The sequence below is a fragment of the Amblyraja radiata genome, chromosome 15, assembly GCF_010909765.2.
Source record: "Amblyraja radiata isolate CabotCenter1 chromosome 15, sAmbRad1.1.pri, whole genome shotgun sequence".
Lineage (NCBI taxonomy): Eukaryota > Metazoa > Chordata > Chondrichthyes > Rajiformes > Rajidae > Amblyraja > Amblyraja radiata.
In genome coordinates, this window is record NC_045970.1 from 7,850,134 (window position 1) to 8,134,352 (window position 284,219).

General features: G+C 43.2%; 1 protein-coding gene across 8 annotated transcripts; it reads right to left on the reverse strand.

The window, feature by feature from the left end:
• Window positions 1-1,428: 1,428 nt before the first annotated feature.
• On the reverse strand, window positions 1,429-189,105 carry exoc6 (exocyst complex component 6). 8 transcript variants are annotated; one of them, XM_033033595.1, is made up of 25 exons: window positions 181,450-181,529; window positions 181,242-181,413; window positions 139,991-140,162; window positions 137,638-137,685; window positions 137,454-137,544; window positions 128,026-128,071; window positions 118,668-118,872; window positions 117,536-117,688; window positions 116,207-116,275; window positions 109,574-109,657; window positions 109,426-109,472; window positions 109,030-109,150; window positions 106,366-106,437; window positions 103,615-103,712; window positions 102,716-102,821; window positions 99,750-99,859; window positions 98,980-99,091; window positions 93,946-94,080; window positions 93,268-93,447; window positions 92,576-92,605; window positions 74,132-74,273; window positions 54,554-54,627; window positions 16,353-16,465; window positions 15,942-15,953; window positions 1,429-2,591 (listed from the first exon to the last, which is right to left on the reverse strand). In XM_033033595.1, the coding sequence occupies exons 2-25, from the start codon at window positions 181,337-181,339 to the stop codon at window positions 2,459-2,461; spliced, it is 2,451 nt and encodes an 816-aa protein (XP_032889486.1). In that variant the 5' UTR covers window positions 181,340-181,413; window positions 181,450-181,529; the 3' UTR covers window positions 1,429-2,458. The 8 variants fall into 8 exon arrangements, with proteins under 8 accessions (XP_032889486.1, XP_032889484.1, XP_032889488.1 ...); XM_033033593.1 differs by lacking the exons at window positions 181,242-181,413; window positions 181,450-181,529 and adding an exon at window positions 188,833-189,105; XM_033033597.1 differs by lacking the exons at window positions 92,576-92,605; window positions 181,242-181,413; window positions 181,450-181,529 and adding an exon at window positions 188,833-189,103.
• Window positions 189,106-284,219: the final 95,114 nt, after the last annotated feature.

Genomic DNA, 284,219 nt, shown 5'->3' on the forward strand with positions numbered 1-284,219 from the left:
AGGCCACCACACATAAAATGGATGCACAGCACTTCATATTCTGTTCGGGTTGCTTACAACCCAACAGCTTGAATATTGAATTCTCCAATTTTAGGTAACTACAAGCCCCCCTGCTCCCTCCCACCTTCATTCCCTACACCTATTTCTCCCCCTCCCCCTCCAATCTATGTCCCACCTGGACTCGCCCCTATTACTCTCTTCCCCGTCCATCGACATTCCTTCATCTTGCTTCACAATATGCAACTCTTCAATCCTTTTGTCTCACACCTTCTATCTTTTCATCTCTAGCCTTTGTCCAACCATCTGACTTTCAGACCCCTACCCCTCACCTGTATCTGCCTATTACTTGCCGGGCTTTGACATGTTCCTCCTCTCTTCCAGCTTTCTTCCCCTCTTTCCCCCCACCACAATCAGTCTGAAGAAGTGTCCCAACGCAAAACATCACCTATCTATGTTCTCAAGATGTGCTACCTGACCCACTGAGTTACTCCAGCACTGTGTCTCAAACCAAGGCAGGTGGTACAAAATCATTTTAAAGCAATAATCTTGCACTAGCTATAAACATGACAATACAATCAGACCTTTTGGGAAGTCAATATACAATACCTCAATCAGAGAAAATTGATGAATCAGGTGAAAATGGCCAAACTAACATCAGTAATGGAAATATTTTTAGAGTGTAAAGAATACCAGAGAATGACTGTAATATAATAACAATAAAAATATTTGATGGGTATCAAGCAGCAAACCGATGCTTTGTTGATCTAGCTTAGTAAATGGCTTACGTCAGGAGTTGCTTTGACCCATTAAACCATTAAGAAGTCTTAATTAATTAAACGATTAAGAAATCTCCCCTTCAGAAAGGCATCGTTCTCTTTAGCACCTCATCATGAATCTTGGTCTTAATTTTCCATCTTATGATCAAGCTATAATATCCATTTGTTGTTATAAACCTGTCAGTTTTATACCAATACCCGCTGTCAATGTGGTACTTTATAGTAGTGAAAATGTTTGCATGAAGACTTCATGAATGCCCCATAAAATGAAGATTTAAGGAGAGATTAATGAGAGTGGCATTCACGTGGAAGGATAAAGAGTTATTCTCATATTAAAACATTAATGAGTGACTTCACTCAGGAAGATTAATGACAGAAAGCTTCACGTTGAAACATTATTGGGAGTGACCCTCATTAGTGCAATAATGAAGGTGACTCGCATAATGAAGAATTAATGAATGATACAAATTAAAACATTAATGAGTAACCTTTTGGGAAATCTTAAATTAGAATAATAGATATTGATAGTACCTTGAAAGATACTAATATGAAATGGTATAATTCCAAAATACAACAATCATTTCTAAATCTCATGCAAAATTATAGCTGTTGATGAACATTACCCAGCAAAATAAAATCAAGACATTGAAAGTAACAATTAAAAAGTGCTCAGGGTTACTTTTATTGCAGAGTAGAAATAAAGTACTGCAATACATCAATGTACAGAATTTAATATCCTTCATTAATGTCTGTCTTATAAACAAGTCAACAAACTGGGAGGTCAAACAGTAAGATAATGGAGCTATACACAATATTTCCTATTGATTGTGCAAAGAAGGAACCGATCTGAAAATCAGAATGAAACTACTATCATTTTTCTCCAATTGTTTTTGAATCAAGGTGAAAACTGTGTCTGAAAGGAGAAAATGGGTTGAAGTAGACCAAAAGTTATATTCCTTCTGATGAGTGAGAATTGCTTTTAGTTAATATTAATATTTTAGCAAATAACAAAATTCACATTAGTACAGCCCTGAGTAAAAACATTAAAAAAAAAATACAAATGTACGTGCAATCATATCTGTAACGTGAAGGTAAAACATTCCCAAACATCTCCCCCAGAACAAGATAGTGAAAACAAAATTAGGCGGAACAAAGCAGGCAACACATACAAAACGGTGGTCCATAAAGTGAAAGGGAAACAACAGCCAACTCTATACAAGATTGGAACATCATGCCTTTCTTTTATATTTACAAAGTTATGTCACAGTCAATCCACAAAAGTTAGAGATTACAGTGCAACTACTAAACTAAAAAATATTGCAAATGTAACTTGCAAATCTGTGAAATGTTTTAACACGCCCACCTTACTTCTTATTGACTGCCCATCCATCATTTGATTTTCTAATGTACATTGTTTTCCAGTGTCCTTAAACAAATTAACTATGAACATTTGCAGTGTGGAGTACAGACCATTACACATGTTCAGAAAGTCTCAAAACACCAAATTCTGCATGATTTGAAAAATACATACAAAATATTTCCCCTTTTTATTTTATACCAGTACACCCTTTACATTCCTAATTGGTTTGCTCTGTTGGTACTTGACATTCTTTTACATTCTGTTGTACACAAATGCTGGCGGAAGAATCAAAGGGTAGGAACAAAATAACCAGGGCAACAGGCTATGTGTGTTGGGACATGCCATTCACCAAACTGCGTAGTTGCTTCACTACTGTCTCGATTAGTTTCTGTTTATCACGATCATTTTTTCTGAACTGAGAAAATATAATGTTTTTTTTGTTGGTATCTTTCATTCTGCAAAATAAATTAATGCAATTTTTAGTGTTTCATATCTGCTAAATAAATTGAAATAAATGTTACCACATTAATACATCAAGAACACAGCATCCAATGCAGAAGAAATTATGTTCAAAAGTACAGCTTGCAGTAGCATGTCATGTTAGGAGCATAAAGAACAGCCTCCCAGTGTTCACTCTCCCTAAGGTTTAGTCAGATAGCACTGATATCTGTCCTCTGATTCACACTTAGTATTGAACACCAGTCACACAAGAAGCACCGATCTACACTATACAAAGTGATCTCAATACCAAGTGTTAATAGAACTCAGCGGGTCAGGCAGCACCTGTGGAGGGAATGGATAGGTGACACTTTGGGTTAAAGAAGCATCCCAATCCAAAATATTGTCTGTCTATTCACTCCACAGATGCTGCCTGACCGCTGAGTTCCATTAACATTTGGTATTGAGAACACTTTGTATAGTGTAGATCAGTGCTACACCCAAGTTCCAGAACTCCCTCGACTGACTTTTAATTTGAGAATTCTACCATGAGATATGTTCTTCATTAAGTGCCGCTGGAACCTTTTTGATTGCTTCTGTCCATCTGATCAGGGTGCTCTCATGGTGTGGCGGCGCCTTGTGGCTGCGGCTCACCTGCAGTCCGTCTGTCTTTTTAGAGTATGTTTTCGGTTTATTTTTAGTTGTGTATATGGGGGGTGGAGGGGAAACTTTTAGCTTTTCAATCTCATCCTTGAACGGAGACGCAACCTTTTCCTTGTTGTGTCTCCGTTTGCTGGGGCCTAACATCGTGGAGCCTCGGAGGCCTTACCATCGTGAAGTTGGCTTGCACGGAGGCTGTGGTGGCGCGGCGGCCAGACTGCGTAGCTTCGGAAGCCTTGGCTGCAGGCCCTGTGGAACGTAAAATCGGGAGCTCGCAGGTACCTGGAGTGAGACCGATTTCCGAGAGCTCCCGCAACGGCAACTTTGTCCGCCCCGAATCGAGGTGTTTGAATCGGCCCGTCGCAGGGCCTTACATCGCCCGGTGCGGCTTAATCAGCCGCGGAACTTACCAACGCCCGCCGGGGGCTTTAACATTAGGAGCCTCGATCGCCTCGACGCAGGAGAAGAATAAAGAACAGGGAAGAGATAAGACTTTTGCCTTCCATCACAGTGAGGAGGTGTCTGGAGATTCACTGTGATGGATGTTTGTGTGAAACTGTACTAATTGCATGTTATGTTTATTTTATTGTTATGACTGCAGGGAACAAAATTTCATTCAAACCTCTGTCTGTTTGAATGACAATAAAGGCTATTTGTATTTGTATTGATGAAGTGACTCCAGGATTTCAACACAACACTGAAGGAATTGAGATATATTTCCATGTTAGGACATTGTGCGATTTTCTTAGGTGAACTTGTTGGCGTGATTCTCAACAGATACAGATTTGGGAGATGCTACTGAATCAATTTCCTACACAGTATACATTATGGATATGGTGTTGGTGAACATCTAGGGTGGCAGGCCGACTGTCAAATTACATTGTCTCCTTGGATGAAGAGCGCTGTGTGATTTTGGGTTGTCACTTTTCTAGCGTAGTGGAGAGTACCCCATCACATTCTCAACATGTGATTTAGGGATGGTGAAAAGGCTTTGGGGAGTTCAGGTGCTCAGTTTCTTACTGGCACTTTTGTCTCACGATTGCACATGGAAAATGTCACTATTCACTCATCAGCCCCCCAAAGTGATCTAGATTTCCCGTAAGCAGGCATGGACAGCTTCATTTCCTAATGAGTTAGAAATGGAACTGAACATTGCACAAACATCAGTAATCCTACCTCACTTCCGACAGAATGGAAAGCCAAGGTGAGTGACCTTTGGTACTGCTCCAGTAATGTCCCGGGGCTCAGATAACTGATCTCCAGCAACCACAACTACTTTTTTTGATGCAAGTATAACTCCAGCCAATGGAGATTTTCTCCTGATGCCCTGACTTCACTTTTACCAGCGTGCATCGATGCTACATTTGATCAAATCTTGCTTCTTGTCAAGGGCAGTCACTCTCATCTCATCTCTGAATTTGACATCAGAACTCTTTGGTGCAGAAAAGCCGACACCGAGCATTGTTGAACACATTATGAGCCGATACATGCCACAAGGTGGGCAGGTAAATGCCACATGAAAAGCTCTCCATGATATCTCTCATCACATAATGACAATGTCAATTTATAGGGCAGCGATTGGCTATATTGGATTTGACTTGCTTGTTCCGTACAATATTTTCATTGTGGTGGGATTCAGAACATTGTGGATTTCAAAGGATTTCCAATTCATCATGTTAACCACAGGACCTCAATTACTGAGCAAACCTGTCATTATTTCTCACAACCACATTGTTGCAATATCTTCTTACATGCATAGGTGTCAAGTTATGGCTGTAAATGCTCCTGAGAATTACAATGGAACATTTTGCTTTGTTTAAGCATCTATACCAAAAGCAAGTGGTTGTTTGATGACCCTTTACCCAAGAGAGAATATTGTGAATTATTGGTAAGCTCAGTGATGATCTAACCTTGCATTAATGTTGAGGGGAAAACAGCAAGCAAATAATATGTTAATTACTCTTGGATGCCACTTTGAAGCTGGGACAAAGGGTGGTTTGAGGGCAGACAACCTGCGGGATGCATGACGCAAGACTTGAAATATCTTTTAAAGACCTTCTACATTGACAATGCAAATGAAAGTGATTGGGTCTGTCAATCAAGCTTGATGCCCACAGTACTGCAATTGACTTGGATCGATTTTACATATGAAATTCAAATCCAACTATTCTTCACTATGTTTTCACATATTTTTGTGCCTTCCCCCACAGTGGTAACCATTGTGGGGGGATGATTTTTTGTGTGTAAGTGAATATTTTAGTTTGTGTCCAAGATGGCTGTCGGAAGGGAGAGTGGACGCTGGCGCGGTTTAGCTGCCGCTGCTCTCTCTTCACATTGTGTTTTTGATTTTTTTGTCTTTGGATCGAATTCTGTCTTAAATTTGTGTATTGGTGATGTCTTTATTATTTATATTACTCCGATTATATGTTTTTTACTCTTGTTAAATTATGTAAGGTGTCCTTGAGACTTTTGAAAGGCCCCACAAATAAAATTTATTATTATTATTATTATTATATTTTTGATAAAATGATCTCACCTTGGTGTCGGTTGTGATTTTTGGTTCTTCTGTTCTTTAAACAGACTCTTTCCTGAATAAGTTGATATTGTGGTGTAATAAACACGTTATGCTCCACCTTTCACTCATTGGCCAATAAATAGACTATAGACAATAGGTGCAAGAGTAGGCCATTCGGCCCTTCGAGCCAGCATCACCATTCAACGTGATCATGGCTGATCACCCCCAATCAGTACCCCGTTCCTGCCTTCTCCCCATATTCCCGACTCGCTATTTTTAAGAGCCCTATCTAGCTCTCTCTTGAAAGCATCCAGAGAACCTGCCTCCACCGCCCTCTGTGGCAGAGAATTCCACAGACTCACCACTCTCTGTGAGAAAAAGTGTTTCCTCGTCTCCATTCTAAATGGCTTACCCCTTATTCTTAAATACTGTTAGAAAGGTCAGTACTACTCTCATTTCTGTCCAAATATTGGGAATTTTACAAGAGCATGACAATGGATCTGCAATGGAAAACATTCATTTCATCTCAATCACCCTTTAAAAGCAACCATTTACAAACAGCAACAACCTGGGATGCTTTTGAAAGCTCTTCTCACACACACTAGTCACTCGCTCTCTCATGGTATGTAAACAACCAAAAGAAGGGTCTCGACCCGAAACATCACCCATCCTTTTTCTCCAGCGATGCTGCCTGACCCGCTGTGTTGCTCCAGCACTTTGTGTCTATCTTTGGTATAAACCATTAATCATACTTCTTGGTTTCTAAAATTATGCATAATCTTTGTGAAGGTGGGTAACTGAATCAGGGCACTGGTGGAATTCTCTTTCCACATGTACACATCTAGTATTGTTTTTAATTATGTTACAATGCTTAGTTTAATAGCAAAATATGGACTTTGGCAAGCTTAGAAATGTATTGAAAAACTGGAGGTAGTATACTGACACCACTGGCAGGAAGGTTCAATTACAGCATGTTCACCAAAGCAAGAATGTTAAAAGATGAATAGTAAATAAACACACATGTAACTGTGACATATTGAAACCATCAGATCACTTTAAAATTGTGAGTTAACAGTTCTTAATACTTTCTGCACAGGGTTTCCTCATCTCTCTTTTTAAATGCTATCTGGTGAACAACCATATCTTCTAATGTCTGTGAAAGTACTGCAAATGCTGGAAAAATCGAAGATAGACAAAAATGGTGGAGAAACTCAGCGTGTGAGGCAGCATCTATTTAGCAAAGGAATAGGTGATGTTTTGGGTCGAGGCCCTTCTTCAGACTGATGTGAGGGGAGGGTGGGCAGGAAGAAGAAAGGAAGAAACATAGAAACATAGAAATTAGGTGCAGGAGTAGGCCATTCGGCCCTTCGAGCCTGCACCGCCATTCAATATGATCATGGCTGATCATCCAACTCAGTATCCCGTACCTGCCTTCTCTCCATACCCTCTGATCCCCTTAGCCACAAGGGCCACATCTAACTCCCTCTTAAATATAGCCAATGAACTGGCTGTGGGAGAGCTGGGAAGGAGAGGGGAAGGAGGGAGAAAGCAAGGACTATCTGAAATTGGAGAAGTCAATGTTCATACTGCTGGGGTGTAAACTACCCAAGCGAAATATGAGGTGCTGTTCCTCCAATTTGCGGTGGGACTCACTCTGGCCATGGAGGAGGCCCAGGACAGAGAGGTCGGATTCGGAATGGGAGGGGGTGTTAAAGTGCTGAGACCCTTCTTCAGACCATCAGTCTGAAGAAGGGTCTAGACCCGAAACATCACCTATTCCTTTGTTCCACAGATGCTGCCTCACCCGCTGAGTTCCTCCAGCATTTTTGTCTCACATCTTCTAATGTATTCTCTACCAATTTTCATTCCCATCCAATTAGATGTTCAATGAACTTCCACTTCAGATAGTCCACCTGTGATTGGTAATTAAATTTGCACTGATATCTAATCACGACTTGTAATTACTTTGTTGTAAAACTTAATTTAACTTTTGTTAAAATAGACCAGTGGGCCTGCAGCCCATATTCAAGAAATTATAACCTGAATTAAATGGGCTATTAGCTGGTATTAATAACTTTTGTACAAAACTTTAAGAATACTTTATGAAAGTTGTGTTCAGCTTTGGTACCATTGTATGGTGGGTGATACAGAAATTATGGAAAGATTCAGAGCAGGGTCACAAAAATAATTACCAGTGTTTAAAAACTTCATTTACTCAGAAATGACTCTGCAGACGCATTAATGAAAGTGGTAACGAACCAATTCAGATTTTTAAATGGGCCATGCTCTCATTGATAGAGTATTTGTTAGAATGGGGAATATGATGGATATATATTATAGCTAACACTCTTTCCCAGAGTATTCTGTTACTTTGAACAAGTTACTAGTTTGTGCGGAGTGCTAATTCTTTAGACTTGGAAAAAGTTAGCTATTTCAAGCATAATCAAAATAGTCTTATGAGCTAGATCTTGTCGATTTAAAAACTTTGGACAAGAATTCTTTAGATTCTCTCCCCCCCACCGGATATTTTTTTCCCTCATGATATTTAAATCAATTTTAATGCTCTCGGGTTGTCCACATCTTTTATACTGTGCACAGACTCTCCACTCAGATACATGTCTAAGAATTAGAGGCAGTTTAAAGGAATCCCTCAAGGCTGGTTCACCTGTTATTTATGTACAAGGCTGGGTAAAGCACAGAGAAAGAACAGATTAGGAATACATGACATTGGTTGCTGTGTGGAGAAATGGAAGGGAGAAAAACAGAAACCTACATAACTACCAAACATTTACTGCACAACTTTCGATCATTCAGATGCTGAAACTACCTCCATGCATTGTTGTATAATTTAATTATTCACATCTATGGTTTAATCTTGTGGAGTATATATTGTTTTGTTTTCGATTACACAGTAATTCCATTAACTGTGAATAATTCTAACTGAAGTATTTGATTTGGATTAACACTGTGGAAGATTAAATCCAGCCCCTACGGTGAGGGTGGAAAGTGAGAGATGGTGGGGGAAGAGAAGAGCATGTTGACCATGGGATTTGTACAGAAAATATTCCTGCTGCCACTAAGTGGAGTGGGGGGAGGAGTAGGTTGAATTAGGTCAGCAGGACATTAAGATAGCCAAACTAAAGAATAGATAAGAATAGATTTCGTTATTTATAGCTCAGAATGACCAAGGATTTCATCATTCCAGTTGATCAAAAAGCCTAATTTATCATTTGGCTGAACAATGTTGTCTGATAGAAGGCATAAAGTAAAAGTACGTTGTTGCTTTGAGTACAGATCTAGATAACTTAGTGTTCAATTCAGTTGTGAACTCAACGCTTCACCCGTGGATTTACAGATTCTTGGTTCTGGAACTTCGTACATATGATGCATTTAGACATTTGGGCACATGCAGCGATGTCAAATGGAAAACAATTTGCATTTTAATAGCCCTTACGCAAAATTGTTCTGCACCAACATGGGCTGGGTCTGAATATTGAAGTAGACCTTACCCAGAGAAGAGAGGCCAGTTTTTGCATTACTTAAAGGATGTTTAATGTTACTTAGTACACCATCAGGGTTTGAAGCACCATTTCCCTTTAGATGGTTTCTTACAGACTTTGAATGTTCATATCAGCTTCCAATCCCCTCCTCATAATCAGCCAAGTCCCCAACCCTGCCTATTCTCCCCATAATGATTCACCTGCAATCCCAGGCCAGTCTTCCCCCTGACCTACAAGGTAGAGTCCTACCGACTGCGAAGGGCGGTGAAGGACGCAAAAAGGAGGTACAGGGACAAGATGGAGTCACAGATGTAGCAGCAGGACACCAGAAGCCTGTGGCAGGGGCTACGGACTGTAACCAACTACCGGAGCACCCCACCCTCATCCGCAAGTGCCGGCACCTCCCTAGCTGATGACCTGAACTCCTTACGCTCGTTTCGAGATGGGCAACACCACCCCAGGACTGCCGACTATCGACAATACCGCCAGCGGGCTGGCTACCGAAGCTGAAGGGAGGAATGTGCACACATTCTCGCTGTCCGAGCACGACGTGAGGAGGGCTCTGACACGGGTGAACACGAGGAAAGCTGCAGGCCCTGATGGCATCTCGGGGCGAGTACTCAAGTCCTGTGCTACGCAGCTAGCTCCGTGCTCACTACAATATTCAACCTCTCCCTGTACAAGTCCGTGGTCCCTGCCTGCTTCAAAAAATCCAACATTGTACCGGTACCAAAAAATGCCTCCCCAGCCTGTCTGAATGACTACCGTCCGGTGGCCCTTACCTCGGTAGTCATGAAATGCTTTGAGAGGCTGGTGAAGAAACACATCTGCGCCTTCCTCCCTCGCAACATGGACCCGTTGCAGTTCGCATACCGTCCGAACAGATCCACGGACGATGCGGTCTCCCAGGTTTTGCACACCGCTCTCTCTCATCTTGACAGCCAGAAGGGGGGCTACGTGAGGATGCTGTTCATAGACTTCAGTTCAGCCTTCAACACGATAGTCCCCACCAGACTGGCCGAGAAGCTACTGGAATTAGGGCTCAACACCCCCGTGTGCCTGGGTCCTGGACTTTCTCACCGCCAGGCCCCAGGTAGTCAAGATGGGAGGGAATACATCGAAGTCCCACACCCTCAGCACAGGATCGCCCCAGGGTTGCGTCCTCAGCCCCCTATTGTACTCCCTGTACACACATGACTGTGTGGCTAGGTTCAGCTCCAACTCAATAATTAAGTTTGCTGATGACACTGTGGTGGTGGGCCTGATCTCAGACAACGATGAGAAGGTGGAGGTGGGTGATTTAGCACTCTGGTGCCAGGACAACAGCCTCCTCTTGAACATCAAAAAAACTAAGGAGCTGATCGTGGACTTTAGGAGGGCACATCATCCGAGGACGTACACACCATTGAGGATAAATGGGGATACTGTGGATAGGGTGAGCTGTTTTAAATATCTGGGAGTCCACAACTCTGAGGATATGACATGGCCATCACACGCCGCAGCACTCGTGAGTAAGGCAAGGCAGCGCCTTTACCACCTCAGGCAATTGAGGAAATTCAGAGTGTCTCCGAGTATCCTCCAGTGCTTCTACTCAGCGGCTGTGGAAAGCATCTTGTCCAGAAATATTACCATCTGGTTTGGGAATTGCTCTGCCCAGGACAAGAAGGCTCTGCAGAGAATAGTGCGTTCAGCCGAACGCACTATGGGATCTTCACTCGCCCCCCTGCAGGAACTATACATCAGGAGGTGCAACTCCAGAGCCAATAAAATCATGGGAGACCCCTTCCACCCCTGCAACGGACTGTTCCAGCTGCTACGGTCAGGCAAACGCCTCCGTTGCCATGCTGTGAGAACGGAGAGGTGAGAAGGAGTTTCTTCCCAGAGGCCATTCGGACTGTAAACTCCTATCTCACCAGGGACTAACTTTACTGAACGTTTTTCCTTCCGCCCACAATATTTAATATGTAAAAGAATATGTGTGTGTTTATGATTGTGTTTATAGTTTGTTTGTTTGTTTGTTTGTCTTTTTGCACAAAGTCCGCGAGCATTGCCACTTTTCATTTCACTGCACATCTCGTATGTGTATGTGACGAATAAACTTGAATTGACTTGACCTACCTTCCCCCTATTTGCCTCTGATACAATCCTCTTCTGTCACAAGCCCAACACTCTGGCCTGATCCTCCAAATGATCTGTTAAACTCAACATCTCCTCCCCCATAATCCATATCAAGTACAGTTTCTCACTGATGTAATCAGTCAGCATAATGCATTGCCCCCCCCACATTTTAATGCAAAATTGGAAAACTTGAAATGTGTCCCATGAAAAGTCTTTCTCAATACTGTCGGTAGTTTATACATTGGACTCTGAATACTAGGCACTCAGAGGTGTTGTTGGAAGTTTTGTACTTTTAGGGTGATATCCTTTACTGACTCAGATGGGCAACAAATATTCTAAAACATGGTGAGTGGCACTGTGGTGCATTGGTAGAGTTGCTGCCTTACAGTGTCAGAGACCCGGGTTTGATCCCGATTACTGGTGCTGTCTGTACGGAGTTTGTACATTCTCCCTGTGACTCCATGCGTTTCCTCCGGGTACTCTGGTTTTATCCCACATTCCAAGACCAGCAGGTTTGTAGGTTTACTTGACTTCTATAAATTGTGCCTAGAGTGTAGGATAGAGCTAGTGTAGGCTGGTCAGTGTGGACTCGGTGGGCCAAATGGCCTGTTTCCAGGCTGCATCTCTAAAATAAAAACTAAAACATTATTCACAGCAGAGTGGAGGAGTTCTTGCACAATTATATTCAATATTTCTCTCAATAAAATAACTAAGATTAATTTCAATTAAATTACTGAGAACAATTATCTAAGTATCAATTTAACACCTATCATGGAGCCCTGCTGGGTGCAAATTAGCTGTTTGTTTTTCTATTTCGCAGTACCTACTTCATTACACCAGAACTTCATTGGCCATCAGGAATTTTGGGACACTGAAACGTCATGAAAAGCACAAAATATATTCATAAGAACAAAAGCTCCTTTGTTCTTAACTTGAGTTAAGCGCTTGAATTGGTGAGGGATAAGGGTCCAGTGCACCTTGGTGGACAACAATTGAAATGAAATGAAGCAACAATGGCAGGAAATTGCTGGAGAGATTAGTAGTAGGAATGTCTCTACAAACCCTGCTGCAATGTCTAAAGACATTCCAAACATTACTTCAAAACTAGGTGGACAAATGTAGCCCTGCAGAGCTTATACTCTCACCACTTTTCCCAATCTTAACATCTCATAATCACCCCCACACTCACAAATAATCCGTGATGAACCCGATTTCATATTAAACACACGTTGCTTTGTGTTAACACACAAGCAGCAGTTTCCCTTTGTCAAAGCCCATTGTAGAAGAGAGGTGGAAAGTAATCTTGTCCAGTTTGAAGAGGCATCTATTAGTCCTGATAAGGGGGCGAGCACTGGGAGCACGCAAGGCTTGAAGAAGCCAATGAAACCAAAGGTGAAGGTAATGCAAACGTGGTCAACCCTTTTAGATGTCTCGTCTATCAAAGCACAATATACATAGTTGTTGAGTGTTCCCTTTAAAAATGATCTGATCTCACCATTACCAGAATCTAGAATATTACAGTCTCACAGGGAGTCTCACCTCCTTGGCTCACCCATTCAATTTCACACTTGGAAGTCTGGGAATCTTGACTGAAACTGCAGTGAATGTTTCCATTATTTAATTCACAGCCCATCCTCTATACTCAATTTGAAAAAATGTGGAAGCGATAATGGTCTCCAGTTTGAATAAGCACACTCTTCAGCCATAACAACAGCTGTGAGAAGATTAAATGAGTGGTTCAACGTGGAAGCCAGGACATGTCTATAGAATTAAATGATTTATGGACAGCGGCCTTTTCTGCTGTACAATCCTAGCCTTCCTGACCCACCGATGGATTATAATGGCACACCAGAAAACATAATAATGCAGTGGTTGAATCATGTTACTGAACTGAAAGAGTGACTTCCATTGTCTTTTTATTGTAATTTGCACCGAGTCAAATGTTTAAATACCAAACTTCTATTAGGACGTTTCAGATTTCTTAACATTCTTGTTATCCAATACATTTTTAATGAGGCCAGGTTTTTCTATAATGATTGTTAATCTTAAAAGGAATCTTCATATGGTTAAATGGTGTGCACGAGGCCTGTTTTATTAATGGCTTTGATCAATTCAGAGCTATCACAATGATGTGATATTAGCAAGGTTGTGTTTTGTAGGTTGCATTTCTGCAACTGTTTACAGCACAGAGAGTGACATTGGTCATCATTTCGATAACCCCAAGTCAATGCTAATGCTTCCATTGGCAATGGAATCCTACAGCTTGGCAGTAAAAAGGTAGCCTATCATTTTCCAAGTTATCACCTCCTGCTTCAAACTACACTGGTGGTGCAGTCTTCAAGAGGAGCTTCAAAGCATGCCTTGGCAAAAGAAGATCTTCTTAGTTACCATCTGCAGGCTAGCTACATCTGGATGCTTTTCGACAAACATCAAAACCTCGGCTTATTGAGTATCCACGTTGACAAAGTGTCTGAGCCTTGCTTGGGATATAAGGATACCCCCAATTTGGTACAGAGCCCGTTCTAAGCCGACTAGGAAAAGGGGAGATGCAGCGAGACCTGGGTGTCATGGTACACCAGTCATTGAAAGTGGGCATGCAGATGCAGCAGGCAGTGAAGAAAGCGAATGGTATGTTAGCTTTCATAGCAAAAGGATTTGAGTATAGGAGCAGGGAGGTTCTACTGCAGTTGTACAGGGTCTTGGTGAGACCACACCTGGAGTATTGCGTACAGTTTTGGTCTCCAAATCTGAGGAAGGACATTATTGCCATAGAGGGAGTGCAGAGAAGGTTCACCAGACTGATTCCTGGGATGTCAGGACTGTCTTATGAAGAAAGACTGGATAGACTTGGTTTATACTCTCTAGAATTTAGGAGATTGAAAGGGGATCTTATAGAAACTTACAAAATTCTTAAGGGGTTGGACAGGCTAGATGCAGGAAGATTGCTCCCGATGTTGGGGAAGTCCAGGACAAGGGGTCACAGCTTAAGGATAAGGGGGAAATCCTTTAAAACCGAGATGAGAAGAACTTTTTTTCACACAGAGAGTGGTGAATCTCTGGAACTCCCTGCCACAGAGGGTAGTCGAGGCCAGTTCATTGGCTATATTTAAGAGGGAGTTAGATGTGGCCCTTGTGGCTAAGGGGATCAGAGGGTATGGAGAGAAGGCAGGTACGGGATACTGAGTTGGATGATCAGCCATGATCATATTGAATGGCGGTGCAGGCTCGAAGGGCCGAATGGCCTACTCCTGCACCTAATTTCTATGTTTCTATGTTCTGTTGAAGATCCTGATGTCATTCTCCATTAGGCTCCTTGTATTTAATGTTCCTCATAGGTGGAGCAATGGCTCACTACATTGCGGGATGATAAAATCAGGATATGAGATCTTCTTTCCCGACTCCTTTGAGGTTCACTCTGTCTATAACCCTTCACCTTTAGCTTTCACAGTACACCCAATGGAGCCACTACTGGAGAAGTCAAGGCAAGGTACTGTGGAGAACATCACCAAATGCAGCACAATGCATCCTCAAATGAAATATGGCTGTAACCCTTTAAAAAGCAATTGGAAAATGTCAAAACGGGCAGCTTTCGGGAAGAAAGAATTTGGGATGAAGAATTAATTGGATATTTTTGCTGAAAGACATTGAATATAACCATTTCTCTCTTTATTGACCATTATTTTTATTTCAGAATGTCACATTTCCCTCTTGTCCTCCATTAAACAGCAAAGCTAGATGTTTATTAATCAGATAAATGAGATGCAATTTCAGCTGGCAATGATGAAAGTAATCATTGTCTAAGATGTCATCTGTTCACATTTAGTGTTTACGCTTGTATATAATACACATGGAAATGTTTAAGTTAAATGTTTTACCGCATTTATGTGGAATTATTGTGCTCAAGCAAAATCTGCACAACTACAATGAAATTCACTCATTAACACAAAATCTCATAACACAAATGAATCTTAAGTTCAAGTTCTTTCTATCATTAACATTTCTTCTTTACCTGCACAGTTTATTCTCCTTGACTTTTTTTATTATAAACAATTTATACACTCATTTCACTCCAGATGGTTATTGATGGGTATATTCTATAATTCTATGAAGATGAGTTAGACACACAGGCTGGGTAAAGAGATTATTTATTCATTAGCATAGTGCATGAATAATGAACACTGGCATTGAAGCCACTGTTAGAACCATTCCCAAAATGCAGCACCGGAAATTTAAAGCTCTTGGGCAACAATCATAATTCATTTCTGTCTGACAAAGAAACGTGCTCAGATTATAAGAAAATCAAACTGCATTAAATTGCCCAAAGGCATAGCTTTCAATCTCATTCAGTTAGATGTTAAACGTTTTCCCAAACAGGCTTACTGATGCAATATCAATGCAGTTAAAATCAAGCATATCACAAATATGGTTTGTCAAGACTTCATAAATCTATGATGTTAACGATGCATACATTAATCATGAAAGTGATCACTAACACAAACTAAAATTTCAAAGCATGAACATTCAATTCACAACAATGAATGAGTGACACGACCTGGTACATGAAAACTACTTACCTTTTGTAGATTCTGTATAAGAGAGGAATGACAATGACGATAGCATGTCAGAAGCTACTTCAAATTATTAGAAAGGATAGCTGCTTAAAGCTGTTGGTGCATATTTAACAGTCGACATGGAGAGTGTTGGTATAGTGCATTGAGAATAACATTCTCTATTTCAAATGCTACCATTAATGCAATATACCTTACTAGCAGTAGAAATTTGGATAGAGTTCTACAAAAATCATAGATTTAAAAAACGTATATATATTTATTTTAAATTCTATCCAAGACATGAAAAAGTTCGCAGACTAATAGTTTCCTTCAGGATAGAATTCATTCAAAATAATTACATGGTCTATGCTATTTTATATTGGGTAGAAATCAGTCTTTATGTACACACGTAAAACTGTAAATAAGGTTGCTTACTTCTCAAGAAGTATCAGAGCTGTGCTGGGATTTACTCTCAGGTACTTGGATGTTGCTTGCCCGTAATCAGCTAGATAAGTTGACCAGTCCCACACCATAAACAGATCGAGTAGCTGCAAAAGACAAGCAGAACACAGCAATATATTTGGTAAGTGTCCATGTAATTGTATGATTTTGCTCCAAGTACCTTTACTCTGGTGTGAAAACTATCAAAACAAGATTATTTTTAATTTATTTGTGTAATTTAAAGGACATCTGATAAGCACTGGTTGAGATGCCATACAAATTGACTGCACAGTTTCAAACTGATAATGGAATTGAATCAGAATGCAATACAAATTATTAAACATTTAAGCGGCTCTTTTTTGTGTGCAGCAAATCGGAGGAGAAAAAACGAACAAATCTGATCTGTGCGTATCACGTATCTACTAATTTCCAGCCTTAGATTCAAAGTGCTGGAGTAACTCAGGTCAGGCAGCATCACTGGAGAACATGGAAAGATGAGGTTTCGGATGGAGATCCTTCTTCAGATTGATTGTCGGGGCAGTCAGAGGAGAAAGAAAGCTGGAAGAGGGAGGGGCAGGACAGAGCCTGGTAGCATAAGGTGGATTCAGGCGAGGGGGTGGAGTTGATAGGCAGATGGCTGGACAAAAGCCAGAGATGATCTAAAGAAGGATCTCGACCCGAAACATCACCTATTCCTTTTCTCCTGAGATGCTGCCAGACACACAGTTACTGTAGCCTTGACACAAAATGAAAAGGCAGAAGACATGAGACAAAAGGATTGAAGAGTTGTGTATAGTGAAGCTAGAGGAAGGAATGTCGGCGGAGGTGGCAAGGGGAGAAATAGGTGAGAGTCCAGGTGGTGCACGGGGGGGGGAAAGATCTTATAAACAGACATAAGGCTCATGGGCTTCTCATTGTTTCTGGGTTGGTGCATTGTTCAACTATTGGGGCATTGTCCAACCATCTGTCTATCAAACATCCACCACCCTCCCCCCCCACCACCACCACCTGTGTCGACCGATTACTTGCCAGGCTTTGCCCTGCCCACCCCAAAAGAAAAATCAGTCTGAAGAAGGTTCAGAAGGTTCCCAACCTAATCGTCATCTATCCATGTTCTCCAGAGCTATTGCCTGACCATCTGAGTTATGCCAGCACTTAGTGTCTTTTTTTGGAAACCAGCGTCTGCAGTTTCTGGTTCCTACAATGCTAGATTGGTGATCCATTATGGTCAGGTAGGTGAGCATCAATTAAATGGTAAATGCGAGTGTCACACCCATTTTCACTTCATCCGTATGCGTCTATTTACTGCTCGAAAGCATAACTTGATTCCCACATTTTTACTCAATTCAGGTTGGTACAGTAACCCCTCGTTTTAACAGACCCCATTATAACGGATTTCAGTTGTGGAGATCTGCCCACACCGCACCGAGTTAGCATCACCTCTCCTCCACTTACACCCCCAGCTTCTGACACCACCCCCGACTAGCACTCTTCACTCACCGCACGGTCCGATTGATGCTGTTATTGTTGCAGCTCACGTTGTAGCTCCTGGGACTAGCGATTTCTTCAGGCCGCCACCACTGACACGGTGGGGCTCCCTCCCCTCCACTGCCACTTTTTCCTTCACTTTGTCCACCCGGTCTCTCCCTACCCATCACCACTCCTCCCCCAGAGTCGACGACATATTCCACCTTAGACAATGTCGGCAACTGCGGGGGGAGGAGGAGGAAGCGACAGCAGTGGAGCAGTCGAGCGGACAAAGCGAAGGAAGAAGCTGCAGCAGGTGGGAGGGGATGGAGCCCCAGGCTGACTGAGCACATCCTGACGGTAGGGTCGGCCTGAAGAAAGCATGTCCTGTCGGGGCTACAACACCAGCCACAACTGTAGCCGTGTCAATCGATGAAGAAGGGCTCGCCGGTGCAAACCAGCGGCATCGGCGCCTACTTTTGAGGTTAAATGACACAAAGTGCTAGAGTAATTCAGCAAACTGAATCAGTCTGGGGAAGGATCCCGATGTCACCTATCCTCCCCAGAGATGCTGCCTGACCTGCTGTGTTACTCCAGCATTTTGTGTCTATCTTCGGTATAAACCAGCATCTGCAATTCTTTATTTCAACTACATACAATGATAATACCTTACTCAGTTATTGCAGACAGTGGGCAATAACAGACACATTCCCCATGGTCCATTATAAGGTATTTACTGTACTCCCTACCATAATTCTGAATATTCAATTAACAGAAATTGTAGCAAGTGCATTTTACTCACAAAACATATGTACAAATCCTCAGTTTAGCATCATGTATCATTCCCGAGTAAATGCTAACCTTTAATACCTCTTTAGTGCAGTCAGCAGCATTCTCACCTTTGAAATTGAAGCCCCACTCAAAGAATGAAAGATAGAATCCAGACTAACATTTCACTGCCTTACTCAGGCAATGGTAGAAATGTCTGTTTGATCGTTAAGGTGAGTTGTAAAATGCTCCAACTCAAAAACAATGAGAGGTTCATTCATCTCATGTCTGTTCATAGGATCCTTTGTGCAAAAGAGCATCTCCCTACAAAGAGCTATTGCACTTCAAAGTAATTCAGTGTACGTGAAGTACAATTTGCCAAAGTACACTGTAAATACTTGTTCACTTATTCCCTCACATATGTCGTGATTTTAAAAAAAAAGTTAACAATGAAAGAATATAAATGAATATTTTACTTTAAATTAACTACATTTAGAGATGAGAAATTGGGTGGGTAATCAACATGGTCCTTTCACACACAAACTTCACACCTTTGTGATATCCTCAAACTCTTAATATGCCATATTCACAGGGTAATGCAGCACAAAATTGAATTTTCAATTTTCCTTTCGTGATTAGGTTAGGCAATGTAGGGAATTCAGTAAACAATATTGGTTCTCACAAGGTGGAGGATAACAAGATTTTTGGATGGCAAAGTAAACCTATTTAGTCGTTTAAAAGCCATTGAGGTATTAGTCTGTATACTTCAGAGAATATGTGGGTCATTTGATTCTGTTCTGTGTTGAATGCAAACCACACAATCTTGCAGCTTGTCATATCAAATGAAATTGTTTACTTCTACATAGTACAAATCATGATACAAGTTACAGTTGAAGGCCTTGACATACTTGCACTTCTAAGGGATTTTGATGGTAGTAGACTGAAATATATCTAGTTGCACCACACTTGTGTGGGACTAGTTTGCAGTATGGACATAATAATCCTATGCATGTGCTCTTTCAGGGATAATATTCATAATTAAAACACAATTATAACATCTGCAGTCAAACATTAAGCTTCTAAGGATGAATTTGTTACACATAAAAAGATAATATTCATCTGGGGTAATAACAGGAAATATTATGCATAGCAAATCTCTGTGATTGTAACATATTAAAATATAAGAGGTATCGTCAATGTAATGTACACAGGCTTGTGGAATCCTTTCATAAGATACCACTGAGATTCCATTAGGGAAAATTAATGTGCATGAAATTAAGAGATTACAAAACAGATATAAATGTGTGTGCGTGTGTTACAGTAAACCTTTACAGAGTGATTGGGTAGTTCGTGGTGTCCCATCAAGTTCAGTACTGGAGTATTACTAGGCATTAGGCCGATCAAGGATTCAGATAGAGGCATAGAAAAGGTGGTGTCAAAATCCATTCGTAATATGAAAATAAGAGATTTGGAAGACCAGCAGAAATAACAGTGTCCTAAAATGTGCCAAATTGAATTCAGTGCCTATGTGATGATTTTAGCTTTTTTGATCAATAAATGTGTTGAGCATGATGGCTGTGCTGTTAATATGCTCAGAAATGTTGGAGATCGCTCACTGGAGTTTAAAAGCAGTATCTCATGTCGCTAAGGTGCAAGGTAATAAAATTGTAGACTTCATAATGGAGTGCAGAATATACAAGTGAAGGTGATGATGATTTTACTTATTCTTGTTAAGGCCTAACTGGTGATTAACTACTGGAGTCCATTCAACATGGATGGAAAAAGCAAGCTGTTAGCAACTTTAGGGAAAGACAGGAAGGTATAAATCATCAGGAAACTGGCAAGAAATCATTTGAAACAGGAATAATATGTTTTCTATTTATTGTTCATTGATTATACCATCTGGTGCTGTTAACTTGTGAGTTGGATCTGCTCTCCGAATACTACAACTGAATGTTGAAGGCCTCTCTGCAGCCAAGCGACGCCTCATCGAAGTCCTCGCCCACCAACACTCCATTGACGTCATCTGTCTCCAAGAGACTCACGTTGGGCACAGAGGAAGCGGGCCGTTACACCATCAATGGTTTTGATCTTCTTTGCTATTCAGGACTGGACATGGCCCCTGCTTGGCCAGCCTTCACAAATGGGGCAGCAGCCCAACCCCACGGTGTGCTTGTGGAGAGCAGCAAACAATGCAACACATCATTGAAGCATGCCCTCAACAAAGACTCAAAGGAGGACTTGTCACCCTTCATACAGCAGATCAAGAGGCAACTGCTTGGCTAAAGGACTTTGCATTCGCTAAATAAAATAAAAACTTGTGAGTAAGTTCCACTGAAGCAATTGCAACACAAATATCTAGCTTGATACTTCACCACAGCACTAATTGGAGGTGCCACCTTTTGCATGAGATGTTAGGTAGAGGCCCGATCAGCTCTGTTATGTGTCCATGCATTACAATAAGATGGTTAAATGTCAAATTATTTTGCTGTTCTGACAGGGGCAAAAAAAAAAAAAAAAAGGGCAGTCTTTGTTTTGATTTTTATTGCTCTAGGCCGAATCATTTCAATACTAACAAAATTGAAATTTGTAAAAAAGAAAAAAAAATTCTGAAAAGATGAGCAATAATGACATTTCTTTAGAAGTTGATATTGACAAACAATGAAACAGCTTCAGTGTTGTAGCAGGACTTGTCTTTCAACCAAACAAAGGACTGAACTAGCTGACAGTGGGTTTTGTCAATTCACAGGCATGTCATTAAAATGATGAAGCACCTTGCTGGAGAGGAGAGCTTTTGCAGGAAGAGAGGCAAAAGTATTTGGCTCCCATGGACAATCAAAGAATGGTGCTGACAATTGTTACAGAGCACCATACATCCATGACCACTCTTTCCTCAAATGGAAACAGACTATGTGGTCTCAAGTGTTCATATTATGTTGTTAGTAGGGTAAGCGAGGTGAGGAATGAAACACCGTCATATATTTAAGTATAGCTTCTAAAATGTAAAGCATACTTTACATTGCTTTGTGCATTTTGGATATGCGAGGCATTAAGACAATGAATGCACGGGTTAGCTGTTTTCTGAAGTTAAAAATAAATTACACTTCCAAAATAGCAATTACTTCTACCTCTCAATTTTCTCTTCTATTGCCTGTCACACTGCATAGTCACTGAACCACAAGCCATTTAAAACCACATTCTTTAGAGCAGAATCAAAAAAATCTAAAGGGCTATCAGCAGTAGAAACAAATATCAAAGGAGGAAACATTTGGAATTTCCAAGTAAATCAATGCTTGGTGTTGCTTTTCACACATTGCCTATCCCTTCTACAAACACCAATTTAACATAATATTTAACGGTGAATAATGTCCCTGCAATCTTAAACTCATAATACTTGACAAAAAATTGTACAAAGCAACATTACCCTAAATGTTATAAAATTCAAAACACTTTCAACTTTAGGATTTTACTAATGCATTTTAAGATTCAGGAAAAAAATGATACACTATAAACTAAACATTACTAAACTCTGCAAAGAGTGCACTAGATTAATTTTGCATTAATAATTACAGGAATTAATAATGAACAAGTTTAAAAATGTTAAAAACACAAAATCATTTATACTATTTAGCTGTTAATGAAAATATTCCACAAAATGATATTAAAGGCTAAACATGAAGAATAACGGAAAAAAATATGAAGCAACTGACCTTTAATTTGATATATAAGTTGAAAATAATTTGAGTAAATAAGATACATTGGTCATGAATTATTGGTAATTTACCAAATACAATTCAGGTCACTATTTTAAATTCATCTTGGATCAATTATTTCATCCCCATAATATTTAAATGAAAAATTCCTTAAATACATGTGTAGTGATAAATGGTAACTAATAAGATTAAGATTTTTACTAATGTTATTAGTCTAAATGGAAAAAGAACGGAAAAATATTTTGATTAGAGAAATTTGATCTTTACAATTTCCCAATTAGTGGTTTGAATCCTTCTAAATGCATTCAACAGTGGATGGCATCTTGTCATTCTATTCTTGGCTGGACCACCAGGTGGGGTACTTTGGAAATTGGGGAGAAAAAATGACCACTCAGAATCAGAGATACAGCATGAAAACAGGCTATTCGGCCCACCATGTCCATACTAATTATCACACCTATTTGCTCTCATTTTGAACAAGACGCACATTACCTATTAAATTCATGGAGTAATGGTGAAATACATGGCCTGAGTCTTCAAACATCATGACCATATGAGAATGCATGGTCCATATCGAAATTAAGAAAAAAGAAAAAAACAGTATTTCCCATTGAAAAAAACATTCATTTGTAATGTCCATTGAACTGCAATTACATTGGATACAGTTATCGTTTATTACTAAAGTTACATATCATGCACGAGAAATTCCATAACTTGCATGCATTTATTTGAAGTGTGGCAAAATAGACCATTACTTTGCTATGTTTTAAGTATTTATCATTTCAAATAACTGAGAATTTTAGATACCAACTATTTAAAGTATTAATCCAGAGCACTAACTATAAGAAATCTACAAAACAGCAATTAATTCTACAGTTACTTACTATAATTTCCTTTACATTATACTAAAACAATGCTATAATAAGTATTGATGCCAGCACAGCATCTTGACAATGCTAATTGACTACAAATGTAGGTCCACAGATATTAGCAGCTCTTCGGTATCAACTGGCTATTTTTCATACAAGATCCATTACTGGCACGCTACTTGATAGTGCAAGGCATCTGAGACGAGATATCAATGCATAGTTTCCAGCAGGGGGAACCATTAATGAACAGAAGACCCAGCTGATGTATATCTTTTTAATACGTAGGAAAAAAATCGAGACCCAATTGCAATCATTGTACACACATCAATTTATTCAGTACGTATCAGCGTTAAAAGAATCTTAATTGTCTTGTATAGCAAAATGGAACAATGAAATTCTAACTTGCCTTAGCAGAACAGGTCTGTAAACTCAGTACTCATAAGATAACATAATAAACAAACAACAAATAAAATAAATTAAAAAAACAGATAGGGCAATAGGTGCAATGCCCTCCATAATGTTTGGGACAAATACCCATCATTTATTTATTTGCCTCTGTATTCCACAATTTGAGATTTGTAATAGAAAAAAAATCACATGTGGTTAAAGTACACATTGTCAGATTTTATTAAAGGCCATTTTTATACTTTTTGTTTCACCATGTTGAAATTACAGCAGTGTTTATACATAGTCCCCCCCAGTTCAGGGCACCATAATGTTTGGGACACATGGCTTCACAGGAGTTTGTAATTGCTCAGGTGTGTTTAATTACCTCCTTAATGCAGGTATAAGAGAGCTCTCAGCACCTAGTTTTTCCCATCACCTTTGGAAACATTTATCGCTGTTTATCAACATGAGGACCAAAGTTGTGCCAATGAAAGTCAAAGAAGCCATCATGAGACTGAGAAACAAGAATAAAACTGTTACAGAGACATCAGCCAAACCTTAGGCTTACCAAAATCAACTGCTTGGAACATCATTAAGAAGAAAGAGAGCACTGGTGAGCTTACTAATCGCAAAGGGACTGGCAGGCCAAGGAAGACCGCCACAGTTGATGACAGAAGAATTATCTCTATAATAAAGAAAAATCCCCATACACCGGTCCGACAGATCAGAAATACTCTTCAGGAATCAGATGTGGATTTGTGAATGACCACTGTCCGCAGAAGACTTCATGAACAGAAATACAGAGGCTACACTGCAAGATGCAAACCACTGGTTAGCCGCAAAAATAGAATGTCCGGATTACAGTTTGCCAAGAAGTACTTAAAAGAGCAACCACAGTTCTTGAAAAAGGTCTTGTGGACAGATGAGACGAAGATTAACTTATATCAGAGTGATGGCAAGAGCAAAGTATGGAGGAGAGAAGGAACTGCCCAAGATCCAAAGCATACCACCTCATCTGTGAAACACAGTGGTGAGGATGTTATGGCCAGGGCGTGTATGGCTGCTGAAGGTACTGGCTCACATCTTCATTGATGATACAACTGCTGATGTAGTAGCATAATGAATTCCGAAGTGTATAGACACATCTTATCTGCTCAAGTTCAAACAAATGCCTCAAAACTCATTGGCCAGTGGTTCATTCTACATCAAGACAATGATCCCAAACATACTGCTAAAGCAACAAAGGAATTTTTCAAAGCTAAAAAATGGTCAATTCTTGAGTGGCCAAGTCAATCACCCGATCTGAACCGAATTGAGCATGCCTTTTTTATGCTGAAGAGAAAAATGAAGGGGACTAGCCCCCAAAACAAGCATAAGCTAAAGATGGCTGCAATGCAGGCTTGGCAGAGCACCACCAGAGAAGAAACCCAGCAACTGGTGATGTCCATGAATCGCAAACTTCAAGCAGTCATTGCATGCAAAGGATATGCAACAAAATACTAAACATGACATTTCATTTACATGACATTGCCGTGGCCCAAACATTATGGTGCCCTGAAATGGGGGGGCTATGTATAAACACTGCTGTAATTTCTACATGGTGAAAACAAAATGTATAAAAATACCCTTTATTAAAATCTGACAATGTGCACTTTAACCACACGTGATTTTTTTCTATTACAAATCTCAAATTGTGGAGCACAGAGGCAAATAAATAAATGATGGTTCTTTGTCCCAAACACTATGGAGGGCACTGTAGGTTGAATGGACATGGTAGGGGAGTCAAGAAACAGAGGACAAAGGTTTAATGTGAGAGATGCAACAGTTAATGGGAACCCGAGAGGAAACGTTTTCACTCAGCAGGTGGTGGGTATATGGAATGGGCTGTTGGAGGAGATTGTTGTGGCAGACACTATAACAGCATTTAAAAGACACTTGGACAGGTCTATGGGTAGGAAAGATTCAGAGGGATACCAGCTAAACACATGCAAAATGGGACTAGCTTAGATGGGGCACCTCCATCAGCATGGATGGCTTGGGCCAAGGGGCATGTTTCTAGAGCAACTAGAGGAAATAGAATATTAATTTCAAAAAAGTTTACTTTGAATGAATACTGCTGCATTGAGATCACTGTAGATGAGGTGCAATACAAAGATAACGTCCAGAGGTTGAGCTCCTACTCAAAGTTGACTTGCTTGCTGCAGCACACAAGACGATGGGCCACATTCACAGTACAATGGTCCTCAACCAATCTTCCCCTCTCTGCAATATTTCTCCACAATAATAAGGGCTCACACAAAACCCCGGAAAGTTGAATTCCTTCCCATGTTTTGGAACCCACTTTTTGGCAGCGATCGATGTCAATAAAGAAATTCACCATTACCGCCAATGCACCAGCACCGCTTTTGGTTGACTAAGGATAAGGTTGTTTGCGGTTGACTGAGCTAAAGGATGTTTGTAGACCAAGATATCAAAGCTGACATTAATTTGACATCTAATGGGCAGCAGCTATATCTGTCTTCCTATCTGCATCAGAGATTTGGTCTGCTTTAAAACTACCAGAAAATTACCAGAGCCAACTCCACAAAATCCTCTCACTGCATGAGAAAGATAAGTGAACTGTCCTCTCCTAAGCCAACATTCCCAGAGTTGAGACCCCAGTTACACTCAGTAAACTCTGTTGGGCAGACTACACCATTGTCCACTTAACATCAGACTCCCAAAAATAGAGCTCGGAATATAGTGTGTCGTGGGAAGAGATTATCAAACAGATGAAAAGGTTTATGGATGTTTTCAGTCTCCCTGAAAAAGAGCAATATCCCCTTCGACTCCTGGGCCATGATCTCTGGACCATGATCACACAAAGTGGAGGAGGACATTCAGAAGGAGATTTGAGAAACCCCTCACTAAATAACTCGCTGCAGCAGGCACTTACTGTCCCATCTGTGGAAGAATTTAAGATTCCCTCATCCATAACCTCAAAACCAGAGTGGATGCAGGTCATCCTCGACTCCAAAAGACTTTGATGACAAGTAGTCACTTTTACTTAAGTGATTTATTTCATTATCACAGCATGGAATATTATTCAGATGAAGATATAAAATTGGACCCAGAAACAAATTAATCCACTCAGATACAAATTCAATATATTATAATAGCTTTAGAGATTTGGTTCCATCAATCTGGATACTATGCCCCTTGTCTTTCTTTGTTGTATTCAAAATAAATGACTCCATTCACCGATTTAAAAGCAAAGGTTTACTATTATGAACACAACGGTAATATTCTGGCTGAAATGCTGCTTCTCTCAGAGATACCATTACCTGCTCTTAACTTCTTGTCCCTTGATGAATTAGTCTTCATGGTTTATTACCAATTTAAATCTCTTGTATGCTGGGTAGAGCTCATTCCAATCAATCTTACACACATGCTCATAACAACCAGCTCTTAGTAGGTATGTTACAAAACTTACCTTCAGCGGCGCTGCAGTTCTGCTACTGGCCATGTGCGCGATTTTGGCGCCTTTGAGGGGGGGCGGGGATAAAATGCGGTTTTCACCTACCTGTCCTGGATTATATTTTCTCGGAGTGCAAGCTTTTGCAGAAGAATTGTTCCGACGGGCGTTCGGTGAATTTTTTTTTTTTTTAATTTTTTTAAAAATCTTTTTTTTTTAAATCGCCCGACAAGTTCAGCGCTGGAGTAATTAAAAAATCAGCTTCTAAAGCTGTCAACGCCGACAACGGGGACGGATTTCACGTACGGGACAGGTAAAGGAAAGCCGTTTATTTTATGTATAAAAGTGCTCCTTAAGATGCCTTTAATTCACATTTTACGTTGCGAAACGGTGATTTTTCCCCCATACGAACCGGCAGTATTTTTCCTGCCGATATGGGGTTTAAATTCACCACAAGCGCAACGTTCCAAATGATCGCGTTCCAGAAAAACCCACTCGCAAGATTATTTAAATGGCCATTAATTTGCAGGTACTAAACACTAAATTCCTTCCATTTGGCCTATAAATCCATGACAATGAGATTTAAAAATCATGTTATATTGTGAATTCTTGTGTGTATGTTATTTGGACACTTAGGCTATTTAAAAATGTTGATCTCTTCTTAAGAAATGGATAGATGTTTAGATCTAGTAATTGAATTATGTAATTAGCTACAATTGGATAACTAACTAATTATATGCTTTAATTTCAGGTCATCCAAGTAAGATTGTTTAATATTTATTTCAGAATGCTTCAATCTATAATAACTGAAAATTTCTTTCAGTTCTCTTAATTTTTAAGAAAGTTATGGGCTTTTGACTGTCCTCGATCACGGCTTTTGTGTTCAGTCAATGGAAAAGCAATTGCTAATTTCCGAGTATGAAAATGGCCGTAACTTTTTTAATACTGAAGATATGAAAGTGAATTAGGTATCAAATTAAACTTCTTTTTATGCTTTATCTGATGGGATAATTGCAGACTTGATTTTTTAAATCTCAAAATTTTGTAACATTGCTACTCTTAGGTTGTCTACTTTTCATCAGTAGCAGAGCAGCCCAAATGTTTTTGAAAGTCCCAAACCTGTGGTTGATTGTGCAGTCACAGTCATTATTCAAACTGTGGAATAGGCCAGGCCTGTTTACATAATCGTCAGCAGCCTACACTGATGAAGAGTGAGAAATGGGAGAAGTGGATAATTAGGATTTTATGAGGGGTACAATAACGAACACAGGAATTTGACTGAAGCTGTGGATCTAAGCTCTGGAGTCTGTTTGGTTAGAAGACTGCTTCAACAGTCCAAAAAATACTTACTGAATCCTGTTCACTAATAAGCTTTGGGCCTATACACCTGCATTTGGAAATTATATCAAAACGGATGCTATAATATTTTGTGTTGGACATGTTCAACTTTCCATATGACAAGTCAAGTCACGTCAATTTTATTTCTATAGCACATTTAAAAACAACTCTTGTTGACCAAAGTGCTTTACATTAGTGCAGGTACTAACATGCTACAAACAGTGGTACATAGACCAACAATACATACATAAATACATACAGCGTTCCCTCAGAGGACCTCAAGAAACGCTTGTGAGTATAAATAAGTTTTTATTTCTTACAACTTAAAAAAAATGAATTATTGATGGCAATGTGTAACAACATTAGGTAACATTTTTATCTTCATGCAACTTCAAAGAAACCTGATCTCTCCAGTAGTGGCAAACAATTTAGCATCTATTTATCCATGCATGCCCCAGGCTGAACATAGAACAGATAGGCCCATGCTTTGAGAAATACAAATAACACAGACTTTCCTTCTACTTACCTGCTTGGTTTGGATTACAATGAACAACTGGAATTTATGGACTGTCAGAGTTCGAGTTCAGGAAGCATGGACGCTTCATGTGGCAGCAAGCAAGAGGTGCAAAAATAATTCACAGTCACAGCACAAAAACAAATCCTTTGGCCCATCACGTCCATGCAGATATTTCTGCCCATCTATGCTAATTCTAACTACCTACATATTAGATCCTTATTCTTCTATACTTTGCTTGGTTAAGTGCCTGTCAAAATGTTTCTCAAATATAGCAATTGTATCCGACTCCACCACATCCTCTGGTAGCAAGTTCCAGATATAAACAGCATGACAATAAAGTATCACAATCAATCACAATCATCATCACAATAAAGAATCATAATACAAAAATAACTAGTCAAATCCCCTTTAATATTCCTTCTGCTCACCTTCAACCTATCCCCTATTATGGGGAGAAAGATTCTGAACATCTACCCTACCATTGCTTCTTATTTATTAAGTCACCCCTCAGCCCACTGTGTTCCAGGGTAAACAAACGTCTTCTCACTATGACCTTGATTGCGTTTCTTCCGGGTGCTCCGGTTTCCTCCCACATCCCAAAATAGTGTGGGCTTGTAGCTTAATTGCCCTCTGTATATTAACTTAGTTTGTAGGAAGTGGATGCTAAAGTGGGATAACATAAGACTTGGGTGAACGGGTGATTGATGGTTGGCACGGACCCAGTTGTCCATTGGGCTTGTTTCCACGCTGTACCTTTCAATCAATCAATCAATCAATCTTGAATCTTAAAAAACTGACTAAAATTAATGAGTCACATTTCCCAAACACAAAAACTGCTGGACGAATTCAACCGAACTGGCAGCATCATTCGCGACAGAGGAATAGATGCTTCGGTTTTAGACCCTGCATCAGGATAGAGTGCAGAGGAGAGATAGCCCATAGAAGCGAGGGGGAAGTAGGACCAGGCAGGTGATAGGTGGATTTCCACCCTTCCCCTGCCTGGTACCCCTGCCTCTCCCCTCCACCCCTTTATATGTGTAACCCTGATGCAGGTTCTCAACCTGAAGCGTCAATTCTACCCATCTCCACTAGAGTTTCTCCAGCAGTTAGTTTTTCTCCCCTCTAGATTGCTGCATCTCCCCAAACAAAGCAATGCAGACTATTCCCGATCTGCCTTTCCAAATGAACAAAAATCCTATCCCTGAACATTTCCCCCAGTAATTATTTGGGTTATTCCTTCTTCCCCTCTTAAATAAATGATATTAACCATCTCAGTCTTTTACCACCTCACAAAAAGCTAATGAAGATGCAAAAATCTATGTCAAGGCCCCAGCTATTTTCTTCCTTGCTGTCCTGTGTATTTTGGGATAGATCTCAGCCAGCTTTGGGTATTTATCAGACCTTTGCATCCTGTGACATCTAGCATTTTCTCCTTCTTATTGGACTGCTCCAAATGATCCACATACCTCTCCCTGAAGTCATCATCTTCCATGTCTTTCTTCTCAATGAATACGGATGAGGTCCTCATTTTAGGACCTCACCCACATACTTTGTTCAACACAGATTAGCACTTTGGTCCCCAAGTGAACCACTCCCTCCATGCCTTCTTGTTCTTTACAGAATGTCTAGGGATTCTCCCTGATCTTACTTGCCAAGCATATTTCTTTGCCCTTTTTTAGCCCTCCTAATTTTGTTGTGTTCTCTCCTACATACACTACATTCCTCTGGAGATGCCCTCAACCCCAGTTGCCTTCCATTCTTTTCCTTTGTCCTGATCAAACCTTCAACATCCTTTATAATCCAGAATCTTTAATCAAAACTTAAAACACAATTTAGGAACTTTAATTAAAAAAGTAAACTGGGGGCAAAAAAAGTATCAGACTGACCAAACTTTTTTAAATCTTATGTACAACAATTTTATACATTTAACTAATTTCAACTGGCATTGCTCAAGTTCTCTTTTTCGTCCCTTTTTCTTTTGCTTTTCCCCTCCTCTTAACATTTATTTTTTAACAACTTTCTGTACGGGAAAATGAATACTTTCCTTTACAACTGATTGGCTGAGCAAGAAATACTGTCCATCATTCCCACATAACTCTCATCCATTATGTTAAGAATACAGATCAGCTGGCAATGATTCATCCTTCCCTATTATCTTATCCTCCACCACTCAGCAATCAATTCCACTTACGACTCCCCTATTTCTCACCACCACTAATCAAACAAAATATGTGTGGCCAGGTAATAATTAGGAAACTTTTAGGATCTTGGGTATCATTCCATATAGTCTGTTTCTAAAGAGTGCTTCACAGAGTCATTGAGAGGTTTGAAGTGCTAATGCGTAAGACATGAAAGTTTTATTACTTTACAAGACGTAATTATGTAATAAAATACTAATATCACAGCCTGGATTGAGTAGATTGCTTGTACACCACTTAAAACTATTTTCAAAGTACATTCTCGTCCCCCAATGAGACCTGCTTTGTTGATTCACTCTGGCACACGTACAGGTACATACTTCCTTGGACTTTGAGATAGACCTTCACTTGGGCTTTTTGCTGCCACGGAGGGAATAAGTTGCAAATCCCTACCCTCTTCTGGTATATTTGCAGCAATGATGGACTCATGAGTTGGTGTGGACTGGCTAACGTCCACCATATAGACCCGCTGAGTTACTCCAGCTTTTTGTGTGTACCATACAAGAAGTCTCTGGGGTGTGGAGAGATGAGCAGCAACATAAAGGGGGAGAAAGCAGCTTCAACCAAGGTGATCATGACAGTAATCAGAGGCTCTGGACAGTTGTCAGGCTGGTGTTCCAAACCCCCAGCAATGGCGATTGTATAGGGGCACCTCACATCCAGCCCTACATGGCAGCTTCTCCACACCAAGCCAAGGGCAATTCTGAATTTGCATCTGATCTCTGGCACCCAGATTCTGGGCACAGCAGCAAAAACACGGAGCTCGTGCTAGGTTTCCTGCACAGCAGTGCTCTGTCTTACATGTATAATGTTATAATCATCCCATTTAGTATCAATTCCATTAGCGCAATCATTTTTGGGAAAGCATCTGGAACATAAACTGTGCTTGTTATAAGAAAATTTAGCATCATATGATTTTTGAGGATATCATACAGATCTGCATCAGAAAACAAAAATGATTCATTTTTGGGGAGGAGAATCATTCCTTTTTCCCCCACAAAGTTGTTCAATCAAATCCATAGTGTAAGCTTATAATTGAAGAGTGCAAAAATACTATAACATATGAATTCTAAAGCTGAATAATTATTACAATCATTATGTGGTATTACATACCTTTTATTTCAGCTAGTTTTAAAAATTGGCAACCAAAGAGATTCCAACAGCTTTTGAATGGAAGGTAACATTACATTACAGTACAGTAAATGTAGACACTGGAACTGCAGATGTTGATTTACTTTCATTTAGATATGATGATGTATTAACATTAATACATGATCAAATAGTTGATAGAGGCAAAAAGCTGGAGTAACTCAGCGGGACAGGCAGCAACTCTGGAGAGAAGGAATGGGTGATGTTTCAGGTCGAGACCCTTCTTCAGATGAGTTACTCCAGCTTTTTGTGTCCATCTTCGGTTTAAACCAGCATCTGCAGTTCCTTCCTACGCATCAAATAATTGATAACTTTTTTGATTGCTCCATTTTAAACTATGGTGCTTAGGATTTCTAACAGTCAAGGCTAAACCATTAGCTTTAAATACAGGACATGTCTACTGTGCATCATTGATTAACCCCTAATCATCCAGCTGCCTTTGGACCCAATTGTAAGTGTAATTACCTTTTTGTCAGGTACAATTTGCCTGATAAACATGTCAGAACACTTGCTGCTTAGTCTATTTCAACAGATAACTGCTGCCCATCGACAGCCTACAGGCACAATTACTAAAGAAGAGGGCTGTTATAAAACACAGAAGCTAATGCACTAAAGGAGCCCCCAAAAAAGAAATACCCACCTGACCTCTGGATAACCCAAGCAGGAGATTAGCCTATTTCCAAACAAGCAGGCTGTCACACATAGCTTGGCCAATTGCACTCATTGCCACTGTGCATACAGTTCTTACACAAGCTAATGAGGGCAGACTGCTATGCTATTATTTCTGTACCCTTTCTTAAGCCAAGTACTGCAAATGCTTTTCATCAATGCCACGGCAGAAAAGGCCCAAAATCAAAGTGAGCACAAAGGGTGAAAAAGTTCAAAAACAAATTTTAATTGGAACTTTAATACCTATGCTGCATAACCATGAGAAACTTGGTGACTGATCTGCTAACACTAGATGCCTTATATATTAGGATATTGGCCATAAGTCTTCTAAACCTTCAAAATATTTCTGAAAATTACCATGGAATTTACTGATTATTTGCCATATAAAAATGCAAATAGCATTATTTTCACAGTTGGCCTTTCAATTAAGGTGAATTAAGCTGCTTCTTTTATCAGGTGTTGACTGGGTCCCAGACATATTTACTCATCCCTATTAGTACCCATCCCCACTCATTCCCTACTGAGAATGGCTATCAAGGAAATGAATGTATACAAACTCGTAACAGTGTTTTTCACACAACAAAGCTAACACTTCCTGAGATGGCAGCAGTTTATTACCAGTTCAATGGCCAAACTACAAAAATTACCTATACTTCACGGGTTTGCGTCACATACCAAAATCCCACAAAATCCTTGACTTTTTTGTTAAACCTGCTTTCACTTTGATCAGAGGTGCAAACAGCCTTCTCTGAGGGATACGAAAGCCACCTGCTGTTGCTGGTAAGGCAGCTGCTAATTGGTAAAAAAATCTTCAGAACTTGCCTAATAGATCCCAGGTTTTTTCCCCCCCAAGTAAAAAGCAGGATTGATTGTAGCACAATGAAAGCCTGCTCATGGGGGATCATGCATCAAAGGAATATAAAACAAGCTATATGTCCAAGACCTGTAAAATACATCCCTCAAAGCCAATTTCAAAACTACGCTTTCCCCTCTTGAAAAATATGCACAGATGTGTTTGTTTTTACACTACAATCATTAATGTTATATTTAAATGCTACTGTAATTTCTGAAAATGGCTCCTCATACACAAAACATGCAGGGAAAGGAACTCTCCTAAGTTTTAACAGTGGGAACAGAGAGATTGGAAAGTTTGAGGAAGAAATTAGTTCTTTGGGTTCACAGCAATCAGCCAATTCTCTCCAGGGTAACTTAAATTCCCAAAACTATACCCTCCGGCTGCAATGCTGAGGGAATTCCGGTCTTGTTATAATCAGAACCAAGCCCAAACAGAACCACTGCTGTTTTAATCTTAGACACACTCACTTAACACAGGTCCAAAGACAAATCTAAAAACTAAGCGGTAGACACAAAAAACTGGAGCAACTCAGCGAGTCAGACAGCATCTGTGGAGAAAAGGAATAGGTGACGAATAGGTAAACACTGAGTTACTGAGTTAACTCGACACTGACTTACTCCAGCATTTTTAGTGTATCTTCAGTTTAAACCAGCATCTGCAGTTCCTTCCCAAACAAACACTAAGCACTGGGAACCTCAAATTATCCTACTAGTTGACTGTTATTTGAGTAAAGTCCCAAAAGATGTGCAAATCAGAAGTACATGCTTTCCAACTTTCAAGATGCTTCGTAACCATAGTCCATCAAAAGATGGTATGGGCAAAATTCTACATATAAAAAAACCATGCCGTCATATGATTGCTTTCACACAAATAGAATTTTAGATACATGTCAGTATGAAATGGTGGTCCCATCACATAGATCATGTTAGTATAACTTCCAATGTGCAAAAAAAACTATTACACTAATACTGCCCTAGTTGACTAAAAAGGACAATTGAAGATCAAGCCAACAAACTGCACAAAATGGAAACTTGGGCCATCTCACAAGGCACTCCAAAGGAAGGGATGAGGTCATTCATGCAGTCCCAGAAAAATCCACAAAATCCACTGGCAGAAGAAGCAAACCCACGTCAGCGTCGTGTCTCACGCCACCATTTAAGGGGCCCTAATTGCAATAGATTGGCTGTTATGCTGTTCACATGTTCACAAAACCAACTTGCTAAAAACACTCTATTCTGAAATCTATCACAGAGTTACCCACTAGTGAAAGAAAAACCTTAAAATGAGGAAAACCTGGGGCGCCAGTAACACAGTTGGTAGAGCTGCTTCCTCACAGCATCAGAGACTCCAGTTTGATACTGCCCCCGGGTGCTGTCTGTGTGGAGTTTGCAAGTTCTCCCTGTGACCATGTGGGATTCGTCAGGTTGCTCCGGTCTCCTCCCACATGCCAAGGAAGTGCGGGGGGGGGGGGCTGTAGGGTAATTGAGCTCCATAAATTGTCCCAAATGTGTACGGATTGGATGAGAAAATGGGATAACATAGAACTAGGGTGATCACTGGTCTGCCTGGACTCAGTGGGGCAAGGGCTCTGTTTCCATGCTGTATCTTTAAACTAAACCACAAACCTCCTTTAAAAAGCAACATCTGACTGATTCCAGAGAATCCCTGCCCTATGATCGAAGTAGAGAAAGATCTTGGAAATGGCATTAAGAAACAGATGCCATTTTTGTTTGGCATGGCAATGGCAATGGCATTTGGGAATGGCATTGAGTACCGGATGGGGTGCACCATCTACCAAATGAGCTGCCCATTTGCCATGCCAACCACTATCCTGTGTCTATCTTCGGTTTAAATCAGCCAGCATCTGCAGTTCCTTCTTGCACCTATTCTGGAAAAATATGCAATTCTCATATTAGCCTGATCCATCACCTCAGAAACCAGTGCTGGAGTGAAATCGTGTAATCTTTGAACCTGGGGGCTCACTTGAGGAGGAAAAACAACTGACCTTTATCTAAGGTACACAAAATTGCTGGGGAAACTCAGCGGGTGCAGCAGCATCTATGGAGCGAAGGAAATAGGCGACGTTTCGGGCCGAAACCCTTCTTCAGACTGATGGGGGGTGGGGGGGGGGGGCGAAGGAAGGAAAAGGGGAGGAGGAGGAGGAGCCCGAGGGCGGGCGGAGGGGAGGGTGGGAGGAGACAGCTAGAGGGTTGAGGAAGGGGAGGAGACAGCAAGGGCTAGCAAAATTGGGAGAATTCAATGTTAATGCCATCCGGACGCAAGGTCCCCAGACGGAATATGAGGTGCTGTTCCTCCAATTTCCGCTGTTGCTCACTCTGGCAATGGAGGAGACCCAGGACAGAGAGGTCGGATTGGGAATGGGAGGGGGAGTTGAAGTGCTGATCCACCGGGAGTTCAGGTAGGTTATTGCGGACTGAGCGGAGGTGTTCGGCGAAACGATCGCCCAACCTACGCTTAGTCTCCCCGATGTAAATCAGCTGACATCTAGAGCAGCGGATGCAGTAGATGAGGTTGGAGGAGATACAGGTGAACCTTTGTCGCACCTGGAACGACTGCTTGGGTCCTTGAATGGAGTTGAGGGGGGAGGTGAAGGGACAGGTGTTGCATTTCTTGCGGTTGCAACAGAAAGTGCCCGGGGAGGGGGTGGTGCGGGAGGGAAGGGAAGAATTGACGAGGGAGTTGCGGAGGGAGCGGTCTTTGCGGAAGGCAGACATGGGGGGAGATGGGAAGATGTGGCGAGAGGTAACACTAATGTATGATAGGGTATGTGAGATCTCACACTGCATCATTCATCATTCCCATAGTTTTTAACCATTTTAATGTTGGCAGAGAATAAAAGCTCATGCAATAACATTAAAAAAGAACCAACCATGAGATTACAATAACATGCAGGTGTGGTGGAGTTACCACTCTGAGATACAACATATGCTAATAACAGTTATTTTACCAATTACATAGTATATATCAATCTGACAAATTACATCCTATTTCACTAATTTGTATTGGTTAGAGTATTACACAACATACTATCAAATTCTTTTACATGTTCCTTGTGATCAACTTCCCATTGACTCATCCCATCTGTAAAGGAGAATTTTGAAAAAGGCAACATAATCTGCACACAAGGGTATTAATTAGCTGGGCTCCTTAGTAGCTGTGGATTTTGCATGCAATAGTACAAACTCTCTATAGGGATAAGTTGAATGGATTTGATGTCATTCCTCCCAGCTGGGGAAGTTAATTTCTATCAAATCGGTTTCCTTCTGCCGACGTGAGCAAGTATGTTTTGACTGGCTATAATGAAGTAGAGATCAAAGAGAGCAAGTCTTAACTAACATATGTACAGTTTTTGTTTCAAAGTACAGATAGCTTTGTGGTTTCGTTTGTCAACTTTTTGTATTAAAATAATTTTGAGCTGCCAATATAATTACTGTATTTAGAGTAGATGTACTTAGTTACAGAATGGAGCCTATTGATTCTAATTTTTATAGCTACTTAATATCACTCAGCATTCTTGTTAGGGCACATTTCAAAATTCAAACAACATTCTAGGTTTGAAATTTTGTTTATAAAATAAATTAAATATTTAAAATACATATTTAAAATAAATTAACACTTTTCAGGATGAAAATGTACAATGGAATAGCATTTTGTACACAAAAGAGAGACTTAACGGCAGAATGCAAGATGGGGAAAGAATGCTCCCATACAAATGTATACAATGTCAAATTATACTGCAATAACCAATGTTGTGAGTGAAATCGAATGAAATGAGGTTCATGAAGCCATGGTTGAAGTACAACAGTACCGAGAGATCTTTAAAAACATAGTAGGATGTGCATGGGGTCATTTAATGTACGATTGAAATGCTGCATTTCCAATAATTAGGAGCATTTACATGGTTTTTGGTCACAGATCTTCGGGAGCGGGACTTGAACCCAGTATGCTGCATGAATGACGAATAGACTGGTGCAACACTGCTATTTCTAACACTGATCATTCTTCGTAATATTCTAGGCGTAGGTAGATACAAAATGCTGGAGTAACTCAGCGGGACAGGCAGCATCTCTAGAGAGAAGGAATGGGTGACATTTCGGGTCGAAACCCTTCATCAGACTAATGTCAGGGGAGTGGGCGGGACAGAGATAGAATGTAGTCGGAGACAGTAAGACTGGTGGGAGAACTGGGGAGGGGGAGGGGATGGAGAGAGAGGGAAAGCAAGGGCTATTTGAAGTTAGAGAAGTCAATGTTCATACTGCTGGGGTGTAAGCTACTCAAAGGAAATATGAAGTGCTGTTCCTCCAATTTGCGCTGGGCCTCACTCTGACAATGGAGGAGGCCCAGGACAGAAAGGTAAGATTGGAAATGGGAGGGTGAGCTGAAGTGCTGAGCAACCGGGTGATCAGGTAGGTTAAGGCAGACTGAGCGGAGGTGTTCAGCAAAACGATCGCCGAGCCTGCGCTGGGTCTCGCCGATATACAGGAGTTGACACCTGGAACAGCGGATACAATATTCTAGGCAAGATTGATTATTTACTGGGTAGATTCCCAAATGGATTAAGGCTCAGCACAGTGAAAATTATTTCATTTCACATGGAAACATTTGGTTGGCACCCTGCTAAGACCTTTGTCCCAATGTGGACTAGATTCAAGCTAGCATATGAAAGAATGTTGTGCTATCCCACTGTTTCTGAACTCACTTTAATTATTACAGATTCATTATTAATCAGCATCGTTCAAAAAGAACCCAAGGAAAATAAATTCTCTCCAAATTTGCCCTCTAAAATTTACAGAAAGATAAAGGTTAATTTAAAAATTATAGCAAATACACTTTTGTAATTCATTTTGACAGATAGACAATTGCCAGAACCAGACTGGGTTAATAAATGGTCTTGAATTACATACATTTGTTTGGTTTATTAACCAACAGTATTTTTAATCATATTCCTGCAGAATTGAGATTTTCCATAGGATAAAATTATATAAAACATTTTCTGCAGACATTTAAATTATTTCAGTTTTCAAAATCTTGGTGGCAACAACTAGTTTTCATTCGCTGCCTTTGTCTGGTGCAGGTCACAGTTCAACTCAGCACGGTGTACATTTGTCTTGACCAACAATAATGATAAACTCTCACAAATGTCCTGTGCTTCCCTACTTGACAAGATACATAACTGTATCCACAGACAGGTAGTATTCCAAGTCTGTAGATATTCTTTTGTTTCTGTACCTTTGCCAACTATTCAAAAATATGTCATCTGGAGCTTCTGTTGATGTGGTGGTGCAGTACATGAGTATTCAACATCTCAAATAGAGACCATTAAGTATATTTTCACACTTATCATTAAGTATATTTTCCATTATCTATCCTCTCCTGAGAGCATTGTCAGAAGCCTTTTAATTTCTCATCTAAAGTGCACTATGTATCTAGTGTCTCCCATAGTAACAAGGATGGCACAGCGGTAGAGCTACTACTCGGGTTCAATCCTGACTACAGGAGCTTGCCTGTAGAGAGTTTGTGCATTCTGAGTGGGTTTTCTCTGAGAACTTCAGTTTCTTCCCACACTCCGAAGATGTACAGGTTTGCAGGTTAATTGGCTTGGTATGAATGTAAAATTGTCCCTAATGTGTGTGGGATAGTGTTAAGTGTGCGGGGATCGCTGGTCGGTATGGACTTGGCGGGCCGAAGGGCCTGTTTCTGCACCGTATTTCTAAACTGAACTAGACTGTCTGGCTATTCCACCATAGAGACCACAACAATCTAATTCAGAGAGTTGAAATCTCTAGATACAGTTGGAAATGGTGGTCTGATTTTGTCTTCGGTCATAATGTTATAGACCCATCATCTTCTGTTGCCACACTATTTTAATTCAAATCCTTGGTTTAAAGTAAAATTTAAATGGGCCTCTTTCTTCTTTAAATGAAGTAAACTGAATGATGCTAAAATGATGATATGGAAAGCTTCTCAAGGTACCATAGAAAATGTATCGATTACAAGGTGATTTTCTTCCCCCAAATTTGTTGGGGAAGAGACACCTCCCAAAGGTACACCATTTAAAAGTATGAAGGGAATGAACAGTGTGAACTCCCTCAAAACCACATTCATCTGATGGAAAATTGAACATATTCCATGGACTTTCACTGGCAAGAAAAAAAAATCTGAGGTCAGATCAGGGAAAGGAAGACCCGTTGCCAGGGTGAACATCTTTGGAAGGATGAATGTGCTGATTGGGAAGCTTAAATTTCTTAATTGATTCAGGACAATGTGGGTCTCTCGGAGGTATATTCAGTGACAACTTTGAATGGACCCCATGGTGCCAATGTGAGTTAATCAGGACTTTCAGGTGCAAAGGGAAAATTTAAATTTAACCAAACTGAAGGCATTTGCGATGAAGGGGACAGATCACCTCATTCACAAAAACTCCGCATTTGCTCATTTTGTGATCTTGTACGGGAAAGGCATTATGGAATGCAGAGAGTCAGAATTTTTTTTAATTAGAGAGTTTGGGCACACAGCTGGGGAAGGTATTTAAAATCAGAGAACATGTCCTACTTGAAGGGAGTCCCTGGAGGAGAAATCAAACAATGCTGCAGCCCAGTGGTGGCTCTGGGCTTTGTGTAAGGAGGTGAAGTTTGGGAAAGTGAATAATGCCTTACTGGCCTGGGAGCAGCATTTAAAGACTCTGTTGATCTTGATCTCACGAAAGACTAATTGGACAAGTGTGGGTGGGTAGCACAGAGGATTAGCATTCCTTGATCTATTAAGAAATCTTTCTATAAGTCATATATACGATTACATAGACATTGCAAGGTTTCACTATAGTTAGACCAACAAGGAAAATATAATATAAAATTGGACAAAATAAATTTGTGGTTGCATGTAATTGCCAGTAATGAAGCTATTTTGAATAGGGTAACGATAGGAAAACAGAAATCTAATAAAAGCTTAATATTAATCAGTGTATCATTTGCTAAATGTATCTCAAAACCCTTTTTTGTTTGTAGGTATTCTAATCATTCTGAAATTGTTGAACTTGCTGACAAACAAGTTTTAATTTTCCTTTTAAAGTTTAAGTTGCAATACTTAACCTAATGCTGTTATTCTTCCCCAAGTGGAATAATTATTCGAAATTCAAATTATGCCTATTCAACAACAGTTGAGTCACAAGGTCACAAAAATGAATTAATCTTCATGCAAAATATTAAAGACTATTAACAATTTTGGCTGCTTTTCAAATCCACAACTATGTAAATTGAAAAGGTTAGTGAAGACAAATGTAAACATCTTACAGTCAAAAAACAATTTACAGCAGGGAACAAGAAATTGCAGATAAAATAATTTGGTTCTGTCTTCAAAGAGACCAAAAATTATTTCCCAGATATGCTAGGGAAGCAAGTGCATGATGAAAATGAATTAAAAAAAATTAGTAATGGTAAAGAAAGGAGAGCGGGCAAAATTAAAGACTCAGTAAAATAGCAAATCCCCAGTCTGATAATCTGCAAACCAGAGCATTGAAAAAGCAAATATATAGGTTGTCATCTTCCAAAATTGTACAGATTATATAATAGCTCCTCCAAATGTAATTTAAATATATTTTTTAAATGCAGCAGACAGAAAACTGTTAACCTATCATTAGAGGCAAGGGAAAGTGCTAGAGTCTGTTACAAAGTAACACTCAGGACATATCAAAAGGCTAACTATCAAAAGACAAAGTCTAATTTATGAAAGGGGAATTGTGTTTGACAAACCTATTGGTGTGTTATTTTTTGAGGAAGTAACTAGTAGACAGATAAGTGGAATTGGTGCGTCTAGATTTTCAGGAGGCCTTTGATCCAGTCCTGTTAGAAGTTGAATGTGCAAAATTAAATTACCAACGATTGGGGGCATGTTGTATGGATTGAAAATTGGTTGCCAGACAGGAAAAGAGTAGGAAGAAATGTGGCATTTTTAAGGTGATGCAAGCAATTAGTTAAGTTCTGCAGGGATCAGTACTTGGACCCCACCATATCAAAGATTTGGATGCGGAAACGTAAGGTATTATTTCTGAGATTACCGACAACACAAACTGAGTGGGAATGAGAGTTGTGAGGAGGATGCAGAGAGACTTCAAATGTACACAGAGCAGTTTAATATTGGAGAAAATCTAAAATGGGCAAGTGATGTTAAATCTATGGAGACCTTGTTTAAACTACAGTGTATTGTGTCCTGTTCAGGTCATCTCTGCCCTTAAGAACCAATCACTCTGGAAAGTACATAAAACAGATTTATAATAATGTTACCAGAATTGAGAGGATGACACTGTCAAGAGTGATTGAATGGTCTCCAGTTCTTTTTCTCTGGGAAATAAACTAATAAAAAGCCACAGAGGGGTCATTAAAATTACAAAGAAATTTGATGGGGCCGATATTGAAAAACTGTTTTCACCTATCTGGAACAAGAGGACATTAAAAATAATAGAGCCACCAAGTAATAAAAAATAATGCAAGAGGATTGTTTATGCTGAAGGTGCTAGGAATGCAGACCCATCAGTCACATAGCATGACTCAAGTGGATGACATTGATACCTTTCAGGGAAGGCACGATTTTTATGAGAGAACAGAGCGAAATGGGAGACTGGGGGAAGGTATTAATTGAAGGAGGCATAGGCAAATATGAACAATACTATATATCTGTTTGGACAAAAAGGGTGTTTTTGAATTTTAAGTAAGATATTATGCAGACCTATTGAGAACAATATTTGCTTTAGCGACCCAAGGGACCACAGATCGTAGAATCGAGATCAGGGTTTGAAGAAGTAGGCGGCTTTGGTCGGAAGCAATGGGTGAACCTGCAATCCTTGGTTTACTTATCCCTTCCCACAAAATCTGCCCCCTCGGCAGCTATGTTCCCTTCCAACCGCAGAAGATGCAACATTTGTCCCTACACTTCCTCCCTCAGACTGCTTGAAAAGAAATGTCATCAATCCAGGGAGCCCAGCAGCCCTTCCAGGAGAGGTGGTTCACATGTACCTCCTCTAACCTCATCTACAGCCCAATGTGGCCTCCTTTACACGGTGACACTAAACACAGACTAGGCAACCGTGTCACCAAACACTTGTGTTTGGTCTGCCTAGGCCTGCTGGATTTCCCACTTGCTAACCATTTTGATTCTCCTTACCATTCCCATACCAACCTCTCTGTCCTAGGCCTCCTCCATTGCCAGAGTGAGGCCACACGTAAAGCAGAGGAAAAGCACCTCATATACTGCTTGTGTGGATTTCAACCCAACAGTATCAACATTTCATTCTCCAATCTTAGGTGACACCCCACCTTACCCTCCACACCCTTCCCCAACCCAGTGCATCCCCATTTCTAGCACTATCCCACCACCCCCCCTCCTCAACCTATCCCTCTGCCCTTACTTTTACATGGTCACCCTTTTGCGTCCTTTCATCGCTAACCTTCGTCCATGCATCTGCCAATCAAATACCCCCCTCACATGCATCCATCAGTCATTTGCCAGGCTTTATCTCGCTCCACCTCTTTTTTCCAGCTTTCTTGCCCCTACTACAATTAGTCTGAAGAAGGGCCCCGACCCAAATCATCATCTCTCCATGCCCTCCAAAGATGCTGCCTGACCACTCAGTTGCTCCGGCACTGCGTTCTACTCATGATTCCAGCATCTACAATTTGTCGTATCTTACAGTTTCCATTACACAGCCCAATTAATTGGAAGTTTCCTTCTTGATGAATGTAAGCTTTTCAAATCTATATTTGCAACCAAGGAATCAAGCGAGAACCTATTAAATGGGAGAACAGCAAACTGGACGATCCAAGTAATTGAATTCTTCCAAGGAAGAAATAATCTGTCCCAAGATTCAAAAAGTCCAAGTTGGAATTTACATATATGCATGTTAACACTTCTAAGCACAAAAAGTCATTCCTTGACTACCACAGGAATTCCACCGTTTAAAACATGCCACACTACGCCATAACATGGCAAAGCATTGCATACGGAAAAAAAACCCTCCAAAATATAGATACTATTCCATAATGGTCAAAGTCACTTAATCCATATGATAGGCTACCTTAAAACTTCAGACAAATTAGCATAATCCCCTTAATATAATATTGCATCTCAAATATTTTAGAGAGATACATTGGATATTAAACAGCAAATAGGTGCAGAGAAATAATGAATAATATTGGCAAAAAGTGAGCTCTTGAAGAAAACCAATTGCCGTGGTTACATTTTAGAAACATTTCTGAGTATACAATTAAACTGTCACTATCAAGTCAAAAGAACAATATAGGCTTGAAATTGTTATTGGTGACCATAATGAATGCTTAATACAGACATCAGAGTGGGTGCTATATAAACAAGCATTCATTTGTTTATTTTAAATGGCCGAGTTTCTGTTGTGTTGATAAAAAAAAAAAATGCTCCAGAAGCCTGCTTTAGGAAAGCAGCACAATGGCACAGCAGTTATCACTGCTGCCTGGCATCTCCAGAGGCCCAGGTTTGATCCTGATCTAGGGTGCTGCCTGTGTGGAGTTTGCATATTCTCCCAGTGATCAAATGGATATCGCCTAGGTTCCATCCTATGTTATAAAGATTGTAATGATACACAATATATTGATTGCTAGATTAACTGGCAAGTGGCAGATGAATTGGGATGGGGAGGGAAGAGAGGAGTCCAGGAATAAAAAGCTGGTCATCATAGAAAAAAGTTTGGCATACACTGGCATAGTCTTGAAAAGGAGGCGCAGTCGTCTTTCTTACAGTTTGGTTTTCTTCCCAACCAATTGTTCAAGCGCTTTTGATTGCAACATGCGCCTTAATTTAGTTCAACAAAGAAACTGACAAGTTACTAAAGAACCATGTGGTAGGACCATGCTGTATGACTCTTTGAACACCCGTGGCATTTTACTTTTATTTTACAACAATTTTGAACCTAATTTATCTTTAAGAAGTGCTGAAGGAAGTCAGCTGGTTGGGTAACAAACAACTCTGGAGAATTTGGTCAGACAATGTTTTGGGTCAGGACTCTTTTTCAGACTAATTGAGTAGAGATGAGAAAGCTGCAAAAGAGGAGAGGTAGGACAAAGCCCGGCACGTGATAAGTGGATACAAATACGTGGGGTGAAGGAGAAGGTTCGATGGAAAGATGGGTGGAGTAAGTGATAAAAGCTAGACGGTGTCAGATAAGGAGAGGAGTGAAACTTAAACCCTCGATGGTGGGATTTTGGAGGAATGGAATGGGAGACTTGTGGATGAGTGTGCAAAAGTGGGGAAAGGTGCAAGGTGACTGGGTTATCGTGGGGGACGGTGGGAGAAATGTGTGCACATTGGGTGAGGGATGGGCAGGGAAAAAGGGAGGGTGGTGGTATTTCTTGAAATTGGAGAGTTCAATGTTCTTACTGTTGGGTTGTAAAGTACCCGAGCTGGTTCCTCCAATTTGTGAATGGCCTCATTCTGGCAATGAAGAAGGTCAATGACAGAGAGCTCTGCATTAGAATGGGAAGGGCATTAAAATTGTTGAAAACCAGGAGATCAGCAGGCCTTGCTCGGTGAAACTGTCACCTAGTTTTTGCTTGGTCTCACCAATATAAAGGAGGTCGTATTGGGAGCACAGAATGTGGTTGACAAGTAGACACCTGCCCCTACGCTTCCTCTTCATTGAGGAACCAAGCGTAGATTGCCAAAGTGAAGCCACCCGCAAACCAGAGGAACAGTAGGTCATATTTTACTTGCGTAGTTTACAACCCAACGACAGGAACATTTATTTTTGCAATTTCAAGCAATATTTCCTCTTTGCCAGTCTCATTGCCCTGCCCCCCCACCACTGTGTACATACATTTCTGCCACCATCTCCCACCCCTCCTCACCCTGTTCCTTTCCCCTCCTTTATACACACACTGCCCATCCTCGAGACCCCCATCTCATTTTATTCACCCCACCTCGTCCAACCCCCATCCCCTTTGTACCATGTTCCTTCCACGGGGTTTATATTTCACTTCTCTTCCCTTCTCCTTATCTCACTCCTTTTGTCCTTTTCATCTGTAGCTTTTGTCACCTACTCCAATCATCTGCTCATCCAACCCTATCCCCTCGCCTATATCCAGCAATCACTTGCCAGGCTTTGTCCCACCCAGACCCCTCTTTTCCAGCTATTATTCCTCTACTCAAATCAGTCTGAACGGTCCCGACCCAAAAACATCACCTATCCAATCCTTCCGCAGATAATGTTCCTCCAGCACTTTGTGTTTTACTCCAGATTCCAGCATCTGCAGTTTCTTGTACCTCTAGTTTTTCTAAAGTTTGAAAATACAAACTGCAAAATCGGTGGATCAGGAACTAGGGAGAAAAATATGGATAAAAATAAAAATTCATTTTATTATTAGCTTTTGTATACAACTGCTGAAACTAATATTTCAGCAGCATAATCTCTATCTAAAAAAATTACCATGGTCACCAGGAGGTTTGGTTCATGAGCAGATGCAGTAATACAGCAGCTTTGATGGGTAAAGGTTATTGTCAAGGAATATTACAGGTACCTGTACTTGTATAAAGATCTTAATATTAAGTTATGAGAACGCAAGGAACTTGATTCTGTAAACTGTTTTCACTCCTACAAGAGCCCTGGGTTAACATTTTAAATAATCTTGCCATATCATAAGTGACTCTAAAGTAAGTAATGGCCATCAAAACATCATCATAATGTACACTTTTTTCTATCAAAATTCAAAAAAAGTTAGAGGCATGGCACTAAAAAAATAAATATGAAATAACAGGCAAGAAAAGACCAGCTGGCGGCTGAAGGATTATGACTAAATACTTCCTACTGACATATGAAATATCATCTCTTCAGCATTCACATCCACCTTCTGTAATTTATTTGGACACCACTAGTTAATAACTCTTCTTTTTATGTCTTGAGTTTCTTCATAATAAAATGTTAGATGCATCCATAACGTAATATCTTAAACCCTCATTATAACAGACAATAAGGGGGGGTGGGGAATGGTGTCCGTGATTGCCGATTGTCTGCTCTAACCGAGTAAAGTATTATCATTGTGCAAGTAGTAAAAACATAGAACTGCATATGATGGTTAATACACAAAAGGTCACAAAGCACTGGAGGCACTCAGCAGGTCAGGCAGCATCTCTGGAGAACATGGATAGGTGATGCCAAGACCCTTTTTCAAACTGATTCAGTCTGCTGAGTTACTCCAGCACATTGTGTCGTTTCACATTAAAATTAGGCGCTGATGCCGTTGATCTGCACCCGCGAGCTGTTGCATGGTCCAGTTGAGGCGGCTGTTGTTGTGGCTCACGTCATAGCCCCTGGTTGGCAGAACTTTCTTCAGGCCACTGCCACAGAGAGGACATGCATGGTCACCGCGGGGCTCCCTCCCCACTCACCAGCTGCCCCTTCTTGTTTGCCGTCGTTTTGTCCACCCCGCTTCCAAGATCTTCCGAGACTCTGGGGGAAGAAGAGGCCTAGTGGACAGAGCGACGGGAAAAAGAGAAAGCGGTGGCGGTGGAGGGGAGGAGGTGGATGGAAAGAGGCGGAAATAGAAGTTGGGAGGTCATGTTGTAGTTGCATCAGACGTTGGTAAGACCACATTTAGAATATTGTGTTCAGTTCTGAGCAACATGTTCGAGGAAAGATATTGTCAAGCTTGATAGGGTTCAGAAAAGATTTACGAGGATGTTGCCAGGACTAAAAGGTGTGAGCTATAGGGAGAGATTGAGTAGGCTGGGTCTCTATTCCATGGAGGGGGATGAGGGGAGGTCTTATAGAGGTATACAAAATCACGAGAAGAATAGATCGGGTTGATGCACAGTCTTTTGCCCAGAGGGCATAGGTTCAAGGTGAAGGGGAAAAGATTTAATAGGAATCCGAGGGGTAACTTTTTCACACAAAGGGTGGTGGGTGTATGGAACAAGCTGCCAGTGGAGGTAGTTGAGGCTGGGACTATCCCATTGTTTAAGAAACAATTAGACAGGTGCATGGATAGGACAGATTTGGAGGGATATGGACCAAGCGTGGGCAATTGGGACTAGTGTAGCTGGGACATTGTTGGCCGGTGTGGGCGAGTTGGGCCAGGGCCATGTTTCCACACTGTATCACTCTATGACTCTAGGCGGAGTAGACAAAACGACGGGCTGACAGCAGAGGGACGGTAGCTGGTGAGAGGAGAGGAGCCCCACAGTGACCGAGCACGTCCTGTCGTTGGCAGCAGCCTGAAGAAAGCGCTGTCCCAGGGGCTACAACGCACGTCACAACAACAGCCGCGCCAACCGGACCACACTGCGAGTTAAGAAGTGCTTGCTGGTGTAATTTGCGAGCCGGGGGTGGTGTCAGGAGACTGGCTGGATACGCGGTGCGAGCTGGATGGCATAGGCAGGTCCGTCTGCTATAGCCAAAATCAGTTATAAAGGGGTCCATTAAAACAAGTGTTTACTGTATATTCAATTTAATTGTCGTTAAATGTTATAATGCCTATTCACAGGCCTTTATTGGTATCAAATGTTCTTATGTCTAAAGATATGCATGCACCAGCACTTCGATGACTTTACATTAAAGAAACTCATTACCTTCTACAATTCTTGGATTTGCTTGTTCTGGAGTTCTTTTTAAAACGGCACGAGCCTCTGAAATTAATTTCACTGTCTCACTGTCAATACTTAATCCTTACACGCTGCCATCTATTAACAATACCTTTTATCAATGGTATGTAAAACACGACATCAGATTAAACAGTCTAAATAAATTGTACAACTATGTGTGTTAGGAAGAACTGACTGGCATTACTTGAAATGGTTTCTCACAACTCTCCAGGATCATTGATCACCTTGCATTTAAGGCAGGACATTAAAGTTCAGATTTGCCCAGGCAATAAATACATTTTCTTGCAGATGAAAGAACTGAATAAACTAACATTTTTATTTTTGACTGCTCTGCATATAGATTAACTTCTAAAATATAACCAAATATTTTCTTAATACCACATATCATTAATAGAAATGAAATTTAATGAAACTCTTTGATTGAGTGTTGATTTTAATATGACAACTTTATCTCAATGCATATGGTCGAGTTCAGGATTTTAAAACAGAGTTTGTTCCTACATCCCAACTAATCCTAATCATCCACAACCTTTTAAATAAGGGAGAAAGGGAGCTGCTATTGAGACAGCCAGCTTCCATTAGTGATCTAATGATTGGCAGTGGGATCATGACCTCTCAATCTCGGGTCACTTACTTTTCTAAAAAGGGCAATCCCACTGATCCATCGTTTAGCCACAGCTTCTCATCCAATCCCAAGCCTCTTGCCTTTTAGCTTTGATTTGGTCAGGCTTTCCTTGGTATCACTCGCTACCTGTCATCAGCTCTTCTGTAAAGCGGTGCAAATATCAAGATTCTAACCCTGGGGCACACTCAGGGTGGGCAGGTAAAACCTGGCCACTGGAGTTACTTCCTTATCTTTCAGAACCTCCAAGGCATGGCAGAGTATCAAATTCAAACTGGAGAACAGTACATGAAACAGCCAGATGCCCCAATGGAGAAGTTCCTTATAAAAGGCACTGTTTCCTCAGACTGCTTGAAAAGAAATGTCATCTATCACATTAAAAAATAAATGGATCATAGGATTGTATGACAGGGAAATTGGCACATGTTATTCATACTGCAGGAGAGTGCTGATAAACACAAGTGCTTGTGTTTTTCTGCATTCCAGATATATCGTCACTCACAAGGCAGAGATACTGAAAGAGGTTTAAGGCCGGTTGATTAATGGAAAAAAATATGATCCCTTATGAGAACATTGTACTAAAGCTACTTTACATCAAACAAAAGAAAAAGTTTAAAGCATGTTATTAACACAATGATGCACTGAGAATAAGATTTGCACCCAAGATATCTACGTATTTATATATCTATTTTCTTTGCTCAGAATGTTTGCATGCAAAACGGACACCTGGATTTATACTGCACCTTTTGAGACCATGAAAAGTCCAAAAGCACTTTACAGCCAATGAAGTATCTTTAGAACCACAATCATTATTGTGAAGTTCAAAATATGACTACACGGCAAAATTCTACAATTGACGCAAGGATGCTTGAATCTTGAGTGAAATACAAAGTGCCAGAGAAACTCAATGGGTCAGGCAGCATCTGTGGACAAAAATGGACGTGATGTTTCTGTTCGGGACCTTTCCTAAGAAATTCCAACAATCAATATGATAATAAGTAGGTAATCATTTCAGTGACATTGATTCAGAGATAAACACTGGTCAGGATACCAAAGATAATTACTTTGCTGTTCTTTGAAACAATCAATAACATAGAATCTTTCATACCAACATGAGCGAGCAGATATCAAGGCCTAACAGCACAACTAAAAGAAAATAGCTCCACTGACAAAGCAGCACTCCAGCAGGGATGGGCATGCAGAATAAAATCACCAAGTTGAGAAGCAAAAACCACAAATGAATTGAGAAAGACACTAAATAATATGTTAAAAAGAGTCTTCTGTTTATGATGCCTAAACTGTGTTGTATGTTACCCTAATACAGTTTCTTTATTTAAAAAAAAATCAAAATACAACAAATGCTGGAAATTTGAAATAAAACAGTAAATACTAGGTTAGATGTGTGGAGACAGGAGCATTTTAGGTTGACGACATTTCATTAAACGTAGCAGATCAGAAATTCAGGTCTCTTTCATCATTTCTGATGCATGGCCATTGACTTGAAAACATAATTCTGTTCTCTCCCCACAGATTCTGTCTAAACTGCTGAGTGTTTTTGAAATATTGTTTTATCACCATTTTCAATGTCTCTTAAAGATAAACAGTGAGTTCCATTGCACCAGTTTCATGCAAGAATTTGCAGCTGCAATCCTGGGAGCTAGTCTTTAAAAGGAACACTGGCACAATACAAGCAACATTCTTCCAGCTACTGGAGAGTCCTACTGCTCCAAGAATTGACTCCAATTATGGGAAGGGGGGGGGGGGGGAGGAATACAGCACAAGTTTGATCTTCATGTCTTCTACCTGCAGGTATGTTTTTCTGGCAGGTTGCTTGCTATAAGGCAGAGGGTATTACAATGCAAGATAAGTCTATGAATGCTTATGCTTTGGGAACATCTGCAATGGTATTTTACATTAGGGCTGAAAGAAATGATAAAATCTTCTCTCCTCAATTCTGGAGCTTGAACAACAATCTGCATGATGTGGCATAGATTGGCTGAATGGCATGCAAGGAAGCTGATTTTCCATGATCTTGATCAAATCCAAATCCCAGTGGGAACTAGCTTCCATGTCTCTTCCACATGGGTCTGAGAGTTCACACACAGGTCTATTTCCATGCCCTCCAACCACATTAGGTGGAAACTATTCCCACTGGAAGTCTGTTTGGAGTTCAAAAAAATCATTTAGACTACAAGGAAGGTCTAGAATTAAGGGTGAACAGTGTGCATCATGGCTTGTTTATAGCATTTTCATGAGACATATAGTTAGAAAAAGCTGGTTGGTCTGCAAGTAATAAGAACCATCATTTTTTGGAATGGTAAGGTTATAAATCAGAGTGAAGATGAATCCTAGGTGTGGCATTATTATTGACATTTATAGTTGTCAGAGCATTGCACTGTTTTGGCAAACAACCACCTAAGATCTTAAACTTCCATTTACTATTTAATTTTATTATTAACTACGTCCTTCCATGTGAATGCAGAAATGGTTAGACGGCAAAGCTAATTTTGGTGGGTAAAAGTGGACCTGCCTAAAATGGATTAGTTCTTAAAATTAGAAGGAAAGCTGATTGTTCAATAAGATTTGTCAACAAGATGTTTTCCCATGAAAGGAAAGGAAGGGCATTCAATTAGGAGCCCTATACTGGATGTCATTCCTCCTCTTCTCATGTGAAACCATTCCCTTGTTATAGGCTTCCCATTGTTCTCATCTTTGTTTTGCCTCTAGTTTCAGTTTCTAATCAATTTACAATAGATCCTCTTCACTCAAGAGCTTTTCGTCAGACCAGGCATAGATAATGTAGCAAAGGGATCAATGGCAGAATCTGCCTGGTGACGATCAGGGAACAATGCAGGAGGTACTACACCTCTGGGTTTACCATCAAGTTGCTAGAGGGGATAGAGGAGAATCTGAGCAGGAAGATTTCAGAAAGATGACGGAACTTCAGCAATCACAAGGAATTTTGTTTTTCATTTTGCTAACATAGACCGAAAAAAGAGAAACTTTCCCAAAATTTCTACAAGAAACCGATCCAAGTTCATCAAGGAAGCAAAATTATAACTGTACTGGAAATGAAGGTGAAATCATGTCTGGTTCAGCAGGGTGCATTTGGAGAACATAATCATGACCAGATACTCAAGTGTAAAATATTTTCCAGTTAAAGAGATCCAACCAAAGTGGATTGAAATTTCAAATGGATCAGCAATGGAGGATCTACAAATAGACAAAAGAATCATGCTTAAAAAATAAAATGAACCAAAAGAAAAAGGAGAAAAGACAATTACAAAAATATTAAAAGCTAACCTGAAGGGAATGCAAAGGTCTTTCATAAATATACAAATAAAAAGAGGGTTGTAAAATAGCAAGTTGATTAGCGACTACAAAGAGATGCAAGGTATAATAAATACAAATGTTGCCAAAGCAGGTACTAATGATTTTGATGAGGCAAAAATAAAGAGATGGTATGTGAAAGGTTACATTTAGAAATGGTCTGTACAAGATGTTTTATACATTACTACAAACTGCAAAGGGTAGAAATCGCAGAAATTCTCTACATAGCTTTCCAATAAAAGAACAAAGAGATTGAAAATAATACAGTATATTCTGGGCGGTATGGTGGCGCAGCAGTAGAGTTGCTGCCTTACAGCACTTGCAGCACCTGAGTCCCGGATTAATCCAGACGAAGGCGTACTGTCTATACGGAGTTTGTACATTCTCCCAGTGACCACGTGGGTTTACTCCGAGATCTTTGGTTTCCTCCCACACTCCAAAGACGTACAGGTTAGTAGGTTAATTGGCTTGGTATAAATGTAATTCGTCCCTAGCGTGTGTAGGATGGAGTTAATGTACGGGGATCGCTGGTCGGTGCGGACTCGGTGGGCCAAAGGGCCTGTTTCCACGCTGTATATCAAACCAAAACTAAAACATCGAAAGGAAAAGGGATACACCCTGTTGTCGCAGGCTTATCAGTCCATCAGTGGAGGTAACCATAAACACGGAAAAATACTAATTACTGGAGGAATCTTGAGCAAAGTACAAAGTACTGGAGGAACCCAGCAGGTCAGCCAGCATCTGTGGAGTGAACGGACAGATAATGTTTCGGGTCTGGGGCCCTATCTCAAGAAATGGGTTCTGTCCATTCTCTTCACAGATGATGATCGGCCTGCTGAGTTCCACCTGCATTGTGTTTTGCTCAAACTTCCCACATCTGCAGTTTCCCATGTAACCATAAAGTGGCAGGCGAAATATTACGATCAAATACAATTCAGCGTATTTGATAAAAGCAATGTGTTTACTTAACTTGAGCGCGTTTAACTGGAGCAACGGCGAAAGTAAGTTAGAATACACAGACTTTGAAAATGTATTTTAACAAGTATCACAAGGTCATCTGAGCAGATATAGTTCCATTATCCTGCCATTTTACGGTCTCAAGTAAACTCTTTAAATTCAAGTAATGGCACAGAGTAATTCCTACCAACCTATAACAGAATTATATCTTGGTATTTGACAGTAATTATACAGCCAGAGTAACGACTACACCCCCATCTGCATCCCATACCTCTCCCCCAAACCCCAAAACCAATGTGGACTCATCCCCACACGACCAAGCAATTACAAATTAGAGCCTGAACCAGTAAAATGAGTCATTTCCCTCACTGAAAATTGTTTTTATTGATAGGATCTTTCTGGGTTCCCAAATTCCCCAACCGCAATCACTCTGCAGGATGAATTGCCTCCTCCCGGTTTATAACTACCTTTCTAATCCTTCACATGTCCTTAATCTACTTCCCTGTTTTTTGGATAAAATTAATAATCCGGTCCACAAACTTGATGAAACCCATCTCAACTCACGCTTCATAATGCCATGGGATGTGTATCTTTGGATTCAAGCATCAATTATCTAAATATCACAACTAATTTGGTATTGAAAACCATAGTGCTGCTTGAAAACCAATCAGTTTTGAGCCGTTTCCACATTTATTTAGATATATTATGATGATCTTTATCTCAATTCCACTCACCTAATTTTGACCAATTCACTCATGATATACTTATCTGACAAAAGTTCTATGATATTTTTCTTGTAAAGTTACTCAGCAACAATGTCTATGGGAGAGTACTTCACATTTCTAATACTCCATTGCACATGTATGAACATTACATAAGACATACAAAATCCTGTAGCCATACATCATTTCAGATCTAGTGAAATTATGTGTTATTTGACAAGAGAATATACTTACTTACTAGCTCAGGATTTTTTTTACAAAAGGATTGCTTTTCTAAAAGAACAAACTGCTTTAAGCACTATTAAAGCTAAGCACTTCTTACATGAAGTTTAATTTTAAAGTTTATTTGAATCAAAATCTTTTGTTCAGCACATCACAATCAATGGCGACACTTTAGTCATGGTTCGCAGTATTTTGATTCAGAAAAATAGGTTAGAACTTTTAAAAATAGAGTAAATAAGCAAACAATCAACATCATTGACCGGTGTTGTACCTCTGGCTTCTGCATCACTCATCAATAAAAAATAATCCCAAAGACTTACTTGTCTGAGATCGATGAATGCTAACTGCAGGGTGTCCCCTTGGAAACCTGGCACCGGTTCAGAGCTAGCAAACACTGAAAACAAATATCAAAGTGGAAAGTTAATTCTTGAAGAAAATTTACATTTTATATAAATCTTGAACAGAAGAAAACATTATCTATGACAAATAAAAACAAATATCCAAGTCCCTATTATTTTCCTTACAGGAATAAACCCAATTGAAGTCAAGTATATTAATTTTAGTTCCAAATTTCTAATGCACAAGAAATTTAAACATTAGGTGCAGTTCAATGAATTTGCGCAGGCTTCAGAATATAACATGCCTTAACAATCAAAGATGCAAATTTTATAACATATGATAATGCTGCAGTAACTTGACAGATTTTTCACCTCAATTTCTGGTTCCAGGGTGAATGACTACAAAAGCATTTTAAGAAAATACCAATTCCATGGCTGTCACCATATTTTTTAAACATCTGCTTTGTTATAGCATCTGTTCAATAAAAATGCTACCTCTAGCCAAACTGCAATTAAAGTCAGACAGTAGGGTGGAAACTTGCTTAACTTGCAGACAACAGGTGGAATGCTCTAAGCACTACAATCTGTACTTGACTGGAATGTCTGTTTTTGCCATGCAAGAAATTTTGATAATTTAATATAAGAGTGGTTAAAAATGATGGTTGAAAGAAAATGAAAGCTCAACCAATTGGAAATCCTACAATTAAAGGCTACAAAAACACTTTCATTTCACACCATCAAAATCTATGCAAGGTGATAAATACACCTACCTGTCTCTATAAAAGCTATGGGACTAATTTACAAAAAGGGGGCCAATGGATGAAATATACATATTTTGCCCCTTTGAATTAAGGGCATCTTCTATTTCAGCAATGTTTTATTCATTTTAAGCCATATGTAACTAGACATTTAAAAAGATGACTACTTCTATATTGGATCTTTTCCCTGCCACCCACTTCCTAAGGCTGCACAAAAACATGGATTCGCTAATGGGCTGAAAGGAATCACACAAAGGGATACTCTTCCTCAAAATATTTTGTGATGTCATGATGTTACTGATGCACCCAAGTGACCCTTCCAACTGATGCTCTATATTCAACATGAGCTCTTGCCTGAAGCTCAATTTGCTTTTGCCTCAAGGTATTTCTTGGAAAAAGACAGATCCATTATTTGTATTCCCGTGAAGATCCGAGGGACAGCTGGGTGGAAGGTTTTGTGTGCGGAAGGTGCCCGAGAGGAAAGAAAAAAGACAACATCCCCAGCAAAACAGGTAATCTTCCCTTCTTCTACAAATCAAATTCTCTACACTGCTGGAGGCTGGCCAAGTGATAATCACAATGAAGAAAAGGTATTTCTTAGTGAAGGGACACTCCAGCTGCCAGAGCAAGATGGCTTCTGCTGCTGCTAATTTAAAACACATTTTGGTGAAAGTACATAGACTAATCCATATAGTTCTCTTAATTTGTTAAACACAATCATTTATTGTATAGGCATACAGCAAACAGTTGTAGAATGTATAGAACAGACCACCAGCGTTACTACATAGGTAAAATAAATGTTGTATATTTTTGACACGTCAAGTCATCTACCAGCTTTGTGCAGGATTTGGTATTTTCAATGAGAAAGGGTAATTCCTTTCCAGTGCCCAAAGAGCTTTAAGGCAATTTAAAATTCGAGTGCACGAATTAGTGATGTAAATAAAACCAGGATACTGTCATTGGCATGAAATTCAGATGTGTTGTACATTATCAGTTGAGGGTGACCAGAGTCAACTTTTAGATTCTTCAGTCACAGGTGCTAAGGGGTTCAAAATGTGGGATCAGTTTGCTCATGTCAAATTAAGTGCTGGTTTATACCAGTTTGAGTCAATCTGGATTTACTATTCTAAACCACCGTTTAGAACCATATACACAGGTAACACAAAGAAAAATAACCGAAGTTCACAATGTAGTGCTACAGTGTTATAGTCTTGCAGCTTCGGAGAAAATGCAGATAAAGTGTGAGGGTCAAAATGAAGAAGGCCGGGAGATTGGGAACTGCAGTGGGGAAGAAGCAGCTTTCTGAATCTGGTGGTATGCACTTTCAAGCTTTTGTATCTTCTGCCTGCCTGGGAGAAGGGGGAAGAGGGAATGACTGTGGTAAGTGATCCTTGATTATGATGTCTGCTTTTCCAAGGCAGTGTGAAGTGAAGTGTCGATGGGGGGGAGGGGGGGGGGAAGTGTGATAGATTCTACAACTTTGCAATTTCATGTGGTCTTGGGCAGAGCAGTTGGCAAACCAAGTTGTGATGCATAGGATGCTTTCTACATTGCATTTAAAGAAATTAGTAAGTCTTTGGAGACATATCAAATGTCCTTAGTCTCCCTAGGAAGCAGAGACGTTGGTGTGCTTTCTTAGCATAGCATGTACTCGATTGGACCAGGCCAAATTATTGGTGATATTTATGCCCAGGAACGACCATCTCCACTTCAATGCCGCTGATGCTGCTGGGGTGTGTATACCATTTCCTGAAATCAATAACTTTTAAGCGTTTGCATCTTCTGCATGACAGGAGATTTGTTAAGAGGGAAATGTTGCAGTACAAGTAGTCCTTGATTATGATGTCTGCTTTTCGAAGGCACTGTGTAGTGTCGATACGGGGGAGGGGAGAGATTTCGTAAGGGGAGGCTGAATCAAAGTGGCTGAGGGAAGTCAATGTCCAGCTCCTTCACCTTGCTGTCATTGAGGGAGAAGTCATCACCTCAACACCATGTTACTAAGCTTTCTATGTCCTTCCTGTACTCCTATATCCATTAAACTCCACCATGTCACTTGCTTGATCCCAGCTGCCAATGAAGTTTAATGAAATGTTAATGGAATTGAATACAGAGAAATTATTCTACACTAAACAAACATCTGAGGCGTTGCACTTTGGGAAGTCCAATAATGGCAGGACCGACACAGTGATGGTAGGGGTCTGGGGCGGAGGGATCTAGGAGTTCAGGTGCATAGTTCCTTGAATGTGTTGTCACAGGTGGATAGGGTGGTCAAGAAGGCTTTCAGCACAATGGCCTTCATCAGTAGGAGTAATGAGTATAGAAGTTGGGAGATCATGTTACGGTCGTTGAGGCATTGGTGAAGCCACATTTACAGTAGAGTGTTAAAGGAAATATGTTGTCAAGATATGATTTAGCAGGATGTTGCCAGGTCTCGAGGGACTGAGCTATAGGGAGAGGTTGGGCTTTATTCCTGGGAGCTCAGGAGGATGGGGTGATCATATAGAGATGTACAAAATCATGAGGGGAATAGATCAGGTAAACACTTTGGTCAGAGGGTGGTGAATCTGTGGAATTCTTTACCACAAAAGGCTTTGGAGGCAAAGTCAGTGGATATATTTAAGGCAGAGATCGATAGATTCTTGATTAGTATGGGTGTCAGAGGTTATGGGGAGAAGGCAGGAGAATAGGGTTCGGAGGGAGAGATAGATCAGCCATGATTGAATGGTGGAGTAGACTTCATAGGAGTAGAATTAGGCCATTCAGCCAATCACATAATCTTATAAGTTAAACGACAATTTAAAGGTGAGACATTGTCAAAGAATTTGTCAAAAACTATTTCTCTGTTGATTTGATCTTGTTTCTCCTAGGCTGCAATCATATCACCATTTAAATATGTCTTTTTAACTATGAGACTGAATTTGTTTACCTGCCGCCATGATTGTGAAGAAGCCGCAAAGAGGTTTTCTGTTGCGACTTATCCTTGGGGAAGAGGAGGAGTATAAAGAAGGTAGATGGTAGACTGAGCCTTGGGTGTACAATCTCTACCCCGATACCCTAATTCCAGAAAATGCTGCAATCTATTCTATATGACCATGGACATGTCTTGACCAGAATATCAATAACAGATCACAATGTCATTAAGCAGGAGCTGGGGAGGGTAGATTGGGATCAGTTGTTATTGGGTAAATCCACAAATGCCATGTGGGAGTTGCTTCAAGCCAGCTGATCAATGCGCAGGATCAGCATGTTCCAGTAAGGAGGAGGGATGAGGACGGCAAGGTAAGGGAACCAAGGAGGTTGTGAACCTGGTCAGGAAAAAAAAGGTTTAAGAAGGTGGCATCAGATCATTTATGAGGAATTTAAAGCGAGTGGGAAAGAACTCAAGCGGGCGATTAGAAGGAGCAGAAGGGGCCATGAAATGTCATTTGCAGTTGGAAAATGGCATGGGATATATGGAACTAGTTTAGATGGGGCATGTTAGTCAGCATGGATGAGTTGGGCCAAAGACCGTTTCTGTGCTGTTGACAATGGCTTTAATGACTGTAGTGTGTAAAACAGGACAGCTTTTTTTTGCAGAGAATCTCTATTGCAATATTCTGCCACGCACAAAGCTATTGCAGAGCCAATGGAGGATTTTGTTGGGTCCTGGAACAAAGTGACAGGGATGGTTGCGAATAAATCAATGGTGAGAGAAGCCTTAAATTGGAGCTTTATATGAACTCGGGTAGATAAAACACGACATTGGTATTTGCGGGAGAAAGGTTGCAGTGGCATGGTGGAGGGGAGAGGGTGGGGGTGGGTGGGGAAGGTTAGGATTAAATCAGCTGCAGCATAGGGATGGAATGTCAGGTATACGATTAGCTGCAGCAGGGATTAGGAACATCAAAGTCACGATTACGCTCGAAGGGGAAGTGTGGATATTAAGGCCATGATTGGCTACAAGGCGATGGAGTGGGGCGGGAAATAGTTTCAGTAATAATGATAATGCCAAAGTGTTGTTCAATAGTGGAGGCCTACAGCAAGAAGGATGTGAGCAATTAATGTGAAAATCTTAACGGGAATTTACCTGTCGAACTCCATGGTGATGGGATGGGTTTACATCTTCTTTACATTAAGCTGCAGCAGCCTTAAAAGCAAGTGTAAATCTGTCTTTGCACAAGTGGTTTACACATATGCGCTAACTAATTCAAAGAAGGAGATGTCCAAATTCCTGTTGAACATGCATTTGGCCAGATTTTTGAATAATTTCTGATGCATAGTGCATAAAATGACAGCGCTTATGAAATTATTTTTGGGCAATAAACAAGTTGATCATTAACGATTTGCAATGTTGAGAACATGTTGAACTGAAAACTAATTTTAATTTGTTGCTGGGAATGAAAGAAGCAATGTTTAAGCTTTTGCATTTGATGCGGACTTGTGTCATAATTGTTTACAAAAAAGGTATCAGCTTTGAATCCAGCTGACATTTAGACATAACTTGACTTTCAGAAGATGCCATTCCTCCCATGCATGTTAAACCCTTCAGCGCATTTATCAATTACAGTAAAGGAAGCTACCTGCCACTTGTGAGTTATTTGCACACACAGGGTGCTAATGGAAATGTCACTGTTGTGGCCATTAATCCTGAAAATATCATACACAAAGACTGGAGGAGGGCGTTAAGTTCAAACATAAATCACAGGCAGCATGGTGACGTCTGGAATGTGCATCTGACAGCAGCCATGAACGTACAACAAAGTTTCAACTGGTTATTGTGCTGAGCCTTAATCCACAATTCAGTCAATTCATCTCAGTATTTTCTAAATGTCTACAAATTATGACTGAAATATTTCCTTTAAACAAATAACTATTTTTTTAATTTAATGATTTGTTTCTACTTACTGCAACATATTCTTCAAAATCTTAAAAAATCAATATACATTTCCTTTAGAAAAGATTTCTGCCAATGCAGTAGTGCAACATTTATACAATTTAAATACATTTGTTCTGAATGTAATAAAAAGGAACTGCAGATGCTGGTTTATACCAAGGATAGACATAAAATGCTGGAGTAACTCAACAGGTCAGGCAGCATCTCTGAAGAAAATTGATAGGTGACAGATTATAGGGAGGGGAGGGGGGGGGGGGAAGAGACTGGAAGCAAGAAAAGACGGGACCAAAGGTTGCCGGCCCTGATCTTTTCTTGCTTCCAGTTCTCCCTCGCTACAATCAGTCTCAAGAAGTGTCCTGACCTGAAGCGTCACCTCTCCAGAGATGTGCAGGAAGGAACTGCCGATGCTGGTTTACACCGAAGATAGACCGAAATGCTGGCGTAACTCTCCAGTAACTTCTCCAGAGATGCTGCCTGACCCACCGATTACTCCAGCATTTTGTGTCTATTCGTTTTGAAGCTATCTATCTTCTATTATACTAAAACTCTCTCTTGTTTGTATCTATGTGTGTGTGCGCGTGTGTGCCTGTGATCTCTGATTCCGTGATGTCATCAAATTACGCCAAAACGGTACACAATAGCGCTACAATTTTTATACCACTGTACTCACAATTGTCGTGTGGTGGTTTGTATCACGTTTTGTTCAGGTTGATGTTATATTACACAAGTTATTCACATTTTATAATTTACAAAACCCCAATTTGAGAAAAACAAATCTTCCCTCTGCACTGGCACTTACAGCTATGTTGTCACATATTTGGTGCTGACCTGTAGGGGGTATGGCTGCCTAGCCTGCAGCTGTCTGTTTTTCATTTCTTTTTTCTTATTTTTAGTTAGTTTAGTGTTTTGTTTTTAAGGAGTTCTAACTTTTTTATGTGTGGGGAGGGGGGGGGGGGGGGGGAAGGGGGAAACTAATTTTCAGGGTCCCTACCTGGTCGGAGATGCAGCTTTTCTCCGGGCTGCACTTTCGACCCGTCCTCGCGGCCTACCAGCGGGCCTGGAGCGGTATTTCCTGAGGGGACCGCCCGGAGCATCGGCGGCGGCTGCGGAGCTGCGGGTCCGAGGAGCGAGGGGACCGAGCGAGGGGACCGCCCGGAGCATCGACATCGGCGGCACCGGCATCGGCGGCGGCGGCATCGGCGGCTGCGGAGGTGCGGGTCCGAGGAGCGAGGGGACCGCCCGGAGCCTAGGCATCGGCGGCGGAGCTGCGGGTGTGAGGACGGCGGTGCAGCGCTGGATCGCCATTGCGGGGCGGGCGGTGCCTTGCCTGGGTCGCCGCGCTGGAACTCCGGTGAGCTGGGACCGGCATTTAAAACATCGCGGAGCTGCGGGCGGCGGCGCTGAAACTTTACATCGGGAGCCTGGGATCTCGCGACGAGATCGCCAGTTGAGCTCCATTCGGCGCGGCCTTGTCGGCTCCGGAAGCTACGGTCTCGAGTAGGGAGGCGGCCGTTCCAGGGTTCCCATGCCGCTGAGAGGACTCTCCCGACGCCGGAACATCATCACCCGGCGAGGACGGCCTGGAACATCGGGCCTCCGTAGAGGCAACTGTGGAGGCCTCAATAGGCCCGACTATGGGTGGACATTGGGGATGGGACTGGACTTTGTGCCTTCCCCCATAATGGGAACCATTGTGGGGGGATGTTTTTATGTTAAAGCTATTTATTATTGTTATGTTTGTATTCTTTTTTATGTGCTGCATTGGCAAAAGGAATTTCACTACATCTTGGTGTATGTGACAATAAATCAACCTTTGAACAAAGGGATTGCAGCTCTGCTCGCTACAATGTTGCTTTCCCAGGACACTGAGTCCTGTCAGCCCTAGCAAGTGCAATTGCAAGCTACAATGTTGCAATCTCTTTTTTTAAATATTCCTCGCAGCAAGGATTAAAAAAAAAGTTTAATGAGGGAGGGTGAATAAGAGGAGACTGCGCAGTTGGAGTGAATGCTGGAATATTGTGTTGGGGGAACGGCTTGCATTGGGGGAAAACGGGTGGAATATGGCGTTGGGGAACGGTTTGCATTGGGGGACCAGGCCTCCCATGGGGGCTATGGGTGAGTGGTAGAATATTGTGTTGGGGGACCAGGCCTCCATGTGACAGGGCCACCTGATCTAGTCTAAAAATAAAAGTGTCAGCAGTTTGCATATCTCTTCATCCCTGGAATATAAAAATGTACCCTTCAGCAAACGTACCTCCTACACAATCGGTTCAGTCACATCTTCAAACATGCCTATTTGCTCCATCCCTGGCCTCACTGGGAAATCCATCTATGTGGATGTGCACCTTACTGCATAAAGGCAGCAACTGAAGAGCGCAGTCCCAGCTGAGAGGACTGCTCAAAAGCTGGTCAAGGGTGGCAGTGCAACGACGTCCAAATTGCTTGGAGTCAGTAAACTGGGCAATTTTCAAGCACTCGGCAACAGACTTGAATGAATACACCTTGGTTGTTACCGATTTCATAAGAAACGTGTGGAGGAGTGTGTTCCCACGAAAACCATCCAAGTGTTCCCTAACCAGAACCCTTGGATGAACCAGGCGATCACTATCAGCCGTGGACTAGATTTTGGGCATTCAAGTCTGGCAATACAGATTCATCCACGTCCAGGTAAGACTATTAAAAAGGCTAAAAGGGACTTTTGCTCTAAACTGGAGGATGACAGACGTTCTTGCACACTTCCTACAAGGCAAAACCAAGTGGCAGCTCAAGCGAAAGCGAGGCATCACTCCCGGATGAGCTCAATGCGTTCTATGCACGCTTCGATAAGGAGAACACTGATATGCCTTCTCAGAACTGGTTGAACACTATGAACTCCATCTAATCTTCAAACAATGTTGGTTGCACTAGAGATTTACTTTTACACTATTGTTTTTTTTTAAATTTATTGAACTTTAAAAAAAATTGTTTATTATGGTATCTTTTGAGATCTGTGTTTACACACCGGTTGTGCTGCTGCATTAAGGATGTTCCGTTACAGTACATATGACAATTTAAACACTCTTGAAATCTAATATTCTGCCTGGGTAGCTACAACCCAACAGAGTCTGGAGAGGAGTCCCTTGCACAGCGCCGGGTGGAGACGTACATGGCAGCCTCGCCAACATCCTGTCTCGTCTTTTTCTTCTCTTGCTGCTTTGGCCTGTGTTTACTTGTATGTTTTCAGAGTATCTTTAGTTTTTGTATTATATGGGGGTGGGGTGGGGGGGGAAACATTTTTTATCTCTTTCCTTGACGGAGACGTGACTTTTTCACCGTTTCATTCCGTCTGCACTGCGGCTTTAACATCGCGGTGATGGCGGTCCCTTTGTTAGGGATCGACGGCAGGAGCTCCAACCACAGGAGCTTCGACCGCCCTGATGTGGGAGCTTCGATCGCCGACTGCGGGAGCTTCGATCGCCCCGACTGCAGAAGTTTTGATTGCCCCGACCGCAGAAGAAAAGGAGGAAATAAAGTGTGTTATTTGCCTTCCATCACAGTGGGGAATGTGAGGTCGCCGAAATAACAAGATGGACGTGCTGCCTGCACTGGTGAGGACTCGGAGGGATTGCCGTGAGTGCAGTGATCTCGGTGTTTGCGGGACATGGCTCATGAGGACATCCCGGAGTCTAGTGCGACTGTGGACGGCTTTCTTACTGTTCAGGCGGACAGTGACTACAGAGAGAGTGACAGCGGTCGGCACAACTCTGGTCACATTACGGTGAAGGACATTGAACTGATGGCTGTGGGTCTCCGCTTAAGCTGTGTGCCCTGGGGATTCTCACAAGCCGTTGTGGTGGCTGTTTAAGTCGATGTTTAATATTTATGTGGTTATGTATCCTGTTGCTTTTTTGTAATGCTGTTGGCAAATCGAATTCCTTGTATGTTTACATACTTGGCTAATAAATTAATTAGAATCTGAAACATCACCTCTCCACGTTCTCCAGAGATGCTTCCTGACATGCCGAGTTACTCCAGCACTCTGTGTCCAGGGTGTGATAATTGAATGTTGTACTTTCAGGTGACTCAACCCCTGCTATGCTACTGCCACACACACACCTGTATACCTTGTTTTCTCTATTTGTTCATCCCTATCCATAACACCCATGCCACCCTACTTGGTTCCATCTGCATCGACCTCCACATACCAACCTCTCTCTCCACCCTCCCTCCCCCACCCCCCTTTGTATTGGTTGGTACTGGCAATCTTTGCTGTTTCCTCTTGGTTCTGGCAAGATTTCAGCCCAAAACATTGACTTACACCTTTTGCCTCCACGGATGCCGCTTTACTTGCTGAGCAAGGGTATCCCTGATGGGCAGGGGGAGTTCCCAAAGTCGTCTGGGGAGTGTTGTAGAGCAGAGGGATCTAGGAGTGCAGGTGCATAGTTCCTTGAAACTAGTGTCACAGGTAGTAGATAAGGTGGTCAAGAACACTTTCGGCACAATGGCCTTCATCGGTCAGAGTATTAAGTACAGAAGGTGGGATGTTTATGTTACAGCTGTATAAGGCACTGGCGAGGCCACAGTTGGAGTATTTGGTAACCCTACTGTAAAAGTGATGTCATTAAACTGGAAAAAGTGCAGAGATTTACGAGGCAGTTGCCAGGACTTGAGAGCCTGAGTTACAGGGAGAGGTTGCGCTGACTAGCACTGTACTCCTTGGAGTGTAGGAGGATGAGAGGTGATCTAATAGTGGTGTAAAATATAATGAGGGGAATAGATAGGGTAGATGTACTGAGTATTTTGACCATAGTAGTTGAATCAAGAACCAGAGGACATAGGTTTAAGCTGAGAGGGGAAAGATTTAATAGAAATCTGTGGGGCAACATTTTACACACGGAGGGTGGTGGGTATATGGAATGGGTTGCCAGAGGAGGTGATTGAAGCAGAAACTATAACATTTAAAAGATTTGGACAGGTACAGGGATATGAAAGGTTTAAAAGGATAGGGGCCAAATGTGGCTCGCTGATCAACACAGATTATTTTAAAGGCTCTGAATTTTAGAATATTTCAAAATGCATAACCAGCCAAGTGATTTCAATCTGATGAACACTGCCTCAGGCAGATTAGTGTTGAGATGGCGTGACCACCTCGTTATAACTCCTGTCTATGAAGCTCTTATTCTCCTGGACGATCCTGAGGTCATCCAGCCACAGCTCCAATTTCCTAACACGGTCTTTAAGGAGCTGCACCTGCACAGAGTTCCCACAGACGTCGTCATCAGGGACACCAGCAGTTTCCCTGACCTCCCACATCCTGCAGGAGGAACATTGCACCATTCTACCTGCCATCACCACTGCACTAAACCCAAGAGAAATAAAACACAGCAATCACACATAAGAAACAGCAGACTGTACCTTTACCTCACGTGACCCACTGCTTAACCTCCTCGATGAAGCCTCGAACCAAAGCTTCACACTAACCTCGGACTGTAAACGCCTATCTCACCAGGGACTAACTCTACTGAACGTTTTTCCTTCCATTATTTATTATGTAAAAGAATATGTGTGTTATGATTGTGTTTATAGTTTGTTTGGTTGTTTGTCTTTTGCACAAAAGTTCGCGAGCATTGCCACTTTCATTTCACTGCACATCTCGTATGTGTATGTGACAAATAAACTTGACTTGACTTGACTTGAACCCTCCACACAGCACCGCACCTCCACGCAGCCTCTCTCCCAACACATTCGCTCCACTACCCTTTGCCTTTTTATTGGCTGCTCAATTAGCTCATAGAAACATAGAAACATAGAAATTAGGTGCAGGAGTAGGCCATTCGGCCCTTCGAGCCTGCACCGCCATTCAATATGATCATGGCTGATCATCCAACTCAGTATCCCGTACCTGCCTTCTCTCCATACCCTCTGATCCCCTTAGCCACAAGGGCCACATCTAACTCCCTCTTAAATATAGCCAATGAACTGGCCTCGACTACCCTCTGTGGCAGGGAGTTCCAGAGATTCACCACTCTCTGTGTGAAAAAAGAACCCTCCACCCTTATATGTTGGTGCTTCACTCAACCAATCCAACTTACGCCTTTTGAAATTTCTCACTGCTGCTCAGGCACTGAAATACACACACAACCAACCCAGCAGCTGTCTTTTCAAATCAAGGACCAATGAGAAAGTTTGGTTGACCATTGAGTATAACTCATTTATGCTTTTATAGGATTGTCTGACAATAGACAATAGGTGCAGGAGTAGGCCATTCGGCCCTTCTAGCCAGCACCGCCATTCAATGTGATCATGGCTGATCATCCCCAATCAGTACCCCGTTCCTGCCTTCTCCCCATATCCCCAGACTCCGCTATCTTTAAGAGCCATATCTAGCTCTCTCTTGAGAACCTGCCTCCACCGCCCTCTGAGGCAGAGAATTCCACAGACTCACAACTCTCTGTGAGAAAAAGTGTTTCCTCGTCTCCGTTCTAAATGGCTTACCCCTTATTCTTAAACTGTGGCCCCTGGTCTGGACTCCCCCAACATCGGGAACATGTTTCCTGCCTCTAGCATGTCCAAACCCTTAACAATCTTATACGTTTCAACAAGATACCCTCTCATCCTTCTAAACTCCAGAGTGTACAAGCCCAGCCGCTCCATTCTCACAGCATATGACAGTCCCGCCATCCCGGGAATTAACCTTGTAAACCTACGCTGCACTCCCTCAATAGCAAGAATGTCCTTCCTTAAATTAGGGGACCAAAACTGCACACAATACTCCAGGTGTGGTCTCACTAGGGCCCTGTATAACTGCAGAAGGACCTCTTTGCTCCTATACTAGACTCCTCTTGTTATAAAGGCCAACATGTCATTCGTTTTCTTCACTGCCTGCTGTACCTGCATGCTTACTTTCATAGACTGATGAACAAAGATCCCGTTGTATTTCCCCTTTTCCCAACTTGACGGCATTGAGATAGTAATCTGCCTTCCTGTTTTTGATACCAAAGTGGATAACCTCACATTTATCCACATTAAACTTCATCTGCCATGCATCTGCCCACTCACCCCATGTTTCCTATGTTACAAATGTGGCTATTTTAAAAATTAAAAGTACCATAATTTTATGTAAAGCACTTTTGGAGAATCCTTATCAAATCTGGCTGACCTCTCCTCCACCATCTGTATCCCCCCCCCCCCCCCTCCCCCTCCCCCCTCAAACACTGCCCCAACTACTCACTGCCCCAACTACTGCCAATTAAGGGTTACAAGAAACGGGAGAATTTGAATCACTTTCTAAATCTGGAAGCTACTTTTCAGCAAAGGCAGACATCAATCGCAAAATTCATTGGCCACCTCCAATGCACTTTTCCTCAGTCAGCAGAAACAGCGTGCCTAAGACCAAGACATCAATCATGGAACAGAGCTCATGATGTACCAAGCAGCAGTGATTCCAATCCTTGTCTATAGTTCAAATACACAGTTAGCTACAACAGCATCTCAAAGTACTGGAGGAGATGCATCAACAATAAGGTCGTTGTAAAATGCTCAAAATCCATTTGCCAGATAGGCAAGCCATAGTGTTAATGTCTATTCCCATGTCCAATATGCCCAACATCAAGGCTCGACCCATGGGAATTAGAGGCTTGTGACGCCTCAAAATTGAGAAGGGGTATTAGAGAAGGCACCAAGCTCCATTTCTTTCTATATCAGAAGCACGCAGAGACCATGAGTGGAGGATAACATGACATTCAAAAATCTGACCACCTGTTCCTTCAAACACTGAGTCCACAGCCTGTTACAGAGTCCACAGATGCACTGACAACAGAATTATGAAATTCTTACTTGCCTAACAGGCCTGTAAACACAATAACACAGATAATATATAATAATCAAAAAATGCAATAAAGTAATACTTGGTAAACATAATAGTGCAGACTATATATCAAATTCTTATGGTGCAACCACAGACAAAATGCAGAGATCATAGTTGCGGACGTTAGTGTTGTGTAGTGTTCAATGGCCTGATGATTGCTGGGAAAAGCAATTGTGGTGGGTTAAGGTCAGTACTAAGGTAGGAGTTGATCTGCACCATAATCAATCTCACCACAGATGTTAGTGCCATCTGTCAGTAGTCATTGAGCCATGGAAGTAGAAAGGCCCAGAAGTAACTATCATTTTATCACTGCAGTGACCTTGGGCCAGAGTGGAGATAGGGGCTCTGAAGTAGTCATAGTACAGGTAGTTAGATGTACCTTACTTGTTCAAGATCACAATGAATGATGACTCAGTGGCTCCAACAGGTGAACACAATGATTCCTTGGTCAGCAGAATGGACTAGATGAGAATAATAACGTGACCATCATCCTCATGGTCACACAACAAAAGCATGCATCCTTCAGACATTTTAACGTGGACACTTCCTTCGTGTTATGTCCTTTTTTGCCTTCCATCACAGTGAGGAATGTGGGGAATTCGCTGTGGTGGATGTTTATGTTAACTTTTATGTAGTTGTGTGTCTTGTTGCTTTTTATCCCCCGTATGGCTGTATAGTATTTCGCATATCACTGTACCTTAATTGGTGCATGTGTCAATAAAAGACCTTTGAAACCTTTGAGCACCTGGATATCAAGTTTTATATTTTTTCACTGATCAGCAGCGCAAGGGGATTCTGATGACCAACGAGAAACCTTTTAAACTTTGATCAGCATGACTGAGCTTGGAATAGGACATCCTCACCGTTGGCCACAATTCACTGCAAAGAATCACTGGTTTGTGTGGGTAGGAACTGTACATGTGTATGAAGAAACTGCAAATGCTGGTTTAAACCAAAGATAGACACAAAATGCTACAGTAACTCAGCGGGTCAGACAGCATCACTGGTGAAAATAAATCGGTGACATGAAGGGTTGGAACCCTTCTTCATATTGAAAGATAGAGAAGGCCAGAACAAAACAGGGCTGGTAACAAATGACCTCAGAAAGGGTGGAGTCCATTATGGGCTATTGTTGGCTGGAGAAGATGTGTTAACGACAGGGATATGAGGATGAGAACAGTGGAACTAGTAGGGCTTTTAGGGCGGAGATGGGGGGGGGGGGGGGGGGGGGGGGGGGAAGGAAGGAATCCAGGAGTTACTTAAAATTAGAGAATTCAACGTTCAAGCTTGAAATTATAGAAATGAACGTTCAGCGAGACCAAGAGTAGACTTGCCGATCGTTTCGCTGAACAGACACTCAGTCGACCTTGGTCTATGTGAACTCCCGGTTGCCTAACATTTTAACTCCCATTCCCATTCAGACCAAAGATCCTATACGGAGCAAGATAGACCACTCTTGCTAAATGCAATGGGCTGACGTGTAGTACGCAACGGAGCAGAACGTGGGCATTTTTTTTCATCCATTTCAGTAACCCGACCCGCAGTGTAATCAACGTTGCGGGGGAACAGTTTGTGTTAATAAATTATAATTCTGAAAATGAGGAGAAGATTTTTACCAAAGAAATTTTATTTTTACGAGATTGGTTCCGTTACTGGCTTCCGTCTCCGCACTAGTATCTTTGCTTCGCTATGGGATCTTTGGCGCGGAGACGGAAGCCGGTTACGGAAATGGGGCCGAAAATTACCCATGAATCTGCCCATGACCGTACTACGTCTTTTTCATCGAGTGATCTATCTTGCTCGCTATAGGATCTTTGATTCAGACCTTTCCATCTTGGGCCTCCTCCATGGTCAGAGTGAGGCCACATGCAAATTGGAAGTAGAGCACATATGTTTCTAAGCACCTCATATTTCACTTACAAACCTGGCGGTTTTACAACCCGATTTTTAGAAGGCCTTCGATAAGGTGCTGCACATCAGGTTGCTAGGGAAGATGAGAGCCCATGATATTAAAGGGAAGATACTAGCACGGATAGCGAATTGGCTGGATGGCAGAAAGCAAAGAATTGTAATAAAAGGCGCTTTCTCAGGTTGGCTGCCAGTGACCAGTGGAGTTCAGGAAGGGTCGGTGCTGGGGCTGCTTCTCTTCACGTTGTATATTAATGATTTGGATAAGGGGATAAGGCTAAGTTTGCAGAAGATGCTAAGATAGGTGGAGAGGCAGGCTGTGTAGAGGAACAAAGGACTCTGCAGAAGGACTTGTACAGGTTAGGAGAGAGGGCAAAGAAGTGGCAGATTAAATTCAGTGCAGCAAAGTGGATAGTCATGCATTTTGGTAATAAGAATAAGGGCGCAAATTATTCTATAAATGGAGAGAATCCAGAAATCGGAGGTGCAAAAGGACTTGGGAGTGCTGGTGTAGGACTCCCAAAAAGTTAATTTGCAAGACAAATCGGTGGTAAGGAAGGCAAATTCAATGCTGTGTGTGATTCCGTTTCAAATAAACACGTTAAAGCTGTGGCGAGATGCTGGATAACGGAACTCGCTGTCAAGCTACATTAGGACTTCGAACTGGGGCTTATTCAAAGGGTCAAATCCCAACATTGTCATCAAGGATGCAGGCACTAATAAATTATTCCAAATTCAAAACACCTCATTCTGAGCACTTACTTCTGGAACTTAAACCTTTGCGCTAATTGCTACTAATATATATGTACAGGTGCACAACCTTTTATCCGAAAGCCTTGGGACCAGACACTTTTCGTAATTCGGAATTTGTTGGCCTTCGGAATGGAAATTTTTTAGCGTAGATTTTAATGGCTGGCTCAGTGGTAGAGTGCTCGGCTCATATCCGCAAGGTCGCGAGTTTGCGCCTTGATCCCGGCAGTTCCTCGGTCGCGAGTTTGAGTCTTCAATGTAGTTTTTTCTTGCAGAATAAATGTCTGTATGAAATGCAGTGTGTTGAATGAATTCCTGAATTTGTAAATGTGACCGCAGCATTGAATCACCTCTCGCACTCATGTCACCCTAGCGGGGCTACATGCCCTTAGGCGGCCTAAGGCGAATTTTCACACTCTTATATCCGTGTGCAGCAGAGGCGACGTGCGTTTAGTGCCAAACGTGAGCTTTGGCGTGCCATGTTTAGCGCCAAACGTGAGCTTTGGTGTGCAGACGACATCCTGGAAAAAATGTCCGGTTTCTTCCAGGTAGGCGATATACCCTCCCGGGCAATATACCCTCCACTTCTCTTTTATGAAGGGGATTTAGTTCCCCTTTCTTCGAGGACCGACCGGAGGTTCCGCTGTCACCTCTGCGGGCCACCCTCGGTGAACGCTCACTCAACTTTGTCTTGGGATTCCTACTCTCCCGCGCAATGTACCCCCACCTTCTCTTTTATGAATGGGGATTTAGTTCCCCTTTCTTCTAGGACCGACCGGAGGTTCCGCTGTCACCTCTGCGGGCCGCCCTCGGTGAACGTCCTGTCTCCCTGTCCCTGGGATAGTAGGGGGCGATCAAACAGCACAATACCCCCCTCCCCCTCCAACTCCAGAGGAATCCGCTCCCCGATGGGCCGCTATGGCGACAAGTGGCAGTTCGCCCACAGCCCGAGCTGCGCGACCCCAAGAACAAGACGTCCCTTGCATACCATCAGCTTCTGCCCATACGGGGAGCGTGTTCCTCTGGAGCTGGAGCGGGGCTGGGCTGGAGTTGCTGATCTGGGATCTCCGTGCTTGCAGTGGGCCTGGGGGTCGGTGTCCCGATGAGGGGGCACAGCTCGGGCTGTGGGCGAACTGCCACTTGTCGCCATAGCGGCCAATCGGGGAACGGCTTCTGGTGGTCCTGACATCTCCGGCCAGTTTGCAGTTTTCCTCTGGAGTTGGAACGGGGCTGGGCTGCTGCTGGCTGTGGGTCTCTGGGATCTCCGTGCTTGCAGTGGGCCTGGGGGTCGGTATCCCGTTGGTCCTAACGTCTCCGGTGACTGGCACTGACCTGCTGGCATTGCCGACGTGAAGACAGTGCAAAGCCCCCGCGCCGGTGCAATGGGCGGGGAGCTGGAGAGGGGAGGGAAGGGGTCACACACATGGCCGGGAAGCAGAGGGGTGTAGGTGGGGTGAAACTGAAGGGAGCGACAATCTGCTGCTGCCTGCCCGCTGAGTTAAAAAGTTCCCACGCAAGACTCACGATACACTGTGTATCGTGAGTCTACCGTGGGAACTTTTTAACTCAACGAGCAGGCAGCAGCATATTGTCAATTATTAACCTTCCCGCGCAATATACCCTCACCTTCTCTTTTATGAATGGGGATTTAGTTCCCCTTTCTTCGAGGACCGACCGGAGGTTCCGCTGTCACCTCTGCGGGCCGCCCTCGGTGAACGTTTTCAAGGACCTTTCTTCAAGGACCGAAAAAATGTCCGCTATTCGGAGATTTTCGTTATTTGGATCTTCGGATAAAAGGTTGTGTACCTGTACTTGGTAGTACAAAAATACACTGGCAAAATGAACAGTATCCACAGAGCAAGGAGAAGCTTACAGCGTGTGATAAAAAACTTCATATACAAACAGAATAAAGGATAAACTCTGGTATACATATTGATCAACAAGGGTCTTCAAAAGCAGAGAAACAAGAATAGACAGGAATGGGCACACAATTATTTTTAATTTCCCCCCCTCCATTACGATCGCCAACCTCGTCCTATTTATTCAAAATTGAAAATCTTTCCAATACAGGAAACTAACTGTAGTCTGCATTTACAGCAATGTTTAGTTTTGCAACAAATGAATAAACTATATTACATTACTTTAGATTAATAATGCTGCAGCATGGCAAATGCTCAGTCATTGGTGAGTCTATGCAGTAAACGTTAACACATATACAGGTGCACAACCTTTTATCCGGAGTTCCGGAAACCGAAAAGCTCCGAAAACCGGAATTTTTCCCCAGGATGTCTTCTGCACACCAAAGCTCGCGTTTGGCGCCAAACTTGACCCGAAACGACCCACGGTCAACCCAGGTCTGTACTACTGTAGCGGCTGCCTCCTCCCCGGAGACCGGGGAGACACTTAAACATCTGTAAATCATTGCTTAAATGTTAGTCAGTTAGTTTGGAGGGCTTTTATGTGAAGGGGGGGAGGGGGGGGTGGGTGAAGGGGGAAACTTTAATTCTTAGTCCCCTACCTGGTCGGAGAGGCGGGGAGCGGGCAATGCCTTATCGGGTCGCCGTGCAGTAAGCTCCGGAGCGCTGTGGCCGCCGACTCCCAACATCGCGGAGCTGGGGCTGCGGGCATCCGGCCGCGGGCGGCGCCGGTTGTAGCTCCGACCCCGGCAACTCTACCCCTGGCTGCGCGGCGCTCCAAATCCAACGCGGCCCGCGGCCGGACGCCCGCAGCCCAGCTCCGCGATGTTGTGTGTCGGCGGCCACAGCTCTCCGGAGCTTACCGCACGGCGACCCGGTAAGGCATTGCCCGCTCCCCGCTGGTATCCCAGCGCTGCGACGCCACCGACTCCCAACATCGCGGAGCTGGGGCTGCGGGCGTCCGGCCGCGGGCGGCGCTGGATTTGTTGCGCGGCGCAGCCAGGGGTAGAGTTGCCGGGGTCGGAGCTACAACCGGCGCCGCCCGCGGCCGGACGCCCGCAGCTCCGCGAGGTTGGGAGTCGGCGGCCACAGCGCTCCGGAGCTTACTGCACGGCGACCCGGTAAGGCATTGCCTGCTCCCCGCCTCTCCGACCAGGTAGGGGACTAAGAATTAAAGTTTCCCCCTTCACCCCCCCCCCCCACCACATAAAATCCCTCCAAACTAACTGACTAACATTTAAGCAATAATTTACAATGATTCCCCGGTCTCCGGGGAGTAGGCAGCCGCTCCAGACTTTTCAAGCCGCCCGCGCTACCTACCTAATCTACGCTAAAAATCTTCCATTCGGAAATCCGAAAAATTCCGAAATCCGAGAAGTGTCTGGTCCCAAGGCTTTCGGATAAAAGGTTGTGCACCTGTACTCGTATTATTGGCATGAATTAATTTTGATTGGATTTTCAAAGTGAAGATTACTTGTTCATTTAAAGTACGCCAGGAGTTCTACTTACATTCACATTGAATAACATCGAGGTTGAATTGCTGAATGGCTCCCATGCTTATCTGCTTCACATCAGTATCCAGAAGCATTTGCATCATAGAGGTGGATAGGTGTTTACAGGCCGACATGCATGCTGTTTGGGCTACCTTTCCCTGGAAAAAGCAAGACATTGTTCAAAATCAACATGAGGCAAAGTACAGTTGCATAAACAATGCTTAGGGTCTTCAAGCTCAGATACCTTTAATTTACATAATATCCTCATTGGCTTTTGTTATAGATCCGACATAACATTGACTTACATTTTGAAAAAAAAATTCATTGCTTGGGATAATTGCCAGTGGCGGCCAAAAACTTTAAATCTAAAAGCTGGGTTGTCAAAATAACAAATGAATTGGAGATAGATACAAAAAGCTGGAGTAACTCAGCGGGACAGGCAGCATCTCTGGAGAGAAGACATGGGTGACTTTTTGGGTCAAAAACCTTCATCAGACAGTCAGAGGAGAGGGAAACTGAAGATATGGAAGGGCACAAAGTGAATATAAGTGGTGAAAAGGGCAGATCAAAGCAGAGAATGTTCAAGGAAATGTAGAACGGTTCATTGTTGGCTGAGGGGAAGGTGACAACGAGGCATACATCGGTAAAATTAATCAGAAGGACAGTGAAACTAGCACTAGGGTGGGGGAAGGACAGAGAGTGGAAAAGCAAGGGTTACTTGAAGTTAGAGAAATCAATATTCATACCGCTGGGTTGTCAACTGCCTAAGCAAAATATGAGATGCTGCACCTCCTATTAGCATTCGGAAACAGAGAAAAATACGTGCAGGAGTAGGCCATTCGGCCCTTCGAGCCTGCACCACCATTCAATATGATCATGGAGGATCATCTTAAATCAGTAACCGTTCCTGCTTTTTCCCCCCATATCCCTTAATTACTTTAGCCCTTAGAGCTAAATCTAACTCTCTCTTGAATACATCCATTGAATTGGTCACCACTGCCTTCTGTGGCAGATAATTCCACAGATTCACAACTCTCTGGGTGAAAAGGTTTTTCCTCATCTCAGTCCTAAATGGCATACCCCTTATTCTTGAACTGTGGCGCCTTGTTCTGGACTCCCCTAACATCGGGAACATTTTTCCTGCATCTAGCCTGTCCAATCCTTTTAGAATTTTATATGTTTCTACACTATCCCCTCTAATCCTTCTAAATTCCAGTGAATACAAGTCCAGTCGACCCATTGTTTCATCATATATCAGACCCGCCATCCCGGGAATTAACCTGGTGAAACTACGCTGCACTCCCTCAAGAGCAATAATGTCCTTCCTCAAATTAGGAGACAAAAATTGCCCACAATACTCCAGGTGCGGTCTCACCAGGCCCCTGTACAATCGCAGTAGGACCTCTTGCTCCTAAACTCAAATCCGCTCGCAATGAAGACCAATTAGCTTTCTTCACTGCCTGTTGTAACTGCATGCTTACTTTCAGTGACTGATGTACAAGCACACCCAGGTGTTGTTGCACCTCCCCTTTTCCTAATCTGGCACCAATCACCTGACACCATCTGAATTCCTGTTCTTGCCACCAAAGTGGATAACCTCCCATTTATCCACATTATACTGCATCTGCCCACTCACCCAACCTATCCAAGTCACCCTGCAGCCTCATAGCATCCTCATCGCAGCTCACACTGCCACCCAGCTTTGTGTCAACCTCAAACCTGGACAATGTCACATTTAATTCCCTCGTCTAAATCGTTAATATATATAGTAAATAACTGGGGTCCCAGCACCAAGCCTAGCTGCACCCCACTAGTCACTGCCTGCCATTCTGAAAAGGACCCGTTAATTCCTCCTCTTTGCTTCCTGGCTGCCAACCAGTTCTCTACCAATGTCAATACTCTACCTCCAATACTATGTGCTCTAACTTTGCACACTAATCTCTTGTGTGGGACCTTGTCAAAGGCAGATACACATCCACTGGCTCTCCCCTATCCATTCTACTTGCTACTTCCTCAAAAAGTTCAAAAAATTAGTCAAGCATGATTTCACCTTCATAAATCCATGCTGACTTTGACTGATCCTGTCACTGCTAACTAATCCTTCCTCATTACACAATACCCAGTCTAGGATGGCCTGTCTAGTCGGTTCTTCTACATATTGGTTTAAAATCATCCCGTATACATTCCAGGAAATCATCCTCCTCAGCGCTGCTACCAATTTGGTTGGCCCAATCTATATGTAGATTAAAGTCACCCATGATAACTGCCTCACCCTGACAGTGGAAGTGGCTCAGGACAGAAAGGTCAGTGTGGGAATGGGAGAGTGAGTTAAAGTGTTTGGCAACTGGCAGTTCGCATAGGCCCATGCGGACTGAGCAAAGGTGTTCAGCGAAACGATTGCCGAGCCTATGCTTGGGCTCACCGATATATAGGAATCCACACCTGGAAGAGCGGATACAGTAGATGAGGTTGAACCTCTTCCTCACCTGAAAGGTCTTTGGATGGCATTGAGGGAGGAGGTATAGGGACAGGTGTTGCATCTTCTGTGGTTACAGGGGAAAGTACCTGGGTGGTTTGTTTGGGAATGGATGAGTTGACCAGGGAGTTGTGGAGGGAATGGTCTCTGTGGTACAGCAGAAAGGGGTGGAGATGGGCAGGTGTAGTTAGCGGTGGGATCCCGTTCTATTATTGAATTGTGATTTATGTCCCGTTTGGAAAGGTAAAAATCATGGATAGTTCATGATTTGACTGTTAGCAGCAGTGATAATGCACACTGTTTCTGTATGCACATAGATGCAAATGCGAGGCTGAATGCATATGCATGAAGTATAGCAACTTAAGGCAATGCTACTTTCCCATAGACTGAGAACTTCTGATGTGTTAAGATGTTATATGACCAAAACTTTACTGTATACATTTAAGCAGGTACTATCAATTTTAGAATGCACTTTAACATTTACTATTAAGCACACAAATAAGATACGATTTCCACTAAATGATAGAATATAATAATTCTATAATCAAAGTTAATTTTCTATTGCACATTGTTACCAGTTTCACAACTGTTGCTAGAACATATTTGTGGTAATAGATTTGTGAGGAATTAATAATTAGAAAATAAAGCACACACATTCCTAAACTATGAAATTAGCTTTGAACTTTTCCTCAATGCCACAATGAGCATATGCATATTTTCTAAAATATCTAATGTAACAGGTGTATAAACTATTGATGAACAATAATTTTGGGGTCATTATAAACATGCAATACATTGTCATACCACTACACTATCCACTTAATATGGGAAGTGGAGAGACAAGGCCGAATGCCACACGGATAAATAAAGCAGAGCTGGAATGAATTCTTCTTGGCCCCAAATGAAATAGATTTTTACACCAGGTTTATAGTTCAATCTGCTACAATCGGCAACATAACTACTTCTACAATGTTGTGTGTAAATAACAGAGAAAAAGAGTAGTAGTTCACGTCACTAACAATTGGTGCTAATGATCTACTTAAATAATCAGAAACATTACCTGATGTTAAAATTACTTTGTAAAAATGAAAATATTTATTCTGAATTAGCTTTGGATTTGTTTCTATCAATTCTTCCAGCTCTGAGGCAGACAATATGCTGTTTTATTAAAATTAAATACATGTAGTCATGATCAATGTATTTTTTAGAACAAACCCCCTAGAACATGCATAATTCTATAGTTCAAAACCTCACAAATACTCCCTCTAGATGAAACACACCGTCTATGTAATTGCATAACCATTGTGGCAAAGTTAACAATTAACTTGCTAATTTAGGCAGAAAAGACTTGGATTTCTCACAGTAGCAAACCATGCTTGTTACGATTTTACAGCAATCAGTTGGTTGAATATACGGAGCAATGGAGAGGAAAGTAAATTTCTATTTTGTTTCAATGCCAAAAGCGAGCTACTGCATTAATTTTAATGCATCAATAGTAACAATTATATCACACCAAGTGTTTTATTAGTTGTTTGCACACTGCAAATAATTTCCCTCCCCCACGCCATTTTATTAATAAAACACCCCCAAAAAAAATCAGCGGATAGAAACAGGGCAACAGCAAGCATTTTTTCCTCCTAAATCTTGGGACATGAAAGCACAGCAATGGTCTACTGAGTGGGTGGAGAAGGGTACATATTATTTTGCTCAAAAATTAAAATTAAAATGTACAATAACGTAATTTGAAAGGCTAGTTTTGAAACTTTAGGCAGGTTCGAGGACAAATTGATTCCCTATCCTGATACCATATCCCCCCAGTTCAAGATACTAGACTTGTGAGAAATAATACATTTGTAATTTCTATTTTGCCATCAAAATGCAGTGAAAGCATACAACACTAAACTACAACAGCTGAAAATCTATAAAATGCAATGAGTGCATAGTTATAAAAGTTAACATATGTATGCGATTATGAAAGGCCATGAAGCTGCATAGTTATAATTGCTTCCTTGTAAAGATTTCCCCCTTAGTTTCTTAAGGCATCACTCCACCTTATTGAGAAGTGGTTCCAATTGTGTCATAGCATTTAAAAGCGTTTCCCTCTTATTCTCAGACCTGGTTAATCACATCTGTCATGTTACAATTTAAAACCCTTATGCCAATCTTTTTGATGCACATTGGAATCACAAGCCTCTATATACGCAATTAATGTGAAGGAAATCACAAAAGTTAATCTAAGTGCCTTTTAATGCATTTCACTTCAATACTAGACTCCATCAGGGATGTCACTTCCTTTTAGGCTGAGGTCATTTTATATCAGAGGCAACACAAAACATTTTGACGTAAATTGATAAACAAAAGTACAAGATACAATTCGAAACAAGCATGCCCTGGAGTTCTCAAACCCTCATGTTAATCACATTGGAAGATGAACAGTTCTGCTCCCCAAGCAATAACAATATGAACGAGAAAAGGAAGCTGAAAAAAAAATCAATGGCCGCATTTCATTTAATTACAGAGTAATAGGTTTGAGATACCTAATGGAAATGTCATTTTAATTTAATGGAATAAGTACTGCATTTCAGTATAACATACTGCTCCATCAAATCAGCTCCATGTCCTATTTTTCTGTCTATATAATGTAATAACTGCATAAGCAGATTAATAGGTTGTCAACCAAAATTCCAACATTCAATTTATAAAATGTAGAATTATTTGAAATTATTGTAATATCACTGTTATGATTATCATTTGGGAAAATTGTACTGCACATTTGAAGCAACAAAATATTTTATTTCAAAGAATAAGATCTTGTTCTTCACAACTTGTCACGGCAAAACTGTACAGTGGACAATGCAAGTTATGGTATGGGACACAAGTTGAAGATGCTGTTGGGTGACAGACAAAGAACTCAACACTATTTTGGAAGGTAGGCAATTAATCCTACCAAGTGTCAATAAGAAAGCCTAGAAAGTTGGTTCAGCTTTTCTTTTGGAAGCAATACTACGTGATTCAAAAATTAGCTTTGCTCCAAATGCATTAGCCGTAATTTCTGGACCAGGTAGCTCCAGGCATGCTAGTGCACCATGTTAGTGCATCTTACATTTTCCTGCAGTTAAATGCGCACCTAATGAGATCAATCATAGTGGAATGTACAGTTCAGCCTCTTTCAACATGAACTGTAGTTCAAGTCCAGAAAACAGTCATAGGGCAAACTAAATGAACTAAGTGGTGTTCTTGGGGTCCTCAATTTAAACTCACGGCATCTCACGAGGCAGCTTCAAACTGTCTGAATACTTCACAAATACTTCCAAAGTCCACAATGTGTCTTCAAACTATCAGGGAGTACTTTGTTTGCAGAACTCAATAGTTGACTTAATATGTGCCTCAGTGATTACACTGGAGGCTTCGGGAAGTGTTGGGACTCCCGGAACAACGCACAAAAACGTCTGTCTGCAAAGGCCTTGTGTACATTGTCTTCAGAAATACCAGCTTGCAACAGGACCTTTGGGATGAACAGTATGTTTGCAGGCTCTGGCTTCCTAAGACTGTAATAACTGAGGTTGTAGGGAACGATCTGCAGCCGAGCATGTGCCCTCTGTTCAATTGGTGGATGCCAATGTACAGTGGCTTGCAAAAGTTTTCATACCCCTTGAACTTTTCCACATTTTGTCACATTACAACTACAAACGTAAAATGTATTTTATTGGGATTTTATGTGATAGACCAACACAAAGTGGTGCATAATTGTGAAGTGGAAGGAAAATGATACATGGTTTTCAAATTTTTTTACAAATAAAAAACTGAAAAGTGTGACGTGTAAAAGTATTCAGCCCCCCCCCCCCCCCCGAGTCAATACTTTGTAGAACCACCTTTCGCTGCAATTACAGCTGCAAGTCTTTTGGGGTATGTCTCTACCAGCTTTGCACATCTAGAGACTGAAATTTTTGCCCATTCTTCTTTGCAAAATAGCTCAAGCTCAGTCAGATTGGATGGGGAGCGTCTGTGAACAGCAATTTTCAAGTCTTGCCAGAGATTCTCAATTGGATTTAGGTCTGGACTTTGAGTGGGCCATTCTAACACATGAATATGCTTTGATCTAAACCATTCCATTGTAGCTCTGGCTGTATGTTTAGGGTCGTTATCCTGCTGGAAGGTGAACCTCCGCCCCAGTCTCAAGTCTTTTGCAGACTCTAACAGGTTTTCTTCCAAGATTGCCCTGCATTTGGCTCCATCCATCTTCCCATCAACTCTGACCAGCTTCCCTGTCCCTGCTGAAGAAAAGCATCCCCACAGCATGATGCTGCCACCACCATGTTTCACAGTGGGGATGGTGTGTTCAGGGTGATGTGCAGTGTTAGTTTTCCGCCACACATAGCGTTTTGCATTTAGGCCAAAAACTTCAATTTTGGTCTCATCTGACCAGAGCACCTTCCTCCACATGTTTGCTGTGTCCCCCACATGGCTTGTGGCAAACTGCAAACGGGACTTCTTAGGGCCTTTTTTTCAACAATGGCTTTCTTCTTGCCACTCTTCCATAAAGGCCCGATTTGTGGAGTGCACGACTAATAGTTGTCCTGTGGACAGATTCTCCCACCTGAGCTGTGGATCTCTGCAGCTCCTCCAGAGTTACCATGGGCCTCTTGGCTGCTTCTCTGATCAATGCTCTCCTTGCCCAGCCTGTCAGTTTAGGTGGATGGCCATGTCTTGGTAGGTTTGCAGTTGTGCCATACTCTTTCCATTTTCGGATGATGGATTAAACAGTGCTCCGTGAGATGTTCAAAGCTTGGGATATTTTTTTATAACCTAACCCTGCTTTAAACTTCTCCACAACTTTATCCCTGACCTGTCTGGTGTGTTCCTTGGGCTTCATGATGCTGTTTGTTCACTAATGTTCTCTAACAAACCTCTGAGGCCTTCACAGAACAGCTGTATTTATACTGAGATTAGATTACACACAAGTGGACTCTATTTACTAATTAGGTGACTTCTGAAGGCAATTGGTTGCACTGGATTTTATTTAGGGGTATCAGAGTAAAGGGGGCTGAATACTTTTGCACACCACACTTTTCAGTTTTTTATTTGTAAAAAAATTTGAAAACCATGTATCATTTTCCTTCCACTTCACAATTATGCACCACTCTGTGTTGGTCTATCGCATAAAATCCCAATAAAAGACATTTACGTTTGTGGTTGTAACGTGACAAAATGTGGAAAAGTTCAAGGGGTATGAAAACTTTTGCAAGCCACTGTAAATGTAACCCCTACATCACATTCATTCATAGAGTTCAGTCTTCTATATTGCCTCAAGGGAACTCCCATATACTTTTGTTCATGCCCCAAACATTCCAGGCCATTAAATTATAGCAATGAAGGTACGAGTATAGATGTGGAGAATGTTGTTGGATTCCTGAAAATGAGACGTTGTCAACATCAACCACAGGTGCAATGTAGTACGTCAAACAGACATGGAGACCCCATTGCATGTGCTGCACAATTTAGCAAAAAGGAAAACAACTGGTGTCCAAAGAGAACAAAAGGAAGAGTCACAGAAAACAAACTTTTGGCCTGATTACACAACATGGAGTCTCCACGCTTGTTTTTGACATCTCTGCTGAGAGAAATATTTCCTTCCCCTTTGTTTATTCTAAGCCTTAATTTTGAACAAATCAATAAATTGTTCCCTCAGCTACTCATTCCTCACAATTATTGTTTTAAAGTTGTGTCCCATCAACAATGCAAATCTCCCCTGCACCCTTTCCACCCGAGTCACATCTTTCTTGTAATGTGTTTCCAGGACTCTGCACAATACCCAATAGTCTTACAAGCATTGTAAATGAGTTCTGACATACCATGCCTGAACAGATATGTATTCCTTTTTAATAATTTTCCTTCTCCTATATCTTCACATATCTGTGGACATACACTCCAAGAGCCACATGTTCTTTCACGCTTCTCAATATCCCACCATTTAATGTATATATTCCTTGTCCTTGTTACATTTCCTCGATGTAAAATCTTTCTGGATTAAATTCCATTCCCTACATTTGACCAAATGAGCACACCATCTACACCTTCTTGATATTCAGTCTTCTTCCTCCCCGTAAACCACATAGCCAATTTTTGAATCATCGCATATCACTGTATTGGTACATGTGGCAATAAAAGACCTTTGAAAACATCAGACATTCTCCCAAGGTAGAAGGGTCTCGAAACATCACCTATCCACGTTCTCCACAGATGCTGCCTGACCTGTTAAGTTATTCCAGCACTGTGTCCTTTTTAGTCATTCCACCATCATTGAAGCTCAATCTCATTCCCCAGCTAAACTAAGAGGTCCTCTTCACATTCCACACACTGTCTCAAAAGCAACAGCAACCAAAGAAGCTGAGAAAATACATAATATTCAATTGTGCTATTTTGCAGCTTCAACTATATTATTTATAATATTTAAATACTTGAAGCAAAGGTTAATTAATTTACATATACTCGCTACAGAATGCTAAGCGAGGTTCCATTCATTAGGAAATAGAATGCGCTCTGAACTCACAAAATATACTTTCTCAAGAGCTCCATTCTACAAATGGTAGTAGAGATTGAAAGCTTTTACTTTGGCTCACTGTTCAACATTGCAGGAAGATTCAGACTAATCAGATCAATATATTAGGATATACAATCTCAGCCAGATCAGATTGGCAGGAAGTTGGTGGTGAGATTCATTGAAGGACTAATGTTTTAAGTCAATATTGTCTCAGCACATTCAGCAGCAAAGAGATTCCACATGGAATTCCATGAGAGTTTTTAAAGCCAAAGAACGTATCGATGATATCGCAAAGCACAAAAAGGAAGAGAAAAGAAACACCGTCTCACTCTTTTCACATCCAGATGCGATCACGGCAGGCATGCCATCCTGCTAAAGCAAAAACCGTCTATTCCATTCATGTTCATGAGGTGCTACATCTTGGCAGGACAAATCAAAATAGGACGTACATGGTAAATGGTAGGGAATTGAAGAATGCAGGTGAACAGAGGGATCTGGGAATAACTGTGCACAGTTCCCTGAAAGTGGAATCTCATGTAGATAGGGTGATAAAGAAAGCTTTTGGTGTGCTGGCCTTTATAAATCAGAGCATTGAGTATAGAAGTTGGGATGTAATGTTAAAATTGTACAAGGCATTGGTGAGGCCAATTCTGGAGTATGGTGTACAATTTTGGTCGCCTAATTATAGGAAGGATGTCAACAAAATAGAGAGAGTACAGAGGAGATTTACTAGAATGTTGCCTGGGTTTCAGCAACTAAGTTACAGAGAAAGGTTGAACAAGTTAGGGCTTTATTCTTTGGAGCGCAGAAGGTTAAGGGGGACTTGATAGAGGTCTTTAAAATTATGAGAGGGATAGACAGAGTTGACGTGGATAAGCTTTTCCCACTGAGTAGGGAAGATTCAAACAAGGGGACATGACTTGAGAATTAAGGGACAGAAGTTTAGGGGTAACATGAGGGGGAACTTCTTTACTCAGAGAGTGGTGGCTGTGTGGAATGAGCTTCCAGTGAAGGTGGTGGAGGCAGGTTCGTTTTTATCATTTAAAAATAAATTGGATAGTTATATGGACGGGAAAGGAATGGAGGGTTATGGTCTGAATGCAGGTATATGGGACTAGGGGAGAATACGTGTTCGGCACGGACTAGAAGGGTCGAGATGGCCTGTTTCCGTGCTGTAATTGTTATATGGTTATATGTTGCTTTTAATCCCAGACATAAATGCGGGCTCCTGGAAACTGTGCCACTTCAGGTAGATAATTAATCTTACCATGCAACCTTTATTTAGTTCAGTTTAGAGATACAGCGCTGAAACAGGCCCTTCAGCACACTGAGTCCACGCCGACCAACAATCCCCGCACACTTATGGGTCTGTCCCACTTAGGCGATTTTTCAGCAGACTGTCAAGTTGCCGGCAGTCGCCTGAAAAAACGGGAACTGGAATGGCGACTGTCAGAGTGGAACACACACACACACACACACACAGCAAAGGCGGGGGCCAGGGCAAGCGGGAGGAGCGCTGTCTGAAATTCACACGGTGCAAAGCCAAGGTGACCGCGATGAACAGGAAGGTAGACAAAAATGCTGGAGAAACTCAGCGGGTAAGGCAGCATCTATGGAGCGAAGGAATGGTTGACATTTCGGGTCGAGACCCTTCTACAGACTGATGAACAAGAAGGTTGGTGCTGTAATTAACACAGCTAGCACAGTGTATGGTAAAGGGGCTGTCCCACTGTGGCGACCTAATTGGCGAGTTTAGAAGAGTTTAGGAGAGTTTGAAAAAGTGTCATGTTGAAGACCTCCTTCGACGATGAAGACTAGCAATAACTACCTTTGATTACCTTCGACTACCCTCGATTACCTACGAATAACATGCCGACCTACTACGACCTACTTCGTCTAAACCTACTTCGTCTAAACCTATGGCGACCTTTTTTTACTCTCGGGGATTTTTCAACATGTTGAAAAATACGCCGCGACCTAGCTGAGGCCTTGAGTACGCGGGGACTACTCTCGAGCATGAAGGAGACTTACAAAGACCTCCTAGGACCTCGTGTCGACCATGCTGCGAGTAAAAGCAAAAAGATTAAGATAGGTGGCTAAAGGCTTGCTTAAAATTATAGGCTTTAAGGAGAACTCCGAGTACCAGACAGGGTATGAAGAAAGACCTCCAGACAATGGTTTTCATGACATTGGATGGTGCTATTTTTGTGCTTGTCTGGAATGGAAAAGTGATTGAACAGATTCAGGTAGCGATTTGCAGAAACATGGACATGATGCACATGATCCCATGCAAAAAAGAAGTTAAAGCTGAGAGAAAGGCACTGCAGTTGATGGGAACATTCTTGCTGTAGTAAGCAAGACATTGTTAGGGGTGAAAAAACATGAATAATGGGAGGCCACAGAAGCAGTCAAACAGTGTCAATCTTAATTATAAAGATGCTACAAGCTGCATGAAAGGCACCAGCATTAGTTTAATAATGTGGACAAAAGAAAACAAAAACTATTGCACGGCGTCCCAGCTTGAAAATCTCTCCGATGATCACATACTGCGAGCAGAACATGCACATAATATAAAGTTGAAACGCTTTGTGACAATCCCAATAACACATTTCACTTCAGAAGGAACTCCAAAGTAGAAACCAAAAACTATTTTCCTCTCATGTATTTCTGACATAACATTTGTATGCAATGGCAGAAAGCTAGATTTTCAAAGTAATATGCATTTTATTATGGGAATAAACGATCTTCAATTGATTTAAAACTGGTATGCCATGAAACAAGATTAGCCCCAGGTTCCAACATAAAATATGTTGGCCCATTTATTACAAAAGATATTTAATCAATACAACTGTTCAATATGTAGGAATCTTGTTGCTGCATCCATTTAGATTTACTTTTTATAGACTGAAAAACCCAAACGCATACTCCAAGCAGGTGGCTACTCTACAGATAAAAATTAAACAAACCAAGACTTTCTCTAAGTATCTCACATTACATACTCATGCCAGAAAGAGCCTGCGAGGCCATAAACTGTCAGCCCATTACTTATTGTGGTCATTTCAGAGGGAGCTCCAAAGTGGAACCCAAGAACCATTTTCTGATCAGTTCTCCTTTCACAACCCCAGCAAAGGGCCCCAAGTCTAATTCAGAACACTGGTGTTGAAAAATATTTCCAAACACCTCAAAAAGGGATCAGGTAAGTAAATTCCATGAAGTCTCACCTTTGTGTAATTAAATAAAATGTTACATTAAATATGTTTTGGTCTATAGAGGTTAGGTTCAGATTCAAACATATCAACAAATTAAGTCCAGGTGGAAGAGTATAATATGTGATAAGCTTAGAGTTAAACTATTTGTTAAGATTGGAAAGATCAAAGCTTAATGCAACAACAAAAAAATCCCTACACTATTCTAATAAAGAGCATTTGGAAGTATACATTGAACTATATTGATAATGATGGTGGCTCACCACCCCCTTCTTGAGGGCAATTAGGGAATAGCAATAAACCCATGACATCTATATCCAATAAAACGAATAAAACTCAAAATTAGAATGCACAAGGAATCAAGGAATTATAAAATAATTCTGTTTTATATAGAATAGCATTGTGTTCATTGTCCATTTTCAAAGCTGTTATCATTGCTTAAGTAGCATTAATATTTTAATTTTGATTCTGGTTGATCCAGGAAAATAGCTTTCCTGAAGTGGTGGGTAGTCAAATGATTTAAACTAAATGCTCAACCTAAATCATTAGCAATTAACACATGAGGAACAAAACAAATATTTAGGTTTACCTTGAATATCATTTTACGGCTAAATTCATAGTGCTTCCTTACTCACAAAAGAATGTTCCAACCATGACAGAATGATTCAAAGAGAAGCCATCAATAACAACTTGGTAAAAAAAAAATTAGGAATTTTAACTTAGAATAATGACTGGTTACTACAACAACAATTCACCACATCAAAGTATCCATTTGCCAAGAAATTAGGTTGGTAATTGAGAAATTGTTAAAAAATAATCTCATCATAGTTTCTCAATTCATCAACTAATCAAATGACCAGGTCAAAAGCAAATTGAATGACAGGACAATTTTCTGCATTCAATGAAAATGTACTGCTGAATCACAACTGAATTGCAAAACTGTTAGAATAAAAGTAATTAACTCAGTATCTTTTAGTAGACACAGATGCTTACATGTACAGATTTCTTAAGAATAGTTGCTACAAAATTGCTTTAAGATTCCCTTTGGGTTTGGTGTACACATCTTTGCACAGCAGATCACCAGCTTTGAATAGCTCATCTGCATTAGCCATCTGAAAAGCAGCTTTCATCGTTCCATTTAGTGTTAGGCATTATGATTTATGAGCTTCCATCCCCAAAGTTGGTGCTTGCCAAATTGGAAATATGACTATAATCTACTAATTTGCTTTGCATCGAACCACTTACGAGTCAAAGGCCCGGTGTCAGGATAAGACAAGGGATATAATTAACTAGCCAAAGACAAATGCATCTATCCTCCCTGCCATGAAGTGCCACTCAAAAACTGCATGACGTGACATTTGGTACAATTAGTAACAAAGCCCATTCTCCTGCCAACCCATGTGGGCTATTTGGAGGCAAAATGGTAAGTGTTGCTTCATGTCTTCCTATCAACTGTGCATTCAGAAGAAACGAACAAAGAAACTGTAGTGATTCTCATCCCTTAAAAAGAGCACCAGCGCAAGCACAACCACAATCTTTAATTTCATTAATCTGTAATTGATCAGATTAACATGTTCCTATTCACTATTTCTACTGCATTTCGGTTCTAGTACTGCTGAATATAAATGGCAGCTACTTATTTTATTTTATGCATCAGTCAGGTGGAATTAATACAACTTATGTATTGCACATAACTATAAAAAGTATGTGTTAATAGCATTACAGGTGTCACAAGTTTTTCTTTAAATAGTGTTTCAATTTAATATGTAATCAGGCTTTTTTTTTTTTTAACTAAAAAGTCTGCAAAACCAGCTTCCAGTACATTCTGTTGCAGGTACCTTATGGTATCCTGGATTAGCTACCAACAAAAAGTTTTTATAATTAGCTACCTGAATTAAAATTTACAATGTTACTCATTTTTATGATATTTACCAACGTGAACTGCGCATTAGGATTGTTATAACTGACAACAGACTATGAAAGGCAACTCTCGTCCTAAAACATTAAAGAAGCTAATTTCAATCGGCACGCACTGTTTACTTTTTACTAGTTTGTATGAGAAATGGTGGTGGGAGTTTAGGGGTGGGGAAACAATTTATACACAATTCACACTTGACCTGAATTTCAAGAGATTTCTGACAATGTGTTTACACACCATCCCAGTCATACAAATTGGCAAATGAAATCTGATCAAACATTGCTTTATATACAAGTTAGGGTTACAATGTAAACCTTACCCCCCCCCCCCCCCTCCCCCTCGCATCAGTCTATTAACAAGGCTGAATTATTGGTATGCTAAAGTTTGTGAAAACAAAGATTTCATGTGTAGGAAGGAACTGCAATTGCTGGTTTACACCGAAGATAGACTTTAATTCCCCTTCCCATACAGACCTTTCTATCCTGGGCCTCCTCCACTGTCAGAGAGAAGCCAAATGCAAATTGGAGGAACAGCACCTCATATTTCGCATGGACAGCTCATAAACCAGCAGTATGAATTTTGATTTATTTAGCTTCAAGTAACCCTTGCTTTTATAATTACCTACCTCTCTCCATCCCTCCCCCACCCTAGTTCTTTGACTAGCTTCACTGTCCACCTTATTAATTTTAATGTTTGTATACCTCATTGTCACGTTGCCCTCAGCCAACAATGAACCATTCTACATTTCCTTGACCATCGTCTGCCTTGACCTGTCGTTTTTATACCGTACATTCTCTTTGCACCTCCAATTTCCCTCTCCCGACTCTCAATCTGAAGAAGAGTCTCGACACGAAACGTCACCCATTCCTTCTCTCCAGAGATGCTGCCTGTCCCGTTGTGTCTAACAAAAGATTTCTTGCCTGAATTCTCTCATGTTACTGCATACTTGGTTGTCTAATTTGCTAAAGAAGACCATCAAGCAACATATTACTTCAAATCTTATTTTACTACAAGAATTCAAATAACACAATAGACATTGCTATGCAGATCCATTCCTATCAGTTGCATCAACTTTGCTTCATTTATCTATCTTTGTTGCATCTTTTGTAGTGGAACTAGTAATGCTCTTAGAGAGAAAAAAAATTACAAAATGAAATATTTTTCCCTGCCAACTTACTCATATATTCAATATCAAGCAATAACTTTAGGGTGTCTCCATATTAACTAAATGGCAGTTGCTGCTTTTCTAACGGAAAAACCATGTTTCTTGTACAAAAAGGTATCTGCTGGACAGGATTCACCATGAATGAAAGACAGCATAATTCACAACCATTTCTCATCAAGTCACTTAACTTTCAAAGATTTGCATTTAATAATGTTGCCTACAAGATTATCTTAAAATGCTTTAAATAGTTACACCATAACCAAAAAGTAAATTTGTATTTTCAATTGACCTAGCCATCATCAAAATACATTTCACCTCACTTGAATGTTTCAGATAAATAGTTTTCAAGATTACGTTATATTCTCAAATTGGGAATAAGAAAAACTGAAGCCATCAAAGACCCTTCTGTGAAGAGGACATAAATAGTCAAAAATTTGTGTTTTACGAACTTGTTTTTTTTAATGTTCAGAAGTTGATCAATGAGTGGAAGGCAGTGGATGGTGTGCACATGGATTTTTGTAAAGCATTTCATAATGTTCCTCATGGTAGGCTGAGCCACAAGATTAAGCTGCATGGGATGCACAATGGTTGTTTGGATTCAGAACTGGCGTAGGCATTGAAGACAGGGGATTGTGGTACAAGGGTGTAATTCTGGCTGAAAATCTATATAACAGTTGTTCTCAATTTGACCAGCCTCCAACATCAATTTCCCCCGCTTCTGATTCATGGAACGCAATCCCCCTCTTCTAATTCACGAAAGCACTGTTGTCCTCCTCCCACAGTTCTACTGATAATTGATTCCAAGACCAGCACATTTGTTCAATTTATTCTTCATCACAGATATTTGCTCTAAACTGATGTTTTACATTTTGTGCAAGTTCCCCAAATTTCATTATTATGTGAAAAGGCATTTTAGTCATGTCGCACGCAGCAGTCAAATAATATTTTTTTATAATAATATAGCCAAATAAAAAAGTATGCAAAATGGGGGAAAGTGGGGAGAACATGAGAAAAATGAAGCAAACAGAAGCATAACAGCCAAACATGGGATGAGCATAAGGCATGGAAGGCACAAAATCTTCAATTGACTTTGATCGAAGGTATTCACATTCGATCATTAGGTCCAAAACATTGAAGGGCCGTGAAGTTTGGAAAAGATTCAGGGAAGCATTGAAAAAGAGGTGCATCTTGAATACAAGTATTTACTTTTTATTCAGAATTCCAATGGGAATAAATCAAACAGTACAGTGCAGGAATAGGTCCCTCAGCCGAACAGGATCCAACTTAAACTAATGCATTGTATACACACGAGTTCCATATCCCTCCATTCATCTCTTAAACATCCCTATTAACCACCACATTCCAGGGATCCACTATTCTGTGTAAAAACAAAACATCTCCGTTAAACTTTTCCCTTGTATCCTTATAGCTATGCCTTCCAGTATTTGACATTTTCAGCCTGGGAAAAAAGGCCTACCCTATCCATGCCTCTCATAAGTTTCTAAATTTCGATCAGGACTCTCCCCCCCCCGATCTACAACCTACAAGACAACATAATTTCTTTCAAAAGATGGAATAAATTTACAGAACTATCCACTTCATCACGTTCTTCGAATATAATGAAATTGTTAATTGTAAAAAACATTTTTCTATTAACTTAATCCTGTACATTGCGAATACTGAGAATATACAGACCAATAATTGATAAAAAATCAACAACCAAGTTAATAGAATTTATTAATATCTTAAAACACAGGAGTGTTGAATGATGACCATATGTTGCTCAATCACACCAGTACAAAGTGATGATATCATTATACCCCTGATTTTGTTAGGTAAGGCTTGCTATCCACAATTGCCACATTTTCACTAGGGCCAAACTTGCCAAGTTTGGATCCATAGGGCTGATCTTGCTTCCCAAACGGAAGCAGAGTGCCGTGGCTTTGTATGCAAAATGGGCCTCAAACAGGCAGGCACAGGCAGAACAGGCTCCATCCACAAAACTAGTCTAGAAAATACCAACATATGGCCAAGAACTGCTATAATCTATGCAGTGTGTCAAAGCGGTCAAGTTCTTTCACCACCCCCCCCCCCCCCCCCACCCCAACCTTTCAGATATCTCTATATTCAGCAACAAATAAAATATTTAAAGACTTAAATAATAATTCTCACTTTTCTTCCATGTATTTACACAAACTCATTCAAATGTCTAGATTCATAGGTCTACCAAGGCAAATTCCCAGAACATACTGCAAAAATGCAAGGACCTCCTGCTTCGCTGTTCGAATCAATGAGATTGCCGACAGAGCTTGACCAGTAAGCTTGGGGCATTTGCATTTAAATGGGCCTCACATAACACGCACACATGTACATGGGTAGTATCAGTAGTTCCATATTAAAGCAGTAAAGTCCAACAAATTCCTGGCCTTTTTGTCTGTATTAGAACAGTCATATTTGTAAGATAAATGTTTCAAATGAAAATAAATGCAATGTCATTGGTATTCTATTGACATACAAATTCAAAAAATTGCACCTTCTTGATATGTCGCATCATAAATGTACATTGTCTTTTAGCTACTGCAAGTTGTTCTTGGGCTAGATCTGTAGCAGGAGAATCAAGAGTTGAGGGGCCCATGAAACAGAATAAATTGCAGGGAGATGTGCTGGATTAGGATTGATGAGTGCTCCGACAGCTAGCATAAACTTGATGGACCAAATGACCTCCCAAGTGTTAAGAAAATATGATAACGAAGATGTTACACAGAGTGCACCAAGCAATAAAAGACTACACTGCAATTATATTTTCAAATTTGCCTGAATTTTTGCAGGCAATCACTGCTGACATACATTAAGCGAACAAATATATGAATGATCATTGAATCTTTTGAGGGGTTAATTCTGTTATAAACTACTAATGACTATTGAAGTAGTCAGTGATGCATATTAAAGACTATTCTATCACAGAATGTTACTGTTAATCAGTTCCTGCCTATTTTAATCCCGTTGATTTGTTCTAAACAGAATATGCACAGCCATTACTGGGGAAAGGACAAGTTTAGTTGCTGATTAAATTGATATGAAGGCTACTGGACTTGAGCAACAATCCTAGTCAGTTCATAGCCTTCAGACGTGCATGCTTTCTTCAGCTACTCACCGACATTGCTGCGTGGTGACTGACGTTATTCTGAGAAGGAACCCAGCAAGGAAATCAAAACAAAAAAAATCAAATGTAAACATGCGCAGAGAGAAGTGTGAACACCAATAATAGTTAAATTAATTTGTAAAGCAAAATCATACCATTACTATTAAGATCAGCTGCTGGATGGACATCTTCACATTACAAAAGCATAGAATGTCCACATCAATCCACTTCAAGAATGGTCATAATTGTGCACTAATCATATTCCAATCATACTTAGTTATGAGAGAATTATGCCGTAAATTAGATAGCAAAATTCAACATTTGAATTCCATCAATTCTGCTGCACTGTGAAGAGAAGGGAATTCTTATTTTGAGGGTTATTTTGTTTGATTGTCAAAGCCAGAGCAATTTATTGAGACCTACTGTTAAAATCTTTTTTGTTTGTTTTAAACTGGATTAGCGCCACCTGCAGAACTAATTGGAGTTATGAAGCACGTTTGCTTCTCAGCTTGTGCATCGAGGCCCACAAGGAAGCCACTTAGAAAGAAAATTGCATTGAAATGAAAAACTATCTACAAAAGGTCTTAAAAACTATAGACATGAATAATAGAGGGAAATGTTGCCAGTTTAAGGACCTAAAAAAGACTTTAAAACAATAAAAACATGCACACATGTTAGTATTTTCATACATACTTGATACTCACAGGCAAATGTGTAAAAACTTGAAAAGTGCTTCGGAGAAAATTGATAAGATCCATTAAATAACCACTGGCTCGACCATTGGGTTCTGTCATAGTCCATTCATAATCAGCTAGTTGTATGAATTCGTCAATTTTATGGTTCAGCTTTGTATAGATTTCTCCTTCTGCTGCATGTCTAGCATCCTGCATTAAACAATCATTTGAATTAACTGATACTTTCTTGTTACCCGTCGCAAGGCTTACTCAAGCCAAATATTTAAAATGTTCCAAACTAACTATTTTTATACAAATTTCTCCAATATACTTGCAGGCAAAACACAACATAAACTATTTTATGATAATCAAAAAAAGCTGCAGATGCTGTAAATCTGAAATAAAAACAGCTTTAAACATAGTATATGAACTATTTACAATTCTGTGACATAGAATGATCAAATATCGTAAAGGTTTATGAAATGGTTTATGACCTAATAGATTTTTCAAATTTTTCAATATTTTTTCCACCAGGTTTCATATAGCCAGAGAATTTTCAGACCGATCAAGCTCCTTTAATGATCCTACAGTGCATAGTCACAGACAAAACTATTAAAGCTACTAAAATAACTGTTGCATACATGACTACGGTAATTACAGGGTCAATTTCTGAATACGGATTGCTTAACACATCCATACTGCACATACCTTGAATGTGGATAGGCCATAAAGTCGCGTGGTATGCACAGTCTCAGGGGAAACATTGGTTATATTTGTTATAAAGTCTTCAAGGTATTTACAGGCCTGCTCCAGATGTGTTGTATTTATGATGATTTGTACAAGCTACAACATGCAAAAAATATTTCCAGTGAAACTTTGCTTACACCTATTGGTAGTTAACATTTCCCAGCACTACCCTAAATTGATGCATTTCATTCTGGGCAACTTCTATAAAAGTGCCTTGCAAACTATTGTTATTATTTCAAATAACAAGAGTTATTTATTAGACATTTACTAGATTGCAGCACACTAGACCCATGTACAACAATTATTTAATTGCTTAGCAAACACAATGTATAGACTTTAAAAAAAATCACTGCAATTTTGGAGAGACCCAGATTTTAAAATGCAAGAAAATAATTGTAACTTCCCTATTTTTATGGCTCAGTTATTCCTTGTATAGATTTACAATAGCTGTTCAAAGATTCTCTCTTGTACTTGATGGATGGTGAAGATGGGATCTGAACTGCCATATGTTTTGCTGTTAAATTATAATTGTATACACGTTTAAATACAAATTGTACCACAATATTGTGGCTGTATTTGGAGTATTATGTTCAGTTTTGATCACCCTGCTATAAGAAAGATGCCATCATGCTGGGAAAAGTGCAGATAAGATTTACGAGGATGTTGCCAGGACTCGAGGGCTTGAGCTCCAGGGAGAGTTTGGGCAGCCTAGGCCTTGAGTCCTTAGAGCCCTGGAGGCTAAGGGGCAATCTTACAGAGGTGTATAAAAAATGAGGATAGGATAAATGCAGAGACTTTAACCCAGAGTAGGGGAATAAAGAACAACATAGGTTTAAGTTGCGAGGAAAAAGAGTTAATAGAAACCTGAGCAGCAACTTTTTCACAGATGGTGGGTATATGGAACGAGCTACCAGAGGAGGTAGTTGAGGTAGGTATTATAATACCATTTAAAAGACACTCGGACAGGTACATGAATAGGAAAGGTTTTGCAGGAATATAGGCAAACCTGGGCAAATGGGACAAGTTCAGATGAGGCATCTTGGGTGACGTGGATGAGTAAGGTTGAAGGGTTTGTTTCCGTGTTGTACAACTCTATGACTCCAACTGGTCTTTATTTAGGGCCTTTGTTCAGATTTGAAAGATGATGTAAGTGAGTGCATGGGCAGACCAGAGAGGAAATTCTGGTGCTTGGAGCAAATGCGTAGTTGCCAATGGTGCATTGAGTAAATTAACTGACATCACCCTTCCCAATGATTAACATGAAAAAATAAAGACGCATCTGAGACAGGATTATCAGATGCAGGTCAACAACAGGAAGGTCGTCAAAAATGCTGGAGAAACGCAGCGGGTGAGGCAAAGTACAGGTTGCGGAGGCAGTACACCTGCAAAATGCATTGGAACTAATTGCTGAAGCTGCATTTACAGCATGCTCTTAAATCCATGGCCGCCATGTAGCGGAGAAGTTGGAAGAGTATGAGGACACTACTACCTGTAATACACTCGCTGAAACAGCATTTTTGTCTACCTTCGATTTTCCAGCATCTGCAGTTCCTTCTTAAACAGGAAAGTAGTGAAAGGTGAGGTGGAGCTCAACATCACAAACATCCTGCACCCAGATGATGACACTTAAGGGCCTGTCCCACCAGCATGCGACTGCATGCGACGAGCGCGACCAGACATGGTGGCTTGAGGCGTACGGCCTCGCGGGGCCGGTCCCACTTCCAACCGCGGAGCCGTCTGGAGTTGTGCGGGGCTGGTCCCGACATCATACTCACCAATCAGCTGGGCCGGAGTCGTGCTGACTGAATTTGGACGTTGCACGGCGTCGGGTGGTTACGTCATCACGCAACGGCACGCCGAGCGGAGACGTCATCGCGCAACGCCTCGCGCAAGGCGTACGCCGTCAAGACGCTGCGTACAGCGTCGAGACGCTGCGTATGGTGTCGGGACGCTGCGTACGCCCGTCGAAGCGCTGCGTACGGCCTCAATGCGGCTGCGGGCCGACAGGCAGTTGCCGCGCGGGATTTTTGGACAGTGTCAGTTTTTCGGAGCCCCGCACGATGTCAGGACCAGCCCCGCACAACTCCATACGGCTCCGGCGATCGAAGTGGGACCGGCCCCGCGAGGCCGTACGGCTCAAGCGACCACATTAGGTCGCGCTCGCCGCATGCAGTCGCATGCTGGTGGGACAGGTCCTTAAGGGAGCTGCATATAGATTAGCAATAGGCAGGGCTCATAATTTGTTGGCAGATTTTCCAGAACTGGCTGGAAATCGACAGGAATTTCATTCTGCTGGACAATGGAGCGGCATATGCCAAGAATGTGAAGACTGCGGATAGGTTAAGGGTGTCAAGTGGGATAGGATACCATGATTAGAGTCACTGATAATGCTAACTGTAACAGATTTGGTTTAATCAAATGCTGTGTCATTGTTCAAGCTTGAAATTGTAAAGACTAAAGCACAATAAGGTGATGCTACATTTAAAAGCTATGGAAGGAAAAGGAGAATAGATAAGGGTCTTGTAATAGGTAGTTTTTTATTGGGGGGGCTAGTAAGAGCAGTTGGATGGTCAGCTGGTTGAGTGTAAGATTGAGAGTGGGAAGAACATTTTATGGAAAAGATAAACTCCAAGGTGTGAGGGGAAATAAATCCAGAAAAGGGTGTGGGTGCAGGGGCAGGGCAGTGAAAGGGACGGGATGTAATTAATATTGGCACAAAAGAGCAGAGCTTAGACAATGCTTTCTCCACTCTAGCTGTATCTGATACAGAACTACAATTACTTGCATGAGATAGATTAATAACTGCATCCTTTGAGCATTAGAAAGTTATCAGGATGAATTTAAAAAAAAGATGTATGTCCAAGATTACTTGTCAACAATATCCAAGATCACTTGAGATGGCAGCCAGTGGTCAGAGGCGAATGATAATAAGAGATGCTAAAAGTGATTAGAAAGAGGTTGGAGTGGCAAGTGCTATCATAGCTAAATAAGCTAACTTCATTCCTAATTTCTCATGAGTAACATTCCGAAAGTACTTTGAGGGCAACATTGCTGTTGATCAGGGAAATGCAAATTTGTCTCACAACAATATTTGGAATGGTTCTCCAATATCTGCCATGTATGAGACCTGGGGGAAGTGCACAGCAGAAATAATGTTATTTTCTCTTATTGATATTAAAAGATCCACAGAAGCGTTTTCAAACTGGAGTACAATTTTTTTTGTTAACCTCTAATTCTGAATACTGTGAAAGCAAGGTTTTTACCCATTCAAAAATTAGTGTTTTACGAGCTTATGCAGGATTTGATATTAAGATATTGCAGAACAAATTACATTTGGGGGCAGACAGGTTAGAGGAACTGTCTCGGAGCTCTGGGGATCCTGGTTCAATCCTGCCCCCAGGTGCTGTGTGGAGCTTACATTTGCTCCCCATAACTTCATGAGCTTCCCCGAAGTGCTACAGTTTCCTCCCACATTCCAAAGACGCAGGGGCGGAAAACCCGGGGGGGCCAGAGGGGACACGTCCCCCCCCCCCCACGTTTTGAGAGATGGGCAACATCCCCGCCAGGTTAACCTGCCTGGGCTTGCGGGAAATATGGCCAGCGCGGAGAAGCAGCGCTGGTATCCCGTCAGTCCAGACAGGGCTGTTAGTTAACCCGGTGAGACAGGCAGTTGAGCTGCATTTAGCGCTGGATTGAGCCTCCGAAGCCTCGCGTGCGTGTGAGTGTACGTATGCGCGCGCGGCTGCCAAAAAATTGTGTCCCCCGTCCCCTCCATGTTTTGATAGTGAGTTCCGTTCTTGCAAAGACGTGCCAGTTGGTCGAGTAATTGGCTACTGTAAATTGCTGGTAAGTGGCAGGAGAAATGAAGTGCAAGGAGGAAGGGAAGAGTGATGCACATGTGACAGAGGGCAGCTTATCAGGAAATAATTGGGGGAACAGCATTGGAGAGGTTGTGCTAAAAGTTGGCATAGACCCAATTGGCTTTCTATGACATGGAAGAAAAAACATCTTAATATTCCATCTGTCACTAGATTGTTTTTGCACATTAAAAATCCCCTCACCCAGCCCCACCAAAACATTGAATACAAGAGCTGGTGAAACTTATTTTCAACAAATAGTTTTGTTAATTTAGTACTCTTTACATAATAGCAATTAAAAAAAAAAACTTTGCTAAGAATGTAATTGTCAAAGATGCAGTCAAAAACAGTTGGCCCATGAAAAGATGGTATGTCAAGGTACAATTGATAACCAGTGCAGGGACGGGCTAATTACAGAATTAGTAGCCCATGCGACTTGAGCAATTGTGATTATTAAGACTCAAATTTGCAACCACTGGGCTTAAGTGTGGATTGTACAAGTGTTTGACTGAATTTAATATTTCTTCCTGTTATTGGTTTGTGATACCATTTTAGACCAAGGATTTGTAGAGGTAGGCTGGGTTTTAAGGATCCTTCATATCATTTAAGAATGAAGTAATTAGAAATTAAGAACTAGTGAATTAATTATTTGGTCATTTACTGAATACTGCTGCCAATTATAGTTCCCTCTCTCTATCCCTCCCACACCCAAGTCACACTAGCTTCTCATTTTCACCCAACAAACAGCTAACAATGGCCTGTTCCCTTTATCATCGTTACTTTTTTGCATATCTTTCATTCATTGTTCTTTATCTCTCCACATCACCATCTACATCTCATTTCCCCTATCCCTAACCAGTTTGAAGAAGTGTCTCGACCCGAAATGTCACCCATTCCTTCTCTCCAAAGTTGCTGCCTGTCCCGCTGACTTACTCCAGCTTTGTGTCTAATTATGGTTCCATTGTTTATTTTTCAAGTGGATAGGTGCTCCAGTAAGAGTTAAACGTGCACAGTTATTACTTATACTGTACCCCAGTGAATGCTATTTCACCTCACTCATTTAATGTCCATGGTCCGCATACACCATTTTACATGAATCACTTTCAAACACTAGTTGTTCTAGGTGCTAAATACATACCTCAGTCAAACCTATGTGCTGTTTCTTGATCAGGTTTTGCAAACATCCACTCAAAGTTCGAGTCAGTAGTAAATTGGTAGATTTTCTGAGCATATCATCTATTTCTGTTGAACTGAGAATCAAAATAAAAAGATATGCAAGATATAATCAGTAAAAAATGCCAAGTGAAAGGGATTTCATAATAATTTGTTAAATTGGAAATTTCATGATAAAACATTGACATATTGTGCCTTAACAGTGTGTTTGGGATCCAAAGAGCACTTGATTTATAATCATCTCTACTGATTCAATGTAGAGATGATGTCATGTTGTTCTGTACAACAATGAAGTGATTCATTCAACTGCCTTCATGTAAATGAGTGCATATAATACAGGAAAATAAACAGTTGGCAGTGTTGTAAACAATGTTGTATAGTTAGACACAAGGAACTGCAGGTGCAGGTTTGCAAAAAAAAGTGCTAAACTTAGCAGGCCAGGCAGCATCTCTGGAGAACATGGATGGGCAACATATGCCGGGACTCTTCTTCAGACTGATTGTAGTGTGCGAGGGGGAAACAAATCTAAATAAGTACTCGGAATACATTTCAAAATGTAAAGATTCTACTGCAATTGACAACACATGAAAGATAAGTATTTTGCATTAAAAGTTCAAGTATTATAATTATTTCCTATTCTAAGGTGATTTACATTTATAACAAACCTAAAACTGTTTCAACTTTCTATTGCAACAATGAGATATGACTTTTGCATTTGAGCTATCTTATGATCACCTGCGATGAAGAGACTCAGAAAATTTAAGGCTTGCATAAATGAATTCCTTGAACTCTTTGTAGATCTCAGGAACTGACATAGATACTGGAAACCTCTTTGGAAAAGGTTGCTATGAAAAGAGAGAAAATGGTTGTAACAATTCAATGCACATGTTTTAGGTTCATATGGTATTATAAACTTTAAAAGCAAGTACTTTTATTGTGAGTGATTTCTTGAACATGAACGTTGGAACAAAATGCAAACAAAATGTCTGATGTAATTTTGATATAATTAATCCAACCTAAAAACTTAATAGTTCCTTCAGTTAAAGATGCGTAATTTTACATTTGTATCTGTAGTAAAATGAGGCACAACTTCTCAGAAGGATACTATTAAACTTACAGAGGAGTTAAAAGTGACAGGAAAATCCCATCTCCAAATCAACCTGATGCAATTAGCAATTTAAAAAAAAAAGGGAATACGAGGAAACAGAAAACAATTGATTTGGACCCTCACTGGAGAATGCAGATACCTGAAAGTATATTATAATTTACTTCATAAAGTTATTCATTTAAAGGGAGGGAGAGAGAAAACGGGGAATTACAGACCAGTTAGTCTAACGTCGGTAGTGGGGAAACTGCTAGAATCAGTTATTAAAGATGGGATAGCAGCACATTTGGAAAGTGGTGAATTCATTGGACAAAGTCAGCATGGATTTATGAAAGGTAAATCATGTCTAGTTTAAATCTTTTTATTTGAATTTTGAATTTAACAGCAATTTGCATACATACAATGATAACAGACAGTGATAATCAGGACATAATTGTACAACAGTATGTAAACGACCCTCAAAACCCTTACCCTTACCCACCCTCGCCACCTGGGAACAAACAACACTCACATACGTACACATCCACACAAATACGATTAAAAAAATAAATAAAATAAAATAAAAATAAGGAATAAATAAAAAAAAATTTAAAATGAAAGAACATTTAAAAAAAATAAAATTAAAAATTGTGGGGAGGGGGGGGGAGGGGTTGAGGGGATAGCAGCTGCAATAAAACAGAGCTGTGATAGAGGGCACTCAGTCCTCTTCCGAGTCCGGAAACAAGTTAAGAGAGTTAACAAGTTCCAGGAAAGGGTTCCATGTATCTAGGAATGTCTTGGTAGAGCCTTTGAGAGAGAACCTAAGTTTTTCAAGCTTTAAGTTGTAGAGCACCTCCTTAATCCAGCGGGCGTGTGTCGGGGGACAGGTAAGTCTCCAGTTAAGCAAAATCAGTCTCCGGGCTAACAGGGTTGTAAAAGCCAGGACCCGCTTCAACGCAACAGAGAGGTTGGTGTTGGGGGGAATAGCTGACAGTGGGTTTGGAGGAATAGTCTGGCCATAGGCTCTGCTTAGCACGTCGAAAGCACTCCTCCAAAAGGTTGCTAAAAGGTAAATCATGTCTGACGAATCTTATAGAATTTTTTGAGGATGTAACTAGTAGAGTTCGATAAGGGAGAACCAGTGGATGTGTTATATCTGGCCTTTCAGAAGGCTTTCGACAAGGTCCCACATAAGAGATTAGTATACAAACTTAAAGCACACGGTATTGGGGGTTCGGTATTGATGTGGATAGAGAACTGGCTGGCAGACAGGAAGCAAAGAGTAGGAGTAAACGGGTCCTTGTCAGAATGGCAGGCAGTGACTAGTGGGGTACCGCAAGGCTCAGTGCTGGGACCCCAGCTATTTACAATATATATTAATGATCTGGATGAGGGAATTGAATGCAACATCTCTAAGTTTGCGGATGACACGAAGCTGGGGGGCAGTGTTAGCTGTGAGGAGGATGCTAGGAGGCTGCAAGGTGACTTGGATAGGTTGGGTGAGTGGGCAAGCATGACAGATGCAGTATAATGTGGATAAATGTGAGGTTATCCACTGGTGGCAAAAACAGGAAAGTAGACTATTATCTGAATGGTGGCCGATTAGGAAAAGGGGAGATGCAACGAGACCTGGGTGTCATGGTACACCAGTCATTGAAAGTAGGAATGCAGGTGCAGCAGGCAGTGAAGAAAGCAAATGGTACGTTAGCATTCATAGCAAAGGATTTGAGTATAAGAGCAGGGAGGTTCTACTGCAGTTGTACAGGGTCTTGGTGAGACCACACCTGGAGTATTGCGTACAGTTTTGGTCTCCCAATCTGAGGAAATACATTCTTGCCATAGAGGGAGTACAGAGAAGGTTCACCAGACTGATTCCTGGGATGGCAGGACTTTCATCTGAAGAAAGACTGGATAGACTCGGCTTGTACATGCTAGAATTTAGAAGATTGAGGGGGGATCTTATAGAAACTTACAAAATTCTTAAGGGGTTGGACAGGCTAGATGCAGGAAGATTATTCCTGATGTTAGGGACTAGGGGTCACAGTTTAAGGATAAGAGAACCTTTTAGGAGAGGTCTTTTAGGACCGAGATGAGAAAACCATTTTTTACACAGAGAGTGGTGAATCTGTGGAATTCTCTGCCACAGAAGGTAGTTGAGGCCAGTTCATTGGCTATATTTAAGAGGGAGTTAGATGTGGCCCTTGTGGCTAAAGGGATCAGGGGGTATGGAGAGAAGGCAGGGATGGGATACTGAGTTGGATAATCAGCCATGATCATATCAAATGGCGGTGCAGGCTCGAAGGGCCGAATGGCCTACTCCTGCACCTATTTTCTATGTTTCTATGTTTCAAAATATTTCACAAATATTCAGAACCAGCATTGTTAGATATGTTAAACAAAGTAAATCGCATTCTAAGAAGTGTTAAAATGCAAGTGTTCTGATATTGCAAAAAAAAGTGTTTTCACAGATTTTCCTTCTGGAATTGTGCAAGATCTCACCTGGTGCTTTAATGAAAAGTTAACAATACCATGAAGCAAAATTTGCAGAATAAGCAAATCATAATAAAACCATTGTCATCAACAAGATACGATTCAAGATTATAACAAAGTTACAGACCTTTTCAAGCTCTGTGTCATGAAATGGAAATCGACTAATTATCATTCTGTATTCCTCTTCATTTGCTGCAGGAATTGGACTGTAGTTGTCAGATTCAAAAATTGCTCTGTTGGAAAGATGATAACAACTCCAGTGAAGCAGCATCATACTCAGATTTAATAAACTGTACAGAATAATTTGACAGCATTAATAATTTGGTCATCACTGATTAATGGAATAATTCAATGTTTTTCTATAAAAATCAAAAGTAACAATTTAATTTGGGATGGGAGATTAAATAATGGATGCCATTTTTTAAACTCTTGTATCAGCATCAATCTACAGAAAGCGTATCAGCATCAATCTACAGAACGTGTGGCTCACTGACAAGCATTATCATCCCATCCCTATTGATTTAAACAAGGTGATGAGGAGCCACCTTATATAACTATTGCAGTCTTTAATGAAGTTCCTAGGTTCAGCGAGAGCATTACAGGTGGTAGTGTCCTCATACTCTTCCAACTTCTCCGCTACATGGCAGCCATGGATTTACGAGCATGTTCCAATGCATTTTGCAGGTGTACTGCCTCCACAACCTGTACTTTGCAGGTATAGTACAGGTGATGCAAGTAAATGTGGCAGTATTCGGGTTGGGTGCTTTGATTATTGAGCATTGAGTGTTTTTTGAGCTGCACTCATTCAAGCAAGTGGAGAGTATTCCATTGCACCTATCATGCCTAACAGACAGAAGAAAGGTTTTGTGATGTCAGGAGCTGAGCAATTCACTAGAGCCTCGAACTCTATCTTGTGGGGATAGTAAGTAAACAGTTATTCCTTCAAGTTAGAGGATTTGTAATAATGGTAACACATCTATTTACATCAGTGTGATCACAATTTTTTTAACATAAAATAACACCAACCTAAACACCACTGCCCATTTCTTTAATAAAGTTTCATTATATTGATCCCGAATTTCAAGCAATAGATCAAAAAGTCTGCTCACAGAAAATCCATAACCCTAAAAAAAAAAATCAAGAACATGTATATTATCTGAGAAGCAACAATAAAAATTAATAAAAATAAACAACAAAAAATTCAGTTTTTGTTGTAGTAAAACATGAGAAAATTCACAAAAGTGTTTTTTGGAATTTAAATTGTATTGCAAAAAAATATTTTTTTTTCCCTATGTATAGGTTTACAGCTGTTGTTCCCTGAAGTCACGTCAGGTTCATTGGTTTTTATGCTACCTCTGAATCCTGGTGAGAACAGGAATAAAGAGGCACGTCAACAATATTGGGAGCAAACTGCATTAAATGGAATACCCATACAAAAAGTAGCAAAAACTCTTGTTCACGTGAATTGCTTAAATATCATGAGAACGCATTTGAAGATACAACTCTACTTTGTGAACATTGCTAAACTGTGGCAGGGGTTTGGCTTCATTTCTCAAGAGTACAAATCTTTCAATTGTGTTTAGGTAAACCATACTCTGGAAACATTTGAAAGATAAGATGACAGATTTGGGCTGTCAGGGAATTCTATTAAAGGAAAGGTCATTTTATCCAAGGGAATTGAGAGAATGGGATAATACAATCTCATGGCAAACAAATTAAGACAGGCATAACATTTATGTCTTGTTCACAAAACAAGCTTTGGTCCAGTCATGCTTATGAATAATTATTGACAGGGTCTATACAGACTTCCAAATAAAAGTGTGGCATATAATAGGTTAGTCAGAAAGTCTGAAGCCAAAGGTAGTAGCACAATAAGAAATCAACTTAGTGACAGAAAATATAGTCATACTGAATGGTCATCTAACAAGTTAGATAGCTGTGCTGCCAAGACATCAGGGCTGGACCACTTCTTTACATGATATAAATTAACAACTTGGGGTTGAATGTTCAAGAAACAACAACATTTGCAGTAAACACAAAATCATTGCCAACCCTACAGAGGACAGCACTAGGCCATGAGAGAATATGCTGCTGGATATGTTGCGACACCATAAATGACATTTAGCTTTGAAAAGGGTGAAGAGATACATTTTGCTAAAAAGAATATCAGTAAGATGGATGCAATTCTTAACAGGAAAAAATGAGGATGTATTTTTGCAATATCGATTGGGAAAGATTTCTGGAATCCGTGTCTTTCTAGTCATGAATGACTCAAAAATAGTTTGTAAGTTTCCCAAGCCAGGGTTTTAAAATAGTTGTTCACCTTCCTATGTATAACTATATGGTGAAAGTAATTCCAGAAATATATTCAGAAATCAATCAGTCATTATAGCCATGATTCAGCACCATATTTCATAGTTAATTTACTCTTTTTATCTATCTGCAAAACTGGGTCTATACATTCTATATTCAATACAGCCAGAACAGATGGTACTTTCATTCCGGTATTTTAAGTTCCATGTGAATTTTTGCTTTGATCAGTTTAAGTTAGCATAGGATATTTTGTATGAAGTAGCAAAGTCAAGCGTTATGTTTTAATGTAAGCATGAGATTTTAGCTCAATTGTATACACAAGATTATAAAGTACAAAAACCTATAGAAAGTAAATGATTCCAATATCTTTACCAATACAGTTGTAAAACCTCACCAGCGGTGGCATGGGTGGTGCTGTGGTAGAGTTGCTGCTCTACAGCGCCAGAGACCTGGATTCAATCCTGACTACGGGTGCTGTGTGTATGGAGTTGTGCCCGTGACCTGCGTGGGTTTCCTCCCACACTCCAAAGATGCATAGGTTTGTAGGCTAATTGGCTAGGTAAATTTGTAAATTGTCCCCAGTCTGTGTAGGATTGTGTTAGTGTGCGGGGTCAGCGCGGATTTGGTGTGTCGAAGGGCCTGTTTCCGCGCTGTATCTAAAACTAAATTAAATTAAGAAACTTATTTTATATACAACATATGATTTACCCCCAGACTTGAATGCTATTTGCCATTTCTGATGCTCTCAAATTGTCTGCCCTACTGTTGAGCAGCATAAAATGCAACTTGAATATTAGCACCTTTAACCTGTATCAACATTTGCTCCCTCGCCTGTTGCAACATCCATCACCACTTTCTTGTCTCATCTTTCCTGCATTCCTTATCAAGATTCTACCATGTACACGTCAACTATTATTCTGCTAACAAATTGCAATAATAATGACTCTATTCCTGGTAATTCTCAATTATTATAACTCCAATATAGAATGTTCTAGCATGGAAACACTCATTTACTTCTTGTTTTCATCCTTTTGGAATCTACAAGCTTTTCTCATTATACATTGAGATTCGTTGTCTATTTTAATTTTATTTTTTATTTTTAGAGATATAGCACGGAAACAGGCCCATTGGTCTACTGAGTTCACGCCGACCAGCGATCCCCGCACACTAATGCTATCCTTACACACATTAGGGACTTTTTTTACATTTATACCAAGCCAATCAACCTAAAACCTGTACGTCTTTGGAGTGTGGGATGAAACTGATGATCTCAGAAAACCCACGCAGGTCACGGGGAGAACGTACAAACTCTGTACGGACAGCATCCGTAGTCAGGATAGAACCCGGGTCTCTGGTGCTGTAAGGCAGTAGCTCTACCGTTATGCTACCGTAATGCCCAGAGATAATGAATTTAATACAATTTAGGACAGAAGGTAAAGTTAATCTTAACAAACTAATACCTACTTGTAAAGTGTCAGCATAAACGACAATTACGTTTTTCAACTCCAAAACAAGGTCAGGATCAGTGCAATAGGACTAGGACGACAATGTTAAAGATAGTTATAATTGGCCATCTGCACAGATGTGCATTTTAACTCGAGAACAGAAATACATAAATGTGCATATCATTTATAGCAGCTGTTATGTTTTATCAGCAATGCATTTCCAAATGGAATTTTTCTTCACATCATACATCAGTTTATTTAAAATATTTAATACATATGTATAAAAATCATAATAATTAATTATTTCTAACATAACAGAAAATAAAAAATAACTAACCACAATGATACTTTAACAAAAGTAAAATTGACCAAGATTACTTCAAAATTAACAATAATAAATGGGGGGAAAAGGTGGGTTACCCCAGATTGTATTATCATTTCACAATTCAAATATTTTTTATATTTATAGAATAATCCACTTATTCCAAGGGCATTTTACACAAAAGCATCAACCTGTGTGTTTCTCTCTCTCTTGGAACTGTCTCGTGAGCGTTCCAGCATTTTCTGATTCAATTTCAATATTTTCAACATTTGGTATATTTTCATTTGATTAATTTTCATTCTACAATTAATCACTCAGTTTGTAGTTAGCATTAATTTGAGAATGGGAAATAGCAAAAACAAGACAAGATGAATGACCCAATTCGATGTAATATTTTATTGTAATTGACATATTAAATAGGAAAAAAAAACATTTAATTTAACTTAAAAATACCATTTTGACCTCAATAGATATCTGTCTTTTACTTTGTGCTTTGTACTACATAACGTCTCTAAAGAAAAGATCTTAATGTGCTGCAAAAAGTGAACACTGCTGGTTTCGCTGTTGGGGTGTATTTTGGAAACAGAGTGTTTAGAATGATAATTAGGAACCTTTCCTGGTCGTGCTTTCATTAATGAACTATTCAATCTGAGCTAATGAAGAGGTCAGTTAGGACTAATGAGGACAGATTGTAACAATAACAGCAGATTAACTCTGCATATTCTAAACTCCCAAACTAAAAGCATGTTTGGAAGCCAGTCAATTGTAAATCACTAAAAGATTATGCAAATAGCCCCCAGCTGTGACTTAAATCCCAATTCTGCTGAGATAAACAAAAGCATGGCAGGCCCCCTCCCAAATACAAGTAACTTTTAATTACAAAAAAAGTCAAAGACAGGAGGCACAATCATTCATTTATTTGACACATACTTGTCAATGAACATGGGTACTACAAATAGTGGACACATCGCCCTCCTACAGTTGCAGTCAATTACAGTAATCAAAGAGGCAACCTCCTGAGTTCCAACAGGTTTGTGAAGATTTCATCTGATATTAGATTTTGTGTCTCTTGTTCAAGCCACTGAATACACATAGCTGGCTAAGTCTTTTCACCTGCCTCTTGGCAATATTCCGTGTCATGGCTCAAGCACAAATGACTTAATTATTTTCATTCGAGAATTAATAGCTCAATTTGTAATTATGAAGTTGATGTTAATTTAAGTAGCAAAACCAAGTGAGTTAAATGATCTGTTATCTAATATTTTATTGCAATTGACAGATTAAATAAAGAACCCAAGGTAGACAAAAATGCTGAAGGAACTCAGCGGGTGAGGCAGCATCTATGGAGAGAAGGAATAGGCGACGTTTCGGGTCGAGACCCTTCTTCAGTCGCCTATTTCTTCTCTCCATAGATGCTGCCTTACCCGCTGAGTTCCTCCAGCATTTTTGTCTACCTTCGATTTTTCTAGCATCTGCAGTTCTTCCTTAAAAATAAAGAAACCAGTTCATTTGGTGATTACATGTTGACCAACAGATATTTTGCAATGCATTTTATTGACTATGGCATTTTATTAACTATTGACTGCATAATGTCCCCACCAGTGCCTTTTTGTAGGCAAATGGGTGCTGGTATACACAGTGAATAAATACTAAGTATCTAAATATTTCCTGCTAACCAGTCAGCAAAAAGACAAAAGATGATTACAATTCAGCCATTTACAGTGTACACACACATGATAAGGGAATAGCGTTCAGTGCAAGGTAGTACACGTCATGTGGCTGGCAAACACAATAATGCGTTTAACCTTTCAGGGATGCTGAAAGATCTTGTTTGAATTGATTTAACAATAATGTGGAGGCAAGACGAAGAGCGATCCACTGGTCCTCCAGGTTGGAGCTTGAGCACAGGGCTAACAACCCTGTCTCGTAAAACAAATATGTTACGGAAACAGCAACTGAAGGAATCAACACTACTGGGCGTGATGGACTTCCAGGGCTATCAACAGATGTTAGGAAAGGACCTGACCTGGGATAGTGTCCAGAAGCTAGCCCAGAACAGACAGGAGTGGAGGATCTTTGTTGCTGCCCTACATGCCAGGAGGCATAATAGGCAGTAAGTATGTAAGTAAGTTATGTATGGCAATAAGATTTTAAATCTCCAAATTATGATTGCAGAAACAATGATACATGCAGTGATGTAAATTACTGATGTGATTAAGTCCAAACTAAAGCAACTTGACTTTGAATTTGGAGCAGGAGATTCCAAACAGCGTCTCAATTTGCATGACCCTCTTCCGAGACCCTGGTTATTAATACACTTTTATCAATTAAAAGTGCCGATAAACGTTGCAAATAACTTACTGAATGGGTTCTTAAAACAGCAATTATTTTTGAAAGTGCCATGTTCCAGAGTTCATCAGTAAATGCTTTGGTCACCAACCCTTGTGTTGCATGTAAAATGTGATCTTCCACCACAAAAAATCTAAAATCAGAGGACCAAAAGTAATAAAAATATTACTGAAGAACATTAGACATGAATAAACTTATTTTTATACATTTTATATACATTTATAAAAATGGGTACTGTAAAAGTGACTTGCTATATTAAGATTTTTGACAGTGTCAACTATCTTCATAGCAAGACTACATACAGAAGCTGCAACTGTTTTAACATCGCAAGGCATTACTTTTTTTAGAAGTCACTTGCCCTATGAGGAAAGTGATTAAATAAAGACTTAATAGGACAGAAGGGCTTACCCAACAATCTGGTTAAAATACTTTCTGTAGCCTTCAACAGTTTCATTCTGGTACAAATAGGAGAACAGAACAGATATTTTAGCAAATAGTCTTAACCATATCAAACACAAAAGAATGTGCAACTATTAACCATTGTTCTGAACATTACCATATTTGACTGTGGCTGTAATACCAGTCCTGCTTGCTTCCTTCGCTGTCTTCTGTAATAGTTTTCAAAAGTTTCACGATCACCCTATTAAAAAAAAAAAACTTACAAATAACTTAATTTTCAAAAATTAATTTAATATCTATATTATTACTAAAAGTCTGATCTTGACCGCTTTTGGCCCAATGTGCTGCGATTTCCGAGAGAACGCCGCCACCAACGGCCGTCATTTTCGGCCACCTCGCTCAGAGCCCCCCTCCGCCTTCCGGGACCAGAGGATTTTTCCCATCGATGAAAAATCAGAGAGATATTAATGTTTTTTTTTAAATCCCCATTCTCCCTGCTACCCTCGTTGGCGGCAGGGGGAGGGACTATAAAACCCGGAAGTGTAGTGCCTCACTCAGTCTCTGCCAGACCCAGGAAGCGAGAGGGTCACGGTTCTCTGAGCTGCGAATAACACTGAACGCACGTCTAGTCCACGGTGAGTCCCCTCGATGCGGCTCTAAAGTGGCTGCAGCCCAATTGTTTGCCTCGCCTTTTTAAAAAAGTTTGTATTCACAAAATGAATTTTGATTGTCAGGTGGCTGCAGCCCAATTGGTTGCCTCGCCTTTTAAAAATGTTTGTGTTCACAAAATGAATTTTGGTTGTCGGGTGGCTGTAGCCCAATTGTTTGCCCGCCTTTTTAAAAAGTTTGTGTTCACAAAATGAATTTTGGTTGTCGGGTGGCTGCAGCCCAATTGTTTGCCTCGCCTTTTTAAAAAGTTTGTGTTCACAAACTGAATTTTGGTTGTCGTGTGGCTGCAGCCCAATTGTTTGCCTCGCCTTTTTAAAAAGTTTGTGTACACAAAATGAATTTTGGTTGTCAGGTGGCTGCAGTCCAATTGTTTGCCTCGCCTTTTTTAAAAGTTTGTGTTCACAAAATGAACTTTGGTTGTCGGGTGGCTGCAGCCCAATTGTTTGCCTTGGCTTAGCTTTTAAAATCGTTGCAACAGTTGGATGCCAGCACAAGAATCCATTCGGCCCACAGTGTCTATACTAGCCCGCTGGAAACCAGTACCTTCAGCCCGCAACACCCATACTAGCTCAACAGACAGCCCCCCCACTGGCGAGCAATATTGGAATTGGTGGAGAGGTGGAATATTGCGTTGGCGACCAGCCCTCCCGTGTAATGCTGGGACCCAACGGGTCCCACTTAGTCTAGCATTATTATATATTTTAATATATTAAATGTTCTGAAAATGTTCATTGTTAAATTATAATTTGTCCTAACCTCTTTCTATTGTTCAGTGAAGGTATATTGGAATTTTGGGGAATATTGTTGAGTAGTTTAGAAATATAGCACAGAAACAGAAAACATGACCCATGTCGACCACTGATCACCCATTCACATTAGTTCTATATTATCCCACTGTCTCATCGATTTCCTAAACACTCGGGGCAATTTTACGGAAGCCAATTAACCTGCAAACCTGCATATCTTTTGGACATGCAAGGTAAGTGGAGAACTCAGAGGAATCCAACACAGTCACAGGGCGAACGTGCAAACTCCACACAGACAGCACCCGAGATCAGGATCAAACCCAGGTCTCTGTTGCCGAGAGACAGCAGCTCTACCAACTTTGCCACTGTGTTGTCCACAGTGCATTCACTTCACTGCCCTGTATACTTCCTTGTACATTGGTATATGGTCATATAGTGATACAGCACAGGAACAGGCCTTGTAGCCAAACTACTCTATGCCCACCAAGATGCCTTATCTAAGCTAGTCCCATTTACCCATATTACTGATGCAAATTCCGATTTGTTAAAATTTAATTTTGTTTAAAGATCAAGACCCCAAGAGACAAAACTCATGCTCTACTAGCAACAATAATTCATGCCTCCAGTATGCTTCTCGGACCTGGAGTACTTGCAACAAACTGGACAAACTGTATACAAATGCTGAAAGGACAGTCTAAAGAAAGGTCTTGACTCGAAACGTTACCCATCCATGTTCTCCAGAGGTACTGCCTGTCCTGCTGAGTTACTCCAGCACTGTGTCCTTTTGTGTATTAACCTGCATCTGCAGTTCTTTGTTTCTGTACACAAATGCTCTTTGCAAAATACTCTTAATAAATGGCAGCAATAAGTGAACCAATATTAATATTGTCACAAACTAATTTTCCCACGTTCTATTGTAGTTATGCTCAGTCTAAACAGATACACTCTTCCTGTGACACCTCAGAATAATGTATCAGAAGAACAGAGGAAAAAGATAAATAGATGCACTCAAAGATACTGAAACATTGTAACATTCCCACTGTCTCCTTGGATATTACTGCTAAAGCGGAACTGCAGTGTTTGGGATTCTATTTAGAACATTAAGTTCATGTGGGACAGGCATCATCCCAGGGAAGAAGAAACGGGCGACACTTCGGGTCGAGACCCATCTTCAGACAGATCAGTCTGAAGGGTCTCGACCCGAAGCGTAGCCCGTTCCTTCTCTCCAGAGATGCTGAGTTGCTCCAGCATTTTGTGTCTATCTTCAATCTAAACCAGCATCTCCAGTTCTTTCCCACTCATTAAGTTCATGCATCAGAAACACACACAAGCCCAGTATAAATAGCTGCCTCACAACTATCCCTTGACCTTTTCTAAATCAAGCTTCACCTGACCTAGCATTGATAGAGTCTGCGTCTCGAACAACGGCCTCATCAGTCACCTCAGAATGTACAGAATCGGAGTGGAAACAGCACTCTGTCCCGAGGGACTGGATAATCCTATAACTAAATTATTTGTTATCAATTATCATCAGGAAACAAAATCTAATATAGCATAGAAGGTCATATTGCATGTAGTGCTCACACTTGAACTAGCTATACTCTTAATCACTTTCGTCTTGTTTTGCTTCTCACATGCTTTCCACCTCAAATGTTGATTTAATTTTCTACTGTTAGTTATCTGCTGCATGTACCCCATACAGGTAGTGTTTACTGGAAGATACCAGCTCATTACATAAATATTTTCTTTGTGTCAATCACCTTATATCTAATCTAGATCCTGTGGCTCCCAATGCTTTTGTCCTTAGAAACAGTTTCTACTAACTCACATGCTAAAACTTCACAGCTTTGATCATCCTCAATAAATCTTATTTTAACTGCACTGCAAATAGGAACCTCAAATCTCTATGGTTTCTCCGTATACCTGGTCATTAATTCTCGTAGGACTACTCTATAAACCCTCCCAAAGGTCAGCAGACACACAGTAATAACAGCTACGGTAGACAAAAATGCTGGAGAAACTCAGTGGGTGCAGCAGCATCTATGGAGCGAAGGAAATTGCTTCCATTTTCCCACATCTGCAGATTCTTCTTAAACGTAATAACAGCTATGTTCCCTTCCAAGATTCATCCCATCATGTTCATGACTTAATTGCCACTAGGTCCAGATCTTGAACTATATTTGACAACAATGTGACAGTACCATCACCAGAAATAATGCATCCGTTCCAAATGTTAGCTCATGACCACATTCTTATATACATAAGCAGTAAATGATCATTTATAAAATTAAAAAAACGAAAAGAAAACTCAAACAAGCTGGTCAAACACAATGACTCGTATAAAAGCCAGCAATTAGTTGCTGGCTCTATTTTTCTCAGCATCAATTAATTTTATTCCAAACTTTTTCCTTCCCATACAATTCCACTACACCACAACCAAATGCAATATCTATCATCACTCTGACCGACATTACTCTGACTACGATCAATTTAGAATGAGCATTGAATAAACCTAGGATCATCATGACTACTTGCAAGGCAGTTTGGTTTAAAACATTGAACAGTACAGAACAGGAACACGCCCCTTGGCCCACAATGTCTATGCCGAACATGATGCCAAGACCAACTTTTATCTGTCTGCACATAATCAGTATCCTTCCATTTCCTGCATATCAATGTGCCTATCCAAAAGGCCATTAAATAACACAATCAAATCTGCCTCTACCATCTTTCCTGGCAGTGTTTCCCAGGCACTCACCATTCTCTATGTTAAAAATACCCGATGTACACGTCTCCTTAAAACTCTGCTCCTCTCACCATAAAGCTATGCCTGTTAGTATTTAATATTTCCCTCTTGGGAAATAGGTTCCCACTATTGACCCTTCGACCCTACCCAACATCTACCCATGCCTCACATAATTTTATATCGTTTCCCCTCAACTTCAAGCATTCCAGAGAAAACAATCCAAGTACGCCCTGTACCTAATACCAACTAATCCAGGCATCGTTCTGGTAAACCTTCCCTGCACACTTGTAAAGCGGTGACCAGAACTCCTCGCAATATAGCAAATGCAGCCTGACCGATGTACTATAAAATTGCTTAATCACTTAGAGTCATTGGGTCACACTGCAAGGAAACAGGCCATCCGGCCCAACTTACTCATGCTGACCGGGATGTCCCATCTACACTAGTCCCACCTGCCCATGTTTGGCCCATATCCCTCTAAACCTTTCCTATCCATGTACCTGTCCAAATCTCTTAAAATGTTACAGCCTCAACTGCCTCCTCTGGTAGCTCGTTCCATATATTCACCACACTCTGTGGAAAAAGTCGTCCCTCAGGTTCCGATGAAATCTTCTCTGGTTGTTGATTCCCCAACTCTGGGTGAAAAACTCCACGCATTTACCCAGTCTATTTCTACCCTATCTATTCTCCTCATGATCCTATGCACCTCTATAAGATCAGCCCTCCTCCTCCTGTGCTCCAAGAAATAAAGTCTTAGCTTTCCCAACCTCTCCCTATAGCTCAGGCCATCAAGTCCTAGCAACATCCTTGTAAATATATTCTCTGCAATCTTTCCAGCTCAACAACATCCTTCCTACAGCTAGGCGATCAAAACTGAACAGAATACTCCAACTGCAGCCACACCAACGTCTTCTACAACTGTAACATTACATCCTAACTTCTATACTCAATACCCTTACTGATGAAGGCCTTCTCGAGCACCGTCTCCCGAACTCTTATATTCAATACCCCAACCAACGAAGGCAAGCATACTATGAAAGAACTGCAGATGCTGGAACAATTGAAGGTAGACAAAAAATGCTGGAGAAACTCAGCGGGTGAGGCAGCATCTACGGAGAGAAGGAATAGGCAACCTTTCGGGTCGAGACATTTCTTCAGAATACTATGTGCCTTCCTTATCACTATCTACTTGTGTTGCCACTTTCAGGGAGTTATTGACGGTCCCCAATATCCCACCGTACATCAATGTTGTTAAATATCTTGTCATTGACTGTATATTTTCCATTTACACTCGACTTCCTAAAGTGCGAGACTCACACTTTCTCGGATTAAACGCCATATGTCTTTTTTTTAAAAACTGTTCAGGATGTGGATTTATAATTTAACATCATGTTAGCCAAGTGTAACCAATTTTTATTCTCAGATGATGCACAAAGGTCTACTTAACTTTACACACAGAAATTGACTATAGCTCTGCATTCAATACGGTCATCCCCACCAAGCTCACCACCAAACTCCACCAGCTAGGCCTCAGCTCACCGATATGCGCTTGGATCCTGAACTTTCTCACGGAGCGACCGCAGGCAGTGAGACTGGGCCCGCACCTGTCCTCCACCATCACCCTGAGCACCGGCACACCACAGGGTTGTGTACTAAGCCCCATGCTCTACTCCCTCTTCACTCACGACTGTGTCCCTGCATTCGACACCAACACCAACACCATCGTGAAGTTTGCAGACGACACAACAGTGATTGGGCTGATCACCAACGGTGATGTAACAAACTACAGAGCGGAGGTGCAGAACCTGGCGGACTGGTGCGCCAATAACAACTTGGCACTAAACACCTCCAAGACCAAGGAGCTGATTATTGACTTCAGGAGGTCCCATAATGGAGAATACGCCCCAATCTCCATTTACGGGGAAAGTGTGGAGAGAGTGTCCAGCTTTAAGTTTCTGGGCACTCACATTTCAGACGACCTCACATGGTCCACAAACACCGCCGCGCTGGTCAAGAAGGCACAGCAACGACTGTTCTTCCTGAGGACATTAAAAAAGACTGGTCTGTCCCAACAGCTGCTGACAACGTTCTACCGCTGCACCACAGAGAGCATACTAACGTATGGCATCTCTGTGTGGTATCTCAGCTGCACGGAGGCGGAGAGGAGAGCTCTTCAGCGCGTCGTCAACAGAGCGCAGCGGATCATCGGGACAGAGCTACCAGCCTTGGAGGGCATCTACCACACGCGGTGCCTCAGGAAGGCCCTCAGCATCCATAAGGACTCATCACACCCCTGCCACGGTCTATTTCAACTACTTCCCTCCGGCAGACGTTACAAGGCCTTCTACGCCCGAACCTCTAGACTCAGGAACAGTTTTATCCCAAGAGCTATAGCGGCTCTGAACCGGCCCTAATGAGTGCCCCCCCCCCCCACTCCCTTTGGACAGTCTCCCTCAGATGGTCACGTCAATCAATTCAGCTTGCTTATTTATGTATTGTATTTATTTACCTTTCTTGTACATCAGTGGAGCTGCACACTAAATCTCGTTGCACTGACGTGCAATGACAATAAAAGATATATTATTATTATATTATTATTATATTATTACTGGGAACCAAAAACACTTACCAAAATGGTGTATATATGCAGACATCTGTAAACAGGGGAGAAATCAACAAGATCTTGGGCAGTGAGAACCTGCAGGGAACATGTATGGCAAAGAATTTATCAACAATCAAACATTTATGTTGAACATATTGCATCACATCACAGCCTGGTTTGGCCACTTGAACACCTAGAAACCAAGAGACTACAAAGGGCGAAAGATACTGCCTGGTCCATCACAGGCACTGACCTTTCCACCATTTAAAGCAATCTATAGAAGATGCAGCCATAAAAAGGCTGCTAATATCAAAGACCCCCACGCCACCCTGGTCACTCTCTCATTTCGCTCCTACCATCGGGAAGGTACAGGAGCCTGAAAACCATAACCACCAGGTTCCAGAACAGCTTTGCCCCAACAACCATCAGACCATTGAACACTATGCAATACTAACCTCAGCAATTATGATCTCATATGGACTGAGTTTTTGATTTTCTTTTAAAATATTGTATTTTGGTTACCTAGTATTACGGGTTATGTTTTTTGTATATTTTGAAAATTGCAATTGTATTATATATGATATGTGTTATTGCGTTTATGAGCCTGTTAAGCTGCAGCAAGAATTTCATTGTTCTGTTGTTGGTACCGATAATAAACAATCACTTGACTCCAGAATCCACTATCATTTTAAATTGGTCAATTTCTCATCACAGATCTCCAGAAAGATCAGTACTGAGCTTTCAATAGGTAAAGCTCGCCAATCAAATTACATTACAGTATTACTTTATAAATAATCAAATATTTCTGATAACAATATTCAGATCAAAGCAAAGATTAGGACATTCACATAGCTCTGTGACTTACTGTTACAGAATAAAGCATTTACACCAACCTTTATCCAAGGCTTTTCACCAAATTTGCAGGAGGAAAAGAAACCCAAGCTTTTAAACATACTACTTCATATAGGTCCAATGAAACTGAACGTAATAGAAGAAATCAGATTACATCCCTCAGCCCCTTGAGTCTACCATCAAGCCTAATCTTCTTTTCCAGAAATAGATCATTTTATGCTTTAAATGCCATCGATAATTCAGCCTCCACAGCACCCTGGGATAGAGAATTCCAAAGATACAGTATCCCTAGTGAAGACATTTCTCCTCTTTTCTCTCCCCAACTACTTGCCCTTTATTTCTCTCCCTGGGCAAAACCAGAGGTCAGAGTCTCTATCTCACATATTTCTAAGCTCGACAAACCAATTAAGAAAAAGTCAATTCTCATTACAATTATACTACGTAGAGTAGGTCAAATAATTAATTTAATATACTATTTAAACATGGAGCGGATGTTAAAATTACCTCCTCTTCATATTCTTCTTCCTCATCCTGTAATTGCTCTGGTGTTGCTGCATCAAAGTGTCCTAAATATGCACCACTGGCAACATACAACTTTTCATTGCCATTATGCGTTTGCTTCTTCACAACACTATTGAAGATTCTCTGCTGCTGTGACTGTGGATCATTAATAAAACACAACTGAATATTCCAAACAGAACTGCTTTAGAAAACAAAATTCATCATCATCATCTATACCTCAAAACATTTTCCACACTTTAAAATAACTTATCCAATATCTTTACAGATTATAAATCATTCCAATTTACCTACACTTAAAATTCATGGGCCTAGATTTTGCACAGTGGAGAAACAGTGGAGTGCTCACTGGCCCACTGATGTAAAGGAAAAATGGCCATCAAGTGATTTTTTTATTGCACGGATTTTCCCTTTACTCATGTCAGTTGTTAGACATCAATATGAAGGACCCCATGGAGACCAGCATCACTGACTGCATCAAGGTGGGTGAGCTGTTATTTACAACAAAGAATTTTCAAAAGCAGCCAAAAAGGAAGCATTTTTTTTCCTTAAAATACATCTTCATCCTTGGAAGAAATACAACCCTTTTCATGAGAAGTGTCTATCTAGGGTGGGATGAGAGGGGGAAAGGATCAAAAACAATTCTTGACCTCAACTTTCATTAATACAAAAACAAGAATTGTGGTTTTGAACCCTTGCTCAAGTCAACAATCTAAAAATAAAAATAAATTTAGTCTTCATTTTTCTTTCCAATAATGTTGGGACATTTTTGGATTCATTAACTGGCACTGAACCACAAGAGTGAACACCTAATGGCAGCAAGTGTATGACAAGAAGAAGAATTGCATGATGCAGAAGAACAAATTTTTGAATTCTTCAGCCACAACCCCAATTAGTATCACCTCACCCCACCCAAAACCGATGAGCTACAAATTGAGAGGTCTGTGTTTCCATTGTTTCCCTGGGAAATATTCCTATTCAATCGATATTGACATCTCTGAACTGGTTATTCACTGTTTAGTTAGAATGTTAATTCATAACATATCACACCACAGAATGTTTATATGGTAAGTACTAGTTCAAAACAGCTTAAGAAACTAAATTTGATATTTCTCACTTGTTTCATGGCCATTTCCCCTATTTTATCAGAGTGCTTCCGAATACTTTCCAAGAAATCTTTCAAATCTGACATTGAAATTTCCTTGATCTCTTCTCGCAGTCTGGGAATATTTTCAGTCATGATCTGACAGAAACGATACTGATAAACTTGGGGAAGATAGGTATTTTCTAGCAGTTCCATAGTTTTCAAAGCAGAATAATATCTGAAATAAAAACAAATATGTAAATGTTTGTATGAAATTCATGTTTGGTGCACCAAATAGCATTTCTATAATGAAATGGTAAAACATTTTTTCACTAGGTTTAAATATGTCCTCAACTCATTGCACGCTTCATGAGTTTATCGATTACATTGTACATAGGGCTTGAATTTTCCTTTTTTGTTTTCAGTTCCGTCTTTCACCCTGACTTTAGTACACAACATTCAAGATTTATCAGAATATTCAGTCCTAAAATTAGAAAATTAGCACTAAACTGGAATAATAGAACATGCTTTCAAATCATAAACGTTTGAATTAATTTCTCGAGACATCATGTTTTTAAAAAAAAGTTCTACTCAGATAATCATATGTACATGATGATTATTTATGTTTAGATGCACATATGTTAAGAAACTGAGTTTGAAGTGCACAATTTTGTACAATGGATTTTGTTTTTAATGGGTCCATAGATATTGGTCTCTTTTCTTTCAATCACTGATGATAGAATTCTGAATGTTGCAGTCAGGACTGACTATGGGCATTGGCAATATCATCAAAATAAATACATAATGTCTTCTGAAGTGCCCTGGAGCTGTAACATCTACCTGGCAGTAGTCAGAGTAGGCATGCACCCCAGGAACAATTCCTGTAGCGTTTCATCATCATCTTCCCATTTCTCAGGCAACTGAGTAGAGTTAGATTTAGCTCTTGGGGCTAAAGGAATCAAGGGATATGGGGAAAAAAAGCAGGAACGGGGTATTAATTTTAGATGATCAGTCATGATCATATTGAATCGCGGTGCTGGCTCGAAGGGTCGAATGGCCTATTCCTGCACCTATTTTTCTATGTTTTTCTATATGGATGCAAGAAAGTTGCAACATTTTAAGAAACCTCAAAATGGCATTTAATTATTTCTTTCCATTCTCCCTGACAATACACAGTACATTTAGGCTTTCTTTTAAGAGTATTTTGATATTTTGTTTATAAAAAAAGAGCAAGCCATGGTGAAAACATTTAAATAAACACTTCTCTTCTATGCTAACAGTGTAATAATATGCAAGCAGCGTTTCACATTCAGAATATTCAGTAAACCTGTATGCTAGTACAGTACTTTTGAACAGCTTGGACTTACTTATAATAGTAGCCTTTATGATATGATGATCATAAGCCTAGGCTTTGAGTTCAAATGAGGAATTTTTATCCCTTATGGTACTGGATCTCATGTACTTTGAGGCAGCATATTTTGTCTAATATGAATAGAACATGGTCGGTTTATCAGGTTATGCCCTTATCACATTTTTAAATATGCAAAGCCTAAATTGCAACACAATACAGTTTTAAGAAGATATATTTATAATAGCATCAAAGTCAAATAAACAGTTTTATTGAAATTATATTTATCAGCTTATCTTTGCAGTTAGATCATCTGGAAAGGCCAGACTTTGAGATCAACGTTCATATATAATCCATTCAAATCCATTCGGCAACCCCTCTCTAATTACAGTATGTGTCTGTAGAACAAGACCTTGGCCTTTTAACATTTGTTCTCATAAAATATTGAGGCCTTTTTCATTTAGAGGTCAACTGCAGTCCAAAGGTTCAAAATAAATAGTAATTTTTTTTGGCACAGAAAATCCAAAGCCCAGCATAAAGCTCTCGGTTCGAGCTATGCCAAAATAATACCCTCCACAAATGTTCATGTATTTATTGTTGCCAAAGACATTCATCACAATCATTTTATCTAGAAAAACTATGAACAATGATTTAATATAGATACCCAATATACCTTGGGTGATTCATGTGCAGCTTTTACTCAAACAAAACTCAGGTCATTGTACATGCACTTTAATATTAAGATTAATGCTACGCAAGACTGAAGATGATACAATAAAGATGGACATGCACGAATCAAAAACGATCAAGTTTCCATCCTGTGGACATTGAAACCAAAACAAAATGTTTTCTAATCCGTTCATCCATGATAAATTTTTAGAATTGATATATTTGTATAAAACTAACCAATTAATCCAATTGAAAAAAACAGTACCAGTTCTTTCTAGAGGATTCATCACTTTGTTAACTCCACTGCTTGAGTTCAGCATTCATTATGAATAATTCATATATTTTATCATAAACCATTAACCCAAGTGACTCTCTAACCTGATGTTACTAAATCTTTATGTCAGCTTCATAATGACTTTTTAATGACTGACAAGTTTATATATTGCTCACTTACAGGTTTTATTTTAAATGAATGTACTTCATTAATGTGAGTCGTAATAGGCTCCCATTGGGCTAAAAGGTTTTAGAATATTATTGACCTTGTTACTTTTTTTGGAGAAGCCACACGTATAAATGAGTAATAGTAGTTAATGGCATCAGCATTTATATTGGGGCCACAAATTTGAACTTTAATGCAGCCTATTTTTGGACAATGTACTGCTAAATTGGTCTTGTGGTAATTGACGCATGTGTTTAGAGTTTGTGTAATAAATTGTGTACCCACCATATTTAGAATAGTTTTCTCTGCTAACGGCCACTGGGAACATGCAGAATCGGGAGATTGTTACATCAATCACCATACAGTGCTTATATAATACCACTGCTACTAAATTGGAGCTCAAAGCTCATGTTTTCTTATTATTGTGCACAGCTGAACAGAGTCACAATGGCAGCAGCAGCATCCCACCCCAGCAGCAATATTTATAAAAGGATTTTCAACTACTTGCAGTCTTGTGATGATTGATTTCTACTAACTGTTGTTATGATTCTAAAAGGATTTGGTACTTTCTAGAGTTCTTGAAAGCTGCTAAAGTTTACAGAGTCTGGTGTGCCAGGTGCTGAAAAACCATCTCGACTTGAAGCGTCTGAACACAGTTGTTCTGAGGCCACAATGTCCCACGAGACATTTTTCACGGTGAGTCATGTATGACAGAATGTATGCAGACGAAGGCAAAGAGGAGGAATAAGGGAATAAGCTAGAAGAAAGAGAACAGGATAAGCAAGCTAGGAGGAAAATGGGCTAGGCAAGAAAATTAAAAAAGAGTAAGGAAACTCTTGAATGCTATGCAACACTAAACCTTAGCAACTTTGATCTATGGACCGTCGTCAGTTGCACTACAGACTTTTTTTTTGCACTATTATGGTTACCTCGTATTAGTTACTAATTTATTGTATTTTTTACTATATAGTATGTTATTGGGTTTACAGGCCTGTTAAGCTGCAGCCAGAATGAATTTCATTGTTCTGTTGTTGGTAAATATAACGGTTAAACACTTCCGACTCTTCATATAGATGCTTCTAAAGAAGCAGCAATTCATACAATGTAGATCATTCTTTTAAGAACTTTTTAGCAAGAAACATCATAAGAGCATATGCCCTTCAGAAAAAATATCCACTCTAGAGCTTGCCATTTATTTTAGCAAAGCAAGGATTAGTTTGCCAATAAGGTTTAGGGGACATGATTTTTTTGGCCGTTGCAATCCTTCAGGGTGGATCTGAAGATATTAGCAATGTTTTTGCACTGCAGCACATGCAAGGTTATTTATGGATTATGTTCCTATTTAGATGACAAAGTTTCATTCCCTACTGTCCAGCAGCAGCAGCAGCAGCAAACGTCACATGGATTGCAGGCTTCTCCACAGTGCAAGGTATCACTAAATGCATGCAAGCCAGTTTGACAGCTACTTCCACTGGAGATGTGGAACAGCCAAAAGGAATTCCCCACTTTTCAATGTTCATTTTGTGCATGACCAGACATATCACATCATTGCTGAGAATCGTTCAATAAATTACAACAATTCTGTACGAATCTGATTTGAACCACCACAAAAAAAGCAAAGGTGCAGCAACTCGGCGATAAACACACTTCATTGAAGTCATGGCTTTTAAATCCAATGTGCAGTGCCCACTTGGATGCAGCAGGCAACTACTCCTCCTGACTAGACCTTAAGTAAACGACCTGTAGAGCTTTTAAAAGCAGTGTTGGTCAACCTTGCTAGCAGAAAGACTCAAACATTCCGAACCGATACATGGTGGTGAGAACAGAGATAGAATAGGGAGAAAAGGACAAATCTAAATCCTTCTCGCTATCCTGTTCACCAATTCATCTGGCCACCTCAGTGAATATAATCTCCATTCTGCAGCAGTTTCACGCCAGTTTAAAAAGTTCACCTCTAACTTTAAATATAAATTTTGTAATCAAGTCTTCAGAACATTGTCAGTCTACAATAGGTGACTGTTAATCAGAACAATAATGTCATGTTATTTGGTCAATTCATTAGAATGGAAAATGCCTCCAAAAGGTCTTCAATGACTCCAAAATCCTTCCCGAGAGACACATGCTTATGTTGTGTCTAAAATTCAAACTTGTTTCTTAACTTACTCTTGAAACTTAATTTTTATTTTTTTTTTAAACATAGATTTATCTTTTCAGCATCTTTTACCATATCCATATTTTTTCCGTCCTCTCAAAAAAATATTTCAGAAAAGTTTAAAAATCGCACCGCGCCAGCTTTAATTTTACAACTCAAAATGAGCGAACAGAGTGGCCTGAACTACACTGCTTTCAGGACAATGCACATTTTCTGGGCACATTAGATAAATACATGTTTAAACACAAGCACAAATGTAACAATCACATTAGAAAGTAGACCATTTAAATCAGACATGTTCCATAAGAATATGCAGAAAACCAAGATATTTCCACAGAAGCCCAGCTTTCCAAATATAGTTTCCAGTGTCTGAATGTTGCACTTTTTTGTTAGCATGTTTAGCATTTGATGTCCATGCAAATTGCTCTCAAAGTAGCAACAAGAAGTATTGTTGGCAGGGTGATGGCTGTCCTACCGGTAGTCTGTTCGTTTTTTCATTCTTTTTGTTATTTTTTAGTGTTAAAAGTTTGTTTTAATGTTCTTCGGTTTGTTTTATGTGGGGGTGGGGGGAGGGGATCGGAGGAAACTTTTTTTCAAGTTCTTACCTTGCCGGAGATGCGATTAATTTTCGGATCACATTCTCCAGCGCGCTCTGCGGCCTTCCATCGATAGAGCTGGAAGCCTCCTCGGACTGACTTTGAGCCCTATCGCGGGGCGCAGACTTATCATCGGAGTTGATCCCTTGACTGGGATCGCTCCCACCGCAGCCACCGCGGACTTACCATCAAAAGCTTGCAGTCTCGGGAGAGGCTAGTCGGGAAGCTCCAACGTTGCGGAAGGTTCGACCAGCCCCGACACGAGGTTTGATCGCCCCCAGCGCGGGGGAGCTGACACCCTCCCGATTGTCCTTCTAGCAGCATGGTAAATGCTGTTGAAGTAATTTTGTTATTTGCTGCTGTACACACCTAGTGCAAGATGGGGATGAAGCAGTTTCCTATAATTCAATGTGGAGTTTCAATTCAACAAAACCAACAAAACAGTATGATGTTTGGTGCAATGTTTCAAAAGGCAATCATGGTGATTAATAGTGCAGAAAATTATTACACGATCATTGCTTAATATACTGAATTGTGGTCTCATTAAATCATGTAGTTTGATCTATTAGTGAAGCGCAGCTGTGTCATTTAGTATAGCATGCATTATACGGAACTCACTTGGTATATTAATGAATGCAGAAACATTTGTAATGTGACGAGGGAGAACACCTGTTTAATTTTAAAATTAGTTTATAATGTGCTCTGATTGATCAGTCAACGAAAAATAACCCATATGGCCTTGTGATTCTAATGATATTCAGGATACTTTGTAAATCATTACAGAAGTGTCCTTTTTTCGCAAGTGGGTAACAACCCAATGGTTCTGAATGGTCCCTCCGGTTTATTTTTACTTTGGAAACTGCAGGCTAGGCATTAAAATTAATTTGAAAATTTTACACGTGTTTAGCACAATGAAACTAAATGAATACCCAAAAAAGTAGGAATGAAAGAGGCAAAGTAACATTGGGGGAGGGCACGATTCAATACATTTTAGACCCACTCAGAATGTCAAAATTGTGACAGACTTAACTGACATTAAGTCAAACTTGATATTTTAATGTAAACCAATATTGTCATCCAAGTTACACAAAAATTCTGGAGAAACTCAGCGGGTGCAGCAGCATCTATGGAGCGAAGGAAATAGGTGACGTTTCGGGCCAAAACCCTTCTTCAGACTGATGGGGGGTGGGGGGGAGAAGGAAGGAAAAAGGGAGGAGGAGGAGCCCGAGGGCGGGGGGATGGGAGGATGGGAGGAGACAGCTCGAGGGTTAAGGAAGGGGAGGAGACAGCAAGGGCTAGCAAAATTGGGAGAATTCAATGTTCATAAAATTCAAATTAACACATTGTCATCCAAGTCTTAAATATTGATTAAAGTGTTATTGAAAAAGCATAGACCAAAATATATTCTAGCATCATGAAACGTGATGTTTTATACATTATTTGCAGTGCATTATTTCTTAATACTTTGCGTAAAAGGATTTTTGAACACAGGTTCAAATGCAAAATTGCAAAGTAAAGCTTATTCTTAACATGCATCAAAACTAATAAAAAACCCAGTTGCATTGAAGTCTTGCCTTCCGGTGTTACATATGAAATTAAATAAAACTAGCTTTAATTTAAAAAGACCAAAGCAAAGTGAAGGTTTATTTAGTTAAGAAATTTAGTCCTTCAGCCTTTGTTAACGAAAATAAAACTCAATTCAGATATCCTAAGTAGCATTAATAGAAAATGCTGAAATGAAACACATTTTAAAGCCATACTGATTTTGTCACTATGATTAATATGAAACAATTAATTAGTCAATAAACAAAAAATTGGAAAGGTATGAACGAGGTAGTGATTTTTCTTTAACATTCTGGTTTATAAATAATTCAGATTTCTGACAGAATCTGGCATTGCAAGGAACCTCCACAACGACCTTTACACTTGGGTTGGGATAATGAAGAGAAAAACCATCACAGATGAACATTATTCTCAAGTTCATATGGATGGTTTCTTACAGCAATGAATTAATGATTCAGGCATTCAATTTGCACTATCAATTTTGCCGTTTGATTTATACAACAATTATACATTTGCATCTTGTAATTGCGTGTTTGTCCACTACGCAACAACATAAAAATGGTATGAATATACTAAAACGAGACTAATCAATTCGAATCATACCCAATTTTCCACAGCTCTGGGATAGTGGGGGGGGGGGGGGGGGGGGGGGTTGAAAGAACAGCATGTTTTGTATGGCAGTAAACCACTTCAAATTTTTATAAAGGATTCTACTGATACACATCATAATGTGGGTTATATTGCCAGAGTTCCATATCATTCCCGCCTAATGTTTATTCCATCTTTGCCAGGCACTTGGTATACTTTCTCAGATAAAAACAAAAGTCCATCAGAGACTTGTCATCAATAGATACAAAGGTAAACTGTTAATACCATGTTGCTAAAAGAGGACTACTGCAAGTGCCAGTGAGTTGGTCAGCAAATGTCTCTGACAGTCAGCCAGCCAAGGACCAAACTCATGAAATAATTACTTACAATTATTAATGTTGTCAAGGTTTACAACCATGCTTACTATTCAGGAAATGTTTTTACAAAGCACTGATTAGGCAGTACAGCAATCTTCTTCAAGCAGATAGAAATATTTGACAGTAGCAAGTTCCACGATGTAACATGTTTTTCCATCATAATGACAGGGTTCTTATTTCATTATGATCCACCATCTTTGTCTGCTTTATATTGTTATCAATAAATTTGTAATTGGTCAACAAAGTTTGACACTGTGAGCCAGAGGCATGAAGTGGTTTCTAATCTTACGACTTGCTTCAACACCATGTGAAAGTACCTTGAAATTTGATTAATCAGATTTAAAAAATGAGCCTCAAAGAATGCAAGTTTACTCACAACCTTAGTCACCATTTACTGGCCACTTTTAATCCAGGCATATCACTTGTGAACATTACTAAGCATGTCACACGGCTCTTCAAAACTTCTTACATTTATCAAAATCATGACTGATCTTCTACTTGAACTCTTTATGCTGCTCTAGCCTTATATGCAATGATTTATTTAATACCCACAAATATCTTTCTCCTTGAAAAGAACATAGTGACAGAGTCTTTGAGGCACTCTGGGGGTAGAAATCCACGCTTCACCACCCTCTGCATGAAGAAACTTCTCCTCACCCCATACCTAGTTTTACAACTCTACAGCCAGGAAGAAACATCCGCAACATCCACCCTGTCGAGACCGGTAGGAATTTTGTACGTTTCAATGCAATAACTTCTCATTCTTCTAAACTCAAGAGGTACAGGCCATGTCTACTCACTCTCTCCCTCCAAAGCTAACGCACCATCCTAGGAATCGGTCTTGTGAATTTTCATTGCACACCACATGGCTTTAAGGCACCGTACTCTTGTTGCAGTCTCATTAAGGCCCTTTCTAATTGCTATGTGGCCTTTTTACAGTATTCCTCCTGTAATAAAGGCCAACACCAGAACACCCAAGTTTGAACATCAGCATTTTCCTAGTATGCCAATATTTAAAGATTCCAATATTCTTCTCTTCTAAATGGGACACCGAACTGGATGACCTTGAATGTTCCTAATATTTCATCAGTCATTCTCACCCACCCGCTTAGCTTCCCATTATCCCCCTTGGGGAAGAAGTTTGCATCAACTTCACCATTTTCAATCCTGGTTAGTTTTGCCATTAGCAGTAAACTTGGAAATATGTAATTTGGTCTCCAGTCAAATTGTTGATATTATAAATAATTGGAACTCAAGTACCAATCGCCATTGATCACGTTGCTACTGTGAGAAATATCTTTTATTCCCACATTTAGTATTACCATTGAATAAGGGCTATATTGCTCAGATATAATAGCATTGGATATTCAGGAAAAGGGGTGGACTTAATTCATCATTCATGGCAACTTAAGAAGCCGCATATAAAAAACATCACCCAAGGATAACCACTCAACAATCTTTAAAATCTGCACACTAAAAGAGTCCCATAACAACTAAACACAAATGTGCACTTGGGAGAAACAAACCATATTTACAAAAAAAATATGCAGCAAATTATTAGTTCAAACAAAATCTTATTGTTCAAACATGGAATCAGAAAGAAACAGATGATAGGGAGGTGAACTGTAAAATGATATAGTGCATAGACATACAAACTACCTTTTGGACTTCATCTGTTCTCTCACTTTGCTGTACATTTCTAGCACTAAAAAACAGAGAGATGAAGAATAAGTTAATATTTCTTAACATAATAACCAGTTCAGAACAAAAATGTTCAAACTATACAAAACAACAAGTATCAGAACACATGATATTAAGTCGTTCCAATGTATGAGGGCCATTGAGGAATCTCCACATTACAAGAACACGTTTTTTCTCTGCAGAGAATATCACGCTGCTCGCTAAATTTGAATATTTCAAATCCAAATGGCCACATGATGAAAAAGTTATACTCATAATAACACTCATTAACTTGGCCTTCAAATGCATTGCAACTACAGCAAAAGAGGACCAAGACAAGGCAATTAAATGCACGAGCAAAGCACAAAGCACTGGAGTAACACACCGAGTCAGGAAGCATCTGTGGAGGGAATCGATAGGTGATGTTTCAGGTTGGGACTGTTGAGTTACTACAGCGTCGGTTTTTTTGCTCAAAATTCTAACATCTGCAGTTCTTCATGATCCATGGAAAACAACATGCATCTTCAGCCAACCTTGGCCTTAGTGAAAAAAAGCAGCTAATTATTAGTATTTGTTTAAGAAGTAACTGCAGATGCTGGAAAATCGAAGGTGGACAAAAATGCTGGAGAAACTCAGCGGGTGAGTGAGATTACTATTTGATACTTTTTTGAATTGCAAATTGTGACAGTGGAAGATTTATTTGGATGACACTAGGTCAAGTTACTGTATGGCTGTATGTCCTGCAGCTGCCCGTTTTTTTCACTTTTTAAAATAGTTTTAGTACGTTAAAAGTGTGTTACTTGGGGGTCTAATCTTTTTATGTGATGGGGGGGAGGGGGGGGAAACTGCTTTTCTAAGTCCCTACCTGGTCGGAGAGGCAGCTTTCCTCCAAGCAACACACTCGCGGCCTACCAGCGGGGCCTGGAGCGGCGTTTCCTGAGGGGACCGGCCAGAACCTCGGCTTCGGCGGCGGCACAGCACTGGAGCGCTATCGCGGAGCGGTCGATGCCTTGCCGTGCTGGAACTGGGACCTGCCGATTGAACATCGCGGAGCTGCGGCCTGTGGAACAGCCAGCCGCGGGCGGCAGCACTGAACTTTACATCGGGAGCTTGGGATCTCTCGCCGAGATCGCCAGTGGAAAACCGCGGTAAGGAAGCGGCCGTTCCAGGTATCCCGAGCCGCTGAGAGGGTTCTCCCGACACCAGGGCACCATCACCCGGCGAGAGGGCCTGGGACACCGGGCCGACTGCGGAGGCCTCAATAGGCCCAACTATGGGAGTACAAGAGGATGGGGACTGGACTTTGTGCCTTCCCCCACAGTGGGAACCATTGTGGGGGGATATTTTTATGTTTTTAATGTTAAATTTCTTCCTTAATGTTATGTTGCATTTTTATTAATGTGCTGCAAGGACGTCTGAATTTCCCCTGAAAAGGGGATTAATAAAGTATGTATTATTATTATTATTATTACTGCACAGGTTAGATGAATTTTTACGTCCCTTTTTGAAAAATAATTGGAAAATCTGATTTACAAACATAAGGGCAAGAGCAGTCCATTTGTATGAGATGTATGAAAGTTTGTGTCAGATATCCTGAAACTGGACAAAATATTCAAATAGAAAATGATTGTTGAAGAATAGTTAATAAAAATGCCCAACATACAACCTGCAAAGAAAAGGCATATCAGTAATCTATACAATTTTGCTTAAAATTATATTTCTATTCTTTCCATCAAATATTTTGCTTCACAAAATGTTCCTTTACAAAAAGGCAAGTACAGATTTTGAAAATTAACAGGTCAAAGATTCTTGCAGCAAAACACAAATGCACAGATGGCAAACAATTTACCCCCTTAAGGAAGTTGCAAGATTTATTTTGAATGTTTTTTGCCCCCCTTTTCTTGGGAGTGGTCAACATTTCCAAGTAGCTTGTATATTTTCATTGCTGACCTTTGTGCTTCACACCTGGTTCTTAACTGTTATTAGCAGGAACCAGGAAAAGAAAAACAGATGTTGGTATATTTAGAATCATCTCAAATAAATTGCATTGAAAGTGCAACCATTGCACCTTTTCATGAAGATTTATTGGACGGCAGCTTAAAAATAAAATGGAAGCCTGTGAATATTAAAAGGGAAAGATAATGGTAACTATTAAAATTCTAGTTGCAATCCATTCTAATGTCCATGCAGGTATTGAATTAGGAAAGGGCATGCCACAAACAGCCATAAATTAGACACCTGAAACTCTGAAAGCGTTATCAAATAGTTCATGATGGCGTTGCATTTTTTCTTTCTACATGTATGTGCTTGTTCTACAAATTGGTCAATAAATGAAAGACCAGAGATATAATTATGAATTAATTGTTAAGCACATGGAATAATCAGCAATCAAGTTTGGACCTAACTGCTGGTTTACAAAAAAAGACAAAGTGCGTCGAGTAACTCAGCAGGTCAACTGTCATTTCTCGAGAACATGGACAGGTTATGTTTCAGGTTGGGACTCTTCTTCAGACTATTGTAGGTGGGGGGAAGCTGTAAGGAAGGAGGTATTACATTGATACAGGCAGGAGTGGTGAGATTTTTGATAGGCAGATGGTTGGACAAAGGCATTGTTTGAAGATGGGTCTCAACCCTTTCCTTTTCTTCAGAGATGCTGTCTGACCCACTGAGACAGATTTTTGTGTCTATCTTCGGTTTAACCCAGCATCTGCAATTCCTTCCTACACACTGGATGAAAAGACGTATGAGATAAAAAGATTGAAGAGTGGCGAATTGTGAAGCTAGAGGAAGGAATGGAGTTGGAAGGGGAGGGGAAATCTAGGTGCATGCCTGGCTGGGGCAAAGGGGAGGGGAAAGAGAGTGTGGGGGAGGAATATGTAGTTACCTAAAATTGGAGAATTCAATATTCATACCACTGTTACCCAAGCAAAATGCAAGGTGGCGTTCCTCCAGATTGTGTGTGGCCTCACTCTGGTCATTGGGGAGGCCAAGACAGAAGGGTAATTATGGGACTGGGAAGAGTTAAAATGGTTACCTAGCCCTTCCCGCAAGCTGCTAATGGCGTTGATTAGTATCAGAGATTCAGCTAGTTTTGCAGGAAAATGACACTGCATAAGGTCACATTTGGATTTATTGCATTGCAACTGTCAAGAGTGTTTAATTGACATATGTTCCAAAAGGGGAACAATGAAATTCTTGCTAGCAGCAGCAATACAGGTCTGTGAACACAATATTCATAGAAAACACAATAAACAAAATATGTTCAATACATTTTAAATAAGTGCCAAATAAAAGCCTGAAATCCCTAGTGCAATCAAAACAGTTGGTAGTTTCGTTGGTGTTTTTAGTTTTCAAGAGCTTGATGGTTATCAAGTTCAAGTGAGTTTATTGTCATGTGTCCCTGATAGGACAATGAAATTCTTGCTTTGCTTCAGCACACAGAACATAGTAAGCATTTACTACAAAACAGATCAATGTGTCCATATACTATAATATAAATATATACACATATTAGGAAGAAGTTGCAAGTGTGGATAGTTCACTGTTGAAAATAGATTTTGGGCTGCAGTCTTTAAAATAATGAATGGACTAAAAAGCCAAACAGATCTCTAATTCTTGTAAAATACTAAATATGCATGAATAATATCAGGGTAGACAGTAAAGTAACTGCAATTTCAAATAATGATTAGACTGTGGTCCAGAATCTTAAATTTAGATAAAATCTACAATTAAATTGGCAACTATTTACTTGTTTTCACAATGACACAAATTTCCAGGATCAAGGTCAATTTTGATGCAGAAAGTGAAATAGCCCAGATTATTATTTTTTTTTCTAAATAGAGGAAAGGTATTCAAAGATGAAGTTAGAAAGGATACTGAACTTTTATTTTAAAGCTTGTTGGAGGATAAATGTTTATAAATTGATGATGCTTTTAATTTCTTGTATTCCATCCAACAATTCATTCAATGTATTAATCACTGTGAGAAGAATTTGTTATTAATCACAAATTAACCTTGGAGTCTATGCCCTCTTGCTCACTTTTGCAATGTGGTTTTAAGCAGCCGTTATGGTCGCTGGCCAGCAGGTGGCGACAAAGTGAGTGAGTGGGGGGGGAGAAGGATTTTATTAAAAATGTGTACATTTTGATGGGGGGGGGAGAGGGGTAGGGGGTGGGAGAGGGGTAGCGGGGAGTGGTGCAAGAGAGAGGGGAAGTGGGTGGGGGGGAGATGGGGGTGAAGAGGGGTGGGAGAGGGGGGAGAGAGGGAGATGGAGGGGCAGGGTGGGGGGGAAAGAGGGGGGGGGGAAAGAGGGGGGGGGGGAAAGAGCGTGCGGGGGGGGAAAGAGGGGGGGGAAAAGAGGGGGGGGGAAAGGAGGGGGGGGGTGGAAAGAGGGGGGGAAAGAGGGGGGGGAAAGAGGGGGGGGGGAACGCGGGGGGGGGAAAGAGGGGGGGGGAATAGAGGGGGGGGGGGAAAGAGGGGGGGGGGGCAAGAGGGGGGGGGGGGAAAGAGGGGGGGGGGGGAAAGACGGGGGGGGGGGGAAAGAGGGGGGGGGGGAAAGAGGGGGGGGGGAAAAGAGGGGGGGGGGGGAAATGAGGGGGGGGGGAAAGAGGGGGGGGGGGACCATGAGGGTTGGGGGGGAAAGAGGGGGGGGGGGGAAAGAGGGGGGGGGGGAAAAGAGGGGGGAGGGGGAAAGAGGGGGGGAGGGGGAAAGAGGGCGGGGAGGGGGAAAGAGGGGGGGAGGGGGAACTGAGGGGGGGGAGGGGGGAAAGACGGGGGGGAGGGGGAAGGAAGAGGGGGGGAGGGCGAAAGACGGGGGGGAGGGGGAAAAGAGGGGGGAGGGGGAAAGAGGGGGGAGGGGGGAAAAGAGGGGGGGAGGGGGGAAAGAGGGGGGAGGGGGAAAGCGGGGGGGACGGGAGGAAAGAGGGGGGGAGGGGGGAAAGAGGGGGGGAGGGGGAAAGAGGGGGGGAGGGGGAGAAGAGGGGGGGAGTGGGAAAGAGGGGGGGAGAGGGGAAAGAGGGGGGGAGGGGGAAAGAGGGGGGGAGGGGGAAAGAGGGGGGGAGGGGGAAGAGGGGGGGAGGGGGAAAGAGGGGGACGGGGAACGAGGGGGGGGAGGGGGAAGAGGGGTGGAGGGGAAGAGGGGGGGAGTGGGAAAGAGGGGGGGGGAGGGCGGAAAGAGGGGGGAGGGGGGAAAGCGGGGGGGAGGGGGAAAGAGGGGGGGAGGGTGGAAAAGAGGGGGGGAGGGGGCAAGAGGGTGGGGGAGGGGGAAAAGAGGGGGGGAGGGAAGAAAGAGGGGGGGAGGGGGAAAGAGGGGGGGAGGGGGAAAGAGGGGGGAGGGGGAAAGAAGAGGGGGGGAGGGGGAAAGAGGGGGGGGAGGGGGCAAGAGGGGGGGAGGGGGAACGAGGGGGGGGAGGGGGAAAGAGGGGGGGAGGGGGAAAGAGGGGGGGCGAGGGGGGAAAGCGGGGGGGGAGGGGGAAAGAGGGGGGGAGGGGGAAAGAGGGGGGGGGCGGGGGACAGAGGGGGGGGAGGGGGAAAAAGGGGGGGGAGGGGGAAGGGGGGGGGGAGGGGGAAAGAGGGGGGGGAGGGGGAAAGAGGGGGGGGAGGGGGAAAGAGGGGGGGGAGGGGGGAAAGAGGGGGGGGAGGGGGAAAGAGGGGGGGGAGGGGGAAAGAGGGGGGGGGAGGGGGAAAGAGGGGGGGGAGGGGGAAAGAGGGGGGGGAGGGGAAGAGGGGGGGGATGGGGGAAAGAGGGGGGGGAGGGGGAAAGAGGGGGGGGAGGGGGAAAGAGGGGGGGAGGGGAAAGAGGGGGGGGCAGGGGGAAAGAGGGGGGGGAGGGGGAAAGAGGGGGGGGAGGGGGAAAGAGGGGGGGGGAGGGGGAAAGAGGGGGGGGAGGGGGAAAGAGGGGGGGGGGGGAAAGAGGGGGGGGAGGGGGAAAGAGGGGGGGGGAGGGGAAAGAGGGGGGGGGGGGGAAAGAGGGGGGGGAGGGGGAAAAGAGGGGGGGAGGGGGGAAAGAGGGGGGGAGGGGGAAGAGGGGGGGAGGGGGAAAGAGGGGGGGAGGGGAAGAGTGGGGGGAGGGGAGAGGAAAGAGGGGGGACGGGGGAAGAGGGGGGAGGGGAAAGAGGGGGGAGGGGAGGAAAGAGGCGGGGGAGGGGGAAAGTGGGAAAGAGGGGGGGAGGGGGAAAGAGGGGGGAGGGGGGAAAGAGGGGGGGGGGGAGGGAAAGAGGAGGGGGAGGGGGACAGAGGGGGGGAGGGCGGAAAGACGGGGGGATGGGAAGAGGGGGGAGGGGGAAAGAGGGGGGGAGGGGGAAAGAGGGGGGGAGGGGAAGAGTGGGAGGGGAAAGAGGGAGTGAGGGGAAGAGGGGGGGGAGGGGGAAGAGGGGGGGAGGGGAAAGAGGGGGGAGGGGGAAAGAGGGGGGGAGGGGGAAAGAGGGGGGAGGGGAAGAGGGAGGGGAAAGAGGGGGGGGGAAGGGGGGGGGAAAGGGGGGGGGGGGGAGAAAGAGGGGGGGGGGGAAGAGGGGGGGGGGGAAGAGGGGGGGGGAGGAAGTGTCGGAGCGAATGACGGGCCCCGAACAGCGGCAGCAGCGGCCGTGAAAGCGGCTTCATCTCGTCCTCCCCCCGCACCCCGCCCGCCCTGATAAGGGCCGCTGCTTGCAAATCCACTACCCGGCACTTTTTAAAAAACCCTCCCGCACGCCGAGGCCGGGAGGAGGAGGCCTCGGCGTGCGAGAGGGTTTGTTTTGAAAGCACCGCCCACTGTCGGATTTGCAAGCAGCGGCCGCGATCAGCGAGGAGGAGGAGATGGTGCCGCTGCCGCGGCTGCTGTGCGGGACCCGTCATTCGTTCCGACACTTCTGAAGCAGCTGCACCAAAGATACTATAGCTATAGGATCTTTGAGCTGCACCGCTCGGCCCCGCACCTTGCTGTTGGCTGGCGGTGGGGAGGAATTCCCGACGGCCAAGGCAGCGGGCGATGTTGTCCGAGGAGCGCTGACCTTCCTTCCTCCCCCCCTCGCCCCCCCCCCCTCTCTCTCTATTGTACGCCCCCTCCACCGCCCACTCCCCCTTATCCTGGGACCCCCTCCTCTACATCCCGCACTGATACCATTCCCGCCTCTATTCAGTCCTCACTGACATCCCCTGTGCTCCCCCCCCCAATCCATTCATCCTGCGCTGATCACCCTATCCACCTCGCATTAATTCTCCTGCCGCCATACCCGCCCCCCCCCCCCATCCATCCTACACTGGTTCCCCAATTCACCCTGTACTTACCCCTTTCCCATCCATCCTGCACCTCCTCCATCCATCCTGTACTGATTCCCCATCCACCTGTACTAATCCACGCATTCATCCCGTACTGACCCACCCTCCATTTACCCTGCACCTTCCCCCATTCATCCTGTAGTGATCCCCCATTCATCCTGCACAGACCCTCCGATCCACACTGTACTGACTCCCCCCCCCCCCCCATTCATCCTGTGCTGATCCCCCCCCCCACCCACCCCCATCCATCCTGTGCTGATCCCCACCCCCCACCCCACCCCCATCCATCCTGTACTGATCCGCCCATTCAAGAACGGGGGGAACAGTCTGAAGAAGGGCCTCAACCCAAAACGTTGCCTATTTCCTTCGCTCCATAGATGCTGCCTCACCCGCTGAGTTTCTCCAGCACTTTTGTCTACCCCCATCCATCCCGTACTGAACCCCCCCATTCAACACCACTGACATCCCCTGTGCTCTCCCCTCACAATTTTACCTACTCCAACCAACATGTACTAATTCACCTGCCTCAATCCATCCATTCTGCACCGACTGCCTTCTAACCACTCCCCCTCCCACCCCACACTGATTCACACACACCCCCTTCCCTGACCCTATTGTCCTGGAAATGTCTTCAGAGCGAATATTGACTATGTTTGATAACGGAATACAATCAAATGTGTTTTCATTCCCAATGTTATTATTTGTTTTAATCCATAAAGATGGATTAATTAAATTGTGAACACGTGAAACATTAAAACCGCAGTGTTCAATTGTCACTGCTACCGTTGACACGTTATTACAGAATTCATTTTAACGGCTCTTAATATGGAGTATCAGCACTGTAATTATTTAATGAGCACCATTCACAACTATACGTACGCATATATGTTACCATGGTCCAGGATTTATTGACACAGGTTGATCATACGCTGAATAATCCAACCACATTTTTGTTTGGAAGTGGAAAGAACTAATAGAAATTGCATTAATTGCAATGTGTAAAATAGTTGAGATACTGTATTATAATTTTGCTGCATGTCATTGTGGGATATATCATGTCTTGATCGGTGAATGTTTAGTTTGTGACTTTATTTGAAGCAGAAATAATATGTGAATGCTTCATTGAGTATAATTCCGACTGGTAACTACGCGCCTCGTCCGAGCACATTATCGCACGCGTCATGCAAGCCATCTTAAATGACCACCTAAACTGTCATTTGGCAACCTAAAAAGCTGCCAAGGTTGCCCGGCTGGCAACAGGGAAAAAAAGTTAAGCGAGAGCCCTGGCACCTTCCTCCACATGTTTGCTGTGTCCCCCACATGGCTTGTGGGAAACTGCAAACGGGACTTCTTATGGCTTTTTTTCAACAATGGCTTTCTTCTTGCCACTCTTCCATAAAGGCCCGATTTGTGGAGTGCACGACTAATAGTTGTCCTGTGGACAGATTATCCCACTTGAGGTGTGGATCTCTGCAGCTCCTCCAGAGTTACCATGGGCCTCTTGGCTGCTTCTCTGATCAATGCTCTCCTTGCCCGGCCTGTCAGTTTAGGTGGACGGCCATGTCTTGGTAGGTTTGCAGTTGTGCCATACTCTTTCCATTTTCGGATGATGGATTGAACAGTGCTCCGTGAGATGTTCAAAGCTTGGGATATTTTTTTATAACCTAACCCTGCTATAAACTTCTCCACAACTTTATCCCTGACCTGTCTGGTGTGTTCCTTGGGCTTCATGATGCTGTTTGTTCACTAATGTTCTCTAACAAACCTCTGAGGCCTTCACAGAACAGCTGTATTTATACTGAGATTACACATAAGTGGGCTCTATTTACTAATTAGGTGACTTCTGAAGGCAATTGGTTGCACTGGATTTTATTTAGGGGTATCAGAGTAAAGGGGGCCACACTTTTCAGTTTTTTATTTGTAAAAAAATTTAAAAACCATGTATCATTTTCCTTCCACTTCACAATTATGCGCCACTTTGTGTTAGTCTATCACATAAAATCCCAATAAAATACATTTACGTTTGTGGTTGTAACGTGACAAAATGTGGAAAAGTTCAAGGGGTATGAAAACTTTTGCAAGCCACTGTATGTCAAGCCTATGTATTCCTCTTTTATTAAAATTCACTGCATTTTGCAATTAGCCTTACTCACCAGGAAGACAAAGTTGAAGCTTCTCGACTGTATTGGCAATGTTCCTCTGATGTACTCTACATCGAATTACCTCTTCACTTTGGTTAATCACCTTAAAAATAACAAATACCATATTCCACATTACCGGTACATTTTTAAAACTAGTGAAAAATACTCACAGAAAAATACTAATATTCATGCTTACATCTTTTCCTGCATCTTGAAGCCGTCGATTAGTGTCAGTGACCTGAACCTAAAAAAATAACATCTTGAAATTAAACACTGAATAAGATCCAACGTTTCATATCAGTTTCAGAATTATGTGCATTAGAAAATCAAAAGACTTTTTTGTTTTGCTAGGTTAAAGATATTAAGATTTGGCCATCAATTGACAATACTGTGTTAAATGTAAATGAGGATGAGTTAAAGGTTCAAATTAAAATGCAAGATATTTGAAAGATTGCAGGGATTGACAAATTCAAGGACATGGGTGGATTTTAAACGACAGGAAAGTAAGATTTTTGATGCATGTTGGGGCAAAAATAGTAGCGTTTTAGATGACCAAATTCCAATGGAAGGCACCAGCCTCATCCTGGATCGAGGATTTTGTCAGAAAATGAGCTGAGACAGAAGTGAAGTTTGGCAATGATCCAGAAGGAATGATAGATGATAAAGATGGCACACATTGTTTGAACATCATCAAGTATGCAGATGATACAACGGTGATTGGCCTCATCAGCAACAACGATGAGTCGGCCTACAGGGAGGAGGTCCAGCACTTAGCAGCATGGTGCGCTGACAACAACCTGGCCCTTAACTCCAAGATGACCAAGGAGCTCATTGTAGACTTCAGGAAGTCCAGGGGCGGCACGCACACCCCCATCCTTTAACGGGACGGAGGTGGAACGTGTTTCTAGCTTCAGGTTCCTGGGAGTTAACATCTCCGATGACCTCTCTTGGACCCACAATACCTCAACTCTGATCAAGAAGGCTCACCAGCGTCTCTTCTTCCTGAGGAGACTGAAGAAGGTCCATCTGTCTCCTCAGATCCTGGTGAACTTCTACCGCTGCACCATCGAGAGCATCCTTACCAACTGCATCACAGTATGGTATGGCAACTGCTCTGTCTCCGACCGGAAGGCATTGCAGAGGGTGGTGAAAATTGCCCAACGCATCACCGGTTCCTCGCTCCCCTCCATTGAGTCTGTCCAAAGCAAGCGTTGTCTGCGGAGGGCGCTCAGCATCGCCAAGGACTGCTCTCACCCCAACCACGGACTGTTTACCCTCCTACCATCCGGGAGGCGCTACAGGTCTCTCCGTTGCCGATCCAGCAGGTCCAGGAACAGCTTCTTCCCGGCGGCTGTCACTCTACTCAACAACGTACCTCGGTGACTGCCAATCACCCCCCCCCCCGGACACTTATTATTATTTATTCAAATCATTTGCTATGTCGCTCTTCCAGGGAGATGCTAAATGCATTTCGTTGTCTCTGTACTGTACACTGACAATGACAATTAAAATTGAATCTGAATCTGAACTTCATTTTCAAATGTGGTACCAAGGTTGTGAACAGTCAGTTTCAAAATATTGCCAGAGATGAGAATGATTAAGGAACAATTTGTGAAGGTTCCAATTGCTTCTCTTAATATTCAGCAATGGTTTTCAGAGAAGTAGTCTGGCAATTTAGAGATAGTGGAAGGATAGAGAGTGATGCTAGTATGTGGAGTTAGATAACCACAGGATACATATGGAGATTGAAGCTGTGTGACACTGGGAGTCAGTCCAACTACAAATACAAATGGAGAGGCATTGCAGGAAATATGTAGAAACAAAGAACTGCAGATGCTGCTTCATGCAAATGAACACAAAGTGCTGGAGTAACCTGCCATGCTTTGTCCTGCCTCAATCAGTCTGAAGAAGGGTCTCGACTTGAAACATCACCTATCCATGTTCTCCAGAGATGCAGCTTGACCTACTGAATTACTCCGGCACTGCGTCACATTTCATTGAAGGAAATAGTGTGGTGAACAACATCAGAGATTGCAGACTGAAAAGGACAAAAGTTTGCTTTGAAGGATGGCAACAGTGACTTTGATTGCAGAGGGTGAAGTCTGATTGGAGTAATTCAAACATAACATTTCAGGAAAGATACCCATGGATATTAGGTACTTTGCAGATGGAATTGTGGCTTTGTGGCTAAAGGGATCAGGGGGTATGGAGCGAAGGCAGGTACAGGATACCGAGTTGGATGATCAGCCATGATCATATTGAATAGCGGTGCAGGCTCGAAGGGCCGAATGGTCTACTCCTGCACCTATTTTCTATGTTTCTATGAATTGAGAGGGAGCAGTAGCAAGCAAGAAAGAAGGATCACACTTTGAACTTTGGAAGAGTTTATGATGGCAAGTGTTAAAGGTGCAATTGTAGCAGTCACGGTCACAACTATAGTGTGATATATAATGTTACATAAAAGATTTGCAGCATTGTTTACAGTCAGAAAAATGTATTTGAAGTTCAATTGTTCTTTCTCACTCAATGAATTTAAAAAAAAAACATACCTTGAGTTTTCCTGCATCTGACCTCACTTTAAGCAGTTCTGTTATAGCATCAACAAAACCCTGATGGTGAAAGTTGCACATTTTTTCAATTTCCCGGTCGTGATTCCGAATGCGGGCTTCAAGTTTTTCCATAAACCGTTTATGTGCATTGGGCTGGTCATCATATACAGATCTATCAAAACAAAAATGTACGCCAATCACAAACAATTTTCTGTAGTAAGGAACTGCAGATGCTGCTATAATACCGAAGATAGACACAGTGCTGGAGTAACCCAGCGGCTCAGGCAGCATCTCTGTAGAAAAATGATGTGACTTTTCGGGTCAGGATGCTTCTTCACACTGAACAAGTTATTTTTTTTTTGGCTAACAATGAAAAATAAGTTTGAGTAAAGTTACTGGTACTTATCTCAAGAATCACCACCAGAAAATTAGGCAGGTTATGTTCATGGCCCCATCTAGTGAAAAATGTTAATGATAGCAGTGGCACAGCAAGGAAATTGGCCACTACTCATTCGTTTACATGGCATGAGTCCTTTCCATTATTATTACAATATCCACTCTTTACATATATGCATTGACCATTTACAAACATCGATCTAAAAATATAAATATTCAAAAATCTTCTTTTTTGTGTCATGCTTTAGTGCCGATTAAATCTCCTTTTGTTTTATTCTTTCAGGTGAATGACCCACTCATGCTGCCAAGGAAAGCACTCTAACACTTACACGCATGTTTCTCCAAATCAAAACTGGCTAAGAGAAGCGTACACCAACTGATAAGGCACTGGATATGGATGTGCAAGTAAAACCCTACAAAATATAACATACTGTAACATATTTATTACAACACAGAACACTAATTCAACTCATCGAGCCTGTGCCAACTCCAAGGTACGCAATCCTATCAAAACTATTCTCCCTCACATTGTTTCCCTGTAGTCCTGCAACTAATTAATTTATAATTTCCTCTGGCCAAGAGGACAATTGACAGAAGGCAAAGTCCATAGACCAGCTTTGCATTATATCAAAACGGCCTAGTATCCTCTATACATTAAAAGTCAAGGATATTTAAATTTAAAGCATTTCAGATGACCTAAAATGAAATTCTAAAAATGTTCGCAACAAAATACAACTTTTGCTTGATCATACATTTCTCCCTTACAGATGCTAAGTCTACACTAAAACAAATAGGTTCTCTGAAATTCTCAGAATTTATACACCATTTTTGTTCTCCAAAGATGCTGCCTCGCCCGCTGAGTTACTCCAGCATTTTGTGTCTACCTTTAATGTAAACCAGCATTTGCAGTTCTTTCTCACACATTTTTTTCCTTCTACTCGCATTTCTTGATTGATGCAGATTGCACAGCCTCACATTACTGTGATTGCACCTTTGTCTATGAACATAATCACCCCGTGTAATGCGGCAAGTTCATGACATCTATATTCAGATGCACATTACTTATTCCAGGTTTTCTAGCACTTTCATGGGTAAATGTTCATGGCTTGCCATTGAACTGCTGTTAAAACCCATCAAAATCTCAACCTTAATAATCTTCTTGCAAACCAATAAATTGAATGAACGTAGATTAGTACTAATAAAATAGCCTGATTCTGTTGCATCAGTTATTATCAGAATGAAACAAAACAACTTGACACAGAGCAAAAGGACACAGTGTTGGAGTAACTCAGAAGGTCAGGCATCATCTCTGGTGAATATGTACAGGTGACGTTAGACACAAAGTGCTCGAGTAACTCAGCGGGACAGGCAGCGTCTCTGGAGAGAAGGAATTGGTGATGTTTCGGGTCTCCAGAGATGCTGTCTGTCCGCTGAGTTACTCCAGCATTTTGGGTCTATCTTCGGTTTAAACCAGCATCCGCAGTTCCATCATACACATGCATAGGTGACGTTTCGGACTGAGACTCTCCTTCAGAACATGGAACAGTTGCTTATGAATAGTGTTCAGTGCACATTTTAAGATGCACAAATCTAATGCCAAGCTCAAAACACCTCAAATAGATCGAAGAATAGCATTGTTATGAATCCAAGAAAAATGGAGGAACATTATTAATGGATAACGAGCTGAAAGTAAACTTGAAATAGGGTTGAAATCAGTGACGCCCAAAAAGTTTGGGCTAACAAGAGACAAATAGTATCAATTTGTTAAGTGCATTATTTTTGATTAACTTACAGAGCTGAAGATTTTTTGACAATGATGATGGAATATAAATTTTGAAGTTCTGGCTGAATGGGTTGAATGACCTTTGCAAGATTTGAAATGCAATGTTTAACAAACAGTTAAGAATCAATACTTATAATAGAACTAACCCTGCCCCAACCCCAACCAGATAGCACAATGTAAATAGTGACATCCATTGACTGAACCCTACCAGCAGGGTTTTGTGCATATCTTTTTTTTTCCCTCCCTCCCTCCTCTCCACTGCCGCCATCTCTGCTCAAGTTCATTTCATCTGCACATTATTCTTTCTTCACAACTGTCTTACGGACCTACCAACAATCTAATGCAGCAACCGTTCTCATACATGATTTGTTAGCGCCCTCTGCCTGTTCTGAATGTCATGCACACCACTTAAAAATAATTCCAATTTTATCCTCACCATAATCACTGGTTTCTTCTGTCCATTTGTGAGCCCAACCGTTTGTATTTTCTCAACTCTTACATTTTCCTACACATTTTTCCATTTGTACACCCAGCTGCCTTGCAGCTGCGGCTCGCCTGCAGTCGGTTTGTCTTTTCTGTTTTTTGTTTTATCTTGTCCCGTTTTTACAGTTTATTTCGGTTTATTTAGTTGTGTATGTGTGTGTGGGGGGGGGGGGGGGGGGGTGGGTGTAACATGTTTTTTGACTCTTCCTTCGGGGGGGGGGATGTGACCTCTCTTGCCGTATCCCCCGTTTCTGTGTCCGTCTGCGCTGAGGCCTATCGCGGAGCTGGCAGCCTCCAACTGCGACCGACCTCGAGGCTGCGGAGGCAGAGCCAGGACTTACCAACGAGGCTGGCCGACTTCGGGGCTGTGGTTGCGGTGCGACCCAACTTCCGACCCGACTTTGGAGCCTCGGAGGCTCGGCCGCGGGCCAGTGGACGACATCATCGGGAGCTCGAGTTCTGTTTTCCGGAGCTCCCGCAACTACAGCTGCGTCCGCTGGACTGGAGGACGGCAGCTTCGGCAGCTTCGACCGCCCCGGGCCGCGGAATTTGAACCGGCCCGTTTGCGGAGCACGGATTCAGCCGCGGGACTTACCTACCATCACCCGGCGGGGTCACAACATCGGAGGCTTGGATTGCCTCAGCGCAGAGGGAGAGCAAGGAGGGAAGAGACAATGACTTTGGGACTTAAACTGTGTTGAGTGTTTGTTATTTATTCTATGTTATGACTGCAGGCTAAACCATTTTGTTGCACTGAAAAGTGCAATGACAATAAATTGAATTAAAAAAAAAAAAATAGCCAACACTGGCGCTCACATTCCACGCCCATGAAAGATTATTCATTTTTAACTCCAGCTTGTGTCTTTCTCTGGTCATAACTGCCTCCTCATTTGTTCTGCTAAGTGACAGAGACTATGAGAAAGGCAAGGGTAATGACATTATGGAACAGGATAAAGGAAGAGCTACAGGTGTAGAATGCAGGGTCAGGTAAAGACAAGTAAAGTAGAAAGTAATAACGAAAAGGGACAATGCATGCTGGAGCAAAGGTGACTAATAGGGATCACCATTCTTTGATGGAACAAGAAGTTTGCACTGTGCCAACAGGGAGTGGAGAAGTTCAAATGTACCATGATTAATGAGGATTTACAAAGTTGTCAATCGGAACACAAGGAGATAATGTTGCAGAACCATCAACCAACAGTAATGGTACACTCAACACATTTTAATGACAATTAGGAGCACGTCTTAATTAACCTCTTCAAATCGGACATTAAAAGCTTGAACATTTTCTAATTACATTTTATTTTTAACACTACTGTACAGCACCACCATCAATGGCAGGAAAAAATAACATGTTTTAGTCAGAGATACACAGCAAAGAAGTGCATATGCAATTTTAAAATACCAATCCCTCCAGTCTGAAGTACAGGTATTGATTGCCAGGTTCCTAGGCTTTCATTCCTGTGAAATGGTTTGTAACTGCAAATCAGAAATGCGGCTCTGAAAAATTGTTTCTACATGTTAAAGGATGCCTGCAGATTCACAGCAACTGGCAAATCCATCCTGCCCATATCCCAAACACTCCTTTGTATGCCCAAGCTGTTCATAAGTCAAGATCTGTAACTTTCAAAGTGTATGCTTCATAATCCCATGCCACTAGAGGGCTCCCTTAGCATTCAAGTATGGTGACTATAAACATTTCAAATCAAGGAGGGACCGTTATAAGAATGCATGTTATTCCAAAGTTAGTAATTAGGCCAAAAGTAATTTTCTCAAATACGTTATGCACATTTTATGAAGCTCTGGTCTCAAGAGAAGACTGAGAATTGCCACAACATTTGGAATTATGAAAAGATCATCAACTTGTGCTTCTATGAAACATGGCGTCGCAGATGCTTCTTGGTATTTCTGCTGGTGAGGAAGTGGCAAGCAGTTGTGGTGAAACAGGGAGAACTGCAGTCACTGAAAGATCAGCAGAAACCTCATTCAGGTAGCCAGAGAGTTATCCTGCTGAAATACCTGGTTGATTTCCATGAAAAAGGAACTTCATTACTTTATTTTACACAGTCAATCAATATCCTAACCTGTTCTTTGCAACTGCAAACTTACTAGTGTTATGTTGGGGCAAGAGATTTGCCTTGGGTTAGTTAAATACTAGAAGCTATCCTGTGTTTTTATAGTGGTCCTTTTTGCTTTCAATCGATTTATAAATTTACAAACCACAGGGCTAATGCTTGCGATGGAGATTATGCCGACAACATATCAGACAAACAAATTCATAAAAGATCAGACATTAATATCGTGACTAGAAACTCAAAATGTTTCTGGTGGTGTCACTGTGGTCACAGTTGATTAAGTAAAAACTGAAAACAAATTACTGGGGTTGGGGATTTGGGAGTGGAGCTTGGAAGCAGAGAAGAAAATTCTCCGTGGCCACGTAGGTTTTCTCTGGGTGCTCCACTTTCCTCCCACACTCCAAAGACGTACAGGTTTATAGGTTAATTGGCTTCAGTAAAAATTCTAATTGTCCCGAGTGTGTAGGATAGTGTTAGTGTACAAGGTGATCGCTGGTCAGCATGGACTCTACAGTTCTAATCTAAAAATATGCACTTTTTCATATGTTTATTTTAAAAGTAATTAGCTGTGTTAATCTATTAACAACTATGCAAACCATTAGTCTGGAAGTTTCCAAATGTCACCTAAGTTGGCCAGTTAATCAGTATATCTTCCCCAGTTGTTTTACGGGGATTAGCTTTTAATGTACAGTGCCCAAACACTTATTTAATCCCACACACCAAATGATTTTAGAATAGCAAGAAGGTCTAGGTTTAGGTTTATTAGTGTCATGTGAACTGATGTACCATCCAAAGCTTTTTTTTTGCATCAGTTAGTGCTATACATAAATACAATCAATTTAAACTTGAACAATTGGGAGAGCAAAGGTGAACATGCAGAGAGTGTAGAATATAGTTCTGAGAATTGTAGCTCATCCGTTCCATTGACAACGTCCAATGTATACAATGGGGTAGAGGTGAATTGGACAATACCTTAGCTCATGGAAGGATCATTTAGAAGCCTAGGAACAGAGAAGAAGATGTTCAAGTCTGGTGGTGCAAGCTTTCAAGAATCTATACCTTTTGCCTGATGGGATCAAAGATAAAAAAAAACCAGCATAAAGTGTAGATGGAATCAATGGTGGAGAGTCTTGTCTGTGTGATGGGTTGGACTACATCTAGAACTCTGCAATTTCTTGCAGTCTCAGGCAGAGCTGTTGCCAAACCAAACTGATGCAACGCAACAGTATGTTTTCTATGGTGCATCTGTAGAACAGCCTTAATGCAACACGTACAGCCAAGTGGGGAAAAAATGACGAGGGAAAGTAGGATTCTACTCTTAAACCAGTGGTTGCTCGCCATCATCAATGAACAATTTTACATTAGTTCAACACCTCAGTACAGCAGCAATTTGGTAGGTGCTTACCACTGGTGGTTCTGCTAACCGACTCTTGGTGATAGAAACCAAAGCTATCCACATACGGTACATTTTATGACCTTGCCATCCTGTACTGCTTCAAAGTGTGGAATACGGGGAAAATGCATTAAGAGGAGAGAAAAAAGCAGCCAAATGTAATTGGGAGAATCTTGGGAGTGCAACAGTGAGGTGTTCAGGCCGCTCCCCTCAACTGCAGATCATTGCAGTCAACTTTTATATCTGTCAGTGCAAAACTCGGGGTTGAGAAGGAGTGGTTTACAATGTCTATCCAATGGAATTGCATTGAGCATGTGATTTTGTCAGCTTGCTGCTTGACTAGTCTGTGAGACTTGGATTTGGCAGCAATATCCAGATGCTTATGTCTGTTGATATTTATTCTTAAGTTTATATTTAATATTTGGTATAATTTTAAATGGTGGTTACTTGCTATATTGCTTAGGGTCACCCCAAGTAAGGAGTCAGATTTCCTTTCTCAAAGACAAACTAATGAACCAGGGGGCAATGTTCATTTTAAGTTGGAGGAACGATGTTTTAAAAACGGATACTGTTAATTTTTTTATAACTTGTATTATGTTTATCAATTATCTCCTCACCTGTACGATAGTAAAGGTAGCTGCTCATACCCTAACCAATAATTTTGTTGATTTCGGGAAGTATCGGTAATCGAGGAACATACTTATATTTCATCCTGAAAACTACCTGCAGGTGCATCGGACTTCTATAATGTTTATAGGCCTGACCACTCTTCATGCTATGGAAATACAAATGTGATAAATAACATTTTTCAGACCAACCAGCTCAAAACTGGATACGAGCCGTCAACAAAATGTAAGAGTCAAGAGTGTTTCATTGTCATATGTCCCAAAACTGATCAATGAAATTTTTACTTGCAGCAACATACGCAAACTCTGTAAACACCATTACAACAAAGTTGGAGAAACCCAGCGGGTGAGGCAGCATCTATGGAGCGAAGGAATAGGCGACGTTTCGGGTCAAGACCCTTCTTCAGGCGACCCGAAACGTCGCCTATTCCTTCACTCCGTAGATGCTGCCTCACCTGCTGAGTTAGTCCAGCTTTTTTTTTGTCTACCTTCTATTTTTCCAGCTTCGGCAGTTCTTTCTTAAACATTACAACAAAGTTGTTCAGTATATAAAAAAACAAAAATAATAATAGTGCAAAGACAAAAACAATGTCCCCAAGTCTATGTAGTTCAGAGCATAATTGAAGGTTGCAGTGTTTGATAGTCTGATGGCTGTTGTGATGAAGCTGCTCCTGGGCATTGCAGGTTTCAGGTTCCTATACCTTCCTCCCAATTGCTGGTGCAAAATCAGTGTAGCTAGGGTAGAGTGGGTCTCTGATGATGCTGGCTGCTTTTTGAGGCAGTAACTCCTATAGATCCCTTGGCTGGTAGGGGGGGGGGGGGGGGGGGGGGGGGGGGGGGGGTGTCAATGCCTGTGATGGAATTGGCAGTATTCATCACTTTTTGCGATCTTCTTCGTTCCTGTGCTTATGACGTTGGCTTTTGTGACTAAGATTGTAATACAATCGGAGGGGCAGGCTGTAGGGGCCCTTGAAGGCACATTAGTGTTATCCTTATCAAAACGTTTGCAGAGCGTTTGTCTCATCTGGGAGTGATGTTTCGCCATTTCTTAAGCTGCTTTGTAGGAAGTGATGACGTGGTAACCCTGCCACAGCTGCCAAATGTCCATCTCCTGGAGGTTAGAGCGCAAATCCCTTCTGGCCCTTTTGATGGTCTTATCAACATCGTACCTGGACCTCTTGTACAAATCTGTGTCACCAGAGATGAATGCCCGAGAACTGGTTCTCAGAAGAAGTCAACAACAACTGCGGCGTATTCATTCAGGTCTTTTGCAGTGTCATTGATGACTGTCCAATCTACCGACTCCAAGCAGTCGCGGAGTTGTTCCTCTTCCTCTCCCGACCAACGCAGTGGGGGTACGCTGTTGAGTCGCTGCCTATAAGCAGGACGGAGCACGGCCAAGTGGTTAGATTTTCCAAAGTAAAGCCAAGGGTTGGAAAGATAGGCATCCCTCTGATGGTGGAATAACAGTGGTCGAGGGTGTTTGATCCTCTGGTGCTGCAGGACACGTACCGCTGGTAGTTAGGGAGCGATTTCTTCAGGCTGGCTTTGTTAAAAGACTCAGACATAATGAGAAAGGCATGAGATACTCCGTCTGGTATTTTTTAACCATGGCGTGCAGCTCCATATTCCACCACAATCTGTAGCTCTTGTCCTGACTGATCAGAACTGTACAGAACAGAAACAGGTCCTTAAACTCTCAATGTCCTTTCCAAACATGATGCCAGGTCAAACTAATCTCCGCAGCTTGCACGATCCATATCCCTCCATTCCCTGCATACCCATGTGCCTATCTAAATGCCTCCTAAAACACCACCATCATCTGCCTCCTCCACCACCACCCCTAGCAGCATGTTCCAAGTACACACCAATAACAAACATTTGCCCCGCACATCTTTACATTTTGACCCTCTCATCTTAAAGCTATGCTCTCCAGTTGTTGACATTCCCACCCCAGGAAAAGGTTTCTAACAATCTACCCAGAACGCTCCTTCTCAATTATATATATTCCTACCAGGTCACCCCGCAGCCTTTGACATTCCACAATTTAAGTGCATCCAACCTCCTCTGTAGCAAATCTCCTCCATGCCCCCACCAAAGACTTTCTCATCCTTCCTGTAATAGGGTGATCATATCTGCACACAATACTCTCAATGTGGCCGAATCAAAGTCCTATAAAGCTGCAATATTGCCTCTTTGACTTTTATACTCAATACCCCACAGATGAAGGCATGTATACCATTAACCCCCTTTACCCGTCTATCTACTTGTGTTGCTACTTTCAGTATGCCGTTAATGCATTAACTATACTTTTTCTTTATAATCGACATTCCAAAGTCAAAAACGCCTCACCCTTGCTCAGAACAAGCTCCATCTGCTATTTCTCCACCCTCTTCTACAGCTGATCTTTATCCCACTGTAAATTTTGACATCCTTATTCACTGTCCGCAACTCCAGCACAGAGGTCGATGTAGAAAACATCCACTGCCCTACCCCCATCAATTACCTTTGTCTCTCCTCAGAAAACTCAATCAAGTTCATAAGGCATGGACAAAACCATTTTGATAGCCCTTAATTAGCTTATTTTCATTCAAATGAGAGTAAATCACAAATCAAAGAATGTTCGCCATTAGCTTCAATAATTTCATGGAATATCTCTACTTCCATTCTTAAACAAAATAATAATATTGCCTATACATCCTCTGGCTGGAGAGGATACAAAGATTTGTCAAGGCCCTTGCAATCTCCTCTCGACTTTCTCAGCAACCGAGTATTAACAAAAGCTTTTCACTGTAGCTTGGAGGACATGGCAATATCAAAACTAAAAACTAAACTGATATTCCCCACACTGATCTCACTGTCTTCTCTTTCTGCCAAATTAGAGCTCTAACCATGGTTCAAAAAGAGTATATTGAATAGCTGCCAAAGTTAGGACCAAAAGTAGCCAAAAACACCAACCTGCTGGAACTAGACCAGAAGGAGCCATTAAAAAGGAGCCAAGTAATTCCATGACCAATAAGTTGAAAGCTTTATAGTCCACCCACATACTCATCAACTCTGGTAGCCAACAAAAAGAGCTAATAACACATGAAAGTACCTCAACAATGGTCAATTCCAACAAATGAGTACAAAATGAGAAAGATACAAGCAATTACAGTTTGAGGGACTGATGATTGAACAATGTCAGCCTCTGCATTTCCTCATTATCATACTGGCCAGTAACCATTATTAAGGAATGGCTAAGAACTACACAGAAGGTGCTTGAAGTAAATAACATTCTGTTTGTAGTACCGAAAAATGTGTTCCAAAATTAGCCACGGCCACTTAAACCATTTCAGCGCAGATCTCTACCCAAACATTAATTACCCAGCTGTGACCAGCCTGAATAAAACAGAATAAATCTAAATTGGCTATAATTACCACCTGCAGCCAACTCAAAATAATCTGGAAAGCTATAAAGAGCATCAGATATTACTGTAAAACAGCACACAGGCATGTGCGGAAATCGCTTTGAAAACATGGGGCCGGGGTGGGACACACAATTTCCTAGTGGCCCGATGACAAGTGTGCATGACAACTAACAATTTTATCTCCTCCCACACACCCACCACACACACGCATCTTACACGCATCTTACTATAACAATCCTGGTGCCTGAGAAAAACTTGAGACTGTGAAAGAAGGCCAAAAGTGGTGTAAATTAACATAGATATATATTTGCGCTGAGGCCTAACATCTAGGAGCTGGCGGCCTCCAACCAGAATCGACCTTGAGGGCTCCGATCACAGAGCCTGTGGATGGAGACATCGGGAGCTCGCAGGTCCCTGGTTGGTGACTGACTTTCGGGAGCTCCAGCAACAACAGCAGCTTCTTCCGCCCCAAATCATGGGGCTTGAATCAGCCCGTTCGCGGGGCCTTTCATCACCCAGCACGGCATTTAATTATTTTCAGAGTCTGAGCGAGCTGGCCATGCATGCAGCCGCAACTCCACAGCGCACGGTTGGATGGGAACTGATTGCGGTTTGCTTATGGCTGCTGCTGGTAACGTATAAATACATGTTTCACAAAACATGGGGGGATTTACCCCCACCTGTCAAAACATGGGGGGGGGGGGGGGAGAAACGTTCCCCCCCCCCCCCCCCCCGGGATTTCCGCCCAAGGGTTTGAACTTCACTACAGGTGCTGTCTGAATAGAATTTCCACATTCTCCCTGTGACCACATAGGTTTTCTCCGGGGGCTCTGGTTTCTCCCCATATTCAAAACACATGCAGGTTTGTAGGTCAATTGGCTTCTTTAGATTGTCCCTAGTGGGTGGGATAAAACTAGTGTATGGGTAATCACAGGTCGGCATGGAGCAGCTGGGGCTAGGGACCCAGTTCCATGCTTTAACACCAAACTAAAAAAGAACAAGGACAGATGGAACAAGGGTAGAGTTTAACTGGACCTCACCTTTCACACCACCAGCCACCGCATCCAACACTTCATCCTCCAACATGCGGTCACTTCAGTGATCCCACTACCAGTCACATCTTTCCATCCCCACTCCTTTCTGTATTCTGCAGCGACTGTTCCCTTCACAACACCTTGGTTCACTCATCCCTTCCCACCCAAATCATCCCTTCCCCATGTATTTTCTCCTGCAACTGCAGGAGATGTAACAGATGTCCCTATACCTCTCCTCTCTCGCTTCCATTCCATTCTAAGCGAGACACATTCACGTGCCCCATGTCTAAACTCATCTACTGCTTCTGGTGTTCCCGATATGTTCCTGTACATTGGCAAAGTCAAATGAAGGCATGGCGACCTCCTTATACTGGATCTCCCACTTTCTAACCATTTTATCTCTTCTTCCCATTCCCATACCAACCTTTCTGGCCTGGGCTTCCTTAATCTGGCAAAACAAGGCCACAAGCAAACTGGAGGAACCCAACCTCATATTCCATGTGGATAGCCTACAACCAACAGTATGAACATTACACAAAAATGCTTGAGAAACTCAGCGGGTGCAGCAGCATCTATGGAGCGAAGGATTTCTCCAGCATTTTTGTGTACCTTCGATTTTCAAGCATCTGCAGTTCCTTCTTAAACAGTATGAACATTACATTCTCCAATTTTAGTAACTACATCACCCTCCCCCATCTTTCTCTGATATAAACCCCCTCCCTTCTTTCCACCCTGCTTCTCCCTTGTGCCACACCTGAGTTTGCACTTATTTCTCCCCTCCCACCTACATTCTTTCCTCTAACTTCACAATTTGCAACAGTTCAATTATTTTGTCTCACACCTTCTGTCTATCTATCTCTGGCCTTTGTCAAAACATCTGCCTATCAAATAGGCAACGTTTGGATAATGAGGGATAAAATTGGTCCATTGGAGAGACAGAGTGGACAGCTATCTGCAGAGCCAAAAGAGATGGGGGAGATATTGAACAATTTATTTTCTTCAGTATTCACCAAGGAGAAGGATATTGAATTATGTGAGGTAAGGGAAACTAGTAGAGTAGCTATGGATACTATGAGTTTCAAAGTAAAAGAAGTACTGACACTTTTGAAAAATATAAAAGTGGATAAGTTTCCAGGTCCTGACAGGATATTCCCTAGGACATTGAGGGAAGTTAGTGTAGAAATAGCCGGGGCTATGACAGAAATATTTCAAATGTCATTAGAAACGGGAATAGTCCCCGAGGATTGGCGTACTGCGCATGTTGTTCCATTGTTTAAAAAGGGTTCTAAGAGTAAACCTAGCAATTATAGACCTGTTAGTTTGACTTCAGTGGTGGGCAAATTAATGGAAAAGATACTTAGAGATAATATATATAAGCATCTGGATAAACAGGGTCTGATTAGGAACAGTCAACATGGATTTGTGCCTGGAAGGTCATGTTTGACTAATCTTCTTGAATTTTTTGAAGAGGTTACTAGGGAAATTGACGAGGGTAAAGCCGTGGATGTTGTCTATATGGACTTTAGTAAGGCCTTTGACAAGGTTCCTCATGGAAGGTTGGTTAAGAAGGTTCAACTGTTGGGTATAAATGTAGGAGTAGCAAGATGGATTCAACAGCGGCTGAATGGGAGACGCCAGAGGGTAATGGTGGATGGCTGTTTGTCGGGTTGGAGGCAGGTGACTAGTGGGGTGCCTCAGGGATCTGTGTTGGGTCCTTTGTTGTTTGTCATGTACATCAATGATCTGGATGAAGGTGTGGTAAATTGGATTAGTAAGTATGCAGATGATACCAAGATAGTTGTGGATAATCTGTGGATAATGAAGAGGATTTCCAAAGTCTACAGAGTGATTTAGGCCATTTGGAAGAATGGGCTGAAAGATGGCAGATGGAGTTTAATGCTGATAAATGTGAGGTGCTACACCTTGGCAGGACAAATCAAAATAGGACGTACATGGTAAATGGTAGGGAATTGAAGAATGCAGTTGAACAGAGGGATCTTGGAATAACCGTGCATAGTTCCTTGAAGGTGGAATCTCATATAGATAGGGTGATAAAGAAAGCTTTTGGTATGCTAGCCTTTTATAAATCAGAGCATTGAGAATAGAAGCTGGGATGTAATGTTAAAATTGTACAAGGCATTGGTGAGAACAAATCTGGAGTATGGTGTACAATTTTGGTCGCCCAATTATAGGAAGGATGTCAACAAAATAGAGAGAGTACAGAGGAGATTTACTAGAATGTTGCCTGGGTTTCAACAACTAAGTTACAGAGAAAGGTTGAATAAGTTAGGTCTTTATTCTCTGGAGCGCAGAAGGTTAAGGGGGGACTTGATAGAGGTCTTTAAAATGATGAGAGGGACAGACAGTGTTGATGTGGACAAGCTTTTCCCTTTGAGAATAGGGAAGATTCAAACAAGAGGACATGACTTCAGAATTAAGGGACAGAAGTTTAAGGGTAACATGAGGGGGAACTTCTTTACTCAGAGAGTGGTAGCGGTGTGGAATGAGCTTCCAGTGGAAGTGGTGGAGGCAGGTTCGTTGGTATCATTTAAAAATAAATTGGATAGGCATATGGATGAGAAGGGAATGGAGGGTTATGGTATGAGTGCAGGCAGGTGGGACTAAGGGAAAATAATTGTTCGGCACGGACTTGTAGGGCCGAGATGGCCTGTTTCCGTGCTGTAATTGTTATATGGTTATATGGTTATAAAAAAAAAAACTCCTCACCTGTATCAGCCTATTACCTGCCAGGTTGGTCCTCCCCCCCCCCCCCCTTTCCCTCCCACCCCCACAATCAGTTTGAAGAAGGATCCTGACCCAAAACATCACCTAGCCATGTTCTCCAGGGATGCTGCCTGATCCACTGAGTTACTTTGTGTCTTTTTTCTGTGTTCTCTTATCAAAATGAACATGTTCTACTATTTTGATTTCTATTCCAATCTTTATTCCTTCCTCTTTCTCTTTCCTATTTCTTGGAACTCTCAAATGTGACTGTCCAAATGATATACTGAATTATATGTCACAACATGAATTCACATCAACATCTCAAAACAAATATGCCACTTTGTTGAAGGATTTCATAAAGGAAATCTGCCAGATATTGGTTGCACCAATGAAAGTTTTGTTGGGTATTAGTTTGCAAGATTGGTGCTTGCAAACATTACCTATATTTAGAAAGGGATTAGAAACTGATCAAGTTATAGAGGATCATTAGACATGTGATCAATAGTGGGAAAATAATGAAACCCAAATCAGAAAAGATTAGAAAAGTACATAGTCTGACAAAAGGTCTCAAACCGTAAATATTAAATGTTTATTTTTCCACAGATACTGCCTGATCTCCTGTTTCTCTGTATTTTTTTCTTATTACTTGTTGCTTACTTAAACCATGGTGCAGATGGGGAATTGTAGTGCACGATAATCTTCCTCTACTTTTCACAAAACACATTTTTAAAGTAGTCGAGTTTCCATCAGCACAATTTTATTTTGAATGCTAGGACCATGACAAGATGCCACAAAGAGATAAAAATGTTGAAGTCCAGTAAAGTATAAAAGGTAGACTAATGTATTAAATGTGATAAAATATTTGAACAATCTGACAAATGTACTACAAGATTGTATTGAAGGGCTGGATTCGGTTCAAAGAAGTTTGTGATTAGACGCTAGTTTCTTCATATCTACTTGTTACTTTGATGAATTATCCCATTACGACTTTAATCTAAATTGGCAGCACAAAAATAAAAATTGGGGAAAAAACTGGAGAAAAACAAAATGTACTTACTGCCTTTCAAGACATTCCAAATAACTGTTATACCAACAAAGTACTTCATACAGAGACTTATGGATTTGACATATATGTAGTTGAAGTCCGGGAAAAAAAAAATTGCTTTCAAAATTATCTTTATCCCGCCCACTCCCCTGACATCAGTCTGAAGAAGGGTCTCGAACCGAAACGTCATCCATTCCTTCTCTCCAGAGATGCTGCCTGTCCCGCTGAGTTACTCCAGCATTTTGTGGCTACCTTCGATTTAAACCAGCATCTGCAGCAACTTAAATATCTAACAACATAAATTCACAAGCACAAGATCTTGGGTGAACAACTTATTCAACATTGAGGAGAGATAACCAAAGCAGTATTGACAAATGTTGTATTGCTGCGCTATGATTAAATATCTTGTGATCTTATCTTAAAAAAAAGGAAAATACTGACTCATCTGAAAATCTGCAGATCTCAAAGCAAAACATCCTCAGTGCTACAATGAAAATGGTGGCCATGATTCTGTGGCAAAGCTAGAACCACACCAATTAAAAAAATATACTGTCTGGAGGTGCAAAAGCAAGAGGACCTGGGTGTAAGCCGAAATTACTCTACAGCCAATAAGAGTACTTTGAAGTCTAGTGACTATTGCAATGCAGGAACCACTGCAGCCAATTTACCACAAACAGCTCCCCAAAATAACACTACTTTTAGGGCTGCAGATTACAAGATAAAATTATTAGCTAGACTATTCAGAATAACTCCTCTACTCACTCTGAGATATAGAGCCACAAGATCCTTTATATACAAATGGGAAAACAGGCAAAGTCCTTCGTTCGATGTCTCAACACAGGACGTCCAAACCTGCAGCACTCCGTCAGTACTGCACTGAAATGTCAGCCTAAATATTTGTGTTCAAGTTTCTATAAAGTGCCTGGACTCATAACCTGACTCAATGGAATCAGTTAAACCACTGCTGACGGGGGTGGGTGGGGGTACATTAGTCACAAAGGCCTGACCGCTAATAAAGCATATTGGATGATTAATAGAAGCACTGAATGCTGGAAAACAAAGGAGTCATGTTTGATATTTACAAACTGGAGGAGAAGCGAGGCTATAAATCCATCAGCAAAAGAGAAGTTTCAATAGTTCATTTAGAATCTGAGGGATACAGTATGAAAACAGGACTTTTAGCCTGCTGATGTTATGCCAACCATCAAGCACCTATTTTTACACTAATCCTAGCCAAATCCATTTTATCTCCCCACATTTACACTACATTTGATTAGGTACATGGATAGGAAAGGTTTAGAGGGATATGGGTTAAACGCGGACAGGTTAGACTAGCGTAGTCAGCATAATTAGTTTGCGTAATTAGTGAAGCTTGGACAGGTTAGACTAGCATCTTGGTTGGCATAGACAAGTTTAGCATGTTTCCGTGCTGTATGACAATGATATTCCGATCAACTGCTTCCTTCACCCCACCCCCAAGTACGCAGAAGCCCTGCTTCCCCTCCGGTCTCTTCTATATTCTAACACTAGAGCAATTTGTATTGAAAGAACAGTTTTAAGATAACAGTTGTTAAGAATGAGACATCTCCAAAACTACAAAATAAGTTGGTCAAAATTTGAAAGAACAAGACCATGGAAGATGAATTTTAATAAAAAGCGTAAAATACCAGATATAGAATAAGATTAAATACTAGGCAAGTGTTGAAATTACTAAAGTTGAAAGACCCTGCAGCCTAGCAGTGTCGATAGCAGAAACATCCAATTTTGAGTTAGAGTTAATGAAAACACTGTACAATCCAGAATCATATTATAAATCCCAGGTTACACTTTTCTGGTCAGAAAGTATCTTGAATATAGGTGTCCTCATGTAAAGTCATTTCAATACAGTTGGCAGTTCAAACGAAGAGCCGCAAGTATAGATATATTGAGTATTAAAGAAACCTGGAATTTTAGTCCCGAGGCATGTTATTTTAGAAGCAATCTTAGGAGGTTCAAAACTCAAAGAGCAAAGTAAAAGGGAAACTAGATTAAGCATTCAAATCATTGAGACAAAGGCAAATTCAAACAAATATTTGTTTCTGTTTACATTGAGTAATCAAATGAGCAGCAGTGATACAATTCGTCAAGCTGTGGCTTCGATTCAGCAAGTCAGGTTCAATGCTGTCCTCCAGCACCACGCATGCTGTGACCATACACATTTCCTCCAGTGTCCTCCCAAAGACATCCGGGTTAGTAAGTTCATTAGCCACTGTAAGTTGCCCCGAGCATATAGCTGAATAGCAGAATCAGAAGGGAGTTGAATGGAGGGCATGTGAGGAGAATAGATTACAGGTGATAAAGGATTGGAGGAATGGGATTGCTTTTGAGGTGGTATAGACTTGATGAACCAAAATGACCTGCTTTTTGCAAGGAGTTATGGAAAAGGTATTTTGAATATAGTGCCTCTTGAACAAATCTTGTAGTAATTTAAAAAACAGATTGTTGCCATTTATTTTTAAGTAAGGTATTTTCTGCATAGGGCTTGAATTGGGCTTAAAGTCTTTTAACTCCTGTATTTAGTCTGTGAAGGACTTCCAAGAGCTACAGGTCACTGAATTTATGGAAGAGATGGCCTCATGTTTACAATAGTTGTTTAATTGCAGACTGACAATAAAACAAAAAGCTTTGTGACAAATAATTCTCATGTTTCATTTTAACTATTAAAAAAGGTGCAGAAAGCATTATAACTAAAAAAAATTGTAAAACTGTATTTGGGAAATTAGGGGACGGCAAAATATAGAAATTCCTCTAAAAGGTAAAATGCAAGAATGTCTGTTCTTTGTAACTAACAATCCATTAATTCAATCTCATACTAAACCTCTGCATTCTCAAGGAAAGTAATACATATTGTGCCCTGCATATTGCTAAATTTGTTAGAGGGAAAAAATGACTTCCTGTTTTTTATTCGTGCACCTCTACTATGCATAATCCACAAATTGTATTGTGGTGAATTTCACAGTAGAATTTCTTCAAAGAACAGCTCAAAGGTGATGCAAGATAAATTACACTTACATTATTATCTTTCAGTAAAAAAAGAACATGTCATCTTTGAGAATGGCTTCCAACCTCCATTCTTTGTAAATACAAAGGGTAGTTTATTTTAAAAGCACTTCATTACACCACTGATTATCAACAATGATAACATGAACACAATGAGCCCCATTCTCAAGTACATGAAAATGAGGTTATATTTCGTGCCATGTGCAAACACTGAATAATCATATAACATGAGCCAGTAAACTGCTCAGAGTGTTGTATACATGCAATTACTAAAATAAATGATAAAGCGTAAAAAAAGTTAGAATATGCCCTCTCATTTCTGCTAACTTCAAAACAGCTCCATTTATATCCTGGTTAGATTTAGTGAAACATTACCTACGCATTGTTCTCTGCACATTGCCATCTCTCCAAGTCTAGTTTTTTTTTAATGCACAAAGCTTCTTTTTTCACTACATTAAACAAAGGGTACTTTCATGTGAATAATTCACATGCTAAAACAACAATTTAAATACAGCTGAATGAGAAACATAATCCCATCCCCATTGAGAGATTTGATTTTTGGGCCCTAGAGGGTAGTAATCAAAGTAAATAGTTCTGGAGATACGAGGGACTGCAGATGCTGGAATCTTCAGCAAAACAAAGTGCTGGAGTAGGACAGCTGGCCTGGCAGCATTTGTGGAGTGAATCGATTGGAATCCTTCTTCACACAGAGTTGGAAATAGTTATGTCAGGACAGCATTTATCTTAAAAGAGTACCATAATAATGTTATGCCTCAAGTATCCATTGCAGAAATATTTTGTTTGTACAGACATTTTATACTGTAAAAACTACACAGGAATCATCCATCTTCAAATTCAAATTCAAGAACCTCAAATTCCTGGGCATACATATTTCCGAAGATCTTTCCTGGTCCCAGCACACTGATGCAATTATAAAGAAGGCACATCAGCGCCTCTACTTCCTGAGAAGATTACGGAGAGTCGGTATGTCAAGGAGGACTCTCTCGAACATCTACAAGTGCACGGTAGAGAGCATACTGACTGGTTGCATCGTGGCTTGGTTCGGTAACTTGAACATCCAGGAGCAGAAAAGATTGCAGAAGAAAGTTGTGAGCACTGCCCAGTCCATCATTGGCTCTGACCTCCCCACCATCGATGGGACCTATTGCAGTCGCTGCCTCAAAAAGGCTACCAACATCATCAAAGACCCACACCATCCTGGCCACACATCTCTCTGTTGCCATCGGGAAGAAGGTACAGGAGCTTGAAATCTGGAACATCCAGGTTCAGGAACAGCATCTTGCCCACAGCCATCAGGCTATTAAACTCGCCATCAAACAAACTCTGGACAATAACAGCCTATTACATTTTATCTGTTTATTATGGTGTATATATATGGTATATAGACACACTGAACTTTATCTCCTGTTCTGTATTACGTTTACATATTCTGTTGCGCTGCAACAAGCAAGAATTTTATTGTCCTATCTGGGACACATGACAATAAAACTCTTGACTCTTGAAAGTAATCGAATCACAGTTTAACGATAAGGGGGAAATCTTTTAGGACCGAGATGAGAAAAACATTTTTCACACAGAGAGTGGTGAATCTCTGGAATTCTCTGCCACAGAAGGTAGTTGAGGCCAGTTCATTGGCTATATTTAAGAGGGAGTTAGATGTGGCTCTTGTGGCTAAAGGGATCAGGGGGTATGGAGAGAAGGCAGGTACAGGATACTGAGTTGGATGATCAGCCATGATCATATTGAATGGCGGTGCAGGCTCGAGGGGCCGAATGGCCTACTCCTGCACCTAATTTCTATGTTTCTATGGACACAAAAACCTGGAGTAACTCAGTGGGACAGGCAGCATATCTGGAGCGAAGGAATGTGTGACGTTTCGGATCGAGACCCTTCTTCAGAGAAGTAATCAAATTAAAAGTAATCAAATATCCACAGCAGAAATATTGACAGATTCCATTCTGCGGTTCATTTGTTTTGATAAAAATGTGTTCTCAATAAGAGTAAGAACTGGTGTAAAAACAAGTGAACATAGATGTAATGGTTAAATGATGCATGGACTAAAGTGAGAAACTGGCAGCATTGATTTGCACACGATAGGTGATACGCTCAAGGAGAGCACTAATTGTCTGGAGGTAAGAAAAATTGAATGAGCATCACAGCATCAGATGAACTAATGAATGATTATACAGAAGCACAAATGGGTAGTTGAAAACTGATTGGATACACATATTAAAGGTGTGTCAAGCAAACCCCAAATTATGAATAGCCTGAAGAGATTTAAGACTGAAAATGGATAGTTTCTTTTTTTTTAGTAACCAAAGTTATCAACGTATAATTTTGTGTGTGTTGGAAAACAAAATATAGTGGCATAGCTGGCTCACCTACAAACGATTTCCTAAGAAAGGAACAATGTGCAATAAGATTCTAAAGTGAAGGTTCGATTTTCGTCCAATTTATTAGTCAAAAAATCGTCATCCTATTATCAAAAGTTAATTAAACAGTTTGACAGGTCAGAGACTCTGGCATGGTTCACAATGTTATTTGCAACGGATTAAGAACTAGACCAGGTGCGGACCCGTTGGGCCCGTCCCCCAAAGCAATATTCCATCACTGACTCATAGCCCCCAACTGCGCAGGCGCGGCTTAAGGGTTCCCGTTGTGACACCAGAGATGCCCGTTGTGACGCGAGTCACGGCAACCCTCCCCCAACTGTGCAGGCCCAGCTGGCAAGTGGGAGGGCGACTGCGATGTTTTTAAAGTTCAAAATGGCAATAATCTGTAAAAATCTATCTATCTACTAGACTAAGTGGGACCCGTTGGGTCCCAGCATCACACAGGAGGGCTGGTCATCCAACGCAATATTCCACCTCTCCACCAATTCTAATATTGGTGGCCAGTTGGGGGGGGGGGGGGGGGCTTTCTGGAGCGCTAGTATAGGTGTTGTGGGCTGAAGGGACTGGTTTCCAGAGGGCTAGTATGCAAATTGTGCGCCAAATGGATTCTTGGGCTGGCGTCTCAGTCAATCAAGCCTGTTGTGCTGGCAACTTACTCACTCACGGCTGGTGGGCTGGTAGTTGACTCACGGCTAATCCTTGAAATTCTATTTCAAGCAGGGTATAAGGCCACCAAATTCAAGTGCAGCTTCTTACCACTTCCAGCAGGGTGCAAGGCCACCAAATTCAAGTGCAGTTTCATACCATTTGAAGTAGGGTGCAAAGCCACTAAAGACAGTGAGTCGTGACCTCTCCCTCCTCCATCTTGCAGAGACCGAGCCACACCCACATTTCCGGGGTGTATAACCCCTCCCCCCCACACCGGAAAAGGTGTGGCTTTCATGGAGTGATTGACAGGAGAGAGATTCTCAACATTTAAAAAAAAACTAATAACACTTTTATTTTTCATTGATGGGAAGAATTCTCTGCACCTGCTCAGCGGAGGGGGACTGAGGAAGATTGCCAAAAATCACAGCCGTAAGTGGTAGCGTTTTATCTAAAATCAATATACAGTGCAAACAGGAAGTAAGTGCATTTACAGTAGTGCCTTTTAACTTCAAGCCAAAGCACCCAAGCCACCATTTGCAGTAAGTAGTGCATTTCAACTTCATGCCACCATTTGCAGTAAGTGGTGCCTTTCAACTTCAAGCCAATGCACCCAAGCCACCATTTGCAGTAAATAATGCCCTTTAACTTCAAGCCATTGCATCCAAGCCACCATTTGCAGTAAGTGGTGTCTTTCAACTTCAAACCACACCCAAGCCACCATTTGCAGTAAGTAGTGCCTTTCAACTTCAAGCCAAAGCAACCAAGCCACCATTCGCAGTAATAGTGCCTTTCAACTTCAAGCCAAAGCTCCCAAGCCTCCATTTGCAGTAAGTAGTGCCTTTCAACTTCAAGTCAAAGCTCCCAAGCCACCATTTTCAGTAATAGTGCCTTTCAACTTCATGCCACCATTTGCAGTAAGTGGTGTCTTTCAACTTCAAGCCACACCCACGCCACACCCAAGCCATCATTTGCAGTAAGTGGTGTCTTTCAACTTCAAGCCATACCCAAGCCATCATTTGCAGTAAGTAGTGCCTTTCAACTTCAAAGCTCCCAAGCCACCATTTGCAGTAAGTGGTGTCTTTCAACTTCAAGCCACACCCAAGCCACCATTTGCAGTAAGTAGTGCCTTTCAACTTCAAGCCAAAGCAACCAAGCCACCATTTGCAGTAATAGTGCCTTTCAACTTCAAGCCAAAGCAACCAAGCCACCATTTGCAGTAAGTAGTGCTTTCAACTTCAAGCCAAAGTACCCAAGCCACCATTTGCAGTAAGTAGTGCCTTTCAACTACATGCCACCATTTGCAGTAAGTGGTGCCTTTCAACTTCAAGCCAATGCACCCAAGCCACCATTTGCAGTAAATAATGCCCTTTAACTTCAAGCCATTGCATCCAAGCCACCATTTGCAGTAAGTGGTGTCTTTCAACTTCAAACCACACCCAAGCCACCATTTGCAGTAAGTAGTGCCTTTCAACTTCAAGCCAAAGCAACCAAGCCACCATTCGCAGTAATAGTGCCTTTCAACTTCAAGCCAAAGCTCCCAAGCCTCCATTTGCAGTAAGTAGTGCCTTTCAACTTCAAGTCAAAGCTCCCAAGCCACCATTTTCAGTAATAGTGCCTTTCAACTTCATGCCACCATTTGCAGTAAGTGGTGTCTTTCAACTTCAAGCCACACCCACGCCACACCCACGCCACACCCAAGCCATCATTTGCAGTAAGTGGTGTCTTTCAACTTCAAGCCATACCCAAGCCATCATTTGCAGTAAGTAGTGCCTTTCAACTTCAAAGCTCCCAAGCCACCATTTGCAGTAAGTGGTGTCTTTCAACTTCAAGCCACACCCAAGCCACCATTTGCAGTAAGTAGTGCCTTTCAACTTCAAGCCAAAGCAACCAAGCCACCATTTGCAGTAATAGTGCCTTTCAACTTCAAGCCAAAGCAACCAAGCCACCATTTGCAGTAAGTAGTGCTTTCAACTTAAAGCCAAAGTACCCAAGCCACCATTTGCAGTAAGTAGTGCCTTTCAACTACATGCCACCATTTGCAGTAAGTGGTGTCTTTCAACTTCAAGCCACACCCAAGCCATCATTTGCAGTTAGTGCCTTTCAACTTCAAAGCTCCCAAGCCACCATTTGCAGTAAGTGGTGTCTTTCAACTTCAAGCCACACCCAAGCCATCATTTGCAGTGTAGTGCCTTTCAACTTCAAAGCTCCCAAGCCACCATTTGCAGTAAGTGGTGTATTTCAACTTCAAGCCACACCCATGCCACCATTTGCAGTAATAGTGCCTTTCAACTTCAAACCAAAGCTCCCAAGCCACCATTTGCAGTAAGTAGTGCCTTTCAACTTCATGCCACCATTTGCAGTAAGTAGTGCCTTTCAACTTCAAGCCACAATTTGCAGTAAGTAGTGCCTTTCAACTTCAAGCCAATGCACCTATGCCCCCCATTTGCAGTAAGTAGCGCCTTTCAACTTCAAGCCACGCCCAAGCCACCATTTGCAGTAAGTAGCGCCTTTCAACTTCATGCCACCATTTGCAGTAAGTAGTGCCTTTCAACTTGAAGCCACAATTTGCAGTAAGTAGTGCCTTTCAACTTCAAGCCAATGCACCCACGCCCCCCATTTGCAGTAAGTAGTGCCTTTCAACTTCAAGCCACACCCAAGCCACCATTTGCAGTAAGTAGTGCCTTTCAACTTCAAGCCAAAGCAACCAATCCACCATTTGCAGTAAGTGGTGCCTTTCAACTTCATGCCACCATTTGTAGTAAGTAGTGCCTTTCAACTTCAAGCCAAAGCAACCAAGCCACCATTTGCAGTAATAGTGCCTTTCAACTTCAAGCCAAAGCAACCAAGCCACCATTTGCAGTAAGTAGTGCCTTTCAATTTCAAGACACACCCAAGCCAAGCCAACCAGGGGGGGAGGGGCTTTCTGGAGCTCTAGTATGAACCATTTTAGAACCAATAGTCTTATTTTTTTTGCAAGCTTTAGAACCAAGTCATTTTTTGCAAGCTTTAGAACCAATAGACATTTTTTGCAAGCGTTAGAACCAATAGTCATTTTTTGCAAGCTTTAGAACCAATAGACATTTTTTGCAAGCTTTAGAACCAATAGTCATTTTTTTTGCAAGCTTTAGAACCAATGGACATTTTTTGCAAGCTTTAGAACCAATGGACATTTTTTTGCAAGCTTTAGAACCAATGGACATATTTTTGCAAGCTTTAGAACCAATAGACATATTTTTGCCAGCTTAGAACCAATAGAGACATATTTTTGCCAGCTTTAGAACCAATAGACATTTTTTGCAAGCTTTAGAACCAATAGACATATTTTTGCCAGCTTAAAACCAAGAGACATATTTTTTGCAAGCTTTAGAACCAATAGACATATTTTTGCAAGCTTTAGAACCAATAGACATATTTTTGCCAGCTTAAAACCAATAGAGACATATTTTTGCAAGCTTTAGAACCAATAGACATATTTTTGCAAGCTTTAGAACCAATAGACATATTTTTGCAAGCTTTAGAACCAATAGACATATTTTTGCAAGCTTTAGAACCAATAGACATATTTTTGCAAGCTTTAGAACCAATAGACATATTTTTGCAAGCTTTAGAACCAATAGACATATTTTTGCAAGCTTTAGAACCAATAGAAACGTATTTTTGCCAGCATTAGAACCAATAGACATTTATTTTGCAAGCTTTAGAACCAATAGACATTTTTTTGCAAGCTTTAGAACCAATAGACATTTTTTTGCAAGCTTTAGAACCAATAGACATTTTTTGCCAGCTTTAGAACCAATAGACACTTTTTGCAAGCTTTAGAACCAATAGACATTTTTGCAAGCTTTAGAACCAATAGACACTTTTTTTGCAAGCTTTAGAACCAATAGACACTTTTTTTGCGAGCATTTTAGAACCACTAAGGGCGCTCACATTTGAGTAGACATGTTCAGTGTTATTCACAGCTCAGAGAAACGTGACCCTCTGCCTTCCTCCATCTTGAAGAGACCGTGTGGCACACCACTTCCTGGTTTTATAGTCCCTCCCCCCTGCCACCAGCGGGGGCAGCAGAGAGAATGGGGAATTTTGTAAAAACATTAATATCTCTGTCATTTTTAATCGACGGGAAAAATCCTTGGCACACATGCGGCGGAGGGGGGCTCTGAGCAAGGTGGCCAAAAATGACGGCCTTAAGTGGCGACGTTCTCTCGGAAATCACAGCACAGATACCCAAAACCGGTCAAGAACAGACTTTTAGTAATATAGAAGATATCATCCTTATTACAACTATAAAACTCTGATCTTGGATGTGTGTGTGTGTGTGTTTTCATGCGTAATCACATCTTCGCGAAAAAACGATGCGGCAATGGTGAAACCTTTACATATTTTTACGTAGAGATTTATCCCGTGGACTCCGAAATCGTCTTATCTGAAAAATTCTGCAATATTTTTTTAAGTTAATCAAAAGGTTCAAAAATGTCAAAACATTGGGGGGCTTATTCCTTGTGCTTACAGCTGTGACGTCACAATGGGATTGTAGCCCTGCTCGCAACATTGTTGCTATCCAAGTACCCTGAGTCCTGCTAGTCCTAGCAAGTGCAAATGCTTTTTTTGTTAAAGTCACAGTACACTGAGTTCTGCTAGCTACAACACCATACAATACAACACGGTTTTATAAAGTGCAAGTGAAATGAATTTGTCAGCAGCGGTACACTGATAAAGAACACACAAGCACAATAAAAATTTAGCACAAACATCCACCACAGCATTCATCACTGTGGTGGAAGGCACAAAAATTGTCCAGTCCTCCTCCATTTTCCCCCGTGGACGGGACCTCAACCCTCCGCAGCCATCGCTGTGGGCGTCCAGATGTTAAAAGGACAAGGTAAAAGGCAACGTAAGTCCAGAATCGGCTCTTCCCCACCGGAGACCGCGGCTTCAGGCTGGTGTAGGCCGCAGGCCGGCGGTCGAAGATTTAAAGTTCGCGCTGCAGCCAGAAGCACCGCAGACTGCAGGGCGAACAGACGAAGCTCCCCTCCAGGGATCCCCAGCGAGGGACCCTGCTCCTGATGGTAAGTCGCCACCTGCCCGCGGTAGAAGTTGGCCGCGGGCCGGCGGTGGAAGCTTCTTCTACTCCCCGGGTCCCCAACGTGAGATCCCGGGCTGCAGACGCCGCGCCAGCTGGAGCTCTGCAGACCGCAGCATCAGGCTGCCGGCTGCCGCGGGTCAGCAAAACGGAGCTCTCCCCTCTGGCGAGCCCCAGCGATGGCTCCCCCATCCATGCCGAGAGTCCGCGCTGCGCCCGCCGCTGAAGCCCCGGGCGCGTCTCCGACCGAAGCGGTTTCCCCCTCACCCCCCCCACACCACCCCCCACACAAAACGCACAGAGGAACATTAAAAACATACTTTAAAACATACTAAAAAAAAAAATATTTAAAAGAAAAGCTAGTAAGTGCAATTGCATTTTTTAAGTTTAAAAGTGAGGGAAGGTGAATAAGGCAAAATGAGCAGCACCTGCGCAGTTGTCGGCTATGGGCGAGTGGTGGAATATTGCGTTAGGGAACGGGTTGCGTTGGGGGACCAGACCTCCCCGTGTGACAGGGGCCCAACGGGTCCCATTTGGTCTAGTATATTACTAAAACTCTCGTCTTGATTGTTTCTATCTATCTATCTATGTGATCCCATGTGATCCTGAAATTACGCCAAAATTATAGCAGTAACATTTTTGCACCACCTTAATCACAATTGTCCTGTGGTTGAAACTCTGAAAAATAACAGCATATTGCACTTTATCTGTTTATTTATTGTGTATATATAAGGTCTGTGGTATATAGACACACTGAACTTTTATCTCCTGTTCTGTATTATGTTTATATATTCTGTTCTGCTGCAGCAAATAAGAATTTCATTGTCCTATGTGGAACACATGACAATAAAACTCTTTTGACTTGGACTTAAGCAAAAAAGGGTTCTTGTGAAAAAAGAGCTATCTTAAATTTAGTTGCGTCTGGTTGGGTAACTATGGGAGGGTGAAGACTATTCCATGCTTTAATTGTGTAGGGGAACTCCATGGAGCAGCCAGCATCTCTGGATAGAAGAAATTGGTTGACGTTTCTGGTAGAGACCCTTCTTTCCTCTGGTTTTAGTGTTTTTAGTTTAATTTAAAGATACAGTGTGGAAACAGGCCCTTCGGCCCACCGAGTCCATGCCGACCACCGATCACCCGTACACTAGTTCTATCCCACACATTAGTGACGTAAGTCAAGAGTGAAGAGTGTTTTATTCTCTCACGTCCCAGTTAGAACAATGAAATCCTTACTTGCAGCAGCACAACAGAATATGTAAGCATGGTACTCTGTAAACAATGTTATAAACGAGAAAACAAAACAGTGTATATTTATAAGTGAATATATAAGTGCGTGTGCGTGTAGGAAGGAACTGTAGATGCTGCTTTAAACCGAAGATAGACACAAAAAGCTGGAGTAACTCAACAGGTCAGACAGAATCTCTGGACAAAAGGAAAATATTTAGTTTTGAATGTGGAAGGAAACAAGAGCACCCGGAGAAAACCCATGCGATCAAAGGGAAAAGGAGCAAACTCCATACAGACAGCACCCATATTCAGGATCAATTCCGGGTCTCTGTCACTTTTAGGCAGCAACTTTATGGCCAATGTAGTCTTGAACTGAATTAAAACATACAGTAGCTGTATAGGGGGACATAGCGTCGCTTAGAGATTTAAGACTGAAAATGGATAGTTTCTTTTTTTTTAGTAACCAAAGTTATCAACGTATAATTTTTTGTGTGTTGGAAAACAAAATATAGTGGCATAGATGGTGGACTTGCTGCCTCACACGCCAGAGATCTGTGTTCGATCCTATCCTCAGGCACTGTCTTTGTTGAATTTGCACATTCCCCCTGCAAGCGTGTGGGTTTCCTCCCACATCCCAAAGACGCATTGGCTTTGTAGGTTAACTTATCTCTGTAAAATTGTCCCTCATGTGTAGAATAGAATAGAATGCAATTTATTGTCATTCAAACCTAGGTTTGAACGAAATATATAGGGAGTGGGTGAGGAAAGTGGGATAACAGAACTTGTGTGAGTAGGTAGATAAAAATGCTGGAGAAACTCAGCGGGTGAGGCAGCATCTATGGAGCGAAGGAAATAGGCGACGTTTCGGGTCAAGACCCTTCTTCAGGGTGGGGGGGGGGGGGGGCGGGAAGAAGTGAGGAAGAGGCAGAGACAGTGGGTTGAGGGAGAGCTGGGAAGGCGATGAGAAAGCAGGGACTACCTGAAATTGGAGAAGCCAATGTTCATATCGCTGGGGTGTAAACTAGCCAAGCGAAATATGAGGTACTGTTCCTCCAATTTACAGTGGGCCTTACGCTGGCCATGGAGGAGGCCCAGGACAGAAAGGTCTGATTCGGAATGGGAGGGGGAGTTGAAGTGCTGAGCCACCGGGAGATCAGGTTGGTTATTGCGAACTGAGTGGAGGTGTTGTGCCAAGCGATTGCCAAGCCGGCGCTTGGTCTTACTGAGGTTAATCATACGCTGAATAATCCAACCACATTTTTGTTTGGAAGTGGAAAGAAATAATAGAAATTGCATTCATTGCCACGTGTAAGATGAGTTGAGATAATGTATATACTGTATTATAATTTTGCTGCATGGCATTGTGGTATATATCATGTCTTGATTGGTGAATATGTTTAGTTTGTGACTTTATTTGAAGCAGAAATAATATGTGAATGCTTCATTGAGCATAATTCCGACTGGTAACTACGCACTTCGTCAGAGCACATTATCGCACGCGTCATGCAAGCCGTCTTAAATGACCACCTAAACTGTCATTTGGCAGACTAAAAAGCTGCCTAGGTTGCCCGGCTGACAACAGAAAAAAAAGTGAGAGCCCGTCTGCGTTGTATTTAAATGTGCGCAAAAACGCTACACTATATCGCTAGGATTACTCGCCACCTTACTCGCCGTTCTCCTCTGCTCCAAGCCACCAAGTTTTGTTCCGATCAGTGGAAGATTACTAAAGTTAAGTAGGTTTAAAAAATCGTGAGATCAACAGATTGGTCTTCTCGCCTGTCAGTCATCATGAAGGTAACTCCCCTTCCGGCACCCGCTATTTATCTTTGCTGTTAATCACCGGGCGGGGCGAGGAGTCCACAAGCCGTGTGGAGAAGAATGACCAGCGCCCGATGTGAGTCCCAATTGCACCCCCAACCACTTCCCCTCTGGTCCCCCTCACGGGCTCCTGCCCCCCTCCCCCGTAATACCGCACTCTCCTCAAGGCTCTTCGCCCGTCCTTTCTCAAAGGTTTCTCCCCCCCACACCCTAACCACCCCCCCCCCCCCACCCCACACACCCATCCCTCCCACACCCCTCCCTTCCACACACCCCTCACAACCCTCCCCCTGCCCACACACACCCCACGCTCTCCCCCCTCCCCCCCCACCCCCCGTGTCTTTACTGCAGCTGCGAGAGGCTCTGGATGAGCTGGCCGGCCCTGGCCCGACCCAGCCTACCCAGCACCGGAGATGGCGCCGATGTCGCCAAACTGAAAGTGGAGATTCTCGGCGGAGAACGACCAGCGAAGCGACCAGAGCCCACTGTGAGTCCACATCGCACCCCAACCCCTTCCCCTCTGGTCCCCCTCGCTGGCTCCTGCCCCCCTCCCACGTGATACCGCGTCTCCCCCATGGCTCTTCCCCGTCTTTTCTCCGAGCTCTCTCCCCCCTGCCCCCTCACCCCTCCCCCTGCCCCCCCACCGCCCCCACACCCGTCCCCCACCCACACAACCCTCCCTTCCACACACCCCTCCCCTGCCCACACACACCCCTCTCCCCGAACCCCCCCTGCCAAACATACCCCCCTACACACCCCGCACCCCCCTACAACCCCTCTTCCCACACATACCCGTTCTCACACATACCCCCCTCCCACAATCCATCCCCCCCACAAACCCTCCTTGCCCACGCACCCCCATCCCCCCCACAATCCCCCCCGCCCACACACCCCCACAATGCGCCTCCCCCCCATAATGCCACACACCCCGCCTACACACCCCTCCCCCCACAACCCCCTGCCCACACCCCTCTCCCCACAACCCCACACACAACCCTCCCCCCCCCCACAAACCCCTCCCCCACAACGCCACCTGCCCACACCCCCCCCCCCCCGCCCACACACACACGCCACCACCCCACTCCACACCCCCCACACACCCCTCCCCCAAACCACCCCCTCCCACAATCTCACTCCCTCACCCCCCCCCCCCCCCCGTGGTGACAGGGACCCACTTAGTCTAGTATATTACTAAAACTCTCATCTTGTTTGTTTCGATCTACCTAAGTGCGTATATGTATGTGACCTACGCTAAAACGGTATGTGATAGCGCTAAAATTCTTGAACCACCTTACTTAGCATTGTCCTGTGGTCGTTTGTGTCACGTTTCGTTCAGATTGATGTTATATTTTACAAGTTATTCATAATTTTTAACTTTAGAAATTCAAGTTTAAGAAAAATTTAGCAGCTAAAATCCTTGCTGGCCCAGCTTGCAAAGTTGCAATCGAGGAACACTCAGTCCTTCCAGCAGGTTTTTAGCTGAACAGGAGGGGAAGGGGGCAATTGCATTCTTTTTTAAAGTCCTCGAAGCAAGAAAGATTGGAGCTGGGCTATCATTTGCAAGGACATTGGGTCGAGGGAATATTTTAAGCAGCACAAGGATGGCAAACTTAAAAATGGGAAGAAATATTACCACAGGGGAAAAAGCCATTAATAACATCAAATAAAAATAGGCCAGGTAGAAAAGATGAACAGCTTTACTGGAAGAAAATTAAGTGACCCAGATGGTTGGAATTTAGAAACACAGGCAGTGTCTAGAATCAGGCTGGGGAAGATGGGTCAGCAGACAAGAGGAGGGGGTGCAAGGCAGATGAACAGGTAATATTGCACGTTCTGTTAAAATCCAGATTGGTTTAAGAAAAGAGTCTGTGGTGAAGCTACGATTACTTATCCTTTTCTGGATAACCTTTCAATGAGCCAGCCTGTTCAACCCTCATGACACCCATGCAATTTGACAAAATGTTCACTGTCCCTTTAGGTCTAATCAAATTTGAGGCCTTTTTGCTGCAGCCACCCTCAAAATGGTGTGGCAGTCAGATGATGACTACACCTCAGGGGACAAAGCCGTTTCAGCTCCTTTAAATTGGCTGATAATCAGAGACATTTAAATACAGCTGAGATTTTTTAATTTAAAAGTACAATAAAAGGGAACCTATTCAATTGCCTTGGTTGGTTTAAAGCGACGACAACAAATACAACATGCATTCAGGCCCTCAGCTCAGCAAGACTGGTCTCCAATCCCCAGAATTGTGCCAAGTCTAACAACCAGAACAAAGATCAGCTGCATCAGCACCTGATCTGTGCACAGTTGTACTTCTGTGCCGCTGTGCACTCCAATGACAACATTTGGGCTGCTGAATAACATTGGAGGACCGATTGTCAAAAATGGCACCTTTCCATCAAAACATCGATGGAGACCTCAGCAGTTCGTTTCACGGTAACGAAAAAGATATATACAGCTTCAATTTCTTCAAAGACAAGCAGGACAGTGATTTTGCTAAGCTTATTATTAACATAGATTATTTGGTCATTACCACGTGGCTTTTTCTGAGAATCTAAATTTACTGCCACACTATCAACATTGCAACAATGCAAGCCTGTTTGAGGATACCCTGGAAGGAAGGCTGTTTTAAGAAAATGAACAAATGGTAGGAGAAATCTAGATGCAACCTGGTGTGGGCAAGTATGTGGGTGTGGCATAGTTGCTTTGAAAAAAGCCAGAAAATCTTTTAATATCATGTTGAATCAGTCACACGGCAACTCATTTATAGTCCTGTGTGAGTAGGGTGTACAAATTTAATTTCGCAAACACCATTTCTGACCTCAATGTTCCAAGTTGTTTACAAATATCCAAAAGTGTAATCCCCATTATTTTTACATAAGGAATGAATGGTGGGTTGTATAAAATAATTCTCTATTATGCTGCATTATGTCCATCATAGCATGGGATTGGATTAATTTTACATTCCCAGTCTGCAAATTATAAAGCAATGTTTTTATCTAAGAAATTAACGTTGTTAGAAATATGTTTGGCTACAATAATTTATAAAGGCATAGCAATATTCTGTTTAAAACCTTGTCCATATTTTAACATCTCCAAATATCAGAAACATTTAAAAAACAAAAATAAATTGATGTTTTGATATAAACTTCGGTTTGCCCCCAGCTTTGCCTCTGTCACACTCTGTTGGGATCAGCCAAGAACAGTGGCTCAGCAGCTTGCTGTTTAAAACCAAGGCACAAGCAATTGCTTCCCAATTGCATAGCATGGAGGGGCATACTGCCACATCCAGGGAGGGAGGCGACAGTTGCAAGTGGCAGGGCTAGGTCTAGAAAGATCTGGCCCAATTATGCTCATTGTCTGACGTAGTTTATCCCAAAATACACAGTGAGATTACTCCATGTCCCAATTTAATGTAAGCAGTGAACCAGTTTGTGCACTTTTCCTATCCTGCATATTTATCATACGCAATTGAGCTGGACTTTGCAAATCAAAAGAACAGTTTCCTCTGCAGCTCATTGAACTTCTGTTTGTACAAGGCATGCATCTGCATCTCTTGAACCAAACAGAGTTTATGAATATGAACAATGGTGAACATTGCAGACTGAAGGTAAACACAAAATGCTGGAGCAACTCAGCGGGACAGGCAGCATCCCTAGAGAGAAAGAATGCGTGACGTTTTGGGTCGAGACCCTTCTTCAGACAAACACGAAATGTCACCCATTCCTTCTCTCCAGGGATGCTGCCTGTCCCGCTGAGTTATTCCAGCATTTTGTGTCTACCTTCGATTTAAACCAGCATCTGCAGTTCTTTCCTACACATTGCAGAGCCTGATCCAGGATGTGCAAATCCCAACATTAAAGGGCAGTTTCATTGTTACCAGCTTGAATTACTGCTCGATAGTACACCATTGGCATTATAAACCTTTCAATTTAATTTCCAGCCTTCAGCTTTTGCATCTTCGGAAATAAGATGATCCAACCAATTTAAAACAATAGCCGAGATACAAAATGCTGGAGTATCTCAGCGGATTAGGCTGCTGGAGAACATGGCATATCTGGAGAACATGGATATGTTCATCAACATGGTGTCTTTGTAAACAACTGCAAAGTAACAGCACTTGCCACCAACCTCCAAGAAAGAGGCCCTCAAAAATCTAACAAAAATATGGATTGCTTGTGTTCTGGCACAGTAAGACATCAGTTCAATACTCAATAGGTGCGGGGTAGGCCATTCGACCCTTCGAGCCAGCAACGCCATTCACTGTGATGATGGCTGATCATCCATAATCAGTACCCCGTTCCTGCCTTCTCTCCATATCCCTTGACTCCGCTATCTTGAAGAGCTCTATCTAAGATTCCAAGCACATGGCAGAGACACTGTCGCTGTGTTGACTAGACAACTACATTAAAGTATTCCCAATGGACAGTTGGATGTTGGATGAACAGGGGCACACACAACTATCTATCTCCTGAACCAAATTGGGTTGAAGCAGCATTAATGAATGTGATATACTGATTCACATGCAAAAAACAATATGGAGGAACAAAATCCTATTCCTTCTCTCCAGAGATGCTGTCTGTCCTGCCGAGTTACTCCAGCTTCTTATATCTATCTTTGGAGAAAAAATTAGATTGAGAGATTTTAACAAAATGTATCAATTAAAAATAAGAGGAAAGAGGCTAACATATTAAACATTGTAGAATGTAAAATGATCTTGTGTACCAAGACTTAATGCCCATAATATCTTGAAGCACTGAAGAAATTACAATCTACCTAAACATTAGCTAAATGCAACAGTGTTCACTAACCCACATAATGTGCCTAGTACACCACTGAATAGTCCGATCTCATGTACAGGTGATCCCCACAGGAGTAGTTTGCATTTCAAAGAACAGACCACATCGCTTTTACTGTAATGCAAAACCACATCGCCTGCGCATGCATCAAGAAATGAGAGTTGAAAAATATAACCTGATGGTTTATTTCTCCCCACACAAATTCCACAGGGGCAAATTTTATTCTGCATCTCAAATTTTTCGATACTGATCAGATTCAGATTCAATCTTTATTGTCATTGTGCAGTGTACAATACAGAGACAACAAAAGGCAGTTAGCATCTCACCCAGAAGAACGAACATAGAATAATGAACAGTAAAATATATATATGTACAAACAGTAGTAGTAGTAGTGCAATGTTTCTGGGGGGGAAGGAGTGTCCGGGGGGGGGGGGGGGGGGGTGACTGGCAATCACCAAGGTGCAGAGTTAAGTAGTGTAACAGCCGCAGGGAAGAAGCTGTTCCTGAACCTGCTGGTCCGGCAACGGAGAGACCTGTACCGCCTCCCGGATGGGAGGAGGGTAAACAGTCTGTGGTTGGGACGAGAGCAGTCCTTGACGATGCTGAGCGCCCTTCGCAGACAACGCTTGCTTTGGACATACTCAAAGGAGGGGAGCGAGGAACCGGTGATGCGTTGGGCAGTTTTCACCACCCTCTGCAGTGCTTTCCGGTCGGAGACAGGGCAGTTGCCATACCATACTGTGATACAGTTGGTAAGGATGCTCTCGATGGTGCAGCGGTAGAAGTTCACCAGAATCTGAGGAGACAGATGGACCTTCTTCATCTCCTCAGGAAGAAGAGACGCTGGTGAGCCTTCTTGACCAGTGCCGAGGTATTGTGGGTCCAAGAGAGGTCATCAGAGATGTTGACCCCCAGAAACCTGAAGCTGGAAACACGTTCCACCTCCGTCCCGTTAATATGGATGGGGGTGTGCGTGCCGCCCCTAGACCTTCTGAAGTCCACAATGAGCTCCTTGGTCTTCTAGGAGTTAAGGGCCAGGTTGTCGTCAGCGCACCATGCAGCTAGGAGCTGGACCTCCTCCCTATAGGCCGAATCATCGTTGTCGCTGATGAGGCCAATCACCGTTGTATCATCTGCATACCTGATGATGGTGTTAGTACCATGTACAGCAAAGAGTAGGAGTAAACGGGTCCTTTTCACAATGGCAGGCAGTGACTAGTGGGGTACCGCAAGGCTCAGTGCTGGGACCCCAGCTATTTACAATATATATTAATGATCTGGATGAGGGAATTGAAGGCAATATCTCCAAGTTTGCGGATGACACTAAGCTGGGGGGCAGTGTTAGCTGTGAGGAGGATGCTAGGAGACTGCAAGGTGACTTGGATAGGCTGGGTGAGTGGGCAAATGTTTGGCAGATGCAGTATAATGTGGATAAATGTGAGGTTATCCATTTTGGTGGCAAAAACAGGAAAGCAGACTATTATCTAAATGGTGGCCGACTAGGAAAAGGGGAGATGCAGCGAGACCTGGGTGTCATGGTACACCATTCATTGAAAGTGGGCATGCAGGTGCAGCAGGCAGTGAAGAAAGCGAATGGTATGTTAGCTTTCATAGCAAAAGGATTTGAGTATAGGAGCAGGGAGGTTCTACTGCAGTTGTACAGGGTCTTGGTGAGACCACACCTGGAGTATTGCGTACAGTTTTGGTCTCCAAATCTGAGGAAGGACATTATTGCCATAGAGGGAGTGCAGAGAAGGTTCACCAGACTGATTCCTGGGATGTCAGGACTGTCTTATGAAGAAAGACTGGATAGACTTGGTTTATACTCTCTAGAATTTAGGAGATTGAGAGGGGATCTTATAGAAACTTACAAAATTCTTAAGGGGTTGGACAGGCTAGATGCAGGAAGATTGCTCCCGATGTTGGGGAAGTCCAGGACAAGGGGTCACAGCTTAAGGATAAGGGGGAAATCCTTTAAAACCGAGATGAGAAGAACTTTTTTCACACAGAGAGTGGTGAATCTCTGGAACTCCCTGCCACAGAGGGTAGTCGAGGCCAGTTCATTGGCTATATTTAAGAGGGAGTTAGATGTGGCCCTTGTGGCTAAGGGGATCAGAGGGTATGGAGAGAAGGCAGGTACGGGATACTGAGTTGGATGATCAGCCATGATCATATTGAATGGTGGTGCAGGCTCGAAGGGCCGAATGGCCTACTCCTGCACCTAATTTCTATGTTTCTATGTTACAGGTGTGCAGTCGTAGGTGAAGAGGGAGTAGAGGAGGGGGCTCAGCACACAGCCCTGTGGTACACCGGTGTTCAGGGTGAGGGTTGAAGAGGTGTGGTTGTCTGACCTAACAGACTGGGGTCTGTTAGTTAGAAAGTCCAGTATCCAGTTGCAGAGGGAGGGGTCGATGCCCAGGTCGCTGAGTTTGGTGATCAGTTTTGAGGGGATAATGGTGTTAAATGCTGAGCTATAATCGATGAACAGCATTCTCACGTAGGTGTCTCTGTTGTCGAGGTAGGAGAGGGCGGAGTGAAGTGCCGTTGAGATGGCATCCTCCGTACTCCTGTTCTTGCAGTAGGCGAACTGATAGGGGTCCAGTGTGGGAGGTAGGCAGCCTTTGAGGTGTTTAAGAAGGAACTGCAGATGCTGGAAAATCAAAGGTACACAAAAAAGCTGGAGAAACTCAGCGGGTGCAGCAGCATCTATGGAGCGAAGGAAATAGGCAACGTTTCGGGCCGAAACCCTTCTTCAGATTGATGGGGGGTGGGGGGGGGCGGGGAGAAGAAAGGAAAAAGGAGGAGGAGCCCGAAGGCTGGGGAATGGGAGGAGACAGCAGGAGGGCTGAGGAAGGGGAGAGACACCAATTGGAGGAACAGCACCTCATATTCCGCTTGGAGAGTCTGCATTCTGGGGGCATGAACATTGAATTCTCCCAATTTTGTTAGACCTTGCAGTCTCCTCCCCTTCCTCAGCCCTCCTGCTGTCTCCTCCCATCCCCCAGCCTTTGGGCTCCTCCTCCTCCTTTTTCCTTTCTTCTCCCCGCCCCCCCCCCCCCCCACCATCAGCCTTTGAGGTGTGCCAGGACCAGCCTCTCGAAGCACTTGGTGATGATGGGAGTAAGTGCAACTGGGCGGAAGTCGTTGAGGCTCGCCGCAGTGGAGTGTTTTGGCACCGGCACGATGGAGGTGGTTTTAAGGCACGTGGGGACAACTGCTTGGGCAAGTGACAGGTTGAAGATGTCAGCCCAGACGTCTGTCAGCTGCGCAGCACAGGCCCTGAGGACGCGCCCGGGGATGCCGTCAGGGCCAGCAGCCTTACATGCATTAATCCTATCATTAAGATGGAAAGAGTGCAGAGAAGATTCACGTTTAAGAAGGAACTGTAGATGCTGGAAAATCGAAGATAGACAAAAATGCTGGAGAAACTCAGCGGGTGAGGCAGCATCTATGGAGCGAAGGAAATAGGCAACGTTTCGGGTCGAGACCCTATTGCTGATATTGAAGATTCACAAGTATGTTGCCAGGATGTTAGAGCCTGAGCTATAGGGAAAGGTTTAGCAGGCTAGGACTTTATTGCTTGGAACGTACAAGGATGAGGGGTGATCTTAGAGGTGTACAAGATGAACAGAGGGATACTGTAAATGCACAGAGCCTTTTACCCAGAATAGGAGAATTACAACCACAGAACTTAGGTTTAAGGTGAGGAGAAGTATGAGGGGCGGGGTGGTGGAAAGAAATATTCAATAAAACCCTGATGCACATCTTTTGTTTTACACAAAAGGTTGTAGGTATAATATATGGAACAAACAGCCAGAGGTGGTAGTTGCGGCAGGTACTATCACAATATTCAAGAAACATTTGGGCAGGCACTTCGATTGGATAACTGTGCACTAGTTCACAAGTTATAGGAGTAGAATTAGGCTAGTCAGCCCATCGAGTATACTCCTCCAAGGACATTAAATTGAAAGATCACTTTAGAGGAATACGAGCCAAATGCAGGCAGGTCGGATTAGAACAGATGTGATATGTTGGTCGGTGTGGCGTTGGGCCTAAGGGCCTATTTCCACACTGTATGACGCTATGACTTACGAATTGTGCAAGGGGGAACCTCCATAAACCAAACAGCTGGAACACTTGGGTCACCTGCAATACATTTAAAGTATTTTACAGCATGTTTACAAACATCCTGTTTTCAGTAATTCACCCAATTTTTCCCATATTGCAGCTGAAATTTCTTCAGACTGCAGAGGACCAAATCACTGGCTCTTACATACAAATTAGAAATAGAAAAAATGCAATCAGTTCCATTAAAGAAAATGGCATGTTTTGTGATATCAAGACCATGATGATTTGTTTTCAGATATCATGTATTTATCACTACTATATGTATACTGTTTACACCGAGTTAAGTGCTCAAGGAATTTCATTGTACCCTGGTGTACACTCATTTGAATCTGTCATGATATTGCAATTTTTGGTTTGTAGACGTTAAATAGCACGAGAATTGGAACAGTAATAAGCGACATGAAGGTTTAGTATGCTGATCTATTACATTACTGTGTACACTTTATAGTAAAAAGTCATTAATATTCAATATTCTTGCAGCAATTATGTATCACCAGATGGATCATTCTATAATTAAACTACCCTCCAAAAAGCTCAAAAATTAGTATTATTGACACAAGATACTCCTTTGAAACATGATACAACACCCACATATAGAGTTAAAATCATAATTCCCTTTAACACATTTGTGTGGCATATCCAATTTCTCATGTCGTCTCATGTGCTAGACACGTGTCATCCTGCACAACTGGGAGAAAATGCACAGCCTTGTTGAAAGTACGCAGCAAACAGTATCTATCTGCTGGATAACAGACTGTGTGAAAGATGGATAATGCCACATTATGTAACACCCACCCTGCTACTCTGACGGTAGATAGGAGACTTTCGGTGTGACCCTGAATGAACATAGTACAACGCAGGTAAACACAAAATGCTGGAGTAACTCAGCGGGACAGGCAGCAGTACAATGCAGAAGATAATACAACAGCAGGACAGGCAGCAGTACAATGCAGAACAGGCCCTTCAGCCAAATGCATGTATTGAACTATTCTAAATGAAACCAACTCCTTCTGTCTGCACATGCTCCATATCTCTCCATTCTCTGCTTATTCATGTGCCAATCTGAAAGCCTGCTAGACAGTACTTAATCTGATTCTACCAACACCCATGACATTGCATCCCAGACACCTACAATTTTATTAAAACTTGCCCCACACATCTCCATTAAACATTATGCCCTTTAGTTATTTACTTTTCCACCCTCAGAAAAAATGATCCTATTATCTAACCGACCTATGCTTCTCTTTGTTTTATATTCTTCTATCAGGTCTTCCCTCAGCCTCTGATGCTCCAGAGAAAACAATTCAAGTTTGTCCAACCTCTCCTTCAGACCAGCAGTCTGAAGAGTCCCATCTCAAAACTCAAGCACTTTGTGTCTATCTGTGGTATAAACCAGCATCGGTAGTTCTTGGTTTCTATTCACCTTATAGCTAACGTCCTCTAATTCAGGCAGCATCCTGATAACCTCTTCCACACCCTTTCCAACGCTTACACATCTTTCTGTAATGTGGCACCGCTGAACTGTACACAATACTCAAAATAGACACACAAAGCTGGAATATCTCAGCAGAGGAGATACTGGAGTAAGGAGAATAAGGAGTAAGCCATTTAGAACGGAGACGAGGAAACACTTCTTCTCACAGAGAGTGGCGAGTCTGTGGAATTCTCTGCCTCAGAGGGCGGTGGAGGCAGGTTCTCTGGATGCTTTCAAGAGAGAGCTAGATAGGGCTCTTAAAAATAGCGGAGTCAGGGGCTATGGGGAGAAGGCAGGAACGGGGTACTGATTGGGGATGATCAGCCATGATCACATTGAATGGCGGTGCTGGCTCGAAGGGCTGAATGGCCTACTCCTGCACCTATTGTCTATTGTCAGATCAGACAGCACCTCTGGAGAAAAAGAATAGGTGACATTTCAGCTCAAGACCCTTCTTCACCTATTCCTTTTCTCCAGAGATACTGTCTGACCTGCTGAGTTACTCCAACTTTGTGTGTCTATCTTCAGTTTAAACCAGCATCTGCAGTTCTGTCCTACACAATACTCAAATGCAAACTAATCAAAATTCTATAAAGCTTCAACTTAGTTTAATTCTTATACTCAATTCTCCAACCGATGAAGGCAGGCCTCTCATGCGCATTCTTGATCACTATCTACTTGTGTTGCCACAGAAATGTCCATTTCAGCTACAGACATATTCTGTTATGTGTCCTGTCATTAACTGTCACATTCCCCTTGCAACACCTCACACTTGCCCAGATAAACCTCAAACACTGTTACAAGAACAAACAGGTTGGGCTCAAAGTCCCATCATAGAAAAGTACCAACCATTAATTCCTCAAAAAGACTTGAGATGGAACTGCAAACAAACCCAGTGTTTCTCCATCAATTGTGTACTATCAAAAGATAGTGCACAATTGTAGGCTAATTTTACTTGTAACCTTGGATATTTGCACTATGGAGTGCCACATTGTGTAAAAAGGAACTGCAGATGCAGGCTTACACTGAAGATAGACACAAAATGTTGGAACTCAGCGTGTCAGCAAGCATCTCTGGAGAATAGGAATATGTGATGTTTCGAGTCGAGACCCTTCATCAGAACATTAACATTGTAGGAAGCCTGTGTAGGAAAAATCGCTGGAAATTTGAAAAGCACAAAAAGCCGGAAATATTTATTCTGAAGAGGACGTAGAACTGAAACACAACGTCCCTCTTCTTCACCCCAGCATCCACAGCCCTCACACCTACCCACGGGCTATCCGACCTGCTGAGAATTTCCAGCATTGACTGTATTTATTTCAACTTGCCGGTGACACTGTGCGAGTGGATAAGCCGGTCCTATTGTGTGGTGATGTAGTGTCAGCCTACATTAATGGGTATAGCGCAGTGTCTGTCATCCTGTTAGAGGCAGGCTTGTGTGACAGTCACCTTGCGAGTCGATGTTTACACTCACTCACTACGAGTGCAAGTGGCCACCGAGCGTCCTTCAAACGCTGAAATATTGGAGAATGTAGAGCGGTGTCTGGGCGCAGAGTCGGTGCCGGCAACAGGGGCCGGGGCCTGGTGTGTGTGTGTGTGTGGGCCGCTACTCTGGCCCCACCCGCCCGCCACCGGCACCGCTGTCACTTGCCTGAGTGTGGGCCCCACACAGGCCGCGTCCGTGCTCTCGATCTCCTGCAGGATCCGCTCGTGTTCCGTGGTCGTCTCCGGCCCCTCGCCCTCTGCCATCTTGCAGCTGGGCTGGGGCTGGAGCTGGGCGGGGAACCGCACCTAACGGCTCACGCCGGCCCTGCCTGCCTGCCCTGCCCCGCCCTACCTCCCCGCCTTCCCCGGCGGCCGTCACCGAGGAGACGCCCCCTCTGGTTACGGGACCTCGGGCGCGTTCACTCTCCTGCCCAAAGCCCGCGCCCACCCCGCGCAGCGCGTGCACGTCCGCCGCTCGCTCCCCGACAATGCGCGTGCACCCCCCCGCCGCTCGCTCCCCGACAATGCGCGTGCACCCCCCGCCGCTCGCTCCCCGACAATGCGCGTGCACCCCCCCGCCGCTCGCTCCCCGACAATGCGCGTGCACCCCCGCCGCTCGCTCCCCGACAATGCGCGTGCACCCCCCCGCCGCTCGCTCCCCGACAATGCGCGTGCACCCCCGCCGCTTGCTCCCCGACAATGCGCGTGCACCCCCCCCCGCCGCTCGCTCCCCGACAATGCGCGTGCACCCCCCCGCCGCTCGCTCCCCGACAATGCGCGTGCACCCCCCGCCGCTCGCTCCCCGACAATGCGCGTAACCCCCCCCGCCGCTCGCTCCCCGACAATGCGCGTGCACCCCCCGCCGCTCGCTCCCCGACAATGCGCGTGCACCCCCCGCCGCTCGCTCCCCGACAATGCGCGTAACTCCCCCGCCGCTCGCTCCCCGACAATGCGCGTGCACCCCCCCGCCGCTCGCTCCCCGACAATGCGCGTGCACCCCCCGCCGCTCACCCCCCGACAATGCGCGTGCACCCCCCCGCCGCGCGCTCCCCGACAATGCACGTGCACCCCCCGCCGCTCGCTCCCCGACAATGCACGTGCACCCCCCCGCCGCTCGCTGCCCGACAATGCACGTGCACCCCCCCGCCGCTCGCTCCCCGACAATGCGCGTGCACCCCCCCGCCGCTCGCTCCCCGACAATGCGCGTGCACCCCCCCGCCGCTCACCCCCCGACAATGCACGTGCACCCCCCCGCCGCTCGCTCCCCGACAATGCGCGTGCACCCCCCCACCGCTCGCTCCCGACAATGGCGTGCACCCCCCCGCCGCTCACCCCCCGACAATGCACGTGCACCCCCCCGCCGCTCGCTCCCCGACAATGCACGTGCACCCCCCCGCCGCTCGCTCCCCGACAATGCGCGTGCACCCCCCCGCCGCTCACCCCCCGACAATGCACGTGCACCCCCCGCCGCTCGCTCCCGACAATGCGCGTAACCCCCCCGCCGCTCGCTCCCCGACAATGCGCGTGCACGCCCCACCACCGCTCGCTCCCCGACCATGCGCGTGCACGCCCCACAACCGCTCGCTCCCCGACCGTGCGCGTGCATGCCCACCACCGCTCGCTCCCGACCATGCGCGTGCACGCCCCCATCGCTCGCTCCCGACAATGCGCGTAACCCCCCGCCCCGCCCCGCCCCCCCCAACCGCTCGCACTTCCCTCATTGCTGCAACCCGCAGCAACATCAAATATCTCGGAGGGGTTTCCTCTTTGGTCTAGTTTGTTTTTGTTCCTCTGTCGCCGCTCGGTGGCGCGATGGTCATCCTCCACGTTGCATCCAAATCCTCACATGCACGGAATAAAAATAATACTCAACATGCGTGTCACCTGGTGGAAAGAGACACTGACCTTCCTGTCCTGGGCCTCGTCCACTGTCAGAGTGTGAGGCCCAACATAAATTGGAGGAACAGAGCCTCACATTTCGCTTGGGAAGCTTGCACCCCAGCGGAATGAATATTGAATACTCTAGCATCATGTAACCCTTACTTTCCCTCTCTCTCCATCCCTCCCCACCAACCATAGTTCTCTGACTATTTTCACTGTCCTCCCGGTTAATTTTACTGATTGTATGCCTCCTTGTCACCATCCCCTCAGCTTCCAATGAACCATTCTACATTTCCTTGAACAACCTCTGCTTTGATCAGACGTTTTCACACCTTGCATTTCTCTAGTCTCTCTCTCCCCGACTCTCAGTCTGAAGAAGGCTCTCGACCCGAAACATTACCCATTCTTTCTCTCCAGAAATGCTGCCTGTCCCGCTGAGTTACTCCAGCATTTTGTGTCTATCACATGGTGGAAAGGCAGCTTGGTTACATACAAACATAGAAACACAGAAAATAGGTGCAGGAGTAGGCTATTCGAGCCTGCACCGCCATTCAATATGTTACCTTTGGACTGATCATCTAAATCAATATTCATATCGCTGGGGTGTAAGTTGCCCAAGTGGAATATGTGGTGCTGTTCCTCCAATTTGGTTTGGGCCTCACACTCTCTCAGTAGAGGAGGCAATCCAGATGTAACCCAACGTCTTGACATCATATGGTGAATCAGGCATACACAGTGCATACAACTTAAATTACTAACATGTTTATTGCCTTTAAATTTGAAACAAATAATTATCCGTCAATTCTGCTTCAGTTTTTCTTATAACCATTGCAGTGAATTGCAGCAGTTATAATATTATGAAAATTTATTCAGATTTAAAGACATAGAAACATAGAAACATAGAAAATAGGTGCAGGAGTAGGCTATTCGGCCCTTCGAGCCTGCACCGCCATTCGATATGATCATGGCTGATCATCCAACTCAGTATCCCATCCCTGCCTTCTCTCCATACCCCCTTATCCCTTTAGCCACAAGGGCCACATCTAACTCCCTCTTAAATATAGCCAATGAATTGGCCTCAACTACCTACTGTGGCAGAGATTTCCACAGATTCACCACTCTCTGTGTAAAAAATGATTTTCTCATCTCGGTCCTAAAAGACTTCCCTCTTATCCTTAAACTGTGACCCCTAGTTCTGGACTTCCCCAACATCAGGAATAATCTTCCTGCATCTAGCCTGTCCAACCCCTAAAGAATTTTGTCGAAGAGGTAGCAGCCCTTGAAAACAGAGCTGAGGTGTGCCAGGAGTTTCTCCAAAAGACACATTTGATAGTCACTGTAACTATCTTCACAAGAGGAAGGCCGAGAATCCACGAGCCTGTCCTCGTCAACAAGTCGGTGATGGAGAGAGTCAACAACTTCAAGTTCCTGTGCGTTCACATCTCTAAAGATCAGTCTTGGGCCTGCATAATGATCCAATCACAAAGAAAGTCAACTTTCGAAAGCGAACTTCTCTACAGGTGCATGTTAGAGAGCTTATTGACTGGCTGCATCATGGCCTGTTTGGCAACTCGAGCACCCAGGAACTAAGGAGATTACAAAAAGTGGAGGACACCATTTGGTCCATCACAGATTCTGATCTCCCCGCAATCAAAGGGTTCTTTTGGAAGCTCTGCCTACAAAAGGCAGCCAGCATCATCATGGACCCACACTACTCCAGCCATGCTCTATTTCACTCCTGCCATCAGGAAAATGATATACTGTAGGTGTCTGAAACCATGACCTCCAGGTTCAGGAACAGCATCTTCCCAACAACCATCAGGTTCTTAAAAACTACAAACACCAACTCAACTATAGAAACAAAGAACTGCAGGTGCTGGTTTATACCACAGATAGACACAAAGTGCTGGAGTAACTCAACGGGACAGGCAGCACCTCTGGAGAAAAATGATGTGCGACGTTTTGGGTTGGGACCCAACTCTAAATGTCACCCATTCTTTTTCTTCAGAGATGCTGCCTGTCCCGTTGAGTTACTCCAGCACTTTGTGTCTATCTGTGGTGTAAATCAGCACCTGCAGTTCTTTGTTTCTATGGTTGAGTTGATGGTCTGGTTGATGTGGCTAGTGTTGCGGCTCACGTTGTAGCCACTGACCAACAGCGCTATCTTCAGGCCGCCGCCACCGACAGGACACACTCGGTGCTTCTGCCTGTCAGCTGTTGCTTTGTCCGCTCCCTGCTCGACCATAGCAGCCACCACCTCCTCTCATAGCTCTGTCCTCTGGGCCCCTCCCCTCCACCTTCTCCCCTGGAGTCGCCAACATAATCCATCTTGGAAGTGGCAGCTGGTTCGAGGGGCTGGCGCCACATGGTGACCAAGCACGTCTTATCATTGGCAGTGGCCTGAAGAAAGCACTGTCAGGAGCTACAACAACAGCCGCAAAGTGCTGGAGTAACACATTAGGCTGAATCAGTCTGAAGAAGGGTCCTGATGTCACCTATCCGTGTTCGCCAGTGCTAATATGATGAATCAGATATTAGCACCGTATAAGCCTAACTGCAGACGTAGTTAAATCATGAACATTCTCATTCTTCTCGATGAAACCGCATTTCAGTATTTTTGTTAATATGGCATCAATTCTATTGAATAAGCAGTGATGCATTCAAGTGGGCCCAGATAATCCTCTTCAAAGGATTCCTCCCTGAAAAGTAAAACCCTGGCATCTGATTAGCACTTTTCTCAATAACTGTCAAGATCATAAATTAGCTTGTGGTGTAATGAAAGAATGGTCCCATACTTCACACATAGCCTCACCTTTTTAACAGTAAACCCTTGTTATAATGGACCACAGGGAGTGGACTGGTGACATCTAGCATTCATGTCATGGTACGCCCCTTTCAAATTGCTTGTGCTCTACAAAACGTGTTTATTTCTCTATTGACTATTCTACTACACATCCAATACCCTCTACTTCTAATGGTTTCCTGTTCCCAGCTGGCTTATCTTCACAGTGGATGTCTATTCCCTCTATATCTGCATGCCATATCAAGATAATCCAAAAGCCTTTAACTTTTCTTGAACACACCCTGTTGAGTTTATTCTTCTATTGAGATACTTCAACTCCATTCACCTTCTACAAATCAGGGATGTAACTTTGGGAACTCATAAGGGTAAAGCTACAAGTGTCTCTTCATCAGAGAGGTCTTGTTTCAGTCTTTAAGCCCCCTACTAAACTTTCACCATTACATTCGTAGTCCTTGCTTCATTCATACAAAACTCAAATGTAACTCAATTGGCTGACAATTCCAACCATTCTCACATTTAGCTGGTATATATCGGACTCTTCCTTATTCTGTAACAAAACATAGAAAGTATGGCACAGGAACAGGCCCTTCTGAACACGATGCCAAGATGAATCTCATCTGTGTAGGAAGGAACTGCAGATGCTGGTTTAAACCGAAGATAGACACAAAATGCTGGAGTAACTCAGGACAGCAGCATCACAGCAGAGAAAGAGTGGGAGCAGAGACAGAATGGGTGACGTTTTGGGTCGAGATCCTTCTTCAGAAGAAGGCCCGTGATGCAAAACATTACCCATTCCTTCTATCTAGAGATGCTGCCTGCCCCGCTGAGTTACTCTGGTATTTTGTGTAAATCTCATCTGCTTGCCTATGATCCCTCCATATCCATGTGCCTACCCAAAAGCCTCAAACACCATTATTGTATCTCAAGGGATAGATTAGCACCAATACCCACTATAAGGAATCAAATCTCAACTATTTTAACCACATCTCCTCCCATCACACTTCAAGCAAGGACTCAAATTCCAATCCCCCAATCTCTCCATCAAATCTACTTCAATGACAAGACCTCTCATGCCAGAACCAGACGTGGCATGGAAGTACAAAAGGACTAGGCATCCATTTGGAAAACAAACCAGTCGGATGCAGGAAATAGTCAAGATGGCGGAGCTCCTCAGGTGTACGGATGCATGCGAGAAGGGACTGAACAAAGAAAGAATAGTCAAAGCAGGAAGAAATAAAGTCCCCTGAGGAAATGGTCAGTGACATTCAGAATAATAGCAAACCTCCTTTATTGTAGCTTCCCTCTACCACGGTTGACAAGGCTCATTTTCTCACCCTCTATTCCCAGTCAGAACAAGGATCGTCACCTCTACACCACTAGCTTCCATAATGAAAATATCATTATCCATCGATGTTTCCACCTGTAATGAGATTTCAAACACATCCTCTCATCTCCTTTCAAAATTCCAAAGAGACCATTCTCTCTGCATACCTCTAGTCCACTTGCCTCCAAGAACCACATTCCCATGGCACTCTCCCATGCAACTGCAGGAGATTCAATAACTGCCCTTTTACCTATTCTCTTTGTATCGTTTGGCCATCTAAACTGTCCATTGAGACAATGCAACAATTCACCCACAGTTCATCCAATTTATGTATTCCATTCTGTATTCACAATGTTATCTCCTCCACATTGCAGACAAAAAATGCAAAGTGGATGCCCACTTTTCAGAACACCCCATTCAGCCCACAAGGACAACCCTATGCTTCCAACTGTCATCAATTCTCCATCCCTTTCCTATCATGGACCCTCTACTATTGGCGTCCGGCATTTCTCCAGCACCCAAGGAAAGTGGTCTCCATTTACAATGTATGATCTTCATACATTGTAACCCTCTGGACTTAATATTGAGATTGACCATGTCACCCAACTACTAGCCTTTGTTACCCTTCTTCCATCTTTCAACGCCTCTGCCTTTTTATAAAAGTAATTGCTACCCACTATCTTTGATCAGCATCATCTCACAAACTCTATCCTCTCCCTCTTTTGCGACTTTAAAACACACACGTGGTTCTCTGCCACTTGACCTGTTGTGTGCTTCCAGCGGTTTATTTTTTTTAATGAAAATGGGTCCTATTTGCTAAACGGGATACTGAATAAGTGGAAACTTATATTTTCCACCTTTAAGTTTAAACGTGATCCTGGGAGATAACATCGGAGAACGAATACTGCAAGAGCCTATCTTTTCGCGTCTGCAATTTGGTTGAAATCCAAACCGGATTGTTATTTTTTAATCAAATATAGCTGTAAAATATCTAATATACAATGAAACAGAGGAGCTTTTATTTAATTTCGCATACAGATAAATATCTATGAAACTAAACATTTTAAATCCAAGAGGATTGTAGCAAAACTGTTAGACAAATGACCAAATTTCCTCTATTGGTCATCATATTGGTCGTCATATTGAAATCAACAACTTGAACTTCTCGTGGGGACTTGGGCTCATACGGGGATATCGTTGAATTAATATATTAACTTATTTATTGTCCAAGTCTTGAAGGTACTCTCCTACTGGATATCGCATATAGTGACGTGAGTGAAACACATCGGTACAATCAGTATAAACTCAAAACTCAACAAATAAACTAGATAAATATCACAAAGGGGGAATGTGAAGGAAAACTTTGAAATGAGAATTGTTCTCCAGATGTTGAGACATCAGATGGTTATCTTGGAACAGTTCGATCAAATTTGGCCACCGTTAGATCACGGGATCCACAACCAACACATATGTACAATCATTATCCACTTAAAAGATATATCGATTCGCAAACGATTTTGGAACCACGATGTTGTTTAATAAACACTTTCCTACTTCTTATTGTGTAAGTGAGAATTTAATTTAGATGTCAGGCGACTGCTAAACTGGACAAATTTAGACTTCCACATTTGGAATAACATTGCAGTGTAATACAAGTCTAGTGTTAGAGTGGGTCGACATACTTTGCATGCCTTTACCCAATACCAAAAACTGCCAAACGGTTTTAACAATAATAATCACGTTACCTACCGCAAACTTGTGCCAAGAGGCAATTCCAGTGTTTCGATCTCCGAAAACACATTTTCATAAATTTGATTTTCGTCCTTCGGAGAGTTGGAGAGAACTGATCTAGTTGGCTGGGTCATCGTTCTAAACGGCTGCGGTCCCGGATTGCTGAAGTGATTTTTACTCTGATCCAACAGAAACCATCAACAAAAAAAGGTGGTGCACGAAACAGCGAAACAAATCGTCATGGTTCTTCTATGCGGGAGAGAGAGAGACAGAGGAGCAATTGCTGCCACTTGGTGCAATCGATCATCTCATCAGCAAGAGGTGGCTGTGGATTACTTATTTTTAGCGTAGTTATTTAAAGACTATCATATTTCACACTCCATCTGATTAACCTTTTACAATGCAACCAAACAACTTACACTTTCTTCCGAAAATAAATATTGTTAATTGTTTTCTTGAACAGCGAAGTATCAATAAATTATATCGAAAGCTCCCGAATACTGTCCAAAATAGCGATTAAGAGAATTTCTCCGAAAAAAAAAAACACTTTTGGCGTAGAAAACAGCCAGCGATTTAACTTTCACCATCACTATCGAGTGTTGTAACACTATTATTTTCACGTATTAGGTTTGTGGGAAATTCCAAGCGATGTGTTGGAGAATAGAAGACCAGAGCCAAAGTTGAAATTGTGCCAAATGGAAAGCACGACGTCTCAATTATTGTGGGCTGTGTGTCAAACTAAAAAATATTTGCTGTGAAATAGAGCGTCAGGAAGTTCAAACCTCTTCAGAAAAATTAAGTACTTTTGTAGTGTAAGAACTGCTGCAGCCAATTTGCGCTTAAGATCCCACAAATAACAACGTCGTAATGGACTTTTAATCTGTGGCATTTTCCGCAGCTGACAGAATAGCAGAGTCAAGTTTGGTTTCACATTTCATCTGGAAGGTGGCCTTTTTGACAGCACAGTTCTGTATTAGTAGCTGTTAACAGTCCAGACTTAGGGCTCGAGTACTTGAAGTAGGTCTTGATCATAACAATTAAAGCAAGTGAGACCATGCATCCATTTAGCCAGTTCCATATTTCATTAAAACAATTGACAATTACGTTTTCCTAACACAAATTATAACATTCAACAAATGCACATCAGTTTAATCAACCATGCAAAGACCATCTCACAAGTATCTGCGGACATGCCGAAACAGGGAGAGCTATCCTGCAGACTAGTCACGCAGCTGTCTTGAATGATCATAGTCACATCATTATACCCTTCAGTCAATGTTCTCATTCACAATCCCGGGTATATTCGGCATAGTATGATTGGCACCGGTTATGGTTGGGACAGAGTGTCTCCCAGAAGTTCTCCATACAGACTCGATGAAACATCAAGGCAAGAAAATCTCCTGCGGACTCTGCCTTCCTTCCCCTCCTCCCAGCTGATGAATGCTCTCCTCAATGCTGCTGCACGCCATTTGCAAGAAACATTAAGGGTATCAAAGCCGCAGAACATACTGTGGGTGGGAAAGTTCAATGGTCACTGAAATTAGCACGCTAGCACCATCACTGAGCAAAGAGGGCAATCCCGAAAGACAATTTTAGGGTAGCAAATGACGCAGCCAGTAGAGTTGGTGCCTTGGGTTCAAACCTGTTCATGGATGCAGAGTGTGTGGAATTTGCATATTCGTTCTGTGACCGCGTGGGTTTTCTACCACATCCCAGAGATCTGCGGCATTACAATGTAATTTAAATAAAAGCTAGGGATAATGTTGGATTCGTGTAAAATGGGCGATTGATGACTGGCTCATAAATGGTGGGTCAAGAATGGTGGGTCATCTCTCTCTGACTATAACATTTCTCTTGGACTGGGTTGAAGAAATAAAAAAAAGCCAAAATCTACTTAACCTCATCTCACAAATCTACCTGTTACAGGTTTGTTTGTCCATTAGTTGGAACTGCCATCTTTGTGAAGGAGAAGTCCCACTTCAGCACTGGAGCACCATTCATCATGATCTACTTACCAATAATCAACTCAAAGAAACTAATTGTTAAAGAAGGAACTGCAGATGCTGGAAAATCGAAGGTACACAGAAATGCTGGGGAAACTCAGCGGGTGCAGCAGCATCTATGGAGCGAAGGAAATAGGCAACGTTTCGGGCCGAAACCCTTCTTCAGACTGGTAGAGGGAGGCGGGGAGAAGAAAGGAAAAAGGAGGAGGAGGAGGGCTGAGGGAGAGGTGGGAAGGGGAGGAGACAGCAAGGGTTAACTGAATTGTGAGAATTCAATGTTCATGCCACCAGGATGCAGATTACCCAAGTGGAATATGAGGTGCTGTTGCCACCTCCAATGTGACCCCACCACTCGCCACATCTTCCCATCTTCCCCCCTGTCTGCCTTCCACAAAGACCGCTCCCTCCGTAACTCCCTTGTCAATTCTTCCCTTCCCTTCCCTCCCGCTCCACCCCTTCCCCGGGCACTTTCCGTTGCAACTGCAAGAGATGCTACACTTGTCGCTTTATCTCCCCCCTCGACTCCATTCAAGGACCCAAGCAGTCGTTCCAGGTGTGACAGAGGTTCACCTGCACCTCCTCCAACCTCATCTATTGCATCCGCTGCTCTAGATGTCTGCTGATCTATATCGGTGAGACCAAGCGCAGGCTTGGCGATCGTTTCGCCGAACATCTCCGCTCGGTCCGCACTAACCATCCTGACCTCCCGGTGGCTCAGCACTTCAACTCCCTTTCCCATTCCGTATTCGACCTCTCTGTCCTGGGCCTTCTCCATGGCCAGAGTGAGCAACGCCGTAAATTGGAGTAACAGCACCTCATATTCCGCTTGGGTAGTTTGCATCCTGGTGGCATGAACATTGAATTCTCACAAATCAGTTTACCCTTGCTGTCTCCTCCCCTTCCCACCTCCCCCTCAGCCCTCGGGCTCCTCCTCCTTCTTTTTCCTTTCTTCTCCCCGCCTCCCCCTACCCCCTATCAGTCTGAAGAAGGGTTTCGGCCCGAAATATTGCCTATCTCCTTCGCTCCATAGATGCTGCTGCACCCGTTGAGTTTCTCCAGCAGTGTACCTTCAACAAAACTAATTCCAGATTGCATCAGAAGGTAGACACAAAAAGCTGGTGTAACTCAGCGGGACAGGCAGCATCTCTGGAGAGAAGGAACGGGTGACTTTTCAGGTTGAGACCCTTCTTCAGACTGGTTAGGGATAAGGGAAACGAGAGATAAAGACTGTGATGTGGAGAGATAAAGTACTATGAATGAAAGATATGCAAAAAAGTAATGATGATAAAGCAAACAGGCCATTGTTAGCTGTTTGTAGGGTGAAAATGAGAAACTAATGCAACTTGGGTGGGGGAGGGATAGAGAGAGGGAATGATGGGCTACCTGAACTGAGAGAAATCAATATTCATACCACTGGGCTGTAAGCTGCCCAAGGGTAATATGAGATGCTGTTCCTCCAATTTGCATTTAGCCTCACTCTGACAATGGAGGAGACCGAGGACAGAAAGGTCTGTGTAAGAATGGGAAGGAGAATTAAAGTGTCCAGCAACTGGGAGATCAGGTTGGTTCATGCGGGCTGAGTGAAGGTGTTCCACGAAATGATCGGCCAGTCTATGTTTGGTCTGGCCGATGTATGAGTCCACATCTTGAACAACGGATACAGTAGATGAGGTTGGAGGAGGTGCAAGTGAACCTCTGCCTCACCTGAAAGGACTGTTGGGGTCCCTGGACAGAGTCGAGGGAGGAGGTATAGCGACAGGTATTGCAACTTTTGTGGTTGCAGGGGAAGGTACCTGGGGAGGGAGTGGTTTGGGTGGGAAGGGATGAGTTAACCAGGGAGTTGCAGAGGGAATGGTCTCTGCAAAAAGCGGAAAGGGGTGCAGATGGGAAAATGTGGTTAGTAGTGGGATCCCGTTGGAGATGGTGGAAATTTTGGAGGATTATGTGTTGCATGCGATGGCTGATGGGGTGGAAGGTAAGGACTACGGGAATTCTGTCTGGTGCGACTAGGGGGAGGGGGAGCAAGGGCGGACTGCGGATACCAAGGAGCCATGAGTGAAGGCCTCATCTATGATGGGAGAGGGGAACCCCTGTTCCCTAAAGTATGAGGACATCTCGGATGTCCTGGTATGGAACACCTCATCTTAGGGGCAGATGCGGTGGTGACGGAGGAATTAGGAGTCGAGGATAGAATCTGTGCAGGAAGCAGGGTGGGAAGAAGTGTAGTCGAGATATTGTGGGAGTCAGTGGGTTTGTAATAGATGCTAGTCCTTAGTCTCTTTCCTGTGATGGAGACTGTGAGATCAAGAAAGAGGAGGGAGGTGTCGGAGATGGTCCAAGTAAATTTGAGTGCAAGATAATAATTGGTGGTGAAGTTGATGAAGTCAGTGAGTTCTGCATGGGTGCAGAAAGTAGCACCGATGCAGTCATCAATGTAACGGAGATAGAGTTCGGGGATAGGGCCAGTGTAGGCCTGGAACAAGAATTGTTCAATGTACCCTACAAAGAGGCAGGCATAGCTGCGGCCCATGCGGGTGCCCATAGCTAAGCCTTGGACTTGGGGGCAGTGGGAGGAGTCAAAGGAGAAGTTGTTGAGGGTGAGGACCAGCTCCACTAGGCGGAGTAGAGTGTTAGTAGAGGAAAATTGGATCGTTCTGTGGTCGAGGAAAAAAAAGAGGGCTTTAAGGCGGGAAAAGGAAATGTAGAGTGACTGAACATCCATTATAAAGATGAGGGAATGGAGGCTCGGAAAGCGGAAGTCATTAAAGAGACGAAGGGCATGTGAGGTATCTTGGACATAGGTCGGGAGAGATTGGACCAGGGGGGATAGGATGGAGTCGAAATACGTGGAAATCATTTCCATGGGACGGGACCACCTGGCAATATGTAAAGTTTTGTCCAAAACTTTGACCGAGTTTGAGAGCTGGGTGAGAGGAATATTTATTTACTAGACTAAGTCGGACCCGTTGGGTCCCATGTTCACCTGGGAGGGCTGGTCCCCCATCGCAATATTCCACCTCTCCATCAATTCCAATATTGGTGGCCAATGGGGGGGGGGGGGCTTTCTGGAGCGCTGGTTTGGATGTTGTGGGTCGAAGGGAATGGTTTCCAGAGGGATAGTATGGACATTGGGGGCTGATGGATTCTTGGGCTGGCAGCTCAGTCACTCAGGCCTGGTGGGTTGGCAGCTCAGTCACTCGGGCCTGTTAGGCTGGCAGCTCAGTCACTCAGGCCTGTTGGGCTGGCAGCTCAGTCACTCAGGCCTGTTGGGCTGGCAGCTCAGTCACTCAGGGCTGGTGGGCTGGCAGTTGACTCACGGCTAGTCCTTGAAATTCGATTTCAAGCAGAGTACATGCCACCACATTCAATTTCATATCATTTCAAGCATACTGCAGGCCACCGCATTCAGTTTCGTAGCATTTCAGGCAGAGTGCAGGCCATCGCATTCAGTTTCGTAGCATTTCTGGCAGAGTGCAGGCCACCACATTCAGTTTCGTAGCGTTTCAGACAGCGTGCAGGCCAGCACATTCAGTTTCGTAGCGTTTCAGGCAGCGTGCAGGCCACCACATTCAGTTTCGTAGCATTTCAGGCAGAGTGCAGGCCACCACATTCGGTTTTGTAGCGTTTCAGACAGAGTGCAGGCCATCACATTCAGTTTCATAGCGTTTCAGGCAGAGTGCAGGCCACCACATTCAGTTTCATAGCGTTTCAGGCAGAGTGCAGACCACCACATTCAGTTTCATACCATTTCAGGCAGAGTGCAGGCCACCGCATTCACTTTCGTAGCGTTTCAGGCATAGTGCAGGCCACCACATTCACTTTCATAGCATTTCAGGCAGTGCTGGCCACCACATTCAGTTTCATAGTGTTTCACGAAGAGTGTAGGCCACCACATTCAATTTCATAGTGTTTCAAGAAGAGTGCTGGCCACCACATTCAATTTCATAGCGTTTCAAGCAGAGTGCTGGCCACCACATTCAATTTCATAGCATTTCAAGCAGAGTGCAGGCCACCAAATTGCCAAACAACTCATTGCATTGTCATTAAGGGCTAACAAATCATTTATTGCAAGTAGATTGCAGACTCGCATTTCAGTTGATTCATAGCTTAGAATCACAGTTGTGGACTCTCCCTCGCGATCTTTCAGAGTGACTGACTCACATCCAGGCATCCGGGGTTTTCTAGTCCTGCCCTCCCCCCCCCCCCCCCCCCCCCGGAAAGGGCGTTACCTTCATGATGGTGATTGACAGGCGAGAGGACCAATCAGCTGATCTCAAGATTTTTTAAACACTCATAACTTTTTTATTTTTCATCGATTGGAAAACTCCTCGGGGCTGCCTCAGAGGAGGACAAGGCCAAAAATCATAGCGATATATGGTAGCGTTTTTAAAAAAAAATCTATATACAGTACAGACAGGAAGTAGTCAATATGAGACCTTTAGTTATATAGATATGGATAAACTAATTTGATCAGTTTGACATCTAGGAGTATGAGTAAAGTAGTCATATTTCCTAGGACATAGAAATATGTCATTTATCACATCAATTTACTAGCAGCTCTCTGACCATCCCACCATTTATTACCCTATATCCTTTCTCTCATATCCCCTTTTATTGCTCTCTACTTCTCCTGCCACAAACCTACACTAGGATGTTTTACAGCAGCCAATTATCCCAACAACCAGCATATGTTTGAAACCGGAGCACATTGTGGAAACCCAGCGGTTCTAGGGAGACATGCAAATTCCACACAGACAGCACCAGAGTCATAATTGAATCGCAGTTAGTGGAAGTGTGGGACAGCAGCACTACCTGTTGTGCCACCAAGCTGCGCTATGGGATCAAGTGGAGAAAGTTGCATTGCCTGGAGTCATATCTTGTAAAAAGGTAAATGATTGCTAGAATCCAATCACCATTGCAGTTCCTCAGGATAGTGTTCTAAATCCATATATCCTCAGCAGCTTCATTAAAAGCCTTCTCTATACCATGAGTCTAAACGTATGGCAATGAGAACAATTCATGGGTGGATATTCTGTGGTAAGCATCTCACCTGATTCCACAAAGCTTCAAACTCCAAACACATTCGGAGTTTGTGGAATATATCCAGTTACCTGGATAAGTTCAATTTCAACAGAATCAAGGACTTCAACCATCCAAACAGCTATCTACCATCATCCATTATTGGGAACATTTTTTCCAACCTCCACCAGCATAGCCTGAACAGAAAGGTCCAGGACAAAAAGGACAGGATAGGCATGGGCACTCACATGGGGCCCAGCAATGTCTGTTTTTTTTTGTTGGTTACGTCTAACAATCCTTGTTGGCATCATCTCCCAACTCGTTCTCCGATACATTAATGACTGCATTGGGGCTGCCTGCTGCACCTGTGCAGAACGCATAGATTTCATGAACTTTACCATTAACTTTAACCCTGCCCTCGAGTTCACTTGGACTATCCATGACACCTATCTACCTTTTCTTGATCACTCTGTGTCCATCACAGAGGACAGACTATTAACTGACACCTATACACCCACAAACTCCCACAGTTACCTAGACTACACCTCCTCCCACCCTGCCTCTTGCAAGGACGCTATCCCCTACTCTCAAATCTTCCTTCTCCACCGCACCCACACCCAAGACAAGGCTTTCCATTCTAGGACATGAGATGTCCTCTTTATTCAGTAAACATGGTTTCCCCCATTGCCGTCATAGATGGATCCCTCACCCGTGACTCCTCTGGGTCCCGTAGTTCTGCTCTCACTCCCCCCTACCCTAAGACAGGACAAGGATCATGTTCCCCTTGTCCTTACCTTTCACCCCACCAATCTCCACATCTAGTACATTGTGATCTGACATTTCCGTGACATTCAATGTGATCCCACCAGCAGTCACATCCTCCCATGGCCACCCCTTTCTGCCTCCCAAAGAGACCGCTCCCTCCGAAACTCCTTAGTTCACTCATCAATTCCCACTAAATCCCCAGGTATATTCCACTGCAATCTCAGGAAATGTAGCACCTATCCCTTTATGTACTCCCTTGCATCCATCCAGGCTTCAGCTGTCCTTCCAGGTGAGACGGACATTCATGTGCACCTCTTCTAACCTCCTCTACTGCTTCCAGTGCCTCTTCTACATATTGGAAACCAAATGTAGATTAGATAGATAGATAGATAGATAGATAGATGGATGGATGGATGGATGGATGGATGGATGGATGGATGGATGGATGGATGGATGGATGGATGGATGGATGGATGGATGGATGGATGGATGGATGGGTGGGTGGGTGGGTGGGTGGGTGGGTGGGTGGGTGGGTGGGTGGATGGATGGATGGATGGATGGATGGATGGATGGATGGATGGATGGATGGATGGATGGATGGATGGATGGATGGATGGATGGATGGATGGATGGATGGATAGATAGATACCTTTATTGTCATTCAGACCTTTCGGTCTGAACAAAATTTCATTGCCTGCAGTCATACACAATAATAATAAATAACAAAACATACAATAAACACAAATTAACATCCACCACAGTGAGCTCACCAAGCACCTCCTCACTATGATGGAGGCAAATGTCTTAGTCTCTGTCTCTTCCCTCCTTGTTCTCCCTCTGCGCTGAGGCGATCCGGGCCGAAGATGCCGCCCTCCAGTCCAGCGGACGCAGCTGTAGTTGCGGGAGCTCCGGAAACAGGTCACCAACCTGTAACCTGCGAGCTCCCGGTCGTCCACTGGGCCCGCGGCCGAACCTCCGAAGTGATGTTGACGCCGCCGCTGCTCCGATTCGGGCCGCTGCCGAAAGCCCGATCCCCACCTCAGCAAGTCGGGCCGCCGCCGGAACGCAGCCTCAGCTCCAAGTCGGGCCGCTGCCGAAAGCTGGAACGCCGCATCAGCGAGTCAGGCAGCCGCCGCCTCAGCTCCGAGTCCCGCCGGATCAGCTCCGAGTCGGGCCGCCGCCGCCTCAGCCCCGAAGTCGGCCAGCCAAGTCCTGGCTGGTACTGCCTCCGGAACCTCGAGGTCGGACGCAGTTGGAGGACACCAGCTCCGCCATTAGGCCTCAGCGCAGACGGAGGCAGAGAAGGGGGAAACGACAAGAAAAAGTTGCATTCCCCCGAAGGAAGAGACAGAAAACATGTCCCCCCCCACACCCAACCTAATAAACCAAAATTAACTAAAACAGGACAAAGAAAACAACAAACAAAAGTAAAAACAGACGGACAGCAGGCGAGCCGCAGCTGTTAACAGCGCCGCCACTTCCGGATGACTGTTTCGCTGAACATTGCACTTGGTCCACAAAGGCCCTCCGGATGTCAAGGTTGCTAGCCAATTTAATTCCTCTTCTCATTCCCATACTGACCTTTCAGTCCTGGGCCTTGACCAATGTCAGAACAAGGCCACACGCAAACTGGAAAAACAGCACCTCACATTCCACTTGCGTACAACCTAACGAACAATGAATTCTCAAATTTTAGGTAACTAACCCACAAACAACCCCCCTTTTTATTTTAGCTATTTATCTATCCATCCATCTATTTATTTATCTATTTGTTTGTTTCTTTGTCAGTTTGGTTATTTATTTAGTTTCCTACATCCTCTCTTCCCTAGTTTATTTATTCAGTTTATTTATTCATGTGTTTTGTAGTCAATGCCTTCTATGTTCTGTTGTGCTGAAGCAAAGCAAGAATTTCATTGTCCGATCAGGGACACATTATTATTATTATTATTATTGCTTTATTTATATAGCACATTTTAAGTCAACTTGCATTGACACCAAAGTGCTTTACATAAATTAAATAATAAATTTACATACAAACCATAGAAAAAGGTTAAAAATAAATAAAGAAAGAAAATGGACACAACACATTATAGAATTCAACACAAACATCCCCCCACAACAGAATCAAAAATGTCCACTGTGGGGAAAGGCAGCAGAAAGTTAAGTCCTCTTCCTCTGAAACACCCGAGGTCGGGGCCCATTTGTGGCCTTGCAGCCAGTCCGATGATTTTCAGGGCCCTCTTGCCGTGAAGATGGAGCACTGGCGTCGGGTGAAACAATTCCTCAAGCGGCTTGGAAATTCTGGAGCGGCTGCCTCCTCCCCGGAGACCGGAGACCGGGGCACTCGTAGACTTCAGGCCGCGCCGGTTGGAGCTCCGACCCCGGCGAACTCGATCCCTGGCTCCGCGGCGCTCCAAATCCAGCGCCGCCTGCGGCCGGACGCCCGCAGCCCCAGCTCCGCGATGTTTGGATCGACGGCCACAGCGCTCCGGAGCCCACCGCACGGCGACCCGGCAAGGCATCGCCCGCTCCGTGGCTCTGCTCCGTGATGGTGTCCTTGCGCTGCGCCGCCGCCGAAGCTGTAGTCCCGGCCGGTCCCGACAGGAAACGCCGCTCCATTCTCGATGGTAGGCCGTGAGGACGGGGCGAAGAAGCAGCTCGGAGGGATGCTGCCTCTCCGACCAGGTAGGGGACTAAGAATTAAAGTTTCCCCCTTCCCCACCCCCACCCACCACATAAAAGACCTCCACTAACATTTTGGACAGGACTTAAAATTTAAAAAAGTGAAGAGACGGACTGCGGGCAGGCTGCCATACACAGACGGCGCCCACTCCCGCACATCCGCCATTACCGTGTTGGGGTACATGACAATAAACTCACTTGAACATGAACCTATGCACCAACTGGATTTACACCAATTGCTCCCTTCTCCCTGCCCTGTCTCCTTTCACCTATATTCCTTCCTCCAGCATCACAATTTGTAAATCTTCTATCCTTATCTTACACATTGTGTCTTTTCACCTCAGGCCTTTGTCCAACCATCTATCTATCTATATTTATCTAACTATAACTATCATCTTGTCTTCTTCCGGTTTGTGTTGTTTTTATATTGCGCAAAAATGGTAGCGCAAATTCAGTTTCATAGCATTTCAAGCAGGGTGCAGGCCAGCAAATTTAATTTCATAACATTTCAAGCAGAGTGCATGCCAGCAAATTCAATTTCATAGCATTTCAAGCAGAGTGCAGGCCACCAAATTCAATTTCATAGCATTTCAAGCAGAGTGCAGGTCACCAAATTGCCAAACAACTCATTGCATTGTCATTAAGGGCTAACAAATCATTTATTGCAAGTACATTGCAGACTCACAGTTCAGTTGATTCACAGCTTAGAATCACAGTTGTGGAGTCTCCCTCGCGATCTTCCAGAGTGACTGACTCACATACAGGCATCTGGGGTATTATAGTCCTGCCCCCCCGGAAGGGGCGCTCCTTTTATTGTGGTGATTGACAGGCAAGAGGACCAATCAGCCGATCCCAAGATTTTTTAAACACTCATAACTTTTTTATTTTTCATCGATCTGAAAAATTCTCGGGGTTGCCTCAGAGGAGGAGGACTGTGTGTAAGATGGCCAAAAATCATAGTGATATATGGTAGCGTTTTTTCTAAAATCAATATACAGCGCATACAGGAAGTGGTCAAGATGAGACTTTTAGTTGTATAGATATGCAGGACAGGTTTCTGCATGCAGTGTGTTGTGGGTGAAGGACATGGTTTTAAGATGAGGGAAGCAAAGTTTAAAGGAGATGCATGGGGTATTTGTTTTTACACACAAAGTGGTGGTTGCCTGGATTGCACTGCCAGCAGTGTGTGTATGTGGGGGGTCAGATACAATAGTGGCATTTAAAATGCTTTTAGCTAGGCACATGAATATGCAGGGAATTAAAGAATATGGATCATGTGCAAGCAGAGAAGATTAGTTTCACTTTGCACCATGTTGGGCACGGACATTGTGGGCTGAAGGGCCTGTTCTTGTGCTGTTCTATGTTCTATGATTCCACAGAAAGAAGAAGATAAGTATTTGGGATGGCTTTGAGAACATTGTGTCTGTACATTAGCACAGAAGGTCAGTTTAAATGGCGAAATAAGGTCTCCACCTCACAAACTTCCTACTTGCCCATTTCACCATTCACCCCCTGCATCTGTGAAATAGACTCAGTTTCTCAACACAGGATTCATCTGCTCCTTCAGAGTCTACAGATGCAGAACAGAAACTTGTCTTCCTTGGTCCAAGGGAACACATAAAAAGAAAACAATGAATTACACCCTACACCTTGTAATCTTTTTTGACAGCTTTTTAAAATAAATAAATAAATAAATAAAAATTATTTGGATACGACACTTAGCTCTTCTTGTCCATTTGGCACCCTGCTATCTGGATTTTGTTGAAAACCAATACCACTTTAATCAACAATCTAGCAGCCTATACTTAACAAACTCAACAATTTATCTGAAAACCCCGATAATGCAATGCAAATTCAATGACAACCCATTTCATAAAAACTCATACAGGAACTGTCAAAGTTAACACTATTAACAATAGGCCATGTAAAGGAAGCACTTAGTTCTTTTGATTTATTCTTCAGAATAAGGAACACACTGATATCTGTTAGTTGCAGTCGTATATTGTGTTAATGCTGTTCCCGTTTGCAGAGTTTTGCTGACCTTTTCCCCAGCTTACACTTATCTACAGACACACAGCAGCCAAAGAATTGGAAAACAGCTTAAAGAGTATCCGTTAACAGAATCACAATGATGAACTCCACCCCTCCACCACCTCATTTTGCAACACTGGGACCTAAGATTGTTGCAACATATTTATTGGCAATCACGCAAAGCAATAATCTTCTAAATTCCAAAATCCACCGTGTAAAATGCAAACTTTTCTAAACTAGTGTACTTCCTTCAGGAAGTAGGACAAAGTGCTACATGTGTTAATTATATATTTAGCATTCACTACATTCTTTCTGATGGAGAAACAAATCTGCCACTGCCACTGCCACACATATAGCGTATTGAAGGGTTCGACATTTGCTAAATGTTTATCAACCAGAAAATAATTTTCTAATATTAAAGAATCAGAGCATCTAACTTACAACACTGCACCAGTTGGAGGTGGGCAGGGAAATTGTTAAGTGTTGACCAAACAAAGTCAGTTCACTCAGAAAGTTTATTTAACAGATGGAGAAAACAAAACCACATAACTTTTTGGAAAAATCTGGTGCTAGGAGGATTTTTCTTCTTATCGTATGGAAACAATATTCAGCTTTTGTAACCAAGTGACTCACATTAAAACGCAGCAGAAACTCAGTGGGTTGGTCTACTTTAGTTTAGTTTAGAGATACAGCGCGGAAACAGGCCCTTAACACTATCCTACACAAACTAGAGACAATTTTACATTTATATCGTCAAGTTACCTAAAAGCCTATATGTCTTTGGAGTGTGAGAGGAAACTGGAGCACCCGGAGAAAACCCAAGCAGGTCATGGGGAGAACGTACAAACTCCGTACAGACAGCACCCATAGTCAGGATCGAACCAAGGTCTCTGATGCTAAACGGCAGCAATGCTACCGCTGCCCAATCTTTGGTCATTGATACTGTAATGATTCTTGGTACTCAGCATGGTGCAATCTCTGCACATTATTCTAAGGTGCAGACGATAAAATAGATTCATAAAAAGCTTGAACCATTTTTTAACTTTGTTCAAAGACTTTTCTATTCCTACAGAAGAATGTGGCAGCATTAGATTCAAAATTAGCTTGGCCATAGAAATCAGAGGGTAGTGGTGGAGAAGAGTGTTTTTTGACTGGAGATTTGTGACCAGTGGTATTCCGGAGGGATCAGTGCTGTAACCAATGTTGTTTGCAACATTCATAAGTAATTTGAAGGATTATATAGGTAGATTGTTCCTAAGTTTCCAAATAAATCAGAAATTGATGGAGTTATGGATAGCGAGGAAGGTTGTCAAAAGATACAGCAGGGTGTAGATCAGTTGGAAATATGGGAGAAAAAATGGTAGATAGAGGTTAAACAGGACATGTGAGGTGTTGTACTTTGGGAGGTCAAATGTAAGGGGAAAGCATGCAACAAAAGATAAGACCCATGTGAGTATCGAGGTGCAAATTGGTATCATTTTCGGTGGAGACATTGTGTTCCAAAGGGCCTGTTCCAGTGCTGTACTTTTGTGTGTTCTATGACAAGTGAAAGACATTGATTATAACTGAGGAACCACAATGAAAAATGAAGGAGATGTTTGGAATCATGTCGGAACCAGGAAAACAGGTTAACAGGAGCTGAGCAAAATTGTCCTGCATCCTTATGTGATGTTCTACTTAGAGCATAATGAATTCTCTCATCTAGTCTTGTTTATACTAACTATTGTAAAAAAGAGTCCTTAGACCAACTGCTGACCAACGGCCATCCACACTTCATCACCTTACACACCATTGTAAGGCACCGCCCTTTGACAGGTCTTGTTTTCAATAATGATGATGATAATGGTGTATATTTGTGAGTGTAACAGATACCAATATTAGGATCACCATTACTTTGTCCAGCTCCTGCTTAATTGTTTTCCAGTCTTTTGAGGACACCCAAAGCCAAGGACAGTGCCGATGAAAGATGAGATTGTCTTAAAATTGCTGGCATCTTCACTACACATCAAATATAGGAAATGTTGTATAATAGGATTATACCTCTTTTTCACCTAATTGTGTCAACTTGCTGCATCCTGACCTCTCATATCTTAGGACTCTCACAGGTTCTTCACCAATCCACCTTGTTTGTCATAGGGTTTAACAGCATTGAAACAGGCCCTTCAGCCCAACTCATCCATGTTAGAAAACATAGAAAACATAGAAAAATAGGTGCTGGAGAAGGCTATTCCACCCTTCGAGCCAGCACCGCCATTCAATATGATCATGGATAATCATCTAAAATTAGTACCCTGTTTCTGCTTTTCTCCCCCATATCCCTTGATTCCTTTAGCTCTAAGAGCTAAATCTAACTCTCTCTTAAAAACATCCAGTGAATTGGCCTCCACTGCCTTCTGATGCAGAGAATTCCACAGATTCACAGCTCTCTAGGTGAAAAAGTTTTTCCTCATCTCAGTCCTAAATGGCCTACCCCTTATTCTTACACTGTAACCCCTGGTTCTGGACTCCCCCAACATCGTGAACATTGTTGACCAAGTTGCCTAAATGAGCTAACCTCATTTGCCTGTGCCTGGCCCATCTTCCTCCAAACCTTTCCTATTCATTTACTTGTCCAAGTGAATTTGCCTGTACCACTTTCTCTGGCAATTTATTCCATCTATGCAACACCCTCTGTGTGAAAAAGTTCCTCCAAGGCCCTTTTAAATTACTTCCCCTTTCATTTTAAACCTTACTCCTCCAGTTTTATTGATTTAAGATTGTGGCTATTCCCCTTATCTATGCCCCTTATGTTTATGTGGCAAGACGCCTACCATCAACTCTTGAACTGTGAAGACAGCATGATTTCCAACATCCAGTTGTGCCGGGAAAAGAACCGATCTTGGATTCGGGGTAATAGTACATCATCTGCCACTGCTTGATTGCATGTCAGAATGGGGGAGAGATCAGCACCCCTGATACAAGTCTTCCACATCATGCAGATCATTCACGCAAAGAGAGAGAAAATAGGGATGAGAAAAGTTACATATTCTGTGTGCATTAGTTGGGGACAATGGACATTCTTATTTCTGACTTTGACCTGAAACATACAATTATCTTTCTCTTTCTACATGTGCTGCCTGACCTGTTGAGGGATTCCAACATTATCTGTTAATATTTCAGATTTCTACCATCTACAGTTTTATGACTTGCACTTTATTGTGGCCTCCTCATGTTGCAAAGATCTCTGGTTTTATACAAATACATGTGGTCCTTAATTTATATGTGGGACTGAATTCTTGGTAACTTCCTGCACCTTTCCCATTGCTTCTATCATGTGTCTGGTCCTTGACTCCAACTGAATTGAAAGAACAAATGAAATACCCATACTGCAAAATTGAAAAATATTTACATAATACGCTTTTTTTCCCCCTGTAAGGTGATATTAAAGATATGAAAAACAGTCTGCTGACATCATTAAAAAAAGAAGCTGAGCTATACGATACGATATGATACAATAAAACTTTATTTATCCCAGGAGGGAAATTGTTCTCACAGTCATAAAACATGAAACATGAAATTGAAGTGACAAGTGGAAAAGATTGGGGATGTGCAAAGATTGGAGACGGATGGGGAGGGGAGTCAGTCTACCCAATGACCGAAGGGGGAGGAGTTGTACAGTTTGATAACCACAGGGAAGAAGGATCTCCTGTGGTGTTCGATACTGCTTCTTGGTGGAACGTGCATCATATGTTTATCATATGTCAGGAAGGAAAATTAAGTGTTATAGAAATATTAAATGCAATGTCTGATTTCCTTTCAAGGAAAGTCATGCAACGCACCTAACTGGGAACAATCAAGAGATTAGATAAGTCAAAGATTCTTCTTTGATTCTTCAGCAGTTGATTCTTCACTAAAACTACCAACATCTGCAGAATTGCCTTGCTCCAAAGTATGCTCTTCTGCAGAATTGACCCATATTGGCAGCGATGTTATTATATTTCAACTTCTTTTCAAAATAAGTAAGAAAATATTGAATTGACTATGGGATTGGGTTCCTTCTGATAGGCATATAACTCAGAATCCATATTCAGCACTGATCAAAAGGTTCATGCTAAATGGAAATGTAATTTGACTAATTATAGCCAATCCAACATTTCTTTGTATACAGTCTACTGCAACCCATATTGAACTGAGAAAATCAAGAATTAGGGGATGCTTTTTGAAAATAAGCAGTCACCCATTTAAGACAGATATGAAACCAATTTTTATGTCCGAAGAGCTTTTGAATCTTTGAACTCTCTTTCTCAAAAAGTAGAGAAAGCAGGTTAATTGAATAGGGTACACAAAATTGCTGGAGAAACTCAGCGGGTGCAGCAGCATCTATGGAGCGAAGGAAATAGGCGATGTTTCGGGCCAAAACCCTTCTTCAGACTGATGGGGGGTGGGGGGGAGAAGGAAGGAAGGAACTATTAATTGAATAGTTGTAAGGCTACATTAGGCATTCTTGATAAGCAAAAGGGCAAAAGGTTCCCTGAAGTAGGCAGGAATGCAACGTTGAGATGACAATAAGTCCCACTTATTGAATAGTGGAGCAGGCTCAACAGGCCAAATGGTTAACCCTGCTCCTAATTCAAATGTTGCAAAAGTTTGTAAGTTTGCAGCCAACACCAAAATTGGTGGAGTTGCGGACAGCGAGGAAGGACATCAACCTGTACAGTTGGATATAATTAAGGGATAGGCTACAGAAATGGATGGAGGAATGTTAATGTGAGCAGTTGTGAGATATTGAACTTTGGGTGGTCGAATGTAATGTGACAGTTAATGGCAAGACCCTTCACAGCATTGATGTACAGAGGGATCTTGGGCTCCAAGTCCATACGTCCTTCAAAGTGGCAACACAAGTGAATAGAATGATAAAGAAGGAATATGGTATGCTTGCATTCACTGGCCGGGGCATTGTGTATAAGAGTCAGGAAAATAATACTGCAGCTTTAGAGGACTTGGACCACATTTGGAGTATTACATGCAGTTCTGGTTGCCCATTAATAAAGGGTAAATAAAGGGTTTACTAGAATCTTGCCTGGGTTAAAGGGTATAGGCTATAGGGAGAAGTTGGACAAATATTGATTATTTCACTAGAACATTGCAGGTTGAGAGGAGACTTAATAGAACTATATGAATATATGAGCGAAATTAATAGGGTCGACAGCCAGAACCTATTTCCCAGTGTGGAAATGTCAATGACTAGAGGCCATAGTTTTAAGGTGAGAGGGGCAAAGTTTAATGGAGATGTGCTGGACAAGTTTCTGTACACAGTGCGTGTGGTGTGTAACACACTTCCAGTGGGGTGATAATGAAACAGATATGACAGTGGCATTTCAGAGGCTTTTAGATAGACCAATGGATATGCAGATAATGAACGGATATAGATCAAATGCAATAGAATAGAATACATTTATTGTCATTGCACAACAACTGTACAACGAAATTCCATTGCATCTCCTTCGGTGTGTACATAGAAGACACAGGATAAAAGATTTAAAAAGAACAAAACACGACAGCCATTGACTCACATATACACAAGATCAGTAAAGAAAATAATAAATATGTATTAAAAATATTTTAAAGGAATATTGTGCATTATCTTGCACCCCAAATTATATTGTGCTTCCCCCAGTGTTCTCTGTTAGAGTTAAGTTCTTTTATCGCACATGGGTAGAAACTATTTTTTAGTCTACCGGTGCGAGCCTTCAGAGACCTGTATCGCCTCCCAGAGGGTTTAGAGTGAAAAGGTGGTTGGCAGGGTGGGATGTGTCCTGCTTGATGTTTGTGGCCCGGCGCAAGCATCGGGCCCTGTATATGTCATCCAGGGAGGGCAGTTGAGCGTTTGTGATGCTCTGTGCAGTTTTAATAACTCTCTGCAGCGCCCTCCTCTCAGCCACAGTGCAGCTAGCAAACCACACCAGGATGCCATAGGAGAGGATACTTTCCACGGCGCACCGGTAGAAGGACAGCAGCAGCGGCTGTGAGAAGTTTGCTCTCCGCAGAGACCTCAGGAAATACAGCCGCTGCTGTGACTTCTTCACGAGAGTGACGGTGTTCATTGTCCATTTGAGGGCCTGGGAGATGTATATTCACAGGAACTTAAAGTCAGTGACTCTCCACCATGTCTCCTTTGATGTAGAGAGGAGCAGGTTCCTCTCTCCTCCTCCTGAAGTCAGTAACCAGTTCTTTTGTTTTGGTTGGGTTGAGTACCAGGTTATTTTTAGTGCACCAGCCAGTCAGTTTTTGGACTTCATCTCTGTAGGCAGACTCGTCGTTGTGGTTTATCAGCCCCACCACAATCGTGTCATCTGCAAACTTGATGATACGGTTTGTGCTGTGTATTGGTGTGCAGTCATGGGTGTATATTGTGTATAAGGTAGGACTCAGCACACAACCTTGTGGCCCTCCTGTGCTGAGCGTCAGGACTGGGGAGTAATTGGACCCCATCCTGACAGTCTGTGGGCGATCTGTTAAGAAGTCCTTGATCCGTCTGCATGTGTTGGCATTAACACCCAGGTCAGACAGTTTGTCCACCATTCTGCTGGGGATGATGGTATTGAATGCAGAACTAAAATCTACAAACAACATCCTCACCCGCAGAGGAGATTAGATTAACTTGCCGTTATGTTCAGCATGCACATTGTGGGCCAAAGTGCCTGTTCCTGTGCAATGCTGTTCTATGCTCTATGCTACATGACTCATTACTTTTTTATGACTTTTCACTGAGGATTGAAAAATAACACGAGCTATCAGTCGTGGAGTGAAAAATAGCACGAGCAATGGATTGCAGAGCAAAAGAGAGCTACTTTTTTTGTTTTTTTAATTCTGCAACATTTTCTTCACCTTTGACATTAATTGTTGTCAGCGACAAAATGAAAATCTAGTGAACCAAATGCAAGAGCTGTGCGTGTTTAGCCTCTTACGTGACTTCCACGGCAGCAAACATTCTCTAAGAAAGCTGCTGAGCTGGGAGCAGAACAATGTATGTATGTTGACTTCCTGAACCTTCTGCTGATTCATCAGACAGGATGTGAACTGAACTGATTGACTAACCCTCAGTTGGAATATTGTTCATATTTGTTGGTGATTGCCATTTTCCTGTTTTGTTGGAAGCACAGTTTAAATTTGGTTTAGAGTTCTTCAGCTGCCAGAACCATTAAGCGAGTGATTCTTCTGTTATTTTCTCAGTTAACAGTGGCAGGTTTGAACTGAACTACAATTTCACCTAAGCCGTCTGACCCAATCTGTTCTTTATTCCCCAAAGTCCCCTGTTATTCCCCTGTTATTTCCCAAAGTCCTTACAGCAGCAGTTTAGCCTTGCCCATTCCCATACACTTTACAACCTATCTGCCTTGCTCTACCCTTATGAAGAACTTTTGAATTTTTCAGCCATTATTTCATCACTACAACCACCTCCCAACCATACAGACCTCTTCCCAGTCTAGAATATGCATATTATTACTGAGTTTCAACCCAGACCCTTTCTCAGTTCTTGGTATCCTCAACTATCATGATGTCCAACATACTTGTTGTGCTTATGTGTGAGTTCTCCAGTACGCTAGAGAACATGTACCTAGTAAGTCTTGGCCATCTGCTTATATTCCAACTCATCTAACATTTAGAATTCCTGCTCCTCTTGCAATCTTTGCTTAGCACTGGTCTGGTCAAGAAGACCACACCATCACACAAACCGATCTCCCTTCCATTGACTCCATTTATACGTCACGCTGCCTCGGCAAGGCCAGCAGCATAATCAAGGACGAGTCGCACCCTGGGCACTCCCTCTTCTTCCCTCCCCAATCAAGCAAAAGGTATAGAAGTGTTAAAACACACACCTGACAGTTCCTTCCCAGCTGTTACCAGGCAACTGAACCATCCTACCACAAGTAGAGAGCCGTTCTGAACTACTATCTACCTCATTGGTGACCCTCGGACTATCTTTGATCAGACATTGCTATCTTTACCTTGCACTAAACGTTATTCCCTTATCATGTATCTGTACACTATGAATGGCTCGATTGTAATCATGCATTGGGTAGCATGCAACAAAAGCTTTTCACTGTACTTCGGTACAAGTGGCAATAAACTAAACTGAACTGAACTGATTTTCTCTATCCAGTCTTAGTGCTTTCCCCTTGCCATTTGCATGCCTCCTTGATTCTGCTCTTGGTCATCTTTTCACTCAGAGTTATGGTCTTAGAGCTCTCCAGACCTGTAGGCCCAACCCATCCATCCTAACCAAGTTGCCTAACTGAGCTAGTTCCACTTGCCCGCACCCAACCTATATCCTTCCTAAACTTAACTGCCGGTATGCTCCTCTGCCTAGCTGTTAGACTGAACTGCCCGCAAATACCTCCAAGGTCATTTGGCCAACACCTGCCTACCACAATGAGTACCTTTTAGTCCTTTGTGACTTGTGTTGCTGCATGCTCAGCCAGGCTCTAAGGATTTTATAGCTTAGTTTGCTCATTATGCATCCCAAATGCTCTCTGGTCTGCCCACTTGCTCACAGAGAGTAAATCAATATTTGTCCAACTTCATGTCTGGAGCATAGGCCACCTCACCCCTTACCACAGTTGCCTGTTGAATGGGTTCACAGCTTGCATACTCTTTCCATTGCATTGAAGTACATCCTTGGATGCCCACACTTTCCACTTCAGCTCCCTGGAATGACAATGTGACACATGAAATATAAAAGCTCATGAGGGCGAGCATGAGAAGTGAAGAGTCAGTGGGAAAAAGAGTGAGAAATATATGGATGAAGGGGCAGAGATGGGAATGAGGACAACAGCAAACAAATGAGAAGTGAATGTAGGGCAGAGTAAGTCAGCAGTGAGGCAGTGGACTGGGGGTAAAAAGTGAAGCAGGGAAGCTAAATTATAAGACAATAGGTAATGATGGCATGAAACAGAATTGCTCGATCAACGTAAGACATACTCTAATTCAATTCAAAACATTACATAGACTATACTATTCAAAAACCAAAATAAATAAACTTTTCCGTAACGTCTCACCCATTTGTGATAAATGTCAGTCTCAAGAAGCTACCATAGCGCACTCTTTTGTTTTTTGTATAAAAACCCAAAAATTCTGGAACAAAATATTTGAAATTTTCACAAAATTATTTAAAATAAAACTGATACCAAAAGCAGAATGGATTATTTTTGGAATAACGGAAGGTAGCCCTGAACTAAACATGTTTCAAAAGAATTTATTTAATTACGGGCTAATAACGGGAAAAAAGCTTATACTCAAATTCTGGAAAAACGCTCCAATACCAACAATAAAAATGTGGATTTCAAACATGTTCGAAACATTACACCTGGAAGATATGAGACTCCTCCTCGCAGGCAAAGCAGACCACTTCCAAAAGACGTGGTCTGCATTTATGAGCTTACTAGAAGCATAAGGTGCAACAGTAATTTAAAAAACAAATGGTGCCAGGATCTGGTAACGGGGGATGAAAAATATGGTTGGAATATCCCTTTTTGCAGAGTTTTTTATAATAGAGCGATTGTTTCTCTTTCTGTCTTTCTTTTCTAGGGTTTATTTCTTAACTTTCTTCTCTAACTCTCTCTCTAATGGGTTTTCTTTTTCCAACACTTTCCTGCACTTTCACGACTCTTTCTCACTTTCCTTACTTCTTTTATTTCTCTTTCTTAAAGCTAAAAAAATGAAGGGGTACAACAAATGTAATAAGATATATGTGGTGTGTATTACTGTAAATTATTGTACTTCTAATAAAAATAAAAAAAATAAAAATAAACAGGAGAATTAAAGATCTTATCTTTACACAGCACATTATTTGTGTCATAGAATCATAGAGTAATACAGTATGGAAACAGGCCCAACTTGCCCACACTGGCTAACATGTCCCAGCTACACTGGTCCCATCTGCCCAAGTTTGGCCCATATCCCTCCAAACCTGCCCAATCCATGTATCTGTCAAACTGTTTGTTAAACATTGGGTTAGTCCCTCCCTTAACTACTTCCTCTAGAAACTTGCTCTATACACTCACCACCCTTTTTGTGAAAAGGTTACCTCTCAGATTCCTATTAAAGTTACCTCTCAGATTGTTATTGAATCTTTTCCTCTGCACCTTAAACCTATCACTTCAATTCACCTACTCTGGGCAAGAGACTCTGTGCATTTACCCAATCTATTCCCCTCATGATTTTATACACCTCTATAAGATCACCTCTCATCCTCCTGTGCTCAAAGGAATAGGTGTCCACAATATATCCCAAGGCACTTTATTACAAATTAAGAATCTTGGAGGATGTATAGCAAAATATGACCACAGGAGGCTACAGAGATTCATGCAAAACAAATTCCAAATCAACTGTTGTAGCACAGAGGGATTGCTGGTGACAGTCATCACGGGTGTCTTCACAAAACTGCTCCTCAGAGTTGTTCTCCGAAACACAAAGTGGATTCCATCTATCTAGAGGCACTGTGGACATGATCTTCACAGTGCAACAACTCCAAGAGAAATGCAAGGAGCACCATGATGCGCAAGGAGCGCCAGGAACTAAGCATGATGTTACAAACATCTTTGATTTCATCAACTGGATTGGTGAAGGAGCACACACCTTTAATTCAACAACTTCAAATGTTCCCCAGCAATGGTATGTTTATGTTTATCATTGTCACATGCACCAAGGTACAGTGAAAAACTTTGTTTTGCATGGTATCCCAACTGATCCGATCAGCCATCCAGGAGTACATTACTATCTAAATGGCGTTAAGTTGGGAAAAGGGGAAGTAAAACGGGATCTGGGCATCCTTGTACATCAGTCTATGAAAGTAAGCATGCAGGTACAGCAGGCAGTGAAGAAAGCGAATGGCATGTTGGCCTTTATAACAAGAGGAGTAGAATATAGGAGCAAAGAGGTCCTTCTGCAGTTGTACAGAGCCCTAGTGAGACAACACCTGGAATATTGTGTACAGTTTTGGTCCCCTAATTTGAGGAAGGACATTCTTGCTATTGAGGGAGTGCAGCGTAGGTTTACAAGGTTAATTCCCAGGATGGCGGGACTGTCATTTGCTGAGAGAATGCAGCAGCTGGGCTTGTACACTCTGGAGTTTAGGATGAGAGGGAATCTCATTGAAACATATAAGATTGTTAAGGGTTTGGACACGCTAGAGGCAGGAAACATGTTCCCGATGTTGGGGGAGTCCAGAACCTGGGGCACCAGTTTAAGAATAAGGAGTAAGCCATTTGGAACGGAGACAAGGAAACACTTTTTCTCACAGAGAGTGGTGAGTCTGTGGAATTCTCTGCCTCCGAGGGCAGTGGAGGCGGGTTCTCTGGATGCTTTCAAGAGAGAGCTAGATAGGGCTCTTAAAAATAGCGGAGTCAGGGGATGTGGGGAGAAGGCAGGAACAGGGTACTGATTGTGGATGATCAGCCATGATCACTTTAAATGGCGGTGCTGGCTCGAAGGGCTGAATGACCTACTCCTGCACACATTGTCTATTGTCTATTGTCTACATGGATTATTTGTTCATTCATTGTGGTAGAATCATCAAACTTCTGATGGTAAAGACCGAGAGATGTTTGGCTAATAATAGAATGTCTTGAAGAGATGTATAAGTATTCCACAACATCATCACAATAAAGTGGAGGGCAATTACCCCTAGCAATCTCAACTTCACTAAAATAGACCTTCAACTCATCATCACATTGCTGTCGGTGGGCTGATGGACTATGTAATGTATCTGCTGTTTATTCTACATGACTACATTTGGGCACCACAGTGGCGCAGTGGTAGAGTTGCTGCCTAATGGGCCTGTCCCACTTAGGCTATTTTTAGGCGACTGCCGGCGACTGTCATAGTCGTAGCAGGTCGCCGAAAAACTGGCGACTGGACCCCCCTTAGACATAAAATTTGAAATAGAATCATTTCTTTACCAACAAAAAAAAATGAAGTCAGCACCTGGCGACAACCTACGTTAACTTGGCGACAACTACGACAGCACCTACGTCAGGAGAAATCAAGCTACGATCATTGGCGTCAAACCCACTGCCACTTACTGTCTCCGAAAATGTTTCAACATGTTGAAAATCCAGCGGCAACCAGAAACGCTACGACTCTTTGGGCGACTGAGGAGACTACTCACGAGGCAGCCGCTCCAGACTTTTCCAAGCCGCTGAGGAATGTTTCATTCGACGCCGAAGTTCCATCTTCACGGCAAGAGGGCCCTGAAAATCATCGGACTGGCTGCAAGGCCACAAATGGGCCCCGACCTCGGGTGTTTCACAGAGGAAGAGGACTTAACTTTCTGGTGCCTTTCCCCACAGTAGAAATTTTTTATTCTGCTGTGGGGGGACGTTTGTGTTGAACTCTATAATGTGTCCATTTTATTCATTTTTTTTTAAAAACCTTTTTCTATGGTTTGTATGGAATATTATTATTTAATTTATGTAAAGCACTTTGGTGCCAATGCGAGTTGACTTAAAACGTGCTATATAAATAAAACTTACTTACTTACTTACTTACTTACGACCATACAGGCGACACCCCGGCGACCATGTGGTGACAGCCTAGTCGCCTGTAGTCGCCTAAAAAAATCACCTAAGTGGGACAGGCCCATTACTGTGCCCGTGCCCTGGGTTTGATCCTGACTACAGCTGCTGTCTGTATGGAGTTTTCACATTCTCCCTGTGACCGAATGGGTTTTCTAGTGGGTTTGTTTTGTACTATACTGCCTCTTATTTGCAACTATTCCAATTGTTGTCGTAATTGGATAATCTATACCAAATTCAAATACTTACCTGTTTAGTTATTTTACCAGAGTAATAGCGAGGAAGTGCAAACAGACCTTTATAGTTGTAATCACAATCCCCTACAGCATTTGATACTGTCTCCTTAAATTCACTTTGTTCCCTTGATCCCTTACATTAATAAGGCAACAGTTTATCATTGAAAATCACTCAGTCTGCATTCAAATAGTATTTCATTAATATCATGAAAGAAGTACCAACCACAAGAATTGCCATATGATAGCACATATCACAATAGTTTATGCCATAAAGAAGTCCAAGTTTTGTCTGGCTTTTAACCAAGCAGATTGTATCTGGTATTATAAAGTGCTATCATTCAAAGGATTGGCAGCCAGCCCTACTTTAATTAAGTGAAATGTAAGAAAAATGCTTTGGTCAATGGGGACGATCAAGAAAGTAAAATGACAAGGATCCCAGCTTTGTACCCTACTATTGAAACGTACAGGTCATTGGCTCACCACAGGCACCAGTCTTAAATTAGCTTTGAATGTTATAAATCTAAACTTACCATTTATGTCCAATGCAGATGAGACCCTTAGTACCTGTGCTGGAAGAAACTGCAGATGCTGGTTTAATCCGAAGATAGGCACAACATGCTGGAGTAACTCAGCGGGACAGGCAGCATCTCTGGAGAGAAGGAATGTGTGATGTTTCGGGTCGAGACCCATCTTCATACTGAAAGTCACGGGAAAGGGAAACAAGAGATATGAAGGCGATGTAGAACAAATGAATGAAAGATATGCAAAAAAGTAACAATGATAAAGGGAACAGGCTTTTAGGTTGGTGAGAGCGAAAAGCTGGTGGGGGAGGGATGGAGAGAGTGGGAATGCAGGAGTTACTTGAAGTTAGAGAAATCAAAAGTGGGTTGTAAGCTGCCCAAGCGAAATATGAGATGCTGTTCCTCAAATTTGTCTTAAGCCTCTCACTGACAATGGAGGAGGCCTAGGACAGAAAAGTCAGTGTGGGAATGGGAAAGAAGTGTTTAGCAACCGGGAGAACAAGTAAGTCCAGGCGGACTGAGCGAAAGTGTTCAGTGAAATGATCGGCCAGTCTACGCTTGGTCTCACCGATGTATAAGAGTCCACATCTTGAACAACGGATACAGTAGATGAGGTTGGAGGAGGTTCAAGTGAACCTCTGCCTCACGTTGACTCGGGCTCCCGGGATAGATTCGAGGGAGGAGGTACCTGGGGAGGAGGTACCTGGGGAGGGGGTAGTTTGGATGGGAAGGGATGAGTTGACAGTGAGTTGCTGAGGGGAATGGTCTCACCCTCTTCCATCACAGATGAGGCCCTCACACGTGTCTCCTTGGTACTTTGCAGCTCCGCCCTTGCTCCATCTCCCCCTAGTCACCACAGGGACAGTCCCCTAGTCCTTCCCTTCCACCCCTTCAGCCGTCACATACAACATATTATCCTCTGACACTTTTCGCCACTTCCAACGGGATCCCACCACTAGTCACAGTTTTCCATCTCCACCCCTCTCAGCCTTCTGCAGAGATCATCTAATCTAGGCACACAAAATTGCTGGAGGAACTCAGCGGGTGCAGCAGCATCTATGGAGCGAAGGAAATAGGCGACGTTTCGGGCCGAAACCCTTCTTCAGACTGATGGGGGGTGGGGAAAGAAAGAAGGAAAAAGGGGAAGAGGAGGAGCCCGAGGGCGGGCGGATGGGAGGGTGGGAGGAGACAGCTAGAGGGTGAAGGAAGGGGAGGGGACAGCACAGGCTAGCAAAACCACCCCCAATTTGGCTAGCCTGTGCTGTCCCCTCCCCTTCCTTCACCCTCTAGCTGTCTCCTCCCACCCTCCCATCCGCCCGCCCTCGGGCTCCTCCTCTTCCCCTTTTTCCTTCTTTCTTTCCCCACCCCCCATCAGTCTGAAGAAGGGTTTCGGCCCGAAACGTCGCCTATTTCCTTCGCTCCATAGATGCTGCTGCACCCGCTGAGTTCCTCCAGCAATTTTGTGTACCTTCGATATTCCAGCATCTGCAGTTCCCTTTTGAACATCTAATCTAGGCAGTATCCTGGTAAACCTCTCACCATCCTCAAAGCCTCCACATCCTTGCTGTAATATGGTAACCAGAACGCCATACAATGCTCCAAATGAGGCCAAACCAAAATGTTATAAAGCTGCAACACAACTTCCTGTCTTTAATACTTCATGCGCTGACTGATGAAGGCATGCATAACTTACGGCTTCTCTATCACTCTATCTACATCATTGATGGCAAAGAGAAAGAGGGCGGCAACAGGGCCAGAGTTGCAGCCTTACAGTGCCACAGACCCAGGTTCGATCCTGACTACAGGTGCTATTTGTACGGAGTTTGTACGTTCTCCCCGTGACTGTATGAGTTTTCCCCGGGATCTCCGGTTTTCTCCCGCACTTCAAAGACGTACAGGTTTGTAGGTTAATTGGCTTTGGTAAAAATTGTAAATTGTCTCTGTTGTGTGGCATAGTGCTAGTGTACAGGGATCGCTGGTCAGCATGGACTCGATGGGCCGAATTCCACTGATCTTTAAACCACTTAGGCGGTTTTTCAGGCGACTGCTGGTGACGGTCAGAGACACACACACACACACACACACACACACACACACACACACACACACACACACACACACACACACACACACACACACACACACACACACACATCGCTTCCTTCACCAGCCCGTTATGCAGGCAGGGGACAGGGCAAGTGGGGGGAGCGCTGTCTGAGTGAAATTCACACGGTGTAAACCCAATGTGATACAGACACACACCGCGATGAACAGGAATGTTGGCGCTGTAATTAAGACGGTGAAAGCACAATGTACGGGAAGGGTTACGTAAGCCCTATAAAAGAGGGGGAGGGCGAGGAGGGGGGAGGGGGGGAGAAGGAGTGGAGACAACGTTTAAGAAGTCAAAGATACACGGCTGTGTATCTCATTCTCATTAACAATACCGGTCGGTTATCCTTGGTTCTGAAAACTACTGCTTACGCTTTATTTTCCCAATGAGCCAATGAAGTTCACCGGTCAGCACCGGCTACAACCTACGAGAACCTTCGACCTCCTGGCGACCCACCTACTGTAAAGAGGAGTCATCAACACTCTGTGTCTTTACTTCAGTTTATTCATATTGTACTTACATGACTGCACTAGCTGTACGTGGTCTGTCACGGGTACTAGAGAGAGATCAGTGGGTGGGGAGGTTGTAATTATACTTGTGATATGGGGAGTGGTTAGTGGTGGTGAGGTCACTATGTTAAAGGTGCATGCACATATCATCTACATCCTTCCCCTTAGAAACAAAAGGCAACAAGGTAGTGACAGGGCGACCACGTCTCATGCGCTACGAACAGTTACGCAAAGTTGCCATAGCGGACGGGCGGCTTGACAACACGTCCCGACCGGGTTCGCATCTCGCCATCTCCCCTCCCTGCAGGAGAAAGAGGAGGAGACCGAACCGGGACGGGGGACCCGGGAGAAGACGGAGAAGGAGGAGGGGAAACGGGTGCAGCAGCGGGCAGACGGGCAGGCGAGGGAGGATGAGCCGGAGGAGACTTAGGCTGATAGAGCTGAGACGGCAGGGTCCGAGGCATGCGGGGAGCAGCGGGCGGTGTGGAAGACTGCAGCGGAGGAGCATAAGGGTCAGCGGGCGGTGGTGGAGGCTCGTTGACGAGCCGCAGGTGCTGGCGGGACTGGCGGTAAACGGTGCCGTCATAGTCGACCAGATAGGAACGCGGCGAGCCCGCGGTGCCGACGACGGTGGCGAGCCTGGAGTGGCCGGAGGGGGACTGCATCCGGACGACTTGACCGGGGAATAGACGTGGGAGGGGGCGGCAGGACCTATCATGGGAGCGCTTCTGGATCTCGTGCTTAAGGGCAATGCGCAATTTGGACAGCAGCGGGCTTGAGGACGGAGGGCACGAGGGAGCGCTGGGTCACCGGGATCGGTGGCCTTGTGGTGCGAGACATTAGCCGCTGTGCCGGGGAGCCCATGGCAGGGTCGCGGGAGATATTGCAAAGGTTAAGGAGGACCAGATAAAAGTCAGAGTGAGACAATCGACAATGTTCCAGCAGGTCCTTAGCACTGCGGGCTGCGCGCTCTGCCAGGCCGTTGCTCTGCGGGTACTCCGGGCTGCTGGTGAAGTGACGGAAATTCCAGCTGGCAGCGAAATCCCGAAACTCGGCGCTCGTGAACTGGCTGCCATTGTCCGACTGCAGGCTTGCCGGGGAGCCGAAGGTAGCAAAGTGGCGGCGCAGCTTCCCGATAACGGCCGAAGACGTGAGGGAGCGCAGCTGGTCAACCTCGAACCAGCTGGAGTAAGAGTCGACAAGGACCAGGAAGTGCTTGCCACGCCACTCGAAAATGTCAGTGGCAACCGCCATCCAGGGCAGTTCGGGAGCAGGCTGCTGCAGAAGCGGCTGTCGTTGCTGGTGGGGAGCGAGGCTGTTGCAGGTGGAGCAGGCGGAGACCCTCTCCCGGATGTACTGAGCCATGCCGGGCCAGTAGAACTGGCTCTGAGCGTGAGACAGAGTGGCCTCGGCCCCAGGATGACCGCGGTGGGTGGCCTGAAAGTAGTGGTCGTGCAGCGCAGCAGGCACAACCACCTTGTGTCCTTTCACAACCACGCCGTCGTGCAGCACGAGCTCATCACGGACCAGGAAGTAGGGCACGGCACCTGCCGGCAAAGCGGAGCGACGGTCTGGCCAGCCCTGCTGGATGACGGCAGCAAGCTGCTGTAGAGCAGGATCCTTGGCAGTGTGCTGGACCAGGGATTGCATTTGCTGTGAAGGCACAATATTTACATTGAGCACCATCAAGTCAGACATTTCGTACGGGTGGCGATCGGTGGACGTTAGCGGTGCGCGGGACAGCGTGTCGGCCACGAACATGTCCTTGTCTTTGCAATAGACAATCTCGAACGTAAAACGTTGGAGCTGCAGCATCATGCGCTGCAACCGGGACGAGGCAACATGGATCGGCTTGTTGAGAATGGTGACCAGCGGCTGGTGGTCGGTCTCGATGGTGAAAGTGTTGCCTAAGATGTAGTCCTTGAACTTGGAGCAGGCAAATACCACAGCCAGCAGCTCCTTCTCTATCTGAGCATAGTGCTGCTCGGCAGTGGTCATGGTGCGGGACGCGTAGGAAACGCAGCTGCAGGCCATCATGGAGCTGTAGGCAAGCGGCACCAAGACCGAATTTGGAGGCGTCGCAGGTGATGACAATGGGACGCTCCAGGTCGAAAAATGTGAGCGTGGGGGTACTGACCAGTTTGATTTCAGGACGTCAAAAGCTTTCTGGTGTTGCGGGAACCAGGCCCAGGCAGTGTTCTTCTTAATCAATTCCCTCAGGGGCGCGCTCAGCTCGCTGAGGTCGGGGATGAACTTCCCCAGGTAATTAACCATGCCCAGGAAACGCTGCAGGCTGGGCACGTCAGTAGGGGAGGACATTCCGGAGACCGCAGACGTTTTCTGTGGGTCGGGCTTCAGCCCCGAGGCTGTAAAAACGTGGCCCACGTAAGTGACCTCCGGGACGCGGAAATGGCACTTCTTGGGGTTTAATTTGAGGTTGATCTTCCGGGCCCGGTCCAGGACTTGGCGGAGGTTGAAGTCGTGCTCAGCAACATCCTTACCGTAGACCAGGATGTCGTCAACGATGATGGCACACGGTAGACCGGCAAACAGTTGCTCCATCGTCCGCTGGAACACCTCGCTGGCACAGTTGATCCCGAATGGCATTCGGAGGAACCGGAACCTGCCGAAAGGGGTGCTGAAAGTTGTCAGGTAAGAGGACCGCTCGTCAAGCAGTATCTACCAGAAGGAACTCTTGGCATCGAGAACCGCCAAGACAGTGGCCGGGCCAACCTGTGCAGCGACGTCCTCCACTGTTCGCATGGGGTAGTGCGGGCGTTTGATGGCAAGGTTCAGATCCTTGGGGTTGATGCAAATGCATATTTCGCTTTTATCCTTTTTCGCGGCAACAACCATGGTGGAGACCCTTTCAGGATGCCCATGGTAACCATGTTGTGGAGCGTTGACTCGACTTTGTCCTTCATGGCGAAGGAGACCCGGTGTGGCGGACGGATCACAGGCTCGACATTGAGGTCGACCACAATCTTGTAGCTGCAGGGCAGCTTGCCTAGCTCGTCGTCAAAACAGTCAGGATATTCGATCAGGGGGTCCATAAGGGTCTGCACCTGGTGGATGTCACGGTGGAAAGAGACCAGTGGGTGGGAAGGTTGTAATTATACTTGTGATATGGGGAGTGGTTAGTAGTGGTGAGGTCACTATGTTAAAGGTGCATGCACATATCATCTACACCTACGGTACGAGAATTCTCGCTACTCTCCACGGCGGCATCATTCTGGTCGCCGCTAATTTCACAACATGTTGAAAAATTTGTGGTGACCATAATGAGGCCGCGACTAGTTCCCAGAATGCGGGAACTCCTCACGACCATGAAGGCAACTCCCCGGCAACCACCCGCGAACAAGTGGCGACCATGGGGCCTACGTGGGGCAAGCCCATAAGGATTGAATTTAAAAAGTAGTTAATTAGACTCTCTTGCTGGATCTTGGCATTTAGATACAAATTTACTTGTCACTGTTGGGTCCGTGGCTGAACATTGTTTACCTCTTGCTGCTGGGACACTGGGGACAGTGCTGGATTCGGCTGTGTGCACACCGGCACTCTCAGTGGGGTGAACTCATAGAATTAAAAACACGGAAAATATGTGCAGGAGTAAGCCATTCAGCCTTTGAGCCATTCAATTTGATCATGGCTGATCATCCAAAATCAGTACACCATCTATGCTTTCTCCCCATATCCCTTGAGTGCCGTTTGCCTTAAAGGCTATATCTAACTCTCATTTGAAAACATCCAGTGAATCGGCCTCCACTGCCTTCTGTGGCAGAGAATTCCACGGATTCACACTCTCTGGGTGGAAAAGTCCTAAATCTCACCCCTTATTCTTAAACTGTGACACCTGGTTCTGGACTCCCCCAACATCGGGAACATTTTCCCTGCATCTACCCTGTCCAACCCCTTAAGAATCCTATATGTTTCTATACGACTTCCTCTCATCCTTTTAAATTCCAGTGAATATATAAGCCCAGTCAGGTTCAACTCAGGTGGTACGTTATATTTGCAGAGAGAAGAAAGCCCTGGACCACATGGGGGCGCTGTGCCTCATCATCAGGGTGCATGTGTGGTGATGCTGCTGGTCTTGGGCTTGACCCCACAGCTCAGTCCTAGTCTTAAAGGAGGACGTGTGGTGATCTCAGGATTCTCCCTGTAGTCCACCCTTGCCTCAAGAGGAGGCGCTGGCAGCGCAGGCTTAGCCTGACGAAACTCCCTTGGGCTTGAAGAAAAGGTGCCTGGCAGTCTCTGCGTTATACTGTGTTATCTCTGCGGTAAGTTCTTTCCTCTGTGTTGTAAGTGTTGTCCTCGTTGTCTGTGGGCAAGAAAGGTGCGGGTATCTCAGGCTTGCAAAGGCCACTCGGGTCAAGGCCCTCATAAAGGTGCTGGCCTGTCTGGGGCTTCTTCCCGTCAGCCTAGTCTTGGTTAACTCTTCAAGTCTCGTCTGCCTTGAAACTCCGACTGGGCCGACACAGCTGCAGGTATGTCTTTCTCTCCCCCCTCCATCTCCTCTCCGGCCCTCTCACCTCTCAAAGTGAATCCGAGCACCTGCCGCCCCAACCCTCAACGCAACTCTAGCCGCAAGACCGACCTCTCCCTCTCCCTCTCCCCTCTCCCCCTCTCTCCCTCTCTCCCCCTCTCCCTCTCTCTCCCTTCCCCCGTTCCTGCCTTCTCCCCATATCCCCTGGCTCCGCTATCTTTAAGAGCTAATTCTATCTCTCTATTGAAAGCATCCAAAGAATCGGCCTCCACCGCCCTCTGTAGCAGAGAATTCCACAGACTCACCACTCTCTGTAAGAATAAGTGTTTCCTCGACTCCGTTCTAAATGGCTTACCCCTTATTCTTAAACTGTGGCCCCTGGTTCTGGACTCCCCCAACATCGGGAACAAGTTTCCAGCCTCTAGCGTGTCCAAACCCTAAAAAATCTTATACGTTTCAATAAGATATCCTCTCATCCTTCTAAACTCCAGAGTATACAAGCCCAGCCACTCCGAGGTTTTGCACTTTGGTATGTGCTGCACAGTGAATGGTAGAGCCCTGGAGAGTGTTGAAGAGCAGAGAGATCTGGGAGTATAGGTACATGCTCCCTAAATGTTGGAAGTCAGGGCGGTAGTGCGGTGAAGAAGGCATTTGGTATGCTTGCCTTCCATTGGGAAAGGTCGTGAATACAAAAATTGGGACATCATGATGCAGCTGTACCGTTCACTGGTGAAACCACATTTGGTACCACTGTGTGCAGTTCTGGCCGCCTGTCCGTAGGAAGGACGTTAATAAGTCGGGAAGGGTACAAAAGAAATTCACCAGTTTGTTATCTGGGCTTGCAGGCTAGACTTAAAGGGAAAAGTTGGATGGGCTGAGACCTTTTTTTTTTGGAGAATAGGAGGCTGAGTGAGGTGTACAAGATATTGATGGTAGATGCTCACAGTCCTCTTGACACATGGTTAAGGATTCAACCAGGTGCTCCAGTTTCCTTCCATATCCCAAAGACATGCAGGTTAATTGGCCTGTCTAATTTGCCCCTAGTTTGTAAGGAGTGGATGTGAAAGTGGGATAACATTGAATTAGAATGAACGGGTGATCGATGGCCTCATAGGCCGAAGGGCCTGTTTCCATGCTGTGTAACTAAACTCTAAACTAAACTAAACTAAACTAAACTAAACTAATCTAATCTAAACTATACTAATCTAAATAAAACTAAACTAAGCCAAACTAAATACAGTTTAAGAACACTAAAATAGGTGGTATTACAGACAGTGAAGAAAGCTGTGAAGAATTACAACGGGATCTTGATCAGCTCGGTATGGCAAATGGAGTAACATTTGCAGAAAGGTGATGTATTGCACTTTTAGAAGTCAAATTACTATCGGAGTTTCACAGTGAACAGCAGGAAGGCACACCATCACCTCTACTTCCTTAGAAGGATTCGGAAGTTTGGCATGTCCCCAACAACTCTCACCAACTTCTACAGATGCATCATTTAATCGGGATGCATCATTGGTTTGGGAACAGTTCCACCCAAGCCCACAATAAATTGCAGAGAATTGTGGACGCAGCCCAGACCATCACACAAACCTCCCTTGCATTAACATCCTTTACACCTCACACTGCCTCGGCAAGGCCAGCAAGTGTGAAAACGTACACCTCCAGATTTAGGGACAGTTTCTTCCCAGCTTTTATCAGGCAATTGAACCATCCTACCAACAACTAGAGAGCAGTCCAGAGCTACTATATACCTCATTGGAGATCCTCAGACTCTACTTGGCTTAACAGAACTTTATCTTGTACTAAATGTTATTCATGTTATTCCCTTTATCATCTATCTGTACACTGTGGATTGCTCGATTGTAATCATGTTTTGTGTTTCCGCTGACTGCTTAGCACGCAACAAACGTTTTCACCGTACCTCATTTCACTGTACATGACAATAAACTAAGCTCAGCTCAAACTCAAACTCAAACTCAAACTCAATTAGAGCACGGAGAGGTGTTGTAGAACAGAGGCACTTAGGGCAACAGCTACATGCTATTGTTCCTTGAATGTGGCATCATAGGTGGATAGGGAGGTAAAGAAGGCCTTTGGCAAGCTGGCCTTTATAGCTGGTCAGGGCACTATCAGTGTAGGAGTTTCACAGTGAACAGTAGGAAGGCACACCATCGCCTCTATCGGCCCCTCGGACTCAATCAAAATGATAGCAGGCAGCCTTGGAAGCCTTACCCCATTATTCAAACCTCACGTCAAAAATCTTGGCGTGATATTTGACTCAGCATTGAAATTGACAAACAAGTCAATGCCGTGGTAAAAGCTAGCTTCTTTCAGCTTCAGATGATAGCTAAAATAAAACAATTCCTCCACTTTGATGACCTCGAAAAGATCATCCACACATTTATCTCCTCCCGCCTAGATTACTGCGACTCTCTTTACACTGGCATCAGCCAATCTTCCCTGTCCCGCCTGCAACTGGTCCAAAACGCCGCAGCGAGACTCCTGACGGGCACCCGAAAAAGGGACCACATCACCCCGATCCTGGCCTCTCTCCACTGGCTCCCTGTGCGGTTCCGTATACATTTCAAGACCCTCCTCTATGTCTACAAAGCCCTCAATGGGCTTGCCCCCTCCTACATTCAAAGTCTTCTCACCCACCACTCCACCTCCAGGTCCCTCAGATCGGTCGACTTGGGGCTGCTGAATATCCCGCGGTCTAGGCATAAGCTTAGGGGCGACCGCGCCTTTGTGGTTGCAGCTCCTAGACTGTGGAACAGCATCCCTCTTCCCATCAGAACTGCCCCCTCCATCGACTCCTTTAAGTCAAGACTAAAAACTTATCTATAATAATAATAATAATAATGGATGGGATTTATATAGCGCCTTTCTAATACTCAAGGCGCTTTACATCACATTATTCATTCACTCCTCAGTCACACTCGGTGGTGGTAAGCTACTTCTGTAGCCACAGCTGCCCTGGGGCAGACTGACGGAAGCGTGGCTGCCAATCTGTGCCAACGGCCCCTCCGACCACCACCAATCACTCACACACATTCACACACATTCACACACAGGCAAAGGTGGGTGAAGTGTCTTGCCCAAGGACACAACGACAGTATGCACTCCAAGCGGGATTCGAACCGGCTACCTTCCGGTTGCCAGCCGAACACTTAGCCCATTGTGCCATCCCAAGCCTTTCCTGACATCCACTGAGCGAGGGCTATATGTATATATGTATGTAGTTTGTTTGTTTATACTATTCTTATAACAAATGTAAAGCACTTTGGCCAACGAGAGTTGTGCTATATAAATAAATGTGACTTGACTTGACTTGACTATAGATGGGACGTTATGTTATGTTGCTGAGGCTGCAATTGGGGATTGTGTTCAGTTTTGGTCATCCTGCTATAGGAAAGATGACATTAAGCTGAAAAGAGTGCAGGGAAGATTTACAGGGATGTGGCCAGGAATATCACCCATCCTCTCTTCACAAAACTAAATACATTCTGTTGCACATCAATATAACTAAAAGTCTCATCTTGACCACTTCCTGTCTGCGCTGTATATTGATTTTAGAAAAAAAGCTACCTTGTATCGCTGTGATTTTTGGCCATCTTACTCACAGTTCTCCTCCGCTGAGGCAGCCCCGAGAATTTTTCCGATCGATGAATAATAAAAAAAGTTATGAGTGTTTAAAAAATCTTGAGATCAGCGGATTATAAAACCCCGGATGCCTGGACGTGAGTCGGTCACTCTGGAAGATCGCGAGGGAGACTACACAACTGTGATTCTAAGCTGTGAATCAACTGAACTGTGAGTCTGCAATGTACTTGCAATAAATGATTTGTTATCCCTTAATGACAATGCAATTAGTTGTTTGGCAATTTGGTGGCCTGCACTCTGCTTGAAATGCTATGAAATTGAAGTTGCTGGCCTGCACTCTGCTTGAAATGCTATGAAATTGAATTTGCTGGCCTGAATTCTGTTTGAAATGCTATGAAATGGAATTTGGTGGCCTGCACCTTGCTTGAAATGCTATGAAATTGAATTTGGTGGCCTGCATTCTGCTTGAAATGGAATTCCAAGGAATAGCCGTGAGTGAACTGCCAGCCCACCAGCCCTGAGCGACTGATCTGCATGCCCACCAGCCCTGAGTGACTGAGCTGCCAGCCCACCAGCCCTGAGTGACTGAGCAGCCAGCCCACCAGCCCTAAGTGACTGAGCTGCCAGCCCACCAGCCCTGAGTGACTGATCTGCCAGCCTACCAGGCCTGAGGGACTGATCTGCCAGCCTACCAGGCCTGAGTGACTGAGCTGCCATTATTATATTATAGGTGACTGTTATGTGGCACCAAAATATGACTTTGTTTATTCAAAAGCATCATCTGTTGCAATGTGAGGAAGTCTGGTTTCATAAATATGAAGATCAATACAAAATTCTGGAGTAACTCAACGGGACAGGCAGCATCTCTGAATAGAAGGAACGGGAGATGTTTCAGGTCGAGACCCTTCTTCAGACCGCAGAATGACTCCAGCATTTTGTGTCTATCTTCATGTGTCCACCAGCATCTACAGTTCCTTCCTACACTGGTTTCATAAATGGTGCAGTGAGACAAAGCCACAATGTTTTGATCATTTTTGCGTCTGTTACAGTTCAATGCTAAAAGTGTTTATTATTTATACCAGTTAATTTTTCAATAGTACAGAATGATTATTAATATGTCATAATTGCTAAAGTTTTGTCTTTTCTGGTATCAAAACTGCAACAAAGTCATGATCAGCTGACCTTTAATTGGCAGTTAAAAGTCTACTTAACACAGCATAAAGCACTATTACTTACCAAACAAAGAAAGAACAGCCACAGTGTTTATTTGCTGTCTCTGACAGGTTTTACTTGTCTAACAAAATCCTTGGACTAACCATACATTGGTGTGCGAGTTATGTAAACATAGGTATGTTGGAGCCACTCTGTGCTTGCTAAAAGCCTCTGCTGGACAAATCTTGGGCTATGATCAAAAGTGAATGAAAGACATTTGATTATCAGAATAGTATTGAGCGGCTCCTGTCGTACTTGAATGGGTTTAGAGCAGAGCTCATTGTGTTCCTTGTCACTGAAAGATTAGGAAGTTTGATCTGGCTCCCCCCTCGTGATGTAGCAAATCCTGTATATTTATTTACGTCTGCAGTCATTATCAAACACACAAACTAATTGGCATCTTGCAAACAAGGAACTCAATATTTTTTGTGTTCCAATAAGTCTTACAACCTTTGCGACAATTTGTAATTCCATGAACTGGCAACACTTCTGAGATGCTCTGCCCGTTGCAGCAGATGGCGCTGTAATTAAATATTAGTTTAGGAGGATATCTAAACCTAACCTGAATTCATTGGTAGTATTTTCTTTACTAATATTTTTAAAGAACATGATGGAAGTAACTAGCCACTTTCACAATCTCAGGATTACCAAGAATTTGTTTTTTCACTGACTAATGTAGGAAGAAATGTAATGTAATCAATTTGTGCAGACCACGTTTCTAAATATAAATTTGCAACATTGAACAATTGATTTATTGATGCTGGTAAAGGTCACTTTTGAAAGGGAAAATGTTTAATACTTCCAGGTGCTCATTTCTCCAGCTCTGGCACAGACAGTAATCATAGTCTCAGACATGAACTTTGGAAAACATAGTATCAAAATACATGTGTAGAAAGGAATTGCAGATGCTGGTGTAAACCGAAGATAGACAAAAACTCAACGGGACAGGCAGCATTTCTGGAGAGAAGGAATATGTGACGTTTCGGGTCGAGACCCTTTTTCAGACTTAGATATGAATTGAACTTAAAAATGATCAGCCCGCTATTGCTCAATATCTCAGACATCTGCTATGAATTGCTTACAGTATCTGTTTTACTGTTTCCGTATGTAAATCATCACATGTATTCCTCACTCTCTGCGCAGAATCATTCATGAGTCAAGAGTGTTTTATTGTCATACTAGACCAAGTGGGACCCGTTAGGCCGCGTTCACCCAACGCAACATTCCACCACTCACCCATTCCCCAACACAACCCGTTCCCCCAACGCAATATTCCACCACTCACCCATAGCCCCCAACTGCGCAGGCGCGGCTCATTTCCCCTCACCCCCCAACACTCCCTCCCCTTCCTCTTCACCCTCCCTCTTCTCTCCCCTCTCCTCCTCCACTCCCTCCCTCACCTCTCCCTCCATCTCCTATCCCCTACCCTCAGTCACTCCCTAACCTCTCTGGAGAGAAGGAATTGGTGATGTTTCGGGTCGAGACCCTTCTCCAGACCCTTCTTTCCTTCCCACTTAATATTCATACCATTAGGATGTAAGCGGGATATGAGGTGTTGTTCTTCCAGTTTGTGTGTGACATCACTCTGGCAATGGAGGAGGCCTAGACAGAAAAGTCAGTATGGGAATGGGAAGGGGAATTAAAATGGTTGACAACCCCGAGATCCAGCAGGCCTTGGCAGACCAGGGACGTGCGGTCAGGGGAGGCAGAGCCTCATCTGTCATACCCCCAATGAAAATAGCTGAGAAAAGTCAAGAAAAATAATAATAAAATAAAATAAATATTAAGATTTTTCCACTGATCTGTGTTATAAACGTAATTTCTATATGAATCTAATCATTTTTTATAGTCAAAATCGCCAAATTTGGGCAGCTCCGCTGCAAATACAGGGAGAGATAAGAGGTGAGGCAATGACGAGCTGAGCCTCCCCTCTGATTGCACAACCCCTCAGAAACTGCATAAAGCGCGGGCAATAAGTGTGTGCCTGTTACTATCTCTATGTATGTCACCAATGTAAACCCCTTCATTACATGTCCTCACCTTCCATAGTCCAGGTAACTTATTTCACATATAAATATATTAGATTTAGGCTCGCTGGTCTCACATAAAACTGCAATGAAAAGCACCAGGGGAGGCAGCGATCACATCTGCCTCACAAGGGGGCGTGTCTTGAGCCCAGTGGAGGAAGAGCGAGCATCAATTACGTAGGCTCAGCCCACGTCATTGATGCTACCTCACTCTCCCTCACGTTAGCCAGCTTCAGCAGTGGCGGCGCAGCACTGCATTCCAACGCTGGCAGCGCTGACCAAAGATCATAACAAGATACGCCATCGGCAATTAAACGGTCATTTGGAAGGTAGGCTTTATCGGTACATTAGAAAGTTATTAGATTTTTTTAAAATAGATCTATACTTATCACAATAATAAAGTCATCATAGATCGGTGGGAGGCGCTGCAAGCCCTGCTAGCAGCGTGTCAGTTTTTTTCTACTTTTTTAATTTTTTCAGTGTTCAAATGTATGTTTTTAATGTTTCCCTGTGTGTTTTATGTGGGGGGTGGTGTGGGGGGGTAAGGGGGAAACCGCTTCGGTCGCCTCCTCAATGGAGAGGCAACTTTTTCCATGTCGCCTCACCCGTGGACTAACAGCAAGGATCGGAGCGGCCTTTCCCGGAGACGCGCCCGGGGCTTCAGCGGCGGGCGCAGCGTGGACTCTCGGCATGGAGCGGGCGTGCCCTCGCCGGGGCTTGCCGGAGGGGAGCGCTCCGTTCTCTGGCCCATGGCAGCCTGAAGCCGCGGTCTGCAGAGCTCCAGCTGGCGTGGCGTCCGCAGCCTGGGATCCCTCGTTGGGGACCCGGGAGAAGAAGAAGCTCCAACCGCCGGCACGCAGCCAACTTCTACTGCGGGCGCGGCGGGGACTTACAACGGTGGGGATCCCTGGAGGGGAGCTTTGACCGCCGGCCCTGCGGCCTGCGGCACTGCGGAAACTTTAAATCTTCGACTGCCGGCCTGCGGCCTACACCAACCTGAAGCCGCGGTCTCCGGTGGGGAAGAGCCGATTCTGGACTTACCTGGACTTTTTACCTTGTCTACTCATCTGGACGCCCTCAGCGACGGCTGCGGAGGGTTGAGGTCCTGACCACGAGGGAAAATGGAGGAGGACTGGCCAAATTTTGTGCCTTCCACCACAGTGATGAATGTTTGTGTTAAATTTTTATTGTGTTTTTGTGTGTTCTTTTTTCATTGTACCGCTGCTGACAAATTCATTTCACTTTCACATAAAGTGATTGATTGATGGATTGATTGATTTTTGATTGATTGATTGATTGATTGATTGATTGATTGATTGATTGATTGATTGATTGCTTGATTGATTGATTGATTGATTGATTGATTGATTGATTGATTGATTGATTGATTGATTGATTGATTGATTGATTGATTGATTGATTGATTGATTGATTTTTGTACATTCTGTACATTTTTGTTTTTGTTCTTGTAAGGCAGGAGTTTCCAAAATATGGCCCGTGGGACACGTCAGGCCCATCACGAGATTTTTCAAGCTCAGATTCAAGTCAGGGAACGTGGCGACCAGGGGCTGCTCTTAGTGTTGTTACTGGTTAGATCCCTCGAATTGTCAGAGCTGAGACATCACTGGGCCACCGTGAAGGAGGGTGCAATGGTGCGGTGGGGGGTTCGGCGGCGGACAGAATGGGACGGCTGCGGGTTATAACGTGCCATCGTTCCTCTCTCCCTCCTCTCTCTCTCTTCTCTCTCTCTCCCCATTCTCTCTCTCTCTCCTCTCTCTTCTCTCTCCCACCCACCCAGCCATGGCTCCACCCCTCCCTCTCCTCGGGGAGACGCGGTGATCAATACAGGGAGGGCCGGGCCACTGATACTAGCCAATGCATCCCCAGCCATCGACCTCACCGCACGTCACTGTGGCAGACTGAGCGCAAGTGTCCGACAAAATGTTCACTGAGATGAGACTTGGTTTCACCGATGTAAAGGAGGCCACATCGGGAGCACCGGATGCAGTAGATGAGGTTTGAGGATGTGTACATGGATGCTGTCTCACCTGGAAGGACTGCTGGGGTCCATGAATGGATGTGAGGGAGGATGTATAGGCACAGGTGGTACATCTCCTGCAGCTGCAGAGGAAAGTACCCGAGGAGTGGGTGCTTTTGGTGGGAAGTGATGAGTGCACCCCCTATTCTATCCTTCTTTCTTCTTTCAATCATGTTCCATGACTCTAGATTTTGGGGTCGGCTCAAGTATATTTTTCGCAAGCAATTTATCAATTTAAAGCTACTAAATACTTTAATAATATCTCTCTTGCTGATGATTCTTTTTCATATTAAGTCCTGAAATCTCTCTTCATTGCTTGAATGTGTTAAATCTGCATTAGTTTCATCAATTGCCTTAAATATTTTGTCTTATGCTTCTAAGTTAGCAGGTTCTTGGGTCACGACTCAGCCTTACACTTATTGTGTTACCTACATTGGCACTTAAGTGTGACAATGATGCAGAGCATTTTGCTGGAAGTAAGATTTTGTAGACATATTAGGAGATAATTTGCTAAAGGAAGTTCTCACATAAGAATGAGATTAACGGCTAGTTTTTCTGGTATTGGTAATCAAAGAATTGCTCATAAGGAAGTACATTGGAATTTTTAATTGTCAGTTGAAAGGAAAAAATGATCCAAGTTAAACATCTCAGAAACAGCAGAACCTATAGAAGAGCATTACCTCAGTATTGGACTAAGGAATGGGATTTGAGCCTGAGTCCATAAACCTCCGATACAGAGGCCAGGCTGTGCCCAACTAAACCCAGCTGACAATTGTGAGGTGTTTTCTTCTCGTAAATGAAAGGTGTGTTCAGTAGAATCAAGTGTGACACTGATATGTTTGACTGTGCATCCCGTCACTAATATCCGAGGTTTCGTCCATGCATTAAAGCTGGGTGTAATATGATGGCATAGTTGATGATATGCTGCAGGATACATTACGTGAACGGATGGCGTCGTACGATGGCAGCCTCGCCAACAGTCTGTCTCGTCCTTTTCTTCTTTAGTTGTTTTGAGTCTGCTGTTAAATGTATGTTTTAGTGTATCGTTATGCGAGGGGTGGGTGGTGGATGTTTATGTTGATTTTTATGTAGTTGTGTGTGGTCATGTTGCTTTTTTGGTATGACTGTATGCCAAATCAAATTCCTTGTATGTTTTTACATATTTGGCTAATAGATTAATTACAATTGCGACAGTCCAAGAAAATGCAAAGGAAAATGGTGCATGATTTAAATAAACACAGATGGTTGCATGAATGTCCCTGTGATATACATCATTGTAGGCAAAGTGTTATATTTGGACCTTCTTATGCACTTTTATGTTGTAAGCTGCCTGCCATTTGTCACATTATGTTATACATCCTCTTCAACTGCAGAGAATGACTTAAAGCAAACCACAGCTTTCCGTAAAGCTGATGTCAAAGATATATATCTGGCTGCACAGGGACTGCCAATGCTGGACTCTGGAGCAAAAAAATAATATTTTGTGTCAATCCAAAGGTAGGGTGTCAACCTGAAATGTTGACTGTGCATTTCCATCTACAGATACTGCATAATCCACCAAATTTCTCCAATTTTGTGTTATGGTATATATTTAGCTAGCAAGGGTGTGATTCATACTTGTCAGTTGAATTTATGTCAGAGCTTCTTCCTCTTGCTGCCAACCTTTGTTTCTGCATTAAATGAGGAACTGATATGAGATTCACCCCAAAGTGAACAATTTCCTTGAGTGATTAACACCCTTCAAGATTCAAACAGTGACTTTCTGCTTTTGAATTGACTAATCAGACAGCCTTGTAAGTATATATATATATTTGCAAAAACTGAGACCTGCTTCAAAAAATGTTTCTGAACCAATCTTCAGATTCTAACACAATGAAGAAACCAACGCGGGTTTTAAATTAACATTAGTTGCATCATGTGTAGGAAGGAACTGCAGATACTGGTTTAAACTGAAGATGGACACAAAATGCTGGAGTAACTCAGTGGGACAGGCAGCATCTCTGGAGAGAAGGAATGAGTGACGTTTTGGGTCGAGACCCTTCTTCAGACTAGAGTCAGAGGAAAGGGAAATGAGAGATAGAGACGGTGATGTGGAGAGATATAGAACCTTATATTTGCCATATATATATATAGAACCATAATTGCCTCATGGCCTGGAACAGCAATGCCAATAAACAGGAATCTGAGAGGAAGCAGAGAGTGGTGACTTAGACTGGTTCCTTACATGCACAGTTATTAAATGATCTACATGAGGCACTGCCTAAAGAAAGTGGTATTTGACATGAATGATACTCACCACCTGGGGCAAGGCAGGAGATACAGGAGCTTGAAGTTCAGGAACAGTGTGGTTCTTGAATTGACCTGCACTACCCTAATCCTACCCAAGCAACAGAACTCTGCAGATGTCACCCATTCCTTCTCTCCAGAGATGCTGCCTGTCTCACTGAGTTACTCCAGCATTTTGTGTCTACCTTGTTACCCATGTGTTCTGATTCTTTCATTGTCTTTTTCTTCTCACTGCCGTGTGGCATTTACGTATGATTTATGTTTTTATGTATTGTCTGAGTCTATGTGCTTGTGATTCTGGACATGTGCCTCATCTAGAGTTGCCAACTGCCCCGTATTAGCCGGGACATCCCGTACATTGGGCTTAATTGGGTTGCCCCGTATGGGACCGCCCTTGTCCTGTATTTGATTGCTACTACTTGGGTCGAGGGGACTGTCGGGTCGGAACGCCGCATCCGGCCCCGCCTCACCCGGCCCGACATAGTGCAGCCCATGGAGTGCAGCAACAGAGCCTCGCCCGTGGCTCCGTTGGTGGGCAGCCCAGCCAGCTGGCCGATCTTCGGATCTTTGCTTACCGCCGTCACCACCACCCCTCCTTCTCATGACCAATCATCGGTTCATGATTTGGAAGGGGTGCTTGACTTTGCACGCGACGCTGGACTTTGTAGCGCGCAAAGTCCGGTGCCCGGGTCAAGACTCCTCCCCGTCGGCTGGGCTTTGTGTGCAGTCCAGCATCCAGGCCAACTCATCATTCACCCAGCAACCGCCGAGTTGGTCAACGAATTGCTGTCGGGAATTTGTCCCTGATTTTGACCTTTTGTCCCTTATTTGGGAGTGAGAAAGTTGGCCACCCTAACCTCATTTTACGTGTGCATATGACAATAAACTCCAGTTTACCTGAGCAGTTCCAGTAACATTGCCTCTTTCTTATAGAAATTAAGTACGGGGTAAAAAGTTGCATTCTTTAGAATCCAAAGCATTTAAAAGTGTATCAATCCAATTTCAAAAACAATTTGACATTCAAAGACCACTTGATGCATTTAAAGCAAACTCTAAATTGATTAGGTCTATAGTGAAATTGAGAGGTTTCATATAAATCTCAAAGGGCTTTCCTTCACTATGTTTAAAAGCTTCTAATTGTCTCTGCAGTTTACTGCATCACTGTGAACTGTCAAATCCATTCAAAAGAAACAAGGAAGATAGTTTTGTTTCAAATTATAGATGGCATCTGCAAAAAGGAAAACACTAAGTCTGAAAGAGGAGTTGGACAGGAATCAGAGAATTCAATCATTTTAATTGCCTTGTGATACTAGGAAGCGCCTAACAAATATTTAACCATAAAATCATTCAAAGTGCTAATGCGATCCAGACAATATTTATGGGCCCTTACGGATAGTTATACAATACTTCTCCTGCTTTAGTGAGTTCTCAAACATCTGTTTGTTGGCAATAGAATTGTATTAAGTAAGGAATAGGTTCCACTGGATTAGGGGTTGGTTCCGAGCTAAAATGTTTAACTTTACTTTGAGTTATGGTAATTGAGGGATTTTCTGCTACAATGCATTGATTGCTTAAAGGACTCATTTTATAGCTGGGCTATGTCAAAAATAAGCTGTTAAACAAGGAGAAGGAAAGCCTTCTGAGATTTATATGAGACTTCTCTATCTCACATGGAGCTAAATGTGCAGCAATCTATTCCATATACCTGCCCCCAAAACAAAGACATCAGTTATTAGCAAGTTAAAAGTGGCTGGTGCTTTCCCCCTGTGTCTAGAGTGAGTGTTTTATCAGCGACTCATAAAATGCATTAGAACAAAATTAACCTTCAGACACAGCTTGGTGACAAGTTAGTGGCAAGTGGGAACATCAGTCTTTGTCCAAGACTTTACATTTCATTTGGACGCACTTTGTTTTTAATATTTATGTTGTAATATGGTTGTGAATTAAAAAATAATAGGGAATTATGTCATTCTCAAACTTTTATTGGGCAGCTTTTCTGACCTGGTTTTTCGTGGGGTGGTGGAATTATCAGCTGTTTCAGTGCAGTTTCAGCAGCAAGCAGGCAGGGTTGATGCAGATTCCTATTAATGAGGGTCATGGGGGATTATAGGGGAAGCAAGAGTTAGTGTCCAAGGTCATTCCTGGGGCTCAGCATCTTTTGCAAAGTACGATGAGTTATTTCTCGCAGTTTAAGTATTGCTAATTGCAAAAACGCCATTAATTATGTACGGAATTTGTGACAGGCATTATTGGGTAATAGATTGTTTGACAGGCAACAAGAAATAATATCTTCAATCAAGTTTAAAATCTTGTTTCTAATGATTAAATGTTATGACTTAGTTCAGATCAGATGATAGAAACTTGTATTTGTATATTCGCTTATTCTTATTCAACATATAACTCACAGAAATTTGCCAAATTCTGCCATTTCATTAAATCTAATATTCAGTAATTCCACCTATGGGACAGTTTTCACTCAGAGACTCCATGCATGCTGACCTAAGGCCTGCATTCAAAATAAAAGTACTAGGTTCAGAGGTTTTCAACAGCATGTGGGAGACATAAGGGTGGCACGGTGGCGCAGTGGTCGAGTTTCCACCTGACAGCGCCAGAGACCCGGGTTCGATCCTAACTACGGGTGCTTGTCTGTACGGAGTTTGTACGTTCTCCCCGTGACCTGCGTTGGTTTTCTCCGGGATCTCCGGTTTCCTCCCACACTCCAAAGACGTACAGGTTTTTAAGCTAGTTGGCTTGGTATAAATGTAAATTGTAAATTGTTCCTATTGTGTGTAGGACAGTGTTAGTGTGCGGGGAATGTTCTTTGAAATGGACACAGTGGGCCAAATGGCCTGTTTCCACGCTGTATCTCATAAAATAAACTAAACTAAAATAAATGTGCCAAATATTCATTCTTGGTGAATTTTGAAATACACAGAGAACTAGTTAATGGGATATTCATCCCTTAATTGGAGAAGTGGACAATTTATCTTGCTGCCTGCGTTTTCAATCAGTAGACTAACCTTGTATTTGGATTCCTTGGAGCAAATAATATCATTGATGTGTTAATGATGCGATAATGACATTTTCTTATCATTATTTGTGTTATATTTGTAAATTGTTTCAGTTTGTGATCGTACATTGTTGTCAGGTCTTTCACCAGTTGAATTGGCCTCCACTCAGAATGTGAAAGGAGGTGTCTCTTTCAAATCTAATAACGTTGTTACTCAACAAACCTTCACACCTTGTAGTAGGATGATCACCTTAACGGAGTGTGAGGACAAGGATCTTCGAGGAGTTGTAATTGTGTTGCAATGTCTCATGTTTCTAGGCACAGATAACATGACCCCAATCTCATGGGATGAAACAAAAGCCGTCACAGGGGTACTTGGGAATCCTGTGTGGGTGAATGTTGTTGAACATGTTGGAAATGGAACGTATGAGCTCATTGGTAAGTTTTGTGGTAATGTGTTGAATTGTGAAGATAGACACACAATGCTGGAGTAACTCAGCGGGACAGGCAGCATCTCTGGAGAGAAGGAATGGTTGTTGGCTTGGGTCGAGACCCTTCTTCAGACTCTGAAGAAATCTGAAGTGTCTGAAGAAGGGTCTTGACCCAAAACATTGCTCATTCCTTCTATCCAGAGATGCCTGTCCCGCTGAGTTACCCCAGCATTTTGTGTCTATCTTTGGTGTAAACCAGCATCTGCAGTTCCTTCCTACACATTGGTATTTTTATCATATTACAACTTTTGTTCTTTGGATTATTTGCTGAGTTATGTCTAAGATAAAGCAAGCTTAGTTGTAACTCATGTGAAGCTTGTTGATGTGTAGAAAGGAACTTTAGATGCTGGTTTATACCGAAGATAGACACAAAGTGCTGGAATAACTCAGCAGGCCAGGCAGCACCTCTGGAGGGAAAGGGGGGATGATATTTTGGGTTGGGACCCTTCTTCAAACTGTTTGCTGCTTTAGTTGCACTTTAGAAGGTGGAATTTTTAACATGGATTTTTTTCATATGGACCACTCGTTTTGGTCAGATGATTTAGCCAATGGGAAATTTGAACCACTGGCCATGGTCATGGGCCATTATCAAAGGATATTTCTCATATTTTAACGTAGTTAGCTGACTAACGTTTGAATAGTAGAAACAAAGAACTGCAGATGCCGATTTACCAACAAAGTGCTGGAGTAACTCAGAAGGTCAGGCAGCATCTCTGGAGAACATGGATAGGTGATGTTTCTGGTTGGGACCCATCTTCAGGGACAGAACGGATGCCGAGCTATACTGTTATTTGTTGGTTTGTTTAATATTCTTTGGTGTAGGGCGGGAGAATAAGCGAGCCACGTGTGGGGAATCAAAGAGGTCTTTATTGTCGAAGTGAAGAGAACAACACACACACGAATGGGGGAAGACTGACCCAGGGCTCTATACTTATACTAGGGCACACCCCTAAACCTCGTGACAACTCCTTCCCGCAATTACCCGGTCACGTGACCCTACCCCCGACTGCCGAGGGTCCACATAGTAAGTGGCCTACCCACCAGGTGGCGCCACATGTGTATCATTTTGTAGGCCACAGTAATAACAGTGGAAAGAACGAGTCTCCTTCCATTTAGTCTTTTTCTGATCGTAAATATAATGACATGGTTGCAATCCCATATTCTGGTTCTACTAGAAGCAAGGAGCTTTGATGAGCTGACTGCACAGAGGTATGTTTTCAGATAATAATCTAATGGTGCTTCTTTGTGTCCCAAAGAAAATGCAACTGGGAGGAAATGATAAACAGAGTTTCCTGCACAGGCTGCCTGTGATAACACATCCTAAAATTGTGATTGCAGCAACACTTGAAAGGAACAAGTCTGTTCTATTAAACACACCATTCACCCATTATTATTATCACTGCATTTTCTCACTAAAAAGATTTAAAACCCAAAACTCCTGATGGGCTAAACGTTCGAGTATCCCTTTATTTAATGATTTTGTTGATAATTTATTTTATATATAAAACAACTTGAAAAACAACTTGAAATCATCTACTATCACTGCAAACGTTGAGAGTAGATTTCAAACATCTGTGCTCCAAGTAAGAATGAAACCATTGAGCTTGAACAAGATCACTTTTATTCCTTATTTGGCATTTCCTATACTTTTCAGTTTTATTGCTTGTCTGAAGCATGTTTTTTTTAATTCCTGGACTTAATAGGGTGATACGGCATCATATGCAGAGATTCAGCAATAAGTTGGGAGATCAAAGAGTACTCAACATTGTCATAATTAGTCAGTAGAACACAGTCTTTTGCTCAGAAGATCTATTTTGTTTTTAAAACATTCCTGTAGCACAGCCTAGAACTATAAATATCACTAACTTCTCCACCAATGTCCTTGATTATCTACAACCGTGCACTGTGTGCCTGTTTAAACAGGCAATCCTGCGGCTATTAATGTGAAGATAGGCACAAAATGCTGGAGTAATTCAGCGGGTCAGGTAGGATCACTGGAGAAAAAAAATAGGGGACATTTTGGGTCGGAACTCTTCGGAATAGTTAAAAGAAAAGGTCTATAGGGGTGGGAGATTGCAACCTTCACGTGGTCCGCCCTGTTTCGACGAATGCAATCAACCTGACGTGCACAATCAAATAAGATCAAATAGAACAAGTTGTCCTACAACTTTATGGGGCTGTCCCACTGTACGAGGTAATTCAAGAGCTCCCCCGAGTTAAAAAATAAATAAAACTCGTGGAAGCACGTAGAATGTATGTAGTGGGTACGTCGGAGCTCGGGACGTTTCTTAGCGGCTCGTAACGCTAACGGCAGGTACTCGGGAAACGTGGTAAGCTCAGGAAGACTCGTGAAGAATACCTACGAGCGGCTATTACCGTAATTCTCCGAGTTCGAATTAGGGGAAACTCAGGAGAACTCTTGAATTAGCTTGTACAGTGGGACAGCCCTATTAGGTTGTGCACAACATACGCAAGAAGAAGAAGAAGAAGAAGAAAAGGTCTAAAGAGGGTAGAAAGCCATCTGGGAAGTCCAAGAGGAGGAGGACCAGAGGAGATGGGAGAAGGGGTTATCACTGGGTGGTGAGGACTCCTTCCCAGAGAAAAAGGCACAGAGGCGGAGGTGACAGAAGAAAAGCTCTATGCCACGGCTAGTCCACATCTCCTTGAGGTGGAGGCGGAGGGGAAGAAAGGTGAGGCCTCTGTTGAGGACAGACCATTCTAAGTTGGAGAAAGTGAGGTTGAGGGATGGCTAAAACAAGACAAGGGTGAGCGTTGGGGTCAGAGGGGTGGACGGAGGTCTAGGCAAGGTATTGTGGGGCGATGATGGGAATTCAGAGAGGGGGGGCTGAGGAGGAGTATATTAGTGAGGAGTAGAAGGGATAATAGAGTTAAACGTGGGGGAAGGGCAAGACCCAGTGGAATTATTACTGAGGTTTCCTGTAGGAGGTGGGGGGAGCAGTAGGACCCAGGAGAGTCAGACCACATGGTGATGGAGTCTGCAGCGTGGAGGCTGTGGGCCTGGTGCTGAGCCTGGAACTCGGGTGAGGTGACGGCTCTGGCCCGCCGGTGCATGTTGGTTTGTGAAACAGCAACAATCATGTGTATCATTCTCAATGGCATCACCCGTAAACAAGACATGCTTATACAATAGCCTTGCCCTTTCCTGTGGAACTCATTGTGTCAAAGTACATTTATGTCACATGATCCTCACAAGCCACCACGTGTGTTTATAGAATTCGGTCGAATGACGAATGAAGCAATCTTTAGTTGGAAGGGAGCAGCAATTTTGGTAAGGAGGCATGTCATTAAAGACAACGTGTACTGAAGATACAATTGCAAGACAGAGGAAGCTTGAATGAGTAATTTCATGACTAATCAAGCCTGTTGAACACACGTAATCTGGATGGAAATGATCCTCAACATTTAGATGCAGCAATTCTCAAACCCCAGTTTTACAGACAAAACTTATCTGGTTACATTGGTGGATGTTTCTGCCATTTCTTTTATCAGGTCACAAGACAGAAGTGTTTATTTGTCGAATGCATCGGGTATGTATCAGAGCCATGATATTCATACTTGCTGAAGCTTTATGGGCACATGAGATGACAACAGCAACAAATCAATGTACAATGGATTATCAGTTATTCTAAGTAAACAAGATCACCAAGGTGCAGAAACCAACTATAGGGGCTAGGGTTGCCAACTGTCCCGTATTAGCCGGGACATCCCGTATATTGGACTAAAGTGGGCTAACATAGAGGATCGGTGCGGCCTTTCCCAGAGACGCGCCCGGGGTTTCAGCAGCAGGCGCAGCGCGGACTCTGTCGTTGTGGAGCGGGTGAGCCTGAAGCCGCGGTCTGCGGAGCTCCAGCTGGCACGGCTTCCGGAGCCTGGGATCCCTTGTTGGGGACCCCGGAGGAGAAGAGCTCCGACCGCCGGCCTGCGGCCTATTTCTAACCACGGGTGCGGCGGAGACTTACCATCCGGAGCGGGATCCCTCGCTGGGGATCCCTGGAGAAGAGCTCCGACCGCCGGCCCTGCCGTCTGCAGTGCCTCTAGCTGCGGCGCGGGGGGGACTTTAGATCTTCGACCACCGGCCTGCAGCCTACACCATCTTGGAGCCGTGGTCTCCGGTGGAGAGGCACTGATTCAGGGCTTACCTTGTCTGCACATCAGGATGCCTGCAGCGGCGACTGCGGAGGGTTGTGGTCCCGACCACGTGGGAAAATGGAGGAGGACTGACCAAACTTTGTGCCTTCCACCACAGTGATGAATGCTGTGGTGGATGTTTATGTTAAATTTTTATTGTGTGTTCTTTTTCTTATTGTACCGCTGCTGGCAAATTCATATCACTGCACTTTATGTGCAATGTGACGAATAAAACTTGACTTGACTTGAAATTGGTTTGTCCCATACATGACCGCCCTTGTCCCATATTTGACTGCTACTACTCGGGTCGAGGGGACAGTCGGGTCGCAGCATCGCGTCCGGCCCCTCCTCCCCCGTCCCGACGTTGTGCAGCCCATGGAGTGCAGCAGCAGCACCTCGCCCGTGGCCCCGTTGGCCGGCAGCCCAGCCAGCTGTCCGACCTTCGGACCTTCGCTTACCACCGACACCACCACCCCTCCTTCTCATGGCCGATCATCGGTTCATGAGTTGGACGGGGCGCCAGACTTTGCACATGACGTCGCACGGCCCAAGGTCAGGCTCTGGTTGCAGTTGTGTGGAGTGTACATGATACCTGATGCTGGATGGGAATAAGCTGTTCTTGAACCTGGAGGGAAACGTTCTCTGTCACCTTCTTGGTGGTAGCAAGGAGTAGACAGCATGGCCAGGGTGGTGTGGGTCTTTGTTGCTATTAGCTGTCTTCTTGAAGCAGCGCTGCCTGTAGATCACTTCAATGAAGGGGAAGTCAATACCTGTGATGGACTGGGCAATGTCCACCGCACTTTGCAGCCGCCTTTGTCCTTGAGTATTTAAGTTTCTGGATGGGGCAGCGATGCAACGAGTCGCAATGCTCTTCATTGTACACTTATAGAAGTTTAATAGTATTCAGTAAGATGCCGAATCTCCTCCAATGTCTGAGGAAGTAGAGGTGTCATAAGGTCATAAGGGGTAGGAGTAGAATTAGGCCATTCGGCCCATCAAGTCTACTCTGTGTCGGTGAGCTATCTTTGTGATTGTATCATTGTGCTGGGTCCGGAACAGATTGGTGGAGATGCGTATGCCAGCAACCTGTAGCTATTGACTCTCGCCAAAGAGGATAGATGCATGATCCCTCAGCATTTGGAGTCGCTGGAGTCAACAATCAACTCCTTGATCTCATTAGCGTTGAAAGCAAGATTATTGTTCTGATGTTAGTCAAGAAGATCAGCATCAGAATCAGAATCAGATTTTATTTGCCAAGTATGTTTTGCAACATACGAGGAATTGTATTGGCCAGGTCAGTCATACAATTAAAAGCAACAAGACTCAAAAACACATTTTAACATGAACATCCACCACAGTGACTCCTACACATTCCTCACTGTGATGGAAGGCGAAATAAAGTTCAAGTCCTTCCTTTTGTTCTCCCTCGGTCGTGGACCTCGAGCCCTCCGTTGACGGGACGGTCTTAACTCCCGTGGCCGGTGGCGTTCGGGCCCTCGGCGTCAAGGCGTTCAGCTCCCGCATCAGGGGGTTGTCAGCTCCCCCGCGCCGGGCGATTGAACCTCGCGTCAGCGCTGGTTGAACCTTCTGCGGCATTGGAGCTCCCGACTAACCTCTCCCGTGTACGAGCCCTTGATGGTAAGTCCGCAGGCCGCGGTGGGAGCAATCCCAGGCAAGGGATCCGCTCCGATGTTAAGTCAGTGATGGTAGGCCGCAGAGCCCGGAGAATGTGATCCGAAAATCAATCACATCTCCGGGAAGGTAAGAACTTGAAAAAAAAAGTTTCCCCCGATTCCCCGTCCCCCTCCCCCCACATAAAACAAACCAAAGTGCATTATTGATGTTCCTCCCTTCAACGACAGTGGCATCATCCAAAGTGCAAACAGTACTTGGCATGAATGCAACGATGGCATTGGAGTTGTGAATTCTGATACAGTCGTGTGTACAGAGCGAGTAGAGAAGGGACAGAGCACACAGGCCGCGTTCACTTGATGCCCATATGCTAATGGTCAGCGAAGACGAGGTGTTGTGGCCATTATGTACTGATTGACTTCTGCAATAACAAAGCCAAGGGTCCAGATCACAGGGAGGAAGTTTACAAAGTTGGACGATGAGTTTGGAGAGGTTGATTGTGTTGAATGCCGAGATGGAGTCAAAGAACAACAGCCTGGATGAAGAGCCAGCTAATGCAAGTACACTGTTGACCCATTGTGACGGGTCCAGGTCAGTACTGAGGGAGAGGTTGATGATAATTATAGCCGGTCTCTCCAAGCACTGCTTCTTATTGCACGTGAGTGCCACCAACAGCAGTCATTGGGGCGGGCATGTCACCTTGCTCCTCTTGGGCACTGGTTTTATGGATGTCCTTTCAAAACAGGTGGGCACTTCAGACCGCCTTCGTGAGAGGTTGAAGATATCTATGGAAACACCAGCCAGTTGGTCTGAGCTGATTCTGAGAACGCAGTGAGATGCACCATCAGGGCCGCACGCTTTCCAAGGGTTCACTCTCAAGAAGGATTTTCTGATGTTGGTGATTGAGATTACAGGTTCATCATTGGCTGTGGAGGTTAGTGAAGGTACATCGGTGAACGTAGAAAGCATTGAGTTCCTCTGGGAGTGATGTGTCACTGTCGCATAAGCCACTCAATTTCACCTTGTAGGAAATTATGGTGTACATCATTTAACCCCTGCCAGAGAGCAACAGTGCAACAGTGCAACAGTGCAACAGTACCACAGTGCAACAGTGCAACAGTGCAACAGTGCAACAGTACCACAGTACCACAGTGCAACAGTACCACAGTGCAACAGTGCAACAGTGCCACAGTGCAACAGTGCAACAGTACCACAGTGCAACAGTGCAACAGTACCACAATGCAACAGTACCACAGTGCAACAGTGCAACAGTGCAACAGTGCAACAGTACCACAGTGCAACAGTACCACAGTGCAACAGTGCAACAGTGCAACAGTACCACAATGCAACAGTGCAACAGTACCACAGTGCCACAGTACCACAGTGCCACAGTGCCACAGTACCACAGTGCCACAGTGCCACAGTACCACAGTACCACAGTGCAACAGTGCAACAGTACCACAGTGCCACCGTGCCACAGTGCCACAGTACCACAGTACCACAGTGCCACAGTGCCACAGTGCCACAGTGCCACAGTACCACAGTGCCACAGTACAACAGTGCAACAGTGCCACAGTGCCACAGTGCCACAGTGCCACAGTGCCACAGTGCCACAGTGCCACAGTGCCACAGTACCACAGTGCAACAGTACCACAGTGCCACAGTGCCACAGTGCCACAGTACCACAGTGCCACAGTGCCACAGTGCCACAGTGCCACAGTGCCACAGTGCCACAGTGCCACAGTGCCACAGTACCACAGTGAAACAGTACCACAGTGCCACAGTGCCACAGTGCAACAGTGCAACAGTGCAACAGTACCACAGTGAAACAGTACCACAGTGCCACAGTGCCACAGTGCAACAGTACCACAGTGCAACAGTACCACAGTGCAACAGTGCAACAGTACCACAGTGCAACAGTACCACAGTGCCACAGTGCAACAGTACCACAGTGCAACAGTACCACAGTGCAACAGTACCACAGTGCCACAGTGCAACAGTACCACAGTGCCACAGTGCCACAGTGCAACAGTACCACAGTTGTACTTCCGGTGGCGCTGGTGCCAGCAGCCTCCACCTACAGTCCGGTATCTTTTTGTTTTTTTGTTTATTTAGTTATGTAAAAGTGTGTTTTTTTTGTGGTTTTTTTGTGTTTTTATGTGGGGGAAGAGGGTACGGTGCGGGGGATACCGTCCTTCAGCCGCTTCCTGGTGAAGACGCGACTATTATTCGAGTCGCGTCCTCGTCCCCCCCCCCCCCCCCAGCGGCCTACCTACTGGATTGGCGTGGCCTTTCCTGCCGGGATCGACCAGAGCTCCAGCAGCGGCGGGACAGCGCTGATACATCGCGGGGCTGGCGATGCCTTACCGGGGATTGCCGTCTGGAGCCCGGAGTGCTGGACCTGCGGCACCGACATCATGGAGCTGCGGTTTGCGGAGCTCCCAACGCGGGCGGTGTTGATGGACAGCGCGGGGTCCTGCGACTCTGCCCGGCTCGGCCTGCGGACACGGGAGCTGCGGACTCCGGCTGCGGGAGGCGGCTGATCGGGAGGTCCGGGCCGCTGAGGAGGATGTTCACCGTCAGGGTTCGGCGTCGGCGTTCCACCAGCCCGGCATGAGGGCCTGAACATCGGGCCACCCAGGGCGGCGACTGCGGGTGCTAGGAAGGCCTCGACCACGAGTGAACATCTGGGAAGAACGGAGGGGAGGCTGGCTGGACTATGGTGCCTTCCTCACCTTGGTGCCACTGTGTTATGTTGTGTCGTGGACTTTCACTGTTTGTGCTTTTTTTTAAATTCTATTTTATTTTTAATATGTTTTATTATTTATTATTATTTATTTATTTTTATTTTTATGATACTGCCTGTAAGGGAAATTCATTTTGTTGTCTCTAACTGAGACAATGACAATAAATTTGAATACAATACAATACAATAAATTTGAATACAATACACAGTGCCACAGTGCCACAGTGCCACAGTGCAACAGTGCCACAGTGCAACAGTGCCACAGTGCCACAGTGCAACAGTGCAACAGTGCAACAGTGCAACAGTGCAACAGTGCCACAGTGCAACAGTGCAACAGTGCCACAGTGCAACAGTGCAACAGTGCAACAGTACAACAGTGCCACAGTGCAACAGTGCCACAGTACAACAGTGCCACAGTACCACAGTGCCACAGTGCAACAGTGCCACAGTGCAACAGTGCAACAGTGCAACAGTGCCACAGTACCACAGTGCCACAGTGCCACAGTGCAACAGTGCCACAGTGCAACAGTGCAACAGTGCAACAGTGCAGCAGTGCAACAGTGCCACAGTGCCACAGTGCAACAGTGCAACAGTGCAACAGTGCCACAGTGCCACAGTGCAACAGTGCCACAGTGCCACAGTGCCACAGTGCAACAGTGCAACAGTGCCACAGTGCCACAATGCCACAGTACCCGAGTGTTCACTTGAGCTTCTGGTTTAGACCACAAGTGTCTTTTGTTCCCGTGATGGATTCTGGAGGTCGTTCTGGACTTCTTGCATGGGTCTGGAGCACAAGACTTGAACATGCGAGATCTGGTCCTCAGTAGATTGTGGATCTCGCAGCTGATCCAAACTTTCTGGTCAGTGAACACTCAGATGGTATTGGTTGTAACACTCTTCTCCACACGTTTCCTTGTGAAGTCAGTAACAACCATGGCATTTTTGTTCAGGTCTGTTGCTGAGTCCTTGAACATTGTCCAGTCCACAGAGTCCAATCTGTTGCCATGTTACACCTCTGCCTCACTTGACCAGCTCTGTACAATCTCTTTTGCTGGAGCTGCACTCCTCAGTTTCTGCCCATTCACAGGAGTAAGCACAGCCAGCAGGTCTGATTCACCAAAGTGTGGGTGAGGAGTGAAGTGATAAACATCTCTCGATGGTGTAATGGCAGTAGCAGGGAATGTTTATCCTCTGGTGCTGCACAACACACATTGATGGTAGTTTGTAAGTGTCGGCTTCAAGCTAACCTTATTGAAGACCCGGGCTGACATGGTGGGCACATGGTTCCTCAAATGTTAGTCAAATGCCTGCCTGGGTGTGATGTAGACTGCCATCATGATGATGGGGGTGAATCCCCTGGGAGGTAGAAGGGACAGCACTTGACTGGGAGTCCACATCACAGAGGATCTGACATGGACATCACTCGCTGCCGCACTCGTGAGTAAGGCAAGGCAGCGCCTTTACCACCTCAGGCAGCTGAGGAAATTCAGAGTCTCTCTGAGGATCCTTCAGTGCTTCTACTCAGCGGCTGTAGAAAGCATCTTGTCCGGAAACATCACAATCTGGTTTGGGAACTGCTCTGCCCAGGACAAGAAGGCTCTGCAGAGAGTAGTGCGTTCAACTGAACGCACTATGGGAACTACACTCGCCCTCCTGCAGGAACTGTGCAACAGTCTGTGCAGATCCAGAGCCAGCAACATTATGGGGGACCCCTTCCACCCCAGCAACGGACAGTCAGGCAAACGCCTCCGCTGTCTTGCTGTGAAAACAGAGAGGATGAGACGGAGTTTCTTCCCACAGGCCATTAGGACTGTAAACTCTTATCTCACCAGAGACTAATTTACTGTACCAATTTACTGTTGTGTTGTGTCTTTTTTTAAATTGCTGTTTTATTTTTCTAACATGTAAATACTGATTCTGTTCTATTCTGTTCTGTAGTTGTTTTGCACAATCCGCAGGCATTGACACTTTCATTTCACTGCACATCTTGTATGTGTATGTGACAAATAAACTTGACTTGACTTGACTTGACTGTCCCACTTGGTGATTTTTTCGGCAACTGCCGTCATCATTGACTGACGTATCAGGTCACAGAAAAAGTCACGGCGTCACGTGTGATGCGGCGAGATGACGTGTTGACGAGCGGCGTCTCCTCAAGTGTCGCAACATTTTTTTTGTCGCCTCTGGATTTTGAAACGTTCAAAATCTTTCGGCGACCCTGATACCGTCAGTCAATGACGCCAGCAGTCGCCGAAAAAATTGGCGGTGAATCTCTGGAATTCTCTGCCACAGAAGGTAGTTGAGGCAAGTTCATTGGCTATATTTAAGAGGGAGTTAGATGTGGCCCTTGTGGCTAAAGGGATCAGGGGGTATGGAGAGAAGGCAGGTACAGGATACTGAGTTGGATGATCAGCCATGATCATATTGAATGGCGGTGCAGGCTCGAAGGGCCGAATGGCCTCCTCCTGCACCAATTTTCTATGTTTCTATGTCTATGTCCCTCGTGTCCCTTTGGTAAAGCAATCTTGCCCTTGCCCTTGAGTTCAGTTTCTTTTGCAATTTTAATAAACTGTGTTTTGAATAAACAGTCATTGTTAGGAGCATTATCAACTGTTTGCTGCAAGCCCAGCCAAATACCTTACCCTGTCTCTAACTCAAAAGCAACAAGTCTTAATTCATTTGTTATTTGTATTCATTCATACTGTGGAGAACTGACTGGCCCAGCCCTAATTCACCCAAGCTCATTCTGGTGAAGAGATTCAGAGTCACCACTAGTCACCTAGGTGCTTGTCTGTTAGGTATTTGTACGTTCTCCCCTTGAAATGCGTGTGTTTTCTCCAAGATCTTTGTCTCCTCCCATTCCACAAAGACGTACAGGTTTGTAGGTTAATTGGCTTGACATAAATGTAAATTGTCCCTGATGTGTGTAAGATAGTGTTAGTGTGTTGGGATCGCTGGTCAGTGCGGACTCGGTGGGCCGAAGAGCCTGTTTCCGCGCCGTCTCTTGAAACTAAACTGAACAGTATACTTTAAAAGTTATCATGGAACAAACAATGTAGGATAAAATACTCAGATAACACAAATAAGTTGGGATGTGGTTGCATTTTGTTTTAATAACCCAGTAGAACAATGTGAAGAGTGGTATGAAGTGGCAGCAGATTTAGGCCTTAAAATAGGGCCTAAATTTTGCGGTCATGGTGGTGCAGCGGTGGAGTTGCTGCCGAAAATCTCGGTTTTCCCCGAGATCTTCGGTTTTCTCCCACACTCCAAAGATGTCCAGGTTTGCAGGTTAATTGGCTTGGTAAATGTAAAAAATTGCCCTTAGTGGGTGTAGGATAGTGTTAAAGTACGGGGATCGCTGGACGGCACTGACGCGGTGGGCCGAAGGGCCTGTTTCTGAGCTGTATCTCTAAAACTAAAATTAAAGCGTTTATTTTTCAACTACGTATTTCAAATCATATTCTCATAGTTAGCAGGTTGTAAATGACATGGGAAAGATGCAATTCTCTTATTTTTAAGAAGGTTGTCTATGTATTTCAGATAAGTTGACCTGACCGTGGTTTAAAAAAAAACTTATTGTCAACCTATGTAGAAACTAATGTGGTAAATCAAGTTTTCTTTCAATCAGGAAACACGTTTTCAATAGTGAGTGTTAAAAACAGACAAAGTCCCTTCAGCTTGGCTCATTAACACACGTACAGTGTTCACAGAATGCCTGCCGTGTAACAATAAAGATTGCTCAAAGTTGCTCTTCTTTGAAGTTTGTTGGCCTTTACATGGCCAGAGCTTCCTGCCAAGAGTTGAATGGATTAGTAATTTGTGAAACACAACAGGTTTCTCTCAGTGTTTATCATTCACAGGAAAAGGACAGCACATTTCTTGCCAACATAAACTGTCTGCTAAGAAAGATAGTAGGTGACTAAACAATTAATAAATGGTTCTACCCCGGCCCCAACTATATATCTTTCAGTTTATATCAATTAACTCTGATATCAGATTGCAATGCTGTAAGGAAGCCATACACCTCTCCTATCTCTTGGTAGCAAACATTTATAAAATATCTTTAATGTAGTGAAATGTCCCAAGAGTTTCATGGAAGCCCAAGAGGGGAAAAATGTGAGAAAGAAACTCATTATGAAAAGTGAAACAAACTTGGTTCCAGGGAATGGTTTTACAGAAGGTCATCTGTAGAGGAGGAGGGATAGCGAAGAGAGTGAAAAGTTAAGAAAAAGTAGTTCCTATCTGTGGCGAGGGCTTTGGGGAATATGCAGAAGTACAGAAGCATACAAAGGAGTGTTTGAGCAGGGGAGAGTTTGTTCTATTGTGGAAATTTATGACCATCATGGAGATAGAGGAAACTATAGATGCTGGAATATTGAGTAAACAACGAAAAGCTGGGGGAACTCAGTAGGTCTGGCGTGATGCCTGTGGAGGATATGGACAGATGGCATTTTGGGTTGGCACCCTTCTTCAGACTGATGGTTTAAGGAACAGAAAGCTGGAAAAGAGGTGGCGTAAAGCCTGGCAAGTAATGGGTGGATATATGAGGAGAGGGGTGGATATAGGGGAGGGGAGGGATGGATATACATGAGGAGAGGTGGATATGGATGAGGAGAGGGGTGGATATAGGGGAGGGGAGGGATGGATATACATGAGGAGAGGTGGATATGGATGAGGAGAGGGTGAATATATATGAGAGGTGGATATAGATGAGGAGAGGGGTGGATATAGAGGATATAGAGGATATGCCAGAGGGAGGAATATGTGCGGAAAAGGATGGGGGAAGGGAAAGAGAGGAGGTATAAGGGAAATATGGGAGAATGGGAGATGAGCAAATGGAGGAGGGGAAAGAAGCAGATTGACTAGAGACATGGGAGAAGTGGGTGCACGCCAGGGTGCGGCGAGGGGGGGGGGAGGGGGTAAAGAGTGAGGTGTACTTACCTGACATTCTTTCATCTTCTTTTCCTCTATAGCCTTTGTCACTGCGCATCTGCCATTCAACCCTCTCCCTGCCCCCCCCCCCCCCCTTAAGGACCTGTCCCACTTACACAACCTTTACAGGCAACTGCCGGCACCCGTGATAGGTCGCCGAAATTTCCAACATGTTGAAAGTTCAGCGGCGACCAGAAAGACGCTACGACTCTTTGGAGACCTCTCACGACCATAGGAGACCTCTCACAACCATACAGGCAACCGACCCCTGGTGATATGTCGCAGGTGACCTCTCATGACCGTAGGAGACCTCTCAGAACCATACAGCCTGTACGGTTGTGAGAGGTCTCCTATGGTCATGAGAGGTCTCCAAAGTCTTTCTGGTCTCCGCTGAATTTTCAACATGTTGAAAATTTTGGCGACCTATCAAGGTGGCAAAAGTGGGACAGCCTGAAGGAGACCCATTCTCTTTATTTGGCCAAAAGGTATTTATTTTGATCACTTTCCCAGCTCTCTATCGCTCACAGTGCAATTTCCAACACATCTGGAGCTTATGCTGATATGTTTTACACAATGAAGGGTTCTGCGTTCACCACACTTACACTGAAAACTATTGTTCTCGACTCCCTTTCAACTAATTTGTTTAAATCTATATCACTTCATTATTTATCACACTACTTGTTGAAACAGATCTTCCTGATTCACTCTTCCCATGTCCAACATAAATGCATACACCACATTTAATGCACCGTATAATCTCTTTTGTTTCAAAGTACACTATCTTAACCGAGCCAAATTCTCCTAATAATGAATAGTGTTATCACATCCTTTCTGAAGCACGATTTTCTAACTGAAGATAGACACAAAAAGCTGGAGTAACTCAGCGGGTCAGACAGCATCAATGGAGAAAAGGAATGGGCAACGTTTTGGGTCAAGACCCTTCTTCAGACTGAGAGTCAGGGGAAAGGGAAACAAGAGATAGAAGGGTGGTCTAGAGAGAGATAGAACAAATGGATGAAAGATATGTAAAAAATTAACGATGATGAAGGAAAAGAGCCATTGTTAGCTGTGAGCTGGGTGAAAATGAGTTATAGACAATGAGACTCAACAAGATGGCTTTGAAGCTGGTACAATGACTTGGGTGGAGGAGGGATGGAGAGAGGGAAGGAGAGATATTCTAACTGTTTAAGTGACATTTCATACAACTCCAGCACAACCTTGTTGGCCAGTGTGGGCAGGTTGGGCCGACAGGCCTGTTTCCACACTGTATCACTCTATGACTGAGAATCAAATCTCCCTGCTCTCACATTCTATACCTCTTTATTAAAGGGGGATAATCTTCATGGCACATTAACTACATTATCCACTGAACAAAAGATTTGTGGACACCATGGTCCCTCTCTCTCATGCTCTACCCAGCTCCATATCCTACCATTCATTGTGTATTTCCTAACTTTCCACAGCCTCTACATCCTACACATAATGGGGTGACCAGAACTGCTTGCAATACGCGAAATGTGGCCTGACCAAAGTCCTATAAAGCTACTTCATGACATACTCAATGCCTTGACCTATGAGAGTAAGACATTGATTCATGAAATATTTGATACTGTATGCATCTTAAGTGGCATTACTACTTTGATTGAAAAGCAGACACATGACACATCCGTCTTGTCTAATTGGGATTACAATAGAACACCCAAAGAAGCACAGAGAAAACTGTGTCCATGGACACACTATACTGCTTGCATTTATTTTAAAGTAACCGTGAAATATAAGTAACTTACTGATTGATGATAGACAAAAATGCTGGAGAAACTCAGTGGGTGAGGCAGCATCTCTGGAGCGAAGGAATAGGTGATGTTTCGGTTCGAGACTGATTGATGAACACATTTGATGAACAACAACTGTAAACTTGCGTTTGTAACCCGTTTTCTGGCGTCTTCCTGATTTCCTTGCAGGTTTTGATGGTTAATCAGTTTCTGAACTGTTTGTGAACTTTAATTCCCAGAAGGTATGCCGGACTAGCGTGGATTTGGTTCTTTATTCCCGCAGGGGGCTTTAACATCAAGACCCGGAGCAAGGCCTTGCATCGTCCGGCGCGGGGGCTTATTTACCATCGCCCGCCGGGGGCTTTGACTTTGACATCGGGAGGAGAATGAGGAGAGCAGGGGAGAGATAAGACTTTGCCTTCCATCACAGTGAGGAGGAGATTCGCTGTGATGGATGTTTGTGTAAATTATGTTGTGTCTTGGTTCTTTTTCTTGTTTGTATGACTGCAGAAACCAAATTTTGTTTGAACCTCAATGAGGTTCAAATGACAACAAATAAATTGTATAATTGTATCATTGTATCATTCCCTAAATCTACATGGGATACAACTTAAACACAACTTCCTGATTGTGTGCTTCATCATCCAGATTGGGCAAAGCACAGTATATCTTTGTCTCTATAGTCATGTCTCTACTATTTATTTCATTCCCCTAACATGTTTTTCCTCTACCTGCTACATTTTTGTAAGGTGTCCTTGAGACTCTTGAAAGGCGCCCATAAATAAAATTTATTATTATTATTATTGTTATTATTATATCAAAACTACAGTATATTACAGTATAAACCAGATTTGGTTTTATCTCCAGGCAGATTTATTAGGTATACGTTTTACCAATCTGAACTAAAAAAAATCTTTGTTGCAGTGGAGGCAAAAGAATGGTCGACGTTTCAGGCTGAGACCCTGCATCAGGACTGCTTCTCTAGTTCATCCATTTAAATTAATTCTCTCAACTTACACGCAGATGTGATGAATCATTATAGAACATTATTATACACTCATTTCTGTGCAGCCAATCCAACTCAATTTACAAATTTGCAGACAACACCACTGTAGTGGGTCAGAGATCAAATAATTTTATTTTACAATAGGTGCAGGAGTAGGCCATTCAGCCCTTCGAGCCAGCATCGCCATTCACTGTGATCATGGCTGATCATCCACAATCAGTACCCCGTTCCTGCCTTCTCCCCATATCCCCTGACTCCGCAATCTTTAAGAGCCCTATCTAGCTCTCTCTTGAAAATAATGATGATACAGAGTACAGGAAGGAGATCGGGAAACTCGTAACCTGGTGCCAAGACACCAACCTCTTGTTCAATGTCAGAAAGACTAAGGAGACAGTGATTGACTTCAGGAAGCAAAGCAGTACTCACACATACATTGAGGGTGCCAAAGTGGAGATGGTTGAAAGCTTCAAATTCTTAAAAATAACTATCTCCAGCTATTTGTCCTGGACCAGCCATTGAAGCATGGCCAAGAAAGCAGACCAATATCTCTAATTCCTTACAAAGGTTAGGAGGTTAAGCATATCCCCAACAACTTTCTACAATTGATCAGGTAGCATCACAGCCTGGTTTGGGAACAGCCCCATCCAAGACCACAAGAAATTGTAGAGAGCTGTAGATGTAGCTGAGATCATCACACGAACTATCCTCCCTTCCGTCGATTCCATCTACATTTTATGTTGCCTCAGGAAGGCCAGCAGCATAATCAAGGACCAGTCTCTCCCTCTTCTCCCTTCTTCCTTCAGGCAAGAGGTACAGAAGTTTGCAAACACATGCCTCCAGATTCAGGGACAGTTCCTTCCCAGCTGTTATCAGGCAACTGAACCACCCTCTCACCAGTTAGAGAGCAGTCCAGACTCCCATCAACTTCATTGGGGCCCTTTGAACTATCTTTAATCAGACTGTATTGGACTATGTTGTACTAGACGTTATTCTCTTTATCCTATATCTGTACACTGTGGACGGCTTGATTGCAATCTTTTCGCTGACCGGATAGCACGCAACAATAAAGCTTTTCTCCGTACCTTGGTACATGTGACGATAATAAACTAAACTAAAGTAAACCAAATTTAACCTAATTGGAAAAAGTGTGTCCAGTTCGGGATACCATACTTTCCGAAAAATATGAAGGATTTGGAGTGAGTGGGGTAGAGATGTACCAACATCACTCTGGGATGAGCTGCTTTATTTATGTGGATGGACTAGAGAAGTAGTCCTGATTCATGGTCACAGTCCTAAACACCGACTGCCCTTCCATCCTCACAGATGCTGCCTGATGTGTTGAGTTCTTCCAGCAGTTCGTTGCTTTCTGTTTCAGATTATAGTATCTGCAATCTCCGGTGTTGCCTTACAAGGTCCATTCCTGGTTTTTGGGTTTGGGATATGAGGAGAGAGTCAACAGACTAAAGGGCCTGTCCCACTTGGGCCTCATTTGCGCGTCACGCAGATGGCGCGCGAAGATTTTGTACATCCCAAAATCCTGGGGAGCCGCGCGCGATCGCGCGTCACTGCCTATGTCACCACGCACCATGCGCACATAATGCGCATCATGCGCGCATCACGTGCGTGTCACGACACGCGTCGTGAGTCGTGACGCGTAAATGATGTCACGTAAATTACGCTCAAATGACGGCCAAGTGGGACAGGCCCTTAAGGATGCACTCTCACCTGTTCAGATGAATGAGAGATGGTATTGAAACGTATAATGTTTTTAAGGTGCTTGACTGGATAGAGGTGGTGAATCCAGATTGTAGTTTTCTTCATTCAAAACAGAGACAAATGAATGAATGAATGAATGAATGAATGAATGAATGAATGCATGAATGAATGAAGGAATACTTTATTGTAACATGTGACAAGTCACCGTGAAATTCTTTGCTTGCATTTATACCCGGGGTAAGCAAATAGTCACCACAAAAAGGGCACCCAGAGTTACAAAGTATCCTCGCGCCAGGTCCACCTTTGTTCTCAGCAGAAATGTCTTCGCCACAAGAGAGCTATGGAGGCTCAGATATATAATTATTGTTAGATATTAAGTGAGATCAAATATGAAGCTTGTGCAGGAAAATGGCACCAAGGGAAAAGATGAGCCAAGATCTTATTGAATGCCTGATCTTGCGTTTCCATTTATTATATTCAGACACACCTATATTTTACAAGATGTTTAAGAAAGAACTACTTTATATTTTACAAGAGGTGGCTACAGAGGGATGCATTAGTTTGGAATTTGCTTTTTGGAGTTATCATTGGTGACTGAAGTTTCATGGTATCTGGTCAAACATGTGTAAAGAAACTCCCTTGCAAAATAAATTCCGCATGTTTTTAAGTCCAAAGAGGAAGCAAATAATGTTGCCAGAGATGTTGCAGGACTGAGAATAGGGAGCAGTTTATAAGATTCAGCAAAAGGGTTTGATTGTGAGCAGAGTGTATGAGGGGAAACCTGTAAAGGACGTATAATTGGACTATAAAAGCTTCTACCAGTATGTAAAAAGAAAAGATATAGTGCAGTCAAACATAGAAGATAGAAAACAAAATGCTGGAGTAACTCAGTGAGACAGGCAGCATCTCTGGTGAGAAGAAATGGGTGATGTTTCAGGTCAAAATGTTTCTTCAGGCGACTCGACCCATTCCTTCTCTCCAGAGATGCTGCCTGTCCCAGCATTTTGTGTCTATCTTCAGTGTAAACCAGCATCTGCAGTTCCTTCCCACCCAATAGGTTCCTTGGAGTCAGATGCAGAATGCACAATGAGGAACAAAGAAATGACTGAGCAATTAAACAAGTACTTTTGTTCTGTGTTCACAGAAAAGAATGTAACTACATTTCCAGACGTTCCAGGAAACCAGAAACTAACGAAAGGACAAATAAAAAGGAAATTATTAATAGTAAAAGAAAAATTCCAGAGAAATTAATGATACTGAAAGCTTGTAAATCCCCAGAGCCTGATATTCTACATCTCAGATATGACAAGGAGTGGCCATAGACATATTGGATCTGTAGATATTGGAACAATTCCTGCAGATTGGAGAGTAACAAATGTAGCGTTATTATGTACAAAAGGAAGGAGATTGGAATTACAGACTGGTTAACCTAACATCAGCGGTGAGGAAAATGCTATTTTAAGGGATGTTTTTTTATAAAGGATGCAATAGCAGAAGACTTTGGAAATATACACAGGATTAGACAAAGTCAACATAGATTTATGAAAGGGAAATTGTGTTTGGAAAATCTACCTCCCACGCTCCAAAGATGTCCAGGTTTGTAGGTTAATTGGCTTGGTAAAATTGTAAATTGCCCATCGTGTGTGTAGGATAGTGTTGGTGTAGGGGGATCGCTGGTCAGCACAGACTCGGTGGGCGAAGGGCCTGATTCTGTGCTGTATCTATAAAAATTTAAAAAAAACACAAAACATAGTGAGATTGTGAGTTACGAGGTGGATGCAGAGAAGCTCCATGGCAACATAGACACGTTGAATGCGTGGGCAAGTACATGGAGGATGTTATCCATTTTGTTATCCATGGAGAGCGATGGTTACCTTGAACAAGCTGCCAAAGGAGATGATAAAAAAGGAATTTGGACAGGTACTTAAATAGCAATGGAATAGAGGAATCTATATTACTAAAAGTCTGATCTTGACCACTTTTGGCTCGCTGTGCTGCGATTTCCGAGAGAACGCTGCCACCTACGGCCGTCATTTTTGGCCACCTCGCTCAGAGCGCACCTCCGCCTTCCGAGACCGGAGGATGTTTCCCATCGATGAAAAATCAGAGAGATATTAATGTTTTTTAATAATTTGCCATTCTCTCTGCTGCCCCTGCTGGAGGGAGGGGGAGGGACTATAAAACCAGAAAGTGGTGTGCCTCACTCAGTCTCTGCAAGATGGAGGAAGCCGTCACGTCTCTCTGAGCTCTGAATAACACTGAACACATGTCTACTCGACTGTGAGTGCCCTTAATGTGGTTTGAAAATTAAAATAAGGTTGGTTTGAAGAAAAATGCACTGCTAATGAAGTAAAAATGCACTGCTAATGAAGTAAAAATGCACTGCTAATGAAGTAAAAATGCACTGCTAATGAAGTAAAAATGCACTGCTAATGAAGTAAAAATGCACTGCTAATGAAGTAAAAATGCACTGCTAATGGTTGTTAGTGTTTTAAAAATGTTGAGAATCTCTCTCCTGTCAATCACACCATGAAGGCCACACCTTTTCCAGTGGAAGGGGGAGGGATTATAAAACCCGGAAGTGTGGGTGTGGCTCAGTATGATGGGGGAGGGAGAGGTCACAACTAAGCTGTGAATCAACTGAACACACTGAATGTCTACTGAACTGTATGTGGTGTTTTGTGTGGTTTTATGGTGGTTTCACCTTGCTTGAAATGGTATGAAACTGCATTTGAATATGGTGGCCTTGCACCCTGCATGAAATGGTATGAAACCGCATTTGAATGTGGTGTTGTTGCACCCTGCATGAAATGGTATGAAACTGCATTTGAATGTGGTGGCCTTGCACCCTCCTTGAATGGTATGAAACTGCACTTGAATTTGGTGGCCTTGCACCCTGCTTGAAGTAGTATGAAACTGCAATTGAATTTTGTGGCCTTGCACCCTGCTCGAAGAGGTAAGAAACTGCACAAATTTGGTGGCCTTGCACCCTGCTTGAAATGGTAGGAAAATAGATTTGAATTTGGTGGCCTTGCACACTGCTTGAAATGGAATTTCAAGGAATAACCGTGAGTCAACTGCCAGCCCACCAGCCGTGAGTGAGCTGCCAGCACATCAGGCTTGAGGGACTGAGTTGCCACCCCAAGAATCCATTTGGCCCACAATGTCCATACCAGCCCTCTGGAGACCAGTAGTCCCTGCAGCCAACAACACCCATACCAGCTCTCCAGAAAGCCCCCCCCCCCCCCCACTGGCCACCAATATTGGAATTGGTGGAGAGGTGGAATATTGCATTGGGGGACCGGCCCTCCCGTGTGAACATGGGACCCAACGGGTCCCACTTAGTCTAGTAAGGACCTAAAGTAAGCAGATCAGATTAGTATAGGTAGGCATCATGGTCAGCGTGGATGAGATGGGTCAAAATGCCTATTTCTGTTCTGTATGATTTAATGATTACATAACAAGGCTGAACAACCATGTTTAGTAAGAAATGCCAAATAGATGATCTGCCTCAAATTCCTCCAGAGATCGTCAGGGAAGCCAGTCTCCAGCCATTCTATTTTGCTCCACGTAATATCAAGTAAAGTCTAATAGGGCTGCTTTGATTATAGTCATATATTAGCAGAGATTAACATCAGGTAATGGACAGAAAACTGTAAGTAGAAATGAATGGACCATTTCTAGGTTATGGATCAGTAACAGGTTGGATGCTCCCAATGAGGCTGGGCTGCACGGTGGCGCATCGGTAGAGTTGCTGCCTTGCAGCACCAGAGACCCTGGTTCGATCCTGACCAGGGGTGCTGTCTGTACGGAGTTTTACGTTCTCCCCGTGACCTGTGTGGGTTTTCTCTTGTTTCCTCCCACACTACAAAGACGTACAGGTTTGTAGGTTAATTGGCCTGGTATAATTGTAAATTGTCACTATTGTGTGTAGAGTGTGCGGGGATCGCTGGTTGGCCTGGACCCGGTGGGATGAAGGGCCTGTTTCCGCGCCGTATCTCTAAACTAAACTAAACTAAAATATTTGACAACTTCATTCCTGGTATGAAACTCATGGTCTACTGAGTAGAAAAGTTGCTTGCCTCCTATATGCTTCTCACAACCAGAATGCCTATCACAAGCACTAAGTATTCAAGACACTAGAGAGGTACCACTTGTGCTGTCTCGGCAAAAATAACAAATTCACTGAAGGAATAAAGCCAGAGGCCACTCCCAGGCCAAAAGCCCCACCATTGAGACCTTAATTATGCACAGGACATACCTTCTGCATGCCTGATGCAAGAATTGCAAGTCAGACAGCCTGTTTTGTGTTCATTCTGGGGAAGTGGATACCAGGCTAATAGAGGGAAATAATTCTAAGATGTGCACAATCCTCCTTGAAAAACATGACTTCCAGCTGACTCCTCAGAATCTCAGAGCGTATCAGTGCTCAAAGTGGAGAAGCAACATCCGAGATGGCATTCGGGATCTCAGGTTCATGTAAAAGGCCAATAGAGCACACCACCTCACAAACTACTCATCTCCCCGCTTATCGGGCATATTCTGCCTCATCTGTGGAAGGCTCTGTAGTTCTCACATGGGCCTCAATAGCCAGAGTGGAACCAAGTCATGCTTGATCCTGAGGGACTATTAAGAAGAAAGAGGAGGAGGAGGATACCATGAGGACGGCTGGGGTATTTCCAGACTATACCAATGGTTTAGATGAGAGCAGTGTATTCATGTTTGTTAATGTTCCAAAACTGTGAGGTTGCATGCGTGACTGAACCCATCAAACGTGTAAATATTTGAGAAATAACTTTTATTCCTCTTTAGGTAATTTGCTCATTTACACCTTATTTGTGCCTTTTATTTCCTTTTCACATCTGCTCTGCACTTTTATTAATCAGCCTGGTCGTCTACTGAATTATATACTGTACATTCAGAACAATTTCCTCTGCTGTTTTTTTTTAATCATGCAAGGAGATTCCGGTTTGAATGCACCTCGTCACCAGCCACCACACGGATTCTCCACCACCATCTCTAAACTAAACTAAACCATGGGAATGTGGTTATGATTTAATTGAGTATACCGATGCTGGCGGTTGAAGCTTACACTGAAAGATTGCACAATATCCAGAACATTTTTATTAAAGAAAATTAAATTTACAGATTACAAATATTCTTTCTTGTGAACAAATCCAAAACAAGTTATGAAACTTAATAAAAAGCACTAAATTATCCCAATCCTTTTGGAATGAAGAAAAAAAAATCATTCAAAGTGCATTTCAACTCAAAACAAAATACTAGTGGAAATTTACTGGAAGGAATACAAGGCTCTCGCATGAAGTGTAGATTGCAATGCAACATACTGTAGTTTATCAAGTTATGCCAACACCATAACCTGGCAGTTGGTATTGCTTAAATGAAAGAAATGCTCACAAGAAAATGCACCCCAGATCATAAACATTGATTGTAAAAGGTCAGTGCTGTATATTTATTTGGGAGTACATTGGGCCAGGTTTCTGTGACTCCGGCAGGGTCTAAACAGTCAGATTCTCCAACAATAGCCTCTGGGATCTCCTGACATCGACACATGGGCATTAAAGCACTGTAATGTAGACTCTGCCATTAGGGATACCAAGCACATCCACAGAGTGTAGTGTTGTACACTTTAGAAATGTGAAGAGCCTTGTGTAAATGTTTCCCCAACGATGACCCTTCCAACAATGCAGCTGCTCCCAAGTACTGCACTGAACTTAGACACAAAACGCTGGAGTAACTCAACGGGACAGGCAGCATCTCTGGATAGAAGGAATGGGTGACGTTTCGGGTCGAGACCCTTCTTCAGAACAAGGGTTTTGACCCGAAACATCACCCATTCCTTTTATCTAGAGATGCTACCTGTCCCGCTGAGTTATTCCAGCATTTTGTGTCTATCTTTGGTGTAAACCAGCATCTGCAGTTCCTTCCTACACATTTCTACCGCACTAAAGTGTCAGTCTGCACATTTGGACCAATGTTTCTGGAGTAAGAGTTGAACCTAGAATCCTCTGATTTTGAGGCGTGTGTGCTACTAACAGGAAGAGTGAGGACAGAAACTTTTAAGGACAATTTTAATGAGATCTTTGACAAAATTATTTTTGAGAAAGAGAAGGGAAGGTGGATTTATCACGAAGCGCTGGTTAAACTGTGGGAAGATTGGAGGGTAAATAAATAGTTCCGCAGATTTACAGGCTCAGCGGGAGAATCGCTTAGAATGGGAGTGGCATTGTGTTGGTTTCAGCATCATGTGCATGCACAGAAAATATATAATGGCATGGGGCCAATTAGGTGTCCACTGCCCAGTGGCTGTACATTATGCAAGCTACTGCATGAATGGACACATAAGAAGACTCACACATCAGCAAGGTCTGATCTGTTCATTTATATCATTATTGAGCATCACCTGCGATTTGGCAAATGTGTCTATACTGCTATCTAGCAGGGAAAATATATAATAGGGATCTGAGGGTGGTGGATTTATAGAACAAGCTGCCAGAGGAGGTAGTTGAGGCTGGGACTATCCCCACATTTAAGAAGCAGTTAGACAGGTACATGGATAGACAGGTTTGGAGGGATATGGACCAAATGCTGACAGGTGGGACTAGTATAGCTGGGACATTTGGCAAGTTGGGCCGAAAGGCCTGTTTCCACACTCTATAACTCCATGACTCTAAATGGCTTGTGGACCAGTTAAGTTTCCATCAGAAGGTATGGAATACTGGGTAGTGGATATGAGTAGATGCCTGTGGGAATGGCAAATAGTGAGCAAGGATTAAAAGTACTCATTTTATTTTTAAACATCACCGACTCCATTTGAGTATTTGGCCTCAATAGTACAGACGGACTGTAGGCCCTTTGAGGCAAAGCAATCACATGTTGGGAGTACAGTAACAAATTGATAATCCAGCATACTCAGGACTTTAGTGATGATGCACTGTATTATTGGTTGTTACTTTATCAAACCCCCAAACAGATTTTTAATTATTTTTTTTGTAATGTTACACAGTATTATAAAACATATTCTAGTGAATCCAATCTTTAAAGGGAGTGTGTGAAACAGGACAGGTGAGTTTCAAAGGAGCATAGTAACCAGGAGGGTCCCTGTGAAGTTTGCGGAAGCATAGGAACAGGGAGGTGGTGGTGGTGGTGGTGGTGGTGGTGGTGGTGGTGGTGGTGGTGGGGGGGGGGGGGGGGTTGTTGGGGGTTTTTGGGTTTTGGGAGTCAGAGTTTAAAAGGAGCCTGGAAAACAGCATCTCGCGAGCAAGTGTCAAACCATCAGCACTTCCAAAAACAGTGAGCCCTCGTTATAACGGGCCACGGGGGGGAACGGTGTCCGGTATTTCCATTATATCTGCTATAACCGAGTTAGGGTTTGTTCCCCCATCAGTACCCAGGCGCCGGGTCAGAATCCCGGAGCCTCGTCACTGTGAGCCCAGTGGGACCTCCCTCACCACGAGGAGCGTGGCAGCACCAGATAGTCACCCGGCAACAGCTTGTCCGGAGCACCCAGAGAACGGCAATAACCACTGCCCCTGCTGCCGATTCTTGCAGTCGGAGACTGAGAGCAAAGCAGGAGGTCTTTGAGGTTGTGGTGGTGGTGTAATGGAGTGAGGAAACCCTGTCCCACTCTAAGTGAGATTCCCACAACCAACTGCCCATACATACAACCAACATACCCGTTCAGGGTAAACGGATATCGACCTTAAACATTAACGCCGTTTCACCTTCCAAAGACACGAACCTGCAAGCTAAAAATAGTAAAGGCTGTTTATTACATTGTTTAATAATGCCGATCGAAGGAATTGCTAGTCAATTTTAATGGCCTTGTAAATTTCAAAAACTTGTCAATATCAACGCCTTGTCAATTTCAGTGCCTTGTCATTATCAACACCTTGTCAATATCAATGCCTTGTCAATTTCAATAGCCTCTGCAGTGCAAAGGGCCTGTCCCACTGTACGAGGTAATTCAAGTTTCCCCTGATTCAAACTCGGAGAATTACGGTAATAGCCGTTCGTAGGTACTCGGGTCTCTCGTGGACATTTTTCAACATGTTGAAAAAACTTCACGAGCTTACCGCGTTTCCCGAGTACCTGCCGTTAGCATTACAAGCTGCTAAGAGATGTCCCGAGCTCTGACGTACCCGCTACGTACATTCTACGTACTTACCACGAGTTTGATTTTTTTTTAAACTCGGAAGAGCTCTTGGGTAAACTTTTATAGTGGGACAGGCCCTTAACTAGCAGCCTGTGTTCTGAAAAGATTCAGTCCCTATAACCAAAAAACGGTATGAAGAGGTCTGTAATAACGAGGGTTTACTGTAATCAGGTTGTGGATTAACTGACTTTTCCCCATACCTCCTAATTAACATGTCAATCAGTGAAATAATAATCCTAATGTATGATTACTGTGCAGGATCCTGACACTGGGGGATCACTATGTGACATGGATCACCATTGCATTGCATTTCCCTGCATTTGCTGTTTGGGAAAAGCAAGTAAAAAATATTAATAGGAGCAAAGGTCATAACAATATTAATAAAACTGGAAATAATGTGAAGGAGCCAGGGTTTCAGGCAAGTAAGGAAAGGATGATGTAGCATTGTTTTCCCTTCAACAGCTGAAATAATTTCAATGTATCATATCACATCTATACACTTTTAAAACTATGTGGGTGTGTGGTTGTACGGCGTTTTGTATTTGATTCGTTACTCCGCCAAAACCACACGCAAAAACGCCGACATTTTTACCATTTCGCTAGCGATTTTATATTTACATTCGCACATCCACTCCTTGGTCAATTATTTCCCCAGATTTTGAGTGAAATTGATCACAAAACTCAAACAAAACTCAAATTTTAAGATCTGAATGGCTCTTACCAGCTCTGACGTCACAATGCCCACATGCCGACCAATCCAAGCCGCTTCTCTCTCTCTCTTCATTTGGCAGCCCAGCTCTCCTCCACTCCCCCCCCCCTCCCGCTCGAAGTACGCTCGCGCCACGCCTCCAGCAGCTCCCACGCCCGCCCACTCACGACCAAACGTGGTCGCTTGAGGCGTACGGCCGCTCGGGGCCGGTCCCACTTCGAACCGCGGAGGCGTATGGTCCCGACGTCATCATCGCACGGCGTCGGGCGGTGACGTCATCACGCAATGGCACGCTGGGCGGTGACGTCATCGCGCAACGCCGCGCGCTAGGCGTACGACATCAAGACGCTGCGTAAGCCCATCGAGACGCTGTGTACACCCTCAATGCGCATGTGCAAGATTTTTGGAGCCCCGCGCGATGTCGGGACCAGCCCCGCGAGGCCGTTCCCCCCCTCCCTGTTCCCTCCATTCCTGTCCCCCCCCTCCCTATTCCCCCCCTCCCTGTCCCCATCCCTGTCCCCCCTCCCTGTCCCCCCTCCCTGTCCCCCCTCCCTGTCCCCCCTCCCTGTCCCCCCTCCCTGTCCCCCCTCCCTGTCCCCCCCTCCCTGTCCCCCCTCCCTGTCCCCCCCTCCCTGTCCCCCCCTCCCTGTCCCCCCCTCTCTGTTCCCCCCTCTCTGTTGTCCCCCCTCCCTGTCCCCCCTCCCTGTCCCCCTCCCTGTCCCCCCTCCCTGTCCCCCCTCCCTGTCCCCCCTCCCTGTCCCCCCTCCCTGTCCCCCCTCCCTGTCCCCCCTCCCTGTCCCCCCTCCCTGTCCCCCCTCCCTCTCTCCCCTCCCTCTCTCCTCCCCCCGTCCTCCCTCCCCTCCCTCTCCCTCTCCCCTCCCCCTCCCTCTCCCTCCCTCTCCCTCCTCCCTCTCTAACCCCCTCCCCCCCTCCCTCCGTCTACCCTCCCACCCACCTCTCTCCCTCCCCCTCCCTCCCTCCCTCCCTCTCCCCCTCCCTCTCCCCCTCCCCCTCCCTCCCCCTCTCCCCCTCCCTCTCCCCCTCCCCCTAACCCCTCTCCCCCCCATCCCTCTCCCCCCCTCCCTCTCTCTCCCTCTCCCTCTCTCCCCCCTTCTCCATTTGCCCTCACTCTCTACCCCCCCCCCCTCCTCTCTAGATGCGCCTGCGAGTTGAGAGCTATGCGTCAGTAGATAGGCCGGTTATGGGGTAAAAGGAGCAAATTAATAATATTAATATATTAACAAGGGGGGTAGTTAGCATGTGTGCGGGGGGGGTAGTTAGTGTGTGTGGGGGGTGGTTAATGTGTGTGACGCCGCATGCCGCCCCCCCCCCCCCCCCAACCGCACATTGGAGGAACAGACCCAACGGGTCTGCACTTGGTCTAGTATCTATTAAAACTGTGTGTGTGTGTGTGTGTGTGTGTGTGTGTGTGTGTGTGTGTGTGTGTGTGTGTGTGTGTGTGTGTGTGTGTGTGGGGTGTGTGTGTGTGTGTGTGTGTGTGTGTGTGTGTGTGTGTGTGTGTGTGTGTGTGTGTGTGTGTGTGTGTGTGTGTGTGTCATTTTGATTTTGCCTTTGAGTCATTACTCCACGAAAACCAGACGCAAAAACGCTGAGATATTTACCATTTCGCTAGCGATTTTACTTTTACATCCGCAAATCCACTCATTAAATTTAGTCATTTTTCTGTACACATTTTCAATAAATCCTTCACAAAACTTACTGTTTTCTTTCCCTCTCTCTCTCTATCTCCCTTCTCTCTCTCTCTCCCCCTCTTTTCCTCTCCCCCTCCCCCTCTCCTCCTCCCTCTCTCTCGCTCTCTCCCCCCCTCTCTCACCCCCCTCCCTCTCTCTCCCCTTCCCTCTCTCTTCCCCTCCCTCTCTCTCTCCCCTCTCTCTCCCCCCCTCTCGCTCCCCCCTCGCTCTCCCACCCTCTCTCTCACCCTCTCTCTCACCCTCTCTTTCTCCCTCTCTCTCTCTCCCCCTCTCTCTCTCCCCCTCTCTCTCCCCCTCTCTCTCCCCCTCTCTCTCTCCCCCTCTCTCTCTCCCCCTCTCTCTCCCCCTCTCTCTCTCCCCCTCTCCCTCTCCCCTCTCCCCTCTCTCCCTCCCCCCCCTCTCTCTTCCCCTCCCCACCTTTCTATCTCCCCCCACCCCCCTGCCCTCCCTCCCCTAAACCCCCTTCTCCCCTCTACCCCTCCCCTACCCCCTTCCCTGCCCCCCCCTCTCTCCCCCTCTCTCCCCCTCTCTCTCCTCCCCCCCTCTCTCTCTCCCCCACCCTCTCTCTCTCCCCACCGTCCCTCTCCTCCTCCCCTCCACCCCTCTCCTTCTGTCTCTTGCCCTTCTGTCTATGCCCCTCTATCTCTGTCTCTCTCCATTCTCTCTCTGCCCTCACTCTCTATCTCCCCCCCCCTCCTCTCTCTCGAGACGTGCCTGCGAGTTGGGGGCTATGCGTCTGTGGATAGGGCGGTTATGCTGCAAAAGGAGCAAATTAATAATATTAATATAATATCAAGGGGGGTAGTTAGCGTGTGAAGGGGTGGTTAGTGCGTGTGATGCTGCATGCCGCCCCTCACCCCCCCCCCCCCGCAACCTTGCGTTGGAGGAACAGACCCAACGGGTCTGCACTTGGTCTAGTATTCATTAAAATCAGCAGTGGATTTCCCCAGTGCCAAGTTCTTCATTGTTTGTACAAGTTCAGTCACAAATTCATTAACTCGGAACAGGCTAGTTTAGATGTTCTCATTAAGTTGATTCATTTCCCCAAGTATTGCATAAGTTTTAATGAATACAGCAAACAATCTACAGTGCAAACATGTCATGCTGATGAATCAGGCTTGTTTGGGCTGGTGAGCAACCTGGGTCAGGTTCGATCAAATTAGCTGATCTTCGGCTCGGAGCAGGCTGGAACCACAAAGTCACAGATAAAAATTATATTCATCATTAGTGTGGGATAATGTGGACCTCTCCATCATTAAAAATCTGAAGGCAGATGAAATAAGTAAATCGTTATTTCGATGCCACTAAGCAAATGACAGTGGATTAATGAAGGGAAGCAATACTGAGGTAAAAGGTTAGGAATGGACTTGAGGAGCAGTAGATGAAGTTGGAGGAGGTGCAAGAGGACTTCTGCCTCACCTTTTCCGGGTGAGGCAGAGATTCACTTGCACCTCCTCCAACCTCATCTACTGCATCCGCTGTTCCAGGTGTCAACTTCTCTACATCGGCGAGACCAAGCGCAGGCTCGGCGATCGTTTCGCTGAACACCTCCGCTCAGTCCGTCTTAATTAAGCTGATCTCCCGGTGGCCCAGTACTTCAACCCCCCCCCCCTCCCATTCCCAATCTGACCTTTCTGTCCTGGGCCTCCTCCATTGTCAGAGTGAGGCCCAGCGCAAATTGGAGGAACAGCACCTCATATTTTGCTTGGGTAGTTTACACCCCAGCAGTTTGAACATTGACTTTTCTAACTACAGATAGCCCTTCCTCCTTCCCCTCTCCATTCCCAGTCCTCCCACTCGTCCCACTGTCTCCGCCCACTTTCTTTCTTTGTCCTACCCCCTCCCCTGACATCAGTCAGAAGAAGGTTCTCAACCAGAAACGTCGCCAATTCCTTCTCTCCATAGATGCTGCCTCACCCGCTGAGTTTCTCCAGCATTTTGTGCCTACATAAGGTCAAGTGTCTTGCTCAGGAGAGCTTTTAGGTGGCACGGTGGCACAACGGTAGAGTTGCTGCCTTACAGTGCCAGACATCTGGGTTGGATCTTGACTACGGGTGCTTGTCTGTACGGAGTTTGTACGTTCTCCCGTGACTGCGTGGGTTTTTCCTGGGTACCCCTCTTTCCTCCCACAATCCAAAGACGTACTTGTAGGTTAATTGGCTTCAGTAGAGATTATAAATTGTACCGAGAGTGTAGGACAGTGGTAGTGTGATGTGGAGAGGATGTTTCCACTTGTGGGAAATCCTGGACCAGAGGGCACAGCCTCAGAATAAAAGGACGTACCTTTAGAAAGAAGATGAGGAGGAATTTCTTCAGCCAGTGGGTGGTGAATCTGTGGAATTCATTGACACAGATGGCGGTGGAAGACAAGTCATTGGGTATTTTTTTAAACGGTTGATCACTGGTCGGTGTGGACCTGGTGGGCCGAAGGGCTTGTTTCCATGCTGTATCTCTAAACTAAACTAAACTGAACAAGGTACTCCAGGCAAGCAACGGGCCAAGCCACTCCAGGCATGCAGGCCCGACTAACCCACTGGCAAACTGGCAAACACTCCAGGCAAACAGGCCCGACTAATCCACTGGCAAACTGGCAAACACTCCAGGCAAACAGGCCCGACTAATCCACCGAGGTCAGACAATGCTGGAAGACTCGTCCTTCCGCCATGGTCAGAGGAACGCCCACCGTGGACTGACAATTGACGACCCACCTGACAGGCCCGGCTCACCCACCGCCGACTTTAAGTTGGCCCCGAGCCACCTGCATCAATGGTAACCCTGCCGTCGAGAGCGAGGTGGGACTGAGAGTAAGGTAGACGAGAGCAATGGGGGGACTGGACTGAGAACAATGGGGGACCCAGCGCCCAGCATGTGGGGGGACGTTGAGAACAAAGGAGGAACTGGCGGGGGGCGGGGGGGGGGGGAGGGGGTTACTTCCACATGTGGCGGCAGGCAGGAGATGGGGCTGTTCTGTACGTTTGTAACTTTGTCAGCGCTAACACGTGTTGCCACGTGTACTGCCTAGGATGTATGCAATATCCTCAATAAGGATTGTATCATAGTTGTATAGTAGTTTATTACATGTTTGTATTGTATTATGGTGGTGGGTTCTGGCTTGTTCTATTGTAGTGTAATATTATTTTTTAATAATTGAATAAATTTATATTAAAAAAAAAAAAAAAAAAGAAAAAAAAAAAAAGGATGTAGTATGCAAAACAACACTTCTCACTGTCCCAATGTACCCTAGGTACATGTGACAATTCACTGCTTTCATAATGTCCTGAGATTATGTCATTATATGGTGAGATGCCGAACAGCAAATGTACACTCTAAAAAAATGTAAATATGACGGAAAACTTTTGAAAACAACTAATATCACTGAACCTATGGCTCCGAGTAAAAGTAATGGCACCTAAACTCAAATATGTAGCTAAGACTCAGTACCCCTTTCCTCAAGGCCCACAGAAAAATTAAAATGAAATGTTGATGGCTCCTTCTGAGTTCCAGATGCATTTCTCTCCTGTCATTGATAAAGCTGATGCAGCCTCTCTCTCCTGTTGGTATTCACTAGAATAACCATCTCTGCCCAAAGACATCAGAAGACATCAATCTACATACAGTACGTTACGAAGGACCTTGTGTGGAGGAAGGAACTGGAGATGCTAGTTTACACCGAGGATAGACACAAAATGCTGGAGTAGCTCAGCAGGACAGGCAGCATCTCTGGAGAGAAGGAATAGGTGACGTTTCGGGTCGAGACCCTTCTTCAGACGTGTTTCAGAAGGGTCTCGACCCGAAACATCACCTATTTATTTTCTCCAGAGATGCTGTCTGACCCACTGAGTTACTCCAGCATTCTGTGTCTTTTTACGAAGGACCTTGTCACCTTCACTTATGACTCAGAAAGGGTATGTAGACAGGACTGGCAAATGGAACTGGAAATATAGTGTGTGTGATTATATAATAATGACAAACAGATTAGTGATGGTAAGTAGGCTGCTCCTCATATTTCCATATTTTCTTATGATGTAGAAGGAGGCAGTTCAGCTAATGGCCAATACCAGCTAGCAGAGCAATCCCCCAATAATGTTCCCTGCAACCTATTCCTCTCCATGACTTCTACCACTTTTACATTGATCAATTAACTTACCGATACACACATCATTGGTATATGGAAGGAAACCAGACCAGCCCATGGGAGACCCGTGCGTTCACAGGGCAAGTGTGAAAACTCCACGTAGACAGCACCCAAATTCAAAACTGAACCTGGGTCAATGAAGTAGTACTGGCTCTAGCAGCTGTGCTGCCCCACTAATATTCTCATATTCCTTTCTTAGTGATGTTTATTGTGAGATAAGGATTGAGCCAAGACACTGAGACACAGTGGTGAACTACCATGTTCTTCTTCAAAACAGTGCCATGGATTGTTTTTACATCTGGCCCAGTTCAACGTTTGACCCAAAGGGCTGCATCTTTGGCAAGGTAGCTATCCCCATGATACTACTGGGCTTATTTATCTGCTTTGATTCTATGCTCATCTCTCTCTGGAGTGCACCTTGAACTCACAACCTCTGATTGAGGGCTAATGCCCCTGTCCCACTTAGGAAACCTGAACGGAAACCTCTGGAGACTTTGCGCCCCACCCAAGGTTTCCGTGCGGTTCCCGGAGGTTGCAGATGGTTGCCGGAGGTTGCAGGTAGTGGAAGCAGGTAGGGAGACGGACAAAAACCTCCGGGAAACCGCACGGAAACCTTGGGTGGGGCGCAGTCTCCAGAGGTTTCCGTTCAGGTTTCCTAAGTGGGACAGGGGCATAACACTGAGCTACAACTGATAACTGGAGACAAAGTTGAGAGAGAAGTATAATCAAGATGGCTTGAAGCTGGAAAGAGTGCAGGGAAGATTTACGAAGATGTGGCCAGAATTCGAGGGTCTGAGCTATAGGGAGAGGTTGGGCAGGCTAGGACTCTATTGTTTGGAGTGCTGAAGGCTGACGGGGTGAAGAGCAAAGCTGGCAACACATCTACAGTATGTGCTGAGCAACACAATGGCCCTTCAAACGTTTGAACACTATTGTGAAATCCTAAGTCACTGGAATCTAAACATTTTTCAACACAGTTGTTACAGGAAATAGCAAGCCATATGTGTATCTGTAAAAGATAATCAACTTTAAACGTTTGAAGTGTTGCAATTAACAGTTACTTTTTTCACAACACACAAAATGTTGTTGCGTTTTGTGAAGTTATTAACTGATAAGGTTCTATTAGATAAACAATGAGGGATGTGGTGCTTTCAAAACTAAGCATTTAAAAAATTATGTTCTGTTAGTATTTAAGACATTATCACTAAATGATGTTATGTTCACTGTTTAGAGCATTGTTTGACCTAAAATAAACAGGTATGTTGGCTTTTGGTGATAAGGTTATTTAGTTTTAAAAGGGAAGTGTACAGATAAACAGACTGAAAGCATTTAGCTTGCCTAGTGTAGTGAAATATAAGTGAACATTTTCAAATAAATTAAAAAGCAAAAAAAAACTATTATTGCAACTCATCTATAAGCAGCTCACCACCGAACCTAGTTTTCTGTGGCTGGCTAATACAAGGTTTGACATTTTGATACAGTTCATGTTTTTTTGCCCTATATTTTCAGACTGGTGCACATGTAAACAGAAATCTTGAACTTTGAATTCAAAAGGAATATTATTTTTATGAATTTGCTGCCCCCTACAATTAATGGAAGCAATTTCTTTCCAATACTAACTGATATGCATTATCTGTCGTTTACTTGCTATCTTAGTAACGTATTCTTGTCAACTAGCCCTTTTATTCTGTCTTCAAATCAGCAGCTAGAGAAACCTATTGACTCTTGTTCATTTTAATTTTTAATCTTGCAGGAAGTTGAAGGACACCAGGTGCAGTACTTCTTGTGTAATCTGAAAGAGTTACTGCCATATAAAGTACAGAAGAGGTATTAAAGTAAAGGGAGTAGTTACACAGCGTATAAGTCTTTAGTGTGGGTGGAGGCAGTTCATAATAGGCCCATTATATACAACAAGGTGAAATAATGACTGGAGTAATCTCCGATACCAGATACAACACCATTAAAGCAGAGATATCACAGCAATCTCCACACCTAATAACTAACAGTGAGCTCTGAAACTGTTTGTTCATTGTGATCATAATCTTTTGACAGGTTCTAATATTGCTGGCTATACAGCAGGGTATATCTGTGCAAACAATGAAATGCAAGAAAAGATGCAGAACAAGAACTCTTTGTGTGTAATGTGGATCAATGGTTCGAAAAGATGCTGATGTATCTTCCACTGATTGTCACCACAAACATTGACCTAATGTCGGGTCAGTACTTTAAGTTCCTTCTGATGGGTTGAACGACACATTAAGGCTTTGTCCGATTAGCACATTGGAAACTTTTATTTCTAAGTTTACTTATTTTAAATGTACCCTTCCCTTCTTTAAGGCAGTGACTCAAGATTAGTCATCAATTCCCTTCGTCCCAGTCGCTCACTGATGTCGTTGCTTTATTTGTGCTGAAACAGTGACTGCAAATAGGACATTTTACTGAAATATTGATGTTTTTTGTGTATTTGTGAGTACGTGAATATATACACACTAAACTTTTTTTCCTCTCTCTTTTATTATATTGTTTACAGTGTACTACATTTACATATTCTGTTGTGCTGCAGCAAGTAAGAATTTCATTGTTCTATCTGGGACATATGACAACAAAACACTCTGGATTCTTGCCTTGCTACTGCTGCTACAATCAGCCAACTTGTTTGGAACTGACGCTAGGATCTTCTGGTCTTTGCTGATTGCAGTATTGATGAACTAAATAGGGTACTGGAAAAAGCACGGTAATTAAAATACCTCTGCTGTTAGTATTTAACCAGCTAAATGATAAATTAAGCCAAATGTTCCTCTGCAGCACAATACCTGAAAGCACGACCTGTACACTAATGTGATGCTGAACAATATGTACCAAGAAGCTCACAATCTTCCCGTGGCTAACGCTGTTTGATGAATTTAACAATGGTTATATTACCGGATAGTTAATTCAAAACTTTGGACTAATCATCCAACAACATAACTTAACCCATTTTGAATACAAAAATGGTCTTGATAATGATGACAGTAAGAGATAGACAATAAATGTTGGCCTTGCAAATGCTGCTCATATCTTATCAATGAATAAAAAATAACTAAAGGCCAATGTCATTAGGCTGAAAAGGGTGCAGTGAAGATTTATGAGGTAGTTGCCAGAACATGAGGGGCTGAGCTAAGAGGAGAGGTTGGCCAGGCTAGGACGTTATTCCTTGGAACACAGGAGGCCCAGGGGTGATCTTATGAAGATGTATAAAATCACAAGGCGAATAGTTAGGGTGAATGCACAGAGTTTTGGAACTCACAGTAGTGGAATCAAGAACAAGGGGACGGAGGTTTAAGGTGAGAGGACAAAGATTTAATAGGAATTTTAATAGGCAACTTTTTAATACAGAGGATGGTGGGTATAGAAACATAGAAACATAGAAAATAGGTGCAGGAGTAGGCCATTCGGCCCTTCAAGCCTGCACCGCCATTCAATATGATCATGGCTGATCATCCAACTCAGTATCCTGTACCTGCCTTCTCTCCACACCCCCTGATCCCTTTAGCCACTTTATATGAGATGTAAAGCCCCTTAGCCACTTTATATGAGATCCCTTTATATGAGATGAGCTGCCAGAGGAGGTAGGTAAGATAGGCCCAATAACAATATTTAAAAGACACTTGGACAGGTACATGGATAGGAAAGGTTTAGAGGGATAAGGACCAAATGCGGGCAAATGGGACTAGCTTAGATGGGACATCTTGGTTGGAAAGGCCAAGTTGGGTGAAGAGCCTGTTCTGTGCTGCATGACTCTTTGACATCACGAGAGATGATACAAAGTGCAATGTTATTGTGCATGCTACCAGTAGTTGCATGTGTGGTGTGAAAATTCTACTGATGTTGAGAAAGAACCTCAAATGTGTTCACATTCCACAAAATGACAGTGGACAACAATAGTGTCATTTGGCATTTCATCAGATGCCTGAAGAAAATCAGGCTGAGATATAGAAATGTGGTGTGTACTTTATTATCTATGTTGCCCTATGACTTTAACAATCCATTTTATACAAGAATGTGTTTATTTTACATGAGTTTTACATTATTTTACATGTTATGAGTTTAAAAGTGTCACATCTGAACTGTAACTCATCAGTGACTGAACTTACCATGTTATAACAAATCTCCAGCAGTAATTGTTCCTCCTCATCTTCTGGTGAAGCCTGGGCTCGACGGGAAACAGGAGGCAGATGTGGAGCATCAGAATTAAATACAAAAGTCACACAAACCTGGTTGAAACATACAGCATACAAACCGGAGAATTAACCTACAAACCCGCACGTCTCTGGGATGCGCGAGAAAACCAGGGAACCTGATGGGAACCCACAAGGTCACAGGGAGAATGCTCAAACTCCATACAGACGGTACTTGAGGTCAGGATTGAACCTGGGACTCGGGCGCTGTGAGGCAGCAGCTCCACCAGTTGTGCCATTGTGCCGCTGTGCCACTGTGCTACCCTGAATCAAAAGCAAAGGGGTGGATTATGAATGCCACTTGAACCAAAACAACTAACAGTCTGGACCAACAGCTTACAATAGAAATGGTGCATTCGATACATTCAAATCCAATTCCCCCAGCAACTCTGCTGCAAGGTTACTGAGAATTCTCAGCCAAGATACTTCTTACTTTTGCTGCAATTGTTACCTTTGCATTTTTTTAGATCCTGGGGCATGTGCTTTTATTCTTATCGGGGTCAGAGATGTCCATGGATGCTGTTTGCAAGGATCCTCATCCTGCTTTTGGTATTTCTGGATTGATCTGGCTTTTCCTTGCTGCTTTCCCGGAAGCAATCCCTTTCAGACTTCTGCTGCATCTTGACTAGTTGACGGCTGGATTGGGTTGGAGTGTCTGACCTGCTGATGGCAATTACTGCCACACGGCCCACTCTTGGTCTTCACTTCAGATCGGAGAGTGGCCAGTCCAGCCGAGTCACTCACCACTGACAGAGCCCGCAACTTCCAAACCCACCCGTTGGTTCCTTGGCCAGCCTCAAAGAGACATTTCTGCTGGCTCACACACTGGTGGGCAACCTCTGCTGGCAGGGATCCAGCTCAGATGAAAATTGCCGGTCTACCTGGGCCACTGAATGGTGGGGGAGTTGAGAAGAAGCAGAGCATTTGACTCAAGTGTCACGAGACAAGAGTCAAGAGTGTTTTCAATCAATCAAGTTTTATTCGTCACTTGCACATAAGTGCAAGTGAAATGAATTTGCCAGCAGCGGTACAATAAAAAATAACACACTATACACAATTAAATTTTTTTTTTATTTACACAAACGTCCACCACAGCATTCATCACTGTGGTGGAAGGCACAAAAAATGGTTTCATTGTCATATGTCCCAGATAGAACAATGACAGAAGCACAACAGAATATGTAAACATAGTACACTGTAAACAATATAATAAACAAGAAAATCAAAACATCGCCAATTCCTTCTCTCCATAGATGCTGCCTCACCCGCTGAGTTACTCCAGCTTCTTGTGTCTACCTATATATAGATATATATCTACACACATACGTACACATAAAAATCAAACAAACAATAATAGTGCAAAAAGACAAAACCGATGTCCAAGTCTACGTAGTTCAGAGCTTATTTGGAGACTGGAGTGTTTGGGCAGGGTTGGTGAGGGTGGGGAAATCACACCACAAGAACTGGTAACTCACATTATATAATAGAAAAAATCACTATATGATGAAATCTGAAAGGAAAATAAACCAGGTGTTTCCTACTGCTGACTTTCAGAAGCAACTTGCTCCCCAGGGTGGAGAAAGTTATTTTTATCCTGAAAATAAATTGGAGATTAAATATCATTTTGCAAAATCAATGGTCCTCCAAAGGACCTTATTTTGAACTTGTTACAACACTACTCGAAGGTGACCAGGCTAAACATTCGATGTTGGCTCTGCTTCACCTAATGAATTGGCAAAATGCTATTCTCTGGCAACAGGCTGCTTTGCTGTTTCACCAGGCGCCATTTGTAGAGCACAACATGACAAGTGAAGCAGTTTAACCACATATCCTTGTACTGTAGTGGAAATAAAATGCAATCGAATGAATAAGTGTATCCACTCACAACAACCAACAGGGCAAACACTTTTAGCGCTTTTAGAGAGGTAGTGTTGCTGCCTCGCGGCATCAGAGACCCGGGTTCGATCCCGACTACAGGTGCTGTCTGTACGGAGTTTGTACCTTCTCCCCGTGGGTTTTCTCAGAGATCTTTGGTTTCCTCCCACACTCCAAAGACGTACAGGTTTGTAGGTTAATTGGCTTGGTGTAAATGTAAAATTGTCACTAGTGTGTGTAGGATGGTGTTAATGTGCGGGGATCGCTGGACGGTGCGGACTCGGTTTGGCCGAAGGGCCTGTTTCCGCGCTGTATCTTTAAACTAAAGTAGAAGATAGATAGGGTAGACTCTCAGACAAGTTTTTTCAAGAATTAAATTAGAGGGCTTGGCTTTAAAGTGAGCGGGGCTAAGTTTAAAGGAGATATATGGGGGGCATGTTTTTTTTACACAGATGATGGTGAGTGCCTGGAACGCACCTTCAGGGGTGGTGATAGATGCAGATTCAACAGTGGCATTTAAGAGACTTTTGGACAAGCACTTGGATATGCAGGGAATGAAGGGATATGGATTATGTGCAGGTAGATAAAAGTTGGTGTTGGCATCATGTTTAGTACAGAAACGAGCAGGTAAGATCATCTCTGACTCTTCTCACCCTGGCCACAAACTCTTTGAATCACTTCCCTCTGGAAGGCAACTCCGGACTGTCAAAGCTGCCACAGCCGGACATAAAAACAGCTTTTTTCCACGAGCAGTAGCTCTACTCAATGACCAAAAGTCTGTAGCCTCCTTTTGCTCTGGAATTTTATTTAATTCACATGTTTAAACTATAATGTTTTATTCTTAATGTTTTAACATTTTATGTTTTATTCTTAATTGTTTACTGTATGTCGTGTTGTTACTTGCGGGCGGAGCGCCAAGGCAAATTCCTTTTAAACTTATTCATTCATTCATTCAGTCATTATGGGCCGAAGGGCTCGTTCATGTGCTGTACTGTTTTACGTTCTATGATTACCCAGTCACACAAGTCATCTTCGTGTGTCCTCCTAGTTACATTGTCATAGAGCAGTAGAGCATGGAATCAGATCATTGGGCCCTCTCTGTCCATGCTGATCATATTGGGTTAATCCCATTTGCCTGCATTTTGACCTACATCCCTCTAAACCCATCTATATTTGTCCAAATATCTTTTTAAACAAAGCTTGGATTTTAGGCTTGGATAGAGTGGATGTGGAGAGGATGTTTCCACCAGTGGGAAACTCTAGGACTAGAAGTCATAGCCTCAGAATTAAAGGACATTCCTTTAGGAAGGAGATGAGGAGGCTTTTATTTGGTCAGAGGGTGGTAAATCTGTGGAACTCATTGCCACAGAAGGGCGTGGAGGCAAAGTCAATGGATATTTTTAAGAAAGAGATAGATAGATTCTTGACTAGTATGGGTGGCAAGGGTTATGGGGAGAAATCAGGAGAATGGGGTTAGGAGGGAGAGATAGAACGGTGTAGACTTGATGGCTGAATGGCCTAATCCTGCTCATATCACTTATGAAAGTGGGAATTGTATTCGCCTCTATAGCTTCCACTGGCAGCTCATTCCAGATATAGACAACTCTCTGAGTGAAAGTTGCCCCTGAGGTCCCTATTGGGGGGGAGGGGGGGTAGGAGGGGGCGTGTTGTTACCGAACTGAACTCACTGTGGAATGAATGCATAACGGAGCGACTCTGCTGCTGGATCTAAAGTTGTCCGTGCCGCTGACGGTAAAGTCTGTGAAAGCGGCCCCATCAGAAACTGGGAGGCCTCGCATCCTCGGCGCCTCTGATACACCGGGGGGGGGGGGTATTTTATTTAAAAAACGTGTACATAAAAATGTCCAAATGTTTTGAGGAGTGCATGAATGAATGTAAAAGTGAATTAGCTAGCGAAATGGAAGAAATCACGGAGTTTCAACATGTGGGTTTGGCGGACCAAGGAATCAAAGGCCAATCTGACATACACCCACAAACACACACACACACACACACACAGTTTTAATATATAGAAATTTATATAGAGTCATAGAGTGTTACAACATGGAAATAGGCCCTTGGGCCCAACTTGCCACACCGGCCAACATGTCCCAGCTACACTAGTCCCACCTGCCCGCGTTCGGTCAATATCCCTCCAAACCTGTCCTATCCATGTACCTGTCTAACTGTTTCTTAAATGTTGGGATAGTCCCAGTCTCAACCACCTCCTTGTTCCATACACCTACCATCCTTTGTGTGAAAAAGTTACCCCTCATCCTCCTGTGCTCCAAGGAATAGAGTCCCAGCCTACTCAACCTCTCCCTATAGCTCAGACCCACTAACCTTGCCAACATCCTTGTAAATATTCTCTGTATGCTTTCCATCTTTCCCATAGCATGGTGCACAGAACTGAAAACAATATTTTAAATGCGGCCTCACCAAAGTCTTATACAACTGCAACATGACCTCCCAACTTCTATACTCAATAATCTGACTGATGAAGGCCAATGTGCCAAATGCCTTATTGACCACCCTATCAACCTGCGACTCCACCTTCAAGGAATCATGTACCTGCACTCCTAGATCCCTCTGCTCTACAACACTCCCCAGAGCCCGACCATTCACTGTGTGAGTCCTGGCCATGATAGACTTCCAAAAATGCAACACCTTACATTTCTCTGTAATAATTGCATCAACCATTCCTCTGCCCACCTGGCCAATCGATCATGATCCTGCTATATATGTATATACATACACTGGATATTTTTTCTTATTGTTCATGTATTGTTTGCACATTACTATATTCATAGATTCTGTTGTGCTGCTGCAAGTAAGAATGTCATTGTTCTATCTGGGACATATGACAATAAAACACTCTTGACACAACTTTGAATAGACAGAGGACCTGCCTCCCTGCAGCCTGGTCCACTGGATGAAGGGGTCAGGCTAATTCCCATCCCTGGGTAGTCAAGGCCAGATTATGGTGCAGTGTTACGTCCACACTAGGGTGCACGGCATTAATAGTCCTCAGGGCGGTTTCCAATCTGGCACAGTTATGCCCCTGTCCCACTTAGGAAACCTGAACGGAAACCTCTGGAGACTTTGCGCCCCATCCAAGCTTTCCGTGCGGTTCCCGGAGGTTGCAGGTGGTTGCCGGAGGTTGCAAGTAGTGGAAGCAGGTAGGGAGACTGACAAAAACCTCCGGGAACCGCACGGAAACCTTAGGTGGGGCGCAAAGTCTCCAGAGGTTTCTGTTCAGGTTTCCTAAGTGGGACAGGTTAGTGTTTTGGATTCTAGTGTTGAAATTGATTCAAGGATCAGGCAGCCCTCCATCTGAATAGGGAGATTTGTTGGGTAGTTCTCAGTCTACAGTATTCATGGTAGGAGCTTCTGTGCAAGCAGGAAGTAACACAATGAATCAGGCCAGCCTTGAACTGAGCAATCGGGTGAGGGTGGACACTGGGCACTGGGCACATGGTCCACAAAGAAAGGTCACGCAACAAAGCTCGCTGAATGCTATCCAACTATTTGGTCGGAATGAGCTGGTGAAGTCTGGCTACTCAACGCAAATGCCAAGGCACCCAATGATATGTGTTGCATTTTAGCCTGGATGTATCAAATAGGACAAAATAGACAATGCTCATAGAAATGGAGTCTGCGACATGGATCCTCCAACAGTATGACCGATTGAAGATATCTACCACAACTCTCATTCTCGTAGCTCTACTCTATCAGGTGCCCCAAACACCACTGATCCCCAATCCCATTGCAACTGTCCCCTGTCAATGACCAAGACAATGTTGAGGTCATAATCATCTCGAACATTCAATGAAAACCAGCAGAGGAAATGTCTTTACGTGTTCTTTCCCTGCAAGGCCTTGGACCTCATGGGGTTGAGAATATTGATGCAGTGCTGGGGGGTTCAGAAGAGTGTCTATTCATACTTCCTCCAAGTTGGGGCAGAGAGACAGAGCTGAGGAGAGCGTATGACATTGCTGGTGTCTAAGGACGTCACCTTCAGCATGACAGGCACCAGGAGGATGAAGAATCCACTGAAATATAGTAGTGCCGCACCTTTGTACTGCTTCAGCCTGCAACCATGCAACCTTATGCAGCTTTTGAGCCAAGACAGATTTCTCGCATTTAAAGCATGATCAACTGGACCTGAGAGAACAAAAAAAGGTTTGGCTCAAGGTCTGGCCACATTGTTCAATAACTGCATCAGCATGATATCTACTAGCTGAGAAGGGTTTATGAAAAGTAGCCCCGGCCTCTTCCACAATTGCTTCAGTCATTCTGATACTGAAAATGATATCTAGTCTGCATTGCCTGACCAGCTATGAATCTGATCAATAAGAAAACAGAACACAGACACAGATAGACAGAAAATAAGTGAGTAGAAATAACATTGATAAGAAGGAGAGATGCTGAGGACTTATTTTTTTCGACACCATAAATTTGCTGAGAATTCCCTGGAAGTAAAATTGCATCAAGATCCATATGTATGCCATGGGCAAGTTCAGCCTCAGTTCACCAATATCTTTGTCTATAAAGATAGGGCAGCATTGTGACACAACGGTAGAGTTGCTGCCTTACACCACCAGCCACCCGAGTTCGATCTTGACCAAAGGTGCTGTCTGTACGAAGTTTGTTCGTTCTACCGGTGAGTTGGGTGGGTTTTCTCCAAGATCCACCCACACTCCAACGACGTTGAGGTTTGTAAGTTAATTGGCTTGGTATAAATGTAAATTGTCCCTAGTGTGTGTAGGAGGGTGTTAGTGTGCGGGGATCGCTGGTCGGTGTGGACTCGGTGGGCCGAAGGGCCTGTTTCTGCTCGGTAGCTCTAAACTAAACTAAACTAAACTATAAGAAGTTACAGAATGGCCAGCATTCTAATGGGAAGTGTTGTTAATAAATAAGACATGTATTAAGATAAAATCAACCGATGCTCCTTGTAAACGAACTAGGAATGAAAGAGCAACAGTCTGAAGAAGGGACTCGGCCCGAAACGTCACCCATCCATTCTCTCCTGAGATGCTGCCTGTCCCACTGAATTACTCCAGCATTCTGTGTCTACCATGACATTAGGACATTGCTGTTGTCCATACTGGGAATGAACCAATAACAATTTACAAACTCCCCAACAGAATAATTTGTTTTGAGTTTTCTTGTATTTGACTTTCTCTGACATTTGAACATATAGTATAAACAGAGTTTTGAAGCAGAACTTTTCCATGGCAAGACCTGCAGATGTATTTTTGTATGTTATATTAACTGATCAATGAAATGAAAGATACAACATGGAAACAGGCTCTTCAGCCCATTGAGTCCACGTCGATCACCCTTTCACATGGTTCTATGTTATCCCACTTTCTCATCCATTCCCTACACAATAGGGGCACAAACCCAAATGACCTACAAGCAACCACTTCTTTGGGATGTGGGAGGAAACTGAAGCACCTTGAGGAAACCCACGTGATCACAGGGCGAATGTGCAAACCGCACTGACAGCACCCGAGGTCAGGATTGAACCTGGGTCTCTGGTGTTGAGAGGCAGCAGCTCGACCAACCGCACCTCTGTGCCACCTAACACAAAACATAATGGTGATAAAAATGCTGGAGAAACTCAGCGGGTGCAACAGCATCTATGGAGCGAAGGACATAGGCAACATTTCGGGCCGAAACTCTTCTTCAGACTTCTTCAGTCCTATTTCCTTCACTCCATAGATGCTGCTGCACCCGCTGAGTTTCTCCAGCATTTTTGTGTACCTTCGATTTTTCCTTCTTAAACATAATGGTGATAAGTCTCACTAATATTTTTCTTGTGTCTTCAAATTTCTGTACATTCGAAATTATGAATTGTGGGTGTTACTGAAAGTATAAGTGGTTAATTAACTTCTAACTTTCTTGTGCAGGCAAACCGGTAATTTTTCTGATCCGACAAAGAAAACGAAACAATTCCACAAAATATTCATTTCCTCCCAATAACGGTGGTATTTGTGATACAGAAGGGGCCAGCGCATTACTGAACATCATGTCAGGAATCAGCCAGCCCAGTATAGGCTCCAATGGAGGGAGTTCCCGTAACATTGTCATCTTTGTTTTTTCAGACTTTGGGATTGTGGAAAGGAAACAAGTCAAATTAAACGGCATTGTTCAAACTATGAAGTTTTACAGATAACAATATTTGTGGAAACATACACACAAGAATAACTTCCTGAGTGAGAAAGATTAAATGGAATTGGAAACTGAATTCTTCACTTGCTAAATGCTGTGCTTATTCTGTCAAAAGCAGCAGATGGAGCTTAATGTTCATTATCTGGTTCATCAATTTAAGTCAGAATTTTCTGTATCCTGTTTTTTCAAACATTAACCTTTGTTTAGTCTTATAAACAGGACAGGAAAATAATTAAAAAGTTACATGCATCATTATTTTGTTACTTCATTTACATTTATTTAGAAAGTGGATGTCATTATTTATTCCTGATTCTATGCTATATTGACTTGACAAATGTAATAAGCTACTAAGATACATATCCCTTCAATTTTTATAAGGACAGGAGATACACAAAGACCCTTCTTTGTAACACATACAAAGTTGCTGTGAATATAGACACAAAAAACTGAAAAAAGGAATAGGTGATGTTTTGGGTCGAGACCCTTCTTCAGTTGCTTTGAATCTTCTTATTAAACATTATGAATCAATTACTTTACAAATAAAAATAGTACATAACATATTGTATTTTGTTCAATTATTCGGAATTTCGTTTATTTAATGTCATGTGTGCTGAGATATAGTGAACTGCTTCGGCATCTCAAGATGAGGGAAAACATTTTCACCCAGAGTGTTGTGAATCTGTGGAATTCTCTGCCTCAGAAGGCAGTGGAGACCAATTCTCTGGATGCTTTCAAGAGAGAGTTAGATAGAGCTCTTAAAGATAGCGGAGTCAAGAGATGTGGGGAGAAGGCAGGAACGGGGTACTGATTGAGGATGATCAGCCATGATCACAGTGTATGGCGGTGCTGGCTCAAAGGGCCGAATGGCCTCCTCCTGCACCTATTGTCTATTGTCTGTTATATCCAGTCAAATCTACTATACACGCATGTAATAGACCCTCTTCTGGAGAGCCATGCAGAGTCATCATGTCCCAGCCCCATTCAATAAAGGGTGCAATAAGGACCAAGGCCATAAACGTTGGCGCTATGGTGTTTTTAATTGAGCAAGGGTGCATGTATTTACAAGTCCTACCAGCAGCCACATTGGAAAGGCTGTTAACATGTCCATAGCCAACATCCCACTAGCCCACTAAAAGTATGCTGAGTAGATTGGCAACGTGAACGGCAATTGATTTAGCAAAAACAGCTGTGCCTAAACATGATTGCATTTTTGGGAATTTCTTTAGTCACAGAGTGGTGAATCTGTGGAATTCGTCAATGGCCGTCAATGGATATTTTTAAGGCAGTGATGGGTAGATTCTTGATTAGTACGTGTGTCAGGGGTTATGGGGAGAAGGCAGGAGCATGGGGTTTGGAGGGAGAGATAGATCAGCCATGATTGAATGGTGGAGTAGACTTGATGGGCGGAATGGCCTAATTCTACTCCGATCACTTATGAACTTATATGGTCACCATGAGATCAGCCTACTGTCCATATACATACATGGAGTCTGCAACGTCCACAACGGTGACAGCAGACCTACTGTTGAGCCCGCCTATGATCCCCATGTTTCATTAAGATTCATATCATGCTCTTGGAGAGGATTTTACAGAGATAGAAAGCCATCAAGCAAAAACTGGGAGCAAAAACATATTAAACGCACAAATCAACTAACTTCCAGCCAAATCACCAGAGGCTAGAAGTGATGCAATAGGAGTTGGAAATTATTTGATTCTTGCCGTCACGTGTATCCTGACATTTCCTGCAACAAGAGAAGTTCAACTGATTAAATTATAAATGAACTTTGGTGCCTGCCTTTGTTTAAGTTAAACAGGAATAAGAAAGATTCCAGGTGTTTAGAAAAAGCTAAACTTACTAATGTCATGCTAATTATAACTGCTTGCATGCACATTTTACACATTTCCATCAAAACAAATTCACATGCACTTTATATACATTGAATATGTGTATATTATTCAGTCCTCTTCGGATCGTTTACCTTGCCGTGGTGAAGAGGCTTGCGTGACCCCATGATTCTGAAAGCGATGCCGTCGGAAGCACCAGCTTCTGGTAGGGCCACTCATGGCGGTAAGGTCGAGGATGAGGGTCCAGACTAAGAACGATCCGACCTACAAGACCTCAACGGCGGACCCGGCGGACAAAGTTATCTTGAACTCAATGGCTGTGAAGGCGGATGAAGGCTGCAACAGATCTATCAGCTCCAATTGTCTTGGTTCCCTTGCCATTGGAATGAGTTGATTGATTTGTGAAGGACCGTGTGCTTCTTGGAGTGCAACATCAAGTACACAGGCGTCTTTGTTCTGTGAGCGGCAAAGCCAGGATTGGACTCATAAGCCACGTGAGAGTCCATAAAAACAACAGAATGTAGACCATCATCGTCGACCTCGAGGGATCGCCACGACGAGGATTATTGTCACATGCACCGAGGTACAGTGAAAAGGTTTTGTTGCGTGCTAACCAATCAGCGGAAATATGGTATATAATTACAATCGAGCCATTCACAATATAGACACATGATAAGGGTTGTGTAGGAAGGAACTACAGATTCTTGGTTTAAACCAAAGATAGACACAAAAAGCTGGAGTAACTCAGCGGGTCAGACAGCATCTGGGGAAAAGGAATAGGTGGTGTCTCGACCCGAAACGTCACCTATTCCTTTTCTCCAGAGATGCTGTTTGACCCGCTGAGTTACTTCAGCTTTTTGTTTCTGTACATGAGAAGGGAATAACGTTTAGTGCAAGGTAAACCCAGTAAAGTCCGATCAAAGATAGTCGGAGGATCCTCGATGAAGTAGATAGCAGGTCCAGACTGCTCTCAGGATTTTGTAGGATGGTTCAATTGCCTGTAATGACAGTAGAATCCTT

Coding starts and splice junctions, on each gene's coding strand:
- exoc6 (XM_033033593.1), bottom strand. CDS start 188,948: ATGACCCAGCCAACTAGATCAGTTCTCTCCAACTCTCCGAAGGACGAA. Junction 118,873..128,025: donor GAACAGATGAAGTCCAAAAG/GTAGTTTGTATG, acceptor TTTTTATTTCAG/ATATTATTCTGCTTTGAAAA. Junction 109,151..109,425: donor TATTTTAACCAGATTGTTGG/GTAAGCCCTTCT, acceptor CTCTGATTTTAG/ATTTTTTGTGGTGGAAGATC.